The following is a 286669-nucleotide window of genomic DNA, read 5'->3' on the forward strand; positions in this document are numbered from 1 at the left end:
GAAAGAAAACTAAAATATTGTTCCTACTCTTCCACAGATCCTAATTTTCCAGACATGGGACAGGCTTCCTGTAGAAGTACTTCCATTGTCTTAATTGATGCATTTGCACCAGAGAGAGCTGATGCAACAAGATGACAATCAAGCCCATGGGTCAACTGTTTCAGAAATAAGTATCTAAAATTAGATGCCTAATTCCATAATTAGGAACTTGAGTAGAGGTGGACTGGTTTTTAAAAATACTGCAGGAGTGACAAATCCTGCTGAAGTCAATTTGAGCTGGAGGTGAGTTTTCCTTTAAAAATCAGTCTGTTTTATTTAAATGCCTGGTATTTTTACAGGCATATTGGACATCCTGGGTTGAAGGTTTGAACTTCCCATCCCAAAGCATAACTGTATCAGCCTGTACCCAGTGCACACAGCACTCATCATGTAGTACTCTAGTCCTGACAGACATTATTGTATGAGTGTGTCTGGGGACTCAAAACAAAAATGTTAGAAAAATACACTTTCTTCTCTTTGATCCTGAGGGCAAGCCACAAATGTATCAGAGGCCTAAGGGCGGTTCAAAAGGATGCTGGGGAGTAGCTTTGTGGAGGAACTTCTGCATGGGTTGGGGATGAACACAGAACAAAACCTCCTCTGCAGCACCCACCAAAAAGGTCTTCCTGCCTCCCAGACCAGTGTGGAATAAAGCAAGGTGAGGAGCTATGAAAGCAATGCCTAATGACACGCATGGAACATGGTATAACATAATGAGCCAGGTTGACTGAAAACTGTAAGGATGGGAAATGCACTTTGGGTGTTTCTAATGTATTTTTCAATCTTATTGGGTTGATGCTTTCCAAAAACTTAAATCAGGATGTTAATTCAAGATCATTGAGTCTAAAATATTTACTCATAAGTGCTGGAGGCTGAAGCCAACAGCATAACACAAAGGTAGGCAGACATAGAGAGGACAATTGTCTCAGGCTATCCTTGCTATTGGGCTTATAGGTATCTTGAGAAAAAATAATAAACTCCTTTCCATTCAACTAGATCCTTATCTTATACAGATAAGGGTTTATAATTCAGTTTCAGTAGGAGCTTGTAGGAATTTATTAGTTGTGGTGAATTAATAAATTCCTGTAAGTAAATATCTAATTTCTTTGCAAAGTGGTTACTACTGGTGACAATTAAATTATAGTTGATTCTTTGTAGGTTTTTTTAGCACATTTCAAATTTGTTCCATTGCATACTGTACCTTCCAGTCTATTTCTGATTATCTTCATCCTTCTGCAATAATATTCTCCCAACTGTGGTGACATTATACCACAGAGCTGGCAGCCATGTCAAAAGCAGTTGTGCCACATCATTTAACAGGCAGTAATTGTCCCCAGGAATCACAGGACTCTTGATCTGCTGCATCAGACATCACTTCTTTGGCAATTAAAGCTGAAAAGACACTTAGGATGGAACCTAAAATTGGGATGGAACCCTCTGTTTCAGGGTGCAGGGACTGTGCCAACAGCCTACAGTGCTGAAGAAAACACAGCCATATCTTGGTGTTTCGGTTTCTTTTTAAACTTAATTTCTGTATGAACAAGACTTATGAGACATCACTGTGTCATGCTGCCCCAAGTGAGGACATTTTAAAATCCAATGGCCAGTTTGAGACAAGTTTCACATGTGGCTACCAATCACAAGAGAAATAAAGGTTGGCACATTTCAGCAAAAGGAAATAGGGTGGCCCTGTTAAAGTTTCCACCAAGAAAGAGGCTGCCACCAAAATTCATGCATTGTATGTGCAAGAGCCACTTTGTCCACACAGACCCTACATAGAAGCTCTCACCTGTTTAGACAGTGAGGTTAAGCTACCATGAGACAGAAACCTGGTTTTGTCCCTGCTTGAGCTCCCAGAAATATGTGTTGGTCTACACCTGCAGTGGGAGGGCAATTAAAGTTTTGTTTATGTTCCTAAGATAATCCTGCTTTTGTGTGATGTGAAATGCAACCATGTGCTTTTCAGATATTTAAGTTGATGTTAAGCTTCTGAGGTCAGAAATGTATTTCAGTACTGTCATTGCTCTCATAAGATTTATGAGTGTGTGTAAGCAAATTCCTGTGGTTGAAGCCCCTTATCCCATATTTTTCTCTGTGTATTCATGCAGTATTTATAATTTTTGTGACTGGGAGGAAAATTATGAGTTCAAGGATATTTTCAGCTGTTTTACCCAAACTAAGCCCACAAATTTGTTTGGCACGTTTATCACTATTTTGGTTTTATTATTATACATGCGATATTGTATAATTAGATCTCTCTGATAATTTTAAGGTTTGTGTTCTGCTTTTCTTTCAGATCAATTATGTGTCTATGTGGTCAAAAGGGAAACAGTCCTTCATCTGAAGTGAAGCAGGACCTGAAGGATGTTTCTCAGACACACCCATGGCTCTCAGGGTCCAGGAATGTACTGACTCAAGAGGGGAAGCTGAACCTGAGGTCTCCTACATGATCACATAGAGGATAGAGGAGGACTGCATATGTCTCTCGTCATATGCTTTAAAACTTTTTTGATGATAAGTGGTTTTCAGCCTGGCACTTCCCATTGGATTGATCTCCTAATAAATAAGAGGTAATGGGAAGCTATCTGGCTCATTAATTTAAATGGAAAAGGTATTTTGAGAGAGTATTTTCCTGGAAGTGGGGCCCATTTGTGTCTGACACGCTGTTTTGTAAAAACTGCCAAAGTGAGATTAAAAGCTTTAAAACTATTAAAAAACAGTATGGGAAGCTTAATAGCTAAATAGCTACAATTGTAGTTAAATAGTGGAAAGGCAGAATTGGTTTTGGCTGTAAAACCAATATTAGAACAAGGTACAAACTAATTTGTAGTGTCCTGAAGCAACAATTAGTGTCCTAAAGGATGTGACTTTTCATTAGGATGACTAGGAGGATCTGACAGGTGGCTGAATCATGCCCACTGTAGTCACGCTGAACTTCATCTGCATGCACCCACAGTATTTATTGCTCAGTCAAATTCTTCCTTTTATAATTCTGGATTGCCACATTTGCAATTACATTGCATCCGGCAGAGAGCTCTGAGATCTGTAATTACCAAACACATCTACAGCAGTCACACAGCAACAGAAGTGACACTCATGTACTTATGAGTGTAAAATCAAAGCACTGCACCTCCCACTTGCCCATGACTGAATCGAGAGGTGTTTACTGCACGGTTTATTCTGTGAAGCACCCTCCCAGTGTAATGTTACACAGCTGATAAATGAGAGCGCGAAATAGGTGCAGTTCATACAAGCCAAACCGCGCAGAACTGAGTTGTTCTGGAACTTCGCATTCTTTGCAATACCTCCAGTGGCCGCTCAGCCAGCTGTGAGAAAAGAGCGACTATGCAGAGCTCAGTTGTACACACATCTGCAGGGATCCCACTAGAAAGAATCAGGAATTGGTTAGGCCATGCACGGGGGTCAGAAGACTTGTGTATGTATAAGCCAACTTCTTGTCGGTTGCGAGTGCCTCCCATAGGGCTCTGGCAATAAGATGAGGTATTTGTAAACAATCACAGTGGAAGGAATTACCAGTGTAACGACTAGAGATGTGGCAGTGTCTATGTACATCCTGCCCATGGGACCATCTAAAAGCATGAGAAATATTGCATTGTCTCAGATATCTGTCTTTCTGACCGAGCCCAAATCCGAGTTAACAGAGCTGTCCACGGAGCCTGCCCTAGCAGTGGCACAGTCTCCAGGTGAGCCGTACTTTGACATTCCAGCTCTTCTGCACTACAGTTTACCCTTTCAAGCAGATCTTTCTGCTCTCTAGAGGCCGCCTTAGCCGGCCTGGATCTATGCCCCTGGTGAGAGAGGGAGCCCCATCACCGGGGCAGTTTGTTTCCCCCTTTTCCGTGGTGCGTTTAGCAGTGTCTACAGCGCGGGAGGGGGCTCGGGGCACCGGCGGGGGTCCGCACTCGGCGGCCCCTGTCCCGACCTGCTTTATCAGGCAGGCCTGACGCGAGGGATGGCGCCGGCCCGTCCCTTTCAGGGAAACCTGAATTTCTGCTGGATTAAGGCGGTTGTGTAACCGCAGCCCAGCTGACTCCATTGTTCCTCCGCACAATGTAGTTATCAGTGTGCAGTGAGCGCCGAGCACGGCGCTGCCGGGCAGGGCAGGGCAGGGCAGGGCAGGGCAGCGCTGCCCCGGGGCAGGGACGCGCCGAGCGCTGCCCCGGCCCCGCAGCCCGGGCTGAGCGGCGTGAGCGGGCGGGGGCTCCGCTTCCCGCCCGGAGAGCACTTCACACCTGGAATAGCCGCCCATGCACACGGGCATTTAAACCCCGGAGGCCACGGGCTCGGGCCCCTGCGGGCACACGCAGAGCCAGCGTGGGAGGACGCGTGTGCGGGGCGGACGGGGAAGGCCGGCCAGCGGCTGACGGCGCTGCGGGAAAGGCGCGGGTGAAGGGCCGCGCTAGCCCCCGTCGGAGCCGGGTGAGTGAGCGAGGGCCGCTCCCCTCCCCGGGGCGGGAGCCTGACTGCCCTCGGAGCACTCGGTGGGCGAGGGGCGAAGGGACGATGCCGTTTGTGCAAACCCAGCGGCACCGTGGGCAGCGCGGGGCACGGGGCAGCGGGGTCCGCGCTCCCGGGCGGGACCGGCCCGTGCCGAGCCGTGGCCGCGCTGTTGCCGTGACAACCGAGCTGCGGGGCGGCGGGCGGGCAGGCGGCGGCGCGGGCCATTGGCCGCCGTGGGCACGTGGGGCGGCGTGGGCCGGCCGGGCCTGCCCGGGGGCGGGATGAGCGCGGTGCCGAGCGGGCGCACAGCGGGGCCCGCGGTCCTGGTGGGCGGGGGTCGCGTTCTGCCCCCCCCCCCCCGTTGGCGGCCGAGCGTGGCGGGTACCCCCGGCCGAGCTGCCCTGCCCTGCCTTGCCCTGCCCTGCCCTGCTCTGCCCGCCGCCGGGCTGTGATGTGTGTGCCCCGCTCGGCGGGAGGCGGGGAGTGCCCGGCGGGGAGGAGGGGTGTTAGTCAGCGGCGAGGAGGAGGAGGAGGCAGGGCCGGAGGCAGAGCCATGGAGAGCAGCGCTCGGCGGGCGGGGCGGCCTGTGTGACCGGGGCGCATCGCGGGGGCACGGCCCGGGCAGCCCGGGCGGCAGCGGCGGGGCCGGGGATGAAGGTGCGGCGCAGCCCCCCGCCGCCAACCGCCGGCCCGTGACGGGGCGGGCGGGGGGCCGCTCGCTGCCTTCCTCGGGGCGGGCGGGCAGGAGGGAGGGGACTCCGGCAGGGGCTGCCGTGGCCCGGGGCCGCGGTGACTCAGAGCCGGCGCGGCCGGGGGTGAGCCGAGGACTGTTGTTGTGGGATTTTTTTCCCCCGGCAGGTTATAAATAGCCCCGCGCGGCGCCGTGTCACGGAAGGACAGCCTGGCCGGGCGCGGGCAGAGGCCGCCGGCGCGCAGCCTCCCCCGGCCGGCCGCCGCCAGCCCGCCCGCCCGCGGGCCCAGCTGCTGTAGCGGCGGGGCCGCCTCCCGCCGGCTGTGCCCGCTGCCGGGGCGCGACTGACACACGCACATCGCCGGCCGGGACGGCCCCGCACGGCCCGGCTCCGCGGGGACAGCGGCACGGCACCTCGGCCCTGCCGGACCCCGCTGAGGCAGCGGGGAAGATGAAGCCGGAACGAGGTAAACGGCTTATCAGTGCGTTTCTTTTTGTTTGTTTTGTCTGTCGGACTAGAAATAGCCCGGGTGTTTGGTTTCGATGTTATCGCTCTATTTCTTTATCCCCTCCCCTGTCATTTTGGGGGCTGGGAAAGAATCCAGGTGCTCGGGCTGATCTTGGGAAATGCCATGGGAGTGGGATGCGGAAGGTGCCCCGCGAAGGGAGGTTACAGCCCCGTGTCCTGCCTGCCCTTCGGCTTTCCATTGTCTCGGCTGGATGGAAGGGAGACGAACGCCGTGGCGAAGTGCTTTAGCTGTGGGAATGCTGCAGTTCGTGTGTCAGACACGGCCGGCTCGTTAGCACAGTCCTGCGGTGCTGGGGCGAGAGTCGGTCAAAGGCAAATCGGGCATCGATAGACAAAGCCAGCAGATGTGCAGAAATGTCCAAATATAGCTGAAAACCACCCTGAAAATAACCATAACTGACATCTGTGTTGTTTTATAATCTGACAGTGCTTTTTTCCCCCCAGTTATAATGGAGATACTCCATAACAAGCAGGGTGAAATATAAATTTTTCACGATTATTTGGTTACATCGGATTACTGACATCTGGTTTTACAGAAAAATTAAGACGACAGTCTACGTATATGTTTATAACACTTGAGCTCTTTTGCCGTATAGCAACAGCTGCTGATGCCCCTAGAGTTGGAAATGTGTCATGACTTCTATTTTGATCCACAGGAGCCGTGATTATTGATTCATGTTAAGGTATTTTTTGAAGAAAATCTTATGAGTGTTCATCGTAGTATTCCGAATGTTAATTAAAAACAATAATCCGTGTTTCCTAAAGTTTTGATGATTCTTTTGATTTTTCTGGTTGCTTTCAGTTTAAAAACATATTCTATTTCTGTTATAATCACTTTGGTGTTTTGAGAAACACTTTTATATAGCTCAGATATTTGTGTATTAAATGCTAACACTTACATGACATATACATCTTAATTAGGGTTGTTAATGACATGTTTACTAATAGTGACACTGCATACATGACCACTCTTAGGTGGATTTCTTGTCTGTATGTGCTGCAAGGATTATATGGTGCGATGATAGCACAGATAATACAGAAGCAATCATAAATTAATGGGGTTTAAGTACTATGGTTTTGAAATGGGCCTTTCTCATTGCTTTCCTCCTTGTTTCTTAACTGCTTCAACCTTCACACTATCTAATGCAGCAAGGCTGGTTGTTTTTAGAATCTTTAGATTTTAATACCAGACCCTGGAGTTTGAAAGCTGTTTACTGTCAGGGTGAAATTATATTTCAAACTAGCCATGTAAAACCCTAGTCAATATTTGCAGCTTTAAAATGTTCTGATCTAGCAGTTCAACACCTGTATGACCTTTGTGTATTCCTTTCTTTAATTTTTAGGCAGAATGAGTTAGAACACTGCAAATATTTTCAGTTGCTGTATGATAAGTGATCAGATGCCTTTTTAAACTAATCTGGTGTAGAGGGAACCAAATTTCTACAGGATGCAAGTTATTAGGTTGCTGGGGTATTTTTGTGGGTTTTTTCTTTTTTTTTCCTTTAAGCTGGGAGATAATAAAATGAGATTCTTGTACACTATAAAGTGTTTACCGCAAACTGGGCAAAATCCTTCAGAAGTTATGTCTTGAAATTCTTCTAAGATAATTAACAGAAGTCTTGAAATAAATCATGGGTCTTGCCAAACGTGGGAGAGTATCTCCAGCCATTTTAGTGGATCCCTCATCTTAACTGTGTGCTAATATAATAGGGCAATACCACGCACAAAGGGGGTTGTGAAAGTGCTGCCTAAATGCCACGTGTGGTCCAAAGAGGCTCTTAGGAGGCAGGAATCATGCAAATGTTTACATGTGCTGCTTTCTGCATAGCAGCTGTACCACGGGACACAAGCAGTCAAGTGTGCAGTCACCTGCTTCCAATCGTCGCAAATTAATAGCAAAGGGCAGAGGACAAGCAGACCACTCAGCTTGCCACAGGTTTCACTTCTCCACAGCGCCTCAAAATCCTGAGAAGACTGTAAGTTTACACCCCAAGTAAAGCATAAAGAAGATTTTAAACAGGCTTGCAATGTGTTGGCTTTTTTTTTTAATTGTTGTTCTTACAAATAATTATATCAGAACCAATTTAGAGCAGAAGGATGCAGTTCTTGTTAGACTTTAACTCAGCACTGCACTGATGGTAATGCCCAGGCATGTTGAGAAATTTATGGTTTAGCCTTTGATGAGCTACCAATAAGGTTCTTGTTATCCCCAGCAAAGGTGGATGATGCAGGAAAAGAAAGAGGAAATCTAGATGTGCAATTGTTTTTATCAGTGGGAAGTGATACAGAATATTTAAAGAGGTGAGAGGGATGGACAGAAATTCAGAAACCTTAGGACCAACTCCCCAGGTTATTTGCCTCCCTCCATAGGAGGGAAAGTTGGAAAATTGCAGCTATAGCTATGTAGTAAGTGAGAGCAGTATGGAGGGGATGGAATATGGAGCTCTTCATAGCAAACCTGCAGAGCAATTTTGTGGGTCAGGGAGAGCAGGAAGAGAGCTTTGAAAGTGCAGGTTAAAATGTGGAGTTATTCCTTGCCATGCGAAGGCACAGAGCATTCCTGGTATGCATCTCATGAGCATACTCAGGATGTAGCCATCAGGTGGGATTTGAGTGTGGAAGGACAGGGGTTGCTCTGAGCACATTCCCAGAACTGTCTGTACTGGGTCTAGGGAATGCAGTAACTCAAATACTGATGGCTGTTGCTCAGCTTTACCTTCCCTGTGCTGCTGTTCTTGAAGTGTTGAAGCATCTTAAAATACAGCAGTCATGTTTCCTCAGCTGAGGCTTTGCTGGTGCTAGGGAGAAGAATTATTGATCTTCCTTTCTTACATAAAATGTTTTTGGAGTAAAGTTTGAGTTTGGGGCTCATTTTGTTTGGTTGGGGTTTTTTTTGTTTTTCTTTTCCTTTCTTCAGTAACCCCATATCAGGTTACCTGGCTTTGATCCATGATATCATCATGATTTGGTTTCTGCAGTACAGCTGCCTAGTCAGCTGCTTCGTGCTGCATGTTTGGACTGCTGTTTCCTTTCTCAAGTACAGAGCTTTGCTCTTGCTTCTATTGAACTTCATTCTAATGACTTCTGGTTGTTTCAGCAGTTTATTGCGTTTGGAAGACAGAATAAGACTTTGTAGCAGAGTGCTTGCGAAGTTTTCCAGCTCAGCTTTGTTCATAAACTGTATAAACACGCTGTTTCACCATCAGCATTAATGAAAACATTGCATAATGTCAGGGTGATAGCTTGCTGCCAAACTCAGAAGGCTCATTATGTACTCTTAGAGTACACTTGTACTTAGAGCACAACTGGAAGAAATCTTGTGGTTTAGATGAATCTACAGTATAGTCATATTTTACTGTGGATATGTTACAAGACACCAAAAGTTTTACTATAGTCTAAATAGCTGGGAGTTATTGTTCCTTCCTCTTCCTTCCCCCTCCTTGCATGAATGATCAATTAAAGGAGGAGGACAGGCTTGTTTGTCCCTAAATGCATGCTGGCTGGTTTTTATCACCTTATTCTAGTCTTCTCTTATTTATTGCCTTAGTTTGTTTATTCTTCTATGTGTGTTTGCTGTGTAGAGACTATTTTGTTTTCACTTACAAATTAAATAAAAAACAGCCCTCTCTTACTTTCTGAAGCATTAACTCCCTCCTTGAGATTATCCTAATTTACAGAAATTACTTTCTGTCTACAAGAGAGGAGCAAGCAGTCTGAAGATGGCTATTTGCCTTCCTTCTTTGCAAGTCAAACTTGGATATGTGCCTCTGGGTCTGTTTGTAGCAACTGGGTTAAGGGACTTCTGCCACATTACTTGGTGGGTTGGTATGGAAAGAGGTAACTCTTGTTTCAGCAAAAGTGTGTTTACTACCTGCTGTGGGAAACATAGCTGAGGCATTTTGGGATGTATCTGTGGGGAAAGCTGGAGGAGAGATTAATGAACAGTCATGGAATTTAGATTCTTAAGAGGAAGGATGAGGAGGCATGGGACTGGGGGAAGTGATCTGAACCAGTGTGTTCAGTTGTGGAGTTGGTTGTTAATTTAGGAGATGTGGGTAAGGCCCTTGTTTTTATAAGCATAAAATGTGCCCTATGTTAACTGGGGAAGGTGTTATGGCAAACTTTTCAGCAAAGATGATGTGCTACAGAGTATGCAGATTAGGAAGTGAAAATAATATATTGAAAAAGGATGAGTGTTGTTTTAGTGTCCTGTACTGAACTGTGATACAGACACTTCAATTCTTTAGTATCTTCTCAGTGAAATGTCACAAAGCACTTAAACTTTTCCATGGCTGAATGATGTAGCCAGTCAACAAAGTAATAAACTGGAAATGAGCTGCTTCCTTCTCAGTGGAGTTGTCACTCCAAAGGCGTTTGGGCAATGCTTGGGGCTGGTTTGCCACAGGTAAGTGCAGGTTGGGTGCTGATGAGCTGGGGGTGACGCTGTGCCTGCCCCAGGAAGCCCTGAGGGTGAACAGGCTCTGCTGTGGGCACGTGCTGGCTAGCTGTGTGTGCCCAGGGAGCCTGCTCCTCCTGCCTGCATTGCTTTTCAAATAAACCAGCTAATTCTCAAAAAGAAAGAAAACCTAAAACTGTTCAGGGTGAAAAACCCCACCAACCCAACTAAACTGACAGGTACTGCACTCAGATTCCATTTATGAGAGGTGATGCCATCCAGCTCTAATCTTTGGGGAGAGCAGATTTGTCCTGATAACAGATAATATATAGATGCAGGATATGAGTGAACAGGAGCAGAAGCCTTTTCTTTTTAACTGAGGGTGGAGTCTAGATGCTTTCAATACAGCTCTGTCCTTGCACCAGAAAAATGGCAATATGAACTCTATTTTTATAAAATTTCTATCTCAAACATTTAACTTGGAAAAATTATTAGCTTTTAGGCGCTTAACTTTTTGAAAATGTTAGGCACTAAGAAATTTAAAATATATTAATTTGTGGAGTAGAAAATCTCAGGTTTTAATTTGAAATGCCAGCTTATATTACAGTTTTCTTACCTGTTCTGCAGTTTGTACCTAGCTATTGACAGCAAGGCAAGTCTTCCTGCTGTAAAAGTATTTCTTGAGTTGGAAGGGTGGTTTTATCATTGTTCAGCAGTGAGAGTTCTTTGTGGAGTACTTGTTTCTCAGAGAGGACTGTCCTGGTAACAACTTTGCCTTTTTTTTTAGTTTGGTTGGTGTTGTCCATCCTAACTGCTTTTAGCTGTTGCTAAAACAGATGCTGCTGGAGTGGCATTTAGGTGGATATTTTGGGGATTGTGGATATGCCAAGCCCATAGGCTTGCAATATATAGACTGACCCTTCTGACCATATTCTTTACTTGCTGAAGTGAGAAACTCTGGCATGCCAGATCAGATCCCTGGGGTGGAGCATATTAGGTTGGACTTTGTTGTTAAGGGCAGTGTTGACACTATTATTGGATCTGAGGTCTGCCAGCTTCTAAATGTTTTTAAAAATAAGCTAACATTTATAAATACAGATTCTCATGAGAGACAAGAGTTTGCTGCCAAATGAAATTCTGCTTATTAAAATTAGAAGTCGTCTGTGAAAACAAAGTAACTGATGAGAACAAACCAGGTATATGACATTTGTTAAAAGAACTTGCTCTGTCTGCTTCACTGTTAATAAAATGTTTCTTTGTTATTATGACAAACTTCTACTAATAGCAGCTGTTTACTGGTGGAGAAATAGCCATAACCTTTTATCTTCTCAGCAATGAGTTTAAGGTAACAGTCTAGCTATTCTTTTAGTCCATAAGTTCTTGCAGTTTAACTGTAAATATAGCAGTACTTATTATCTCCTTTCCAGTGTGCTACTTGGCAAACTATTTTTTTTAGATTTTTGAAACTGTCTTACATCGTTGTCATTCAAGGAGGTGCTAAGTTCTTCAGTCTTTGCAGGTCATTTAAATTTAATGTTCAGACAGAAGCTAGTATTTAAGTTAAAATTGCTTTAGAAGTGCGTGTACAGTTTCATGGTTACCTTTGTACTACCAGTACTGAAACTCAGGTAGGCAGTTAAGCATGAATGCAAATACAGAAGAGTGCCTCTTGCACCTGGGTAGATAGCTGGACTTTGGAAGGCTTCACTTTCATTGCCCATTCCTTTTTCTGCTGGTCTCGTGCAGGGTGGCATGACTATAGCTACAAGCACATGGCTGAAGCCGTGTGAGTTATTCTTGCTCTGCAGTCAGAACTGTACGGAGATTGGAGGAGATTTTTTTTATATATATATATAAAGGCTACTTGGAAAAATATAGTTGAGTTGTAAGTCATGAAAATTCTCCATCTTTTCTTAACAATTCAGAGTTAATCTGACCAAGTCAAAACCAACTCACTTGTACTAATACATTTCCTTCTATGTTAAATGGCCCTCACTAGTTCTTTGGCTAGTGATTTTTCATGCTAGTCTTGGGGCCAAAGCTGGTTCAAGTTGCATCAAGTTGGGATGATATTACAGCATCACATTGACTCAAAATGCAAAGATGTAACAGGGGGTAGCATGAAGATGTTCTTGGGGATAATTTGGAGAGGGAGCAGTGTGTGATGCAGCTGAACACACAGCATGGGAAGCACTGATGACTCTTCTGTATCTATGCTGATTGTAAGAGTTCTTACAGTGAATAAAGGCAAGCAAAATAGTCTCACTGAGAAATCTTCTGAACAACTTTGTTTCTTCATGAGCAGTAAGGGGAGCTGTTCCCCCCATACACATTTATTTTGGTTTGACCACTTTTCTTTATGTGGGCAGGCGTGGAATCTCTCTGTCGAGGTGTGTAGTACCCAGTAACCATGGGGCAGTTAGGCTTCCCTCTTACAAATGATCAATGCATTTCCCAAACCCGTTGGCTTTTTCTAAGGAAAAAACCAAACTGTGTTTTCTTCTGAGGCATAAAAAAGATAATATATCTGAAATAAGGACTCTGGTTGCACATGAACAATGCCATCTGCTTTACATTGCACAAGTTAGTGATCTTTTTTACATTAAGATCCCTGGGAATCAGGTTGCCATTTTGGATAGTGAACTACTTTAGGGAGTCTATGAGCAAGTGACTACTTGTGGTAGTTTAACCTCTTTATGGTGCTTGCTTTGTATGCAGGGATTCCTTTTGCTTCCTGATGAGCCTTCACAATTTCTAGGACATACTTCACACTTCTGTGCTGCAGCAAATTAAGCTTCTTTCTCAGGATGCTGTGCAAGTATCATCTTGTTTTGTATAATGGGGGCAGGAAGGGCAAAAAGAGAGAACTTCAGTAGAATTGAAGATGGCAAATATTATCCCATATCCTCAGTACAGTCAGCATCACAATGGGCGGTGTTAGAGTGGCAGCTGGTTTCTTCTGAGGGACAAGGGAAGGAGAAGGAGAGATGCAGGAAGAGCTGCTGTGGTTAGCACACCTTTTTTTTTTTTTTTTTTTTTTTTTTTTAGCAATGGGAAGCCTTCTCCCTTGCCAGGTATTGTTCTCCTTGATTCCCTGCCAGGGCACCAGCCCAGCAATGCAAGTGAAACAAACCATGGCTCAAGCTCATTTCCAGGCAGGTCAGCAAGTTTGGTGGAAGGCTTTGTTTTCAGACTTGGAGGGGCAGAAAGGGTGTGTAAAAGCAGTATCGGAGCAAATGTGGTGACTACTTGCCATAACTGTGTTAATACACAGAGAATGTAAAGTTTTGATATGTTGGGCTGATGCTTTTTTTCATGTGCAGCTTTCTGTAAAGTTACAAGTACTAGTGCATTTCCTTTGCATGTTGGATCTGAATCTTTAAAACTTCAGAGTCTTCAAGACTTCTGTTTACATGTTTTTTGTTTTTTAAATTTTAAATAGGTGAATTTGAGGGTAGGAGAAGAGCAAATAGTTGCATAAAGAAGGGCAGAACTTCAGTAACTATTACAGTGATGTGAAATAAAAGAGGAGGACTTTCCTATCACTAGGAAACTTAACAGGGACAAAATTGAAGCTCAGTATGGACTGTGAATGCAGTTAGGTCAAAGGGATTGATATCAACACTCATGCTGCTCAAAGGTAAATCCTTTTTTCCTTTGCTGTAGATGTCTTTAAAATTGAGCTTCAGGTATATTTTCTATGCAAGTTTTCCCACTGCAGTTGCCTTTTAATGAAAAGTATGGCTTTGCTTTGTTTTAATTTGAGGGGGAAACAGCTTCTTCCTTTTGAAGCACGTGCTATTTGAATCACCAGAGGAATTGTGTTTACGGTGGGGAAACCATGAGAAACAAGCATCTGGAGAGCTAGAACTGGAGGATGGGCCTGGCTAGTGGTTGCTGCCATAGCTGTACTAGCAGCAGTGCTCAAAGTGTAACTGCCTGCACCACGCTAACACAAGCAAGGTGTGGAGGACCCCTCTGAGTTATATAGCTATAACCAAATAGCTAGTTCATGCAGGTGAAACAAGAGGAATAGTTGGTAATACTGGAAATGTGTGAAGGCAAAGTTCAGTGTAAAACTGTAAATCAAGCAGTTAAGTTCACTAAACTTAGGCCAGTCATGACTGGCTGTTACTGTGCTGCCTTTGGATGTTTCCTATGAGAGCCTCACTGAATTAACAACTTTCTATGGGAAAGCATACTGGATCCACCAGAGGTAAAAGTTATGGTGCTTGATGCGCGTTGCATGTTCTTTCACCCCATCCTCATGCTGAGAAGAGGTAGTGGCCTTTTATAAATGTTTTAGGATGCTTTTTGTAAGCTGGTGAAATTCATTCTTGCATAAGTTTCTAGTAAGAAATTTTAGCAGCTTTGTTACACACTGATTTTTATTTTATTTTGCTTTAATTTTTGTTTGGTTTAAAAATCATGGTGGGACTGTTAGCATCTGATGCTTTCAACTTTGCCAGGTGTACTGTGGACTGTATGTAGCCTTTCTCACTCAAGAAATTTGAGTTTGAACATCAGTAAAAGGAAAACTGTACATGGAATGAGTGGTATATCTAAACATCTCTTTAACATGCATTGCAAGCATCAAGAACTGACCTTAGCTTTGTTCTGAGGAATCGAGCTTCTGTTCTGGGAGAAGGGGAATAAGGTTGTGTACATGAGAGTACACATGTATACTTGGTGGTTTTGTGTTCTGCAAATTAGTAACCCAATTCAAAAATGTTTGTTTCAAGGAAGGGATGCGTTAGTAGAAGTGTATTTTTGTTTTTAGCTTGTCTCCATGACTAGGTTGTGTAAATATAAGGTTCTGTGGAGTCACTTAGGCTTTGCTCCTTGGGGGTCACATGCCCACCTTGCTTTTCCTACACCAGGCAGGGCTGGAATCTGAACTAGAGTGTTTTTCTGAACTAGCTCATTACTAGACATTCTGTGCTTTGGTATGGCCCTTCAAAGGTTGAAGTTGAGTGCTTTTTATAATGTAGGGATGATGCCAATTATGTCTATTGGCAAGTGCCTCTGAATTGATGTGTAATTCGGTTGATATTGAGCTGAACCATACTTGACTCTGATTTCCTGCTTTATGGAATGTGTAGGACTGCTTACTCCCAAAGTGTGGGGATAAAATCCATTGTTATGAAGACTTCACCTTTTTAGTTTTAGAAGTGCTATTTTATTTGTGGCAGAAGTTGGGTGAAATACAGCCTGGTTATCTTGATTATTGCTTGTTGTTTTGCACAGTGTTAGAACTGTGGATAGTAATAGTATTTGAAGTGCAGGTGATGATGAAGGATGCAACCTAGGATAAAGTCCTATGTATACCTCTGTGTGCTACCATATTCTCATGTAAAGTATCTTATGCCTCTGGAATTTGTGGGAGCATAAGAGATCCAATAAATTAGTAATGTGCTTCAGGGTAGGTTTTGTTTTGGTAGAATTTCTAATTTTGCAGTTTATAAATTTAGCATGTTATTAGGCTGGATTCCTTCACTACTGGGATGTTCATCCTCTAACAGGCACAGAGCTTGGCTCTGTGTACCTACAGCTGGTTTTGGACTGTAAGCTTAAAAGCTGGAGTGTCAACAAGCTGTCCTACTTTTACTGTGTTTGAAGAATATCTGATGTGAAAAGGATCTTTGCGACTGCACTGCAGAAGCCCAGTGTGGGGAGACTGTTCAAGAGCAGTGTGGTGGGTAGGTGTGCCCATCATCTAGAAACAGCTGCTCATCACTAAAACATTGTTAGTTGGCCTGTAAAAACAGCTGGTGGCTCCTGTATGCTGTCTCTGCTGGCCCTGCTGGGAATTGCCTCGGGTGCTGTTGCTCCTGCCTCTTGTTAGCGAAACTCCTAAACATACCGTGTTTGCTTATGTGATAAATATCTCTCTCATCCCTCTCATTTCTCCTGTAGGTACTGAATAACTCTCATAGAGAATCATCTGAGTACTTTCTCAAGTGCTAGGTAGTTGCTTGATTAAGAAAACCTGAAATTGCTTTTTCAGTCAACTGTGTAAATGATGGTGTTTTTGTAGAGGTAAATGTTCCATGAAGGAAACATACTTGGAAAGCAAACAGGTGAAATATACAAGAAGCTTGAATGTCAGTGACTAACGAAATGGTATGTTTTGCATCTAACTCTCTGTAAGGCACTATCTGTATGTGAGAGCTCCAAATGGGCCAACTACTAAAAGGTATCTGAGCTTCTTTGGATAAAATGTCTATTTAAAAATCTTGTATAGATTGTGTTTTCTTGCAACCACAGCTAAATGATGCTGGTATATAAAATTTGAGTAGGGAGAAGTAATTTTGTGAAGTGGCATGTTTTCCATGCTCCTGAATGGGTTAGTGAGTGATACTGGATTTTGACTGTGGTTGTGTAGTCTAGTTTGATCCAGACTTTTAATAGTTTCATGGCATCTAATTACAGAGCAAGTGTTTTAGTCTTGCTTTGTGATGTGGTTAGGCTGAGAGTGAGATAGGGTTTTTGCACTGATTATGTTAATATGGTGACTGTCATCTGACTTTAATACTTGTAAATACGTCAGAACTGGATGAAGTTGTTTAACTTAGCCAGTGCATTGTTTAGACTAAATCTAGAATAGTACATGCTGTTTTGAGACTACTCTCTTGAAACAGCCTCAGAACTTAGTCCTCGGAAGCGCCCATTACAAATACTGAAGTAAAGAACTACTTAGTAACGATACTGGAAGTAAGAAGTAGTGCAAGGAGGGCTGGTGCGAGATCCTCATTTCCCTCCCCTTCCCCGTGTGCTCCAGGAGGGTCGGAGGAAGGAGGCAGCCGAGCCACTCCCGAGTGGGCTGAGCAGCGGAAAAAGAGCAGCGGGAAGTTGGCTGGTGCTGGCTGGCAGGAGGACGGGCCGGCGGCTTTTTCCTCTCCAGATGTAAATATTCATCACCTCGCAGACCGCAGCTCGGGCTGACTCTTGAGAGCGGCGCTGTGCGGGAACATTCCGTGTGCGGTGCCGGCGCACGGACGCACGGCAGCTGCTCTAGCTCGGGTTGTTTCCCGGTGCGGGGAGCGCAGTGCCAGCGTGCCCCGGAGCCGCCGGCCGGGCCCCGCCGTCCCTTGACATCCCCTCCGAGAGGGCCCCGGCACGGCGCTCGGGGCAGGGCGCTCCCCGCCCTCCCACGCGTGCCGGCGGTTCCGCTCAGCCCGGTCCCGGTCCCGGTTCAGCGGCGCCGCCCCGGTGCCGCCGGTTCGCCCCGCTCACCTGGGCCGGGCGCGGGGGCCGGGCCGGGCCGAGGGGGCCGGCGCTCGCCCGGCGGGACCAATCGGCGCCGGGCCCTGTTGCTATGCGCGCCCCTACTCTGCCTCCTTTGTGGAGGATGCCGCGGGCAGCCACCCACCCACCCGCGCCGGTGCTGCGGGGCTCGCTGCGGGAGCGCCGGGCCGCGCGGAGAAGGTGCGTGCGGCCCGGTGCGTGCGGCCCGGCCCGGGGGCGCCGGGGAGGGGGCCGGGCGGAGCGGCGGGGGGAGGCTGGAAGGCCGGTGGCACCGGCCCCGGCAGGCTGCCCGGGCGTGAAACAAGCTCCAGCTGTGTAACTCCGAGAAATCGGCAGTTGTTGGCGGTGTTCGTCTGAGAAAGGTGATTTGGAATCCGCCTATACTAAACTGTACCAAAGTTTGCCTCTCCGGTAGAGTCTGTAAACAGATCCTTTAGAAACCCAAACCAGACGTTCTTCCTTTCCTGCAGTGCACTGAGCCTGTGAAAGGCTTAATTTCTGTGAGTTGGGGGTTGGTTTTTCTTTTCCCTTTTTTAACGTTCCCTTAAAGGAAAGTAATGGACAGCCTAAAAATCAACTCTGTTAATTCATTAGGTTGTTAGGGCAAGAGTATTGAATGTCCTGGAACAGGAGGGGAGGATTTTTAAGCCTTAAAAGTGAGACGTGTATTTAAGTGTCAAATGTGCTAACAGTTGTAGCTAGTGTAGCCATATGTAGCTGTTTGACTCCTTATTGTTATGAGAAAAAAAAAAAAAACCCAACCTCTTCCCCCTCCCAAAAACACCCTGAAGCTTAACTGAGTTTCTTCTGTGCCTTGTTATGTAGGTCAAGTTTCTCGCTCCTCTTTTTTTTTTCCTCCAGCAGGAGGAAACTATTACAGTATTTTGATTTCTGCTAGAAACAATGCATGAAACATTATCAGCCCTTTGCCACTACTTGTTTGTCTTGGGGCAAATGAAGCTGATGCAAATATGTCAGCTTTGAGGGCAATAAAAATATGTGCTTTTAATTAGCATCTTACTGGTTGCTCAGCTATATGGTATAATAAGGTAATTAATATTATACTGAACTCAATGCAGAATTGAGGATTATCCATTGCTTTTTGTGCAGATTTGTTCTCTAAAAATGTGAATGTTACTGTGACCATGTACTTGCATATATATATGTATATTTATATTCTGTGTTTAGAGCATGTTGATATTCCTCTGATAAGTACCAGAGCTCTGATTTAAATGACCTTACTGACATTGGATGCCCACCTCCTAGCATGGCAGAAGGAATCATTCCACTAGTGTACTCTCGTGTTTTGTGTGGGAATATTGGCTTTGAATCACTGAAGCATTGCTTTGTAAAGTAGTAAGGAATTTTTGAGAGGACAAAGTGAAATTTCGCAATTGTATATATTAAATTTAAAGTATGTGAGTCTACCAGTTTGCTATGTGGAAAATTACTGTGTATTAGAGGAGAGGGAGGCAAACTAGGTTGTTGCTGAAATTCTGTTAAGCCTTTCAGTTTTGACCCTATGCAATGTTTTATTATTTGGAGTACCAGAAGACTATTACAGCTTTAATAACATGACTTACAGTGTGGGAACTTGTAAATAGCTGAATTGTGCTGTGTAACACAGTTCAATTCTAAAACTATCGAAAAGGTTCTTTTGTTTTATGCATTCAAAATTCCACAGTAGACTCTGGTGTCCATTTTAAAGTGTGCAGTCTTTTACACAGCTTGAGAATTGTAATGTCCTCATTTATCCTCCCAAATAAAATTTAAAAACTATTTTATGGGCCTGGCCACTCTCCCAGAATTTTTTTTAGATGGGAAGCATATATTGTCTCTTTTGTAACTCTTTTACTTTTGCAGGTTACTGTTTAGCCATTTTAGGGCAGGCCTTGTAGGTGAACGTTAATAACGCCGAAAAAATGTCCTGAGGAGCTTCATGCTGCTCCATGATCACCAATTTCATCCCTGAGTTCCTTGCATTTCTCAGGAAGAAGTACAGTCTCTGTCTTTGGTCTGCTAGCCTTATGCCTCTCCCTCTACCCCACCCTCTGAATAATTTGAACTGCAAATACTGAAACTTACTGAAGCTGGAGGTAGCCTTGCTAGCTAGGAGGAGGATTTTGGGTGGTCAAACGTGTTCTGACAAAGTTCCACAAGATAAATTACCCACCACTTAGATGACAATGGATGGTTTGTAGCATCAAAGTTTTGGGAGATCAAGTAGCACAAAGAGAAGATGAACACAATAAGAAACTGCAGTAGAAGGGGTCAGATGTTATGAAAATAGTTTGCTCTGGGCTTTTTGTTTTGTTTTTTTTCTGTATTTCAGATAAAATAATGGAATTCTTAATCTACGTTCCTCACCTGAGGACACTTCCTAACAAGTCCCGTGCTTTTTTTCCTGTGTGCTTTTTTAATTACCCTGATAGCTAGTTCTGATCTAGCAGCAGCGCTGCTGAAATTTGCAGCTTGTAGGTATGATTTCTAACTGACATGGTGTTGTAATAAAGTTATAGGAATATCAGCTCCTACTTAACCTGCATGCTATAATGTTTAATGTCTTGTCCATTAAAATAAAATTATTGAATTCTTGAGTGTTTCCATCTCTTCTCCCTGTGAATGCTCTTTAAAGCTTTATTATTAGCGCATTTGCACTCTTTGGTTTGTTTCTCATTTTCTTGTTTTTCAGTTATTTGGGGGAAAAAAATTGCAGCTCAGTGGCATTAGTAGGTGCCTTGCATGTAGGCAGAAAATACACTTAACAGTTCTTCCCCATGACTGTATTTATCTTGAGCATAGTTATGCCATTAGTGTTCACATACTTGTTGGAGTTGAACCAAGCCTCTCAAGTTGATAGGGTCTGATAGTCAGAAAGCTGCCCTGGATGTATTTCTCCAAGCCTTCACATGTGAAGTCAAATATCTGCAATGGAGAATTTTCCTGAACATGCTGAAAGGAAAACCTTTTCAGGCACTTCTAGACTGTTCAGTTGCATCATTCTCTTTGGAACCAGAAGTAATGACACTGAGTTCTTGTTCTGGGTCTCTAAACCCTAGCATTATATTAGATCTATCCTATGCATTTGTGGTTCTATCTACCAAATCGCTCATATTTTAGTCTGAGAAGGCATCTCAGCCTGTTCTGTCTCTGAGCCACAGTTTGCTGGCTGTACCTGTGAACAGAATGCTCTTTAGCATATGTTAGGGTGTTAAATGACTGAAATAAGGACTTCCTGCTGAAGGCCTCTTTCTTGCCCCTGATAGTACTATAGTACTGATTTTTTTTTTTTTTTTTTTTTGTGAAGTAGTTTTAGGAACAGTAAAAGAAACAGATGCATTGTTCCCTTTTGTCGCTGTACAGCCTCCCACTCTCTTCTGAGGGTGTGATGAGTGAAGAGCAACAAGACTGGCCTGCTTTCCTAGGATGAGACTCAGAGTCAGTATTTTTCTTTAGGTCATGCAGAGTTAAATGAAGATAGTGGAGTCAAGATAAGGTAAAATGCTTTTAACTCCAAAATTCTAAGCTTGGGAATGGATACGTATGCAGCAAGTAGACAGACATTTCAGATCCTCTCAGAGGATAAAAGGCAGTATTTACTTGTCAGGAGCACATGGTTGAATCCATGCTATTCATCTTCTGAAATAAAATTACAAAACTTTTCTTTTGCAATATCAAGAAGGTGGGATAAAGACTGAGGGATGCTGTGGAACTTGGGAAGACAATGTATAGTGGAGTGTACTTATATGGGAGGGCTAGAGCCTGTCTTGGAGTTCAGCCACATCATCTGCTGTCTGATGAAATTCTTTTCAGATTGATGGCTAACAATAAAGCTGCTGCTTCTAGAGGTTGGTGTTGGCATAAGTGTTTGCTTTTTCTTTGGTGAGAAAGGAGAATGTTGGCCAAGTTGAGGTAATGGTGGTCATCCTACCTGAAAGATAAGTGAGCCCTGAGATGAATTTCCACATTAATTAGGAGATTTTCAAAAGGGCTGAAGGTGGGGGGACTTAAACAGCAAGCACCAGTGCTAACAAGCAAGACTGTTGTTGAATAGTTAATAACAGATGGCTGAACTTCTGATGCAAATGATGAGACAGAACAAGAGAAGTTCTCTGCATTCTGACCCAGCAACTCCTCACTAATGCCACGGCAACTAACATGTTTTACTCTCCAATTTTAGCAAAGTTTGTGAAACTACAGATAACTTGTTGGTTTTATGACTTTAAAATAAATTTTAAAAGGCAAAGGAAACCAGCTGGAGAAGGAGAAAAGGTAAACTAAGAGAAAGTGGGTATTAATTCCTAGAGGCCTTACATAAACTAGTTCCTATAACATCTTTCTAAAAGATCTAAAGTACTGTATACTTTAAAATGTATGCCAGTTAAAATATTACTTTGAATGCAAAAGTTTATCATCTGAGTAGATCTCTCTGAATCCTTTCCATTTAACTTAGCATGAAAATGGCAAAGGGGAAAGGGAGCAGTGGCTAGGAAGCTCCCTGTGTTTGATCTGGGCATGGTATAGATGAGGAGGAGCCTGTGGTCAGTGTGGTGGATGTGACTTCTCATCCACTCATGTGCAGCTGAGGTGCTGGCCTTGGGCTGTGTGAGCAGCATGCTGGCAGCACCCAAGTGCTCTCTTATTTTTATAGTGAGGTTACTCTATGGTCCTATATATGCTGTAGTTAAATTGAAACCAGAAGTGTCAATATCTCTTTTTAGTGTAGGGCATCTGAAGGATTGTTGTTATAGACTAAACTTCATGGCACTGAAAGTACTGGAGGGTGGGGTTTGATTTGGGAAGCCACGAACAAGAGCTGTGTATGTAACTGAGTCCAGGTCACTTCTGGTGCAGCATAAACAACCTGTTTAAGTCTGTTTTATCAGTGCTGTTAAGAATGTGTCACTTCCTCAGGTTTTGCTGTGTTTGTGAGGTACATTTGTGCTTGTGGGTCTTGACCACAGCAGTGGCTTTTTTACAGAGTGAAGGGAAATACTTCATGTAGTTGTGTACCAAGCTTCTATATTCCCAGGCTGTGTTTCCTCACTGTTTTGTGTTGCTGTGTCAGATGTAGCAAGGACTTCCTTATCCTCCAGGTGTGTAAATCAGTCATTAGACGACTTAAAGAAAAGGGAAGCAAATTCATGGAGTTATTGCCTGAAGATTATTATTTGCTATCTGTGATACAAATTAAGAGTAACACTTGGATCTGTTTTGCTGGGTATTACACAAGCATGGAACAAAAGACTGTCCTCACCTCAGACCTTATGCAAGTATCAAACACGAAATCAATGGCTTCCAACAGAGGGCTGTGAGGAGACAAAGGGATAATACTGATGGAGACAGATAAACTGTGCTCCCACAGGTTAACAAGCCTTTATTACCGTAATGGAGAAGCTGCAAAGCAGAGTCATTTTAATCAAGAGTGTAGGAAAACACAGGGGGAGTAAGGACTAGTGATTAAAGGAATCAGAGACCAGGTTACTGCAGTAGTGAGTGGGTGACAAAAGGAACGGTGGTAAGCCATGGAGGATCTTGAAAGCAGAAGAAAAAAAAAAAGAGTCATTTTCTTGTTATGAAGATTATGTTTTAAGAGACAAAAAAGAACAGGAAAATGAGGTTTCCTCTTAGGTACCGACCAGAGGTACCTTACAGGGCTGGATGGTGGCGAGTCATAACCTTGTCTGTGCCTTTTTCACAGAAATTCCATGAGAAATCCTGCGGGCAGTGCTGGCCCTTCCCTGGGCAGGCAGATAAGGCACTGCCATCTGCTCCCTGGGGCCCGGGTGGCACTCACGTGGGAGAGGTCCCCACTGGCAGGGAGTGCTTCCAGCTTGCACTGGGAAGAATTTATCTCTGAGGAAAATCTTTGGATTTCAGACAAGCATTTTTCCATACTCGGAGGAAAAACAACTCATGCTAAAAACAATTCTCTTAATGCTGTTTCCTAGGGATTCAGCCCGGCAAGGAGGGTGTAGTGTGAACCCAGTTTGCAAGTTTTTCCAGGGATAAAGAGGGCAGGTTGCTTGTTGTCTGGATTCCCATGCCAGATTCTGATCTTTTCAAGATCAGCCACTAATTCAGATGGTAAGAATAAAATGTTCTGTGCTAGAAAATCTCTCAGATGTGTTTTTAATTAGTTCTTGAAGATAAGTGATTGCAAAAACCCAGCTGTTTATAGTAAAAGCCAATGTAATCAGATATTTCTAAATGAAAACTTAGTCTTTTTGACTACTCTTCTGTGCTTCCTGTTTTGTTATCTCTTGGAAAAAAATCTTCTTTCTCCAACAAAATTATGCATTGTTGTCCCTTGATAATAACAGAATTTATTTTCTATATTGATTTTTAGTAGAAAATCTCTGTATAATGTTTTTGCTAATGGGAGGGTTGACAAAATAAGTTATGGGTATCAGGCACTTGGATTCTGGAATGTTTGTGAAGGGCTTTTTTTTTTTTTTTTTTTTTTACCTGATTGATGCTTAACTGTGAGCATTCGCAGTAATTTATTGGATCTATTAAACCTGACAAGTGGGCAAATCCTTAATGTTGCCTGAACTATGTTAGCAGCTGAAGTGAAGCTTTTGGCATATCTGAGCTGAATTCATCTTGAAGCAATTTTCCCTGAAAGTAATTTTGATATTTTCTGATTGAGGTTGCATTGGATATTTATTTTGGGCATTAATACTTTTTCTTCTGGTCCAAAACTCAGCTTTTTTGGATTTTCTTTTCCCTGCTCTTTACTTTTAGTTAAATATATAATTGCAAATTATCAAGGAGGAACTAAAGTAAGGTTTTATTTGTCTTTGCTTATGTCAATTTGTTTTGCCCAGACACAAAAGAGGCTGGGGGAGGGCCTTGAGCTTTGGCTGGATAAAAACTGTTATTCTTCATGTGCTGCTCATGTTCACTATTTTTAGCGTAGTGTTTTGTTTTTCTTAATAATGTATTGCTCGGTGCCTTGACTCACGGGTCACCTGATTTGAGAGCACGCGAGCAGGGCTGGGATCCTTTACTCTTCTATAACCCAGGAGTTTATCTCCAGGAGCAGGATGCTGCTGCTGCTGCTGCTGGCGAGATTGGCTTGGAAGTGGCCCTGGAGGGGCGAGCCCTGTCCCCTCTGTTCTCTGGAAAGAGCGTTCCAAGAATAGGCAGTACAGGGTGTTACAAAACACACGTGCAGCCAACGAACCCGAGCCGAGGCCAGCCCGGTGGGTGACTCGAGGTCAGTGCTGTGCAGGGACACTTCTGCCTGCTGTCCTGGCCGTGCCTGCCTTCGCTCCGTGCCAGCGGCAGCGCAGGCAGCCGTGAGCTCCTGCTTCCCTTCGAGGCAGAATTGTTTGGAACAGATACGTGATGAATACGCCGCTGTTATTCTTGCTGCAGTGGTGTTAATTTTGGCACTTTGTACGAGTGTCTTGCATCTCGGATTGCCGTGGGCTTGTTTTGTTCTGCGAGGTGCCCCGTGGTTGGATGTTTCTGGTAGCCTTCAAAGCTGCGCTGAAAGCCTGGAAGGATGGTTGAATGAAGGGGAGAGGGAAAGCAGACACTTATATTTTGTAAGCGAACAAGTATGCTGTTTGAAATTTCACTGTCCAAGTGGGCCCGGTTTTTAAAAAGGTACTTTCCAAGGTCTGGTGCTCTAGAGTTTCATTAGTCTGATTGTTGGGGGTTTTTTTTGTTTTGTTTTGGTTTTTTTTAAATCTTAAAGTCAGTCTGATCTGTAACAAGATAAATGTCACTCAGCTAGATCCTGCCAATTTTTCAAATTGGGTGAAAGCAAAGAGGAAGAAAAACAGCATACGTCAAGCTATTCAGTACCTGCACAGATGAAATGTGTCTAGACAAGTAAAATGATTATTTTGATGATTTGGATTGAGCTAAAAGTTCATTTACTGCCCAAGCAGTTGCAGATTTTTAATTCCTGGCCCATGAAGTCCTTTCAGCCCAGTGGAAAACTGCACAGATTGTCTTATTCTCTAGAATTTAAAAATAAAGCCAATTAACCTTCATTTATCTGGATCAGGGTCATTGGCTGACCTAGGTAACAGTGCTGGCATTCATTCATAACTTAATGGTTTTTACAGGTTCCTCTAAGACAACAGAATATTTGAAATAGAGTGTTATCTGTCCTTGTGGGAGAGGGATTGCTTTTTGCATGGGTGCAGGGTTTCTTGCTTCACTGGTAAGTTGCTGATAGCACATATTTTAGACTCTTACCAAATTTGTAATATAAGTAACAAAACCAAAACTTTGAAAAAAATGTGCTGTATGTAGATGATCAAAATTCTTGCCCTTGAAGAAATGATACTGAGGTCTTAGTTGTTCATCTGGTTTTATTTCTTTTAGTAGTCTTTTAATAGACTCACCAAAAATTGAACTAGGTGGGCTTTTTCCAAAAACATGTAGACTTCTGCCCACCCCTGTCCCACAGTCTTCTCTGGTTTGTTTTTATTTGGGGCTTATGTAACCACGGTAAAACTGAGAAATTGCAATATCTATTAAAAATAGATACTGATAGGTATCTTTTGAGGAGGTTTTCAGAATATAAGAGCTTTGTCAGTGGCATGGTTTTTAAAAACCATCAGTCAGACCCAGTGTGAAGATGAGTGTTTGAGTATTGGTTGTTGCAAGTTTTCTGAGCATATAGGAGGCTCAGTCTTTTGGTGCTTATGAAACCCCACTTGCCTAGGCAACAACATTGTGTTGAAGGCTGAATGCTCAGTGAAAGGTTTCCATAAAGTGTGATCTCATAAGTCAACATGGTACTTTTACCAGGGGCTTTCCCTGACTCCAGCAGCTGTGGCATGCCTGCTGATTCCACCCAAAAGTGAGTCAGTGCTCTCACGCAGCACTTTTCAAATTCTCTCTGGTTTATTTTCCAACAAGTCTAACTATGGTCTGAAGCAAAGGGCGCATGATATAAGAGTTCTTTTCCTTGCAATGGTTTTAGGGAAGAAGAACACCAGCTTGTGCCTGGTGGTTGTAAACCAGAGTGGAACCTGTGCACACATGGAGTAGAGATGGCCTTTCCCAGTGAGATTTTTGTGCTTCCATTGCACTTTTGTCAGGCACTAAATTACTCTTCCAAATAATTTGCTCAAAATCGTTTTGAAAGTTGAAAGCTACTTTATATTTCTCCTCAGAAGTGTTTTTATCTGTGTTAGTAGAAAAAGAAGCACAAGAGCACTTGAAAGTATGTTGCCAAAGTTTCTAAGTTCAATACCTATTTAAGGTGATGAGATAAAGCATGAAATACCCCAAACAGAAAACTTTTTGGTGTTAATGGGGAAATTTTTAGAAACCAGCATATTTGGCAAGGATAACACTTCATCCCTATAAATGCTGAGCCCAAGGTACTTCTGTCTGTTGTGAAGATACATTACAGAGGAATAAACCCAGTGACACTTTAGCAAAAATTTGGTCAGCAAAAGGTGTAAACATCTAGACATTTAAGTGGAGGGCTGTGCTCTCATAGGCACTGAAATACCTACGGCAGGTTTTTTTTAAAGATTTATGTTGTTTTCCAGTAACATCTGGAAGTGATTTATTATCACAAATTACTGCTTTCCATCTCTAAACCAATCTCTGTATAATACAGTAGAGAAGTCTGCAAGTAGGTGAATCTTTGTCAGGCTGGATTGTTAAATTAAAGCTGAAACTTACTTATGTCATTAAGTATTGTATTGTGTTTAAGGCCTGAAATAAAATTTCTGGCACACACTTTGATTTATGTACTATAAAAATGCTGTCACAGCTGGAATTTAATGCAGAGCTGCCATCAACCTGTTTAATGGGAGGGATGTCTTGGCTTGGGAGTTAGACTTCCCAAAACTCAATTGCAACTGTGACATGGATGATATGCCTTCAGGAGGAGGTGAAGATGAGTCAAATACATGTTCTTTTTCATTGTTAACACTCATTTGAAAAGAAGGCAGCAGCTATGGAGTTGCTGCAGAATATTTACAGCTAACAGGAAATAGAGGAAGCTGATGAAAGCCTTCACTCCTTGGGTCTTCTGCCATGTAGCTGCTGCTTAAGTTCCTTCTTGAGTTAATGAGCAGCCATCATGAAGATGGTAATTCTCATCTCTAAAATTCCTTTGGCTGCAAAAGCCTTGATGGAAGTCATCCATATCAGTGAGGGAAGTGTGGGAAAAAATATACATAGAAATTTTGTATTGGAAAATCTGTGTTTTAGTGTAAAAAATGTTGAGTTATTTGCCAAGAAAACACCTCGGGAAGAAATTCTTACATACCCTGTAAGCTTAAGTGTGCTCTGCTTTCTCTTTAGAGTGACACGCAGCTCCTTCAGCTCCCCAAACTGAGCATTTGGATGGGTTTTGCATTGTGGTGCCAGTGCCTGTGAAGTTAGCCTAGGTCTGACCTCCACATTGCCCATGTTTCCCCCTGGGACTAGGGTGGAATTTAAGACAGTAATTTGTTTTCAATATAATTCTGCAGAGTTTCTATTAGCCTGTTTACCAGGGTAGTAAATTACTATATTGGTGGTGAGTGAAGGCCAGATAGAAACCTTCTATTCCCTTCCAGTTACAGCCAAATGTCTATTCTATACTCAGCACCACACGCTAATTCTAAAAAAGCTATTTTCTCCTAATTATTTTCTTTTAGAAATGAACAGATTAAAACAGATATCCCTGTTTGCTTTGTTGGGATTTAAATGTATGTTTTGTTCAGATAGGTGCATTGTGTCATGCAGTTTGTTCTAACACAATTTAGCTTAGGCAGAGCATCAGCTAAACCAGGGGAAAATATAAAAAGCTGGAGGTGAATTAATGGAAGTTACTTGCTCTGCTCCTTATAGGCATTTTTGTTTCATTATACTATAACTTCAGGTTTTTTGTGTAGTCACATTTAATATAATCACAATGTAGGAAATGGTAATATAAAGGAAAACAGAAAATGATGTGCTCTTAAGGGCATTAGCTGAGCCAAGTCCTCTTTGCTTTCAGGACCTGTCCAGTTGTAGCATGTTGGTACAAAGTAGCACCTTTAGTTTAGGAGTCAGCAAAAAGAAAATGTTCTCTTCCCACAACTGGCTTATTTTCAAACTGCTAACCATTGCACTGATAATCTTACAGATTTACACTGATAGTTCAGCACTTACCTATGATAGAGTGGGACAGTTGTATTTTACCAATATACATATTCTCTTGCAACTTTTGGCAAATTGACACTTGAAATAAGCCTCAAAGTTCATGTTTTCAGGTATTGCTTTCCTTTTGCTAAATACAGATGTCGAAACTGTAATGATTGACCTACTTTACAATTTGTGATTTCATTGTAGAGCAAGAAATAATTCAGCTTATAGCGTTTGTTCTTATTCCTTTTCTTCGTCCACTTAAGGGAAAACAAAACCAGTTTCCCTGATCAAAATGCAAATATTGGATCTAGACTCTGGTTTGATGCCAAAAAATCAAAAGAAGCACATTAAACTGTTGTTGCTTAGCTAAAAATAGAAGCTACAGTTGGACGGAGAGAAGTGACTCAGTAAGCAGTGTGGTGATGGCAAAATAGGATGTCAGCCAAAACGCAGGAAGCAAGATGGGAACACCCAGATCAGTTTAACAGTCTGCATTTTACACTCCCAGAGAGCAGTAGTTTCTGAGATGACTGTAGGAAACATAAGCTGTAAATGGATTTTATGTCTGTACTTAAGCTGTTTGAACCTGAATAAGTTTTAGTAAAATGTGAATTGTGTCTTTTTTCCCCAGCCCAGTTTTAAAACCAGTCTCTCTATTTGCAGTAAAGCTGCCTCGAGATTAGCTCTGGTGCTGTGAGAGGCATCCAGCAGGGACATGCAGGAGATGGGCAGTGATGCACACGTACCCAGGGAATTAATGCAGCACTGCACTCTGCAGTGGAGCTCGTGGCACTGATTGATTTTTACTGCTCTGCAACTCTGGAATAACTTCATCAGCTCCATGTAGCTGCATCTTGAGTTTTAGAAATCCCCCCTTACTTACAAGATGGTGAGCTTTGGTTTGTTTTTCTGGTTATAACTGGCATAACAACACAGAAGCAGGTGAATTTCTTCCTGTTTTATGTGAAACTAAGTAGGAGCAGAGGGTTTTTTTTATTCTTTATACAGTTATTTTATTTGAATAGCAGGTATACATCAGTTCTAACATGAATTCCTATGCTGCCATTTTCTGCCTTACAGTTGAACTGCTTTGATACTAGGTAGTGGTTCAATTTGGTACCCTGGAAAAAGTCAGCAGACAGTAACAATAAGATGAATTATGGTGCTGCTCTCCTCATGTTTTCACAATCACTGCCCTTGAGCTCAAAGATCTAGAGCCATAAGAATGTAAAACAGTTGTCAATGTGTGTCAATCTGTATAGGATTATTCCTAAATTAAGGTGAGTAACCAGTTGACTGCATTTGCTTCAGTTTAAGTAACTAATAGCTTGTTTCTTGAAAAAAGTAGGCCATCTCATGACTTTTAACTCTTGATAGCTTAAATTATACCTAAACTCTTAATATTGCAAAGCTTTTGAAGGGTATGACTTCAGATATAATTATGGGCTTGTAATATGCAGACACAACATGACTGCTCATTTAGAGAATCTTGAATTTGTGGGATTCAGGGGCAGCTTTCTTTTGAAGTGAAGCACAACGTGGAATTAGTTAACCAAAAGCATCCGTAGGTGTTTCTAATTCCAGAAGAGAAGCTGTTAGTCAAACGTTTACATTGTTTCATTTCCTTTACAGTAGTTTCTTGAATCCCTGCCTTACTCTTAAAATGTGGAAGTACCTGTAACCTGTTTCTTGGAATAGCAAGATAATAAAACTTATTCAGATTTGACTGATTTGCAGGAAGAGCTTTTGCTGTATTTTTTTCAATGCAGAGCACTGCCTTTGGTGGGAGGCAGTGGGTTCTGAGTGCTGACAGTGCAGCCACTTTTTCTCCAGTGTACCTGACTCTCCTGCCATGGCACTCTTGGACTGAAGTGTCTCCTTAGAGACTGCCTGTACTGAAAGCCAAAAGAAAGAAATCCAAGTACTTAAGCCATGCTTTTAGCCTTTGGAAAAGGAAGGAGAGAGCAGATTTGGGCAACCATGCCATGGTGCCCACTGGACAGCCTGGGTCCCTGCAGGAGCATGGCTTGCATCAGCTGGGAATCCCAACAGCCTACATAATGCATTCCATATTTTCTTAAGTATTTTCCTTACTGGGTTTCAACTTTCTGGGTTTCAGCTTTATAAGTAAAATAGGAATGTGATTACTTTTAATCAGTGGCCTTCAAAATCCATTATGGGTGCCTAAAGATTTTCCAGGAAAGGTCTGTGCTGTTAGAGAGCATATTCAAAGGTAATTATTAGTTGTTTTATGGACTCTAAAGGAGGTAGCCCTCAATCAGTAAAGGTCAGGATTAAAGGATACTTCCAGTTGAACTAAATTGTCTTTCTTTGAAGAAAGTCACTTTGCAAAAATTAGCTCTTTTTCTGAAAAGAGGATGAGCTTGGTAGACAGTTGTGGTGAGCAGTGCAGTATGAGAGGTTCTAGGATGATAAAATAAGTGTGGACTAAGAGATTGTGGTTGTAGCACAGCCTGGTCATGATGGGAGGGTAGCACAGGGCAGGAGAGGCTCTGCTGGGGCCTTTTATTGCCTTGCTATGCCCAGGCTGGACAGGGTGTCAGCTCCCAGGTGCATCTTGTGGTGGCACCTGGAGCACAATGGGTTACGTGATACCAAATGTCTTTGTTTCCTGGCCTAAGCCTAGAAAACAGATTAAATGCTCTTCTAAAGCATCTATTTCAGGAAAACATTTTCTGTAATTACTACAGAAAAAGCTGTGATAGGAAAGGGAAGGGAGTTGGTCTGCACAAGCATGACCTAGTTGGGAAAGGAGTCAGCTGAGCATAACTCAATTAACTGAAGTTACAGAGAGTCCTTGGGTTACAGTTAAGTGGATTTGTGAATCCCTACTACCACATAACTAACCTTAATTGATGTCTCAGGCTGTGAGCCAATTTCAATTTTTTTTGGGGGGGGGGGGGATTGTGGCTTCTTATTCTGTATTCCAGTGTGCATGCACCTGTGTGTAGTGGAGGTAGGAGGACAAGGATTTGAAGACTCTGACATTTCTGGTTAAATGGGTCTTTCTGTTTTTTCAGAAGGTATAGAAAAAACCTTTGTTGAGGTTGGTATGTGCGGGAGGCAAAGGAAAACAAAATTACCTGCCTTCAGGTTTCAATTCTCTGGAATTGTATGCTTTGCTCTATGCACAGGAGCTTCAGTCTAAATTTAAATTTCTCTTTTCTTCCTCCTGGAGTAGTCTGACACTGCTGCTAACTCTTGTGCCCACCTGGTCAATAACTTTTAGTTTCAGTATATTGGTTAGAGGGCTGTAGTGCTTTATTTCTTTAATTCTTATGTCAGCTAACTGGACTTTTTGCTATTTTAAGGAGAATAAACCCCGGACAGTGCAGAGATGCATATTTTATGCTGTATACTTGGCATGCTACATTGCTAGAAGTGAAGCAGAACAATAAGGTTAGTTGTATAATCAGATTATAGGATTGAGGTTATTCTATACACAATATATGATGTGTCCTAGGGCTGATTCATACACAAAGCCAAACAGTTGTAGCATACACAGAGTAAGACTTTTTTTAACTGAACACTGAGTTTGCTGTTTCTATAAATGTCATTCCACCCTTGCCCTCAATTGCATCAACTTGCATCATCTGTGTCTGTTGTATAGGAACAATTACCAGGCTTCTCTCAATGGTTGTAGGGTTTTTTCTTTATGAAAACTCTTAGAAGTTGCTAAATGGTATATAAATCTAGTGGAGCTAAAAAAGGATATTATGCTACATGAACTTCATAGGAAATATGTATATTTCTTTTTATCTCTTGCTGTTTGTGCTTTAAAATTTTTAAGTCCAGATCAAATAACTGGTTGGTTACATTGCTGACATAATTTTAAAGTGTTGGCCCTGTCTTTATAATGCTGCAGCATTTCCTAATTCAGCACAGGCTTTTTTAGTGTTACCGTTTTTATTTTGAAACGACATGGTGTTTTTGCAAGTGCAGCCAATATAACTATATAAATATGTCTCTTTAGCTAGTTGGATCTTCTATTCTTAAGGCAAGAAACTGGTTGCTTCTGAAATAATAATTCTGATACAGGAACAGAGGCAGCATTTGTAAACTGAACTTGGAAGTGAGCTTTATCTATTTACATAAAGCAGTACTGTGTATGTAATCTGATTCTTGAGTGATGTTTATTTCAGAATATGTACCTGGCTTTATTCACTAGCTCTTGCTCATTTACTATTCACTGGATCTTTCATCTGAACATCTTAAAACTGTCTATGTCTTGTTGTGACCTGTGATATGTCTGTGAAAGCACTGAGCCCTTCAGGTATGAAATATAAGCTTTGGTATCAGAGGCTTTTTTATACAAAAAAGGGGTGGGCTTTTTTGGCCTAAATCTAACTGCTCAGCAGAAGCACACTTGTCATAGGATTTGTCCATTAATTTGTGTCAGGTTCAAAAGATTTTGATAACATATGGGTTATCCTCTTTAAAAGAGAGCTAAATAATAGAAAGTCTACTGCTTCATCTGGTAAGCTGCTATTGATAATTGAAGGGCATGCCTGTTTTACTTGCCACTTAAATTTCTCCAGTGTAAATTTTCAGGTATCACATTTTACTGTGCACATGCTGATCTTGATCACGCACTCTTTACAGTTTTTCTTAAAAATCATACATGGTTTTACGTATTTTAACTAAAAACAATTCTTGCAGTTTTTATATGGGCAAATTAGTTTTATTTAGTCTGCTAAGCACGAGAAAATTCTTGTTTAAATTAGTTTCACTCCTGTTGAACACTTTCTAGATATTTGAACTTCTATGTTAGAGTAGGCAAAGTACTCCAGTAGTGATCCTTCCTGCTGTGACTTTCCTGAAATTATCATGGCCTTTGGACATACAAAGATGATCTTAGCAGCAAGGTAATGCAGCAATTAATTTTTTGGTCTGTTGTATATCTAAATCCTTTTCAGAGTCTTCTCTAATCCCATTTTCCTATTTCCAAGTATGACTTGCCTATTGTTCACCAGACTTCCAGCTGAAAAAAAAATGCAGGTGCCTAATTTTGTAGGTGACTCATATCACTACCTAAGAGTATTGTCTTCTCTGTTATTTACCATTCCTTTAATCTTTCATGCACCCTTTATTAGATATTTTTTGCTATCCATCAGGTAAATGACCATATTAACTTACGCCAGATGAATTAATGTATCGTTCACAAGCCATATGGGGGTTCTCCAGGGTAATTATTCTGTCCTGGCTCTTCTTCAGCAGTGGGCTGACTTCTCTTACTTACCCTGTGTAAATCCCTTCAAATAGGCTGGAAGCCCTGGGGTCTGTGGTCTGCTAGCCTGGGCTAGGCAATGATGTACATGCAAAAGCTAGTTTTACACACTTTATGATTTGCATATGCAGATAATTACATGTTTGATTGGAGCTTTTGTTTCATGCATCCATTCTTGTATGCATCTCTGAAGTCTGCCTTGCAATGTTTGCCAAATGCTTTGCTATTAGGGGACCAAGACAAAAAAGGCTTCTGAAAGGTATTTTATGCATGATAATTGAAACATGAATAGAAATTAACTCTCTCCCTGTGGCAGTTTTGGTGGATGACATAGGACTTTTAAGCTAAAATTGCAAAGATGTCATGTGCTTTTGTTCCCCTGAAGCATCAAAATAAAGGTAAAGAGCTACTGGCAGCCCTGCCTCCACCCGCTTTTCTTTGCTCCTCTTTAAAATAGACTTTCAAGGGAATGTATTTTAGCTTTCATGGAAAAGAGTTTTCTGTAACCTCTTCAGTAATTAAATAATTTTGAAACTTGAAGTGTTTTGAAGCAGAGAGGGGAATGATATGGGCTCGTTGTACTTAAATCTGTTTGAATGATGGGTGACATCCTCGTGATGAGGGAGGAGGAGGAGGAGGAGAAGGGTGCTCTATAAAACACCATAAAATGGTGCATCTTAACTGCAGGAACCGAATGTGCCAGGGCTCTTCATGAAGAGCAATGCCAGCTGCTGTTTTGTCTACAAAGACTTGTTGAGTTTTCATTCTTTGCACAAGTTTGGTCTGATAGGCTGGCCGTGGTACAAAACAATGAATACTCTGTATGTTTCTTCGGAACATTTCCTATGTGTTAATGGTAACTAAAAATGGACCTCTGAAGTAAGCCTTGCTCTCAGCAGGAGGGACTTGCAATAAAAATCTTAAAGAACATTGTGTCCCACTTTTTCCATAATAGAAGTAAATATTTCTTCCTCTTCTTCAATTTTTAATCTATTTTATGATATAGTGTGGCTTCTTATTCCATCTGTCAGATGATAATAACAATGCCGAGTCATACTGTCATCAGACTTCTCCCACAAGAGCCCAGGAAACCTTTTGTCTTTTAGAAAAGCTGTTGAAAAACAAAGTTCTTTGTTTGTAGTGACAACATTGAGATGAGGAAAGTTGTTTTGTGGTGCTGGAGTGGGGAATGATGGGTTTTATGGGGAATGCAGCCAGTCTGACACAGAGTTCCATTTCCTGTAGCCCACTCTCATTTGAAGTGTAATTGAAACAAACTGCAGAGTCAGCCAGCAGTTGTTATACAGCACATGTAATTAATTTTTGTCTTTTTGAAATGACAGATACTTTGGATGAATACTTTGAGTATGAAGCTGAGGAGTTCCTGGTCTCTTTGGCCTTGCTGATCACTGAGGGCCGGACACCAGAGTACTCGATCAAGGGCAGGACAGAGGGCTTTCACTGTCCCCCAGCACAGTCAAGTCAGCCACCAGCAACTAAGCATGAATGCAGCGACAAACTGGCTCAGGTATGGTGGTGGCACCCATTTCATATCACAAATCCTTGCTACCATGGCTAAAGTCAGCCAAGAACCCCACAGTGGATTCGCAGTTAAGCACAAGTAACAATGGCTTTCTGTCAGTCCTTCATTTAAATGAGTATGTAATTCAGTATCCTTCTAATAATAGATCTGTCCTTAAAATGAGAGATCATTAAGCCTTTTATCCTTGAACATGAAGTTCTGCATGACTACCTGAGTGCAGTGCCTGTTTGAATCTTTATTATGCAAATGACAAGCACTATACTTAGTATTCCTGGTCTGGGGTTTCTTTTGAGAAAATGTAGGCTGACTTGCCGAACTTTTTGCTTTTCCAGGTGTTCTTGAAAAGTTAGTGGTCCAAAAAATACAAGCACATAAAATCTAGCCAGTCTGTTTGGGAGTAAGGAGCATCCCATCTGTAAAGTAAAATTCTTAAGTACTGTGGGAATTTAAGTTATATTTGTGCAGAAGTTAGCCTGCTCCAAAACACAGAATTTATACAGATACTGCTTGAGTCTGTCTACCCAAGAGGGTGCCTTGTGGAGAAATAAATACATGGTAGCAAAGTGCAGTTGGTAGGAAAATGCATTTTTACAAGCTTTTTAAATTTCCTAAGGAAAGTTGTTTAAATGGCAACTGTAAAGGATGAGTTAATTATTTTTTCATTTAATAGCTCTGGAATCTTATTTCTGATTTGGTGAAACCAAACAGAATTTGCCCTTTACTCTTCTCTAGTTCTTTGGAATGTGCTTTTAAATTAGATTTAAATCTGGCTAGTATTTTTATGGGTTGTGTATGTTGACATTTTTCTTTCCCTCAGTGTCGCCAGGCCAGGCAAACCAGATCTGAGGTTATGCTTCTGTGGAAGAACAATATTCCAATCATGGTAGAAGTGATGCTACTTCCAGACTGTTGCTATAGTGATGAAGGGCCCACCACAGAGGGGAATGATTTAAATGATCCTGCCATCAAACAAGATGCATTGCTGTTAGAAAGGTGGATTTTGGAACCAGTTCCTCGACAGTAAGTTGGATATGAGGATTAGTTGATAATGACAAGAATCTTGTCATATTAAATCCTTAAAGTAATCAGTTAGTGTTTTTGAACTGGCTCTTTGCCGTGAGGATTGATCTAAGAAAACCATTGTTTGCTAGTGAAATCGAAGAATTTAAATTTTAGTTGTCTTGTACTCAAAATTTCTGCAGTGCACAATGTGCACTGCGGAGTATGAAATGGTCCTGGTTGCAAGTGGTCCTTTTAATACATGTAACATTTGCTATGTCAAATTTTGTCAATTTTAATGTGTATAAAAACAAATCAGGCTCCGGAATCTTTAAAATATTTGAGGAGTTTTTGCTTTGCTTGATAAAGCTATTTTTTACTTTCTGACTGAAGATCTGACAATGTTCTAATAGGTCTCTGAATATTCTTACCCACACTTATGTGTTTGTTTTTAAATGCCTTAGGAGTGGAGATCGATTTATTGAAGAGAAGACCCTTTTATTGGCTGTTCGCTCCTTTGTTTTCTTCTCTCAGCTGAGCGCGTGGCTGAGCGTTTCACATGGTGCTGTTCCCCGAAACATCCTGTACAGGTACACCTGGAATGCAGATTGCTGCAGCTTGTCTTAAAATCCTTCTTCTCTCCTGGTTTCCTGCTTGCTTTCAGAAGGTGCCATATTGTTGGCCCAGTACTTTGGCAGCTTTATAGGATTTGTGCACTATGCAAAGTGCAGCAGCTGCTGATGTTTCTAGTGTTTTGCTTAGACATTTGTTATGCAGTAGATAATTTGAAGCTTTTCGTTTAGCTGTTTTTGTAAATGCCCTTTGGTGTTGTTTCAGGGTGAGCGCTGCAGATGTGGACTTGCAGTGGACATTCTCCCAGACACCTACTGAGCACGTCTTTCCTGTTCCGAATGTTTCTCACAATGTGGCCTTGAGGGTCAGCGTACAGTCCTTGCCCAGGCAATCCAACTACCCAGTTTTGACCTGTAGTATTCACACCAACCTTAGCTTTTATGAAAAGCAAATGCAAGAGCGTAAGTTCCATCAGCGCAGCGATCCCAGTGCTGCTCAGCAGTGCAGTGCTCCCAGTCCACAGCGTTTTCGTGGGAAACAGACATGGACAATGACACCTGAAGGCCTACTTAATGGAAAAAAGATGCCTGAATTTACTACATCTTTTAGAAATTTCAAACTCTATCCATCTACCCGACGTGGATCTGACTTTGGGGCATCGCAGTCTAAAGTTCAGTGCTACAATGCCACAGCAGACAGTAAGACACAATCTCATGAAACACCGGTCAGAACTTTGAAATCCTATTCTCTAGCTGATTCCCGTGTTTCAAACAGTCATTGCTCTCATCGGCCCCCAGGAGAAACCAATCCTTTGATAGGCTCTTTACTTCAAGAGCGACAAGAAGTCATTGCAAGGATTGCTCAGCACTTGATTCACTGCGATCCAGCTACTTCACCAGTTGTTGCTGGGCGTCCATTCACCACACATGAAAACATCTCGGCTACACCAAAAGCTTTTCGGAGTACTTTCGAAGAGGAGAACTTGCCAAGGAAAAGCAAGGAAAGCTCCCCTGTTCCTGCTGCCAACGTAGACAATGCAATACAGGAAGATGGTAGTGAAGGCAAAACTAGGGCAGTGCCAGAGGTCACACTGCTCGATGCCCGTGTTCCAGGGAACCGCTGTGACCGTCAGTCAGCAGGAGAGAGCAACCCCCTGATCGATTCCCTGCTCCAGGAGCGGCAGGAGGTGATAGCAAGGATTGCCCAACATTTGATTCATTGTGATCCAGCTACTTCCCATGTTGCTGGACGTCCATTCAAAGTGCATGAGGCTAGTCCAGTCACGTCAAAAGTTTTCAGAAGTACATATGAAGATGAAAATTTGCTGAAGAAAGGCAAGGAACCATCTTTTGTTTCTTTTGCTAAATCAAATCTTTCTTCGTTAGCAGACAGCAGTAAATCAGGGACAAAGACACCTGATACTCCTATCAATCCGTCTAGGTTTGATAGAGAATTGAAGACTTCTCTGAAAGTCCAAGCAAGAAGAAAATTGGTTTTAGTAAAACCCAGTGAAGCTGTCCAAAATGCATTTCATCAGACTTCAAATAAACCTTCTCATGCATTTAGTAGCATTCACGCATCACCATCATGTATTAAAGAAAATAAATCTGAAGTTCCAGATAAATTGGAAATACATTCTGGTTATGCACAGAAAGACCAGATAACCAATAGATTTAAACAGGGTTCAAATTCCAGCAGCATTGATGAACAGATTTGCACAAATAAACTTAAAGAAAGAACAGTTGTTAGTGAGAACAATGGCACAGACAGTTTTAATAATTTACAGGTGGAAAAATGCAGAATACTTGAAGGTACAAAAAAAGCAACTGTGATGCTGGTATCTGACTCTTTGCACAAAAATGAGCTCAAGTGTTTAGATAGAGACTCCAAAAAAACAAATATTTATGAGCAAAATACTCAGCTTGTTAGTATTGAAAATTATTTAAATAAAGACCATGACAGTTTCAAAAACAAAACCAAACAAGATAAAACAAAAACTGCACATGATGAGAATGAAGACCCAACGGGCCTCGATTTTCAAAGCACTTCTCAGAAGAAACCTGCAGAAGACAATGCAGTTAAGTGTGAGCGGCAGAAGAACCCAGACGTACAGGTAAATACATATGGGAACAGCCAATAATTCCTACAGCTCCCTTTGTCAGATGGCTTGTACCCTCTATCTGCTAAGGGCCAGCATGAAGAGGGCCTTTCAGCCTGACCTTGTAGGTCAGCAGTGTATTACCCTTGTAATATTGGCCTGAAGTAACTCAGGAAGAATTTCTTCATGTAAAGGGTTAAGCATGAGAATGGACTGCCCAGGTGGTGGAGTCACCATCCCTGGAGATGTTCAAGAAACAACTTAGTCGTGCTCTAGTTGACAAGGTGACCTGTTAAATGATGCTCTGTGTTCGGGTAACTTGGCCAGTGGTGCCTCCCCTAAAGTTCATGAGTTTAACATGGAGAAGAACATTGTCCTATTCCCCTCACGGTGACAGAGTTATGAATGAATGTTTCCATGAGCAGTGGGGCATCTTGGTTTGTAGAAATGCACCCATCTGAGTATGGAATGTCATCTTTTGGGAGCAGTCTGTGCAACTGTAGATTGAGTCAAGGGGAATTTATACTGAATGTTTCATCCCATGTTAGGGTGATGTAGATCCCCCCTGGGTCAGGAGTCTTCTCCCTTGCAGCAAGTGAGTGTTATCATGATAGGTCCCTGAAATATGCCATTGATAACCTGAGTAAGTTTGTTTTGCTGGCAGAAAGCACCGTCTCTAAAACACACAAATTCATGTCGGAAACACAATTTTCGATCCCTGGACGGAACTTCAACCAAGGCTTTTCATCCCAGAACTGGACTGCCTCTGCTTTCAAGTCCTGTAAGTTATTCTTAAAATTCTTTTAGCTGAGAAAGGACTATTTTTTCTTCTAATGTCTGTGTATGGTATAGAATTTGACAAAATACCTAGGTGAAGTGTATGTGTTTACTTTGTGTCACAGTGAATACTCTTGTGAGTGGAAATTAATGCTTAAATGAGAGTTAATGTGTAGATTAGGCTGCACAATAATTTTGGAAAAGAAAATATTAAAGATGTGGTTGTTGAGATTATATCAAGATTAACAAAAGGTGGCATTAGAAAAATTGATGGAAACAATGCTTTGGTGCTATTTAAGAGCACAAAAGAAAGCATTTTGAAGATCAGTGTTTTAAGCATAAGTTAACATTTTGTCATTTAGGAGGTTTTGTGTTAGTTTTTAATACCTGATTGCTCACTATACCAAAGCCTTTGTTTCTGTGGACAGTTTGTACTGTACATTCTTCAGTAACCAGAGGTGTCATGGAATGACTTAGTGAAACAAAGCTGCTGGGATAAGGCAGACACAGGGGAAGAGTCACAGCTCTTGGTAGGTTGGTTGGAGTTTTAAAAAATCAGGCAGTTCCTATTAAAACTACTGAAGTAGTGATGTCCTGTAATCAACACATAATATGCTTTATTCTTCATTGCCTGTAAAGGCTGTCATATTTTCAGGGAAATTGGATGGAAATTGTTACAGCCTGTTTATTAGTAATATTCTGTCCTGTTCCCAAGAGACATCATCTTCCTGAATGTCTTTATTGAAATACTTCCTGTTAGTTAGAATTTACAGTCTCATCATTAATAATCCTAGAACTTTCTTCACCAAGTTTAAAATGTATTGGAATTGCATTCTCTACTCTGTTCTTACAATTTTGTAATGTCATGAAAATTCTTGGCAAAATGTGCTTACTTGGCAAAATTGTCTGTGGTAGCAGTTCATTTTTCAAATTAGCATCTTCTTTCCTTGTGGAGGTTCCTCAAAGGAAAACACAGTCTGGGTGCTTTGATCTGGATTCATCATTATTGAAATGTCTGTCTGCAAGAAGGTATGTTTTATTTACCAGAAACATTGAGATTTTTGAGGGAGGCGTAATATATATATATATATATTTATATGCAAAATCAAAGCATGTTAGCAGAGACGAAAAATGCTTTCAAAAGAATCCTTATTTTGATACATGGCTCAGCAGCTGAGTTGCCCTGGGAGTTCCAGGTTAGCACAGCTATGGAACATAATCATGGAATGTGAGTTGCTGGCAGAATGAATTCTGTCCCATGCAGGGGTGGATATGCTGTCAGATACACTTGAGTTTGCAGACAGAAAAACTAATAATTGTTGATTATCCTTCAAACCAATGTTATTTTTGTGTTGTATTTTGTTCTTAGGTTGAGCGTGTTAAGCATTTTGTCATAACTTGTTCAGAGAACCAGACTTTTGAAAAAGGCCAGTCATGGCCTTTCATATATTAATACATGTAACACAAACAGATTTTGGTATGGTTTAGTGTTTGGAAATAGGTGATATATTGCAGAATGAGACAAAAGTACCCACATACAAGAGAAAATAATCTGGTATTTTGATTCTTGCTAATGGAGCTAAAGAACACATTTTTATTGTCTTTATCCCTTGTAATGTAAAATGTAAAGCTGGTGAAAATATTTTTTCAGTTAATTAGACAACGTTCTGCTAAAGTATTAATAGGCAGTGTTCAACTGTTACTTCTTTAGGACAAGATTTTGTAGTACAGTAAGTAAATTATTCTTTCTCAAGCTGTTTATACCCAGAAGACAAAAGCAAATGTGTTTATCCTTTATATTTATTCTGTCTTTTTTTAATAGCCCACAACAATGTATAAACAGAGACGGTGATCCAGACAGCCATGGGAAACCATTTCTAAGTTCTAGTGCTCCACCAGTAACAAGTCTAAGCCTTCTGGGAAACTTTGAGGTATTGCATATTCTCTAGAATTCTTGTGGTATTTTTAATACTCTTCTGTACTGCTTTTAAAAGTGTATTACTGTGAACAATTCCAGCATTATTAGAATGTAAAAGTTCCTAACTGAATTGAACAGAATTTGTTTTCATTTCCAGCTGTAAAGACACTTATTTCATGCTTCAGACATCTTCTGTCTCAGAAAATCAAATACAATGAGTTGCTTAAGCTTTTGTTTCCCACTGCGGTCAAGTTAGGAGATGTTCTGTTGCCATAAATGAGATTTAATAACCTGTAATTGTTCATGTTTATAATGTACTTACCTAGAAAAAAGGATTTACATTTTCACTCGTAAAGTCTACTTAGTATGTCACAAAAACTGGATTAAGTCAGTGTGTTAGACAGAACGTGTTTGAAATGTAGGCTCCAGCTCTTCACTTCATATAGAATATTCAATTACTGCAACTAATAGCCAATGCATTAATGGGTTGTATTGTACTGTCTTGTGAAATATGGAGTTGAATTTGCTGGGGAAGGTTACAGAATCTAGGTGAACTTTTTTTCAGATAGTGTATGTTGAAAATCAAGCATAGATCCTGCTGCAGTAAAGTTCTCTGTGGGCTTTTGCACTTGTTTCCTGATTAGTTATGCTCTGTTTTATCTGAGGTGTTCCCAGCCTAAGCTGTCTGTGCTGTGTTTTTCAGGAATCTGTCCTGAATTTCCGCTTGGACCCACTGGGTGTCGTGGAGGGTTTCACAGCAGAGGTGGGAGCAAGTGGAGTCTTTTGTCCCACGCACATGACTCTGCCAGTTGAAGTGTCATTCTACAGCGTTTCAGATGACAATGCGCCCTCTCCTTACATGGTAAATGTGTGGTTGGACTTATTTTAAATAAATTCTGGTATGTGGAGGTGAAGAGCAAGAGCTTGGTGAGTAGAGGGTTCAGAAACTAAAGATTTGCAGGGATCTGGCTTATTTTCAACTGCCTGTGACAGAGTTCTGCTGTCCCTCTTCCTTTCCCTAGCTAGTGCTTTTCCTTCTACTTCTCTGCCCCACCATTCAGCTGTTCTCATCTTGGGATATTGAATGTATTTGTCTCCCCCCCACTGGAGTGATCAACCCCCAATATCTCTTTTTATCCATCTAACTTAAAATAGCAGTGAGGCAATAGCTGGACTTAACAGGATATATTTTGTTGTCCCAACCAGCAGCTGCTCTGGGCAACTAACCTCTCTGCAGGGTGGCTTAGGTGCAAGCCAAGGGGCAATTGCTGATGCAGACCTTAGACTTGGAAGTTACTCAGCCCTTTCTTTTAAAGCAAATATTGTCAGGGCTGTTGTGACACTCAGCACTCTCATGGGCTGCGTTGTTTGCTGATGTTTGCAGCCATGCAGTGTTTGTGTTCTCTGGGTGCTAATTCTGTTGCTCCTTTCCACAGTGACACCGTGGGTTTTGCATGTCTAAAAGTGCTCCTCTGTAAAAAGCAAATGGTGTCTTGTATGCCGCCATTGAATCGGAGGCTGGATTTGTTCTGAATGCCTATTAAGGAACCTTAATGTATGTAGGTGACAGGTTTTCATATGTGTACATATGTCTTAATATTATGGTGAAGAGTTTGTGTAACCATGTAAGTCAAGCAATGAACATCTGAATATCCCAATATTTAGATTTAGATTTTAAATTCAGTTCCCATTTCTGACCATCTGTTTTTGAAGGTATTCAGAAAATGAAATTGCTTAGAGTTTACGTTATGGCTTTGAGTTTAAACTTGGACATGTTTTAACTGCTTCAAAAAGTATCTGTGCTTTTGCTTTCATCTTTCTGGATTATTTCATGTGATTTTCTAGGAGGCGAAGGGATTCTCATGTTCTTCAAATGGTTAAAGTAGCATTGCTTATTTTCCTAGCTGGGTTTCATTGTTTCAGGCTTTTCAACATGCTAATTCCAAATATGCTATTATGGCTGAGTCTCCCAGGATTTATACAGCATTTGTGTAGTGCTTCCATCATCAGAAGCATTGTTTCTGTTTGTATAGCTAGTTTCTCTGCTTCGGGTTTTCCTGATTGTTTGTTTGGTTTGTGTTTTAAAAATCCAGTGCAGTGGGGTGCAGCACTGGTGCCCTGCAGGGTGACCAGACGTGTGGCAGTGCCTCGAGTGTGGCCTTGGCAGTGTCACAGCACCCTGTGGGGCACTTGGGGCTGCTCATAGATCCCAGCTGGTACAAAAGCACATGTCATCCTTCCTAAAGTTTGGATTAGAATGGAAGATTAAGTGCATCTGCTGCCTTTGAAAAGCAAAAATTAATTCTGTGAGATTTGGAGTACTATTGGTGCAATTGTAGATGATATAGAAGTGGAAAGGAGGAGACAAATGTTTCATTTTAACTTCCCAGCTGCTTTGAAAAGAAAGCTGTTTTCTCCTCACTCCCTGATGTGGAGAAGATGTGGAAACTTGAATCTTGTTTCAAGAGGAGAATGTACCTCTTATCGCACAGCTTTTAATGTTCTGCCAAAGTATCTTTAACGCCCCTACTGTCCTAATCTTAAATGCATTGCCTTCTCTATTTTTAGTTTATACAAATTACTGATTATGTTTCAAATAAATGCAATTACATGACTAGAACATTTTGATTTGTTTATCTCTGTGACCTAAATATGTGTTTTGTTTTTGTAGGGTGTAATTACTTTAGAGTCCCTTGGTAAAAGGGGTTATCGGGTACCGCCTTCAGGAACAATACAAGTGGTACGTACTCAGCAGATAAGGGTGCCTTGAAACCACTAACACCAAGAAAGTCATGCAGACATGAGGTTATTGGAGATGAGCATGAAGCTAGCAGTGGAAATGTGCATTTCTGTAGGTGCTGTAGTAATTCAAAGTAGAAATTTCTATGTGGGACAAAAAAGATTCCCAAACTTTGAATGCTTCTGTGCTCTGAGGAGTCTTAGAATCAGTTCCAGGAGATCTGGAATACCTGGGGACACTGTGGCTCTGAAAAAGTGATGGGGAAGTAATTAGATTACAGTCCAAATCCTGAAATTCTGCTAAAGTGATTGAATAATTGTATCTACTTTTTGTAATATTTTAACACAACTTTTACTTTTGTAATAAAATGACAAAGTAAATCACAGTCATTGCTTAGAACCAGTGAACTGACTCTTTCTTTTCAGAACCCAGTCCAAGATAACACATTCATAATTTCAGGTTTAAAAGCAGAGCCCACCACTGTGCTTCCTGCGAGTGTATTGTGTCTGGAAAACAGTGTAGACAAAAAGCTGACTGAAAAAATAAACGGGGATGCTGATTAGCAAAGTAAGAGTAGTCATATACTAGTGTTTCATTCAGATTAGATTGTGTTTAGCATTATGTTTAAGAATGGGAATTGCTGGGAGCTGAAGTGCTGAAAACCAGAAAGGCTTTACAAGGTCTTTACATAAATGTTTTTGTATGGCACAGAAACAAAGTGCATAGAGAACTATTTTGGCAGATCGAGTTTGGGTTAGATTTATTGGTTTCTTTTTAAAAATTTATCATCTCTAGAGAGTATAGTATTGAACTGTTTATCTTCTCAGACCTTATTTAACCCTAACAAAACTGTGGTGAAGATGTTTGTGGTGATCTATGACTTGAGAGAAATGCCAGCTAATCATCAAACATTCCTACGGCAAAGAACTTTTTCTGTTCCTGTGAGACGAGAAATCAAGCGAACTGTCAATAAAGAAAACAGTCACCAGACTGAAGAAAGGCTACTACGCTACCTCATACATCTGAGGTAAGCTCCTTGAAGTTAAAAAAAAAAATAAAACAAGAAACCCCTACAAGCACAAGCCAAAACCACAAAAAAGTATCTGCCAAAATTTAACTCATAATTTCTTTCCCAGCCAGCCTTTCTGTATATAGAAATAAGAAAGAATGACAAGAAAAGTTAAATAAAAAGAATGCTAACTTTAAGCATTAAGATCTTTAAGCTGTACAGTAAAGGAGGAAGAGCTAATAAATAATTTGGGCTCTTCTTGGCAGAAACAAAGTTAAAATATAACATAAAGCTCTCTCTTGGCATTGAAGTATTTTGGATACCATTGTAAAGCTTAAATCTTTTCTTAGCGAGAGAGAAATTGTTCTGGCTGAATCGATGCACTTTTTTTGAGGTTACAGGGAATAGTGAAAGTGGATGTGGTATGGGCAAAAGCCACAACTAAGGATCACTGAAGCCCTGGTGTGCTTGCTTCACATGTGCCTCCTCACCAGAATAGCTTGTAACATGAAAAATGGTCTGAGCTACTCCTAAAAAGACAGTGTTTAGTGGCAAAAATGTAAATACCTGTTTCATGATGCAATACTGGGGATTATGCCTTTCACTTTATAAAATATTCACTCAATCTTCCTTAAATGATTTACAAAGCACTGCCTGAAACCAGACACTGCTGCTGCTCTTGGGGTGTTCTAGAGACTGCAGTTGGAAACAAAGGGGAATAATTTATATGCTTGGTCCTCCTGCAGTTAGTAGGCTTTTTGCTTGTGTTTTTGTAGTAAGAAATGCCTGTACACACAGACCCAGTGCTTTCACTGCAGTGTTTGGAAACCCATCAGCAGCTGACATTCTGAAGTGAGCAAGCAGGACAAAAATCAAATATCTTACACATCTCTATTGTGGTACAATTATTTCTGGTACATATTATTTTTCCAATATAATGGCATTGATTTCTACGCAAGAGACTTTTGAAACACAACCTTGTCTAGAACAGTGATTCTAAGCCACCCTCTCCCATTAAATAAAATTGACAGTCATAAAAAAGTGTGTTAGTTTACTGGAGTGTGAAAACAGTATCATAAGAAGGCTGTTGAACAGTGTTTCTTCATTCTGAAGTCTAGCCTGGATTGAAATTCAGCCTTTCAGGCCACACTAACTTGCAAGGTGTAACCTAACTACCTTCTAAAATTTTTCTTCTGAGGCAAATTCTGAAAAATGCCCAATAGAAGGCTCTGTTCAGGTGTAATGTTCATCTGACTGTGCAGAGGAACTGGGGAAGGCCTCAGCTGCAGTGGTAGGTAAAATCTGTGGTGAGCTGGGTCTGGCATACCTGTAGGAAAAGTAGTGGTCTTGTGTCCCCTTTCAGTTTCTACCTTAATGTAGTTTGTAAATTTCTTGTTGACAGACCCAAGAATTACTTCTATTTGAAGGCAAATCTGCTTTTTGCTCTCTCATGTGTTACAAGTAGAAGGTTTTTTTTAAGAGCTTCCTAATTCCAATAGCTGCTGAGAGATGGAAATGTTGCAGTTCTGATGCTTCTCGTTTTGAAATACCTGTACAATTTAGCTCAGCTTTCAGACCTCTGGTGGGGGTCAGTTCAGGGGTTAATGATGTGTAATTGGAAATCATCCATTTCTTTTGGGAAAACCAAGATCATAATTATGATGCTTAGCTGCTTACTTTGGAAAGTGAATGACAGAGTATGCCACAAGTTTTTTCTACAGTGATAAACCCAAGCTTTGGGTCCTTTCTCATAATCTAAGTATGGCAGAACTCATTGAAATATTAAAGTAGCTTATGTTGATCTTTCTTGTGGTTTATTATACTGAGCACTTAAGATTTACAAAAGATTCAGTTGTCCATTTAGAAGTCTTTTTTTACTAAAGATGGATTTTAATTAGGAGGGCTTAAGAAATCTTAGTATTATATTAATTAATGTAAATTGGTTTTAAAGATTCATTTTTAAAAGCAGCAAAGTTTCCTCAAGCCTGCTTCACTGAAAAGCTATGCAAACCTTAAAAGTTTTAACTATTCAGATTTATTTTTGTTTGTTACTCAAGTTGACTTGGAACAGCTTTTCAGTTTTAGTTGCAGTAGTTATTGAGCACAAGCATCTTAGGCTTACATATTGAAATTTTGTTTAAAAAACAAATGATGTCACCACCAGTGAGCTGCATTGTGGTTGCATCTGCTTGCAAGGCCTTAATCACAGTTGTCAGCACTCACATTATGAAAGCTCCTTTTCAAGTGGTAATTCAGCAAAAAACGCTTGCATAGGTCTGGAGCTTAACATTGGTGGCCAGATTTTCTACAACAGTCTTTAAAGTGTCAGATTTATTGTGTGTGCAGCTCCTGCATGCAGTTCTGTGTGTTTGAGGTTCTGTTCTGTATGCCATTGCACTGTACTTGTACATGCAGCTACAGGATTGAGATACCAAATGGAGCTTGCACACACAGCAGAGCTTTGTTCGTTATTAAAAACCCCCAAGAGTTGCACCTGCACTTTGTTTTTGGAAGATGCTTTGGGGATAATTTTTTTGTTGCATATGAAGCAATGACTTTTTGTCTTGTAATTAAATCTACTTGAGCATAAGAACTGTGAGTTCAGCTGTGCTTGTGCCTTGTTTCTGTCTGACTTTGTGGGGATGATGACCATCTGTGGGTTTCTAGGTCACGTTCTGGCACCCTTGTAAAAAGTAATTAACAGCTAACCTGCCCACAGCTCAGCATTTTTCAGGTTTTTAAAGCCAGGTCAACAGCCTTAGTTACTGACACAATGCCAGGGATTGCATGGAGCATAGTTACTGTTGCTTAACAGTTAAACAGGGGTTGTCACTGAGGGCTCAGTGGATGGGAAGCATGAAACTGGTTGTTAAAAGTAGTGATTCCTCAAGGTGTTGAGAAATATTTTTAAATACTGTTCTAATGTGACATGCACCTTTATTGGTCGAAGCTGAAGATACCTGCTATTACTGATTTACTAGCTGCTTTTGATCTTTCTGGTCTCTCAGCATTTTTTATCTAGAAATTTTTATCCTTGTCCTAATGCTTTTACTTACAGATTTTATGATTGTGTTGTATAGTCCTTTTCACTTACAAAACACATCTTGATGGATATGTTTTCATGATTATCCTGCTTTTCAGTATTATTCTGTTTCTGTGAATTACTCTGTTCTTTGTGAATTTTGATGGCCTGTAAAATACATATAGGGATTTTGTGCCTGTACTTGTCATTTATTCAGTAAAATTCCTCTTCAGACTTTCTGACATTTGTATTCCTGTATTTGTCTGTTGTTACTGTTCCTAGGACACTGTCTGTCAGAGACCTTGGTTGTCTTGGGTTTTTTATTCTTTACACAAAACTACTGGAGCTGCCACAGCTCTGGAGTCAGTCCCATGCTGGCCACTCCATCACCATCCTGCAAGGGTGTAGGCAACACTTGTCTCAATTATTTCAATGCATTTGCATGTATAAAAAACAAGATTTCTAAATCTCAAATACTAGGGTAGACCTGTCTAAAAGAAAAAAAGTAGGTAGTGGATGCAGAGCTGAGAAGAATTCCTTGAACTTTGCTGCTGTCTCACACTTATCCTTCTTCCATCTTTCTGAAATATCAGGCTCAGAAAAGTCTTATTGCAGGGAACCACTATTTACTGAGCAAAGGGAATTTTGCAGGATTATCACTCATAGAAAAGAGCAAGCTTGAGAAGTTTAAGAATAGACTATGCTAATAATTCTTTTGAAAGCTCCATGTGTAAAATGGGAGTTGAGATCTATTTTATGATGGTGCTTTACAACTAGATCTATAGGAATTAATTTCAATCATACTTTTGCTGCAATAGACCTTTCACTAAAATTTTTCCTTTAAAAGTGTGTTAAGTGCTAGAGGCTGAGTTATCTGTTTGTGGTGTTTGCTTTGTCCCTTGTCTCTTCTACTCTTCCTTGTGCTCTCCTCCACAGTTTTCTCTTAAGGTAGTGTGTTTTCCCTTTTGCCTGTCAGGTAAAGGGCTTTCACACTGACAGCACTGAGCAAATAAATAGTGATGGATGAGATCTCTGTGGGAGCCAGCAGGAGCATTCTGCTGGACCCTGCTGCATTTAATGTCCTTGACAGCTGTATCCAGGAGAACAGAGTTTTCCTTTGTCTGGCTGTGGGGATGACTGCAGGCTATTCTGAACCACTCCTCTGAACAGAACAGTGCCACAGAATCCATTTCTGCAACCTGCCTTCCTCAGACCATGAAGCCTTGATGGATCTTCTGTACTTGTCTTTCTCCTACTGCTCAGAATTTCAGTCAAATTATGAATAGGTTTATTCTAGAGATACTGCTTTTGCTTCAGTGGGGTCAATACGTAAAAACCCATTAAAAATCTGTGCAAATTGTAATATATGATAACACAGTATGCATTGCTCTCTCAGCATTTGCCATGGTATCATCTTGTGACAACAGCAATGACTTTTCTGTTGCAGTAGCAATAGAATTTCTCCCTCACTGTGGCATAGTGGTACTGACATTAAATTCAATTGCTGTAAGAAATGCTTCTTAGGCTCTTCTGCCTTTACTGGTGGACAGAAGGAAATTACAGAGTTCTGCCACATGAAAACCATAGAATACAATACTCTGAAATGCAGATCTTGTCTCCCCATATACAGTTGTTAATACCCAGGGAAAATGGAACTGGCACATTTCTGCAGGTTTGGAAGACCTGAATTAGGCTGTTTGGCTGCAGCATAAAAGATGAATGGGCCAAGGAATTGATCACTGTTTGCTTTGGTGATTGGGCCAGTGAACTGCAGACTCTTTGAAATTCTCCCTAGACTGTGCAAAAAAAAATTCCTGTGTGCCTGTGGAGATCCCAGTACCTACTGCTTCTCAAGACAAGTTCTTGTATTTGGATTGTGGTATAAAGCAGTAGTAAACTTCCTGATGTTACATTCATGAAGAGAGCAATGAAATCTGTCTGTGATTGCTGAAACTGAAATACATATTCAGTTTGTATATAGTTGGAAATTCCCTTTTGTGTGTGATTATGCCATCCTTTGGACATTTTCAGGAGTGCTGACTGAAGAGCATTTTTTGCCATTCCTGATTGCTGAAGACTTTAATGTCCAATGTACATAATGGCAGTGTGAACTTCAAATATTCCATGCCACTTTCAAAGCTGTGCACTGCATTGGTGATTAGGAACAGAACCTTTAATTGTCAAAAGAAATAATGCAGAATGAAAGTGTTAGGATATTCTCCCTCTTTTCATTTTAACTAATTTTGTTTGTTCAAAAGTGTTTTGCCTTAATGTTTTAAGAATGCATTTTATTTAATAATTTAAAGATTATTATTCTGTTTTAGATAATACAGATATTTGTATCCTTTTCAGGTTCCAGAGTTCTAAATCTGGAAAGATCTACCTCCACAGAGATGTAAGGCTCCTATTCTCTCGGAAATCCATGGAAGTTGATAGCGGCGCTGCATATGAACTCAAATCTTACACTGAATCTCCAACAAATCCTCAGTTTTCACCAAGATGCTAGCAAACAATGGCAAACTAAAGTATTCATTTTACTGTTGAGTACTCCTTGCAAGCAAAGATTGGTAGAGACAACAGTATAAAGTTAAGTCTGTAAAGGAATAAAAATAGCGCTCAAGAGAAAGAAGGTTCTGTGTGATCCTGGACCAGTTTTTAAAAGGTTTCTGGAATGAGCTTTGTGTATTCCAAGTAGACTGGAAACATATTTAAATCTAATCTTTTTGTACTGTTTAAAACCACTTCATTGGATGTGTTGCAATAGCAAATTCCCAAGTTAGTTTAGTGTTTACACTTTTTATTTTATTTTTCAGTTATTTAATATTTAATGTTTCATTTAATACTCAAGTGATGTTTGTCATTAGTGTTCTAATGTAGCATAAATCCTATGTAAAATCATACTATGTATTTTTTGCATTAATATTGAAATCTGAAATATATACAGATGTCTTTAATCTGTGTGCTGTTTTAAGTGATATTCATTTAAGTTATTGAAAATGGGGACAACAGGTGAATTTCCATAACATTTCATACTATGCAAGCATTTAGCTGTTTTTTATCTTTAATGGTACCATTTTCCATTTTTTCTCACATCCAGATTTAATAACACTTGCAACCACATTGGAGATTGTTTATTTACTTATGCATTCAGATCATTAATTCAATTCACATTTTGCTCCCTCAATTTCTTTTATCTCCTTAAGGGTCATTTTAATTTTGCTTTCTATTATTAGTTTTCCTCACATAAAATTTGCACCCTCCCCCATTTTATTTCTCAAATTGTATTAAAGGATGTACTGTGCAAACAAATTAGTATTTATATCTCAAATATATGCAAAAGCTATGAAACTTGTACTTTTTGTTTTATTTTTAGATGAGAGAATCTTCATGTAATCCTAAATATTTTTCATAGGTCAATTCCATGTAGGCCACTAGGTGGCCATAGGAAGTTTTACTAGCAATGCTACACTGGGCATATGACTATTTTCGTGTGTGTATCCCTAAAACAAAACAGTCAGATGAACAGTTTATGCTAAGTGTTAAACTGTGTAACTGAGAGAAATAAAGTTAGAAGCATTTGATTATATTTGAGCTATATATTTAATAACGGAAATGAAGCTTTATGACATTTGATGAAGATCTGTGTTTCTCAACTGTCTTACCTTGATTTGTGTTCTTCTTTGCTGTAGGTTTTTAGAGTGTCACTAATATGCAAGGTGCCCTTTAACATGCTTATCTGATGAAGACTGGAGAAAGGATGAATGTGCATCTTGTATGTTCAGCATGGCCCTTAGATGAGAGAAGTCAGTGTATCATGAAATCTCCCAGGAAGTCTGCCAGGGAACGTAAGGGAGACTGGACTTTCCAGATGATACTTATCAACTATCTTGTAAATGCAAATGACTGCTGCTCCAGAAGGCCAAAGCTCAAATATTACTGATTCCCTTCCCCACTTCAGCAGTGTTTTCCACTCTGTTACACTGGGTTTTCTAAGGTTTTACCTAGCATTCATTTTAAAGAGAATTGGGGAAAACTATGGGAGGAGATTGTTTGCGGTTTCTAGTCATTTGTGTGCCCTTTAAAACTGAGAAAAGGTTTCTTTTGGTAGCAGAAGAGTCAAACACAACTGCAGTTGTACTGTGTATGGAACTATGGTCTGGACTAGGATATCAAGAGGGTGTCCTAGTTTCTGTGTAGCTGCTATTGAGTCATAAGCAAACAGCATGTATCCTCAGACTACTTATTTGTGTCGTGGTGCACAGCTTCCTTGCATGTGCAGTGAAAAAAAGCATGAGGAAAGGACACATTTTTAATGAAAACTCACCATTCCCCTGTTGTAGATTAACCTTTTATTTTGCACTGACATTATGCAATGTTTGTATATTGATAACTTTACTTAAAAAGACTTCTCCAAGTCATCTCCCTTCATTAATTTGCTTTGAATAGCAAAGAAGTGTGGATTTTGAATATGTGTTTACTACAAGTCACGTCTAGGAAATAAATTTGTTTTCACTTTAATAGTCAAACTACATTTAGTCCCTTTATGGATTTGGAATGAAAGTGACCTTGAATTATCTGTGCACAACTTTGATTTTACTGAGTCATTCTCCATCTACAGCTTGATCTGAGTAAACACTTTCCATTAGGGACACACCTGGAGAAACGCTGGATGCTCATAAACTATGAACTAAATTTTGTGTGACCTTCTAAGCTTAGGTTAAGACTAGACAAATTTTTGAGAGGTAATTGGTTTCTTCTCTTTATTCAATAGGCTCAACCATATACAGTTGTTTTTAATAAATGTTTGAGTGGTTTATAAGGGCCTCCAGTGATGGCTGCTACAACTAATCTCTTTCAGTGATAAATTACACTTACCATAAGAAAGTATAACATATATACATTTAATTATCATTATATAAGAATTTATAACATCCAACTAAATGTTGATGACTTTAAATACTACTTAGCCTTTTCACTATAAGCAAACAGTTTAGTTCTTGCATCTCCCTTCTCAGTATATTTTTTTTTTTTTTGGTAACTAGGACAACCCCAGACTGTTCAGTTACCCTTTATTTTCTGCACCTCTTGGCATTCTGGCTCTTTGCTTTCTTCTTTTGGACTGAATCAGTCTTGAAGTGTGTGAGGCTGGACACAGCATCCCAGTCAGGGCTCTCTGTGCTGATCAGACTGGAAGAATTGGTTGATAAATCATATGGATTGAAGTCCTCTTCATGCATCCTGTTGTAATATGCTGTTTTTCAGTCTCAGGAGATGTCAACTTGTCACCTTGTTACCCAGTGTAAGAGACATCCTATCTGCTTGTTCCCAAAATGATAGCTCTCCTTATTGAACTTTATTCTCTCACTACCCAAGATCTTCCATGCTGAACACAGAATTGCTGTTTGAAGAATTGATAGCTGTTTCCAACAAACTTGCATCCACCACATTAAAGTTTCATCTAATTAAGTTTCCCGAATTTGCATGGGAGAGTCTCAGCAGCCATATTATTGTCAGAAGGCATCTGGAACTTCAGCCACCTTCCCCCACTTCTCCACATGGTCTATTTCCTTTTTCTTGAAGGAAAAATGATTGTGTGAAACCCTTGTTCTTAACTGTGAATTCCTGCCTAGCTACTCAGTTTCTTTTGAGTGCTTATTTTAGATGATTTTTCAAGTCATTACTGACAGCCTAATTATATAGCTGGTATTCTGTCCTCCCCATACTCCTATTCAAATTCAGGAAAAGTGACTCCTGGAAACCCATTAATTTTTTACAGGTTCCTTTATGAATCACCAATAATTAACTGGAGATTGCTTCTGTTATTCTCTAATCTCTTAAGGATATTTTTTCATCCAAGTTGAAAATATTTACCAAAACTAATTAAAGTAACCTGTAAACCACTCTTTCCTTATTCCAGCTAGAGGCTATACTTCATTTGTTACAGTATTTACCTTGATGAACAGAAAGAAACATTAAACACTTCAGTCTTTAAAAGTTATGTTCAGTAGTATTTCAGTACCCCCTTGTCTTCATGATCTGCTTTAGATAAACACCCTTAAAAACTGACCTAGTTTCTGTAGGCTGCTTTCTTCTATTTGAGGCTATTGAAGAATCTGTGCTTTTCCTGAGGTTCTGAATTTATTTTCCATCTTTCCTCTGCATTATGCTCCCTTAAAGAAATAACTGCATTAAGGAACAGCTGAATCCTTGAAACTGTTTTCCCTCACATTAATTTTCTAAGAGATTTGAAAGAAATGCCTTAAGTTTGCATTCTTGTCTGCTGTCACTGCTTTGTTCTTCCTTTTAAAATCTATGCACTTCATCCTTTTTATGATAATTATTCTCTGTTGCTCTGTCTTTCACACTTTCAGACCATTTCTCCCTGATTTTGCTAGAAACAAGTGTTGTGCACCCACCTGTATCGTGGCTTTTTTCACCATTAGGAAAAACCCACTGGTGCATTCTATGATCATTTTTCTGTGCAGTCTGTCTGGCTGTATCCCTTTCTGAATGAGGGATATGCACATTCCTTGAGTTCCCCACAGCTACATGATCCTGGTCTCTGGATGAATCTCTCAGGTGCACAATAAAACCTCTTCTGCCTGCTGGCCTGTGGGGCATTTAGTACAATTCTGCTGTGGCAAAATCATTGACAGCTTCAACTTTCACAGGCCTTTCTGACCTGCCTCTTATGTTCTTCCTCACCATAATTGCACAAAGCCTGTCCTGGCCAGTCCTTCTTGAGCTGTGCTGAGTATAATCCACACCTTGCTGTTCACATAATCCATTTATTTAGGGACCCCCAAGGATTTATTAATGGTGGGCTATTTAAACCCTTCCTTTACACTCCTGAAGAGAGTCTACAGAAGGTTATTTTTCAGACAAGAACCAGTGAAAAGTAGATGGGGAGGGAATAAAATACTCTGTACAACTTGCTACTGCACTTTTAAGAAGTTCCAGTGGACTGAGCCTTCCTATTCTGTCATCTGCTGTTCGGGATTCATGAGATCCTCGAGTAATGCTGCTGAGGACTCGGCTCCTTATATTTTGATCAGTAAAAGTGGCCAAAAGAAGTCACTTTAGCCAAGCAGTGAAGGAGTTTGTTCCTTTGACCCTAATGCTGAGTAGTGGAGGCCATGCAGGCTGGAGGAGCCGGGGCTGGGGGGCTGTGGTGAGGTGAGGAGGGGACGAGAGGAGATGGCTTTACGGAGAGATTGCCATTAGATATTAGAACTTCCACTGTTCGGCCGGTCAGACATTGGAACCGGCTGCCCAGGGAGGACGCGGAGTCACCATCCCTGGAGGTGTGCAAGAGACACACGGCTCTGCCGTCGGGTTATGGGGTTCAGTGGTTACCGTGACGCCTGTGCGGGTGGACTGGACCATGCCGAGCACCCGTTCCAAGCCCGGTATTTCTACAGTTCCGTGATGCTCACGGGCGGCACGCCAGGCCCGTCCGGTCTCTGAGCCCGCCCCCGAACGCGGGGCTCGAACCCGCGTCCCGGACGTGACGCGCGGGGCGCAGGCGGATCCCGCCCGCGCGCGCGGGGGCTGAGGCGGAGGAAGTCTGGCCCCGCCGACGCTCCGTCGCGCGCGCCGCCGCCATCTTGTGCGGGAGGAGGCGGCAGCAGCAGCAGCGCGGAGGAGCCGCGGCCGCGCCTCCCGCCCGCCTCCTTCCCTGCTTCCCTCATCCCGGCCCCGCCGTTCCGCTGCCGCGGCGCCATGTCTGCCGAGAGCCCCGAGCCCGCCTCGGCCGAGGAGCAGAAGGTGGGTGGCCGGGCCGAGGAGTACAGGGAGCCCCGCGGGGCTTCTCCCGCCTCCATCGGCGCGGCCGGGCCTCTCCCTCCCTCAGCCCGCGGAGCCCCGCGGGCCGCAGCGTCTCCCGGGCACGGCCGCCCCTCAGAGCACCGCCTGCCCCGGGCTGTCCGAGCGCAGCAGGGCCGGGCGGCGCCTCCCGGGCAGGACGAGCCCTGCCGCCCGCAGCCGTGTGGGGCTGGAGGCGGAGGCGCCGCACCACCACGATGGCTCGGGAGCGGGTGTTCCTGGCCCATCGGCGGTGTGCGCCGGCCTGCCTGGGCCGATGGCGCTCCCTCGCCCGTTCTCTGGCCTCGGCCCCGCTCCCGGCGCCGTCCTGCGCGATGGGCTTCGGCTCACGATCGCGGCGGCGGCGGGATGGACACCAGCCATTATCCGCAGGCTAAACGTTTGTTTCACTCCTAGAACATGCTCAGCTTTTAATGAAATCAATTCAGGAGTAGAAATAGCCAACTCACAACGACCGTGACCTGTGCTAGTTAAGGCTTTTAGAAAGAATAACTGGCTGGGTTATCTTGTGGTGTTCCTCTTATGTCATCTCCGTAGCTTATAATTGTATCATTTCTTAGGTGGGATTTGGTTTTACAGATGGCTGTGCTGTGACTTTAAGAAGCCGTTTGTTTTTTTAGTCTTGTCATTGCTGTGGGAGCCCGGTTGCAGTCCCCGCGGCTATGATCCGGAGAAGTTATGAAACACAAGTACTGCTCTGAAGGGTGCTAAAAGAAAAAGCTTGATCTATCTCAGCTGTTAAGTTTTTGTTTAATAAATTACAATTTGTAATATGAGTTAGTCGCACAAGTAGAGCTTTGGGGATTAATATGGAATGATACTTTCTCAATAGGTGCAGTAATCAGAAACAGCTTCTTGCCAGGTCTGTAATCTGCTCTTAAATAGGTGTGTTCTGCAGCATGACTTAACGTTCATGCTAGGTAGGCTGCTGAGGGGATACTGTTCCGGTTCAAAGCCTATAAAAATAAGTCTCTGGCCTATGCAGCACTCCTAGAATAGCTCTGTAATAAGAGCATAGTTAAACATGTGGCAGCAAGTTTATTGTAATGCCTTCTAGGGTGTTCTGATGAAGTCAGGTGACTGGGGCTGATTTTCCTAACGAACTTTCAGACTTGGAACATCATGCTTGTGCACTGCTTGGAGAAATTACCTTTTATTTCAGAGATGAGAGGTCTTTGCTGCTCTCCTCATTTAGTTTTATTCTGGTGAAGCGTTCAAGAAAAATTATATAACGTCAATAAAATAAAACTTTGCTTTTTGCGAGATTATGTCCTGGTCTGATACCGTGATATCAGTGCTGTTATTACACTGCAATATTAACCTCCACTAAAACTATTCGTGTGGGTAGGCAAAACTGATCATTTGCTCAGTTAATGCTTAGCTCTGAAACACTTATATAAACAACCCATTTTGCGGTACTTATTCATATGTACACTTTAAAAAGCTTAAAACGCCCCTAAATGAATTTTGAGGCAGCGTTTTCATGTTCAGAGCTTTTTCCTAAACTTTCTGACATGCTATAAGAAGCTTGTGCTGAGTGAGAAGGGTTTTTTACTACAGTGATGCAAACTGAAAATCTGCCAGTGACCAGCATTTCCTGTTCTCGATGGGAAAACTCAGGACAGTGGCAGGAGGAAGTTCAGAAACAAAGAAACTCCAGACTTAGGAGAATGTTTGGTTGACGCTTTTTGCCATAAAAGCCTGTATTTTTCAGGAAACTCTTAGAGGTGGTGCATTTTGTTGCTGAACTGGCTTTTGCCATATCAGTTTGCTGTAGGGTTGTGCTGTTGCCATGTTTTTCCCATTTTCTGTGTTGAATTTTCTCTGATGTCTTCTGCTAAACATGAGCCATTCATGCCAGAGTTTTAAAAGGCTGATGGCTCTTTGTAATGCAGGTCAGTTGTCCAGCAGATAGAGAACTTTTTACTGCTAGAATCTCTGCAAAGATTAAAAGCAAAAGCTGTCTTTAAGTGAGTTAGGTAACTACTGCCTTCCTGGTAGATCATTTTAATGACTTCATGAGCTGTGTCAGATTCCTGTAGAGTACTAAAATTATAACTTTTGTGTGGTTGTCACTTGGAAGAAGAGCGTGGTATATCTTGATTTCTGCCCACTCCCCAGTCATTTGTTAGTCACTTGGTTGTTGCTTCTGTAATTCAAGGGAGAATGTTCTGAATGTAGGAGTGGCTTGGACTAAAGTCTTCGGGGCTCAGCAGCACATCTCCGAGAGTGCTCAGTACCATCTAGTTCTCAGAAGAATATAAGATCAGGACGTGCAGGCAGTGATCTTCTCAAGAAAACTCTACAAGGTCTCAGCAATCTGGTTTAAAAGGCTTCTGAGCTGCAAACAAACACATCGAATTGCTTTCTGAATCTAAATTCTTGGCACTCCCTGTATCCTTCAGAAAGGAGTTCTGCAGCTTACCTGTATTTTACGTGAAGAACTGTCATCTTAAGTATTTTTTGAACCTACCATCAGCTGGTTTTGTTTGACACCCCAAGTCGTGGTACTGAAATTCTTTCATTTGTGTTCTGTGGGTTTTTGAGTTTTAGTTGTTGTTGGTCGTCAAGAAGAAGCGGCCATGCTCGTATCCTTTTGAGCTGCATTGATGCATAACATGGTGTTTTTGTTTGGCTTGCCTGCTGTGCCATAATTTGTCAGCCCTGTGAGTTTGCATAAATGTTTCCTTTGATGCACTGTGAATACCTATTTATATAAGCTATTACTGTCGTCCTCTCGTTGTAAAAATCATGTCCTTTTGGCTTTTAGGGGGAAAATATGCCCCCTCAAATACTTTGTTTGCTCGGCAGTGAGTAGCCAGTGATTCAGCATTAAGTGTTCAAAGTGTTGAGCTGAAAAGATGACTTTTGAGCAAATCCAGTCCGTGTTGGCATTCTGATGAACCTCAGCAGGGAGAGCAGCAGCTGCGTGATCTTTGTAATGCATGAGAACTGTGGGCTTGGCTAGTGAGAAATTGTGTAGTTCTAGGTTCAGTAGCATCAGGGAAACTGTGCCCTTTATTCATGTTTGGATTTTGCATTGTATTGCCTAGCTGCATTTTCATCTGATAAAAAGCATATGTTCCTGTTGTCACTGAAGTTTCTCTTTAATTGTTATGAGAGTTTCTATTTTTTCCTTGGGAGAACTGTTAATTCAGTTTCCTGTTGTATTGTGCAAAGCTGTCCTTGAGGTGTTTTGGCCAAATGGAGCAACTAGAAAATGTTATATTCCAAATCTGTAATAACCTTTGTTTCTGAGGCATCTTACCAGAAAGATGTTGAATCTTACACAACCTGGAACAGTTTGTAAGAGACAGAGAAGAGCACCTGGGGATAGGCGAGTGTGGTGGCTCTTGTCTTCAGCAGTTCTGGTTTAAGTAACTCCATGTTCCTGTCCTCTCTGCTGCTGTATTAACACACCTGTTGGTGCAGCTGTGGTCATCCAGGCTGTGGAAACTGATCCAAATGAAACAGCCCAACAAGGGGAGAAGGAAAAAAATTATAAATAGTTATTTTTCTGTTGAATTAGTTTCTGTAAACCGTGACTGGGGAGTACAGGCAGTCATGCTGATTGACACAATGCAAAGGTTTATGACAGGCTTGGAAAAGAGTATGAAGGGGCTGCCTAAGCAGCTCTAAGTGGACATGAAATCTTAGTCACAGATAAATGATGCCCTCCTGATTTCAATGGCAATTCTTAATTCCTGCCTGAAAGTCTTTCTGTGATTTCATATGATAATAGCAATTCTGTGCTACAGCAGTCAGTGCAAATCCTTTTATATTTTCCCTGTACTAGGAATTGTTTTCATTAAATAATAATAATAATAATAATAATAATAATAATAATAATAAAAGGCTGTGGCCAAATACTGGAAAAAAAACCATTCAAATAATTTTGAATGAAACATATTTTAGAAACGATCCAGTAGAATAAGTTGCATTTCATACATCGAATTGCTACATGGAACAGATGAGTGTGAAGTAGAGGCCAGTGAACAAATTACAGTTTTGACAAATTAATACCTCTAAATTATTATTTTGATTATCCATGTTTTACAGTATGCTCATAAAACAGGCATTTTATTTTGTACAAATGCACTACCCAACTGTCTTCATCCTCATAATTTCAGGATAATTATAGACATGTGTGGAGAAACACAGTATTGCTATTAATGTAACAGCAGGCATGTTTTGGAGACTGTTCCACAGTGAATATCAGCACATTATGGCTGGGGCAGCCATACAGATCAGTGTGGCAGTGGAAGTGCCAATCTGCCTATGCAACTAGATGATGAAACGGGCATTTGGAAAGCAAGTCCTGTGCTCAGTGTTCAGTATTTGTTTGTTCTTAGTGGACCCCTTGTTTTGACCAACAAGGAGAGTTTTGTTTGAGTCTTTTTTTTCCCCGAGATGGAATAATTCAAATTGCTTTTCTTTGAGAGGGAAGTGCACGCATCTTCAGCATCTCCAGGAAAGGTGTCTAAAGTGGGAGGCTGAACTCCTACAGTTGCTGTCAGCATTTGAGAAAGAGTGTATGAAAATGTCTAATCAGATAATTGTTATGCTCACTTGGTAGCAGCAGTGGGTATGTGGGTGTATTACCTGCATAAATATGCATTGCTGTATGTTTCACTTACTGTATCACTCACTGTCTTTCAGGAGATGGAGGATAAGGTGTTAAGTCCAGAAAAAGCTGAAGAAGCAAAATTGAAAGCAAGATACCCTCATCTGGGTCAGAAGCCAGGAGGCTCAGACTTCTTGAGGAAGAGGCTTCAAAAAGGGGTAAGTTCTTTATTGTCCACAGGATATAGACAAAAAAATCCAAAATTCCTGTATCTGTGATTTCTTTTTTTTTTCCTACTCCATGGGCCTTTGCATGGTAAAAGTCCGAAGAACCTTAAATTTTGAGAAAGCACAAGGAGGAAAAATTTGTCTTTGCAAAACAAATACCAGGTTGGCAAGATAGCTCTTTACAGCATCAGTGGCTCAGCCACACTTGTTATAAAAAAATTAAACTTAGAAGCTGCTGTGATAGACTTGAAAAAAACATTAAACACCAAGGGATAGAAACTCATTTTGTAGTGATTTTATCCTGCCCATTCATATGCTCCGAAAATTGATCCACTCCTTTTATCCATGTTTCTAGCACATGAAAGTTTGGTATCTGCTATTAGAACCAGGCATCATCTGACATTAGTGGTTTGAAAATGGTTGTATAATTCTGAATATACACCCAGACCCAAAAAAATAATGCTAGAAAAATGAAGAGAAAGTTAATACTTCAGTATTGTTCCACACCTAACCAGTATCTCTTATTTTCTTAGCTATTTGACTGAGGGCTTTTTAGTTTTAATTATTCATTGAGTGATTATGTAATGCCTTTCAGGCAGGCTAGGACTCTGTTCTTGGAATAATCCTAGTATGTCACTGCTTCTGGTGGTGCTTTCATTGCTGTCACACTGCTGCGTGTTTTATTTTAAAATTGTCTAGGCCCTTGCAGAACACGCAAGGATTCCATGTATAAATCCTTCACAAACCAGCTGGTGGAGTTCAGTGCTGATCTAATTCTGTGCTATCTGGTAACATCTCTTGGGCATTGTTACTGTTGGCAGGTTTTATGGATAATCTTTGTCTCATAAGTTGGAAGATATGAAGCAGAGTTAATGGCTGCTGGGCCTGGGCAGGTGGCAGGTGAAGTGACTCCCTCCCAGGTACGCTGCTGCGTGGCCAAAGGCAGCCTAAATGGGACTTCACTGGGTCCAGGGTGTGTGTAGACACAGAAGGGAGTGGTAAGTTTGTATTGTGATGGTATCTCAGGAAAACAGACCAGCATTCACTCAGTAAGGTTTGATAGCCAGAAAGGAATTGTGACTGCTTGCCCTTGGTGCAAATGTGAGGGAACCTCACCACCAGCAGTAACAGCCTGTACAGTATCTTCATTATACACTATTGAATGCAAAGCATGTACTTTCAGATTTGCAAATACATATTTGCAGCATGTACTTTCAAATTTGAGCACAGGCAGATCCATGGCCATCTTAATTGACTTTTGCTACTCTGATAAAAGATGGCATAAACTTGTGGATTCCAATTCATAATAGGCCTCCTGCAGTTCCTGATGTGGTGATAATAAATTGATTTCATTTATTTTTTATTATTTAGTGTGTTCAGTGTCTTAAATGAGGAGGCTTCTTTACGTGATAGGGGTTCTGGTGGACTTGATGAGAGTTAAAATAGAGTGAGGATAGTGTGTGTGCTTTCTGGCACTGTTTCTGACAGAAAGACACCTGGACAGACATGGTTGGTTTTGAAAGGGATGATCAGATACAGAGTGTCTGTGAGAAGCTACAATAAATCAGGAAAATACAGGAATAAGTAAAAGAAGAAATTTATTGATATTCTAAAGCATGAAAGATGGTGGGTTTTCTCAGATATTCTTCTATGGTCAGCTGTAGCCCAAATCATCTTGGGTTTGGCAGCCAGGACCTGCCAGGACCTGCTCTACCAATTCATATTTGCTGTCCAGAAGTGTTGTGCATTTGATGCACACACCATTACTAGCACATTGTCTGCAGTAAAGTAAAAATAATGGTGGATGAGAACAGCACCTACATCATGCTCCTGTGGGGGGATTCTGTTCAGAACTCTTAGATGGACAGAAAGATTTCTGCTAACAGCTGTGTCACAGCTGAAGATCGAATGGTTCTGTTATTACCTAGCTGCTGTTTAGAAGTTTATTTTGTTTGCTTCAGTCTTAAAGAGCAAAATGGGAAAGTCTTTTTTCAAATAAGATCATGCTCTACCTTGAGGTCTAGGCTGGAGAGGTAGTGCTAGAACATTGTGGTGTAAATAGGGATTGCACTATCAACAGGATTGAGCTGGGAAGGTGTATAAATAAAAATGTGTGATTCAGGTATCTGACAGACTATGGGAGAAATCAATCGGTAACTTCAGGGCTCTGGCAGGGAACATTTAAAGCTGTTTTCAGGAGGTCTTGTCTGAGCAGCCTCCTCCCCCTTTGTAAAGGCCTGTTAACTCAGGTGTTCAAATTACTTCTGTCCAGCAGCTGCTGCCACTGAGCATTTTGCAGCTGCTTAGTACTAATGCAGAATAAAGGCTGTGATGGCACTTAGAGGTAGCAGGTAGTGATGGCTGTTCAGCTGACTGAGGACTAAGCCTATACAAATCTGAGTGGTCTACTCTTCAGAGGTGGTTATGATTGTAAGCAGTAGTTAGTGGGGTAAATCTTAATCCTGGATATAAGTTTTCTTGCTTCTCATGAAATCTGTTCAAATTCATGAGTTACAAGTATTTTAGTGGTAGACCTCATGGTAAAATGTAAACACAACGCAACTTTTCCTGCAAAATGTGTCAGTAAGCACTTGAAGATTTGATGCAGAGCTTGGATGAAATTCCATGCCTCATATTACCATGATGTGGATAAATAAAAGTCATTTGGCTTTGACATGCATAGATAATTTAACATTTTGAGAAATCTGGCTAATCTTAAAGGTAATGCTAATAAAAACTTCCTGATATATTAAGGAACACTGTTTTTCAACTAGGATTTTAAAACTTAATTTACTTTTGTATTCAGAAAAAAAGTTGAATGGGGGATAATAATTTCCTTGACATAGTGCTTTTCAGAAGGTCTGTACAGGAGATTTGACTTGGCTAAATAATAGGTTTGGGAACTTTATGGTTTACAGTTTTGCTGTTTTAATGTGTGCAGAAAAGAGGTTTTCTTGTTAGCATGCACTTTCATACTGCTTTGATCTCTGCTGTGATAGACCAGGCTCTGTTCTCCAGCTTTAATTTCTGCATTGTTTGGTTACTGTGTGTAGCTGAACTTGTTCACTGCAACAAAATTTGCAAACCCCAAGGTTTCAGTTGTGGGAGATGAGCTTTTGAGAAAACCAGGGTAAAAATAATGTTCAGATTATTGTTCACAGTGATTTTAAGAGTTCAGCTGTCTGTGCCTACTAGTCTTTATAAGACCTTTTCTTTTAATCAACGTAGAGGTACTTTGACAAATCACAGATATTTTACAACTTTTTGAAATTTAAAATATCTGTTTAACAGTGTAGTTCACTGTATACAGGCTTTTAAATATATGTGTTTTGTCTCCTAGCAAAAATACTTTGATTCTGGTGATTACAACATGGCTAAAGCAAAGATGAAGAACAAGCAACTGCCTACTGCAGCTCCTGACAAGACAGAAGTCACTGGTGACCATATTCCTACTCCACAGGATCTTCCACAGCGGAAACCATCTCTTGTTGCTAGCAAGCTGGCTGGCTGACGAGAACAGCTGAACTGCATGATTATTCTCATTCCTGTTATTTCTCCCTAATAGTTATTTCTCACCCTCACATCCCCCTTTTCTTTCTTACACTAAGTCATGAGACTGACAGCTTTGCAGGTAGCGATAGCATGTGCTGCTATTGTAAGGGAATACTGTTAAGAGTAAAATGTAGTATTTGGACTAGTTGAGAAAAATGCACTGATTAAATGGACAAGTTTGGTTAGAGCAATGTAATCTACTTGAAAATGTACATATTGCCCATTTCCTAGTATAGGACTGGTTCCAGCAAGTGACGTTGCAAGTTTTACAACTTCTAATGTTTCTGCTTTTGTTATTTCATCTTAATTACAGCATATTTGTATTTAATATAACCTCCAGTTGTGTTGGGTTTTTCTTCCGTGTTTGGGTTTGTTGTCTAAAATAGAGGTTTAGACCACAAGTTGCTAGATGGTAAAGCATGTATAAAAACAAAGACAGGGCTCTGATTGAATTTTGTTTCTGCTTTTGAACTTGAACGGCCTTAAACCTGTTTCAGCTTTAACAATAGAGTTTTTACTTGGGCAATATTTGCCCATTCTCGTGTAACTCTTGTGAACCTAGTGCTTATTGACAACTGCCTGTTGAAGCTGGTATTTTCAGTTCCGTAGCTTAGGACACACTTTTGTTGAAGATGTGGATGAAGTGTGCATGTGCATAGACTGTTGAATTCACTCTTGTGCCATTTTTTGTAAATACAATAGTTTTGCACAACCTTTTGCAAACGTCTATTAGTTTTACATTTTAAAAAGCAGATAATGTGCCAATCAAAGCACAAGTGATTCTGTATCTTTCAAAGTCTTGTCCTGAAACTAAGAGCCCAGAATCTTGCTACTGAAAGTAAAAATTGTATACCTGAAATCTGTGCAACACATTTACACTTGATTCAACCTTAATGCTTTTGCAGTTGTATATTGTGTTTCACAACAATATCCAGCATTCAATTATAAATTCGGAATTTGTACCTATATTTGCAGGCAAGTGCCCTTTCTGTTCAGCAGTTGTTTAAGCTTTTAAAGCAGAAATGCTCTGTCTGTTGGCATGGAATATGGCTAAGTGTACTATTCTAGAGAATTCCCTGTGTGGCAAACACCAGATCTAAGCTCACTAATGTTTGATATGCAGTTGTCTTTGGGCAATTTTAGACTTCTGGAAGCAGAAAGATGTTTGTTTGTTTGTTTGTTTGCTTGTTTGTTTTTCTTGGACTCCTGAAGAGCTAGTAAATTATTTCCTTTACTTCGTTGTACAGCAGCCCCTCATTTGCTTTGTGCAAACAAATATCTGGAAAGGTATTTCTATAATGACTTACTGAAAAATAGGTAAATTTTTATATCAGAAAATAGGAATGAACTCCAGTTCATGCTTATGATGAAGGCTGTAAGTAATAGATAGACCAAATATTTAGTTTATATTAGGTGAATTGGTGCATTTGAAACATATTAGTTCAATTAAATCAGAATAGTGAAAGTGGAGTATGATCCATAATAGAATTGATTTTCATACAGGTAGTCACAGCCTTCACAGTCTTTGGGAGAACAAGAAACTCTTTAAAAGGATCAGTTTACTGAATGCCTTTCTCTTTTAAAAAATAGTTTGGAAACATCCTGTTAGAAACAAAACACCAATGTGAGTATTACAAGAGAGAACACTTAAACATGCATGTTTTTAGAAGCTTGTACTTTGTGCTGACGTATTCAGAAAGGTCTTGGGGTATAAAGGACTGCTAGTCAAAACCAATGCTGGCCCATATCTTCTGCAATTCTCTCTTCTAGAGGCAAACAAATTGGTCAAGAGAAAATGAATAGTCTTTATTTGGTCCCATTTTGATCAGAACATACAGTGTCTATGTAATGTTTTTGATTCAGAGAAGCAATTCCAGAGAATTTCAGAATTGCTTACCTGATTCTTTTCAAGTCTGTATAACACTGTTTTAGTAGATGGGCTTTGTCAAGCCTGACCTTACTCCTTATCCTCCACTAGTATTACAAATAATCTGTGGTTTCTGCAGAACAGTTTGAAGAAATGGACCTACTTGACTTCTTTAAGAAATCAGGCTGGAAAAATAACAAGGAAACTGGAAATACTGAAGCAATCTGCTTTTTATAAATGTTTGTTCTAATGTGAAAATCCCTCTTTATTTTTCTATGTATAAATGAAATTAAAACTTGATGATAGGATTGGGCCTGAAACAAATGTTGAACAACTTAAGGTGACTTGCTGTGTATTGTCTGGTGCCACTATTCCGTAGCTCCCCTAAGGTGAGTTCTCTTGATGTTTGGGAAGGTTTAAAAAGATAGCCATTTAAATTTAAACATTCCACTCACTCAGCTAAAACTCAGCTTGTCCTGCTGGTTGGACAACACAAGCTCTTCCAATGCTCACTCAGTGACTTGCAGTTCCTAAGATTACTACAAATTCAGCTATGAATATATTATCCATGTGTATATTTGAAGTACTGTAATACTAACTAGGTCAGTGACTGATTATGAGCCTTCACATCTGACAGACCTCAGCAGCAGGCACAGCTATTTTGATTCTATACACTGTATAAAACTCAAGTCCAGTGGTCACTTAACAGTAAATGGAACATGACTGCAGATCGATGCTTACTTTCAGCTTACTCCAGCAAGATAACTCAGCTATCCAAACTGATGTACATAATGTATTATATGAGTTTTACCATTTGATAATTGCCTTTTTCAAAGAAAACCTCTCCACACTGTAGACTGGCAGTCCCTTTCATATCTTGCCTTTAAAGATAGTGTTTAGTTGTTAGAGTAGTACTCGTGTAGGCAGATAGCACCAACGTTTTATTTGAGATAGTTAAGTGGATTAATTACAACTTCACAGATATGTCCCCAAATCTGTAACACCAAAGGCTTCCCTCTCATTGTTCTTGATGTAGTAGGACAGTGTTTGTGTAAAGGCCACAGGAGTACATTTTGTTGGACATATTTACACCCAGTCAAGATGTTAAGGTGATAAAAATGTCAATTGTTCTTTACAAACTTACACATTGTATAGTATACAGAATAAATTGATTTACTTAGTTTTTATTGCACTGTGGAGGTTTGTCTCATCTTTACTGTAGTTTCCTAAACAGTACTAGATACTTCGGTATTCTCTATGGAAAATTTCTAAACCCTAGGTCTTGCTACTCTGTATCATTAAAAATACAACTGGGCTTTGGTTTCTAGTAGGTTAGACTACAGAATTAATTTAATGTAATCACCTTTATATATACTTCAGTGCTTATTTTTCTATTAAGGTAATTAAAGCTTATTGTTTGAAAACTCCGTAACACATGATTGGTTGGGTCCCTTGCACTGAATGAAGGGGATGTCTGGGAACCAGCTTGGTGCAAAGAAGTTTGCATTGCTTTAGACTGTTGGCCTAAATATGGCAACATTTCCAGAAGCCACAATGCTGGAAAAAAGTCCCGCTAATTATCCAGTCAGCCTGAGGCTCGGGTGCTGATCTTTGCACAGCTTCCAGAACCAAGGGTTGTTATTTGGACAGTTAGCTCAGTCCCCAAGGTTATAGCAACACCCTCTGAGCTCTGCATTCCTGCATGGTACGTGATTGTCTCTTTTCCTACATATCTCTTGCATTACATTTCAGAGTACTTAACTGTTCCATCAGTACTGGCTGAAACCAGCCCTGTTTGTTTTCTACAGCTAAAATCTCCAGGCCTGGTCCTTGTAGTGTGGGAATATGGGCTTGGCAGAGAACTCACTGCTCACTCATTGTACAGTGTGACAACAGAACAGGAAGGCCTGTGTGAGAAGGGAATTTCTCTGCCACAATTGAACAGATCGTAGATATGAACAGAACACATGTAAGAAAAAAGATTGGATGTGCTTCTTTAATGCTGAAAAAAATTTACAAAAATTTAGTATAAAATTCTACATATGGACTGTGTCAGTTACATTACCTCTGCATTGTTACCTGGGATCTGTGCTCTGAAAAAAATACCCTCTTTTTGAAAAGATGCTGTGCAAGGTAAGATATGAGTCTTTTAAAATCCTGTCAGCAAATATTTGATGCAGGAGATGCATCTTGAAGTAGTCGGTCTGGATACATTACAAACAGGTTGCTTCTTGGCAACTTTCAGTGCTCTCAATTTCTGTCCTTAATGGCAGATTTGAAATCCTGGGTTATGCAAATGGTGTCAAATCATAGCATATTTTGGACTCTGATACCTATTTTTCGCAGTATCTTATACTTACATTTGGCTCCCGAGCTCCAGCTCTGAATGGCTGAGATCTGTAATCCACAGTCCAGGCGAACTCCTGAAATGAGCATCTTTGAATTTAGCAGAGATATGCTGAAGAAAGGGTTCAAAAATATATGAAATACCACACAGAGAGGAGGTCCGGGTCCTTTCTGAAAACAAAACTGAAATTTCAGTTGTTTACAATTCCATGTTGCACGTGAAAGATGACTGGCAGCTTTAGTATAGATCCCTGGTTTGCCTTGGCAGACAAATGAAGAGCAGCTATGCAAACTGCTTAGCCAAAACCTCACCCCTGACCTGGGCAGCAGTTCCCAGGAGCCCATTCTGGGCTTTTTATAGCACTGAGAATGAATGTCCAGTTCTGCTGGGAGTCAGCCTCCTGGTGTGGGACAGCAAGAGCAGTTGCTGTATAAGCCTGGACACTGTCAGAACATGGGAAGGAATGTATTTTTTAAAATTCTGTTCACATTATTTTGAATTCTCCCAGCAGAATCAAGAGTATATTTAAAATCTCTATTTTGAATTTACTAACCTTAGTTTCCTAGCTGTGGAGGCCATATATTTGCACTTAATGCAACCAACTCTAGGTAAGCTACATATTTTCATCTTGGCTGTTTTCTATTTGTGCTTGCTACTTTCTCTATCTCCTTTGTTTTAGATAGCAGCAGTAAAGTCCAGCTAAGCATTTATTGGTAGCATTTGTTTTGGGAATCAGGATAATGTTTTCTCTCTGTTCCTAAATTGATGAATGATTTCTGACCCGTTGCTTTCATGGTTCGCTTTCTCTTTAAAAATGTTTCTCTGTTTCTTTGGTAGTCATGAGTTTCAGGGGCAGTGCAAATACTTCCCACTGAATACACAGCTGTTAGCTAAACAGTTGAATTCTGAGAGAGGATAAATAGTCAAAAGCACTTTTTGGTAGAGAGTGTAGCAAATTTACTTAGTTCAAACTTGTATTTTGGACCACTTGGACTAGTAGGATGCATTTCCAAGGTGGAAAAGGAAAGCAGAGAAAGAATGCTTCAGTTCTGCTGTCAGAAGAACTCTTGCCATAACCTGAGCTGTACAAAAGAGTCATTAACAAATCATAAAGGAGTTGGGTATCATCTTGAGACCTTGCTGGAACATGGACTACGCTTTTCCTTCCCGTTTGACATTGATGTTAAACTTCTCAAAGATGTGTACCTCCGTGTCTTGGTGAGAATGGACTTACTGAATTAATTATTGAAGGAACTGGTTTGGGCCCATTTCCTTTCAGTGCTTTCAGTAACGGTCTGAATGGCAGATGCAATCAAGATGAAGGAGGCTGTAAACAATTTGAAGGATGGGATTAGAATCGGAGAGAAAAAAAAAAAAACAAACCCAAAATGGAAAACTTTGCACCTGAGAAATACATGCCAAATGCATAATGGCAATAACTGGATGGGTGGTAGGAGGGCAGCCAGGCACACAGAGGCTCCGGCAGGCTGTGACACGGATGTAGATGCAGCGAGACGAGGCTCATCTCCCGCCCTCGTTGAGAGAGGACCGACGCCCGGGGAAGGAAAGGACCGGACCGTGCCCTGCGCCTCCTCCGCGCCTCGAGCAGGGCACGGGCTGGGGACCGGCCAAAATACAAACATCCCGGATGACATAACGAGTATTGTTCAGTGTAGGAGAGAAAAAATAAAATAAATAAATAATAATAAAAAAAACCTTGGTGAGGGAGAGGAGGAAGAGCGGCGCTGGCACAAAGCGGGGGGCGCGCAGCCCCACTGCCCGGTCCCCCGGGGCTCCGGGAGCGGCAGCGCCGGAACCCCCGCGGCGGTGCCGGGGCCGGGGCCGCGTCCCGCCCGCCCGTGGGAGGCATCGCGCCGCCCGCCCGCGTCCCTGCCCGGCCCCAGCGCCGCTCCCACAATGCACAGAGCCCGCCAGGTAGCAGCAACATGGCGCGGGCCGCCGCCTGAGCATCCTCCCCCTCCTCCTCCTCCTCCTCCTCCCCCCGCCCGCCTCCGCCTCCCGCCGCCGGGCTGCCGCAGAGGGGAACCCGCCCGCGCCCTGCGCCATGGCAGCCTCCGAGCTGTACACGAAGGTAGGCGGCGGGTCCGGGGCTGCGCGGGGGCGGCGGGGGCAGCGCGGCCCGGAGGAGCGGCGAGGGCGGCGGGAGCCGGGCCCGCATCCCGGGGAGCGCCCCGGGCCGGGCGGGGGCGGGGGGCGCGGCCCGGGCCCGCGGGGAGCAACCGACCCGTGCCGGGCCCGTGCCGTGCCGTGCCCGTACCCGTGCCGTGCCGTGCCGTGCCGTGCCGGGCCCATGCCGTGTCCGTGCCGTGCCCGTGCCGTGCCGTGCCGTGCCGTGCCGTGCCGTGCCCGAGCCGTGCCGTGCCCGTACCCGTGCCGTGCCGTGCCGTGCCGGGCCCGTGCCGGGCCCATGCCGTGTCCGTGCCGTGCCCGTGCCGTGCCGTGCCGTGCCGTGCCCGAGCCGTGCCGTGCCCGTACCCGTGCCGTGCCGGGCCCGTGCCGGGCCCATGCCGTGTCCGTGCCGGGCCCATGCCGTGCCCGTGCCGTGCCGTGCCGTGCCCGTGCCGTGCCGTGCCCGTACCCGTGCCGTGCCGTGCCCGTGCGGTCCGGCGGCGCGGAGGGAGGGGATGCGCCCCGGCCGGGGAGCCGCGCGGTGCGGCAGCTCGGTTATCGCCTTCGGGAACACCGTCCCGCTCCTTGAGGAGAAACGGCTTCTACGACATAAGCGGGTTGATATTCAACTACGCTTTTTGGTGACACCGCACCTTTGGATTATATTCTTCTGGCAATCGTTCAGAAGCTCTGCAGTCAGCAGCGATGCACAGCGTGACTCTCATATGCTCTTTAATCAGACATTTTTCTAATCTTGTTTGTTCTGTGTGTTAGTATCTCATCCGCTTCTGCCTGGAAACAGTTACTATCCCGTGCATCTTGGTGCAAAGCCTGCAAATTGAGATGTGGAAATGGTTGTTTTCACCCCTACCAATGCATTGTATATTCAGTGCTCTGCCTTGAGCTAGTGAATAAATCTGAAAAAAAACCAATAAAAATGACAGACAACAGGTTTTTAAGGGCAGACGGGCTGACAGAGGTCACTGGAATTGAGTAGGGCAGCACAGCATTGCTAACTCCAAATACTACTTTCAAAAGCCTTGCACAGTCAGAGAGTGTTGGTATGAAGGCCACGCTATCTAGATCCTTGAGCCACTTAGTAAAACACTCCAGAATGATCCCCACTCTAGCACTGTGCATGGAAGGAAAGGAAACAGACTTTCTGTTTTGGCATGAATAGGTCACCCTATCTGCAAAATGCTCCCAGTCAGGGGTGGTGGGACAGCGCAGTGACTGTGCATCAGGACAGATCAAACTGGACATTTCCTTCAGCAGGGACTGCTTGCCTGTGTCTGAGAGCGTATTTGTCTGGGAGAGATTGAATGTGAGAGGTGAGGAGCATGCCTGCACCCTAAAGAACACCAAATACATTAATGATATGGCACGCCTTAGTGTTTTGTATCTCATACAAGAATATCTCTTTGAACTACCCCAGAGGGATGAAATTTACCCTTCTGGCCAAGAGGTACTACAGAGTTGTTTCCAGGCACCCAGTAGACCTCTGTGCAAGGAGTTATTTTAGAAATGTGCTTCTGATTTCTCTCTGTTGATGTTCTTGTGGAATTAAAATGTCTCATAAACTGTGGATCAGAATACTTGCTTTTTCTTTTTTCTTTTTTTTTTTATTTCCAACTTTATCTGACCTTGAATTCTCTTCACTGACTGGTTGAATCCTTTGGTCAGGAGCTGCTCCAAAAATGTGGGTGTGCTGTTGTCTTGGTATTGTGTTACAATGGAAAGCTCAAGGCCCCTTATAATTCCTGAGGAGGGCCTGGCTCCGAGTTGGGCAGGCCAGGGTAGGGAACCTGCTGGGTGCTCCAAGAGAACTCTGCTGTCTTCCCTCTCTGCTGGCTTTTTCCTCGAGTGATGGCAGCATGCTGCTTGAATAGCATTCAGTATCTCATCCTTGATTGGGTAACATAAATAATGGATTTAAGGTCAAAGCATTCTGAGGTAAAAAGAGCAAACACAAAGTCAGACAAGTGCAGGGATGATCCTGCAGTTGGGACTCTCTGGGTGATGAAGGCCAGTGAGACTGTGTCTGTGCATCACTCTCACAACACAGGCTGTTCTTGTCCTCTTTAGAGACATCTGTAGGCACAGAAAGAGCAAGTTTCACATCTTTTTTAACTGGTAAGCAGAGATTGTCATTCAGGGCAGCTGCTTAAAGTGACACAGCTTCCAGTGAGGTATCAGCTCTTGTCATATGCTGTTGGCATAGATATTTTGCTGGGGAGCAGGGTCAGGGGTGAGTTTTCAGCACATGGTTTTTGCTGTGTGTGCATGGGTGTGCCCTGGAGCACAGGCAGCTCCCTCACCCTCTCCCACTGCATGCCCCCATCCCAGCTTGCCTGTGCTGTTCAGGTGGCTGTGTTGGTGGGATCAACGTGCACCAGTGGTTGGTAAAGTTACCTTGATGACTGCATGAGCAGTGTTACAAAGAAGTTGCCAGCATTTCTTCAGATGCTGTCTGAGAATGGCAGAACAGACTTATTTCCAGCTGGGGGTGGTGGAAGTGGGGTGCTCTGCTGTGTGCTACAGTGTGTCCAGCTTTGCTAGTATGTTATCTCTTCAAATTTGGATTCTTTGTATACCGACATAAAAATACACCCACTATCCCAACCACATATTGAAATAGTGAAAGGAACTCTCATTTTTCCAAGCTAAATTATTTTTTGTTAGAAGCCAGCGATACAGACTTTTTTAAGAAATCATGCCACTCCTGTGAAAGCCTTATTGCTTTGATTCATCCAGGTGTGTTTCTAAATTTGGTGGCTCCAGCCCTGGAGTTGGACATGGTTGTAGTTTATCTAGAAATTTGGATTTAAGTTAAAGGACTGGCTCGAGTGCACTCACAAACTAGTTGTGAGCAGTGAGCCCAAACCACGAGACTTTATATTCCTGTGCCCAGTGACACTGCAAGTTCAGACTCTGCTTGACAGCATTAGCTTTAATTTTGGGGTGAAGCATCTTAAATCTGTTCCATGAGTTATATCTGAGGCATTCTTACTGAAAATGTTATGCTTTTGAGCTTTGTCCTGTTGGATATGTATCACTAGCAGGTTGGTGGTCTTGCTGTAAGTTAATTTCTGAAAGTTTTGGTTCTTTGACTTTGCAGACAAACTTAGGAGAATATTGGTGTGGTTCCTAGATCATTGTAGCCCCACTGAGTGATGCATAGCTGTCACTGATCCATTTCAGTAGCTGTTGACCAACAACAAATATATACCTGCTTCTGCTGACCCATAAAAATTCATAGGGACAATCTAGGCCATGTACTGGCTTTTGTTAAGTGTAATTTGATTTCTGTGGAAATTCAGAACAAGTAAGAATGCTCTGCTTAGAATTGGAACTCATCTGACTACTCTGCTGAAATTGCCATGTTTTGTGTTACAAGTCACCTTCATGAGTTTCAGGGGTATGAAGCCAAGCCCCAACACATGTTGTTCTTGCCTATACACAAAAATCAACAAAACAGATCAGATACTGTGTTTATGCTGTCTCTTTTAAAATCAGAGTGAAGACGTGACATTTTTGTTCTCCGTTTCCATCCATTTTTCCTTGGGTTTGATTTGTTTCTCTTCCATGCTGTGTTTTCCTAGAGCATGCTGTTTTGCCCTCTTGGGTTTTCTGTTCCCCTTTTGTATGGCTGTGTACAGTGCACTGATTTCTTTACTTATCCATTCAATCAGACATTCATTTATTTTCATTCTTGCTGCTACCAATGTGTTCCTCCCTTTCCATTATCTCTGAGATGAGGGGGAGCTAACTTGGTCCTAACATAGGGCCTAATCTAATTGAAATTCTAGTGAGTGGAAATGTTCCTTTGAACACAGAGGAATCAGTAAACAGTTTTCACTGGACAGCATGGCCTAGGCAAGTTGATCTCAGTAGCTGACCATGAAATGGTTCAGTTTGAGGGTTTATGAGCAATAAATTGAGTTAGGGAAGTGTCAGAGGAAGCTGCATAGAACAAAAGCTGCTTGTGCTGTCCCCAGCGTTGCAAGTGGCCCTTTCTTAGTTTCCCGTGGCTGTCTGCAGCAGCTGCTCTGGGGGTGAAGCCAGGGTGTTAGAATGCTTGGGCTTCTCCTCTGGCTGTGCTGGGTCCTTGCAAGCAAAAATGGCAAATGGCAGATTCTGACCAAGTTGTGGCTCTGCTTGGGTATGTTAGTGCTACACGGGGAGGGAAATACAGCAAAAACCTGGGCAGAAGAGGGAAAATATAGCTATTTCAAAATTTCTGTGCCCATTAGTGGGCTTTTCTTAGGATTTTGAAAAAACTGCTTTAATTATTTAGTCCTGTATATTGCTTTGCAAGCTGTTGTTTTAAAGTAGATTCTTTCACCCAGTGTGCAAGAGGCCAATCCACACACAGAGGTGTGAGATATTTGACTTTAAATGAGTCAAATACAATTACAGTTCTGCATAGAAAGGGGTGCTGGGTGGGAAACCCACAAAGCCAGCACCATAACTGCTAAAACTTCTCACTAGTTATACAGTTTAGCAAACAAAGACATTAATGTTCATTGGCTACAAGTTACCTCATTCCCTTATTAATTAGTATTCTGTCTTCTATTGGTTAATGATTCTCTTGCTTCTCATGCTAAGTCTTGCATGCTCAGTCTTCCTCTCCTTTTGGGTTGGTGATTTCTGGGGTTGGTGGCTGTGTGTCAGTGGTCAGGATCTGCCTCTGCTGGAATTACCTTTTACCCAGTCAGAAGTGATTCAGCACAGTTGCTTGAGTTGTCTTTGTTGGTTTCTTCCTTGTCTGGGGGTTCTGTCACATGTCCTTGTTGCCCCCTAAATTCTGCATTCTGTGTGTCCACTGTCAGTGGACATCCTTCTTCCCAAGCTTTGTTAGTCTCCCAGTAGGCCTGGGGTCACTGAAGCTTATCAACCCCTAAACCTGAACAAGGCAATTCTACCAACAAATGCTTTGTTTTTCAAACACCTGGGCATCACTTAGAGCTTGTTAGCTGCTATCTGTTTCACAGATTTAATTTCCTTTCCTGTTGATTAGGCTTGGACGTATACAATGATCAAACATCAGACAATATCCTTAGGAAGACCTTTACGTGTTCCACGATTTGCAGTGGAAGTGTTGCATGTGATCTAAGTGTTCTGTAAGCATTAAGCAGTAACCACGTGTCTCAGGGGTCAGTGCCCAGTCCTTCCATGAGATGGGCTGGAGCCCATCCGTGCAGAGATGGGAGTGGTGCAGGCACAGCTTGTGCCTCCTGCCCTGCTTTGGCTGGCACAGTTCAGAGCAGAGAGGCTCTTGCAAAATCAAACTGATCTGCCAGGGAATTGCACCTGTGCATGGCAGGGAGCCTTTACAGGGTACTTGGTAACTACTCTGCCTCTTAAGACCTAACCAGCAGCAGAACAGAGACTGTTTGAGTTGCTTCTCTGCTTGGGGGACCTGCTATGGCACTGGAATAAATGTGATGGCACCTCTGCCAGTGAGCAGTCACCATGGTGTGCACCCATTTTATTCCTATTGCCTTTACAGGTGCTGAGGATATAATTACCCATCTGTCCAACAGTACTGGGTTTAACCTAACCTTGACAGTTCATGATGTTTTGTAAAAAAACCTGTTCTCTAGTCAGCCACAGCAGCTGAAGAAACTGAGAAAGCTCTTAGCTTTCCCCCAGCAGCTTTGTGACATGTCAGGAATCTGTTGGTAAAATAAGCGGTGAGCCCTGGGAAGCAAGGCAAGCCATGGTTTGAGTTGGAGCCCACTCTGCATCAGAGCTGCTCCCCTGAATGCTGAGCATGAGGAAATGGTGCCACCCTGGTGGGGTCAAAGAGACACCAAGCTGTTTGTGAAAGCTTCTCACAGCCCACAGATAGCTTCTGGGAGGGTGCATCCTGCAGTCCTAAAGGAACACCGAAAGTTCAACATTGGGTGATAATAGCTTTATATTTTAAAATATAAGTTTTAGACCTAATCTTGAAAAGTTGTGTGAGTTCTTTGTTATATGTAAAGAACTGTGGAGATCCCATTTATAATAATTGGTCTTCTTTCTTCAGTTGTTTGAATATCATGTTAAAACATTTACTGGGTAATATCAGTGGATTATGTGGGTTCTCCCCCCAAATTGTCACCAGCAATGCTTGCAGAATAATAATGTCTGTACATGGAGCTGCCACTGGTTATTCACAGTCTGTTTCTACTGCAGGGATTTTATAGCATCTGCCAGATGGGTTAAGTAATGGATTACTTGTATTTTTTTGATAAATAAATAAATTATCAGATAAAGAGCTGTCAAGCTCCTGCTGTGTCAGAAAATGTGTGTAACAGCCACCATGATTATTTTTGTTGACCTAGAGAGCTCCAGGTTGGGTTGTAAGGGATAGACAGATGTACCCAGCTCTTAGGGTTTGCTTGTGGGGCCTTTGGGAGTTTAATTCTCTCCATGTGTTCTAATAACGAAGTAGTTTGTTTCTGTCTTTATGAGACTCATTGCCTACTCTGTATTGAACTAAATAAAGCATTTTTGTTATTGAAATGGGCTCATTGAGCCAGCTGAATTGGAGGAAGTCACCCAAATGTCCAGTATCACATGGCTGCACTGTTTCTGGAAGGTCTTTTTTTAGCAGGATTTTAGAAAAGCAAGGAGCAGCACAATGAGGTTAACCAGTGGTGGTTTCTGCTAGGAGAGAAGGCAGTGTGCAGTGGCAGTGTGCTGTGGGACTGTGCCTGGATTAGCCTCTGCAGCAGATCTCCAGGAGCTTGGGATGGCCTATGGGGACATTGGCAGAATGACAGAATGGGTCAGGCTGGAAGGGAGCACCATGGCTCATCTGGGCCAGCCTCCCTGCTTTAGTAGGGCCATCCCAGAGCACGAGGCACCAGATTATGTCCAAGTGGTTCTGAATATCTGAAGTGAGGGAGACTCCACACCCTCTCTGGGCAGCCTGTTCCAATGCTCAGTCACTGCCCAGTAGAGATATTAGGATGGACCTTCTGAGCATCAGTTTCTTCCTCTTGGCTCTTGTCGTCTTGCTCAGCACCAGTGAGAAGAGCCAGGTCCACTGTCTTGTCACCCCTCTTTTAGATATTTATACACCTTAATGTGTACTTATTTATTATATTCATACAGTAATTTGTACACATTCATTGAATTTGGGTTTCATTCCTTGACAGCACAAAGTATACAAAATTTAATTATTGAAGTTTTGCTTGTATTACTGGTGTCTTTGACAACTGCATGTATATATGAGCACATGTAGAGATGTTACTGGTTTGAAAGGCATCCTGGCTAGAGGGGAGATGATGGACACAGTTTTGCTTTGTGCTGTCAAGCAGCAAGAGCTCCTCTGATAAAAGTGAGTCAGGGATTTGTTTTATGCCTCTTGATTGAAGTCACCTTACCTTTCTGCATGTATGAAGTTAGGGATGAGCAGAGTCTGAACTCCTTTGCTTGGCTGGGTTTTCTTTGCGTGCTGGAAGGTGCAGAGGTTATGTTTGATCAGATTTTGTGCTCATTGTAGTGGAGCAGTGTTTACTACTGTGTGTATCGTGCTTGACTTTCATAGTGAGTATTTGAACAGTTGGGCCCAGGGCCAAGGAGCAGCGTTTGGGCAAGGCTATTGTTCCTGATGCTTCATTAGCAAGCTTCTCGAATGAGTTGAAGCAGCAGAATGTACCTTCTGCTTGTCTTCTCTGCTGCTGAAATAGCAAGGAAGAACTTCCTATCTGTCCTTAATAATAGGCAGCAGTTGTTGCAGGAAAGCATGGTGTTATGGTGAGAAATAAAACCAAAATTTGCATCATGTCTGTGACGTTGACTTTTTCATCCAACTGTGTCTTTTTGCTTATTTCCATGGACCATAACCCCACTCAAGGTATGCTAGAACAGAGATGATGTTTCTAAGAGTTTGGCTGGTTCAAATTGGTATCAACACTTTTAAGTGAGCGGAAATGCATTAGGCATGAAATTAAACCTGTTATCTAAAAGTCATGGGAGACAGAGAAAATTAAACTGTTTTGAATTCACTGGCTCTTTGTACAGCAACTCTCCCTTTTCCTGGCTTTACTTTGAAGCTGGATCCACGAGGCAGAGCTGTATGACTGGGTTGCTAAGGTCTTTTTTGCCAACACTAGTGGCAAGGCTTTTGGTGACTCCTGGCAGGGAACAATGCTGCATCATTTCCTCCTTGTTCCCAGTGTTCCTTGGCTTTGCTTAACCCTGGGTTTACTTAAGGCTGATACTGCAAAGATTTCTCTTTATCCTCTGTGAGTAATCACACATTGCTTAATTTTATGCTTTGAAATCGCGCTCATAAATCTGAAAGATCAAACCCTTTATTCTCTATTTCTTCTTATGGCAGGGAAATAACTTTGCTGTCCTACAGCTGTTAGGAATGATCTGTGCAGGAAAACAAACGAAAACATCTTAGGGATGTCTCATGTCAAGTTCTCTTGAGGAAAGCTCAGTGTATGCAGTGTTGCAATAAGTTAGGACCCGACTACTTAAAGCCCAGTTTTAATGTTCAATAACCAGAGTGTATTTTCAGCAGAAGCTTCCATTTTCAGGACTCTGCCATCTCATGGTGCCACTGATCTTTTAGCACAGTCCATGTTTGCAATTTGCTCCAGGCAGCAGCCTAACATGAAACACTGTGTGAGGTGGTGAACCTGGACTGCCCAGCACTGCTCAAACATGAAAACACAGAGTTATTGACCTGATGATCTTGGTGATTTTTGGATCTTCCTGGTCATCCAGGTCATAATCTGGGCCTTTTCTGTCACAGTACAGCTGCTTTGCTTGCTGCTTGCAGCTAATTGCAGTATTTAATACTTTGTTTCTATGTGTCAGTCTGTTTATATACTAATACAATATAAAGAAGAAATCGATGCTGTTAAAACAGTTTGTGTGGGGGTTTTTTTTGGTTTGTTTTTGTTTTTTTAAGAGGCTAAGTAGTTAGTGTGGTTACATGAGAGAGTGCTTTCCTTGCTGAATTGTGGATATTAAGGAGCTCCAAGGTAAGCACAGGAAACATTAGGCACTGCTAATGAAGTTTAAAGATTTCACTGTGGCTGAGTGTCTGTGGATTGCAGATACTGACCCAACTTTTAATGACTAATATTAAAATTTTAGGTTTTTTTTTTAGTATCTGCAAATTTTAATGTAAATTTTGAAGAAGGTGCAAATGGGTTACTTAGAGAAGCAGAGATCTTGTGTTTTACACCCTCTGTTGTCCTTAGTGGCATGGATTTAGTTTCTTTGCCCTGTTAGTCAGGAACAATAGCAAGATCTTTCCCTGAAAACTAATGCTATGGAGGTACTCAAGGCTGGGGTAAAGCTTCTTAGAATGATGAGGGAAAAGAAGGTACAAACATAATACCAAAAAACAAGTATGGATGAGAAGTCACCATATTCATGAATGGTTTGAGGGAGCAGTGTAAAGATTAAACTGGAGGAGAGCCAGTCAGGAATGTAGAATGCAACTGTGTTTTTGTGCCTGTCAGCTCCGTGCTGTTTGTGGCTACTTGCTGAACATCTTGAAAGCTGTTGCATTTCCCTCACTGCTCATCAAGTCTCGATTTTTGCCTTTTAACCCTGCTTCAGGTGTGGCTGTAGGTAGGTAGGGCTGTTAGGGTAATGCACATTGCCCCTGGCAATTAGCAGATGTGGCTTGTTGAGTTTATTTAGCTCTTAGGAAGGTTGAGAGCAGACTCTTCACGCTCCTTGCTCTATGGTCTGATGAGATCCCTTGCTTTAAGATCAAATGTAAAGGCTGAAACAGCATTGCTTTGAAGAGCTCTCATTCTGTGTTTATAGCAGCTACCACCAGGTAAGTATGGCATGTGGTTTGTCGTGTTGTTTTCCAAGGCTGCTGTGTGGGTAGATGTAAACTGCATGTTTGCAGTTTGTCAGTCCTAAATATGGAAAAAGAGGCACTTCTCATTTGAATGATGCACATACCCATGGATATTAAAAATCATAATCTCTTGCTCCAATTGACCGGTGGTGTCCTTGAGTTCTTCCATTTGATTATCACAAGACAAGAGAATTTTGCAATTGCTTTGTGGTTTACAGGAGGACACTCTTGAGCTTTGTAGAGCTGGAGAAATAACCTAAAAATACTATGAGGCAGTCTAACAATGAGGGAATTCATTGCCCCAACATGGCTTGTCACACGTTACTCTCTGCAGACTCCATGGGTTATTCATAAGTATCTTTAAAGCAGATGACCTCAGTTGTTTTGCTGAGGAAACCAGAGAGAGAGATTCCCAAGTTGCTTTATGAGTTAGTACACACCAACACAGGAGAGATGGAAATATGTTCTGTGGAGATTGAGCCTAATTTGCCTGGGAAGGAAACACCAGCTGCCTCTGAAAGTGCTGAAAATTTCTGTTGCAGGAGATATGAGATGGAAATAGAAGTTTTAGATTATATGTATGTTAAAGTAAGTAGCATATGTTCAGTTGTTTTCTTGGTTTTAACAGAGGCATATAGATCTGTACAGCTAAGCATATAAGTGCTTGGTAGTATTATAGTATAAGAGTTTCTTAATAAGGATTTAAATTGAGTTTGCACTTACTTAGTTTGGATCTTGGCTATACATACATGACAATTTCAAACATGCCAGACATTAAATTAATTGTTCAGGAGATCGTCTCACTTAGAAAAAATCTTGCAAGAAGAGAAGCAATTGCAGAAGTTGTTAGAATTTCATGTCTGAGCACACTTCTTCCTTGTGACAGCCTCACGTATCAGAAGTGTAAAGCTGATTTAAACTTTTTGCAAACAATCAAAGAGAGAACATTTGTAGAGAAAAGCAGTGGGATAGTTTCTCTAAGGCTAAACGTGGTATGCTTGAAAGCAGTGCTTCAGCTAGTGTGGCAGGGTGTGATTTCCCCAGTCTGTGGAGCACAGAGGTGTTTCCCATCACCTGCTGTGCCTGGGGAGCTGGCACTGCTCTGCTGGGGCAGGATGGGGCAGGATGGGGCAGCCAGCACAGCCCCTGCACCTCCTTGTGCCTTCTCATCAGGGGCTGGCCAGGGCAGGGTGACACTCCTGGGAACAAGTGGCTGCTGCTCTTGCTGGGCAGTTTTTGACAGCAGCTCTGTGACCACTAACCCCGGTTCTGCTTTCACAGCTCTTACAGAGGAGGGGCAGCTCTTGGTGAGGTTTAACTCTGCTCGCTGGTTTTGAGTTTGAGCTTGCCAGGTCTTCATATCAGGTCACTCTGGTTTCCTTGTGGGGACTTGCTGTAAATGACTTAATTTCCCGTGAAAAACTGGTGGCACTAAATATGACTTTATTAGATGTGCTTCACTGGTGTCAGTTTGCTGTTGGAGTAGAGTAGAAATGTGTCTGGCATGCACTGGTCCATGATGAGAGCTGCACTCTGGGTTAGCTGAGTAAAACTAGTTCTCCTTGAATAACATGAGCTAAGTCAGTAAAAGTTCTGTTTTAATGATACAGCTACATCTCAGCTGGGATTTCTGGGTTCGCCCAACAAAAAATACTCTGTTAATCTTTGCTTTTTAAAACCTCAGTTTGGTATTTTACTTTAAATATGGCTTTTTGGGAGGCTAGGATTAAGTAAAAACAAGATGGTTCTTTTGGACTTGAGCTCAGCTTTACAGAAGGACACTCAGAAAAGTACAGCCTTATCTACTCTCAAATATATTTGCTTTAATTTTTAACTTTAAACTTTCACAGTTGAGTCAGGAATTGTCCATGCTCCAGGTGTCTACAGATAGGAAATGTAGCCTTCTTTTACCTCTGTGGGCTAGGTGAGCAGTTATGGCTCCACTACTTCTTTCTCAGTAGCTTCTTGTTCCACACTCCAAGTGCTGTGTGCAGTGCATCTGTCTGATCAATGCAGCTCTTTATTTTCCCAGGCTGCATAAGCAGTGCAGGATACACCAATAATCCCTTGGCAGTGCTGCACATGGCTCAGTGCTGGGGCAGAGATGTTGGGAGTGAAGGTTTCCTGCTGCTGTGTGTTTTCCTGCAGCACTGGCAGCCCCTTCCCACCCAGAGCACAGCTGGGGCTGGCTGTGGGCTCTGAGGAGTCATTCAGGGATTCTGCCTCCTGTCCATGAGCTTCCTAGAAACTCTGGGGTGAATAACTGTAGAAAGCTTCTGTAAGATCTTAAATCCATCTGAGAGCTTGACAAACTGAAATCAGCATTTCATTGTGTGACATCAGCATGAAAAATATGGAAGAAACAGGAAGGTCTGGATTGAATGTGTATTGGGGTCTGGAAGTTATGTCTATTTCTGCATTTGTGCTCTCAAGTCTATGTTATGGCTTGCGTCATCTTGATGTTAAAATAAAATCCTGCAGCCACTTGTTTTATTTACCCTTATAATGTTTAAATGCTTGTGTTCTTGAATCTTAAATTTACACACCCATGCAGTTAATCGTGTTGAATTTTTTTTGTGTTCTTAGGTGTAGGCTATTTTAAAGATTTTTAAATTGGAGCAACATTCACTGTAAGCACATAAACATGGAATCATGCATCCTTTTCCTAATGTGCTTTCTTCAGTGCAGCATGTCTCATTAGCTGAATATTCAGGGTAACTGCAGTGGTTTCATTTGCCCTTACATTTCTTGTGGCCACTTTTGTACAATTCTTGTAACATGTTTTTCAGGTTGGATGAATTGTGAGTCTTAAGGCGGACTTATAATTAACTTCTTTTTGAAATCACCAGAATGTAATTCCTTGTTGGCCTTCATTCTGGTAGTATGGATCGAAATGCAGTGCAGCATTTGCTTCTCTGTGTGGGTATGACCCCAAATGAAATTTTACATGAGTCAGAATGTTTTCCTGTCTCTCAGTCTGAGGTAGGCGTCACACTTCTGCTCGATGTTTTTGCAGACCTTACTGTGGTTATTCAGCTGTTTTGTGTCTCAAGCAGTGTCCAGAACATTGGTAGGTTTGATCTCACTGCCATCTTTTCTAAAGATTCTTCAGATCTGCATTCATTCCTTTGGTAGGTCTAGAAACCAAAACTCTTTCAAACACAATATTTTCTTCAGCACTGCTGTTTCTGTGAACATGTGTTCTTTAGCCTGGTTTACTTTAATGAGCTTTTTTTTTTTTTTTTTTTTTTGAGACGTACTGAATTCAATGAGAATTGCACACTGCATGGCATAAGATAGCAGTGCTGCTGTTTCACTAAGGGTTTGTGGTGAGTTATTGCACTGCAGGCTTGCTGATGACTGGTGGAGAATAAGGGCAGCTGGGGCAGGTGGGGAGCCTCAGGCCAGAGGTGCAGGAGCATCACTTGGTGCCATCCACATGGGCTCATGGCAGTGGCAGGGACGTAAGGAAGGATGTAGCTGTGCTTCTCTTTTTAACAGAAGGATGTAGCTGTGCTTCTCTTTTTAACAGAAGGATGTAGCTGTGCTTCTCTTTTTAACAGAAGGATGTAGCTGTGCTTCTCTTTTTAACAGAAGGATGTAGCTGTGCTTCTCTTTTAACAGACTGGCCAGGCCACTTTGTGAAGCATATCTTGTTTTTCTGTAATTGATCATACAGCCTTGATTAAGCTCTCTCAGAAGCATCATGCAGGCTAATCCAGGGTGTACCCAAGCAGTGTTGATGTGACTTCCCATCACTGCCCAGTGGCTTTCAGCAGCAGGTGCTGCTGGCATCGCATGTCCAGTAAGTTACAGAGTACAAGATGTAGCCCTGGCCACTAGCTGAGGATGGCTGGCTGCTTGGGGAGGCTGGAGAAGAGCCTGTGAAAGGGGATCTGTGAATACAACAACAGCTAACAGGAGCTGTTCCTGCATGCAGCAGCTTAGGGGGGTGAATGGGCAGCATTTTGATAGCTGAAGTATTGTTTGGGTTAATAACAGCTGATTATAAGCCACATCTGTCTCTGACGTTTTGAAGAGAAGGTCAAGTACAATCAACATAAAATGTACAAAGCTGTGTTTTTCAAGGTGCAGAAAATGCACAGCTCAAATTTTTTGTGTGTTTTAACTCCTTAAAAATGTTTTGTAAGTCAATTGCACCAGTTGCAAGCTCATAATATAACTGTTCTTTGATAGATTTGATAGTTTAAAGTAAAACTGTAGCTTTTGGCCTTGGTGTCAGGCCCAAGGCATAGATTTGCGTGGTGGTAATTTTCTCTGAGTTTCAGTGTATATAGATATCCTGTGTTTGGGATTTAGCTTTTTTTGCATCCCTCTGAAGTAAGGTAAGGTTTCAGCTGTGTAGGTCAATGGATGTTTATCCAGTGGCTGAGGATACAGATCTTGCTGCAGTGAATCTGTGTGGGATGCTGATAGTTTTTGATTGTCCCTTGTACAATAAAGGCATGTGTGGCAAATTACATGAGTAGCTTTTGCTGTTGCAAGACCTCAGGCCCTATACACAAAGAATACCTTTCAAAAATGCTTAAAAGAATGAAAGGGGAGGGGGCACTAAGCTTTTATATCCTTATGGTTCCAGTGTAGTGGATATTTATAGGGTAGCTGAAGTACTCAAATACAACAGACTTGTTCTCACTGAGCTGTGATCCAAGGAGTTTGCTTGTGCATGGTGAAGGATGCAGTGCCTTACCTGCATACCTGTGAGCCAGGTTTGCAGACCCAGTATCAGTGCAGAGTCACAGTGGTGATATCCTAGGGGTAGCTCAGAGCTTGGGTCACTGCTGTCCCCTGGATGCTGTTTGGGAGCTCTGCTTGTGGCTGGTCAGGGAATTCCCATGAGACACAACAACTCAGAGCTTTTGATCTTCCTGTGAGATCAACTAACTATGTGGGATTGTTGTTCAGATAAAACATTAATCCAGATTGTCCAAATTCCCCTACTGTATATCAGGATATAAATTTATTTTGAAATTAGTTTTTTTCTAAATATCAGGCCTTAAGCTCTACAAAAGATTTATAAATGGCTCTTGCTGAGCAACAGAAAGAAAATACACTCCATGCCCAAAGAGTGCCACTGCCTTTAAGAAAACTGTAATTTCTGTTTGGATTATTTTTTTTTTCCAAATTAATGATTCCATTTCCCTCTGGCCCTAAGAAGAATTAAGATGAATTGGTCAGACGTTTTGCAGCAGCCCGCTTGTCATGGGGATGCTCTACTTTCCAATCCTCCCTGGTTACTTGGCATTTTTATGAGAGTGAAGTCCTGTCTGACTTTTCAGAGTGCAGGCAGCAGCAGCACTCTGGTAACAGGAGTGCAGTGTGTCCTTGGGACTGCCCACAGATTACAGGATGGCTGGCACAAATTTTAGTGGTTTCAGCAGTGGAAGAAATGGGACCTCCTCCCACCTCCTGTGTGAGTGATCATGTTCTCTTTGTTGAAGATCCAGACTAGTCCAGTTAAGACTTGTTTGCCTGTTACTCAGCTGGCTGGTGATCTGCTTGTGTAGAGCTCATTAAAACTAAACCTTGCTGTTTCACATATTTCTAGTCTCAGTATTATCACCTTTGGTGGTGGCACTGTGAATCAAGCATAGGGGAAAATACAGAGCTGAAAGGATATTGTTCTAATAGCATCCTAGTGTTTTCAAAGCAACCCAGCCAAGGAAATCCCAGAGCTCAGAAATCCTTTTGTAATAACTTTGCAGTTTGCAAAGATCAGTTCAGCACTTCTGCAGTGTGAGCTTTGATGACTTTGTGCTGTTTTGTTGTTATGCCTTAGTAGCAGAGACACTTGTTTTCCCCAGCCTCATAATGCAACCTGCTCTCTCCAGGTGGTCATGTTCAGTGAGCAGTAAGTTCACATTGAATAGTTTTGGTGAAATTTGGCTTCGACTTTCACCAGCTGTTGCTGTTCCCCTGGCTCCTTCAGCTAGTGCTCCAGAATTGATGGTGTCTCTTTGATCCAGACATAAATGAGCTGCTTTATTTCTACCCAGACCCAAGGCCATTCTTGAAAAGGAGGGGGACAATGTCTCATATTTCTTTTCATGGCTAACATGTGAAAGACTGTGGTTTTTGAGGCTGTCTGTAAATAGAAAAAGAGATGATCTCTGCTGGAGTGAAAATCATACTGGTTCACTTGTATGGGTAGGTGGTGCTGAGAAACTTGGGACAGCTTTTTCTGAGTTGAAATTTCCTTTTTTCTTCTAGGATGTAGATAATTTAATGATATCTTTCATGTCTTAGCCAAAGAGCAGTTGAGCTGTGAAGATAGCTGTATCTCCTTCTTCTGGATTTGTGATTGTGCAATGGAAGTACAAAACTATTTGCCTGCTGACGAGACTGCTGAGCTGCTTGCATTGCTAATTCTGTTTTGTCAGCAATGTCAATTAGTACTTCAAGAGGTTAATATCTGAGAAGAGAGGCTTTGTGAGTCATATGGTCTCATTTGATAGATAATTGTTATAGTCTGCTGATTTCTTCATATGATCTAAGATGAAATCACGAGGTATGACAGAATACTGTGATTTTCTATTATATTTTCCTATTATGTAAAATTGTAGTAATCCAGCCAACCTTCTGACCCACCAGTAGAATGTGAAAACTTGTGTTTGTTTTCTGCTGTGAGCTCTTTCACAGTTGTTTTATAGATGTCTATAAACTATTGCCCAGCTTGTCATTCTTTGAACAAAGTATGGCACTCCACACTTCCAGGAGATTTTGGAGATGCTGGGTTTTTTTATAGTGGTCTGATGAGGCTGGAAGAGAGTCTAGGCAGGAAGCTGAGATCTGAAAGGGTCCTGTCATTATGCATTTAATTATTTATTTTTCTTCTGAATTCCAGGACATCTCCTTGGTATCTCTTCTGTTTTCATTCTGACTTTGACTAGTCTGGGTTAAGCAGTGGTGCTGCAGATGCTGGGCTGGAGGAACCCTTTGCTGTAGGGTGGGAGGATGTGCTGTGTGTCCTCCCCATGCCTTTCCCAGTCCTACACCTCCAGTGAGGAGAGGAAGTCATCAGTGTTGAGCCAGAATCATACCCACAGAGGAAGGACAGCAAAACTCATTTATTTGAGCCAAATCAGTACTGAAATATAAAGTGCAAGTGACACTAGTGGTAAGCTTGGGCTGACATGAAAGGTAGCAATATTTATCTAAAATTCTATTTCATGGCCTTTCCTTGAGTAAGTCATACTTGTATCCTCCTGATCAGAAGTTTTATTTTGGTGGGTCAAAATTTGCCTTGAACTACCACAAAGAGGAATGTATTAATGAATCATAATTAGGATGATTAAACTAAGGTTCACTTGATTCTTGCTGTAATTTATATTGTCATTTCAGTGCTTGAATTTTAGATAGCATAGTAATTTTTAAACTGGAATTTCCTTCCCTTTTAGAAGGCTGATTTGTAAATCAGTGGCTCTAGAAGTTTATCTTATTTTAGCCTTGGTCTGATGTTGTCATAAACTCTATTTGATACAGTAGTAAATAAAGAGGGATGAATAGCAGATACCAGCATAAGGTATTTCCCAAGAGAGGCCCTTGGTCCTGTTTCCACCAGTGTTAGTGCTTTGTTTTCCTCTAAAGGGTTGGATCCCAGTAAAGGCTAGGCAGCAATGGAATTTTAGTGTCAACTGATTGTATAAAAGATAGCATGAAAATCTGATTTTGCAAACCATTCTGGTAAGTTAATGAGGTGAGAATGTTGTGAAATGATTCAGTATTTATAATTAGGAACATCTCTCTTTCCTCCTACCCATTCCTTTTAGCAGGTGTTTTCTTTGGCAGGGAGTTAAGGCTGGGCACTGGTTCTGGGGATGAAAAGCTACAGCCTAGTGCTCATGGGATGGCTTTAATATCTGTAGGGTTGTGTCATGGAACGTTCTGCTGTCTGTAGTAGCTCAGTTTCTATGGTGATCTGTTTTCTGCTTTCTCTTTCCCTTCTCTAGACAGTAGGAAATGGGCAGTTTTAGCTGGCTAAATTAAAGATGCCTGTTTCATGCTGCCATAGATGACATAGTTAGAAGCTGCTACCCAGCATTGGCTGCTTCAGGTGGTCAGCATTTGTCTTTCAGGCTGCTGACTTTCTTAGGTCAGGAAACTTCTCTTTGTGTAGCCTAAAGGAAACCAGCCTGCTGATCCCTTTTGCTAGACAACGTTGAAATGCTTTCCTCTTTCACATTTTCTTTGCTTTCTGTTAATTCCTTGGGAGGAATATCCTATCAGAAATATTGGGGATGGGGAACTTCTGCATCTTGGGAATGGAACCTGGTCAAAGTGTGGTATGCATTCAGTCCTCAGCTGTGTCTGATGCTGGAGCATCTTTTGTTAAACTGTAAAAACTTCCCCTGGCAGGGATTTTTTTTTGGTTTGTTTTTTTGGTTTGTTTGTTTGTTTTTAATAAAATAATTCTGAGGACAGGTGTATTGTGCTATGTTTGGATATATGGATCTTATGAATTGTTGATTTTAAGATTTGAAATTATGATGTGAAATTGTGATTTAAAATTACTGTTATGTGAAATAATGAGTTTGATTGATGAAGTTCTACAGAGTATCTTTTGTTTCATACCAAGTGGGAATGAAAGAAAACATTGTTCCATAGCATGCTACTTGACTTTAATATGGCACCTCTACTGTCAAGTCCAGTTTAATTATTTTGGACTTCATGAAGTTTCTGTGGGTTTGTGCTTGCATTGCACATACACTTGTTAGCACAGACCTTCATTTCAGCTCAAACAAGGTTTCTTGCCTTGTGAACTGGGGAGACAGAAGGGCTGAGAACATCTTACCCAAGTGCCCAAAACATGCCTTCTGCAGCTGCTTTTCTCTGTTGTTACATACCATGCTCTGTGATTGGCAGGAGCACATACTGAAGAATTGTTCTGGACATGCTTTGTTTTTCAAATAATTTATCTCTTGGGGAGCAGGGAAAAGATTATACAATAATAAACTAATGTAGTATTTTCACACTGAAGACACGAGCAAATATACATATGAAACAAAGAAAACTTGGAGAAAAAAATAACCCACACAGCACAACTTGACTACAAAGAGCAAAGCCTCTTGCCTTTGTATAAAGCAGATTCTTACTGGCAGAAACACCCAGTGATGATGGAGAGTGGCCAGCTGTGGGAGCATGACATGCTGTGTGGTGGGAATGATGAAAGTGAGTTTTTGTTTATTTATTTCATTATCTTTCTCCCTTCACCTTGCACAGATAATTGGTTTATGTGTGTGGCATAAGCTTTTCAGGAGCTCTTGGGATGAAGGCAGTGCTTTAAAGACTCCCATGTATTAAGGGTAAAAGCCATTGATTTAGCCTGTTGGAAATTACTCACGTGCAGTGTTCTTAAGGATCACCACGGGTATGGGAAACAAATTTGTTGCCGTTTTTTGTTCCTGAAGTTCAGAATTAGTGCAGGCACTGAGCCTCCCTGGCAGCCTCCAGCTGAGCATGGGCACTTCTTCTCCTGGGCCAGGGGCTGGGGTGTCACGGGTCCTGCTCCCCAAACTGCTGCTCAGCACATTTTATCATGCCCTGCCTTGCAACAACAAAACAACATGAAGTTTTTCATGAAGTCTTTCAGAAAATCCCTAGCAGAAACAAGCAGTTTCTACTTTTCTGTAGTGGGAAAACTGGGTTAATAAGGGGGAGAAAATCCCGTCGGCGTTCTTTGAGGCAGAGGAAGCTATAGAAAAACAAGTTGTGTAAGGTTAGGTGGTGAAGCTGCATGACCAAATTCAGTTTTCCATGCCATCAAATGCCATGCTTTGACAAGTACATGGTAGTTATTTTGAAATAAGTTAGTGGATTGAGGATGTTTGGCAATGAGGTTCATGAATGCATCTCCAGAGCCAAGAAGCTGCTTTGTTTGCAGAGGTGGTGGGTGTGGTGAGATCTCTGTGCTCTCTAGGCATTGCAAGAGCATTGGTTCAGGAAATTTAACATATTAAAAATGTCACAGCCTTTCCCTTGTTGTACTCAGGAGCTGTTTTCATATGTGTGTGTTTGCATGTACATGTGACTGTATAAGTTTCAGCTGCTTTCCAAACATCTTTAATTGATTCTTGAATATGAGGTAACCATTGCATCTTCACTTGTTGAAAAATTGGAATATTCTTGCTGTTTTTTGAAAGCAAATCATGTGTTTGCACTGGGTCACTTTTATGAATAAAATATGTATGAAAATGGTCATTAATGGGAATCTAGGTTTTTTTCTTGTATCTGGAGGCTCTTTTCAGCCAAATATTTTCAGGTTTTTTTCTTTTGGAATTCTTGATATAATCAATTTTAAACTAGCTCTATTTGTAACTACAAAAGAAAGACCTTTTAACACTTGATTAGGCATCTATGCCTAAATTAACACAGATGGGCCAAAGTATTCTCTTTGGGGAAAAAGAAGACAGAAATGGCTCTATAATATTATGCTACAAATGCGTTTAGAACCTACTCAAAAGAATTACTCCACAAAATGTTTTTGGATAGCCAAATTTTTGATCTTTCTTAAAATACTGATTTGTGTTTATTTTTCTGTTTTGGTTCGTTTTTTTTTTATTATTTTGTAGATTTTCAGCATTGAATGTGTATCTTGGAATACATTCTGCATGGAAAATGCCTTTTTCTCTCTGTGTAGGCAATAAAGTTATGATTGTGTAGTCATTTATCAATAGAACAACTTATTCATCTCAGATGTTCTAATTAACTTGCCTCTTGCTTAAGGGTTTGGCTGTTAAATATGTATTTAACAAAGAAAAAGAAAATTAATTTAATTTAATTTTTGGTTTAACTGTAGTGCAACCAAAACTCACTAATCTTTTGCTGTTGTTGTTGTACTGCAGTATGCCAGGGTTTGGATCCCTGATCCAGAAGAGGTCTGGAAGTCAGCAGAACTGCTCAAAGATTATAAACCTGGAGATAAAGTCCTCCAGCTTCGACTGGAAGAGGGCAAGGTAAGTCTGTGTATTGTCTGTAACCTCATGGTTCTTGTTCTCAACCAGACTCTGATGTGTCTATTGCAGGAAGCTCTACTGTCAAAATAAATCTGCATTTAGGTGTGTGCAATTGGTTTTGTCCACTCACTTTCTCCAGCATTTTTTTGTGTGTGATATTTTTGCTGTTTAGTTACAGAAATAAATTTTGCCTTGTTTTTAAAATAAGTTAAAAAGCAGTTGCTTTTATATCCACTGCCTATTATGATTAGTTGCATCATCTTTTTCTGCTTATGCCATTAAATGTATAGCCCTGGTTTGCTATTCCAGGGAGACAGGGTTGCTAGGAGAACAGTGTCGCAGAGAAAAATCCCTGTGACTTCTAAGTTGAGCATAACCAGCAGAAAATTAATAAAATTAAAAAGGGCTAGGATTAAGGGCATTACAAAGAAGATTCTGTATGCTGTGTTGAGAAATGATGATGTGTCTGTGAAGAGCTCACATCCTTCTAGTTGTTTTTTTTTTTTTCATGGAAATAGCAGGTAAATAAAGTGATTTTAGCTCTAGGGACAGATGCAATTAAAACATCTATGTTAGAGATGAATTTATAGCCAAGAAAAGTTCTGAGTAGCGTTCTTCTCAGTGCTTGTGTTCTTCATGGCATTCTCTCAATGTTCCCAGGTTGTGATATTGTGTTTGAAGCTGGCTATAGATTGGTGGGAGTCTATTCCCCTGCCTGTTCCACTCAACAGGAAAACAATAGGGAGAAGCTAGTTAGATTTATGATCTAGTGTATTTTGCCTCATCTAATTTAAAAATATGGCAGCAAAAGCATGGGGTTATCAAAATTTTGGGAAATTCTGAATGACATTTTTGGAGAAAGAACTGCTAACTCAAATCACCAGAGAATCGAAACCTTGCATTGTATTTTCGGGCATGTTTTGCTGGGAGGAGCAGTTGGAGGTACTGAGGAAACCTAACCAGCAGCTGTTTTAAGTGTGTCCATTTGGTTTTCCAGGACCTAGAGTATTGCCTGGACCCAAAGACGAAGGAGCTGCCGCCCTTGCGGAACCCCGACATCCTCGTGGGTGAGAATGACCTCACAGCACTCAGTTATCTCCATGAGCCTGCTGTCCTGCACAACCTCAAAGTTCGCTTCATAGACTCAAAGCTCATCTACACCTATTGTGGCAAGTATCCTCTTCTATGCCATAATCTTTACAGAAATTGCCCTGGACAGGAAAAGGAAAGTTTTCTGTCCGTATGTCTGACTTTAATGTAAAATCATGTAGCAGTAGATTGCTGCTAAATGCTGGACTGTTCCTAGGGCAATCGCTATGTTTGTGGTCATTAACAGATTTGAGAATATTAAGGTTCAGAGAAAATTGACTTCACTGTGTGTTCCTCTAGCTCCCCAATGGACTGTGTTTTTAAGATGTGTATTCAGCAATTTTTGCAGGGATTCCTGTCTGGTTGTCTGGTTGGTGCTCCCCTTAGGCATGGGTGGGAGGAGGCTCACACACTGCAGATGCAGGAGCTGGCCATGCTCTTTGGTGGATTTGTTGCCCACTTATAATTGCCTATTTCTGCACCGAGCTCCTCTATCTCTTTTGGAAGACATCAGTTTATTTTCTTTTTCATGTTTTCTAATCAGGGCAACTACAGAAGTGAATTTGTAGCAGTCGTGAGCCAGTGCTTGTCTTATCACAGTTGCAATTGATTTTGGTTTTAAAAATAGCATTTAACTCACAGCAGAGGTTACCCAAGCACCTAATTGCCTGTCATATTTTCAGATGGCCAGAATGGAAGAAAGTTACTTAGATGATCACAGAAGTGTAAAATTGCAACTGAATGGTCTGTTTCAAAAATAAACATTGTGAGGTAATTTAGGCTTAACATTTAGATTTGATGCTTCTGGGCTTTTTCTCTCTGCGTGCATATGTTTCTTTTAAATCTCAGTGTTTATTCAAAATACACTGCTAGCTTTTATTATAACTTTTCAATAAGACAAGCAGCACATTAAGCATGTTGTGATGGACAGAGGGAGGAATTAACATCCTGCCACATTTTGCTCGCTCTGGCTGTTCCTAATCAGCAGATGCTCAGCAGAGTACATCTGTTCCCAGTCCTGCTCTCAGCAGTGGCCAGACCACAGGGGACTGGATCAGACTTTGCCACCCCCTGCTTGCAGTCAGACTTCACTCCCACTATAGCAGTGGGTGATGATTCACACCATCTCATCCAGCCATGCAGTCAGAGCACAGAATAATTTAGCTTGGAAGAGACCTCTGGAAGTCTTCAGTGAAGCTTCCTACTTAAAACAAGTCTGACTAGATCAGGTTGCTCGGGGCTTAGACCAGTTAAAGTATCTGGGTATTTGAGTATCTCCAGTGATGTGTCTCTGGACAGCCCCTGCTGAGGGTGCATGTGGTGCTCCCAGCACTGGGAAACCATCTCAGTTCCCCCAGCAGACATCATCTGTGTTTCTTTCCCAACTAATCCCATGGCAAAGCTCCTGTGGGAAAGGGTTTTGGTGCAACTGGAACCTCATGGCCTGAGCTTGTAAGGGGTTTTCAGTCTCAGTTTTGTGGTCTCCTAACACCACCCTACCCCTCCACAAGCCTTCAGGATTGTGGTCCAGCTGCTTGCAGACACACTCAGTGTTGAGCACCATTTAAGGGGCTTTCAAAAGGAATGTGTTGTCTGCTGGTTGTGTTTTGCTGTGTTTGGGAAAACATGAAAAAGGCATGTTTCAGGTATTCCCCAGTGCAGCTGTAAGTGTGGTTTGGGCTGTTTTTTTCATTTCTCATGGGTTTGGGAGGCCTTTTTTAGCTCTCCATGGCTGGGTATACCAGAGGGCCTGGGATGGCAGAGCTGGGTCAGCTGGCTTGCTTGCAAAGTTGACCTGAGTGATTCTTGGAGCTGCTTGTGTGCTTGTCAGAAATGTGTGGAGCCAGCAGTGTGGGGGCTCCTGGTGCTCAGAGAGAAGGAGGTGTTGGAGGTTCAGCACAGCTGAGGAACGTGGTGTGCAGTGATTTATTCACTTGGGATGTAGGCAGCTGTATGCTGTGTTACAGGCTGAGCAAAATCCAGTTGGCATGTCAGCCTCTAAAAACCTGATCCTTTGGCCACAGACATCCACCTTTCAGACTTCTCCATTAGTTCCCCATCCTGCTGCAGGTTACTTCCCCTCTGCAAAATTACTGCCTTGGAGCTCAGCCTCTGAGGGCTGGATTTGCCTCCTTAATGTGACTCTCACATTAGCCAGGTTAGTTTAAATAGCCTGTGAGGTGGTTTGAGCTAACCCAGTTTATGCAGCCCAAAGGAGACTAAAACCACTTCAGTCCATCAAGAGAACCAGGGTGACAGTATTCTTAACAGTAGAACTAGAACAGGAATGCAGAGATGGATAGTTGTCCAGGGCCCTAAAAATTAATTCAAGCATGCTGTCTTAGTATAATATGTCAAATGGCTATTAAATTCTTTAAAATTTCACTTTGAAGCAATTCAGACTTTTAAACAGAAAAGCCTCTTGGTTTCCTAATTTCAAGTCAGCCTTTCGCCAGAAATTCAGAGGTGATTTATAACTTTGCTTTACTGTTGGAAACATGAAATGAGGAATTAATGAATGAAGTTGAAAAGTTACAAAGGAAAATTTGAGTGCTTACATGGAAAAACTGCTATGGTAGTGATGAGAACTCAGTGAATCTTGCTGGTTAGTTCAAATTAGTAAAAAGTACTGCCTGCTGTGCAGGACAGCAAGCTTTAATTTTGATTGATAAATTACTTACATTTATGTCAAGTTTGGCCACAGATGGGTGAGTATGTTCAAGGTAAAATAATTAGATAAGATTACTTTGGGCATATATAAAGAAGAATGGCACAAAGAGTAGCCAGAGTTCAACTTGGTGTAATTTTAAGAACAAAAACACACATAAATCTGATTTAGGAAAGGCTATATTTCTTAAAATAGCAATATGATTTAGCAGAGATAAAGAGAAGTTATATGTAAATTAATCTGGATTATAGCCCTGTGAGGCATACTGATTTCAAAGTTCTACAGAAAGCAAATAATTTCTAACTCACTTGTTTTGGTTATTTCCAGATGGTAATTGCTTGTAGATTTTTTACAGATTGCCACTGAAGTTAAGTGCATCAATATGCTGGAGACTTGTCACGGGGCTGCTTGTTCCAAATTCAAGGGTTTCTTTTTGCCAGCGTTACCAAAAGCAGGAGGGAATTGTTGGAAGTCTCACACAGATTTTTCTCATGTCTCTTTGATGAGACTTGCAAGCCTGAGAGGCTCAGCTTGGTGATGCACTGGATTTTACTTTTCACTCCTTTTTCTAAGGGCAGATGTTAAAAATTGACACGCAAAATATTCCTCGAGTCTTTGAGGTGGCTTCCTGTCCCTGGCTCTTGCTTTTATTTTCTTGTTCACCATTACAGTATTAGAACTTGGCATGAATGTTTAGAGAGATTTTCCACTGGAGCTCCTGAGTCATTTCAGTGAAGTCATGGCTGTTGGAAAAACACAGGGGTGTGTCGAGACATAAAACTTGCCTTGTATTTGAAGGAAATAGATTAAGGTCTCTCAGATCTCTCCTTAAAACATATTCTCTTGTTTAATGTTTTTGCTATGGTTTGTGCTTGATCTATAGATGCGTGAAAGGGTTTAAAAATTGGTTGATGCTGCCAGCAGCAGTGCCAGACTGGAGATACTTTCATTTCCCTTTTCCATGGAAAATTTCTTAGATAGACATCAAAACACTTAGACATCACAAGAGCAGAGAGCTGGGATCAGCAGTGAGGAAGTCTGTGTGTGTAAGGGTGAATTTCTGAGTAAATTTAGAAGCAAGCTGGGTGCTATGGAAACGCTTCTGGGGCAGGTTCTTCAGGGATGGATTGTCCAAGCATGCTTGGTGTAGTCACTGTGCAGCCATCTGCAACTGCACTGGCACACTTAGGCACAGAAATACATATACATAAGAAGAAATTATGTTTTTAAAATGTCCGCAGTTAAAATTAGAGGGGTTCTTTTTTCCCCCTTATCACCTTGTCAAGGGGGGACTTGCCATGTCAAAGGGGCACAGTGTGCCTGTCACAGCTGGGTCTCACATGGTCTCACTGATCAGTGTTTCCACTCCTGCACAGAGCAAATAAACTTTCCCTACCTGTTGTAAAGGCTGCAGGAGAGAAAGTTATAAGGAATCTTTGTCAGATTATCCCTGTGGGTAGAGCAGTCCTCATTTCTCATGAAAAAGAATTGTCCCAAAAATATTTGAGGTCTCACTGTTTGTGGCAAGGAAGTTTGTAAAGCGTAAGACTTAAATTTTCCTGTGCAGGGAGAGTAAAAGAATGGCATGAATTTAGATGTGCTGTAGTGTTGAGTGGTATTAAAAAAACCAGATATGTTCTTAACTGGTATGGAAAAACTAGAAAATGGGAGGTGTAAGCACATGCTCAGATGTATCAGATGAGGGTGTTCTGATGCCTTCTAGAGCTATAATTGCCTAATTTCCTGACATGACTGGGTGCTGCTCTGTGTCATCCCTATGAAATATGTCTACTGTTTGCTTTTCTGATGCCTTTGACCACGAGGCTGTCCTGCCTGGTTGGCAGAGATGCCCTGGAGTCCAAATTACACTGTGCCTGTACATTGTTACTTATTGCAAAAAGGGAGGATGTTATTCTTTCCCAACAGCTGAAGGGTTAACACACTGCACATACCCAAACTGGCAGTCAGTGAGACCACCCAGCAGTTAAACTTCACAAATTACAGTGTCACTGGTAATTGGGAGTAAAACAGAGGGAAGTACAATGCACATTCACTGCTTTACTGCACTGAACGGGCAGCATTTCAAGTCTGCGCATTCTGAATCTCTTTGGATTGTGCATGCTAGCTTTAGAAAAGGCAGATGGAAAGAAAAGGCAAAGAGTTGTCCCCGATGTGTTTACCAGAGTAGGGTAGAAGTAAATTCGTGGCACTTTGTGTGTGCAGAACTATATTGAGAATCTGTTGAAGTCGGTAATATCAGATCCTTATTCTTTAACATTTTTCAAAAGATTAGAACAACGGTTGATGTTAAAACCATTTTTCATTGGGCTTATTTTGAAGCAGCTATTAATAATTAATTTTTGTTTAATTTCCTTTGTAGGTATTGTTTTAGTGGCCATAAATCCTTATGAACAGCTGCCTATCTATGGGGAAGATATCATCAATGCCTACAGTGGCCAAAATATGGGGGACATGGATCCACATATCTTTGCAGTGGCTGAAGAAGCATACAAGCAGATGGCCAGGTTTGTAGACCAGAGTCTTGAAGTCACTGTTTTTCTGAAAGGAATAAAACAAGGTTTCTGGCTGATGCTCTTCTCTTTAATTTATAGCTTGTGAAATATTTTGCAATATCTGTCTGTTATCCGGTGTTTTAGTACATTTCACAGGGGGAAATGTTGCCTAAGTTAGTGAATGGTAAAGCTTTATAAATGATGTGGAGATCATGGCCACTGACACTTAGCAGGAATTAACACAGATCTTGTCAGTATTTAAGTCTAAAATTAGCCCTGTGCTTTATGTGATTGTTTTTTGTTTGTTTTTTGTTTGTTTTTTTTAAAATTTGATTAACAAAATAAGGAGATACTTTTTAATTGTCAATGGATTATTAAAGAGAAAAGGGCCAGGTTCTCAGCTATTTTGTGTTTGTGTGTGATACTGACAAGAGAAAAGAAATCACTGGTCTTATGAGTGCTATTATAGGCTCCTGGTCATGTCAGTAATGTCCCAGCTACGTAATCTGCCTGTGGCTGCTGTTGCCTGGAATTAAGAGGGAGCAGAGGAACGATTGCAAAGAGCTCCTGTAAACTGAGTCTCTAAGGACACTGCAACAGCTGTGCAGGAAATCCTCATTTTGTTAGATGTTGCATCAAAATGAACTTGTCACCCAAGGGCGGTGGTTATCAGAAACTTCTTCCCCTTAACCACAAGAGCCTGCAGTTAGGGGAGCTTTTGAAATATTTTATTTTTAGGATGAAGATCTTTTGGGCTACTATGTGGTCTTTGGTTAACCTGATGCTCCCTGGTATCCTCACTGGTTAGCTTCAAGCTATTGGTATAGTTTTCCTTGTTGGCAATGCAGCTCATGGTCACATTAACCAAGTGAAACATGGAAAGATCTCTGGATTATTTGTGATGGCACTTAAGCTGTACTACAAGTGAGGGAGGCAAGGGGAGGATGGGTTGGAAATTATCAAATCTTCATGCTTGAAATCAGCTATCTGTTCATTTAAGAATCTTTATGACAGCTAGAATGGATAGAATGTTTGTCATGTTCACATCTGAGCACAGTGATCCACAATAGCCAGGTAATAGATCATTTCAAAAGAAAACAGTTCTGTGCAACATTTCATGACTTAGGGTAATTGCAAAAGAGCCAGTGTTTCAAAAATGCACTAGCCTTGGTTTAACTCCAGCCAGCAACTCAGTACCTTGCAGCCACTTGCTTACTCCCTCCCTCCTGCACTGGGATGGGGAAGAGAAACTCATCAGTTCAGATAAGAACAGGTTAATAATTGAAATAAAATAAAACAATATAAAATAATAGCAACAACAGTACTAGCAATGAAACGGAAAGAGAGAAAGAGAAGTAAAACCCAAGAAAAAGAAGTGCACATTAAAATTGCTCACCACCTGCTGCCTGATGCCCAGCCATTCCCCAAGCAGCCATCAGCTGCTCACAGCCAACTCCCCCAGTTTATATACTGGGCATGACGTTCCTGGGGGTGGAAAATCCCCTGGGCAGATGGGGTCAGCTGTCCTGGCTGTGCTCCCTCTCAGCTCCTTCTGCACCTGCTCACTGCCAGAGCATGAGAATCTGACAAGTCCCTGAGTGCAGGTGAGCACTGCTCAGCACCAGCCAAGGTGTCACTGTGGTGTCAACGTTATTCTCATAACTCCAAAATGCAGCCCTGCACCAGCTGCTGGGAAGAAAATTGCCTCTATTTGAGCTGAAACCAGGACAGCTCTACACCCACACTGTTGAATGGCAGAGATATTTGCCTTAACTTCCTTTCTGTTCAGAAAACAGACATATAATCTGGTGTGGAAATACAAAGGCCAAGCTGTGTGTTATGATAGTCATATCTTCTTCATGTCTCTTTCATTGCTGCTGCTTTAAATAGACTTGGTTCTCAAGTCCCTCTAAAAGCTGTACAAAATAAAAAATTATTAACCTCCTTTTTATGTCTGAGGCTTGGTACAGTGGTCTGAAATGATAGTCAACGATGGCTGTCATCCAAATTCACAGAATTTTTGTTCTTAACATTAACCAGTGGAAGTAAGAGGTTGGAGAGAGATCTCTCTCCACTGGCTGACTCCGACCTCTGCCTGAACGGGGCTTACCTCTTAGTGGTGCTGCAATGGCAAATGGCTGCATCACCTGTGCTCTGTGTGCCTGTGCAGTGCAGGTGTCTGTCTGCCCCTGCTGGCATTCTCTGCTGTCGGGCAGACTCGTGGGGCTGAGATTTTGGCTCGAGTTTCCTCTGTGGCTTTTCCTTTTTTGCGTTAATTACCTGCTCTTCAGCTCTCCCTGCACCCTCTGGCAGTTCTGCTGTCCTGAATAACAACAAACAAGATGTGGTAGGAGTTCCTTTTTGAAACAAATGATGAGAAATTGTGTGACTATGGAGATTAAATAATTCAGAAGGCTTATTTAAGCTAATTAATTACTTTATGTGTCTCTGTTATAAACAATTTGTTATTCTTTTATGACTGACAGTATTTTCATAGTAGCAAAATGAAATCTGAGAACACAGTGCAACTGAAATAAATTCTCTACACTGAAGTAACAATTTTATTGCTTTAGCTGCTTAATGTTTATTTCCTTTTCTATTTGTTTGGGGGTTTTTTTGGCTCATTGTTTTAAAGAACTTTTTCTGTCTTTACAACATTACTATTACTGGTTTTGGTCAATGAATTTAGTTTTCTGTTGCTGCTTACAGTTACTAAATGCCACCCTGTAACTTCACTGATGTTTCTTACACTCTGAACAAATCACCTTTTACTTCACAATTACTAAGTTAGAGAAAAAGAGCTCTAGTTTTGCATTTCTGCAGCTGGCTATTTAAAAATGAAAATCAGATTGTCTGTAACTGCTGTATTAGCATTTTAATAAGTGCATTGCATGTTCATGGAGTAGCTAGTTATATGCATTAATCTGCATTTACGTGTGTAATTGGTGAGATTTATTTTTCTCTTGTTTCTGATCTTTCCTAACTCTATGTTTAAATGATCAGTGGAATAATTAGTCATGATGCTCCTATCTTTAAGGCTTCAGTGAGCTCTTCTAAATATTTACTCTTTAGGTCTTCTTGTTAATTTTTAATTTAGTGATTTAGAGTTTGTTCTTTCCAGCTTCGTTGCTTCATCTGCTGCAGCTGAGAAACTCCATCTATGTGCATGGTTAACTAAATGATCTCTGGAGCCTTCTTCAGCCAAAGAAAATGCCCCATGGCAGAAATCCGGAAAATCAGTGATTAAATATTTGCATTGTGTTTTCATAAAAAATACAGTGCAAAAATGTTGCCCACTGGAGTGCCAGGGATGGAGCTCACATCTGACTTGTGCAGAGAAATGATACACAGCAGTTGCTTGGGTTAATTGCAGTGTAAAGCAGCACATAAAGATACCTTTGCATGTGACATTTCCTGCCTAGTGGGAGCCAGATGATGGGGTGCATGCTGCTGGGAGGTGATGGGCTTGTTTGAGCTTCTTTATTTCCTCTTCCTACAGCAGTTCTTTCACCAGTTTCCAGTGGAGGGTTAGTGGGAAGGAGCATAGCTCGTCCTTACTCATGGCCAACAGTAAAATAAGTGGTTACTGTTTGCTAGGTAGCTTCTTGTCTTTTTTTTTTTTTTTTTTTTTTGGTGCAGGAAAGCATGCACAGCTCTGAAGACTAATCTGATTTCTTTCCTTTGCCCCTTTCCCATCTCTTCCTCCCTTGTAATCTGTGTCTTTGTACCTTTTTCCTTTTCTCCATCTCCTGCTGTTCCTCTGCACAGACTGACTTTGTCTCAGACACCTTTCCTCTGCTGTGCCTAAAATAAGCAATGATCTAGTTTTACAACAGCACTTGAACTGTGTTAGGCTTATGGTTCTGAGTGCTTCATCCTTACCAGTAACTGTATTGGTTTGGGTTGTGTGAGCCTCCAGACTGCAGATGTGAGGGTTTGGAGCAGATCTCCTGCTCTGTCCAAGGAGTGTCCCAGGGGAGGGAGCAGGATCATTCAGCTGGGGAGGTGTCCACGTGGCTTTTGTGCAGAGTGCTTTGGTTCTGTGGGTGCAGCTCTAACAAGCTGTGCTTTGGAAAGAGCTGGGACTGCACTTGCAGGGCTCTGCTCAGTGATGGCAGTGTGTTGTCCGTGGATAGCTCACTCCATTTGAGTGGATATATACAGGTTTGTGACTGTTTAAGGCAGATGAGTGACACAGAAGGAATAAAATTATTATTGAAGAATATATTTTTTGCCCCTGAAATATAAACCTCAGTGTCAGCACATGGGTGTTTGCATGTGTTGAACCCTTTGAGCTGCAATGCATGCCACTTTCGTATGTCAGTGTTTCCAAATTGTTAACAAAACCCAAGTCCAGTCTTCAGTTACCTGAACTGTGATAACTATGAAAATTGAAGTGAAGCTTCAGTTGCCAAACATGTTCTTTTTCATTTTCAATTACAACTTGAGTAGGAATCATAACCATCGGCAGGTGTGGCTCATTTTCTCTGTAATATTCAGTAGAATATTCAATACATTTTAAACTCTGTGGTTTGCAGTAATATGTTGATAATTATACTCTTGAAACTGTTAAGAATTGCATTAATGTATGAGACATGATTACCAGTTTCCTAATGCTATTAGGGAAAAATCACTCCTTCACAGGATTCTTTCCCCTGCCTAGTCATGATATATTGCAGTAATTAAGATAATGTATTTTTTTTATCAGCACTTCTTTGGTCTGATTTGTTCCATTCTACTTGTGGTTGATGGCAGATACAGCAGATTCAATTTAATAAATTAACTTTGAGATTTTCTTCTGATTAATTAGTAAAGTTGTTTAGCATCACTTGAGTTGAAAGTAACCCCTGCAAACAGAATTACATACTGCTGAGATCCATACAAACCTTAATGAATACCAGTGTGGGAAACAACAATGTTTAAAGCATCAATTTCCAAAGTTTTGGTTTTTTTTCTGTTTGGACAAAGTATAGTGATTTATTTTGTCGTACTGTCTACCTTTTTCATTAAATTACCTTTAATAAGCAGGCTGCCTCTCTGTTTTGTCAGCTTTTCTGTGTGTGTCTGATGGCTTTCACCTACAGGAAGATATTTTTCTATCACTTTTTGTTGAAAAGGAAGCTTGGTGAGGTGTTGAGTAGGTGTTTTGAAAGCATCTTTACTGGCAGTCTCCAGGCATCCCAAGATGATGTCCTCTTATAAAAATGCACATTTGTTCAGCTGCTGCTTTGCTTCTGAGTGTCTAATAAATAGATACTGTATTTTTTCCTGGCAGAAGCAATGAGGGGGATGATGAACAACCTGTCACAGACCTGCATCCACTTATGGAATGAGAGTCTGCTGTGGTGGGTGCTGGACAAACATACAGTAGCCTTCCTCCACTTATGGCCTTGACATAAGACTTCTAGAATTAAATATCTGCCTTGAAAAGAGATGGTATTTCTATTGGTAGGATGCAAAGGGAAAAAATAAATCTTCCTTTCTGATGAGGTGATTTTGGAGTAGTCACTTCTACTTGGTGCCTGATGTTTTATGATGTCCAAGATGGCAGATGGGGGAATCAACTTGATATAACATAAGGAACCTACTTGTCCAAGCAGTGATTGTTTTTAGGCAGCAAAAGCGTTCAGGACAGTTGTAGCTGGAAGCTGGAGTTCATGTGAGGTGTCCTGCTGGTCGCTAAGCAGTGAGCTTTCCTAAACTGTGGCAGGAGTGACCTCTGAGTAATCCCTAGATAAATCAGTTGAATCGTGCTGGCTCATCTTTGTGCTCCTCTGGAGTGCAATCTGTCATGGGTCTGTAGCATGTGCTGACCTCACTTTTCTTCATTTGTATGTGTGGGGAGATGTTACTGACAATTCATTATCTTTTCACCTTTTGACATTTTTACAGTCAGGAGTTGTGTTTCCTGGATGTAATTATAATGGCAAGTGGTGCATTTCATTAATTAAAACAAAAAAAGTACATCTTCTCATTGTGAGAGTGTTGCAGAATGTGTTTACCAAGCTGGTGTTGCAGAGAAACAAAGATTCTTAAGAACTTGAGCTCTTTTGGAGTAGTTGAGATTGCAGCTGGAGCAGACTCATGAGAATTCAGGTTGTGAATAATAATATTATTTCATCTTTGCTTTGCACGTTCAATGAGCAGATGCCAAAGTTCTTTACTCTGGGAGAGAGAAGAGATCAGGATCATTACTTTTATTTTCTAAGTTGAAGCAGACGTGGGGATTGGGAGGGCAGCTTTGGTGAGTTCACCAAGGTGGCAAAAGCAGGGTGTTGAGCCCCTGAGTCAGAATTCCTGGTCCTGTGTCTGGTGACTTGATGACACCAGCTTGACAATAAAATAAGTGAGAATAGAGTACATGACTGATAGTGCAGTTCAGTTCAATGCTTCACTGTACAAAAATGAGTAAAGGAGCTGCATTGTTCATACCCTCCTTTCCTGCAGCATTAAGGGGTCTCTGTGCCAGGTAACATCTATTACAGAATACCATTTGCTTCCACTGAAGGTTTCATGTCTTCGAGGCACTTTGCAAGCCTTACCAAAGCCTGTCTGCTCTAATACTGGAGTCTGAATTTCTGCTTGTGTAGAAGACAAGGGCAGTGGTGGTGTGCTGTGGCCAGGCCTGGATCAGCCCAGAGTTGGTTTTAGGCACTGAGCTTCCTGGCCCTGTGCTCAGAGCATCCTCTTTTCTCCAGCAGCTAAAGATGTCAGTGAGAAATGCTGTTAGGCTTAAAAATAAACAAAACAAAAAACCAAACCAAAAACAAGTTAAACTGGAAATATATTTAGAAATGAGATTAAAGAAGGTGGTTTATTGGACTGATGTTTCATGCTTATTAAAAGTGAATGCTTTTACAAAGAATTAATTTACTGCTTAGTCAGGAGTGATTGTTATGACTCAAGGTTGCAGCTTAAGAATTCTCTGAATTGTTAATGTGTGGCATCTGTGAAGACTGGGATGTGTCAGGCCAGAGCATGTTAGATCCAGATAGTTGAAATAAACCAATGGGTAGAGCATACAAAGGTGGAACAGACAGGAATGTGGCTGCTATTCTGTGCTTGCTTCTGGGGCAAAACACTTGTAAGTCACTTTCTCTTTTGTGTTATTTTGCTATTTGTCCATCATGCTGCTACAGAATGGTTCAGAGCACTTCAGTCTCTCATAATCATCCTTGGTGCTTACGTAGCACTTTGCACACGCTGGGTGTTTTACAGCCATTACTTTGTTAATCCACACACCAGCCCTCTGAGGGTGGAAAAAAGAAATTACCTGTATCAGGCTGCAGCTTTTGGGATGTGCCAGTGCAAGTGAATTTGGAGGCTTCGGTACCGGGAACGCTGCGGTGATGTGGCTGTGCCTGCTGTTCAAACAGCACTGCAAGAGGGAAACTTGGAAAATGAAGGGTAAGGGTAGTGGGGGTGAAGTAGAGCACTTCCCAGGTGTGCCTGGTTGCAGGGAGGGTGAGCTCCCAGGGACAGCAGCTCAGCAGCTGCAGGGAAAAGGGCAAGGTGTGCTTGTGCAGCGTGGGCTTGGAAGCAGTTGGAAAGAAGACAAAGCAGGGGAGCTTTCCCATTTCAAGGAGGCCACTAGCCAAATCCAGAAACGGGATAACTGAATTTATTTAAGGCTGTGGAGAACTTTGTGATTAAAATAATTCATTGGGAAGGCTGATGAAGGGCAAGCTGTTGCCTCCTGCCCTCAGTGTGAGAGGTGCTGGGAAGGCAGCCCAGAGCTGGCTGCTGCTGCTTTCCATCAGTCCAAGATGATGAGAAAACTGCTCAATGAGTTCTTGTTTGTTTGTTTATTTATTTATTTATTTATTGAACAGTTAAATTACATCTGTTTGAAAAGCAAATCCTGGGTTTGTAGAGTTGCCAGGTTTTATAATGGCTTCTAGCAGATGCTGCATGCCCTGGGCTGAGTTTCAAAGGTCTTTGCACTGAAGGAGTGCAGCTGAGCATGCACTGCCTTGTTTGCTGCCACACAACACTGCCCTTAGGCAAAGGTGAAGCTAAATATATTGCATTGACTAGTGTTAAACCTCCCAGCAGTGGTGGGTTTTACAGCTGCCTTTTATTTTAAGATAAGTGGAGAAGCAATTTTGGTCTTCTAAAAGAACTAAGTAACTGTAACAGTGGGAGCATCACAGAAAAGTGGAGCACAGCTGCCCGAAAAGTGGAGCACAGCTGCCCAAAAAATGAGCTTGGGACCTTCTATGGCAGGGGACTGGGAGGGCAGGTCTTGAGGAGAGCACAGGCTGGTGAGTCTGCAAGGAAAAACTAAATCCTTGTACCACATTTTGTGCTGAAAAGAGAAGAGTGTCCTGGAAAAAATGCAGCTATGTTTTGGTTTCAAGTTTACAGTCACTGGTAATTTTAGGAAACACTATTTATTTCAGCATTTATTGAAATCAGACATATTTAGTGAGTTGTGCAAAACCTTATTCATCTTTTACCATGGTTTTGTCTTTGTTGTGCTTTATTCTTCTGCCATCCATTCATCATCAGCTGTGCATCCTCTTTGCTGCCTTGGGATGTGCCAGTCCCCTGGAGACAAGGCTCCCTTCAGTCTGTTGGGGCTGGCCACCTGGGGCTGGGAAGGTCCTTCCTAAATTTCTTTCTGAGTTAATCAAGCTGCTTTCTGTGAAGCTCACAAAACATTCCATACTGCAGAGAACTCTTGGCTATGTATTGATACCTGATGAAATCTGCTGGGTTTCATAAGAAAGGGGTTCAAAATATTTTTCTGTGGATAAATATTACAAGACTGAATGAGCTGTTTGGAATATGTGGAGTATTAGATGTATTTTTCTATTATTTGATTCTGTGAGTCCTATAACAGTAGTAGTTCTAAGTTATTTGGGAACCTCAATAAAGCAGTTACAATGATATTTAACACTTTGACACTGATCTATTTTAAGTGCATTGTGTAAACTTCATTTATTTTGACTTTGTTACCAGTGCCTCACAGTGAGGGAAATAATCATTATTAAACAGGATTTTTTAGCCGTCTTTTCAAAGATCTGTGAATGTTCTGACTGTAGATACTGCAGATTATTTTGATTATATGCTATCACAGATATGCAGTGGGGATGCTGAGAGATTGATTGCAAAAATAGGATGTTACTTTGGTCAGAGTTTTGTTTATACTGTTGGAGACTCTAAATCATGTCAGCTGCATATGTGTATCCTTGAGAGGTTTGGAAATCTGCTTTAAGGTGTAAAATGTGAAACATAGCTTAAACTAAGTTTTTGTTGGTCCTTAGTTAATCCTATGTCTCTCAGAGAAGCTCAGCTGATGAAAGAACAGCAAGATTTCAAACCTTGCCAGCATTTCAGAATGACTCCTATCTGACCTTTCAGCAATGTCATTAGTTTTTAAGTTATTTTCTTGGGTTGGATTTCCTGCTGCCATAATTCAGCTGTAGGATGGCAAAGCATGAAGTTCCTTTTCTGTCTTTGATGGGTGTGATGCACGTTGATGTTAGTGGTACTTCTGTGTGTGTGTGTGCTGAGAGCAGGATCTCCAAATGTTCTCTGAGTCACATGTTCCTTCCCTGGGAGTTTATGTCAGGTACTTTGATCATTGAAAATTCACTTTTTGAAAATGTAATGCAATTTCAGGCTTACAAGTCTATCTTCCCACCACAGAACTGCAGTAGAAGAACAGTAGTGAGATAAAGAAGACCAAACTGTCACTGCTGGATTAAATAAAAACTATTTGTTGTGTATTTGCATTGAAGCAGTAGGGGATTTTAGTTTTTGAAGATCACAGGATCAGATCTTTAGCAACAGTCTGTGCTGTGTTGAGTTAAATAAAAATGAAGTAGCCATATGCAATGGGGTTGATGCCCTTACCCATGACCTAAATCTGTTATTCCAAAAGAAAAGAGTAAAGCAGTAGCAACTCCACCAGGAGAAGAGAAGAGAAGAGAAGAGAAGAGAAGAGAAGAGAAGAGAAGAGAAGAGAAGAGAAGAGAAGAGAAGAGAAGAGAAGAGAAGAGAAGAGAAGAGAAGAGAAGAGAAGAGAAGAGAAGAGAAGAGAAGAGAAGAGAAGAGAAGAGAAGAAGGGTGGGAGGTGAAGAAAAGCCAGGAGATTTAATTAATTAAGATTTTAGCACTGAGATAGTGGGGGGGGGGGGGGGGAGATGTCCTGGAGGTGGTGGCCTTCAAACCACCCTGACAAGAAACTTCTTTAAAAACATCAGCACCTTGGCACTGTCCTCAAGGTTAACAAACATAGACAATTTAGGATCAAAGGCAAAGTAAGTACTAATGCTCTTCTCATAAAATTGCCCTGTTATTTGCTTTCCTCATTCTATATTAAGGATATTGCACTCTGATCTTTTCTGCCAATCTCATCTGTGTTATCACATGGAGGGAATTCAACTTTGAAGTAACTCATCACAGGCAAGCATTTCAAAGTCCATAACAATCTTTTCAAATCAGCTGTTAATTATACAATTTTTCCAGTGAGACATGCTGGTAGCTTGGGTATGAATGGATTGATAGGAGTGTTGAAGTTGATGTCAATAATTTCTGTATTCCTTTTGTTGTCAGTAATTCTGTATTCATTTTGTTTGTTTCCCCAAGTTGATGTTTGTGTGGGAGGTGTGCTTATGTACATTTATTTAACATTATTTGCTGTGGAGTCATGAGTCTGAAAGCCAAGATCAAGCGATACATCCGATGCAGCAGTCACAGGAAGTAAAGAAAAGCACAAAAAATGTGCTTTGATGATTCAGTTGAATAGCTTTGGGCTTCTTTAATCCTCTCTGAAATGCTTATTGATAGAGAGGTTTTTAACTTTTAGTGTTCCTGCTTCAGAGAGAGCTTTTCAGTTGGTACAGAGGAAGACAGTAAACAAAGATATCTGTAAGGATTTTTTTGGTCTGTATGTCTTGATTATCCTGAAATGTTTGGACAGTTTGCTGTGGAAGTGATGACTTTGATGCAGTAAGCTGTTCTGGGTTTTGTGGGAAGCAGCTTAAGTGGGCGCAGTGATCTTGATTGAAAATAGTTTGAAAATTGTTTGAAAATTAACAACTCTGCCTTTAGTATTAGCAACTTCAGTGTTTCAGTTCTTGCACTGGTTTTTTATTTTTTTGCCTGAATTTTTCCATTGGACAACTGAAATTGTTAAAGGCTGCCCTGGATAATGGCAGCTGTCAATGGTTGGTCAGTGTTGTTGCAGCAGTCTGTACGATGTGGAGGTGCCCAGTGAGTCTTGCTCTTGCTTCCAATATATCTGACCTGGTGAGAGTAGGAGTTCCTCCACACTGAGCTCTTCTGAAACCATCTACTGTACGCTTTTATGAAATACAAAATTTGAAGTAGCCAATGCTGTTAAAAGCATTGCATTCAGATATATGCATATCCTAAACAAAGGGGTTTTTTCACCTCTTTAGAGCAAGGTGATGTTTTTAAAACCATTTGCTGGTTTCTTGTGTGTTGTCATTTCATTCATAATCTGCAAAACTCTTTTCTGTGTGTAAGGTATCTCAAGACAGTTTGCAGCACTCTGTCTTCCACAATGCTGAACCTTCTTTGAGCAGGAACTATCTTCAGGGTTAAATTTTGCAACATTTATTCGAAGTATAAGAAGCCCCTGTTGCTATGTAGGCTGCAATCTCAAGATTCCAGGTACTAGGTAAGACTAAATATTTTCAGTTTTGGCACTCTGACAGTGAATTTCCTCATAAACATATTGCCTGTCAACAAAATTTTGCAGATAAAGTCTCTTTAAAAATTACCAGTCTGTGCAGAAGTCTGGTTCAGCATTATTTTTTGTGCTAGAGAACACTTTAAATTTCCAGTTAGGTGTTCTGTAGTGTGTCCTCATTCTTGTATTTATCAAGAAATAGCTGTTACCCTCACGATTCCAAAAGTGTAGGCCTGAGAGAATTTATACAGAAGATTTCTGAACAGAATTCTCTGCTACTGCAAGCAATCTCAGCCTATCATTTCACATTTCACATTGTGAAGTGTCTGGGCCTGACATCTTAAAATGGCACTTTTAATGCAGTTTTGTCATTCCTTTATTCTTCTGCTATTCAGAAACAGCAGAAGCTGAATGTGACCCTGACTGATGCCTGAATGTAACGTGGTGTTTCCATGAGTGGTAAATTGCTCCCAGTCAAACTGTTTCAGTCTTACCTTTTCAAGATAATTTGGCTTAACACTGCATCACAGTGATGTAGTTCTGGGTGCTAGGATCTGATTGCTATCTGCCTTTGGGGGAAAGAGGACTCCTCCACCTTTCGTCTCCCAGATTGCTTTTCCTCATTTCTGTTTGCAAAAGCATAATTAAAATGTTCCCTCCATTCGGAAGTAATCTTAATTTTAAAATCATCTACTTGCATGTTTTGTGCAGAGAAGAAAACTGCAAGAAGATGAATTATTGCATAAAATGTGGCATATGGCTGCAAACTGTTGTCACACATAAAGCTGTTGCCCTGCTTACTTGTGTCATTGGCTGAAAGTTTTAATTATAGCTTTTGTTTTCTGACTGGCGAAATTTTAAGTATTCAAAATATCAGGTCAAAGGTCAGGGGCTAATGATGTAACTAAAAATAGCTCTAAAGGTGTAGTATATATCTGAGAAAGAACTTGGGTGGCATCACTTCTGTTTTCTGGCAATTTTTTTCCTTTGTTTTCGTCTTTTAAATTTTGTTTGAACACAGCTTAATTATGAAAATTTCATTTGACATAAACAGAGGCTATTCTTTAGACCACTGCTTATACCAAATCATAAAAAATAATTCTCTCTACGTTTCATACATCATCCAAGGGGCTTTGATGCTAATTTACTTGTTATTTTACTTTTAAATGTGGTGTTTTGTTTCTTTAAAGTTTTATGTCGCTAAAGAGCTTTCTGCTGAGCTGGCACAGCTGCCTGGCAGGACCACTCCACCCTCCTCCAGGACTGAATATCTGAGTGCCTGTGGCAGGATGTCCATGAGCCAAGCCTTCCCTGGGGCAGTGGCAGTGAGAGCTCATCCCCTGCTGCTGTTTGGGCTTGTGTTACACTGTCCTTTCTCCTTCAAATGCCCAGTGTGATCTCAGGCGTTTTGTTGCGTTCTCCTTTCTCTCAGCCAAAAAGCACAAAGAATAATATGCTAGAGGATGGCCACTACAGTGTGTTAAAGCAAAACAATGGATTAATGTAGTGGTGAAGACAAGAGCGGTCCTGAGCGTGGATGGAGCGCTGGCAAGAGGACACTGCTGCAGACAGAGGGACCCCTTTGTTTGTCATGATGGCCGTGGCTGCTGCAGACACAGAAAGTCACTGCAGAAGGGACAGCAGCAATGTTTCAGCTCACACAGAGCAAACCCTCTCTTCTCTAGACCGATGTGTGCAATGGTATGTGTGTGTGTGTGTGTGTGTGTGCTTGCACAGGAATATAATAATGGATCCATTATTCTTGGGCACATGGAGTGTGTGCTAAGGAAAAGAGTAGTCTTCATATCTTATGGCATGGGGGGAAAGAAACTGGCTAATTAGCAGCAGTATTCTTAAGGAGAAACTATTTCAAACTCACTTTTTCATTACTGTCTTGGTAAAAGTGGAACTCCTGAGAAGAGACTGACTGCAGAACCAGTGTGTCTTTTCCATGCTCCCACACGTGTCCTTCAGGAATGTGACGACTAGAATGAGACACCTTTATTTCCACATCCTTTCTTGGCAAAAGAGCTTGTTTTTTATTGACAGTTTTGTCAGAAGTCTGAATGAGTTTGCATTCCTTGGTTTTCTGAAAGCTTTTTGTACTTCGGGAACTAAAATATCTTCACCATCAGGGGATCCATTTCACAGACTTGAGCTTCCTCAGTCCTCATATATTTAATGATATTTACTACATGGAGCAGTTGGTGATATACAAATGAAGAGCTCATTATGTTGTTGCCTATCTCCTGTGTTAGGCAGTCCCTGAAATCAGACCAGAAGTTTTGTATTTTTGAATGGCATGGGGTTTTCTTCTTTCTATTTGAAAGAGCACAGGAGAGAAAAAGAGAGAATGGTGCCAATCCTATGAAGAAATGGTTGGTTTTGACTCACTGCAGGAACTGTCTGTGGGAGAGGAAAATTGTTTGCTACTGGTTGTCCCATTTAGGTGTGGATTTTAGGCATTTTCTTGGATTTCTCCTGCATCCTGCTGCTGCTCTCTTTGAGCAGGAGGATTCATGTAACTACAGCTTCATGAGCCACAGACTCTCTCCCACACACCTCTGTCTACCATGGGGGAATTTGGCAAGGGCAAATGGGGAAGAAATCAGAGTGTTCATTCTTCATTTTCCAGCTGGAGATCTTAATGGTTACTGCAAGCCATCCCAGACACACAGACCTCCCTCAAGACCTGCAGAGAGGCTTGATGGCCGCAGTCACATGGGGTCTCATCAGAGGCAGAGATGAGACTTGTGGCCAAGGCTGGCATCTCTGGCAGCTGGGTCTGTGTGACCTGGGTTGCCCAACCTGGGTTATCAGATGAGCAGTTCTGCTTTCCCACAGCTCTCACTGGGACTGACAGCTTGGTGTGCATGAATGTGGCAGCTGTGCTGCAGTTGTTCACACCTATTGCATGTGTTACATGGAAGTTGAGAACATAAAATTAGGTTGCTTCGATCTTCTTAACATTTTGCTATTAAATTGAAAGCACGACTCAGCCATTCCAAATAAATTCTTTTTTACCAAAATGTGGAAAATCTGCCTCAACTGGTACCTTAATTTGGTTAGACAAATACTGCCTTGGCTCTGCCAGGGATGGGTGACAGAACGAGAGGCTCCTTCAGCCTGTGGCTTTGAGCAGCATGAAGTGGGTGCTGGAGCTGTGCTCTTACCTGAGGGCTGGCATTGTTTTTGAAGATGAGGTAACACCTTGAGAATTGCAGCAGAGTCTGTAAATAGTTGTTACCCAGAGCCTGTGCCCACAGATGGTTACTAGGCCTAACTCAACAGCTGCTGTGGGGTCTTGTCCAGTTTATAGTGTCCTCATACCTGGTGGGACTGGAATTGCTTGGCTGGACAGAATAGGTCAGTTGACATGGATGATGTTTGTATCGATGAGCACACCAACCAGCCCTCCCTTGGAGAGGACAGGCAGCAGCAGTTCCATCAAAAACCACAGTACACCAGTGGAAGACCAAACTGGTTTGATGAGAGTGGTGTGGGAGATAGAGACGGTCACCATTCCTCTACCAGGTGGGAAGGGCACCCAAGGTGTGTGAGGTACCTCTGGGGTTATCACAAGCATTGACATCGTCCTGGGAGGGAGGAGGAGGAGGAGGGAGGGGCTCTCACCTCTGGGCCATGGTGCATTAGAGGGATGTGCACACAATCCTGTTTCCATTTGGGGCTGGTAATATGTTGGGATACCAATGGGCTTGGAAGCATGACACGTGACACCGATTTGAGACAAAATCACCAATTTCTGACTAAGGTGGACAGGCCAAACACAGAAAAGGAACATATTTCATTTATACATGTTTGATAAATAGCTTAATTATTTCATCAGCAGGGGTTTTTTATCATTCCAGAAACAGAATCCAGGTCTTCTGCCAGGCCTTTAGGCTACAGAAACCATAGATAGTTTTTCCATGCATATATCTTTGATTTCCCTGCACATTTCCTGATGCCATTGGCAGGCCCAGCAGACTGTCACTGTGCTGCCTGAACATGGAGGTGCCTGAAGTGTCGTTCACAGCTCCTGTGCTGTAAGGACAGCCTGGTCTGTGCCTTGGTTATGCTCTCTGTGTTCCAGCCCCAGCTCTGTAAAGCTTTGGGGGAAAGTTTTATTCTTCTTTTTGCTTCTTTTCATGTAAATGTATAAAATAGGATTAAGCTTATTCAATTCACAGGAATACTTCAAAATACCTTTTATTTTAACTTTGTATGCTTTGAAAATGTTAAAACTTTATAAAGCACATATGGTCTTGATTTTAAAAGTTTCAGGCTCTATTAATTTCTGTGTTATTTTGTAGCGTGTTGTTTACTCATGTGTTTGGGTTTGTGCACAGAGTTCACTTTGAGTTGAGAGAAAATCGTTTTAGGAGCAAATGGAAATTATTCTTTTTTACAAGAGAATATTTTTTTTCACAACAAAGGGACTGGCTTCACTCCAGAGATGCTGTCTGTGTCCTGAACAGCCACGCTTGAATTTTTTCAGATTCAGAACAATTCTGGGATAAGCTGGTGATTAGAGCAGAGGGACGAAAGGTTTCTGTGGCTGACTCTGCCGTTGATTTCTCCCTCTGTAAGATGGCATTCATGATCTTTACTAATGAACACTGATAATTTAGTGGAGCACCATACCACAGACTGTGGGTAGACGTAGCTGCAGAAGTACGTAGTGAATAGCAGTAACAGATCCTTTGCTGTAGCCAGGTTCTCCAAAGCAGCTCTGCTGGCTGCCTGGGCTGTCCCAGCAGCATCCCTCCTGCAGGAGCATCCTGCTGGCAGGCAGTCCAGCCTGTCAGGCAGCTCGGGAACTAACTGCCTTGTGTCTGCCACCTGCACTTACCTTATGCTCTGCTGCTAACATTTATGGTGGAGGGGCTGCTGCCAAGCTGGGGACGCAGAAAATAAATGTCCATGAGAGAAGGGCTGGGAAATATCATGTGTTTGTGTTTCAGAGATGAGCGAAATCAGTCCATCATTGTCAGTGGGGAATCTGGAGCTGGGAAGACTGTCTCTGCTAAGTATGCCATGAGGTACTTTGCCACGGTCAGTGGATCTGCCAGTGAAGCCAATGTTGAGGAGAAGGTCTTGGCCTCCAACCCCATCATGGAGGTAAGAGAGCTGCTGCACCAAACCCCACCCTCCAGCTGCAGTTATTACTGGGACAAACACAAACGTTCAATAGAGAGAGCAATCTATACTTCCTAAAACCATTTAAATATACAGTAAAATTCTGTGTTTAATCCATTTACAAGGAGTTGCTTTCGGTGTCATTTTGGTAACATTTATGAAAGACTGAGAGAAGATGGGAGGTAATGTTTCAATATTGTAAAGCAGTTTTTATGTGAATACTGCTTTAAGTCTCTTCAGCTCTGTGACTGGTAGTTCCCAGACCACTAGCCAAATGCAATTAGAGAAGACTTCTTTTGTGTGTATCCAAAGAGGATAAAACTGTTGGTCTTATCCACCAAATATGGGTAGATAATATAATATATAATATAATATCACACAGTGGGGGCCAGTAGATTGTGCTCTGAAAGGAAGTAAACAAAATGTTAAATTTTAGGAAATAAAATTAGAGAGACTGAGAAAGCAAAATTGCATTGGATGCACAGCTTCTTTCAGAAGTAAAAAACATTGGAAGACATCATTTTGCTAAAATTAGCTCAGACTCATGTTTCAGTTCTGGAAATTGTTGTAACCAACTGTAGTCAAAGCCATTGGCCTTGGAGGGCAGGTGTTGGCAATAGACCTCAAGAGGACATGTATAATTCTTACTGCTTCAGGGTCTCTGTCCTCGGGGAAGTTCAGGAGACATTAATTCTGATGTCACAGACAAGCAGAAAAGATTTCTTAGACTTACCTGAATTGTTTCTCATGTCTTTGCCTACATGTGTAGAAGTTGTGGCTAAAGTTAAGGAACTATGTTAAGAAATGATTCATCAGAGAGAAAGTCTTGGGGGAATTTCTGGAAGGAAGTAACTCTGTCCATAGGCGCACACACACTCATGCCTGTGAACAGCCTAAGAAAATGCTTTAGGACCACTGATGCCTTGGTAGATGTTGGGCACCTCTCTGCAGTAGTGTGAAAGATCATGAGTATAAATAGAGTGCTTGCAGTGAAATGTGAAATACAAAATGCTGCCATTGTTTTTTTTCTCAGGTATTTTAAAAAATGAACTGTGTTTTATTCCTCCTTTCCTCCTGGCATGAGGAGCTCATGATACTCAAACTATAGCTGCCCCATCACAGTTGTGTGTGTCTGTCACAAGGTAATTGTGCCTGGTTTGTGGTGCTGCGTGGTGTTTGGAAATCTCTTCTGTGGGATAAAACAAGCTGTGCTGTGCTGGGCAGTGACTCCTCCAAATGTCCAGCCATGGGAGGAAGCCAAGGATCTGAGCCTTGCCTGGAGCTGCAGATGCCCCAGGGGAGCCCTGGGGAGCAGTAGCAGGTGTGCAGGTGTGAGCTGAGTCCAGAGAGCTCCTTGCACTGCTGCAGTGGTTGCACATCCCATCCCATCCCATCCCATCCCATCCCATCCCATCCCATCCCATCCCATCCCATCCCATCCCATCCCATCCCATCCCATCCCATCCCATCCCATCCCATCCACGCTGACATCCCGTGTGTGGCTGCTGGGGCTGGGGTTGAGCCCCTGCCCTGCCCTGCCCTGCCCAGGCTGTGGTACCAGGGGTCCTCACCTGTGCCAGCTCTGGTGAGAGGCTCTGCAGGACAGCTCTGGGTCAAATGCAAACTCTGCAGGTTTCCCTGCACCACTTCTTTTGTTTGGTCTCAAAGCCCAAAGCAAATATCCTGCTCTCAGTCCTTGGGCCCCACCTCTCAGTCAGTGGCCATTAGCTCACCACTAATTATCTGAATAAATTTCCAAAAGCAAACTGAGGACTAAAAGAGCTTCCCATCCATGCCTTTTTACATTCACTAAAAATCAGTGGTGGTGCTTTATTTTTATATTCTAGGGATGATAATTTGGAGAACATGGGTGTGTCTAAATTTATATTTCAGTTGCTTTAAAGATTATTATAATTGGACACAATTTATCCTTTTAACTTCCAACACTTGAACTTTAAATTAGCTTTAGCATGAGTGTTGTAAAATTTGATGTCGAGACAGACTCTTATGATAGCATAATTAACATTTTGAATTCTTCAGTTGATAAATCAGTAGAAGCACATATTAACCCATATATTTTATGACGAAAAGGAGTACTTCATTTTAGAAACTGGAAGCTCCTCATTTGCTAAGCTGACTGTAGAATCTGAGGAGCAGAAGGTAATTTTATTTTTAAATTTCTATTTGGACTACCTAAATGTCAGTATTTTGTGAGCTACCATCACATTATCTTAGCCTACAAATACTCAGTAATGTCAAGAGGTAATTGTACATTTCTAGCAACTATTTAAGTGACTACTTTTGTAGTCAATGACTCTACAGTTTTCCTATTGCAAATGTAGAATTTGGTAAGTCTTAAAATACATCTTTACGTATGTAATTTCCTGCCCCTCATTCTGTAGCTATGCAAATAGTACAGCTTTGTATGTATTCAGGCAAGCAATCTGATAATCCCAAAGACTTTCTGTTTTTATCAGTAATACCTTTCAAAGGAATAATTAGTTTCTGGAATATTGTAGTATTATATTGCTACAACCACCAACAAAATATACATCAGTAGCAGTAATTTTCTTCTTTCAAAAAAACACAGGAGTGCAGTTAAGAGTACATTCAGTTTGAATGAATTTGATGTTTCTTAGAACTGCAGAGATGCAGTTTGTTCCTAGATCCTTTCCAGCAGCTGTCCATCTGATGCCCCCTTTGACATCTGCTCAGTTGGGAGTGCGTGCTGCTGCTGCTCTCATGGGGTTTCTGAAAGTCTAATCCCACTTTCCAGGCTGTACCAGCTGCTCTGACCCATTCACTGGCCTTCTGCTCACAGATTTGGGACACTCGGCAGTGCTGCCTGCTCTCATTTGTTTTTCTCAAGTTTATTTCAGTGCAGAGTTCCACTGAATGCTGTGTGGACTGGGAAAGTTGGACACAGATACAGTGGAGCACTTAGGGCTTAGTAATACACACACAGTGCCATGTGATGAGGGGCAGTGTGCTGCTTTTCAGTTATTCCAAATGGCATTGCTTTTGATACAGAGGAAACTTTAAGAACTTTTTAGAAAGTGAATTGATGTATGATGTCTGAAACATGGGCTGATTGAGAAGAGAAAATGCTTTTCTTTGAAGTTCAGCGTGTTGTGATTTGCATGCCTTGAATTCTGATGTATCCAGCTGGTACCTGTTGTGGGGTGAGCCCTAATGCTGATGAGGTAAGGCAGAACTGCACCATGTAGGATCCACAGTCATTATTTCCCCTGGACATCCCAGGACATGTAATACAGAGGAAATGCACAGAGTATTGTTTGTTTTGTGTGAAGTACTGGAATAATCTGAGAAAGTTCAGCATGATGCAGGGCAGCATCAAGGGCTTCTCAGTAACCAAGCTGCTGTGGAAGGGGTTCAGCTTCAGGCAGATGACACAAGTCTGTGCACGTTAATTTTTAGATTATGGTTAGGCACACAATAAATATTTTTAAATTTTATGTTTTTATGTAGAAATAGTTTGGAAATGTGGGGATTAGAGAGTAATAATAATGATAAACTATTAGCCAGGTAGAACAGAGTGGGCTGTGGTTTTATAGCAGGTAGACTTCCAAAAGTTGCAAGCACTACAGTTGTATGTATACACCTACACATATAAATATATCCAGGTGAAATAATTCTTACAGTTTTACTAAGTCCTTGAAAGAAATCTGTGTGTATGTGAGCTTTCTGTTAGACTCTTTATTTCCCTTTGAAAGACTTGAAAGAACAATAAAGGATATTTAGCTGTAAAATTAGACTATGTGGAGGTGAAATAATTTCTAGGAATATCAGCTCCCAGTCTTACATTAATGAAATAACTGTATTTTGATGTAACTTGTTGACCAGGCAGAGACCTCGTTCTTCATTCAATTTTTGATTATTTTTAAACCAGGACATGATTAATGTTATTAAGTGTTTATGAGCCATGTAGATCATTAAGTAGATGTGATAATTTCTACAAGCTGTTTAACCTTTACAATATTCCCTTTTTTCAGTCTATTGGAAATGCCAAAACTACCAGGAACGACAACAGCAGTCGCTTTGGTAAATACATTGAAATTGGTTTTGATAAGAGGTATCGAATCATTGGTGCTAACATGAGAACTTACCTCTTGGAAAAATCAAGAGTGGTGTTTCAGGTAATACTGATGTCATCTCTTTATTTTGCTGTGTCATACTTGAACCAATCCACTGTCCCACACTTCCTTTCCATCTTTGCCTACCTTATAGTCTAGAGCTCAGTATGAACTTGTCCTTGACTGGCATAATTAATAATAATTACATTTTGTACCACGTGAGGATGTTACATGAGCTGTTGTGTATTTTAAAAGTAAGAGACAGTAATAGCATATGGTTTAGCTGGAAGAGACTATTTTTCATTTCTTTTTGGTTTGAAGGTATGGAATTTAGAGTGCTTAAGTTCAGAATTAGAGTGTTGGTCATGAGTCATCACCTCCTGAGCTGTGTTTGTCTTTCATTTTAAAATTCAAGCTTTGCCTTGGCAAGGAAGATACTTCCTTTACCAGCTTACTATAAATGCTGAGGCAAATAGTGTTAGTTATTTTTGGAAAATGAAAAACTTCTGAGTATGTTCCTTTAATTCACCTACAAAATCCTGGTCTATAATTAATAGTTATCTACAGTTCTGAAAAGTGTTTTTTTTTTTTTTTAATGAAAATGTCTGTACGCTTCTTGCTGTTGAAAATGGATTAAATTAACCAAGAAGGAAGAGGCAGAGGCTGATTTATTTTCCTTTTTTCCACGTGTCTTCTGTGCTCTTAATGTATTGCTAGAGAAAGGATTATACATAGTAATTTATTTCTGCTCATGATTGTTTCTGCCACTTGTTAAGTGGTGAAAAATAAAAACTTCCTTTCTTTTTAAAGGCAGAAGAGGAGAGAAATTACCACATCTTTTACCAGCTTTGTGCCTCTGCAGCTTTGCCTGAGTTTAAAACGCTACGATTAGGTATGACATTCACATTCTTTGTGCTGTGTGACTGTAGGGACAAAGCAGCATCTCTGAGCTTTTTGAGCCAAAGACACAAATGAAGAATTGCTAGCTTTTAAATTCTAAACTTTTAAACCTTCAAGTACTAAAATGTATTGAAAATAACTGAAATTATAGACCTCGAACTTTGCGGTTTTCTGATAGAACAAAAGTAACAGATTTGTTTATTCAGCAGACTCTAATACACTGCAGTTGCAATCAATAGGACTTACTGTGTCCTGGAGGGTCAAATTCTTACCTCTTAGTTCTTTAAAACATTTTTTCCATTGTTCCAGCCACTAGAGAATTTTACCCTTTCTGGTATAAGCATCTGAAAAGCTTATTTTGCATCTTCATACTTCTACTTAGTCTGTTAGCAACAATTACTTTACAATCTGTTAACCTGGTGTTCAAAAAGCAGATGAAGGAGTTTTTTCTTTTATCAAATTAAAACGTTGATAGAAGAAAGGTTTCTCATTTAACAGGAGTTGGTGCTTTGTAAATGAAAAGCATGATGATGATCACCTCAGACAATCACTTCATTTTATAAATTCATTAATTTATAATTCATAAATTTATGAATTGCAGTGCTTCCTGTATATTTTTAAGAGTTTCATAGTAGGAAAACTGCCCAGCCTGTGCTGGTTTCTGAAATGCCGTTTGGTTTGAGAGTGTTTCCCTGCTCTTCTGCACCACCCTGGCACGTTTAGGATTCACATCTGCTAACACAGGAAAGAAAGGAACTGATGTAATTATAACTGAAGAAGCCATTTAGCAGACTTCTCAGTCAGCATTCTTGGAAGTTTAGCTGATCAGAAGAAAAGGAGTCTGTTAGTGCAGCTGGAAGCATGGCCAGTGAAACCATAGGAATTCACACAGGAGAGCTGCTGGTGTCCCAGTGGAGCCCAGTGCTGTCCCCAGAGCAGTATGAAGCTCTCTCTTCTCCAGCCTCCACTCCTCAGCCTGAATGGATCACAGATACTCAACAGACTGAACCAGGCCATAAATTAGAGAAGAAAATGGGCAAAAAATAATACCCTGATGTAGTAATAGCACAGTAATATCTGCTATTGGAGCATAATTCCAAATTGCTGCTGCTCTCAACTTGGCGGCTTCTGTGTAGGTGGTTGGCTCAGGTAACCAGTTAAAGAGTTACTGCTTCCAAAGTGATTATTCCACAGCTGTGGAAGTCTGAACCAAGGTTAGGTAGAGAATATGCTTGAGGACCTGCTGTGGGAACGAGGTAGCTTAAAGAATACTTACTTGCACAGTTAAATCTTGAAAAAATGGCTCTTTAGGATAAGTGTGTCTTATGAGCCAGAAGGTGAAAATATCCAGATATGTCAGATCATGGATTCCGCCAAGAGCAACTTAATCATGACATAGATTTACAGATGTGCTGTGAATTCCTGCATCAATGTGTGTAAAATATATATATATATTTATTATTACAGGAAATGCAAATTACTTTCACTATACAAAGCAAGGTGGAAGCCCTGTGATTGATGGTGTTGATGATGCTAAGGAAATGGTGAACACCAGGCAGGCCTGCACTTTGCTAGGTAATTGGTAAATCACACTCATATCCTAAATCTGATACACTAGCAAGTGTTTTCTGTATTATTTGTGTATATTTTTTCATACTCTGTAGTGTTTAAAGCCAGGAGAGTTTGATAAATTTTGGGGCTGAGATATGTGTGTGGCAGGAAGAAGGTATTTAAATTGTAGTAGAATTATAAATCTAAGAGGAGCACATTATGTGAACATAAATGGTGGATTCCCTTGGTGTAACATATACAGTGGTGGAGGTCACTGACAAAGCACTTTGAAACAGCAAATTAAATGATTCATTTTAATGGCTTTTTATTTTCATCTAGTTGTAAAACATTTTTTATAGAAGTGGAGCCAATTAGTACTGTCAAATGTCAAAGTCACACACAGCAGTCACTGTTTTTCTCTCCTCAATAAATTTTTTCATCAACTGCATCTTTCTCCATTCAAAACACTTTTTTCATCCTTTTTCCAGGGATTAGTGATTCCTACCAGATGGGAATTTTTCGAATCCTTGCTGGCATCCTTCACTTGGGCAACGTGGAGTTTGCATCTCGGGATTCTGACAGCTGCACTGTTCCTGTGAGTAGCAGATGAGCTGAAGGGCATGGTTTGCACTCTGACAGGTCTGCTTTCTGCTTGTTTGCAGGGACCTTTTCTGAAAGAGTAAAATGGAAATGGTTTATTTCTAATTTGCTAACGTTTTCACAGTTTTTTGCAGATAGATTTAACTCCTCTCAGTTTAGAGGCTTTAGACAGTTATTCTCTATATTATAACATTGGTATACAATTATAACTGTAATTGATCTGTCCTAGAAATGTCTAGTAAGCAGGCTAGCTTTGAAGTCCTGAGCAGGTGTCTAGATCTATATAGTCCTACATGAATATCTTCCCTGCGCACAGTAAATGCTTTGCCAGATGGGCTTTTTTGACATGAAGTGCCAGAGTGCCCTAAATAATTGCAAAATAAATGCTTTGCAAAGTCCTCTGGGATGTCTAGACATGAGCATAGGATGATACACAGATATGATTTGTGTGACTCATCTAAGTGTCATGGTTTTATCAGTTCTTTTTTGCCTTGGAGATCAGCAACAAGGACTGCATAGCCTGATCTGAAAAAAAAATAGTCCTCACTGGTGACAGCCCAGGCTTCTTACCCACATTCTGGAGATGAGAAACAAAACAGTTCTGGTTGGTCTCTTCTTTGGATTCAGAGTGACCAGTTTTTCCTTCTGCCTCTCTTTGAATGTCTGCTGCTGGCCTGCACAGCTTTCATCTTTCTCTCTCTTGCAATAGTAGCAACACTTCCAGAGTTTTTTTTTTCTTTTCTCACTGCCAGTCCCTTTCTCATGAATCTGCAGTGGCAGTTTCTGGACCTGAGCCAGCAGGTCCTTCATGGGGCCAGAGTGATTGGTGTTCCTGCCCTGACACCACCTGCCCTTGGGGTCTAATAGCTGCTTTGAAACCACAGCAGTAATCTGGCTCCTTGGTGTCTTATAAAGGTTTTCACTACAAAGAAAGCTCATTTAATGATAGCAGTAGAAAGCTGATGAGCCCCAGGACATGAGAAGCTTGCCTGTGTTGTGATGAGTATCTCCAGTGCAGGAATCCCACTGGCTGAGCTGGTAAAAAAGCTGCAGGTTCCTGTGCAACCTTGTCCTGGCCTGACAACACCTGGCAGGCTCAGGGACACCATTGCCTGGGCTGTGCTGTTCTCTGGCAGTAGCCATGGCACCACAGAGCTGTGTGCCATGCAGACTGTTCTGCTGGGAGGCACTGCTGTCATGGAACAATGGTGCTGCAGGGTGCTCAGCAAAGGGCTCCCTGTGCTGCTGTGGCAGTGAATCAGTTTGTTTAATGTCAGCTTGAGCAACCCTAATGTAACGCTCTTTTGTGCGGTGTTCATAATTATTATTACTTTATTATTGTCTTCCAAACCAGTAAAATATGCTCAGTTAGTTGGATTTTGGAGGTGTAGCTGCAAGGGGCCTGTATGCTGTAAGAACTAGAAAAAGCCCCAGAGAAGTCACAAGGATGTGGAAATATTTGGAGCCGTAGGACACGTGGTAACAGTCCTTGTGAAGACAGTGCCTGTCAGTGTGCTGCTGAGCCACCCGGGGCAACGGGAGCGTGATGAGGAGGCAGTGTTAGGGGAGCTCCTGAGGAGGAAAGACCTGCCTGTCCTCCTGGATTTCTAGTGATCAGTTTGCATGTTAGTCACAAAGTGTAGTACCTTCTTGGGTGGTAACTGCACTGCACTGGTCTTTATGCAGAAATCTTATATACCTATCTCAACCTACAAGCCTTGCTGGTTGATTTTACCCAGTTAAACAAAGCTCAGTTTTTTCTCTTGGAGAGTTCGCTTTGAGAGCTCAAGAACATCATTAGTGTGCTGCAATCTCTTAGTGTTGGTCTCCAGAATTCACTGAGAAAATACTTCAAGTATTTCTTTGTGAAGAGACCAGGGCACTAAAGCCCTTCCACACTTGTTTCTTGGCTGGGGCTGCATTGCCTCGTTGCCCATCACTCCCTGCCATGGCTGTATGTGACAGGCAAGAGCCCCATGCAGGAGCTGCTGTCCATTTGGGCTGAGACAGTTGTAAGAATTCAAAATACCAAGTCCACCCCAGTGAAGCCAGATGATTCATTTTTCTGAAGGTTGCAGGTTCCCTGTGTGAAGCATTTTGGTGAACTCAAATATAGTAAAATAAATGCCTTTGAGGAAGCTTATTCACTAATTCACTTCAACAGTATCAATGTGGTAAGTGGGTAGGGAACTTGCTAGGTTTTGAAGGAGGAAGAGCTGAGGAAGCTGCTGTTGCTGCTTATTGTATAATCACTGCAGGCAGGCAGTTCTTTTTACATGGTTTTATGTTTGCTATGGGTAATACTGATCAATATCTAACAAGCCTGTTTTTATTAGCCCAAGCATGAGCCCCTCAGCATCTTCTGTGACCTCATGGGTGTGGAGTATGAGGAGATGGCCCACTGGCTTTGCCATAGGAAGCTCGCCACTGCCACTGAAACCTACATCAAGCCAATTTCCAAACTTCATGCCATCAATGCCAGAGATGCACTTGCCAAACATATCTATGCTAATCTCTTTAACTGGATTGTAGATCATGTGAACAAAGCCCTTCATGCTACTGTAAAACAGCATTCTTTCATCGGGGTGTTGGACATCTATGGGTGAGTTTTTGTCAGACATATGACACTCTTACATAATTATCTGACTGCAAAGCATCCTTGTCTTTGTCATCTAGCACTGCATAGATTACACAAAAAAACCCCAAACCTTAGCAGCTGCTTATTCCAGCTGAAGGAAGTAGGTGGTTAGTTTTGACACACTAAGATCTTTGTCCTGACTTTGATGTTTATAGTGGGATTTCAGATTTTTTCTGTTGGTAGTTCATTTATCTGTTGCATTTTGGAAAGTTACATGGCAATTTTCATGTCAGGTTCCTCCAAGGTGGCACTTACAGAGAGGACAAAGGTAACTGATGTGCTCTCCAGGAACATCAGTCCTTTCCCTGAGTTCCTCATCCCTGCCTAGAGAGGGAGCATCGCTAAATTGCCTGTGTAGTGCAATTTGCCATTTTCCTGTGTGTTTTCTTGCTTGGCCTGTGTTATTTGTGCCTGAAATAATTCGATGAATTTAACTGGAGGGAGGGAATTAAAAATTTTGGGGTAATTTAATCTTTTTTTTTTCAGTACCCTAGTAATTTTGAGTATATGCCTATTTTAGATTTGAAACATTCGAAATCAACAGCTTTGAACAGTTCTGTATCAACTATGCCAATGAAAAACTGCAGCAGCAGTTCAATATGGTAAGTAGGAAATGACTGGCATTTCCTCTTCCCTTTCCCCTCATCCAAGTCCGTTCTGCTAATTGGGTCCCCAGTGGTTAGGATGAATTCCTTCAGTCTATTAAGCAGCTGTCCTGGCCGTGGGCTTTGAGGGATGGGCAAAGATCGACTATCTCCTAGAAATAGATTTTATGACTAACTGCTGCTCTGGGACTGTTTGAAATTCTGATCACAGTAACAAGGCAGAAGCAATGCTTGGCAATGAAGACCCTGAGATTGCCTGTCAGTGGGAGCACTGTGTGGATGGAGTCGGAGTGAGTGGTGTCTCCGTAACCCCTGAGAGCCCCTGGATGGGCAGAGGAGAGCACGGCTTTGCTGCTGGAGATTCGCCGCCCGCGCTTCCTCCCCGCTGTTAGTTTTTTGAGGCTTTTCAGCTGCATCCTGCAGTTGATGAATGACGTGTGGCAGAAGGCAGCTCTTCCCCCTCCTCCAGAGAGATCACGATTCTCTCCTCAGCCTTAGTGACGTTTGCAATTACATATTTTACCTGCATAATGATGAGGCAAGTTATTTTTGCCAGGTCTGTTGCTAGGCTCTGCTGCAGCGCCAGGATAGCTCTGACCTCTGGTTAGGATCCTGCCTCTGCTGGCAGTGTGTGCTCACAGGACTGGCTCCCCTGTGCCCTGGGTCATCCCAGTGTGCCAGGGGGTAAGCAGGTTGCTGGAGCAGAGGCTGGGCTCTCCAGGCCTGGCATGGCCTGTCTGTGTGGGTAGTGCCATGGCTGGCTTCAGCTCTGGGAGTGGGATGTTGTAACTGCAAGGCACAGGGCGTCTTGGAGTTTTCTCAGCTCTACAGCAAAATCTAGTTGCTGTAGGAGCTGTAATGGTTCTCTTCTTCAGTAAAGATAACTGTGCCCCTGTTCCCTTCACTCTCATGCCATTGCTGTAAGCACCTGCCTCGTGAAGGAGGGGGTGACAGGGCTGTTGTATTGGTGTCCTGCCAAGCTACCAAACCCAGTGCTGCTGAGCACAGACCTGCCATGCAGGCACACAGTGGGGAGGTTACTTTGAATTAAAGCCTTGTGGCTGGTGGCAGCAGGCAAAACTTCATGTGCTGCCTGGAGCAGCCTGAGCCTGGCTGAGGAGGGACCTTTTGGGACCTGGCTGACCACTCTGCCCTGCCTGGTGCCCACCACCCACAGGGAAGATCAGGTCTGAAGGCGTTTTTCACCACCTAATTGCTGGTTCCTTCACAGTGAAAAAACGGGTTTCTGTTTTCTTTCAGATCTTGGGTTGGATATGAGTTTCCAGGAGAATGGTGCCAGGGCTTTCCTGCCGGGTGCAGGGTGGGAACGGCTCCCGCGGGCGTGGCTGGGGAGGATGGTGTTGAGCTAACCAGATAAAGGGATGAACAGCTTTGTCAGGCTGGTTTTCTGCTGCCTGGCAGATGTGTGCTGGGGAACTGTGAGGTATCTGTGGGCTGTGCACTGAGCTCAGGGCAGCTAGGGCTGGCACCCCAGTTCAGGTGTTGTGGCACCCCAGTTCAGGTGTTGTGGCACCCCAGTCAGACCCTGCCCATGTTGCTTGGTGCTGTGGTACAGCACTCCCAGCACTCACAGTCTCCACCTGCCACAGCAGCATTGGGTGTGCAGAAGAACATATGTGGGGGATGAAGCATCATCAAAAATAACTGGAGTCAGCAGTCTTTTTGGTTTTTCAAAGTGCTTGTTCTATTAAGACCACAGTTTGCCTGTTTAATATCTTATTCTGTTTTTTCCTGAAGTTTTAATTAATCTCTTATGCACATTTCATTAAAGCTGTGCAGGTTATTTGTGATAATGTTTTTTTAATAAATATACAACTACATGGTTACTGATCTTCTGTGACAGGATTTTCCTTGAAGGATTTCAAGTCCTAATGCTCTTTCAGCTTTTGCTGAAGAGTAAATTTTAATGCAGTGCGTCATATTAGAAAAAAAAATCATCAGCCATTTAAGAGGAAATAGAGCTCTGTTCTTTTACAAGGAAACACAAAAGTATTTATAGTGAAAATTTGCTTCAAATAGAGCAGTGCTTGTCATTCCAAATCATAAAAGCATGCCACATCCCACTTTATAGGTTGCTCTTGGTTTGGAGGTTTTTCTGGGTTTTGTGTTCATTTTTTATAAGAGAAAGGAGCTTATGGTAATTGTGGGACAATATAGTAAAAAGGTAGGATATTTGCAGAGAATATGGAGTGCTTTAATTTAGGCTGGTTTTTTTAGGCCAGGAAAAAGGGTTAATTTATTTTTCATACACTTGTTAAAGAGTTTATTCAGTTGAACTAGTGTGTCACTTGACAGCCTGGATTAATGTGCCAAGATAAATTCAGTTGAGAGTTCAATGTATTTATTCTGCATTTCATTTCACAGAAAACTGTTTTCCTTTTGCCCTGCAGCATGTCTTTAAGCTGGAACAAGAAGAATATATGAAGGAACAAATCCCGTGGACCTTGATTGATTTCTACGACAATCAGCCTTGCATCAACCTCATAGAGGCCAAAATGGGAGTTCTGGATCTGTTGGATGAGGAGTGCAAGGTGTGTGTTCAGGGGCTTTCACAGAGAAAGATGTCATCAGCTGTCCTGCTTCTGGGCCTCCCAGGGAGGAGTCATCTGCAGACAGTGTTCATTTTGGCACTCTGCTGGTGCAAGAATTTGGAAAGCATACAAACAGGATTGGCAATTACAGGAGGAGTAAAAATGGTTTTAGTAATGAATCCTGTCTTCCCCTCCACCATGTATCTGTAGCTCTTCCTGGGTCTCTGATGAACTTTGTTTGGACTTTGACAGTTTTCTCTTTCCCAAGGATAAGCAAGTGCAGTCCTTGGTCCTGTCAGATATCCCCAAACTGCCTCTTGCTTGGTGCTTCACTCTTTGTCTTTTATCTTGGTTTATTTTATGCCAAGCCATGTACAGGGGATGGCTCAGAGTGTCTGCCTCAGTGGAAACCCAGCTTGGGATTCTTATTTTTCACAAAGCATCACAAAAAATCTCTATTGAGAGTTGTGCTCGGTCTGTTAATGTGCCTTTGGAATCCCTGCCTTCAGGTGTGTGACACTGGAGGCATTGTTGGTGCCAGATTTGTCCCAGCAGCTGCACCTGCTGCCAGTGCCCAGTACCTACCCAGTGTGGAACTGGCAAGCATGCAGGTGGTTACTGTGTCCTTGCTTCTGGCAGTGCGGGGGATCTGAGGAGCTGGAATATGAAAACAAATCAAGTTGTTGTCCTCCATCTTCTTAGATGCTTTTGCTACTGAAGAGTTCTCAAGACATTTTAAGTGTATTCTGTATTCTTTTCCGTAGATGCCAAAAGGCTCAGATGACTCTTGGGCCCAAAAACTGTACAATACTCACTTGAATAAATGTGCTCTCTTTGAAAAACCACGTATGTCAAATAAGGCCTTTATCATCAAGCACTTTGCTGACAAGGTAAGGACTTGTCCTGCAGTACTGCTTTCCTGCTGGTGTGTGGGAGGGGATCCTGGTGCTGCTGCAAACAGACTGGGCAGTGGCATCCCTGGCTCTGCTTGGCTCTTAGAGAAGTGTGCCTGCCTCAACCCCCGAGGAGGAGGAGAAGGTGAACTGGCAGCTGTGCAGAGCCAGGGACACACGAGCTCCTGACTCCATCACATGCTGTAACCACTGACCATCCTTTTGCCAAACATGGAAGCTCAGTGCATTTGTGGCTCCCAGCATGACTCTATCAATTCCAGTTATGCAACAGAAAATGTACAAAAAAGGAAATCCTGTACCCCACTCCTTTTAGCTAAAGAGCAGCAAGGAATTAATGTGGTTTTTGCTGCTGTCTCAGTGTGCAAAGAGAAGGGAGGCTAACACACCCTTTTCTATTGCTGGAGCAGGGTGTGCTGCTCCCTCCCTCGCCTCGGCTGTGCAGGGAACAGCTATTTCTAGGGAGCTGAGGGGTGTCTCAGTGGAGTGCATGTGTTCAGCTCCCAGCACTTATCAAACTGAGCCTCTTCTCAGGTTAAAACCAAAAAAAAAAAGTAATAATCCCATTTAATACAATTGTCCCGTTATGAAGAAAAGCTGCCTCAGAGTACTGTCAACTTTGTCAAGAAAGGTTTCAAGAAGCTCTCGGCTCTCTGTCTGAGTAGGTCTGCACATGCTGACATGGGGGGGTTGGAGGCCTTTATCTGCCTCTGCTAGGTTTCTCCCAGGCTCCTGAATTTATGTGTAGGAGAAAGGTCCTATTCTCTTTGCATCTAGTGTTACCTTAATGAAAGCAGGAAGAACATCTCTGTAACTGTTTAGATTCACGAGTTCTGATCTATTTTGTGGATAAGAGAACAAGAAGGAATTAATTAATATTTCATAATCTGTTTGTTAGATTAAGCTTTGATACTGAAAGCAAGGCTTTCCTATATCTAGTCTGTGAGCAGCAGAAAGTAGCTCCAAGCAGGTACTAGCAAAGCTCTAAGGTCTGCCGTGCTGCCTGTGGTAAGCATTTCATGTTTTCTGTGTGCTTACATGAATGTACACGGATATCTGGGAGGAAAAACAAAGCCACAGCTGGCAGGTCAGCAGTTGTGCTCCTGGACAAGGCAGGGATGCTGCTGCCCTCTCTTGGCCTGGCCTCTCACAGTAAGAGCATGGCTGGTTCCCCAGGTAGTGCTCAGAGTGGGCTTCCAGCTGCAGAGGAACCCTGGGGACATCCTCTGTCCTCTTCCCAAGGAATTCCTTGAAATGTTTTGCAGCTCAGGGTATAGTGTCGTTGTGCAAGCACTGGTAAATGGACTTTTGACAATAGTTTTGGTTTTCTTTCAGCCTTGAATTAGGACATTGAAATAAATGTTAGGTTTTTATCTGACACTGGCTGTTTTTGGTCCAGGAGATGCTGTATCCCTCTGACAGAGGGTTGTTACATATTGTCACAACATTCAGACATTTGATTGCTGCTGGTAAAATTAGTCCTTCAGAGCACAAGTGAGCCATTTCCACAATAATCTGCAGGCAGATGTATTTGCTGCCTCTCAGCTAATGAGATGACAGATACTTTGTTCTCAGTTACATCTGGATTTCAGGCAGCTCTGCAGCCCTGAGGAGTTCAGTGAAGGAGATGCTCAGCACACACTTTGGTTCTTCACCCTTATGGTAGCCATTCAGTCTTGCTGCCTTACCACAGGCAGCAGTGGAATATGTCTGGTGTAATGCAGTAGCAGTATTCCTCTCTATTTTAATTTTACTGGAAAGCATTCTTTTTGAGGAAAAGCTATATTTAAGAAAGATGCACTTTAGAGCTGATATTTTCAGTATGTAGAAGAATTGTGTTTTAAATGTGAATGTTACAGCTGGTGAATTCTATGCAAATTATTCTTATATATTATTATATATATTATTCTTTAATATTTCTAATAATTTTTCTTGTAAAATTATGGCTTTCAGGTGGAATATCAATGTGAAGGCTTTTTGGAAAAGAATAAAGACACAGTTTATGAAGAACAAATTAAGGTCCTAAAATCAAGTAAGGTTAGTATAAGGATTTTTTTTTTCCTTTTTTTGCAGTTAGGAGGCCTTGAATTAAGGGTCACAGAAAACTTCTTATGAACTTAGGAAATATTTTCCCCTTAGTATGAGAATGACTGAAATTGAACATAGTTTGTGTTTTACTTGGTTATCTGCATGAATTTAGAAAGCCCTATATCCTAACTTTTTTCCATGTAAGATCAGTCTATTTGAGCCACTAATTTCACTGCTTGTGGTTCATTTTTGTTGTTGTTTTGGGGCCTCTTTTGTTGGGTTTGGGTTTTTGAGTGGGGAAAAGGGGATTTAGGGAGGGGGGTTTCTATTTCACATAACTTTGCTATATTTTCTGTAGAGATGTCAATGACTTCTGATATACTGTAGTGATATAAGAAAGCTTAACAGTTAAGCCCTTAATTTTATAACCTGAAAACATAAGGTCCTTGTTTATGGCATGACAACTGAGCAGAAAATTTCTGAAGGAGAGACAAGTTCGGTTCCAGAAGAAAAATGAGAGAGGAATAAAATATATAGACCTTAAGGGCACAAACCAGAACTTACAGTCTTGTCTCCTTGATATCTATGAAAGAAAGATAACATCTGAATTGAAAAATACTGCATGAAGGAATATTATAGAACAGGCCTTCAGTGGCATCATCTGTGTTTTGTAATGGCAGAGATGCTGGTTGTGCTCTCAGAAATGTGAAGGCAATTAACTTGACATTGCACAGTGATGGCTGTTGGGAATTTGCTAGCTCTAATGGCCCAGGAAGCTGGGTATTAAGGACAGACTATTTAAAATTATGCTATTCTATCAGGAAAACCAACGTTTTTCTCTTCTGTTTCTATTCTGAGCAGATAATATGAAGCAAAATGATTAAAACATGTGGTATAATGAAACACCACAGCAGACTTTCCACTGGGAGAAGTGTTGAAGTGTTTTAAGTGAAGCCAGTTTCTGGGGGAGGCAGGTGGCACCTTTGGGGAGCTGGCAGAGGCCAGGCAGGCACCCTGTGCAGGACAGAGGGACAGGGTGCTCCCTGGGATGTCAGCCAGTGACTGAGGGACAGACAGTGGGGACAGAGCTGCTGTAAAAGCCTGACAGCTGCTTGGGCAGGCTCAGTGTAGCTTGAGTCAGCTCAGTCTAAACACTAAAAAAACATGTTTTTACCCCATGGTAAATTTTGCCAAAACCAGTGTAAAGAATGTTTTGGTTTTGTTTTTTATCAGCGCCACTTTGATGGTAATTGTAGTAGAACTGCATTTCTGATTTTTATTTTATTTTGTTGGCGGTGATGTTTTCTGGGTTTGCTGTGCACATCCAACAGAAGGTAATTCTAAATTGAATGCATCATCTGTCATCCTGCCCATACCCACTCTCATGGTTTAGATGCTTCTTTGCTCTCCAAAGTGCATGACACACTCTGCTCTTGGCAGGCACTGTAGAGCTCAACTATTTATTTTGGCCTTCTCTGTAAATCCACCCACAGAACCTCTGTGAACTAGTTCAGTTTCCATGCATGTATCATGAAAGCAATACAACAATCCTGAGCTTCTATGCTTGCTACTGGCATGGTTGTTAAAATCTTCTGTTGTGGCTTTGTATTGAAAGAAATGATCTGTGAGATTGTTAGCAGCATGTGTGTTGTCTGAAAAAAATGACAGGAAAGAAATTCTTGCTTGCTTGTTTTCTATCATATGAATTATCTATCCTTTGATCAGTGTTGTCCCTCTCTTTGAACACTCCAAGTGTTCTGTGAAACAAAGGAAATTGATAAGATACTACTCCCAAAGAGGAGTAGTCCCACAGTGTGGATTACTGCAGCACTACTCCACTATTGCTGACCTGTACTGGAGAGGCCAGTTCCTTTCTTCCACCTGGGGTAACTGGGCCAGTGTCTATGAAAATAGTGCCTTTGAGATGCACTTGCTCATTTTTAAAGGCAGATTTTCCCAGGGCTGAAGAAAGGGAATGAGGCTTAGGTATGGACAGCTTAGAACTCATCTGTCTGCAGTAGACACAATGGGCACCCTGTTCCTACCTCCACCTCTGGACCTTCAGAAAAATCATTTTACATTCAAATAAGTTTCTGAACAGGCTGAAAAGACCTGGCTCTGTAGCTCAGCTGCCTGTGCACACCAAGTCACTGCATAATAGGCAGCTGACAAGGAGGGGCTAGCCCAGTCATCCTCAACTCTTGTGTTGAGTCAGTAGAAGAAGAGTAAATCACCCTCAGGAAATGTTCTTCTACCAGCTACAGAGGTAGGCTCAGGTGAGATAAAGCCAAGCTGTGATATTCCTTTATAAGTTCAGGAATTCAGGATACCTTTGTAGCATCCTCAGTCATTCTGTTATGCTGGAGTGCTATGCTGGGTGCTACTGGGGAGCATTTAATGCCCTCTCCAGCCCTTCTGGCACAACCACAGGGCACAGGTGCCATTTTGTTGTGCAGTGTGTTCCATTGGTTGTTGTGTCTGCTCACCAAGTTTTATAAGAAAAAATCAGTTTTTAAATTTTTTAGATTGTACTTGGCCCAAGCGCTTCCTAGTACTGAAAAATGAATGTTCCTATCTCTTGGGAAAAAATGCACAGATGCTAGATATAAAATTATTCATGGACAGGTAGAGAAGTTCAGATTCTCTTATAATGGTTCTGACATGCTGTAGTTGTGAGTAGAAAGAGCTGCTGGTGGTATTTTTAGTTGTAAGTTGCATCAAAGCAACTGTTTTGTATCAGTATATTTTGTAGCCATTAGAGAAAGGGAACCAGAAGTCTTGTGTGGTATTTGGAAAGACATTTCAGGTTTTTGTTCCACTCCCACTGGCAGGGAGTAGATATCAGATAAATCTGGCTAGTGGGTTTGTTTTTTTTCAGTTGATGGTTCCTCCTTTAAGCTGATTATTTCAATTTGGAGTGATAAAGCAGGAATCATCTTTGCTGCCTGCTGCTTTATTCAGTGTCCCAGATACCTCTAAACCACAAAGGAGACTGATGTACCACTGGAATATGAGAGGACCCTGTTTCTTCCTTAGATCAAAGTAGTCATTTATAATTGCAACTGGTACTCATGAAACTACTGTCAGTATCTAACAGTTTCACATGGTTATTGTAGGCTATGTGAAAAAAAAAAAAAACCTCTAATCAGAATTTTATCTTCAGAAGGAGACTCACTGATCAAATCCACAAAAAGTTTTGGTGTTAAATCATGACCCACTCCCTATACCACTTAGCCTGTCTAATTTTTGCCTTTTCCCTGTGAAGTTCAACAAAAATGCAGTTCCTACAAAAACTGAGCCTGGAATTTAACCTTAAGCACTACCAGGTGCAGTCACTTGCTGGATTCTTACCCTCTGTGTATTTTTTATGCTGCCACACCAGTTTAAGCTGCTACTGGAGTTATTCCAGGATGAGGAGAAGGTCCTCAGTCCCACATCAGCAGCCCCTTCAGGGCGCGTGCCTCTGTCTCGAACACCTATCAAACCAGCCAAGGCCAGGCCAGGGCAAGCCAGCAAGGAGCACAAGAAAACTGTGGGACATCAGGTGAGTTTGAAGATGCAGCCTTATTAAATAATCTCTCCCTTTACCTCCTGTCTCATAGGTCTCAAGGTGTGCTGGTGTCTCATGGCATCCCTTGTGATTTTGAGAGAGGTGCAGTTTATTGTGACTTACAGCTTGGCACAAATAGTCCCTGGTTACTAATGCACTGTGGGGAGTAATTTGAGGCAGCCCATTTTTTATTATGGTGCCAAACCCCAAACTGATGCTTTTCAAAACATATTTAACATGGATGCCGAGAAGTTTTGAAAATCTTAAACTGGATCTTCTGGATCATGTGCCACCTTCTCTGATTCAAATCAAAAGTGGGGTTCAATTCCCAGAAAACTTGGTTCCACTTATCAGTGGCCAAACATAAAATATCCACATATCTTTGCCATAATTAAATTAAAAGTATGCAAATCAGGTCTGCTTTCTGAGGTTATCTCAAAGATGACTGAGCTTATTGAGGCTATTCCCTGACATTTTTGTTCTTTTTTTTTTAAAAAGTTTCGAAACTCTCTTCATCTGCTGATGGAAACCCTGAATGCTACAACTCCACACTACGTGCGCTGTATTAAGCCCAATGATTTCAAGTTTCCATTCACGTAAGAGGCCAGTTCCTGTGTGGTTTGAGTAGCCCATGTTGGGAGGGGATTGCCCAAAGCCACGGAGGATCAAGGCTCACTCGGGAGTGAGGTGCTGTGTCTCCTTTCTCTGGTTGTGGATTCACTGTGTTGTACGTGGATTCCAGCAGAAGGTGTTTGGGGATGAATAGAGGGAGAAATACTTCCTGATGCCATTTTTTTGTTTATGGTGATCCATGAGAAAAAGATTCCAACATTTTCATTGCTAGCAGTTTTAAATGTAACTGGTGGTTTGCACTCCTTGAGCTCATTTGACATTTGCTGGAATTTGTTTTTTTCAGATTCCAAAGCCTTTTTCATTATCTTTTTTTTTTTTTTTTTTTTTCATATATGAACTTGCTTAGAGTTTTCCTCAAAGCCCAGGCACACAAAGGCTCCCGTAGCTCTTGTGCTGGCCAGCAGGAAGTGCCAGTGGGCTCAGGCAGTTCCTCAGCCAGGCTGTCCTCTGTTACCCCTGAGATTCAGAAGCACCTTACCCACTACCCACCACATCCACCCTGCTCCCCACTGTGCCACTTCTCTCCTGGGTGTGAACACAACCAGGAGCCCCAGATAATGCAAGCCTAGTCCCACAGGCACCTTTTGTTCCTACCTAGGTTTGATGAAAAGCGGGCAGTGCAGCAGCTGAGAGCTTGTGGTGTCCTAGAGACCATCCGGATCAGTGCTGCTGGCTTCCCCTCCAGGTGTGTTTGCTCTCTTTGGATTGCTTCTAGCTGCAGTTCTTTTTAAGGTAATGTTCATTGTTGGGACTGGCACTCTGCTTTTGGGACAGGTGGACGTACCAAGAGTTCTTCAGCCGTTACCGGGTTCTGATGAAGCAGAAAGATGTCCTTGGTGACCGAAAGCAAACATGTAAAAATGTCCTGGAGAAGCTGATTCAGGTACTGGACTTAGTGCTGAGAGCATTTGGAATCTGCAGGAATAAAGACAGTGTTCCTTACTCCCTCATAGCCACACTATTTTAGTACTTCTACAAAATACTAAACCACAAATGTATCCTGTAGCTCTTTGACTGCTGTTTCTTTCAACTTAGAATCAAACAGCCAAAAAAATTTTTTTTTTTTCAGTGTGCCTTTGTACATTCTCGATTTTTCCCTCAAAGGAGTACTGCAGCCTGTAGACATAAAAATATTACTCTCTTTCTGGTTTAGTTCTGAAATTCCAGATGTGTTTGAGCAGCAGCACAATGCTTTGTTCTTATGTAGTTTTGATACAAATAAGTGATGTGTACATGTCTGAAGCCCCAGCTGCTTTGTTTGCACTGTGTAATGTGGTTGAAGACGGACCATTCAGAGGGGTCAGCTACAATTTAAGCAGAAAATTGTACATGTGCACTGCCTGTATTGCTTTCATCCTCTGGGCCCTTTTGTCACCTCCTGTAGCCTTCCATGTTATTATCTTTATGGCGCTCTCATCTGAGCAAAAATCTCACATTGCTCCTTTGGGCCATGCTTGTGGCCTTATTATATTAATTTTTTAACAGAATCATACAGTCAAAATACCCTTCTCCACTACTCAATTTAAGTCTCAGATTACCCAAAATATTACACGGATAATTTTGCCCCTTTACTAACTGTGCTTTCATTTAGCCCTTCATTCCTTTTTTTATGCACTAACACTTAATGCCGTAACTTACCCTCTTTTTACCTTTGGAAATAGGACAAGGATAAGTACCAGTTTGGTAAGACAAAAATATTTTTCCGGGCTGGTCAAGTAGCCTACCTGGAAAAAATAAGGGCAGATAAGTTGAGAGCTGCCTGTATCCGCATCCAAAAGACGATCCGAGGCTGGCTGATGAGGAAGAAGTACGTGCGTATGAGGAGGGCTGCCATCACCATCCAGAGACATGTCAGAGGGTACCAGGCACGATGGTAAGCACTGCTCAGGGCAACCCCCACACCAGCCTCAGGCCAGAGCACTATAAGTAGGGCATTTAAACGTGATGCACTTGTTCTTGCCTTCTTACACTGCCTGTGAGGAAAGGATTTTCCAGGGAAATGAAGGAAGTTGAATGTAATGAGTGTGTCTGTCCTGCCTGGTTTTGACCTTTCTGAGAGGACAGTAGCACCCTGGCTCTGTGATGCAGAAAACAAGTAGTACTCAGGAGATACATTGCAGGTGAGGTAAAGCAGGACTGTCTGAGTCCTTGCCCAGTTTCCGTGTGCCCTCCCAGCTGGGCTTGTCCTGCTGGAGGAGCCATTCCTCATCCAGGGTGCAGCTGTAAAAGATTCATCAGTCAGTGATTTGTTTGGATGGACTTCTGAGGGATGGCCATGGGGCCAGAGAGAAGGGCAGGAATACAGGTGGTATTGTTCAAAGACAAGGTGGTGATGAAGGCTATAATAACCAACCTTCAGAACGAGGCAGATGTCAAGATGCTTTGTAATTGTCTTACTGCAAGAGTCAAGAGCAAGCAAACATTTTCTACTAGTGGAGGTTAGGAGAGTGGATCTGGAAGATGACACAGTGGAAACATCTTTAAAGTTGCAGAAGAGGTGATGAGAAATTAAGCTGAATTTACCTTGTCAGTTGTATAATGCAGTTCTTAGGGGATGTGAAAGCATTTCCCTGTAAAGCTTTGCAGAGTTTCTCTTAATTTGTCATTCTGTTGTACTGCTACACAGCAGAATAGCAAGTAAATATACTGTGTCACTGACAACATTAAGAAGAAACTAAAGACACGGGATATTAAAAAAACCCCAAGCATTCAATCACATAATTACAGGTATTGTTTGTAATCTTTTCCTCAGCTATGCCAAGTTCCTGAGGAGAACACGAGCTGCCATCACCATTCAGAAGTTCCAGCGCATGTACGTGGTCCGCAAGAGATACCAGTGCATGCGAGATGCTGCCATTGCCCTTCAGGCTCTCCTCAGAGGGTACATGGTCAGAAACAAGTACCAAATGGTAAGAAATCATCATGTTCTTTTTCCCTCTGACTTGATTTCTGCACACTTTGAGGACAAGGCTTCTCTGTGGTGTTATCTTGGGAATCTGAAATGTTTTGTGTGCGTGCTGTTAGGTGTGATTAAGGGACAGCACCAGGAAATTAGGCACCTCTAATACTGTCATCAACTTGTCATTTTAGACATATTCTCATTGTCATCATCAACACAGATGTACTTAGACTTTCAGTGCAGCCAGTGGAGAATCCAACTGAGATTTTTTCACTTGTTATATAGAATGTCAAAGAACTTTAAATATTGAAAATAGCCATGCTTTTAATCTGCCTCCATGAGTCCAATCAGTATTGCTTACATCAGTATACATGTGGTGCCTTCACTACTGGTCCTTTCCCATTCCTAGTCTCAGTGATTCTGAAATGGCTTGTGGAATTATGTTGGCAAAGGGATTGCCACAAAAGCTGGATCTTGAAAGTTATTCATGGATGGAGTATTTTTTTAATGTCTGTTGGTTTTGGTGTGGGGATAAATTGATATAGCCCTGACCTCATGATATTGATAATATTTTCCCCAATATGCTTGATAAATTATTCAATTGAGAAATCAGAATTTGGTTTTCAGTGCTAACAGGGCTGGAAACAGAATTATGATGCAAACTGCAAAGTGCTAACATGTTTCATAGTACTTTTATCTAAAAGAACTGTTTTAACCAGGCTCAAAAGTCAGGCTGTATTTCACTGAAAAGTTACCAAGGGATTTGTTTTTCCAGGCATGTAGATGTTAAGGCCATGCAGCCAAAAGCCATCTGATGCTTGTGTACCATATCTTTCTTTTTTATATTTCAAGTTTCTGTATATTTTTCATTTGTATTAAAGTTGCTACATAGTCACGTTCTAATATAAACTAACCATGAAGTTGAAAAAACCAAAACAAACCTTGATAAGAATTTCTTAGTAGCAAGACCCTGTGCTTGCTATTCTTTTGTGTGGGTATCCACTTGCCTTTTTGTTGGAATTCTTAGCATTCTTGCTATTGCAAACTGTATTTGTGATGTTAAACAAGATGTGTTTTTAACAGTGGTCTGACAGATGTGAGGAAGTGACACCTGGGTCACAGCAGCAGGTGGCCTAAAATCTTCAGCAAGATGGGAGTTGTTTCTCTATGCCTTGTTCATTTCATGAGTAATACACAGCCCATCTGTCTTGTGGCACAGTTTAATAAACCTGTTATAATCCCTCCTAATGGAGGTGGCAGGTGTCTGGAGGAGTCCCTGGAAGGGGTGGTCAGACCTGCCTGTCAGGAGGTTCCCCCTCGAGCTGTGAATTGTTCACCGCAGTAAAACACGACAGTCTGACGAGTGCCCCTGCGGTGTGCTGTGTTTGTCTTGTGCTCCTAAGGTGGGATTTTACCCCAGCTGAGGTACAGGATGGCCAGGGAGGGAAGCACAAGCTCTGTGTGCCATGGGAAGGTAAACACGGCTGTTGTGGAGCTGGTGATGGCTGCAGATGAGTGAAACTGCAGGTTGTGTGACAGGACACCTGGGCTGAGCCCTGGCTGCAGCAGTGTGTGATACACGTGTTGTTCTTTAGGATTGTGAAAGGTACCTGTTGTTGTTGGAGGAAGAGAGGGCATGTGTTGAGTCACGTGGGCAGTAACAAGGAATTTAATATGGTTGAATCATCTGTTTCACACGTCCTGGGGAAAGCTCCTGCCTGAGACATTGCAATGTGCTTCTCAGCTGGACAAGGAGGCTAGTTCCTCCATAGCTTTGACATAAACTTTGACTATCCTGCTTTCCTGGGATATTCCTGGTAGATGAAGTAACTTTCCTAATCCTCTCACCATACTTTGGAGTGGCTTGTTTCCTCACTGGATTGCATGGATGTGAGAATTCACTGGCAGATGAGGAGCACCCCTGTGCCATGGAGGTATTTTACAGGACTTGTTGCTTTCAAACTTGGGGTCAAAATTGTTGAAATCTTGTTGTATTCCAGTGTTCAGGCACCTGCTGGGAACTTGAAGGAGAGCTCCAGAAAACATGTAAGGAGGAGGCAGGAATGCCAAGTGCATGATGTGCAGTCAGAAGGACTTTGGCTTTTGACCTTGCTGCACTTTTCAAAGAGCTGCTTCCTTACCCTGGTGTGCTGAATGCTGCTATATCCTGTCTCATTTTTAATTCAGAAATAAATGCTAAGGGAGAAGGTTTCTATGTATTATTGTCTTGCCGCTTTGCCGGTGAGTTTTAAATTCATTGATGTGGAACTGTAATGCTTCTAACACATTTCAGTTCATTTCCTAAGCAGTCTAAAAGAAAATAAAATTACTGGCTAGTAACAAAAAAGTAAAAAAGTAATAAAAAAACTGACTAGTTTGTCTTATCAGCTTTGTGGTAAATCAGTGTAATATTGTGAACTGCCTATGATATTTAAACTCTCAATTCTGAGCATTAACTTGAAATCCTAAATAATGTTGTCCTTTAGAATAAACTGTCTAATTTGCAGAAGCTTTATTAAGTGAACTCTAAAGCTCTCAGAGTATAGGAAGCCTTGTGGATTTGGGCAGGCTCTCCATGCATAGCTGTAATCTGCTTGAATTCAGGGGGTCCATTCTGGGGGGTCTCTGATTGAATTAGTCGGTCAAGTATCCAAAAACAAGGGGTAGACTCTTCTTAGCTGAACTCTCTGGCTAACACACAGATGGAGATTGCTGGCATTCATTACTGGTTTATGTTCTAGATTTTTTTTTTTTAAACATGGATTTTTTTTTTTTTACACTTCAGCTATGCTTGAAATTTCTGCCATAAAACAAATTGGAATTAATACACTATAAATTTCCTATTAGAATAGATGAAAAATTTTCCATGCTGGCAAGCCTAAGAGATGTCAAAAAAGGCAACAAAAAACCCTTAAAACAAAATAACACAAACAAACCAAAACCTCTGACTTTTTAACATCAGCTTCAATTTCCTCTGGGAAGTGCCATACTGACTGCGTTGCATATCAAATGGGGTAATTTTAAACTTTGTATGGATGAACTTTATGCAGCATATGTCAATAATGCAAAGCTGTTTCAAGATAAAGATGCAGTTAAAAAAAAAAAAGATTGTATTTGTAATGTTGCCAACAGGTACCATATACTTCTGCAATTAGCTGGGATCTGACCTCAACACAAAGGAATGCCTGGTGCTTCAATGTGCCTCCAGTTCTTTTCACCATTTTTTTCCCTCTGGTTCCTTTTAATTTTATCTCCCTGTTATTGTCCTTGTTATTGTCCTTGTTCCCGTCTTCTTTTCTTCTTGTTTTTGTTGGTTTTTTTTGTTTTTTTTATTTACATTTATTCCGTTTCTCGCTGCGGTTTCAGTTTTCAGGCCGAAGGTGTGTCCGCGTACATCATGACGGGGCTCCGTTTACCTGCGCAGGTGTAGCTTGGAGCTCTGACCCCCTTGCCATGTGTTTTCCCCCCTGCAGATGCTGCGGGAGCACAAGTGTGTGGTTCTGCAGAAGCACGTGCGGGGCTGGCTGGCGCGGCGGCGCTACCGGCGCACGCTGCGCGCCATCGTGTACCTGCAGTGCTGCTACCGCCGCATGATGGCCAAGAGGGAGCTCAAGAAGCTGAAGATTGAGGCTCGCTCCGTGGAGCGCTACAAGAAGCTTCACATCGGCTTGGAGAACAAGATCATGCAGCTGCAGCGAAAAATCGATGAGCAGGTAAAAGCTCCCCGGCCTCAGGGAGAACGTGTCAGAGTCTTGGTTGGCTTTCTGTGGGCGTTCACAGAGCGCACTGGATTTTCATTGTAAGGGCTCAGTTCTTTTTTGTGATGAACAGTGACAGGAGACAAGGGGAGGCCGCAGTAGAACTGGAACAGTCAAACATCCACTTGTTCCTCTCAGCAGAACTGAGAAAAAAACACCCACTCGCTTAACGCCAGCATTGCGTTTGGAGCACGTCAGTTGCTCTGTTTTAGGGGAAGGTGGGGTGATCCTGTCTGCTGTATGTAGGCTCTCCATCTGATTTTAGTTTAGGATGTGCAGGCTTAGAGACTGGACTGTTCTGTCACCTCACTAAGCAATTCTGCAAAGCCAGACCAAAACCTTTTTGAAATGGGGAAGCTGCTCCTGTGCTCCCATGTCTGGGTGTATTCTGTAGGGAAGGAAAAAGCTCCCTTGAACCAGAACTTCTGTACCAGCTGCTCTGTCTGTGTTGTTTTGCAAAGAACAAAGAGTACAAGTCTCTGCTGGAGAAGATGAACAGCCTGGAGCTCACGTACAGTACGGAGACAGAGAAGCTGCGGAGCGATGTGGAGAGGCTTCGGATGAGTGAGGAGGAGGCCAAGAACGCCACCAACCGTGTCCTCAGCCTCCAGGAGGAGATTGCCAAGCTCCGCAAGGAGCTGCACCAGACCCAGTCGGAGAAGAAGAGCATTGAGGAGTGGGCAGACAAATACAAACATGAAACTGAGCAGGCATGTATGGGGTCTCAGGTGCATGAGAGGATTTCCAGGAGTCTGGTGTCCACTCAGGTTTTGCCCAGGCTTAATTGTGTCACTTGTGTGGCTGATATTTTTTTATTGTATTTTTATAGCTGTGCAAACCTAAATAGGCTTGGTACCTAAATGGCTGCACCTATGGTAGGGAAATAACGCTAAATCCATATATTGGATGTAAATATGTATCCAATCTATTCAGATTTTGATATTGAAAGCATTTGCAAAGCCAAATCCTTAAGCTGTCCGACTTAGCCGGAGGTAGTGAATTAATTTCATTTTACCTACCTAGAGTAATCACATAGATAGCAGAAATCTGTCCCATAGTCAGTATTCAGAGGAGCTGCTATATCCTCTTGAACACATGTGTACCGTCTAGATCAACAGGTTTCAGCTAACCCCTTTTCTTTGCTAACCACAAACATATCAAGCAGGTTAATTTCTGTCAAGAGTACTTGCTGATTGATAATGGTGCAAGTTTTGAGTATTGGAAGAGGCAATCCTTCATTATGTCATACTGCAGTGATAAATTTCAGTATCAGATAAGCATAAGGAAAAATATTAATAGATAAAGCAAAGTGAATGCATAGTAACCATAATCAGAGACAAATGAGTACCTGGCAAACCTGAACACAGGTTAAGTGACACAGCTTTAGGGCAGAGGCAAGATGTTACATTTTGGTGTTACCCAATGCAGTGGAATTTACCGTAGAACTACCAAATGTGTTACTGTTTTATGAATATTTCTGTTTTAATGAACCATTTACATCTTTGGGGCTTTTCTGAAAAATACATGGTACTGTGGAGTGCTTCAGGGCAATTTTAGCATCTGATCAGAAATGGGGTTCAGAACATACAGGGGAGTCTGCAGTGGAACATATTTTAAGAGATGTAATTTGGAAATGAAGATATAACTTAGTTCACCAGTTCCACTCTGTGAAGAACAGTTTTTGAACTGTTACAACAAAGATGCCATTGTTGTTAGAGCTACTGATGAAAGATGAACTGCATTCTGAGTCAAATATTTTATTATCTCTGTAGCTGGTATCAGAGCTGAAAGAGCAGAACTCATTACTGAAAACAGAAAAGGAGGAGCTGAACCGCCGCATCCATGACCAGGCGAGGGAAATAACAGGTTGGCTCTGTTCTCTTCATCCAGGTTTTCTGCTTCATGTTACCTTGTAAAGTGGCATTCTACTGCATAGATTGGGCTACTTTGCCTTAGTTTACATTCCTTTTTGTGCATTCATTTCTTTTTATTAAGAACTTGCAAACATCAGAATTATTTGCCAGTTGAATTTCCACAAAATCCTAACGGTTTGGGGCCTTTTTCTTGGGGGGGTGACTGTTCCAGAGCACTTCAATTTTTAAAAGGCAGCTCTGATATTTAATATAGTTTGTCTACTACAACTTTTCTGGCTGTGACTGTGTAGGCAGCAGCCAGGAAAGCTTAACTCTAGATGTGAGGGCTGTGATGAAGGGAGCTGTGATGAGGATGCTTGAGGTGTAAAGCACCTCACATTTTGCTTTTACGTAGAACAGCAGTGGGCTAGTGCCCTTTCTTCCTCCCTCCTGGAATCACTTATAGAAGGTATTAGCAGAATAAATAACTTGTCTGAGTGAGCACTTCTGTGGTTGCCACAATAATGCTTTGGCCCTTCATATTTTTGGCTTAATGTTTGCCTAGAGAAGCACAAACACCAGCTTCAAATGGCAGGCTGTTCCTCTGGTGCTGCACAGGCCTGTAGCTCCTGGATGCATGCACTGCACGGTAGCTAGGGCTGCAGTTCTCACTTTGGATCCCTGCTGTCTGTGGCAGAGTCAATGGAAAAGAAGCTGGTGGAGGAGACAAAGCAGCTGGAGCTGGACCTGAATGATGAGCGGTTACGGTACCAGAACCTGCTGAATGAGTTCAGCCGCCTGGAGGAGCGCTACGATGATCTCAAGGATGAAATGAACCTCATGGTGGTAAGTGGCTCCACAGCTGAGAAATCAAAAGCTGTTTACAGCTGCGTTTGGGCAGAGTTCGGTGGGATAAGTTAGTAAGTGCTGTCAGCTCTATGTGTTGGTGACCTGTACTAGAAAACAGAATTTGTCCTTTTAAATACTGTTTATTTTGATTAGGTCGGCCAAAACAAATACATTTAAAATTTGTTGTTGATTTCAAAACAAAAAAATTAATTGCCACATCTGTGTAGAAGGCTAAATTTCTGCTGTGACTTTCCTGGTAGTATTTCTTGTGCTGTCCACCCTTTTGTTGTCCTCCAGTTATTCACATCTGCTGGGGTTGTTTGCACCGTCTTCATCCAGCGATAAATTTTAAGTAGGAATGTTCTATATGGCAGAAATATAAAGTATTCTTCAGTAGAATGTGTAGGAAGTAAAAAAATTGCTGTCTGTGCTTCCTGTAAACGGAGTGTTTCTTTCCCACAGAGTACTGCATCCTTGCTTAGCTCTGCTTTCTGCAGCAGTGCTTGGTGGTGTAAGATCTGACCTGTCTGCATAGAGTTGAGTGCTAACTATCTCATAGGCCTTTAGGTCTTTGGAGAGACCAGAATCAAAAACATTTCCTTATAAATTTTGATAACTGTGGCATAACACCAAATATTATAAGCTAAATTAAAGGTTGTGAAGAGACAGTCACAGGGAAAACCATGTACTGGTACTGATTTGTTCCATTTGCACTTCAGAGCATCCCTAAGCCTGGGCACAAAAGAACAGACTCAACTCACAGTAGCAATGAATCTGAATATACTTTCAGCTCTGAGATCACAGAAGCAGAGGACTTACCACTAAGGATGGAGGTAACATTACAAATCCCCCACGACTTTTCACTGATACATGGTTGAATTCATTCCTTTCTTTTTTTTTTTTCATAAGTGCTTCTGAACACCATATCTTTATACTGACATTTCTGATGCTTTAATCCAACTTTCTCCATTTGCTTTTGGAGAACACTTATTCCCTAGTTAGTTCTGATCCCGTGTAAAACATCTGTCAAAGTATGCTTTGAATTTTTCTTGTATTACAGTAGGTATAGAGTAGGTACTTGGTGATCCAGCTGATTTGCATCTGTGAAATATTTGGTTGTCAAGTGTTGGTAAGCACAATCACTTATTCAGGACAAAGTGGGAATTTAGAAAACCAGTGAGACTTCCTGAGGAGCCTGCCTACTGTATAATCAATGATTTAAAATGGCAAGCTGCATTCTTAGTAGCTACATAGAGTGAGTTTCCTGTTGGGGGTGAGAAACTCATGTTGGATCTGGTTTCTCTATTTCATAGAGACAAATCAAACTCCCAGAATGGGAGTTTCTTTTGAATATGCAGCAATACAAATCTCAGGATGTTTGGAAAAATGATCAGGAAGGTGTTAAAAAAGTGTTTAAAAAGGTGACTTGATTCAGCTAATAAATAATAACCATACATAATTTGTGGTGCAAGTCTAAGCCATTGATAATATTTTCCAAGTTAACTGCCCCTTTCAGTGGGACATTGGGACTGCAAACACAGAGCCCTCAGGGTGGAAGCCTGGCTGTGCTTGGCACTTTCCAGAGTCAAAGTTGTCTCTGTGCATTCTGAGAGCTCCTTAGCTGTGAGCCAGGGCACAGCACACCCTGTTTGCCCTCTGCCTAGGTTAGGGATCTCCAGAGCAGCTTTTGACAGGCTGTCATTGCTGCTTTGGAAAGCCTCTGCAGAGGATGTTTTTCTCCTCTGGATGCAAATACCCTGACGCACTGGGGCTGGCACAGCCTCTCTGTGCACTCTTTCATCATTTGCCTTCCCACTTCGGTTTTTCACCTTGCATAATGGTTTCAGGATGATGCTCCTACACTCACAGACAGTCAGCAGAAGGACAGTGCAGCTGCGTGTGATGGGATGTACATATGAGCCAAATGCCATCTTTTCCTTTGACTAATATTACTGAATTGCTGTTCCAGAGCCAAGTTTGGGTTTTAGAATATAAACAAAGAAATGAACTCACACAAGAGCATGAACAAATGCAGCACTGTATTTGTTTAACCCCTCAGTATTCTCCAGTTCTGAATCTAGACTAACAATGTAGATTAATTATACAAAACCACATTAAAAAATCAGGCCCACCTCAAGGCAAATGGGTAAAGCCAGAAAATTCTTTCCTTTTGCCTGAGCTGTTGGAGTGGTTTATGACTCTTCCCCTCAACAGTAAAAAGAGATGAAGTGGAAATGGCTATGCTTGCTTGTCTGCTACAGTCATTAATATTAATTTTCTAGTTCCTTTTCTAGGCTTTAAAATTTTATGGTACAGTTCATAGTAAATACTTTGATCTTCTCAGTACAAAAAGTACAAGAACGCTGATGGACAATTTCTAATGCACCTTCAGATTGCAAACACTGGTCCTTGCCCGGAAAATAGTGAAGCAGCTGGTGAACTAGGCTCAGCACAATAAAAGGAAAAAGGCACAAAATCTATTTTCTATTACCTATTTTTGTGCCACATCATACCAAATTACCCTTCAAATTGGCAGAGAGATTTCTCTTTAGCTGAAGAACTTACTATAGAAATCATTGAAAACTAAGCCAACAAACAAAAAAGCCCTTACTTACAGTTCTTTCCAGGTGAGTCTAACCACAAACTTCTTCTTTTTTTCTACTTTCCCCCCTTCAAACAAGTAAGACTGTAAGGTATGCTTAATTATAAACCTCCTGTCTGCTAGGTAGTGTCTAGTGCTTTCTTTTGCTAGGCTTTAGGCTTAGAAACATTTTCTACTAGTCAATCTTTTATTAGACTAGTGTTTGATAGCTGATGAAATATTTTAGATAGCCAACACTCAGAATCAAGTAACATTTCTGTGTTCCTCTCTTTCCCCAGTCCGTTTCCCATCTTTACTCACTGTCGTGCTTCCTTGTGCTGTGGAAGGGGAACACTTCTTGACTTCCCTCTGTTGTTTCTAAAGCAGGAGCCTAGTGAGAAAAAAGCAGCGCTGGACATGTCTCTGTTCCTCAAGCTGCAGAAACGGGTTTCAGAACTGGAGCAAGAGAAGCAATCCCTGCAGGATGAACTGGACAGAAAGGAAGAGCAGGCTCTCCGTGCCAAAGCTAAGGTGGACTCTTCAGCTGATCAAATGCTGACACCAGTGTCCCTTCTTGTGAAACAGCTCTGTGAATGCTGACTGGCTTTCACTAAATCTTTATCTTCCTCTGGCACGCACTTTATTTAATGACAAATTTCATACTGGTGCTTAATTCTAGGGACTGGTTATTTAGTTTTCCAAGGTCTTTGAGATCCTCTGAGGGAAGACAACAGGAACAAAAGGTGCTTGGGACTTCACTTAAAAAAGAGAAAAGGCTGAAAGGCTGTTTTTATTAAGGAGTAGCCACAAGGAAATCTACTTAAATGATGGGGAGAATGAGCAATTACTCATTTTAGGCAGAAGAAGAAGTGCTTCAAGCAGGATCCATAGCCAAAGCACTGGGATTAGACATGTTAGCTGATGGTAATTTAAATTCTCCTGATTTGGTCTCCTTAAGTTCTTAGAAAATTATGAAACCAGTTTTGCCAATTGTTTCTTACTACATTTCTACCAGTGTATTTCTTCATCCTGGTCTGTTTCATTGTCAGTGACAGTATGTGATTTTTTTTATATTAACCAATTATGTGTCACAAACTCAGAAGTAAAGGAGACAATATTCAAACTACAGCAGTTAGCAGTTTCAGAATGAGTTTTTTACAGTTTTATAGGAAATTAATTTCAGTTCCCTTTTGTTTTCCTAACTCAGTGAAGGATTTTTAGTTCTCATACTTGTTTATATTCTTTCATAGGAGGAAGAAAGGCCTCCCATAAGAGGTGCAGAGTTGGAGTATGAGTCACTCAAGGTAATTCTAAAGCAGAGGTTTCTGGGTTTTTTTTCTAGTAAGACTCTTGCCACCAATTGTATGTGCTGGCTTAGAAAATTATATCAGCCCTCCCGTTTCCAAATAGTAACTGGAGAAACTAGAATAAATATTCCCCAGCAATCATTTCATTGTAGCACTGCTCTTTTTGAAGTGTAGGATGTGTGGCTGGGGATGCAAAACAGAAAGATCCCCTAAGCCAGGGGGAGTTCTCTGTTAAAACATTTAGTACAGCTTGTAGGTTAATTTGAGCAAAAATGCAGTTATAAATATAGGTCCTTTTTCAACAAACATTATTTCAATTACTGCATATCTTTAGACCACTAAAACTAAAATATTTCCTAATGGTGATGCAGAATTTTCTTTGCCTGCTGACCATTATTTGCTGTGAACTTTTTTTTTTTTTTTTGCTAAGGGGAGAATTAAGAGGGAAAAAAAGATTGGCTATTCTGTTTCCCATCAAATCTGTCTGATTCATTTATGTATGCTCTGGTTTTGCATTTCAGACAAAAGGTTAGTCCTGTTAGTGATATTCTCCCAGACACTATTGACTGTAGTCAGGAGGCCAGGGATACAGGGCAGACTGGTAGATTTCTTGCAGTTACACATCATTCTTCCCATTTCTATCCATAGTTTTGGACCTGTGGGTTACAGACCTGTTGCAGTGCTGCTGGGTGACAGAATTGTCCCTGTTTCTTGCAGCGTCAAGAACTTGAATCTGAGAATAAAAAGCTGAAGAATGAGTTGAATGAGCTGCAGAAGGCCCTGACAGAGACACGAGCTCCAGAGGTGACTGCTCCTGGTGCCCCAGCATACAGAGTCCTCCTGGACCAGCTGACCTCAGTCAGTGAAGAGCTTGAAGTACGCAAGGAAGAAGTTCTCATCCTGAGGTCTCAGCTTGTTAGCCAGAAAGAGGCAATTCAGCCCAAGGTAAGTCCCATTGTGTAGGAGAGTTAGAGTACATCATTAACATGCCTTATTTATTAGCAGCATGCTTGAAATGGCAGAAGAAAATAGTCTTGGTTTGAAAACGTTTCTAAGTGTAATCCATTGGTCCAATATTAGTGCCCAAATCACAGCAGTCTTAATTAGGATCTTGTATTAATCAGCCAGTCTGGAGTTTCTCTACCATCATTCATGTGAAGATGTACAGGCTGTACCAAAGGTCTGATCCCCCCAGACTCCTTTAACAGTGCACAAATAATTCTCACTGTGAGCTGTATTATTTCTCTAGTGTGCAGCTGGACAGGAAAATTTAGAGGAATTCTCAGGAATTCCTTTCAATTAATAGCTCAGTAAAAGGAACAGTTCGTTCTACATCTACATGATTGCAAGTTAGTAGCATTTCATAAAGATGACCTCTGAAGATACGTAAATTCCATGTTATTGCTTGATAGGTGCTATGTGCTTTTAGAGAGAGTAGATTACAACCACAGAAATGCACATCTTCTAAAAAGCTCTGCTTACATAGGGAAGTAATAGCTTTGCAAATAAGAATCATTCAACCTGTAAAGGAATGTAAATCAAGGAGCTAGTAATTTCCCATGAACTGAGCTATCTCATGTTTCATAACTGCAGCAAGAAATGAACAGATGTGTCATCTTTCCTTTGCTGCTGCAGTTATGTCTGTATTTGTCCTAAGTAAACTGGAAGTCTGCGGTGCATGAAGATGTGTAAGTCTTGTTTTAAATGAGTGACTTTAAAGAAAACAGAACACATTTTTCTGTAGTATTTAGAAGATTGTAAAGAAATACTTAGTAAATCTTTCAATACCATTCTCAGCAGTGGTGGGATGAAAGTGTTGATTTTACAGTGGCTATGAGTATGAGGGAAATAGGAAGGTGACCTGTGGGATGGCCAGCAGCCAGTTTGCAGATAGCTTCTGCTTTTTAGGTTGGACAGCTGCAGCACAGACAGATTTGGTTTTTTTAATGTTTTGTTTTTCTTCTTTCTTGCATACCATTTTGATTGCCAGGAGGATAAGGTACACATTTTCTTCTACAGTTACAAACCAGAACTTCCTAAATGCTAAAATAAGCCTTAGCAATATTGAGCTGTCATTTCCCTGCCTCTTAAGTAGCCTCCATGTTCTTGCATTTTACCTTGATATTATTGAAAAACTTTTCCCATAACTCTCTGTCCTTTGCATCCCCATTTTCATGCTCTGCACAGGAAAACAAGTTAATTCAAAACAAGCAGATTTAACAGTTTTGAAGTGTTGGTTTATGACAACCTGAATATGAAAGGAAGGATTTAGGAATTGGTCTAGTCAGCTCCATGATGGTTCTTGCTGAGTATGTTTGAGGGGTAAGGACAGTGATCCAGGGAGCACTGTGATCTGGGAATTAGACCTCTGTTAACTTGCAAAGCCCTTATATTTCACAACAAATTCAGTGTCTATGGTATGAAGAAGTACCTTACTTTAGTGTGTTTGCTGTCTTTAGCAGGCAACAGACATTGTGGACTCACATTGTCATCTCTAGATACTGGATGGGAATTGCTGAATGCTTGATTAGAAAATGTAGTTGAATATATATAAGAGTACAAGAAGCTGAACTGACTCTAAATGATAGATGTTCACACTGCTAAAGCTTGATCAATTGGCAGGTGAGATAGAGCAGTTTTTTTGTGCAGTAAATTAATAGTAGAAAAACCTCAAAGGTCTCATAAAGATGTTGGGAATAATTCTTTGAGGAGCTTACATATTTTATTGCTTTTCATATTGGATAACACAAATCATACTAGACATAGAGGTCTAGGCTCCAGAATTTATGTCCATGAAGCCCTTATTGTAAATACTTCTTCACATTGTGCTCATGAAAACAGCATCTGCTTGTTTTGAAAGTCAAAAAGTCAGAATTCCATCTCTTCTGTTCATTAAAGTCCTATGGTACTCCATGACAATGACTCAGATCAGACTGGTCAAGGTGACTGTAAACATCCATTAAGTATTTCAAGTTTTACTGAAGAAAAAGCAAAAGTACCATAATAAACATTCAAAACTGGAACAAAATGGTACTGTGATGCTATCTTAATAAGAAAATCTCAAGCTCTTGTCAATTCTTTCCTGCTTTGACAGAGTATTTAAAATACATGAGTGAGAAATAATTCCTATTTTTGAGCTTTAAAGACTATGTAATGTTATGTTTAAGAAATATTAATAGAATTAAGCTGGCAAAATGATGCTGTTTCAGTTTTAGTATTAGCAGCTGAATAAAATTTGAATAAAATGCCAATTCAGCATTTAGTGAAATTTATTTTGTTCCTTTTATGTGATGAACAAATGGAAAGAGATTGACATATTTCCCCACTTACTAGGCAGACCAATATTTGACCATTTTGTATGCACTTACTTTAAAAGCTAACCTGAGTGGATATAGAAATTATGGACCAGCCTGTTTCTCACGTATTTAATGTGGCTCCCTAAGGATTAGTGTTGCACATGAAGAAACCATGGATTCAAGAAGCAGTCATGTTGTTGAATTTACTGGAAATTATTCTTTTTCCAGCATACAATGACAGATGCTACAATCCTCTTGGAGGACGTACAGAAGATGAAAGACAAAGGAGAAATAGCACAGGCATACATTGGACTGAAGGAAACAAACAGGTACAAGTTCTCTTTCTTTATTCTGTGATCACTTGGGGTCTGCTGTGACACACTGTGTATTGTGTTCAGTCAGTTCCATCCATGTGTGTCTAGAGAACACTCATAGCTGGGGGTATAATTTGATTTCATTAGTAAAATTGTTGTGTGCAGTATTTGAAAGGATTTGGAAATAATGGGGAAATGTAAAATCAAGCTTTCTGGATTTCCATCTTCTTAGCCTCTCATTGCTGCGTGGCACAGCCTGGGCACCATTCCCCAGGCTGGTTTGTCACCCTCTGAACTGCAATGGTCACAACAGTCTGTGGCAATGCATTTATTGTAACAGCACAGAATGCTGCAAGCAGCTGGGGTGTCACTGACAACTGAATTGCATCATTAAGAAGAGAAACACATAAACAAGAAAAGTAATTTGCTAAGTTGTTTTGGAGCATTTTTTTGTTTCTCTTTTATTGTAACTGTAATGTAGTGTGTAATGTCCTTACCATGTCACCTCATCACCATCACATATATCTCTTGTATTTTTTTAAACACGTTTCTTGAAAGGCAATCTCCCCAGGACTATCATATGCTGAATGAGGACGGAGAACTTTGGCTGGCTTATGAAGGGTTAAAACAAGCCAACAGGTTACCAGACTTCTCAGAATGTTTTTTTTTCTTCATTTGCATCTTCTTTTCTAGCTACCTGTGCCCCTTGCTATGGGTTTGCTTTAGCTACAGTACTTCTATTGCTTTAACAGTTAGACAAAAGAACTACACAAATTGTACAAGATAAGGAGTTTTCTCAAACCTAGTCCCCGAAGTTTTCTACTTGTCAGGTTTTATAATTTAAAAAGTTTAGGATGGCACAACAGCCAATACATAATTAAGAAGAATAGTTGCACAAAAGTATGCTGTAAAATACCAGAAGCTCCACAGCTGGAACGTATTTGTAGCCATGTACTATTTGTGTGCCATTACACCAGGTTTCAAAATTGATGTTCCTTACAGTTTTCCAGCCTAAAGAAGTGCATTCATTTTAGTAATTATTAAATTGTTGTTCAATAGCTTCAGTGTGCTCATAAATTACAAACTGAAATGGGTCTTACTGTCCTTGTGTCTCAAGTTCAGTAAATTAAACAGTCTTCTCCCATGTCTCTCCATGCCAGATTCAAAATGTAAGCCCCAAAATAATAGAGAAGTAATCTTTAGTTCCTCGTGGTGCTGTTGAAGCCTCAGTGGGATCACAGTGGTCTCTGCGAGGACTGTGCTGGTCATGGGGCAGGCAGCAGTCACCTTATCAAGGAGTGGAGCTCTGGCTCTGTGTGCTTGTTGGTGTCCCTGACTTCCAAAATGCTTCCTAGCCCTGCCCTGAGAGCTAATTCACTACATCAGCCCTGCTGATGCCCTTCAGTGTATGCATCTGGTAGCAGTAACTACAGAAGGTGGTATTTTGCAATGACTGCTACTAACTAAAGTCTTTCCTTTTCTGGTGCTAACACCTTCTGCCCCTAACATTGTTGTGTAAACCTGTGAAGATCTAACTTAGAGCTAATGTTCTGCAGAACAGGATGGGAGTTGGTTTGCTCTGTGCCTCTTGTTCTGGCACTGTAGAGACAAGAAGTTTTATATTAAATGGCAGAGCAGTGCAGGTAAATGACTATTTGCCCTTGTGTGCTTCATCAGTCTGGTTGCTAATAAAATGTTCCTTCCTTGTGCGTATTTAAACCCTGAAATATTGTCTAATTGAACACTGGTAGTCACTAGTAGTGTCATTTCCTGTGTACCTACAAAATCATGAGTCAGAGCACTTGGACAGTGCCTTACAAGCAGGAAAAGATCCCCCAGCACTGCCTGGCAGGATGCTGGTAATGTGTTATCCCCATTTCACAGTGAGAAGAATTTGAGATGTGGGGTGCCCGAGGGGAAAGGGTGAGTTAGTGGTGAGGATAATGTTCCTGGATTTCAGTCCTGAGTCTTGATTCTGTTGTGGACCTTTCATGTATTAAGGACAACCCTCTGTAAAATGTTGGGTTTAATGCAAAAAAAATCAAGATTATTTATGTGCATTTGCTTTTAAATGGCTTCTGACTGAAAAAGCTAACTCTAAAAATATTTTCCATTCTTAATATTGCAAGGTGCTAACTTAAGTGAACATAGTGTCATCTTCATATTAGGTTATGTGATTTGTTTTGAGGTAAAACCTCTTTAAAGCCCCTTCAGTCAATCTGTGAAGACTTAGCTTTACATTTATTGCCACAGTGGCACCATGTACAGTAGGTGTTCAATCAAAGGAAACGCAAAGCAGTGTCACAATTAGTTTCTCTCTCTTCACTTTTTGATCATGCAAGCTTAATTTAATTAGAAGGCATACTGAAGGGTTTAAAGAGTACTCTGCCTTTTTCATTTTCCTTTGCAAACCATGGCTAATTGTTCCTGAGCAGCAGCTAAAGCTTTACACTCCCTCTGAGAACTGGGGATGTAACTTTCTGAGTGCGTTCACACAAACTGTTGCTCAACCTCCTTAGGCTGCTGGAGTCTCAGCTTCAGTCTCAGAAGAAGAGCCACGAGAATGAGCTGGAATCTCTGCGAGGGGAGATCCAGAGTCTGAAGGAGGAAAACAATCGGCAGCAGCAGCTCCTGGCCCAGAACCTGCAGCTGCCTCCGGAGGCTCGCATTGAAGCCAGCCTGCAGCACGAGATCACCCGGCTGACTAATGAGAACCTGGTAAGAGAAATGATGCTGCAGGAGCAGTCATGGGGACTTACAGCCCTGCCACACCTGGAGGTTCTTATCGTTTCTCAGGTGGCAGCTTCCTGCAAGAAAATTGCACAAGGGTAGTGGTTTTCTTGAGTGTAAGCTAATGGGAGAGAGAGGCTTCTGATTGCTCCTGAAGTAATAATGTTTCAGGAAATTGGTTTGAAGTTTGGGGCATGGAGGAAGCTTGTGGATCCCAGCTTCCATCTGGTGAGTGTAGTCATGGCTAAATGGAGTGTTGATATCCAGGGAAGTCATAAAAACTAATAATGACAAAGAGTGGTGCTTCCTGTGAAATAGGTTTATTTGTTTATTTCACTGAAAAGCTCTGATGTAATTCTTTAATTATTCTGTGTCATTTATCCTCCCATTTCTCTCTTCCCTGCCTGAAGCTACACAGATAGCCCACCATTTTATGAGCTCCAGCAATTCAGTATGTTTTGCAAAAAAGATATAATTCCATGGAAAGGAACCTGGTTAGAAGTCACTTATCTAATAGTTGGTATTTCATGTGTACTGCACAACATTTTTTGTGTGAAGGAAGAATTGGGCAAAAGTCCTTAGCATCTTCCACAAAGGAGGATGTTCATCCTGTGTGGGCTACTTCATTTCTGGGGAAATCTTCTAAAGAGACCTGTGTTGGAATATGTTTGGCTTGTTATTGGTAAAGGGAAACATGCTGCTTCAGCCAGAAAAATCCTACTGTGAGTGTCATTGCTTTCTCCAAACAAGCCAAGGTGTAGTGTTTCCTGCTAATGTGCATGACAGAAGTTATCACTGTTGGGGTCTTGCCTTAATACCAAAGATTTTGAGCAAAGAATCAGACAATTCAGCTGATACCTGTTGGAGAACTGGCTAAAAGTGTAAGTTTGCCTCAGCAGCCACAGTCTCTCACTGGCAAAGGTAGATGGTGAATGTTTCTCTCAGCAGCTCCCTCCTGCTGCTTAGTCATATGTTACAGTTTTTAGCCATTTTTCCCCCAGACCTACTCACCACATTGTGTTCCCAAGACAACACACGGTCATGTAATTATATCCCAGAGGAGTTCTCTTTGTTTTCAAATACACTGAATGTAATTTTACTTGTTAAATATAGACTCATTCCTTAGTATTTCACTTCAGATGTTGGAGTATTGCAAGTCCACTCCAAGCCAGGTGTACATTTCAATTCCACTCCCAGCCCTGGAGTGGAAACAATTTGCTGTTTTCCATATACCATGTCAGAGTTGTAGTGTTTGCTGCAATCCCATCTTGATTAGCATAAGGAAGTGTCCCTGTTCTCACAAAGGTTGTATTCCATGCTTTCACACTCCTAATACATCCCGTTTTTAAAAGATCTGACTGTTCTGCAACTCATCTACATCAGTTTCTCTCTGGGAGGTGCTGGCACGAACACAACTAAGGCCTAGACTACATAAAAGTAGGAGATTCTTGATCTGGGTGTATTCTGATTTAATCTATGCAGTGCTCACTGAAGTGTCAGTGTCTCAGAGGGAGGGAGAAAAAACCAACCCTGTGCCTATTTTTGCAGTTTTATGAGGAGTTGTATGCAGATGATCCCAAGAAGTATCAGTTGTACCGGATTTCCCTTTACAAGAGGATGATTGTATGTAGCTCACGTGAATCCTGTTTCTCTCTTGTCTCTGTTTCTGAAGCACTAATTGAAAAGCAGGCTGTCTCCTTTTCTCCCTTTCAGAGGAAATGCCCCTGCAGAGAGCTTCACCATGCCAATTACTTCCTTCACTGCTTTTTTTTGTTAGTCTTAGTGTCCTTTGTGTAATCTGTGTTTCTTTATGATGCCCAGTTTTGTTACTAATATGAGCCTTGCACTGTGAGCAAAGCAGTTTCTTTTTGAATACTACTTAATACTGCCCTGGAAAAGAGGTACATGATGCAAAAGATGTTCAATTTTTCAAATTACTCTTTGGTTTGCAAGTTTGATACATTTAGATTCAGTTCAGAAAAATAGAGGACTGATCCTTACCAAGGTGAATAATGCCAGCAATGCAGTCAATAGCCTGAATGTATGCGTATTTTAATATTTTTCAGAAATGCAAAATATGAAGAATGACATTGGAAATAATATTTTCATAGTAATTAAAGACAGCACCATATTTGAGCTTGAAAGAACATAATTTATGAGTTTCCAGATCTTAATGAGACATGAAATCTGTTAAATTTGTTCAGAGGATTCATAGAAAGAACTTTATCTGTCCTCACATAGAGGTTGTTCTGAAATCATATCCCTGCCCTGATACACTCAAAACAGTCTGTTGAACTTACATGTATCTTTTTGTTAATTTCAGGAGAAATTGTTTTATCTGACAACAAGTAGGTAGTGCTATTAGTATGTTATTAGGATGTTAATTAATAGGATTTCTGTTGTAAAATTGAACAGTGCTTTGGATGTGAAGCATGGCCTTGTGTTGTCAACGGCCTAGTGTCTTACTGCTCAAGTATATGGTACCAGCTTGTATTGTAAACTCTTTTACTACAAGATTAAGGTTTGTGCCTGTGCTGCAGTAACATTTTTCAGTACTTCAGAAGAGGTGTAGTTTACCAGATGATGTTCACAATCCCTTATTTTCTTGCCCAGTGCCAAGAGTAATCTTCATGCTTAGGAGATTTTTCTTCTAAGTCGCTTTCCAACACTTAACCTGGAATGGCTTTCAGGTTGTTTCAGCTTGAGGTTTTGCTTTCTTTAGAAAGACTTTCCCTTTTTTAATTACACAATTATTTTATGAATGTACTGCAACAGATGTGTTACAGAACTATTCAAAGATAGATTTCTGGGAAGTGTTCCTTTGAAGGACAAATACTGTTTATTAAAAGAATAGGACTTTTAGGTGCTAGATGTTATTCAGAATAAAAACATGTAAGAAACCAGTTTCAGTGTAAGGAAATGTGATGACAGCAAGGGAAATGGCAGAGCAATACAAGAAATAGTGTTTGGATGGTTGCTTGGGTAAATTTGAGTGTAAGTTACAGTCTTTCATAGGAATCTCTCTCTCATCTTCTCATAACATGGATAGGACTGAACAAGGAGTCAGTCTGAAAGACTAAATTATGCAGAAATATAGCATGGCTGTATAATAATAAAGACAGTAATTTCTGGGAGGCATTTGGAAAAGCAGGGAGGAAGCATTAGGGAGGTGTGTTTGCAGCAAAATATCTTCTACTGTACAAACTGACCTCATTCTGAGCGTCTGCAGAATCTACCTGCCTATGAGCTTTGCCTTTGTCATGCTGCATATAACTTATTAATATTTGCAATATTTGGCTTGTGTTATAGGCAGTGTACCAGCTTGCAACCCTCGGCCAGAGGATGGCACTTCTGTTCAGCTTTCCTCGCTGCCTTGTAACTCTTAACAGCATTGTTTTTGTCTGTCACATGATACACGATTGTTCCTGTATCTTAATCTTTCCCTTATTTGAATTTACAGGATTTAATGGAGCAGCTGGAAAAGCAGGACAAAACTGTTCGCAAGTTAAAGAAGCAGTTGAAAGTATTCGCTAAAAAGATTGGCGAACTCGAAGGTACTTTTATATTTTGATCTAAAATATATCAAAATATATTTTTTTATACTTTGTGATCTGTTTGTCATCACACCCATTTGTTTTAGCAGTTGTGAGGTCTTCAGTAGTTTTAGCCTCTGTTGATTGCAGAAACAGGACATGCTCAGACCTCTGTGTGTTCCTTTATGAACCTTTAGAAGATTTGTTTAGAGGGTGAGAAAAGGAGATTGATGTTTCTCTGAAGGCAGAAAGTATTCAAACATAAAGGAGTGTTTCCTGCACTGTTTGTGTATTTAAAGACAGCATCTGGTTTTGGCAAGAGAAAAGCACTAAATATGAACCAGGCAAAAATGAGTTACCCAGTTTTCCTTTGAATATGAAGGTTGGTTACTCAAACTTAAGTGTTTTTTTAAAAAAGTCTTACAATATTGTTCAGTTACTTCTCTGGACAAGATCATAGTAGTGTCCATACATAATACAGAGTGGGAAAATGCTTCTGACATTCTAGTTTGGTCTGTGTTTATTGCCTAATTAACTTAGAAAGATGCAGCGGGTGTGACTGGAATGGAGTTGACTCTCATCATAGCAGGCTGTGTGATGCTGTGTTTTGGATTTGAGTCTGTAACACTGCTGGGAACACACTGGTGTTTTGGCTACTGCTGAACAGAGCTGGACAGTGTCAAAGTTTCCTTTTTTCCCCACTCTGTCCCCTCAGTAAGCTGAGGTGGGAGGGTGCATGGGCACACAGCCAGGGCAGCTGACCCAGGCTGGCCAGAGGAATATTCCATATGCTACACCTCCTAATGTCAGGAACCACAGGAGGGTTTTTTGCACACAAGGGAGCTGTTTTTTGAGACTGGCTGGACATCAGTTCCCTCGGGGTGGGGGTTTATCAAGAGTGACTGCCTTTGCTTTGCTTCCTGTCCCTGCAGCCCCTTTTCCTTCACTTACTAAACCACCTTTTTCTCAACCAACAAGTTTTCTTAGTTTTGCTCTTAATACTGTCTTCCCTGTCCTGCTGGAGCCAGGACTTTCCTTAGGAATCTTACAAAAATGACTCTGGTATGTATTAGTTTCACTGGAAAATGTAATAATTCTTTTCATTCTCTCTCTGCAGTGGGACAGATGGAGAACATATCACCTGGACAAATCATTGATGAACCTATTCGTCCAGTTAACATCCCGCGGAAAGAAAAGGACTTCCAAGGGATGTTGGAATATAAGAAGGAGGATGAACAAAAACTTGTCAAGAATCTTATTTTAGGTAAGAATCTTTCTCAATTGTGGCCTTCTCTGCTTCAATTCACTCTGAAAAATGAATGGTAAGAACACAGAATTTGCATTAGGAAATGAACAGCTTATTTTGGTTTTGACAGTGTTCAGTTATCTATAGCTCCTAAATATGTATTGCAATCTAATTATCCTTCCTGATGAGTATAGTACATATTAACATGCCTGCATATTTTTAGCAGAGACGTATATTTTCTTATTTTGTTCTTTTACCAAGAAAGTGGCTCTTAGTTTTGCTCTGAGTTTTCACTGGCCAGATACATATATATATATATATATACATATACATGTATATGCTATTAACTGGGGAGGTTGCAATTACCTCATATAACATCTTCCAATGACTTGACACTTAACAAGATAACGTGTGTTTGTTTTTCCCAAGAGCTGAAACCACGTGGGGTAGCTGTCAACCTGATTCCAGGACTACCAGCATATATTTTGTTCATGTGTGTACGCCATGCAGATTACCTTAATGATGACCAGAAAGTGCGGTCGTTGTTGACTTCCACTATCAATGGCATCAAAAAAGTGCTAAAGGTTAGTTAGTCTGCTTAGTTTAGAAAAAAGTGTTAATTTAAAATTCACTTTTGGTTTTATGTTAGGAGAATGAGGCAAAGGCTTTCAATGAATTGGCTCTGGATTTGTGATCAGTGAACTCCCACTAAAGTCCCTAAAGTCACTAAAGAGTTGTGTTAAAAAAAAAATAACAAATTACATTGCTGGCATTTTATCCATGAAGTAATAGAGATGCACTGAATTAATGAGAAAGGAGCTACGTTCTTTTTGTTTTGAATGGTTTCCCTTCTCTGAAGCTTATCTTATAAAGTTTTGGATGTAGTCAGAGTTTGCAGCAAGAGTCTTCGTTAGTCTTCTCCAGAGCACTTAAATAAACAGTTTCATTTGCAGTTTTGGTTAGCAGATGCCTCATTTGCTTCACCTACAGATTACACTGATGATAATATGTTACTGCCCAAAGTCTTTGCAAGGAGTTGGCTGGGAGAGTTCAGGCCAGGTGTATCTTGAAGGCATTATTAAAACATAAATATGTTTTATGCTTTCATGTTTTTTTTTGTTTTCGAAATGAGAGAGATGTGTCAAAAGCCAAGCCTTTAATCAAACTACAAGTTTTGAAAACATACTTAGTAAACAATCCTGCAGGAGTTTATATGTCCATGGGAATTTTGGAACATTTTTAAGTGAAAGAAGTGCACACTATGGAGCTCTAGAACTACTCAGCATATACTCGATCCTGTGTTCTTTGGTGAGAAGGGTTTGTTGCTTTGTTTCATTTTCAATATCAGTCTGACAAAATGGTTATGATGTAAGTGGCATTCATCAAAACTGAATTGTTCCCTGCTCCTCCTGCTGGCTCTGTATCATTCCAGTCTTCCCTGCTGAGCTCTTCACAGGAGTCATTGGGTATTTTGGGAATAGAGTCACATTGCCCTTTGATTTCTGCCCAGAGCAATTAGAATGGGTCTGCAAAACACAGATCATCTCTGTGGAGGAAATCATATTCGTGAAAAGCACTAAGGAAAACAGGGAGGGTGTTAAATGGCACTTTGCCAAAACCCTTGCTTTCCTAATACATTAGTGTAATACACAAAGCTTTGCAAAACATCAGAATGAGGATCTACTAGAAAGTGTATATTAAGTGTTTAGTTGTGTATCTTGCATTCTGTAACTTTATTTCTCCTACCAGTCTTTGCTGAACTGTGTTTGTTTTTGTCTTCAGAAAAGAGGAGATGACTTTGAAACAGTGTCCTTCTGGCTGTCCAACACCTGCCGATTTTTGCACTGTTTGAAGCAGTACAGTGGAGAAGAAGTAAGCAGTTCTCTTATTCTGGTTTCTCTTGCTCTCCAGTACTGTTGTCAGCACTACTCTTGAACAAATTTGTATAAAAGATCTAGTCATAATCTGTTAAAATGGCTACACCTTTTGGAATGATGGTGACAGCATCAGTGGAAAGCACATGGATAGAAGATTTGAAGCAGCTTCCCTTTATTGTGGGCTGGGACCTAGAGTCTAGATGACATTGGGCTTTTTAGCTTTTTTTAGATGACATTATGGTTTTTAGCAATGATTCACTTCACTCCCTATCAAAAAGGCTGTATTAAGCCTTTTAGCCATAGGATGGCAGACCAGTTGATATTTGGAGGCTGTGATATGCCTAATTCCTCTTTCCATCTTAACTGGGCTTTTGGCCATAGCTGGTGGTGTGAAAATCCCCATGCTGTAGTGACAGGGAGTCTTGTCTGCCAGAAAGCTGGCAGAGTTTGTTCCTGTGTCACAGACCTGAAATTTTGAGTTGAGGAAGCAGATGCTGTGGGCATCACACTTGAAAAGCAAGTCCGAGCATTAGCCTCAATCAAAGTTACAAACTAAAATTTTCAGGGGCTGTGACTTAAGGTATTATTTGTCAGTTGCATGAAAGAAAATGCAAATACTGGGTTTGTGTAATATGTTTGTGCTCTACCTTAAGGATTAATTTCTGTTCTTTTATGAATTCAGGGGTTTATGAAGCATAATACTCCTCGTCAAAATGAACACTGCCTCACTAATTTTGATTTAGCTGAATACAGACAAGTACTGAGTGACTTGGCTATTCAGATCTACCAACAACTTGTCCGAGTGTTGGAAAATATTCTGCAACCAATGATTGGTAAGGCAAAGTTGAATTACTTAAGCTTCACAACATAGTACCAGAATGAAAATTGTGATGGTGGTAGTGGTTGTATCTTGTACTTCTTCCTAAACAGTAGAATTTCATTAATAATACTTGTGGTATACTATTCATAGATAACAAGGACTATTCTGGACAGGTTGGATTAGAGGAAAAACTAAACTGTGACTGGTTCTTCTGGCAGTGCCAGAATAAATTGGTATATCTTATTCATGCGTGGCATGAATCAGGCATTTGCAGGAAGAAGCTGTCAGGACAATCTGATATTTGTTGCCCTGTCTGTTGGGAGATAGCCCATGGAAAAATTAGACTTTAATTACATGAGAACTCTTAATTGAAATTAATATGGAAAAAATGTTTGGTTGTTGTGGACAGCAGTGAGGAATTAAATCACAAGCAGTGATAAAGCTAACATTCAGAGAGGTTGTTTTGGTTTTTTTTTCATTAAGAATGCTTTTCATTTTCTGTTCAGACAGTACTCCCACAGAAATTTTCACGATGCTTTCCCATCACAACATTTAGAAGAATGGAACAGCTCTCAGTTTGCTGACTCTGCTGCTCATATGACCCCGGGAGGAAAAAAGTACTTTGCTAAGCTAGATTCAGACTGTCCTTTTAAACACACAATCTTTGTAAAAACCCTGTGAAGTTAGATTTTGCAGAACAAAGCGGGATGCAAAATTTATGGAAATCATGGTAAACTGTGGCTAGCAGAAAGCCCAGCCTGCTTTGCTGTCTTGCACGATATGCTTGTTTATCAGCAGTTTTCAGTCATTACACTGATGGTGTCAATCAAATGCAGTTTCAGGAATGCTGGAGCATGAGACAATCCAGGGAGTCTCAGGGGTGAAACCAACAGGGCTGCGGAAAAGAACATCCAGCATTGCTGATGAAGGCACCTACACCTTGGACTCCATCATCCGGCAGCTGAACTCCTTCCACTCGGTCATGTGTCAGCATGGAATGGACCCAGAGCTGATCAAGCAGGTGGTCAAGCAGATGTTCTACATCATCGGGGCCATCACGCTCAATAACCTGCTCCTGCGCAAGGACATGTGCTCCTGGAGCAAAGGAATGCAGATAAGGTGGGAAAGCTTGTTACAGTCCTCTTGAATGCACTGCTGCAGATCTTACTGAACTCTTGACATTGCTGAATATTATTTTGATGGAGCTGCAGATACCTGGAATATTTATTTTTTCCAGATGCAGATGATGTTCAACTGATTTGGTGACATTCAGTTAAGAGCAGCTTAGTTGACTTTGGCCAAATCCTACCTGACATTCAAGGAAATGTGGTAGAAGTGAACCAAAAAGTGTTTCATTATCAGGAGGGAAACAGAACTGTAGGTGAAATGTTGGTAATTCCTTCCTCAGCTTTTAGAGAAGAATAGCAAACATACCTGCTGCTTTTTTTTTTGTTTTTTTGTATACTGGTGGTGCAGTGGATACTTCTTTCTCTACACTAGTTTGCTGCATCCTGAGGTAAAGCCATCTGAATAATCTCCTGCATTTCACATCACTTGTCCAATGGATTTTACTGGCATATGTCAGGAAATTTAGCCAGGGCATTCCAGTCCCTTAAGTCACCTCCCAAAGCCTCACTGTACTTTAACCTGGACAAAATCTCATTTACTTTTCTTCTTGTCACATTCACGTAATTAATAGGAACAGAAACAAATGGGAAAGACAAGTTAGTGGAAATCTTTGACCATAGTTTCTAACTGTTATGAAAGACAAAATCCCTGCCTTAACTGGAAGAAAACAGTGTGAAGACAAAATAACAAGAAGGAAAAACACGTAAGGACAAAGAAGCAGCACTGGGAAAGAGAAATTACACATTCTTTCCATTTATCCATAATCAAGCATTAATGTTCTTGATGCTCTTACCTCTTTGTACAGGTACAATGTGAGTCAACTGGAAGAATGGCTACGTGATAAAAATTTGATGAACAGTGGGGCTAAGGAAACCCTGGAACCCCTCATCCAGGCTGCACAGTTGTTGCAAGTAAAAAAGAAAACAGATGAAGATGCAGAAGCCATTTGTTCAATGTGCAATGCACTGACTACTGCCCAGGTGAGCAATCCTCATTGTCTGTCTTGCTGTCCCTCCTGAGCAGCTCTCTGTTCTGGTGGTGTTTACTGTCCCTGCCAACACTGCTGTCACACATGAATTGGAGGTGAAGAAAGGACCAGAGCTTTTTGAGTCTGATGTTTGAGATAGGTTTTGAACAAATGAGAGAAAGCTCAATCGATTGTGCAGGATGCAGTTCTATACACAGTCTCTCAGTTTTTGGAAATCCTTAGAGAAAAAGTCTTCATTCAGAGATATCTCTGTATTCCAGACAGCTCTGCCTAGGGTAGTAGGAATTGACCTTTCTGCCATCAGAGTTGGTATCCAGCCAAGTTGATGGGCAATTCAAACAGAGCTGTTGTCTGTGAGTCTGCAAACAAGAGTGTAAAGTTACTGTACCCATTAGCTTCAAAGGCTGAACCCAGTGGATGTCAGTAAACAGACTCCTATTTATGAAAGCTCAGATTTTGTACAGATACGTTGCACTTCTTTTTCAAACCATGCTACATTTGCATAGAGCTTGTATGGGAATAAATGGATCCAAGCATGAACAATTCTCACCAGGAAAAGGAAGAAATTTCCCTCTTTCTTTCACAGTTGTGTCAGCACTAGCAGTTGCATTAATCAAGCCATTTTTATTTATTAATTCACAGTACTGGAAAATCACTTAGTTTTCTACTGAATAAGAAGTTTGAATTTTATGTGCTGTGTTCTAACTTTTTAACAAAATATTTTGTTTTTTTAATAAAGGGATTGGTAAAAAAAAACCAAAGAAAATGTTTAATAGGTTTTACAAGTTTCACCCATATTGTTATTTAAAGTCTTTGCTATGTAATTCTTTCCTTTGGTGGTTTTAGCCCTGTTTTTAGATAAATAACTTACTATTGAAAAACAGAAAAGTTGTAAGACTACAGGAGGTCATGACTACAGGGTCAAAATTAGGGTGAGAAATACATCATGTTTTCAGGGGTGGGTAGGAAAACAATCAGTTACTACTCATGTGGTTTTTCCATCATTTGGTATTGGCATCACATATGTAGAAATTCAGGGTTTCTACCTCCAAAGAGCATGTGTTCTGAAAGAGGCAGTTATTTAGCACAGAATTGAGCAGGGTGATAGAATTCTGCATTAATCAATAAAGCAAAAAAATAACAGATACTTTTAAATAACTTTCTTTTTAAAATAGCTAATTTTAAAATTATATTATTAGTAATCATGGATGCATCTGTTGATTGATCAGTAACATAAACCTGAAAGTGATTGTTCTTCTTCACAGATTGTAAAAGTTCTGAATTTGTACACTCCAGTAAATGAGTTTGAAGAGAGAGTCTTGGTGTCATTTATACGTACAATACAGGTATGTCTGTCTTTCCATCAAAAGCCATTTGACTGTTTCTAAAAAAAACCTCTGCTCAGCCAAAATTGCTTGCATCCTGAAATACGTTCAGGAAAATGAATTAAACTATGCTTTATAGCTGTCATAGTTTAAGAGCATTGAAAAGGTGATGTCAGCCTTAAAATTTAAGCAATCCCAAGTTCCTGCCTCCAGTCTTAGATGAAAGTGTTAGTTTCCCTGTCAGTATAAATGAAGTTTTCAGGTGAGAGGTTTTTATGCTTATTCATCCTTGTGTATGTAAGCTCACTAGTATGACAGCTTTTCAAGCACAAAGATTTAGATATGCAAATCAGACCTGTGTCTGCATGTGAAGTTCTGTGCTTTGAAAACTGAGGCTTATATCTATACCAAAGTTCTTAATTCACCCCTTCTATTTTTATCTATATTGGTGAAAATGAAAAGTTTTGAGAACTCTGAAGAGAAGAAGCCAGTAGAGCAAATTTAAGAAATAAACATGAACTTTCTGTCTATTAGAAATTGAATTACAGTATAGCAAGATAAGGGAGATGGGAAGGTAGAACTGAGATAAAGCTGAGAAGATGGTTACCAGATACAGGGCAAAATCTTCCTTTTGCAGGCAATCTAAATATTCCCAGATTGCATTGTAAGGGTGAGATGTGCAGAGCTGAAGCTGATCAGAGTAATTGCAGCTTAATGGCATAGTTGGTGTAGATGTGTCAGCTCAGGTTGGCATAGAGTGTGTGTTTGCACACACACGTCTGGAAGCACAGGTCATCTCTGTAAGGTGATTGTCATCAGTCAGCTGGCTAAATGCTGACATCATCACTTTCTTATCTTTGCAGGTTCGGCTGCGAGACCGGAAGGACTCTCCTCAGTTGCTCATGGATGCTAAACACATCTTCCCTGTTACTTTTCCATTTAATCCATCCTCTCTGGCTTTAGAAACCATTCAGATCCCGGCCAGCTTGGGCCTGGGCTTCATATCACGTGTCTGATCCCAAGGATGTCCTGTCAGTGTTAGATGGAGAGCCAGTTGCCTGATATCTGTACCTGTTAAAACATAGTGAACCACTGAACCCACGTTTTCTGAACAAAAGCCAATCTAAGCCCAGATGTGTAGTTAAGGTAGCTGGGAAACTGCACAGCAGCACCACAGGCTGAATGCTCACAGAAAGATGTGCATTAGTCATTGCATTTATGGGGACATCACTGATTCATACATTTCCAGAGTATGGAAATCGGGCTTGGACAAAAATTGTGTCTTCAGCTGTCTAGAGACATTTTTAGATCTTTAGTAACATATTTAAATAGTGTAAATTAAAATCCATATGTACTCTTCTCATAGGTGGGGACCAATAGGGACAGTCACAGTCCTGGACGTGGGAGACTTGAAAGTATGGCATTTTGTAGTAGAATACACAGTCACATGGGAGCCTGTTACATTTAATTTGTAAAAACTGGAATGGAAAACCACAAACTGGCAATATATACAGTTATTTCTTAAACCACTTCCTCATTTATGTCAGTTTGACATAAATTGTAGTGATAAGTCTTATAGCTCACTATATGCTCTAACTTAGGCGTTCATTTGTTAGACCTGTGGTTTACCAAGCAAACTAAATTGCTGCTGCATATTCTGTTGTTTTAAATGTATGACAGTATCATACTAAGCACTAAAAATAAGATACTTCATTTTTTGGTGTCAACCTTATTTACAGTCTGTTGCAGTCTGTTATTTTAACTGGATATTTGCACATTGTATCAAGTAACACCTGTAGAGGAAAATGGTAACTAAGCACAAGTAGCACACTGGAAATTATACGTTTAGTTATTTTTAAAAGTAGTTAGTTAAAAATACAGAATCTTGAAGCCAACGATCAGAAGTCAGTAATGATTTTAGTATTTATTTAGGTTATAGAGTGTGTCTAATGTTGTTCTTTGTTTGTAGACCCCAGAGATGACAATGTGTATTTTGAGTACAATCTATTGTTTTTTTGCCACTTAAAAAAAAGAAACGAAACCCAGAGAAGTCTTGTTTCAAACTGGAATGTGAGAGGAAAAACTTTAATAGAAAATTTCTGCAATAGCCCAAGGCTCTGATTCTTTGAACACTTGTCTAGCAAGAAAGTTAAGTAGGTTTTGACTATGATGCTGTCACTTGACTATGATTCATTCTGATTTAAATGGCTGGAAATCAGAGTGCAGAATGAGAAACTGAGTTATTTTGAATGTTGCACATTTTACTGGAAAGATTTTTCTGTCTCACACATCTTGGATCTGCTGTATAAAATCCACCTTTCACAATGTGAGGCGTAAGTGCAGAAGCCTCACCTAGGGTTCCAGTTCTGTGGTGTTTGGCTCAAATATCCATATAAAAATAAAGCCACACACATTGCTCAGTTGCATTGTGCAATATTTTAAATGTATTATAATAATCTTCATCTTAGTGTTAACATTAATTTATTTTACAATATTGCTAAATAACCTAAAGGTACACTGTTAGACTGTTTGGTGCTCCTCTGTTTGCCTGCAAATTCACAGAGAAAAGATTTGCTGTTAAGCAGACTGAAACATTTCAGTTTTGTTTTACTTGAGAGGCAGACATGCTGTTTGTATGGTTGCTAAAATTGGAAATAAAGACAACATAAACTTTTTCAGTATCACTTTAATATGCTCCTGTCATCTTATATTCAAACAGCCCATATTAGGTTTGATGGATTTGATGGATCATGCCAGTACTCCCAAGAATTTATATTGCATTTTAAAAAGGTTCTGAATGATCTTTGCTAAATGATTGAGATTGTTTTCCTCTGCATCGTATACCAAACACTCCTTTTTCAAATGTTACTTGATTTCTGAAATTCTGGCTGCTGTGAAGTGGCTCCAAATAAGGTGTAAGGTCATTTTCAGACTGTCAGGGTACTGTACTTACGAGAATGTAATGGCAAAGCCTTCACAAGGTTAGGAAAGAAAACACACGAGAACATGCTGACCTACCAATTTTTTTCTGCTATTGAAAAAACAAACAATTGGCGTTACAGTATGTTCATACTGTAGATCAGGAAATGTATCCACTACTTAAGTATTAGTGTTTAAGATGTATGCCTAAATGTATTTTTGTTTATTTTTAAAGTTTGTTTACCTGTAAAAAGCCTTATTGTATCATTTCCTTAAAAAAAGTAGTGTTTAGTAATTCATAGGTGTCATCCTTAAACTCAGTGGTTTGGCTGGTATTACTTTTATATCACATTAAAAGTATATGCTGCTTGACATGTTTTAAAGGAAAATATTTTTGAGTTGGAATAGATGTGTAGTTGGTATCTAGCATTTTACATGGCAGTATTTTACATGCACTTTTCAGAAGTAAAATTTTAGTGTGAGTGTATAATATAACTTTCACCTTAGGACTAAAATCTCTTTAACCATGGAATATAATGCAGAATTATTTTGAAAGCTTTTTTTTCCTTTGAATCATTGTAATGCTCTTTTAATGTGGACATATCTTTTATATTTTAATTTATTATCTGTTAATGAGGTGATAGATTTTATCAGATGCTGGAAAAATACTTGTCAATGACCCCTTAGAAATATATACAGTTATTCTACTGATTTTGCACAATAATTACCTCATTCAGTTTGGTGTATTTTTATTCCAGTGACCATTTTATTCTGATGTTTAGGACACAGTCTTCTATCCAAACTTTAAAAAACTGCTTCCCACACTTCAAACTGGGATAGAACATTAAAGTGCTTAAGTCAGTTAAATGAGATTAATCTATTACAGGAAAAAGCAGCATCAGCTTCATTGAAAGTGGGTTGATATCCAACAACATTCGTTCCCAACTTGGAAACACCAGCAATTGCAATTTGAAGGTCTATATGTAATTTGTGATTTAAACTGAACACATTTCAAATACCATACTAAAACTATGAGTAAACACATGGGTTTTTTTAAGATGCTGATACTTCATGTGATGAGTAAAAGCCTTTAAACATAGGTTTTCACTTGATGCCACTACAGTACATAGATGAAAAACAAAACATTGTCAGAATTACCTGAGCTCTGATCTGTTGTAGTGTCTGATGTTGTACTTAGTAAATGTATGCATCATAAAAACTGTAGCCTAATAGCTATCACTGGAAAATGTCCAAATAAAAGTACAACTGTACAGTTTGTTTCAGATTTTTGTTAGTAGGTTGGTGGCCCATGAGCCGTGTGCTGGCATAGACCCCAGATGGACACAGGGTTCCCTCTGCCTCCATGGCAGGCTTGGTGTTGACTGCCAAGGGAGTTGGTTAAAAGCTGAGGATGTGTAAATACACACCCAGATAGCAGCAGTGTGCCATAAACTGCTGCGCTTATGGGAGAATACTTTGTTAAACGCAACCCATTTCTGGTTGGGGTGTTTTGTCATCTAATATTAACTGTTCCTGAAATAAAATTTTAGTAACTTCACTAAACATTCCCTTGTGTGCCGTGGAAGCTCCGCGTGTCGGGTGGGGAGGGCCAGTGGGTCTTGGCATGTGTCCACCTGCTAAAACACGGCACTGTGGTTATTCAAGTCTTCTTCCTCATAAAGGATATTGAACTGTAGCACCTGTTAGCGCTTTAAACCTACTAAATGCACTCAGAGTTGTAATTTTATCTTGTCGCGGAAATCCCTTTGCAGTGCTTTGTAGGGAGGAGATTATTGTTTCTGTTCCTTTTCTCTGCTGGGTCAGGGCTGCTCCCTGGGGACCCTCCTGGTAGCTGCAGTGTCCATCGCTCCGGGTCCCTAAAGCTGTGCTCGAGGTGTCGGGACGGTGACCGGGAGCACTGCCCAGCTCCGCTGGACGGACGGAGCGGGGTCCTGCCGGCCGTGGAACCTGTCCCGCTGTGGGGAGCCGGGAGACAGGGCTGGGAGCGGGACAGGGAGCGGGACATGGCTGAGGCAGGGCCGGGAGCGGGGCCGGGCCGTTCCCCACGCCCCGGGGCGGGGGCCGGGCCGGAGCGCGGCCACCCGCGGAACCTGCGGAACCTGCGGCCGGCTCTGCGGAGCCTCGTCCGCACCGCGGCTGGGCCCCGATGGCGCTGGCCGAGCTGTACACGCGGGTGAGCGGGGCTGGGGCTGAGGGGAAGGGGCTGGGACTGAGGGGAAGGGACTGGGGAAGGGACTGAGGCTGAGGGGAAGGGACTGGGGCTGAGGGGAAGGGACTGGGGCAGGGACTGAGGGGAAGGGACTGGGACTGAGGGGAAGGGACTGGGGAAGGGACTGAGACTGAGGGGAAGGGACTGGGACTGAGGGGAAGGGGCAGGGACTGAGGGGAAGGGACTGGGTCTGAGGGGAAGGGACTGGGGCAGGGACTGAGGGGAAGAGACTGGGACTGAGGGGAAGGGACTGGGTCTGAGGCGAAGGGACTGGGTCTGAGGCGAAGGGGCCGTGCGAGCTCCGCCGGAGCGCTCCGCGGGCGGTGGGCACCGGGGGACGCCGCACCGGGGGAGACACTTTGAGAAAAACCTTGATTTTGTGAGACTCTCGGTCTCTGGGAGCAGGTCTCGCTGTTTTAGCCAGCGATTAGGCAACGTGAAGGTTTAATTGCCCTTCCCTGAGCACTCGGGCTCGGAGCGCCGCGCTTTCTGATGGGCACATATTGAACGCGTGTGGCAGAGCTTGGCCCTAAAGCAAGGATTCTTCCTCCTTAATGCGCCTGCTGAAACTTTTGCACAACTTTTTCCTCTTCTCCTGTAGTCACCGGAGTGTTGTGACGTATCGTTTGTTTGCTTAGCCTTAAATAACAAAACCAACAGGGATATGCTAGCGATTTAACAGCCTGTCCTTCATACATTGCAAAAGCAGCTGCTCCCATTGAGCGCGGTGCTGCAGGGCTGCGGGGTCCTGCTGCTCGGAGCTGCTGGAAGAACGAACGCGGTTTTTCCCAGCATTAATGAATGTCAGGTGAAGGGGGGAAGGAGTGCGGGTGTAACCTGACACGGAAATGAGCAAACTCTCGTCTGTTTACCTGCGAGGCAGGGTTTGGAGACGGCCAACTCTCTAGGCTGGCTGCATTTGCCAATGGAGGCTCCTGCAAGTCCAGGGGCCTTTCCTGAAGAATCAGTGCTTTTATCACATTCTTCTCCCTCCCTTTCTCGTCCTTGACCTAGTGCAGTTCATTTTCTTGCATGGGAACACACTGTGTACCCCTCAGGCTGTTTGGTGGTGATATTCTAACTCACAAAGAATAACAGCAAACAAAGAATTCAATTTAACAAGCACCTTTTGTAAGCCAGGAGGAGATCAGCATAGTGTAGGAATTATACAGATAACAATTTATAGTTGGATAAACATGGAAAACTCAAGCGTAAAGCTAATATAGCCATGTCTTTCATTAAATAGATACTTGTGGAGCTGGGCTTTTCTCCCGTAGGTCAGATAGATGAATTGCCATTACAATTGTTCAGGATTGTTTAGAAAATGTCTGATTTTGGATATTGTGTGAAAAATGCCATCATGCTGAAAAGCATCAGCAGAGAGGTGTTGTGGAAGCAGCCGAAGTTTCCATAGTTGTTCATCCCTTGATGAGCACCAGGTTGGTGTGTGGCTCACTAGAAAGGTCTATGTCTGTCCTTAGAGAAAAAACTCAGCTGGAGAAGTCACTGGGCAACACAGGCTAACTCACAGGACCTTCTTATGCAAGTCCCTCCTACCCCAAATTTTTTGGTGTTAATCCTTGGGGTTTAGGATTAAGGAAGCTACAGCTGTGCAGTGCAGTTTGCAGGGACCTCTGTAGCACCCACCGTGGTTCAGTGGGGTTCCTGGGGCAGAGACACTCAGGAGGATCTACTGGGTGATCCTGAGTGATACTGACTTCTGAGGATCTACTGGACCTTCCAAGGCTTCTTCCATAGAGAGGAAAGAAGTCGTTTGTGCCAAAACCAGCAGTTGCAGCACCAAAACGAAAGGGAGTACAAGTCCCCAAGATATCTGTGGTTCTGTTCGCACTCCATGAAATGGTGACTAATGTTAATTTTTCAAGTAAGCAGCTGCGGCAGTTCTCACAGGTTTATTTAAACAGCTTGTTTCAACTGACCATGAATATAGCTAGGGTGAGGGAATTAAAGGAAGGTTCTGGCTATCAAAGCAGAAAGATGCTGAAAGAGTATACATTATAGTTTCTTGTGTGAGTAGGGACACATGATGTTTTGTCAAACCCTGTCAGAATGACAAGGTCACACTCCAGATCAGTAAAGTGATTACCTACTGACTGAGGTTTCCAGCTGTGTTATGTCCTTTCACGGAATGTTGTTTCCTATAGCTTCTCAGGAAGAGCATGTAAAGAAGTTGCTTTTTCTTCAGCATTGTAACTTCAGCATAGAACTAAATGGTTCAAACAACATAACCTACATCCAAATATTTTTTTCAAATATCTATGATTCAGTAGGTTAGAGATACCTTGCTGGGATGGAGCTAAAGTATGCCAGTTGATTGCATGTAAAGAAAGAAAACAGCCAGTAGTCTTTGAAGTTTGTCCTAGCGCAGGGAAAAATGTTTGGAGGTTGCACTTCAGTCCCATTAAAAGAAAGGGAGCTGTGCAGAGTCTTTCTTGAGTATGACAATGTGCCTATGGCAAAATGCTGAGTTCAGTGTCCTGTACTTGAATCCAGAGAAGTGATTGACTGTGCTTAATTGTCTGAATTCTGGTAAATGAGATGCTCTCTCTGGTATTCACTTATTTGAGCCCTCCTAGAAACGAGGTCTCTCCCTCTTTGTTCAGTGTTAGAGGATTTGAAGAGCCTGGAAACAGTCTGGCCTTTGCTCACCTTCCTGCATGCTGTGTTGTTCTGCAGACTCTGCTCTGATCAGGAGCAGAATATGCATGCCTGAAATGAATGAGTCTGCTTTCTTTATTTTATTCTTTCATGACAAATAGCAAAACCACAAAAAATATATCCTGCTATGCAGAGCTAATAATAATAATAATAATAATAATAATAATAATAATAATAATAATCCCCAAAAGTCCTGGAATTGGGTTGCACTTGACATTTGAAAGGTATTTTTTAATGCTCGCCTAGTGTTATGATAGTAGCTAAGTTAACTATTGCCTTGTTTTTCTGTTACAGTACAATAGGGTTTGGATCCCTGATAATGAAGAAGTTTGGCAGTCTGCAGAAATCACAAAAAACTACAAAACTGGAGACCGTTTTCTCCATGTGCAGTTAGAAGATGGAACTGTAAGGAAAAAACCTGAATTATTGTGGGGTTTGCTGACATATGTTTATGTAGAAACATAGGACTCACCTATGGGGATCTATGGGTTATGTGATCTAAATAATTTTTCCCTTTTTCATCATATTGAAATTGGTACAGTACACATCTGCTGCCCAAAAATATAAGGAGTGCAATTCTACTGTCTGTATAAAATAATATGGAGAACATACCTCAAAGATTGCTTTGGAAACAAGCCCTGAAACTCATCCTAAATTGAAGTAAAAATTACAAGTGCAGGGCAGATGTAGTTCTTTCTCACAGAGACAGCTGTTGCTTTGTTGGTTGATTTGTGTAAGATCTGTTAATTTTAGTATCCAAGTTCTCCACAGATTTAATACTTTGAAAGCATTTCTGCATTTCTGCATCAAGTATTAAAGGTATGATTAAATGAATTTGTTGAAAGAAACAAAAGTGAGTTTTAAATGTCCTGTAAAGAAAACTGAGAGGCTGGAAGTAAGCATAGTTATAGAGCTGATTTGACTTCTGACCAGGTCTTTACTTTCATTCCATTACAGCTGATCTGTTATTCTCATCTGTACTTGAAGTATGCCTGTGTTTAGAGAGCTGAGCATGTGTCCCATTTTTACACATTTCAATACAAAATATTGTAAATAAAGGGAATGAGACTTTCTTTTTCATAAGCAACGAACAGCTTCCCCCAAGTTCAGTGGGACATATGGAATCAATGAAATAGAAGATTAGACAGGGCTCCATCAACTCTGTAACTTCATGTAAAGGTAGAAGATTTGTATTTATGCAAACATAATGCATTTTATGACATTTCAAGTAATTTTTGTTGACAGGAGCTGAGTTACCCTGTTGATCCAGCTGCTTTGCCACCACTACGGAATCCTGACATACTTGTTGGTGAAAATGATCTCACTGCACTCAGTTATCTCCACGAACCAGCTGTTCTACACAATCTTAAAATTCGTTTTGTGGAGTCTAAGCTTATCTACACATATAGTGGTATGCTAAGTGAAATGAAGAGTTTTTTAAAAATCTTTTTTTTTTAAAAGTATTGATCTTGATTCAGTTTGCAACATGATGTGTGTAATGTTTTCCTGAGGTGTTTTTTAACTCATGTTAACTGGTTTTATATGTGAGTATGGACTTGTTTGTTCATCAGCATCTTCTACCTAGAAAATATTGCTACTTTGTATTATTTCAGCTGTTGTGGCCAAAACCAGGCATTCATATAACTAACCTGTGTTTTATTTTTGTTTTGTGCACTTGGCTGTAGGAATAATTCTGGTTGCAATAAACCCCTATAAGCAGCTGCCAATATATGGAGATGCCATTATCCATGCATACAGTGGGCAAAACATGGGGGACATGGATCCACACATATTTGCTGTGGCAGAAGAAGCATACAAGCAAATGGCAAGGTTCAGTATGTCATTTAATGTCCATAAATAACATTTGAAGTCTAGTGGCAGTCAGTTAATTATCATTTAATTTTACTGTGTATGTACCATTGGCTGCTAAGAACACCTTTGAATGCATAGGTTAATTAGAGGAGAAGGATCCCTTACCCAGCTGAGGAATTTCTAGAACTCAAAACTATGTTCATTCTTGATGAGGGGTAAAACACTGACTTAGTGACATCAACCTAGAGGTTACAACTGAAGAGGAGAATGAAAAGAATAGATGAAAAATGGAACTGATATATGAGACTTGGGCACAGCTGTGATTTCAAACATTGCTTCATGTGTATAATTCCTGCATTTATACGTGCACTTTGGACATGTCTGATATGAATTGTCTGATTATTTTGTCTTAGAAATAACAAAAATCAGTCTATTATAGTCAGTGGAGAATCAGGAGCTGGAAAGACTGTGTCTGCAAGGTATACTATGAGATACTTTGCTACTGTGAGCAAGTCAAGCAGCAATGCCCATGTGGAGGATAAAGTACTGGCATCCAATCCAATAACCGAGGTGAGTTTTAGAGAGTGTCTGTCAAGTCTATACTCATCAAGGGAAGAATTCTGAGAGCTTCTGGGACATTTTGTTTGAAATCTTTAGGGGTGCTTCATCTGCCTGCTTTGGATATTTAAATTTGAACCCCAGCCTCTGATGTTACTGATGGGAAGAGGTGGTCATCCTCAGGGGCACCCAGTCCCATCTGACTTACCAGTGGCCCTTTGGAGGTGCTAGTTTGCCTCCACATTTTTGTTTGACCTGATTAGATGATGACATACTAATATTGAGCAAGTTGATTTGTTTTATTACTTGGGCCCTTATGTTGGAAAAGTATAATTGCTCTAATTTTCAGTTTATGTAGCATTATGCTATTTGACCTGAGGCTTGTCTTCAGTTTTGGGCCTCAGAATTTAAGTAACACAGTTCAGTGCTGAGATTGATCCCTGAGCATCTTTGATTTTGGAAACTTGTAGTTCACTCAAGTTTTGACAAGTTATTCTTATGAGAGATGTGAGTAAACCCAGTTGTAAAAGTTTATAATTTTTATAGGCTGTGGGCAATGCAAAAACCACACGGAATGATAACAGCAGTAGATTTGGAAAATACACTGAAATCAGTTTTGATCAGAGTTACCAAATCATTGGAGCTAACATGAGAACATACCTGCTTGAGAAATCCAGAGTTGTATTTCAGGTGGGTAAAATAAAGTCTAAAATAGTCAATGTCAGTAAAGCTCCTGATGCACTATATTTGTTCTATATAGAAAATATTATGTGAAGTTCTGAATCACGTATCCAATGAGCATTTGATTTATTTTTTAACAGGAGCTAATATTATTCATGATAAATTACTTTATTCCATGTTCTTCCCTACATTGTGAAGAATGCTTCTCGGGGACAATTCTCTGAGATAAATACAAGAGCAACTTGTGGTTACAACAGTAACAGAGGCAAATTGTATCTGGAAAGGAACAGCATATAAGGGGCAGATAGAGTCTCAGGAAAAAAAGCTGGCTGAAAATTTATTAGACCATGTGACAAATTTATTATTTCATGTGACACATTACAATGCCATGGCTTAATTGTGATAATATACTAAAGAAGGTATTAAATTTTATAAGATAGTTTTTACATAGGTTTCTTTTTTAGTACTATTGTAACTTCCTAGGTACTGAAAAATACTTCTATATATTTTCTGTCCTGAAGGATGGTTTGGAAATGGAGAGTTTTTTGAGTTCCCACAGGGCAGTGTTTCAGCTGACACTCCTACACATTTTTTTGCTACAGTGTTTGATGGTTCTTATTAGTAGATGCTGGTTCAAGCTGAAGAAATTATTAACATCCTTGGGGAAAGAACTCCGCATATTGGCAGTGGAAGTAAAGTATACTTGAATGTATCACTTTCAAAGCTCTTGCTAAGATGTGCCATTTTAATAATAAGCAATTTCTTTGCCATTTTAATAATAAGCAAGTTCTTTGCTAACCTATTTTGCAGCAGAATTGAGTTGCATTGAGTTCCTTCAGTTGCATTGTCTCTTTACAATATTGTTGAATATCAAGTGTTTTTCAGTTTGTTTCTTCATTTTGTTGTTAATTACTTTTTTTCTGGGATGTTACTCTTTGCTTTATTTTACAGTCAGAAAATGAAAGGAACTACCATATATTTTATCAATTGTGTGCATCTGCTATGCAACCTGAATATGAACATCTTAAATTGGGTAGGTCTCAAGAAAGTAGCCTGTTTTTCACTTTTGCAGGGCAGTTTTTTAAGGCTGGGTTTTCAAGTGCTAGGATGTTTAGAGCATTACAGCATAAATCTCACAGCCTTAAAACAGGACCTGCATTTTTAAGTTACTTAGCTGTTAATCCTACTGGTTTTGAACTTGGTAGAAAATCCCTGGTGACTGAAATAGTGCATGATCAAGTACCTGAGTATATTTGGAAGTTTTATTCATACTTTCTGTAGTGACAGATGCCATGACAGCTTAGGGACTTGATTCAGTTACCTAGAGAGAAGCTGGGAAAAGCAGAATTTAGGTATATGTTTACTCAGTCTCCATTCCAGTTCGTTTATTAGATGGACTATTAAGATTTCTAGGAGTTATGAATACTGAATTGTATCAGCTTAACTGAGTTGGGCACATGGATTTCCCTCAGCAAAAAAAGAAGACCTCCAGCTCTTCACTGAAACATTGTCATCTGACAATGTTATCTTTAATTTTTTTTGTGTTATAGTAGTTTTAACAAGTGGCTCTCCCCAGTCCCTAATTTTTGCAGAATTACAAGATTTGCTTCTTTTCTGCAGGAAGTGCAGAAGAATTTAACTACACGCGAATGGGTGGCAGCACTGTAATAGAAGGGGTTGATGACAGAGCAAATATGGTGGAGACTCAGAAGACATTTGACTTACTGGGTAAGTTTTTGGGGATACATTTTCAGGAGGGTTTTTTGGGTAGTTTTTTGGATTTGTTTTTTTGTTGGGTTTTTTTTTTTTCTTTGTTTGTTTGTTTTTTGTGAAATGGACGAAGGTGGTTTCTGAAATGTTAGTAGTGATTACCAAAATAGTTTGTTTGGTAGCTTGTCCATTGTGGTGTTGATCTGTTTTCAAAGTGCTGGGCTGAAGCAATTAGCAATTGGTGTTAATTGGTTGGAAGCATTGAGGGCTGGAGTCTTCTTGGCCCATAAACTAACATGCTGTGACAGAAGTGGAATTGGAAGCTTCTTTGCCCCTGTAAAAGCTTATATAAAAGCTAAATTAGACTTGAGCTGGCATGTGGGGAGGTACAGAAACTTACACCCAATCTATCATCAGATCAGACAGGCAGAAAATTGGCAGGACCAAGGATTTGCATGGTGCTCTGCAGAGACGCTGTACAATTCTTGGCTGCACAACAGAGCAAGTTACCCAGCATTGTTCTACTTTAATTAATTGTACTGTTTCTGTGTGTTTCAAATAATCAAGGAATGTTTTTTTAGGTCTGAAGGAGGATTTTCAGATGGATGTTTTTAAAATGCTGGCAGCAATCCTGCACTTGGGCAATGTGGAAATAGCAGCTGTTGGAGATGAAAGATCATCCATCAGTGTAAGGAAGTAGCTCATTCAGATACCAACATTTTCTATTCTATTTTATGCCAGAAGTGCTTTAGCAATGGTTTCTCTCCTATCTGGGGTTCAGAGCAGCTTTAAGCCTGGTGTACTAAACTTGACTGATTTCTCCATCTCCATCTGTGTGGAATCACAGCGAGGGTTCACACAGATGCTGTTCTGCGCCCAAGTTCAGAAAGTCTTAACAAAAAGCAAAATGTGGCTAAGAGTGCTCCATATCCAATTGATCCACAGCTGCTGGAAAATCCATTTTGGAATTCTCTGCAGGATGCAGGAAACTGAGCATAGTCAAAGCTGCTCAGAATGTGTCTCAGCAAGCTATGCAAGTCTAAAAGGCAAGAGCACCTAAAAATAGACCAAAGTAGCTCTCTTTCAGTGTCTTAATCCAAAACATCTCATCCACTCCAAGTTTTTCTCTCCTGTATCAGAAGTTCTATCCATCATTATTTGCTTTAGCTCATCTTGCCATTTTGCCAGATTAAGAAGTAAATGCAGCCCCTCGCCTATCTGAAAATAAAAATCATAGTTTGGTGTCAGCGGCACAAGGATTTCACTGTGTAGACACCAGTCAAAGGGTGAAATGTGCCCTGATAACATTTATGTCTCTTGTTTAAAGATGGAAGATAAACATCTCGGTATATTCTGTGAGCTTCTGGATTTGAGCTGTGACAAAGTGGCGCGGTGGTTGTGCCACCGGAAGATCGTCACAGCCTCAGAGACGGTGACAAAGCCAATGACAAGGGCCCAGGCTGCCAATGCCAGGGATGCTCTGGCAAAGAAGATCTACTCTCATTTATTTGACTTCATTGTGGAAAGAATTAACCAAGCCCTGCAGTTCCCTGGCAAACAACACACTTTCATTGGTGTTTTGGATATTTATGGGTGAGAATGTCTCTGGAAACAGAGTGCTTTTTCTTTGGAGTAGATTCAAAAGGCATTTTTTTGTGCTGGTAATGAATTTGAGGAGCTTGTTTTACTAAAAGGTCATGGTCATGTAAGTTCTTTAGCATCTAGATTAGTGGAAATCCTCTGCTACTACAGACACTATAATTTTTTTGTGAATGAGGTTTAAATTTAACTTCTCATACAATACTTTTAGATTTAACTCTTATTTTTTTAGCTTTGTTATGTCTGGTAACATTAGCTTCTAGAGAAGTTTTGAATCCCTTAGCATCTTCATTAATCTTACCATCAGTTAATTAGCATAGAAATGTTAGGATAGCTCCAAAGACTTTCAGAGATGCTACCATTTGATTTTGATGTCAAAGGATTTTTTTTCTTATTTAAATTGTGTTTCAGATTTGAAACATTTGATGTGAACAGTTTTGAACAATTTTGTATCAATTATGCTAATGAAAAACTACAGCAGCAATTTAACCTGGTATGTTCCTTTTTTGCTACAGTTCTTTATCTTATTTTGCTACAGGGTGGATATTAGTAAATGCTATTTGTGCTTGAGTGATGGATATTTCTGTATAGTGACTATCCAGTAATAGATAAAAATATTTTTATATAAAAACATAGGTACACATATATATATATAAATGAAAATTTCTGAGTATTTTCTTACAGACAGATATTTAATAGGCTCCAGAATATATTTTTTTCTATCTTATGTATGCACATACTATATTTATTTTCCCTTAATTGTAACCTTCTTTATGGTTTCATAATTTTGCAAATCCAGCATGTCTTTAAACTTGAACAAGAAGAATATATGAAGGAAGATATCCCATGGACTTTAATAGACTTTTATGACAACCAGCCTGTCATTGACCTTATTGAAGCTAAAATGGGAATTTTAGACCTTCTGGATGAAGAATGCTTGGTAATTTAATATTTACTCATTAAAAAAAAAAACTATATAGATTTTTAGAAGTAGAGCTTGTAATCCATGGTTTACCCTTTTCAATGGGAAATACAGCATTTTCTTCAGAAAAGGAACATTAATGTTTGCCCTCTATTTGACAATTTTTACTGTAAATTGCTTATTCTGTTTTCCTCTTATAGAATCAAGAACCTACAACTGGATTTCAGAACTTAGCTAGAAGTAAGCCAGGAAGTGGAGTTGGTGCCTGTGGGGGCAGAGCAGGACTAGGGCAGGCTGGGCAGGAGTGCAGGGGGATCCTCATCCCTCTACACGACCTGGATTGGAGGGCAGGCAACAGTTTGCTGCTGGTAGTCTTGCTCCAATTGGAATTTGGACTGCTCAGTCTCCAGGGGGCTTTTCCACCCATGTTTTTTAAATTAAGTTAGTCCACAAATCACTGCTTTTGATAGAGAACTTTGTGGATTAATACAGTCTTCTTTCCAAAAATGATTTGCTGCAGGGAGCCACTGGTGAGTTTGAAGAGACAAAGACTGGTTATCAAGCCTTGTAATTCAGTGAAGGGGTTTTATGCAGAGTGTTCATTGACAGTCAGCAGCTCTGCTGCTTCTAACAGCCCAGCTGAGTTTGTTAAAGAGATTTCCTTTCTCATTCTTACAGTTGCCTCATGGAAAAGATGAAAACTGGCTTCAAAAGCTATATAATAATTTTGTCAATAAAAACGCACTCTTTGAAAAGCCAAGGATGTCAAACACTTCTTTCATCATTCAACACTTTGCTGATAAGGTAGAGTGTAAACAACCCAGTGCTGTTCCCTGTGATCCCCGCAGTGGCTCATTCATAAAAAAAAAACAAAAACAAAACCCTAGGAAATAGGAAATATTAACCACACCTATTTGGAACTTCTATAAAATTGATCTCCAATCCACAGTGCTGTTTATTTATTTGTAATACTGCCTGTAATGTGCCATTTAGATGTTAGAAGTGCTTAAGATAATAAATTTGAGAGCATAAAAATAAATCATCAAGATAAAAAAGCAGGAAAATAATAGAATGTATAAATAGAACAGTTACAGTTGTAGCTCATACACATTTTACTCTCAGTTATTTACATTTGAGATGTAGTATTCCTTTTTAGTGCCTTGATTTGAAATCGTAGAATAATGAAGAAAGCAGGGAAGAAATTCTTACTGAAGGCAGGAGGATTTGGATTCTGGCAGCTTGTCCTTCTAAATTTGCAGGATGCATGTGTGTAATCTTGATGTAATGGAATTGGGAAAAGCAGAGTTTCAGCCATCATGTTTGAGATTAATAAAGAGCTCTTGGCTACCACAGCTGGGAGAGTAAAAATCACTGTTTTGCCAACTGTTTGTTTATGAGTTGCTGAAAACATAATGATTTCACCTGTTTGCACAGGTAGAATATAAATGTGAAGGATTTCTGGAAAAAAACAGAGATACAGTACACGAAGTATTGGTTGAAATCTTGAAAGAGAGCAAGGTTTGTGACAAACAGTAGTGATTAATCTTCTGAATGCCTGATTTTACTGGAATTAATTCAGATCTGGTTTTTAAATGTTTCTTCTGATAAATGTTTCTTCTTCTGATTTTTCATAGGTTGAATAAATTAATTTAGTCCTAATTTCTATTAATATTATAGAAGTGTGTATTTTACCAACAAATAATGTACAAGATGAGAAAACACAGTATTCAACTTCCTTCATATATGTGCATTTACTTCACTAGTTATGTTGGGATTTTCTTTTAATATCTCCCTTCACAAGCATTTTGTAATCCTTGTAACTGAAAAACTTTTTTTTTTCTGTATTCGTTACATGCAGCTTTGATAGGTGGTTTATCATTAACAACTGCCTTTGTTTATTCTTCAGAAGAGATTAGAGAATGCCAGGGCAAGGAAAACATCAGGTGTCTTATGTGTGCCTGCCACTTCCCATCTGCTTGTCCCTTTGAAGTCTATAGCCTTGAGACTTCAGGATTACTCTTAGCAAGATAACTTCATCTGACCTGAAAATATATTCTTAATTTGAATTGCATATTGTGAAAACACAGCCTTGAGTGCTCTTGTTTTTAGCTCTGCCCTGTGTTTATGTCCATATTTGCTTATATTGAAATAGCTTTTGCAGGCTGCTTTCACATATGTTGTGTTTTGTGTGTGAAATGTGTAAGTGCTTCACAATAGACTTAGAATCATTGCAACTCAGTCTTCAGTTATTGTTTATTTGGGGCTTAAATACCCAGTTCAAAGCCCTGCAATACCTGGCCTAAGTATCAAGGAGTTTGTGTTCTATTTTATAGTAAATGTAATTTTGATTTAAGTGTTGCTGTAGTTACACAGTGTTTAACTCTGGTTCTTTCACCACACTTTTAGTTTCATCTGTGTGCAAATTTTTTTCAAGACAGTCCAGTGTCCATATCACCTTTCAGTTCTACTATAAACATCAAATCTGCCAGACCTGTTCTGAAAGCACCCAACAAACAGCTCCGGATGACTGTGGGCAGTAAGGTACTGCACAAACCTGCTATTCTGTGGTGTTTGTACTTTCTGGGAAATGCTGGGCAGTCTGGGACTGTATTCTGTCACTGTCCATTGGGTACTGTCTGGTTTTCAGGACAGCAAGAGCCACAGACCAGTGCTCCAGGTCTGGGTATAAGTAGGTGTGTTTATTTTATAACAAATTTTATAGTAGGAGTACAGGCACACTCTTCAATTCCCTGCATTGGAGACCTAAATCCTGTCTCCCAACATCCAGCCAAAACCTCACAAATAATTAAAAGAGTAAGATTTGACTTTTTACTGGAAACATTTCATTAGCAAAACTCTTATGTCTGGTGTTTTCTAGTTCCGGAATTCTTTGTCTTTGCTTATGGTGACACTCAATGCAACCACTCCTCATTATGTGAGATGCATAAAGCCAAATGATGAGAAACTGCCTTTTGAGTAAGTATGTTAGTTGTGGTCAGCTGTGGTTTTCTATATCACTCTAGTTGTGTGTCAGCAAGCTAAAGTCTTATTGTTGTGAAACTTCCCATACAGAACATAATTTTCCTTTCCAGATAGCTGAATTTGAAAAAAATACTGTTTCAACAAAAATTTAATATTTAGGTATCATTATTGTTACCTTAAAAATCCTTTAACCTAGTATTTTTCAAGTTATATATTAGTGCTTGTGTATTTGTCAGAATATTTTTAGGATAAAGGTTGTTCTCCTTTGGTTTAAGTTGATGAATATTTTGTATAGGTGTGTTGCCCTTATACACTGTGTATCAACCCCAATTCATATTTAGAAAATAAAAACCTCTGTCATTTTCTTTGTGAAATTCCATTTTGTCTGCAGAAATATTGGTGTGAACAGTGTTGAACATAGCCCCAGGTCTTTTCCCAATTTTTATGTAATGTTAATGTTTTAATACAATCATACGTGGCAGATAATTTTCATAATTCCTGTGGCCAGATTGATAACCACTCACCTGTGAGTAGGAGTTAACTTCGATGCAGATGTTGGTCTCTTCTGTGGGCAGACCTGTGGAAGCACTCTGGTGTCAGCAACACAACTTGCAGCTGGTACTGACAAATGGAATTAAGGCCTTTATCATATATGAGTAGGAGGAAAGAGGCCAGCTTTGATTCTAAGTTAAATCTTTTAAGTATGTTCATTTTCTAGTAGCCAGACAAAATCTTTCCATGCAAAACACGTTACTGATGCTATTATATCACTATCACTGCAGTGAGCTCGTATCATTTCTGCAGTGAGGGCAGAAATAGCTTGGAAAATGTAAAAATATGTCAGAATTAGACTAGAAGAGTGCAATAAGCTTCTGAAAGAACACTAGTCATCTGCTGGCCACAGGGGTCTCATGGCTAGAGCTGAATTGACAGTGGTGGTGTCAATGCTCTGTGGGCATACCAGCTGTGGTCCAGAACAGGAAAGGGCCTTTCCATGCCTTGTGTTTGTAATTTTGAACCTAGGTATTAATGAGCAAATCCTGGTTCATTCATAATGAATGGGCTAAAGAATACCTAGAGAGTTTCTTCCTAATGGGTTGCTAACAGGGTTTATTTCTGTGTATGTTTTGTGTTGAGAGCAGAACTATTCTTTACCACTTGCTGCTATGAACTGTCACGGTTAATACTGAAAGGAAATAGGAATTTTAATGTGAGAAATAAATATAGTTTTTCTTTGGTTTTGAGAAGGATCAGAAAACCCAGATTTTTTAATCGATTTAACTTTTTAGTATGTGATACGGAGTAAGACACTGTATAAGATCCTGGGAGCTTTGTGTCCTATGAGCAGAAATACAAATCCAGTTGGTAGAATGGTTCTAATCATTACAGCATGCCAAATGCAGCAGAAACGTAAAGTATAACCCTGGCTTTTTTTTTTTTTTTTTTTTTAGGTTTGATTCCAAGAGAGTTGCTCAGCAGCTGCGAGCATGTGGTGTTCTGGAAACTATTCGGATTAGTGCACAGAGCTACCCTTCAAGGTAGGGATAGCAGTGAGCCTCCCTGTGCCAAAAAATACCTAGTTGTCTGTTAATGAAATTAATTTGTGAACTTCTAATTTTCCAGGTGGACTTATATTGAGTTTTTCAGCCGCTACAGCATTCTTATGACACAGCAGGAACTCTCCATAAATGACAAGAAACAGATTTGCAAGATTGTTTTGCAGCGGCTGATCCAGGTTGGTTTGTCTGCACCAGCCAGTAGATGCATCACAGCATCTATTAGTAATAAAAAGTCTCTTTTGCCAAGGGTAGTATCTCTCCTCAGACAGGAAAGGTATTTACATTATTAATGTTTTTCCTGATTTACTGTGCAGTACACAGGCTTGTGGTCAGTAGCCCTGTGCTGTGACAGTCACAATGTGGCTGTAGACAGAGAATTTAACCATTCTGTGCTTAATATTGCCACTTGCAAAATGGAAGGTATCCTGTATTTATTAACCAGTGAACAGTAAATGGTATACATTTGTCAAGTATTACAAGCACAAGAGGGATTTTGATGGTGGAATGCAGCATATTGGAGAGCTTTTCAAAAATTTGCTATTTTGCACATTGCTTCTGTTTGTTAGATGAGCCTGGGGCTCATCTAGTGGGACTGGTCCCAGCCAAGCCAGCATACTGGGAGTGAGCTCAGATTCAGGGATGTGTGACAACAAATGCAGGCACATTTGCTAAGTAGCTCTGGCACAGGCCAAGGGGGAGAGCTGGAACTTAAAAGCAGCCTCACTCTGAGTTTTTGCTCACAGCTCACTGGTTCCAGGCTAGAAATGTGCATCAAAAGGTGCTGCTGGGCCCCTGGAACCAGACTTGGAGGAGGAGGTGAAAAGGTTGCTTTTAAGGCCTTGATGATAAGTCCAGAGACTCCCTTTAATTTTAGATCACGAGTGTACAACTTTTGATGTAACTCTCTGTGTCTTTCCTGCTAAGTGGGTTTTCTCCCCCTACATACTCCTATCTACAAAGCAGGCAGAGAGGGTATTCTTATTTAGGAAGATCGTGTCTTGAAGCAGAGCTTGCCTGAAGTGATAATTTAGAAGGAAGGAATATCTGATAGGTATAGGATATACAAGAAGAAGAAGAAGAAGAATATAAGAATAATAGAATAAGAATATAGAATAGAAGGAAAATAATATCTGATCTGCAAAAATATACTAAAAACTTACTATATCTAGTATTTTCTCTTTTCAGGATCATAACCAATACCAGTTTGGAAGAACAAAAATTTTTTTCAGAGCAGGACAGGTTGCTTACTTGGAGAAGTTGCGCTCAGACAAGCTGAGGCACGCGTGCATCCTGATCCAGAAGCGTGTGCGGGGCTGGCTGCAGAGGAGGAGGTTCCTGAGCATGAGGAGAGCAGCGCTCACAGTGCAGCAATACTTCCGTGGGCAGCGCACAGTGAGGTACTCTGCCTGCTCCTGGGAAGGGAATTGCCTTCTGGGCTGTGCCTGAGGGCACACAGGAGCTCCAGCTAATGCCCAGAGTCTAGTTTTTATTAAAGAGCGATTCGGCTTGTATTTCCCTTTCCTCTTGATTGTAAGTATAAACTTGAACGTGTTCAAGTTATTCAGCTGATATGAGAAAAGTACCTCAACAGGTTTCCAGTGTTGTCTGCCAGATTCCCAAGAGGCCTGCCTGGCTGGGAGCTCAGTCCTTAGCTGATAATAGATGACCCAGTTGGGCTTTCTGCTGAGCTTCAGAGCCAGAGAAGGACAAACTATTGCAAAGTGCACCAGGCATTCACAAAGCAGACTGAAAGATGGCTCTGTGTAGGCTTGGAGGTTTTCACAGAGACCATCAGAACAAATGTTTCTGGACACATTTAAAAACTGTGGATAACTTTCTCTCTTTCACTTTGCTTGAAGAACAAGCTCTATTTTTAATAATGGATGCCTATTTTTGATATCTTTCCCTTTTTTGTGTGCATGTATGTAATTTGACTGACCAAGGCAATGAACATGAGAAATCCAATGTGACCTAAGTAAATTTTATTGTCTTTTGAATGAAGGCAAGCTATAACTGCAAGAAATCTGAAGCAAACATGGGCAGCTATAATTATTCAGAAATACTGTCGGGGTTACCTCGTCCGTAGACTTTGCCAGCTCATCCAAGTGGCTGCTGTAACCATACAAGCTTACACAAGAGGATTTCTAGCAAGAAAAAAGTATCAGAAGGTACAACCTATCAAAAATCTCATTTCAGTAACGGGAAACAACTTGTACTCTGTAAAACATATGAACACAATGGCAGTTATCCCTAATACCTTACCTTTTGCATGTTTGGTTTTTGTATCTTGTGCTCTGTTTCTTTGGTTTTTTGCCAAGATCTCTGTCTGGTTTATGCCAGATGCAGAGCATTTACTGTGATTACTACAGTGGCTCAAATGTGTCTGCAGCCTGGATATTTCAATATTTTGATATTTCCATGAGATACATTGTCCTCACCAGTGTGTGTAGACTGGCAGACTGTTAAAATTGATGTGATTTAAGCTAGTTACAGACAGATGTTAATACTTTGTTTTAAAGATGCGTGAGGAGCAGAAGGCTGTGGTCCTCCAGAAATATGCCCGTGCATGGCTTGCCAGGCGCAGATTCCAGAACATTCGGCGCTTTGTGTTGAATATCCAGCTTTCTTACAGAGTTCAGCAACTGCAGAAAAAGATAGAAGAACAGGTGAGGGGAAGCAGTCAGCTTCTGATTTGTACTCCTTTTTTATCATATCTGCTCTAGTCAAAGATGTTGAGTTGAGAAGATGGAAGAATATGTAAGAGTTATGGTCCTTTATCATAAACTACTAGACATTCTACACCCAGGGTAGAAAGAATCATCTAGGGTGTATTTCCTTGTATTTTGAGGTCAGTTATGCAAATGAGAAGAGACTGCAATTACCTTTTTTTTTTTTTTTTTTTTTTTTACTGTTCCTTATGTCCATCCAGTCTGTGGATAGGGTTGTTTGTGTTAGGATGTGGGAGACACTGCTCTGGTGCAACATCTCATATTTTTAACTTTGGGGAGTTCAACATTATGTTCATTTTGCAGCTTATTTTTGAGAGTTATTCCAGCCAAATGGTCTTTATAATGGTATTTTTAATCTAATTGATGGAAACAGTCCTGGTTGAAATAATCATGACTGATAAGGGATGGTGAGCCAAAGTAGGTTAAGTACTCCCTTTAAAATCCTGTGGAACAGTTTCAGTGCATTTTTGTGTTTTCTTTCATCCTGTCCTGATCCTTGTAGAGTAGAGAAAATCATGGTTTGCTGGAAAGATTGACCAGTCTGGCTTCAGCTCATATGAATGATGTGGATACAATTCAGAAACTTGAATCAGAACTTGAAAAATTAACTGCTCAAAAGAGAATGTATGAAGAGAAAGGGAAAAAATATAAAGAAGACAATGAGAAGGTAAATTGTAATTGCCATCTGTGTGCTTTTGTTTTTAAATGATGTTTTTAGTTACTGGATTTATCAAATGCATTACTTGAGAGTTTCCAAGTAACCATACTCTTCTGGGGGGAAGCAGCAGGGAAGGAAGAGAGTCCATTATGTTTCTTGAAATGTAAGATCTTCTGTGACCTATTTCTTCCTCCCTTGTAATTTGTATATTTTGCTTGCTTTTTGCCTGTACAGAAAATTTTAAAACTTGAGAATCAGAATAAAGAATTACAAGAACAGAAGGAAACCTTAGAAATAAAACTCCAAGAAAAAACTGAGGAAATGAAAGGTACAGTAACAAAAGGGAGTTTCAAAGGAGTTATAGTCAGGTTTTCAGCAAAAGTGAATTACTTTTGTTCTAATAAAAGCAATATAAAAGCTGAAATTGCAGTAAATTTAAAGTTGGTGCTTCTCTTGCTTAGAATGTGTAGCCCAAATATGCAAATTCTTTTTATTTAATAGTTAAATTAAATTTGTTTCAGTAGCTGAAGCTGTCCTCCTGTTACATTTCCTTTTTCATACACATGTATTCCTTCAAAGTGTAGCTACATCCTTGCTTCCTTTAATACACTACTTTTAGGAATCTAATTTAAAAGGACACAGGCAGCATATGAGATCAAGTATACTTTAGATGAATAATTGCACAATTTGGTGCTTATGAATCTCTTTGTTTCTATAGCATTGCTTGTAAAATATACTGTGATATTTTTTGGCACTTCGGAGAGTAATTTCAGCTTCAGAATATGTTAAGGATTGCTTATTAAAATAAACCTTCTCATTGTGCTCATGCTTTTTTAATAAATGTACACAATTGCATGAAGGTCTTTGAATTGCTAAAATATTTTTTGACAGAGAAAATGGATGACCTCACACAGCAACTCTTCAGTGACATACAAAAAGAAGAAAACCAGCGAATGTATGTAATCTGAATTTTATTTCTTTGAAACAACATTCTTTTTTCTCTTTCCCTACCTCTCTTTCTCCTTCTGCAAATGTATTATGCTGACATCACTTATGAATCTGTCCATGTTCTTGGGCATTAGTGCTGGTACTGAAGTACTTAGTGCAGACTTTAGGAAAAGCACATTCTTGAGTCATATTTGGGAAATGAGACTGTTCTTGCTTTTGCAGTTTCCTGCCATTTGGTGTGCCCTGAGAATTGAAAGGCAACTCTGTAATGGTTTTTTTGGTGTTGTCCTCAGAATTTGGTAAGGAGTGGAAGAGCACCTGATGGTCCTATCAGTGGGAATTCCTGTAAAGTGAATACAAAAGGACAGAACTGAAAGATTCAGTGTGAGGGAAAGGCAGTGTTGGAAAAGGAAAGAACTTTTTTCCCCCTTTAGGTATTTAATTTACAGTAAAAACATTGTCATTTATCAACAAATGGCTGTTGCTTTTAGCATGCTTCTCTTGGTTCGAGTGTTTATTCCCCAATAATTCTTTTCCAGTACAGGACAGAGAACCTTGAGTGCCAGAGAAATGCTGTTCTCTGAAGTGTGAACAGAGCAGTCAGTCACTGTTCGTGGGGGATGGAAGCTCTGTGGTGCTGATTTCAGCTGCCAGTAACTTCAGACTATATTAAGAGGAGTTCTTGTGCTGATTTTTCTGCTTTGTTCATGACCTGTGTGTTGCTGGAAGCCAGTCCAATCCAGCAGGGACTGGTGGGGAATGGAAAGTTTCCTGCAATGTTTTACTGAGGACACAGAGCTTCCCGTTGCTGTGTCCTTCTTTAGTGCTGACTGTGGCCATGAGTGTAGTGGAAAGCTGCTCAGGTAGGCTAACTCACTGTTAGAGAATGAGCCTTTAGGTGGAAAAAACTCAGTTTTGCCTTGAATTCCATCCCAGTATCACTATATTATTTGTAAGGAGACCTAGGGACGGTCTTCTCTCATCCATTATGTGGGTGGGTTCTGAGGATGTAGGATAGCATTTTCAAGTAATTATGGCTTATTTAAGTGTTCTTAAATGAAGCATGTCCTTCAAATTCAAACTAAAACAAAGCCCATTTCTTCACTTAGGAATGTAGACAAATAAAATTACCTTTTCGTTGTGTTCTTTAGGATACTTGAGAAAAATTTCCAAAACCAGAAACAGGACTATGAAAAGGAGATTGAATTGTTGAAGGGAGAAATAAAGATTTTGAAAGAAGAAAAAACTCAGCTACAGCAACAAATTCAGCAAGAAATTATCATTCAGGATGGCTTGAAAATGGAAGTAGGACAGCTTAAAAAACAAGCACAGGTAAAGCATGACACATTTAATTTTGCTAGATAAAGCAAGTGGAGAATGTGCATGTTTTGTTTATAGATTATCTTCACTAATTTTTTATTTCCAGTGCATTTTTAGAAGAAGCTGTTGTTAATAAGCTGTATTTGATACATCACTATATTGCGTTGCTCTCACGTAGTAGATAGTGCAAGTTACTGCTCACAGAAATAAGTGCATCTTTTCAAGAGTAATTGTGTTTGGATATTGATAAATTTAAATATATAGACCTTTTTTCCTTCCTTTTTCCTGAGAAAGTATTCATTTCTCAGGGGATTTTTCATATGTGTAGTTTATAAACTGAACCTTAAATTAGTGTAAAGTCAAATTTTTGTTCTCTGAGTGAATTCCATGGCACAAACATATTTTTTTCACTACCTCACATTACTGTTCTGCTCTGATCCCCGAGAACCAGATGCTTTGAACATAATGCATTTTAAGCTTTTCACCACATTAACTTGTTCTTAATTATAATTATGATTGAACTGATAGCAGCCCTTGTCACGCACTGTTTGTCTCAGTATATGATTTCTGTTTGATTCAGAAAATACCTGAGTTGCAAAAGGAAATTGAACTTCTTCAGACACAAAAAATGGATGTTGAGAAGCAGGCCCAGTCACAGAAGCGAGAATTGAGGGGTAAGCTACATCCCAGCTAGTGCAGAGAATTAATTCCTAACTTCAGTGTGAGCCAGGCCAGTTTAAACTGATCTCTTTGATGTCAGCTATGACAGAGCTCCAGTTCTCTTTCCCATCCCATGGTGGTTTCATCCCATTCATAGATATATCTGCAGTGTACAAAGTGGTCACTGAATACTGACATCTGGGGTACCCCTTTGAGGAAACTCTGAATTCAGACATTTCTCCTTTGTGCTTAGAAATAAATACTAAAGATTTAAACTTCACCTAGAATTTAAACTTCACTTGGAGTTTAACAAGTGACCTGAAAATGTGTAAACAATACGTTATTTAATTTTCATTCATCCTATCCTTTGTCCTAGGTCCAGTACTGTCACATATGCTTGAATAACTTGTTGAGTTGGGTTCTCTTTGGAAAAATGTACTTGAGAAGCACTACTATTGTGAACTTTGTTTACTGATAATAATGTCATAGAGCAAACCTGTATTTGCAGCGTTTAATGTAGTAACCTAGCACAACATGATAAATCATCTATGCAACTCTAGGATTCAGATCAGAAAAATGTAATTTGTCATTGAAAGTTTATGAAAAAAACAGTATTTTGTGGTACATCAACCTAATACTCCTACGTCGCAAAGTAGAACCGAGTCCCTCATGGTATTCCTGTGATAAATCAGATATATTTACTGAGTACCAGGAAAGAACCTTGTAGGTTTAGGAAGATGGTGGTTTGATCTTTATAATGAAACATGCAGAGAAAATAATGAATTTTATAAACTTTGTGGGTTTTTTTCCAGAAAAGATGTCAGAAGTTACAAAGCAGCTTCTTGAAAGTTATGATTTTGAAGATGTACGAAGCAGGTAATTTTGTTCTGAGGCATCTTCAAGAAAGCTTAAAAAATGCATTATAGTCACCTGCCCACTAATGGTTCTGCCTTGCATTCTAGACTCTCTACAGAGGATCTGGAACACTTAAATGAGGATGGAGAACTGTGGTTTGCCTATGAGGGCCTGAAAAAAGCCACAAGGTTAGTTCAGTTCTTCAGTGTTTTTGTAACTCCAAGCTGTGACCTAGAAGATAAATCAAAAGATCGGTGGGTTACAAATTTTACAGTGCAATACTGAACTTCTGTTAAGGAAATGAACAAACACTACATTATATAATGAGCTGAGCAGTTTAAAATCAGTTGAATAAACTTCTACCAAGCCAGTGAGATAAGTGTGCATGTGTCAGTCAGGGAAATGTGTTTCCTCTGAGACACCATGCATAACTTTCAACTCCTTGAATGCACAGGTAATGTAATTTAATCCTGTATTAATCACAGTACTTTGTTTTCACTTTGTATTAAATTTGACCCAAGGTTGTTCTACAACTGCCATGTTCTTTCTCCCTTTTGTTTTAACAGAGTATTGGAAAGCCATTTCCAGTCTCAGAAAGAAATATATGAGAAGGAGATTGAAGGTTTGAACTTTAAAGTTGAACATCTTAGTCAAGATATTAATCATCTACAGAAGTTATTCCGAGAGGAAAATGACATAAATGATGGCATTCGGCTTGAAGTTAGCAGGCTAACTTCAGAAAATCTGGTAATGTCCAGGTGTAGAAGTACAACCCAAATGTGTTTGTGGCACTCAAAATGTTGTGGTCATGTCTTTGAAATCTCAAGGCTCAAACAAGTGGGGCCATGTAAGATGGCACATCCATGAGGCTCTTTCCCTGCCTGCTGGGATAGTGTGTAAGGACCAAATTTATTGTCTGAGTTTCCAGCTTGCTGGGGCAGCCTCACAGAGACTTTTTGCCTTTCATTCACATAAACCTGATTTGAGATTTTTCTCAGAAGCCTCCTCAGAGTTCTGAGGCTCTCCCCACTAGAGGGCAGCTACACATTCCAAAACCAGCTACAGGCGCGGCTGGAGAGTCTGACAACTGGTGCTGAGCAAAACTGTCTGACACAAGGAACTCATGTTGTTCCAGAAGATAGCATGTGCCGTATCATTTTTCTGAAAAATAATTGAAGAAATGTTTTCAAAACAGAGTTATGTAAATTGAAAATAAAAGGAAAATTTATTTATTATATTATTCTTTAATTGTTCTGTGGAATGTTGAGGGGATTTTTTCACTGTTAATTGAACTGGGGAAATGAAAGCCATAGTGTAATTTCCTTTAAACTGGAACAAAACAATGGAAGTAGTGGGACAGTCCAACAATTTGATTAGCTCAGTATTTAGTTTGTAAGAGTGGCCAGCTGCTGGTACCTCCAGAAAAGTTAAACAAGTCAGGCAAGCAGGCAGCAATACCCCCCAGAGCCACTCTCTGGACTGGACTATTTGCAGTTGAGGGTCATGGGGTGACTTAGGAACCACTGCAGGGATTTGAAAGGAGGGAAGGTACTGAAATACACAAATCTCCTTTTTCTCTAAAAGGTAATCCCAGATCTCAAGCAGCAAGTTGCTGAACTTGAAAATCAAAAATTAGATCTTGAAAACCGCTTTCAAGAGCAGACCATAAAGTTGAAAGGTAATGGTTCCACTGAGGTCCCCAGTCTTTCAGTTGTTCGAGATGAATGTGATGAATTCCATGGATCTGAACTTTTAAAAGTTGAACTAATATTCTTTGCCTTATTACTTACTTTCTTACTAGTAAAATTAAAGAAATTCAATGAAAAAAAATGTGTTGTATAGCTTATATCTCTTCTTAAAGACGCATGCAAATATGTGCTTTTTTTTACCTTTTTGAGGCCATTCACTTTGGAAGTCTCCAAATGTATTCCATAGGGCTCTGCCAAGAATATGTGGAATGGAATATGTCCCTTGGAAATAGTCATAAAAAGGAAAGATCATTTGGAAGCTAAGGCATACTCTATGAGGTAGACGTAGAGAATGCTGCAAAACTCAAGAGTGGGAGACAGAGGGAAAAGTTCTTCTCAGTTTAGAAAGCATACTCTGCTGAGTATTTGGAGTGTCTTTAACTGCAGGCAGTTGGCAACTGATTTAAAATTGATGAGTAGTTTTACTGACAACTGCAAGAAGTTAGTAGTATCAAAATTCTTCATCCCATATAATTTTCTGTGTGGTATGGAGTAGTCACATATTTCTCTGATACTTTATCTGGCAAGTCATTCAATTTTATTAGATGAAACAAAATTATGAGTGTACAAAAGATTTACTGGATACTAGTACTGAACAGTAAATACCTTTGATTTTGCTGTTTCTGTTTTGTTTTGGGATTTGTTGCCATTTATTATTGAAAAAAATGGAAGAGATGTCAAATCGGCTGCATTATGAGCTAGAACGGGATAGGACACAGAGACGGTAATTTTTAATTATTTTTTATATATATAAGAAATGTAGTCACTATAAGCTGTGCTAACAGAGTCACTTTAATTCTTAAAAGTATTACATTCCACTTAAGATTTGCCTTAGAGTGTTTTGTGCAGTTAATAGCTAATGCACAAGTATGATCTTTCTGTGCTTTCACAAAAGACTAGGAGACAAGACTTCTTATCTATTTTTAGAACTACTGAGGCCCAGAATGAAGTAGACATAAAAGAAAAAGAGAGTCTGATGAACACAATCCAAGGAATTGAGGGGCTGAGAAATGGTTTGATGCAAGATGAAGTCCGGGATGAAGTACAAAGCAAGATAAAGCAAGTGACAACTCGACTTGCTGTGGAAAACATGGTGAGGAAATGGAGTTGTCATTAACAAACTGTGCCTGAAATGCAGGATAAAAAGAATGAAATTATGATTTTGTGATACGGATAGGATGTTTCTTTAATTAATTGAGGAAGAAAAAAGATATGAAGGTGTTTCTTCCAGCAAATATAAGTAAAAGCACATCATCGTGCACTTCAATCGTGGTAGTAACATGGAGGAGTAGAACACATTTTCTGATTGTGTTTTTTCTGAACTGACTGACTTTGAATATTACAGGATCTTGAAGAAAAGCTTGACATGAAAGACAGAATAATAAAAAAATTAGAAGATCAGATCAAAACTCTGACTAAGACTATTGAAAAAGGTAAGATATTATTATATGACTTATTTTGTTTAATAGCTTTGTATGCTCAGTGTCTGTTTGAAGAAAAAGATATTTTTAAAAAGGTGGAGTTTGGAGTGGAGATAGAAATTTAACACCTCAGAAAAATGTGCCAGGGGAATCACAAACACAAATTACATAAAAGTCCTTTCCTGGTTTGTTTTTCCCCCAGCTAAACCATAAGCACAAAGGGGAGCTGGAGTATGTGATAAAGGTCAAGGCAGAGGGATGAGGTCCTGCCAACAGCACTTAATGCACAGTCTCACACAGACTCTCTCTGAGCCAGCAGTGTTAGTTCTGCTTCTGACAAGGAACTCCTCCCATGAGCCTTCCAGTGGCAGGTGATTCCTGGTGTGAAGTTAGTCTGTACAAAGCTCTTAGAGGCAAAGTAATTCTTCACTTCAGGATACTCTAAGAAACACTGCAGAGTTGTCTAATGTAGAGGTGTAGCCTTCTGTTTACTTTTCTTATTACTGCAAGTAATCCCACTGAATCCAGTGAAGCTATTCATGAATAATGTAAATGTTACTTAACTCATAATGCTTGGAGCCATAAGATAAGAATGTTAGTGTGAAAAGGGCCTGAACTCTCTTTATTACAGAAAAAACTGCTTTTCTCCATTAGTTTGTTCTAACATGACCATTAGCTTAATCATTAACCTGGCAGTAACTGTTTTTGTGTTTGACAGCTGAAGCCCATGCACCCACTGTGCCCAAAGAGTACATTGGAATGATGGAGTACAAAAAAGAGGATGAAGAAAGGATCATCCAAAATCTGATCCTCGGTATTTTAGTAAAACTTGGAATTTTATAAGTCATCAACAATATTCAGAACCCTGTAACAAAAACTACAAGGCACCGTATTTCACTTACATTCAAAGTTGCCTTTTTCTCTGTTGTCTTACCACCAGTACAGTTTGAAGGCTCTGTATTTCTCTCTTTCCATTGCCAGACATTTCAATTACAGAAGTGCTTTATCTGTGTAAAAATATTTTTTCTGACTCTACATAATGCTGACTCAGTTATCTTTCTTACTGTTTATCTGCCTCTAAAGCTATAAATCTCAAGAGCACACCAGGGACTTGAATTTGCTTTCTTCCTGGTCATCTACTAAGTCTGTAAGTCACTGTGCTTATATGCATGTGTGATGGTCACTGTCCTGACTGTCCTTTCCATATCTTTCCTTCACTGGAAGAGCTGTACTTCATGTTTCTCTTGTAGAAGGATTTTGTCCTTCATCTGAGCTACTTTACAGCATCAGTCTTGCTGCCAAACCAGCTGTTCTCCTTAGCTTAAAATTATCAGTGAATTTGACAAATTTTCCATGCACATTTTTACCGTTATTAAATTAACAACACCTACTTTTTCTTCTTCCTCCTTCTCACTTGTGAATGTTTATATTTTTGTGAACAAATGTGTGGCCCTAAGCAATGCTGGAATTTGGTGGGGCATCCAATGGGTAGTTAAATATAATTTGCTTTATTAAGTTGTCCTGCCTGGCATAGCCCATGCTGGACCTTAGAATTCACTGCAATAGTCTCCTACCCCTCAGGAAAATGTAATTAATATGCATATGTGAGCAATGCTCTTACAGAAGTTTTCAGAAACAAGCAATTCACCAGTAAGTCAATTATCAAGTGACTGGTCACTGCAGACAGGAACAGCATGGTGCTTGTCTTTTTTGGAATGATACATGGAAAATTTTACATAATAAACCAGATGACTCTCCTCTATGCAGATTTAAAGCCACGTGGAGTTGTAGTTAATATGATCCCTGGCCTTCCAGCCCACATCCTGTTCATGTGTGTGAGGTATGCAGATTACCTGAATGATGCTGACATGCTGAAGTCTTTCATGAATGTAACCATTGATGGCATCAAACAGGTTGTTAAGGTAGGAGCTGTGTTTGATTGTACTGTACTGTACTTTTTGATTTTTAACACAAAGTTTACAAGATCCATGCGTGGTACCTGGGGAATGCCAACACTTCCATTTGCTCATATTCCTAGAAGGGAATGAGAATCATTAGTGACACTTTTTTTGAGGTTTGTAGTAGCATCCCGGGAAAGCCTGCAGGTAAGGTTCTGCTGTGCTGAACATGGAATCCAAAGAATGCATTAACATAAATTATTTTTATCCGAAGATGTTGTTGACAAAATAATTTAAAGTATTTTACATTTTACAATGAGTAGCTAATTAGGTGAAGTGCACCTGTGCTTTCAGCACTGGTGAAAGTCAGAGGGACAGAAATGAGGCTGGTATGTCTGGCAGCAAGCTGGTAGTGGACTCTGAAGAGGTTTTGCACTGCTTGGCTGCTGGTGTAATTCAACATGTCATCTGTACTGCAGCACTAGAACCCAAATGATTAAAATCAAATTGCCAGCCAGTGTACAAAATTAAATTATAAACAAAAATTGCTATGCTGTAAACATAACAAATTCAGCTCTGTGAATGCTTTATTATGGATTTATAATGGAACACCAGACACAGGGAGGAAGCACAGCAGGAATGGACTGTGGGTTATGTAGCTGAACGTGTTGTACAGAGAATGCCTGTAAGTTTGTACACAAACAAATTTATAGCACAGTTTATCCATAAGAGAAGCTTGTGTTTACTCAGCTAATAAAAATAAGAGACAGATAGAACTGTGTTTATATGTAGTTCAGTTTCATTTGTGAATGCAGGTGTTCACACGTCTTTGCAGGAAGCCCTCCAGCACACTACATATCCATAGGAGTTGTAAAACTGTTTGTTCAGGCTTATTATTTAACTTGTCTGTCAGGTAAGGCTACTTAAGCAGTATTTACCAAGCAAAAGAAGGATCTTTGGTATGTGTTAGCCTGGAAACAGAGCAGGATTTGTTCAGCACCTTACAGATGCTTTGTGCTCCTTCTGCTGTAGATAAGCTCTGTTCTACCAATGCTGTAATGGTCTCAAGGTTAATTATTGAATTAACTTCATGAGACAATACCATAGTAAGACTGCTTTACTTACCGTTTTCAGGAACATTCAGAAGACTTTGAGATGTTGTCGTTTTGGCTTTCCAATACATATTATTTTCTTAACTGTTTGAAGCAGTACAGCGGGGAAGAGGTAGGACTGATTTCATAAAATATTGTCATTACTTTTGACAGATTTTAATTGGAATTTAAAATAGCATTAATTAATAACTACTCACTAGCTCACCAGTGTTCCTTACAGATATTTATGTATTCACACTGCTCTGCAGTGGTGTTATGTGTCTTATACAAATAATAAGACAGTATAGAATTGATGGATCAAGGGAAATGAAGGATACATCAAAGTGGTAAAATAGGTTAAAGCCATGACATGGAAACTGCTACTTAATTTGAATCTTTCCACATGAGTTTAATTGGAGCTGGACTTCAGGTATCTGGCTGCGTATCTATATAAAACAGCTTTACTATTTTATAATTAGGGCCATTCAAATACTTACTGCTACCAAAATGGAAGAAAACCTCTAGAAAGAAGCAAAACAATAAACTGTTCAGGTTTTTCCTTTATTTCACTTGCTTGTTTAAGATAAATCACATCCTGAGATTCAAGTTTCTTTTAATTCTTTTCAGTTGGAAAGTCTTACTGTATTTTTAATGAGGTTTTCTAGAACTGGGGTTAGAGACGCTCCCTCTCGTGGCCACACCAGGCTCACACAGAACTGTTAAACTTCCTTACCAACACTCTGTAATTGGGGTTGCAGCAGAAGGGAAAGCTCTGAATCCAGAATTTACTTTTAATCTACATTCTAATGAATATTAAACACCTCACACAGCTTAAGATTCAGAGTAGACTTTTGAAGTCAGAACTTTGCTTATGAAAAATCCAAGGATAATATCCCTTTGCAACAATATAATGTAAATTTTTTTGTTTGCTGTCATAGTTGAAACAGCTATGTTGTTGGCTTTTTTATGTGTTTGTTCTTTTTTTTGGGGGGGGGGGCGTGTTGCAGGGCAAGAGGAAAACAGGATGAGTTTGCTTTCTGTTATGAGATCTAGGAGCTGTTCCAAAGTTCATTAACATCTATGCATATCTGTCCTTTGGCTTTAGGAGCAGATTAAACATCAGCATAAAGTGGAGAATTAAGTACAGGAAGCATCCATTGAAATTAGCTGTAGCTTTGACTCATTCGAGACTGTGTTTGGCCCAAGATGGAATAAGTAACTCCAACACATTGCAGTAACAATTTATAATTACCACATTATGTGATTCCTATATTTACAACTCACTTGTAGGAATTCATGAAGTATAACACTCCACGTCAGAATAAGAATTGTTTGAAGCATTTTGACCTCTCAGAATACAGACAAATTCTCAGTGATTTGGCCATTCGAATATATCACCAATTCATTATTGTGATGGAGAACAACATTCAGCACATGATTGGTAAGACAACAGCAATCTGAGAGGACCTCTATGTAGCTTGTGAAGCATATGAAGCAAGTTTATACAGGGAGGCAGAGGGTGGGACAGACTCCTTTCTCCTGGTATTTATACACAGGTTTTCCTGCATGTGTGTTTCTACACGTAAAATTTCACTGAATCATACATTCCCAGATTTCTTCCTCAAAACTTCCTAGTGTAGGATAATGCTGTGAATCTGAGCAGCATCTTAAAAAAATAAAAGGCTTTTTAAAAATTGTGTGCTCTGGAAGCCTTTGTCAATATCTTATTTTTCTTGTCTCAATTAACTTCTAAAATAGAAAGCAGCTTTTGTTCAATAATTAATGCAACTGAAAGGAGCCTTGGGAATTTGCAATTTTTTCAGTTATTTTCTGTTGTATTTCAGTACCAGGCATGCTGGAATATGAAAGTCTTCAAGGAATTTCTGGTTTGAAACCTACAGGGTTCCGTAAACGTTCTTCTAGCATAGATGACACAGATACCTACACTATGACCTCTGTCCTGCAGCAGCTCAGCTATTTTTATAGCACTATGTGTCAAAATGGCTTGGACTCTGAGCTCCTAAAGCAGGCAGTGAAGCAGCTTTTCTTTCTGATTGGAGCTGTCACCCTCAATAGTCTCTTCCTCCGCAAGGACATGTGCTCCTGTAGAAAAGGAATGCAGATAAGGTAAAGCCAGTAAAGCTTCAACAAGCTTGAGAATGAATTTTTAACACTTGTATGTAATGGCCTTTAAGTCACTGGATATTCTGTGACTGTTCTGCTGGAAGTAGCCAATTGTTTTTACTTCTTTTGGAAAAATAAATCTTTGTATTTTGGGCTGAGCTTTCTCAACATGACAACTATAAATTGTTCTTTCCATGGAAACACTGGTGGAGGAAAAGGCAGAGAAAATTACAGTCTGAAGCTTAAAGTCAAACATGGTTAGGATTCTTTCCATGCTAGCTCATCCGTGATGTGACCAACAGTATTTTTAATTCTTTCTTACTGTAGCGAACAGGTGCAGTGTCCCAGGGCTGGCACAGTTACAAAAGCTGACTTGCATGTTTCATGCTCTGTGATGAGATAGAGCCTTGGAGGGTGTAGATGGAGCATCATCTCTCTTGTTGCAAGCATCAAGAAAACATGCTCCTAAGTGTTTTGCAGAAGACATAGTGCATTTGTTTTCCATTAGTCAGTCTGCACACTCAGGTGAAGGAAAATCAGTAAAATCCTGGCCCATCTGGGAACATTATTAGAAGAAAGCTGGTCATCAGTTATAAGCCTAGCCCTGCTTTGTAGCAGCAAAAATTGTTCTTATTTCCTGTGCACATTCAGTTCTAAATAAATGTTTTAATGCCATACAGTGCAGTAGACAATGACAGTGTATGTTAGTAATTTTCTGGAAACAACAGCTAAACTAATAACTCACTTTCTATTAGCCAAGCTTTAAGAAATAATGAAGAAAAAATAACTGAACTATAACAAGTATTTCATTCAGTAGGCTATTAATAGTTTAATTTTTATGATCTGCGGGTATTGTTTTTAACTTAAAATCTCTTAATTTGAATACAACATTAGAAGACTATTTCTTCTTTAGCAGTCTTCAAAGTAAATTGCTCCTCAAGGGGAACCTGACATTTCTGGTTTTTGTTCATGGTTTAACCCAGATGTAATATCAGCTACTTGGAAGAATGGCTAAAGGACAAGAATCTTCAAAGCAGCAATGCCAAAGAAACTTTGGAGCCTCTGTCTCAAGCAGCCTGGCTCCTTCAGGTTAAAAAGATCACAGATGATGATGCCAAGGAAATATGTGAACACTGCACATCTCTTTCTACTGTGCAGGTAATGAACCATCTAATTTTTTCTGGCAGCACTGATTGCAGAATCTTAGCTATCTAAAATAATTTTTTCCAAAAAGCCATTGGATTTTAATTTCATAAAAGTAGCATTCCTCAGCATTCCACAGCATCAGTTGTTAAACTGAAATTTTAACTCCTTATTCCTGATTGTTTTGGGCATTTTAACTGCTCCCGTGGTGAATGCTTCCCTGCTTTGTTGTATCCCACATTTTTGTTCGACAATGTGTTGGTTTTTTTTTAGTATGTCACAGGGGGTTTTTTATTGTTTCCTTGAATCGATTCAGCTTTTCCTACACCTCCTTGATCTACTGACATCTCTGGAAATGAGTCATAGCAATCACCATATGTGTAACAACTCAATAGTTGACAAGTCAAAATTCTCTCTTTACTGTATAATGTTTCACTGAAACTTTAATTAAATATCAGTAAGAATGTCATAATAGTGCTTTCTTCTTTTTGTCTTCTCCCTTTTTATGACACACTAAAATAGTCTTTTGTAATTTGAGCAGATAGTTAAGATCCTGAACTCATACACTCCGATAGATGACTTTGAGAAAAGAGTGAGTCCATCATTTGTTCGGAAAGTCCAGGTAAGAGCTGTAACTGTTGTTTCAAATATTCAGCTTACAGGATATTACATACACATGTCTTCTTATGCTTTATAGTTGTACTTGACCTATACATCACATTATTACTAAGTTGCTCATCTTCTAGACACTTGAAAGTGATGCAAACAAATCTGCTTAGCATCATGGAAAAGCACAATTTGCAATGGGAAGAAAGCAATGTACTGGTCTTGCTTTGATTCTTAATTCAGTGTTTTCACACTCTTTCTCTTCTGATTTCAGGCTATGCTGAACAACCGTGAGGACATTCCACAGCTCATGCTTGATACCAAACATCTCTTTCAAGTGACATTTCCTTTCACCCCCTCTCCACATGCTTTGGAACTGATACAAGTCCCCAGCAGCTTCAGACTTGGCTTTCTCACGAGGGTTTAATAAAACCAGTGAATTGGTATTTCCTCAGAGACTCTCTAAAAACAGCAGACTTTCATGGTTCGTTTCAGCAGCTGGTGGATGGTATGGCAGTGTGCAGTGAATTAAGCTGTTAAAAACTTGTTTTTCGGTCAAGACTTGAACAGTAGGAATAATTTTGACTTGTTACTTCCTTCTCCCTTTTCTTACTCTTCTTCCTTCATTTCAGTCCTACAAGAGTAACTTTATATTGTCACCAGGACTCAAAGCTCACCATACAGTTCTTAGTCCAAACGTGACAAGAAAAGCATTTATCTGACAAGTTTGCATTGCTGCTGTCAGCAGCAGTCAGAGGGGAAGAATGGCATGTGATAGATGTTAGTGCTTTACAATTTTCTTTGCCTTCACTTCCTGTGATGAGAGGGTTTTTTTCCTTCCCAAGGCAGTCTATTCTTTGCCTTGATATACTGGTTCTGTTTGAGACTGGCTTTCACCATTCTGTGAACAGGGGAACTGAGATCAATCTAAGAGAGTGGCTGTTACAAGCCCACAATGTCTATTTGTAGGCAGGCTGGCTTGGCTCTCTGAGTGCTTGCATTGCAACTCAGGCTCTCTACACAGCTCTTTGGCCAAAGCAAGGACTCGGGTGCTCTTCTTGGAGATAGGTTTCAGTTTTGTTCTCTACAGTGGCAAGTCTGGATTCAATATCAGTTATTGTAATAGAAAAGTTAAATACAAAATTCATGCTATGATCCAGGTATGAATTACAAGCTTGGTTCTCTGAAAGACAGGAGTCATCTCCTGGTTTGGTTCCATCCACAGTGCAATGTATTTCAGATATTCGCTGAGAATGCACACATCACCTTTCTGCCTTTCTCATTTTGCTGGTTTCCCTCCTCCAATTCAGAGACTGAATAGGAGCAAATGCAGCAACTGTGTTCTGGTGTTAATGATAAACCAAGCTTAATTCCCTGCATTTCACCATTACTTAGTAATTTCAGTTGCAGGACCCTTAAATGCAGGAATGGTCTCCTTTGTTCAGCCTTCTCCCTGTGGTCAGGGAGTAAAACAGTAACTTTATTTAGTTCTGGACCCTGTCAGAACAACAGGGGAAGTAGCATTCACCTCACCACAAGGGTGGCTGTCCTGAAATAGGTAACTAATGCTGGGTTTCTAGCTACTCTGTTAGCCATAGTTATTAAAATCAAGTACTAAAGCTCTGAAATAGTGACAGGATTATAATGAAATGAGTTAATTTAAGGAACAATTTCTTTGATTTTTTTAAATTATTATTATTACTACGGTGTTAGTAATTGCTTAATTTCACAAACAATCTGTAAGTATAAAGAGGGAATCATTCTTGTTATTTAGTGTTCTTGGTGCTTACCATGTACAGTGTCATATTCCTCATGATATCCAGAAAGATATAGTCAAAATATATGAAGGAAATATTTTGTGTTATGTTCAATAACAATACAAACTGTACAAAAGATCGCACATGTAGGTAGAGTAGTATTTTAACATATTAAATAAAGTAGTTTTAAATAAATATGTAGTTCTTTGTATGATGCAATAGTTATGTTTTCAGTATGGAATCATTTGAAAGAAGTTACTTGGAACTACATGAACATTTGTGAGTGCTGTCAGTCTTGTATTGCACCATAAATATTTATTGCATTTAGTTGCTTTGCTGTAACATTGTGTATCTTCCTGTCAGCATTGTGTGCTGTCCTTGGCTCCTCATGAATTTCTGGAAATAGTTTAATGGAAGCAGCTTTTGTTGCTGCACTTTTTTTTTTGCAGCTGCTGGAGCTGTGTATCTGTTACCTGGGCTGACATGAGGAAAATAAATCACAGCCCACTCTTGCATCCACATCACAGAGAAGTGTCAAGGTGCATGTGCTGTTACAACAAAAATTGTTGATCAAGGAAAACTGTTCTGACAATTTGATGCTTAGTTACTTTGAGAGCTTTGTGTGGAGTGTGCTATTAATGCTGTATATGCAAACAACAAGGTATATTTTTAAAACAAAGTTTAATATTATCCAGCTTACCGTATGCTCTCAGAAACTTATCTTGCTTTTGCTGATACTAATACCTTCAGCCAGAATTTAAGTGCAAAATTATTTTTATTCTCTGTTATTCTTCTGATTATGAGGAGCAGTTTTAGTGTAGGCAGATATAGGAAAGAGGCATTACTGAGGTTTAACTTTCCTAGAATGTTGCTAAAGGAGAAGGTATTCAAATAGCAAAGTGTTGAATGGGGATCCTTGCTGCAAGGGGAAAGCACTGAAATGGCTTATGGAGAGATGTGTAAGATGCTTTTGGCATTTTTAGATGTGTTTAGACATGTGACTTCTTCAATTTCTGGGAATAGAGCTCAGCAGCACAGATGGTACCTTTCAGTCCTGTGCTCCCATAACATTCTAATAAAAAATTATTAGAACTGGTTACTTTTACCCAAGTCTCTGCTGGGCTGAGATTTAGTTCTGTCATTTTCCCCTCATTTTACCTCAGATCCCCTTGACTACCAAAAGCAAAATCCAACAGCGTGAATTCAGTGCCTTCCACAGAGTCTTTATAGTAGATGTAACCTTCAGCACTTCTTAAATTTTTCAGACGTGTTTTTATAAATTTCCCAAATTTTTTTTCAAAGACTGCAAGAAAAGCAGCAATTTCTAATCCTACTGGCTTTATTGTCTTAGAACAGGAGAACTGTAAAAGTATAACCAAGGAAGAACCAGCATAGACACTAATCAATCTGTTAGACTTGTAAATTTTTTTAAGAATATGAGATAATATTGGCAGTGCTGTTTGTCAGAATACCAAGTTGATAGTTGGAAAAATCAGTTGTCAGTCACCTCCCCAGGAAATTTTGACTTCAATATTTGTTAACAAGCAAATATTTGCTTATAAACAAACGATTGAAATCCTGCTGTATGGAACAGGCAGGTAAGTCTGTCTTGCCTAATAGTTTCTCTTCTTTATTCTGTGTTCTAAAAGAGGGCAGTTAAAATAAAGTTGTTATCATCCGTAATCCCCAGTACGTAACTGATCTGAGGTGATGCAACTGGAGAGGCTGAGCTTTAAATACCTTTAAGTAGAATTAATAGGAAGGTTGTCTTTCTGCATTAGCAGCTGCACAGGGTTTAGTCACCTTGAGAATCTCCAGGTTCTTGCTCTCTGAAAAGGTGGGTATTTTTTGTTTGTTTGTTTGTTTTACAACAAGATTCATTGTACAGAATTTCTCTGTAATAACACATTTCTTAATGATTCACCATTCTCAAATTTCTAGTGTAACTTTAAAAACCTAGTAAGATTGAAATTTCTGGCTACAGTGCTAGAAGTTGTAATGGGTTTAGACCTTTTTGCTTTAAATATCTGTAAAATTGTCATAGTGATGGATTTGTATACTATCTCGGGAGTAATACTGCTTTTTAATTATTCAGAACTTTTGATGGCTTCTCTTGTAGCAGAATTTTGTAATATGTTATAATCTCATCTGTAGTAAAATACAGATAGCAGGTACGATTCCTCCTGTACATTACTCCAGCAAATTCTCATATTTTATCAAAGATTAATTCTTCCCAGTGTATTTATTCCAAGCCTAATAGATCATTGTCAAAAGTGTCTGGAGCTACTGATGGCATTTTGTTCAAATAAGATCTGTGGTCCCTCAGGGAACCACTAATTCTGTGAGAACCTTGGAATAACAGGTTATTCAGTTCTGAATGTCCCATTTAAGATCTAGGAGAGCTGAGCCCAGGCACTCAGTGATTTTACAGCAAAGAGCAATACCTGCACAGAGAAGCTCCCTGGAAAGTGTGACAGCTTGTGGGCTCAGGTTCACATTTGCAAAAAAATACATTAAATGCTTCAGGCCATATTTGCTGCTTTTCATCAAGTGGAATATAAACCTCCTTGACTGTTGACTGAAATCTCCATGCAAATTTTAAATTATTACACTGCAGTTCCTTCCAGGAACTTCCCACATGTTTTGGGATGAAGTCATGCATCCCCTGGAGACAACAGCAAAACTTCTATTGGCTTAGGAGTGGGCAGGATTTCTGAGTTTATTATCTTACTTTTCAAATAGTCCACTGAAATACATAAGAATAAACAGCAGAATGGAGACAGGTACACAGAATAAAGTTTGGTTTGATTTTTGTTTAACGTCCAGCCAGAAAAATTCTAAAATGTCTTATTTGCTTTTGTTCCATTTAAATATCTCTTGCAGTAACTACTTCTGATTGTTTATGAAAAATTCATTTTTATGTACTAAATAGTGTTAAGAAGTTCCATTTTTAGAACAGATGAAAGGTCTCATTTTCCCTAAGAAAAATGCACAGAGAAAAATTACACTGCAAAATTATTCTCAGTTGTCTGTCTGACTCTCAAGTAGTTTTTAATACTCTTGTTGGTGATAGTGCTTTGATCTTAGAGATGCCTGGCTTGAGAACAAAAGTGGATTTGTAATGACCCCGTAAATTCTGCTCAAACAGCATATTGGTCATAATATTTGGTAGCTGCTGCTGCTGACCAAACCCTAGGTCATCTTTTCAGCTTTAAAAATAGTGCATAGTACTGACTATTTTATAATGCAGTAGAAAAACAAAATTTATTGATCAGTGCAGGTTTCTCAGCTGTTGCTGTGGATTTCTGGCTATTGTCTGCTGGCAGTGGCTAAGTACAAACCAGAACTACTTTCCCACATGTAGTGAACCCATATGCACAGCACATATTATAATGGTGCGTGTAAATACATGTTTTGCTTTATGTTGTTCTTCATTTAAAAAGACTGCAGAGCACATGACTGTATTGTATATAGTGACAGTTCATCCAGCTTGAGAGATTAGTCACAGAGAGAGATTATCCAGCCTAGAGATGTCTGTACAGCCTAGGCTGCCTTGGCTGGCACAGCAGTGGTGGAATCTTTGTGCTGGACTGGAATGCATGCTTTCCTTCTTCTTCTCTTGCAGCTCTCGTGATCCATCAAGATGGACCAGACCTTTTTAGCAATTGTGTTTGGTCCCTGCGACAAGTGCTCCAAAGATAAGCCCCTGAGGCCTGTTTCTGTCAAATCAGAACAACGCAGCTACTGCTCGCTGTGTGTGGAAATGGTATGTGACTGATTCCATCAGCCAGTGTGGGCAGACTGCAAAAACGGGAATGTAGCATGGTGTCTGAAGCTGGACTTTTCTGGACAGCAAATAAACATTGCTAGGCCCATAGAATGCCAAACAAACATCTCTGCAGACCCCTGGTGTTTCCACAAACCTACAAGGGAGGTGGCCCCAGGGTTCAAGGATACTTCTTATGATTCTTGATTGGAAAATGGCCATGAGGTTTTTACCCTAGGGTACCACACTTGTTATGTGTGCAAATGTTATGTGCCCACCTCTTCTCCAAGATGCATGTGTGCTCTGCTTGGCCTATGATCCTGAGTGTTTCCCATTTACCTTTGAAAGAAGTTAACAACAAAAACAACAAAATATTAAATCATCACAACAGAGCCTCGCTAGAGATAAGGGATATGGCATTCACTTAGTCTGTCTCAGACGCTAGTGAAGGGCTGTCACAACTCTTTTGTGCCCACAATTCCTGCTGTGATCAGGTTGTCTCTTGGGCTATGTGCAGTACTCCAGTGAGAGCTGGAAGTTGGTACAATGAGGATAAGGAGGGAAGAACTTGCAGAGCAGTGGAATGTCTTCTGTTTGAGGCTTTCTAAGCTCCAGAAATTAGTGGTGAGGTGATGTCCCACTCTCCCGGTAGGGAGCACTGTTCCAGAGACATCACAGTGGGGTTTTATTAGGTGAAATACACAACTAAGGTCATGAACTTATGTGGCTATTGAAGAGCTGGCCTCAAAAACTCATTTTGTAAACTTCAGAATTTTGCTGTCCAGCTTGCAGTAGTTTTATTTTATCTTCCTAAACCATTGTTCATTATCAGCTGGAGAAGACATCCATCACTGTTTCCTCCCCAGAAGTGTTCCCTACCATGGCTGAGTAGGGTCCAATAGTTTGTTGTATTTGGGTGTCAGATGAAATGATCTCTGCAGAAATGCTAAAAGGCTTACTAAGCTGTGTTTACATAACACTGTTGTACAGGCAGATGAGAGCACTGATTTGGAGGTGTAGGTGGTACATGTGCACAATTTGCTGGCTGATACAGCACATTCTCATGCATTACTTTGTTTAGGAGGAAATCTAGATATAATGACTGCAAGACAAAAGACAGTCCCTTCCCAGTTTATTTGCTTCTCCTGACTTTGAAATTGCTGCATTGTTCAGATTCTTCTTGGCCAACAGCCTTCTTGGCTATTTATTCAGTAAATTTTTGCATGACTTGATAAATGCATGCTGGAATTGCAGGAAACTGGCTGTTTGTTATTTACAGTTCCTGCAACTTTCTCCCTGTTATTGGCAGCATGGACGTCAGGCTCTCAGCAGCTGGAACAGCTGGTCAGTGGAAGCAAACTGAGACTTCAGGAAGAATTGCATCAGTACCTAATAGCCCGTTAGGCTTCCTATTGGCACTGCAGGGGGGTCTGGGGCTTGCTGGTAGATCTGGCTTTATCTTGCTTCATATTTTCTAAAATAGTTAGAAGATCTAAAAAACAAATATTCAGAACCCAGAGAGCTCTTTGCAGTAGCACAGAAATACACATGAGTAGGGGAAATGCCATCTTTGACTTTTCAATTGTTTTTTTCAGAGCTGTGGGTATGCTTTGGCTTATATCAAAATACACAATACATCCTTTGCTGAAGTTGTGTCTGTGGATGCACATACATATTGTGGTGTCTAACTGGCTGATCCGTGCCCATGCAACTCCTAATTTCAGTCCAGCAGATGCACACATGCATTTTCATCAGCCAGTCTTGGTGATTTCCCCAAAAACAACATATGCCGAGGAATAACAAAATTAGAAATTGCTGATTCCCAGTGTTGACATCACCCTACTTCAATTGTTTGCCTTTTAGACAAAATAATCTTCTTCCTCTAGGGTTTTGCCTGCTTTGGAGTTTGGTGCTAATCAGTAGAAACTCAATGTTTGCTGGTTTAGTTCCACCACAAAATTAGCGTACAATTCGAAAACAGATCAGCTGGCGAATTAGTGAGAAAAGAAATGTATTTTAAAGGCCTGGCTTTTGAGATGGGCAACAATTTGTCATAGACTCTTAGATCCTTCATTTTCCCCTGTATTTTTATTACCAGAGCAGGATCAACTTCCTTCCACAGATCCGCATCACTCATCACTGCAATCTGGTGTATTTGCTATGTGTGGTACTCCTTGATGGAGTACTATGGTATCATCTAAATTAATTCAGCCCTGCTTCATTTTATTTAAAGCCCCCAGTTGGCCTTACTCTAACTTGTATTTTTGCATGGTAATCTAATGATGGCATGGGCAGTGAAGCAGGAGTTGGTCAGATGAACTAAATACTTTTTTCTTTTAAATGTCTTTTTGAAACCAATGAAATACACGTTATGTGTATTTCACACTTCTACAACTCACAGAGAGGCTTCCCTGTCACCTCATGGCTCTGCTGACCCCATCATCTCAGGATTAGTATCATGTATCAGCTTGCACATGTAGGGTTCCTGTGCAAGGTTCCTGACTCTCTGTGCTGTTCTTTGTAGACTTCTTAATGCCATTCCACAAGGCAGTGAGACTGTTCACATCAGTAAGGCAAGAAACTGCTTTTTTCACTGTTAGAACTATGCCAACTGTCTGACACATAGGTGTGTTATCTATCCCACATTCCTGAAAGCTGATGAGTTCCTATCAAGTCAAAGAAATTTCCTAGCCTTTTGTTGGATTTAACTTCTGGTCCTCTCCACACTTATCAGGTGTCAGAAATAAGGCATTTGTTATAGATTAAAATCCTTCAAAAATGAAGTTTCTTCTTCAGAATCTTCCTCTGCTAGTCCCCTAGGACCCAGCTGCATTATTGAGTTTAATATAAGTAGGTTTAATTTTTCAGACCTGAAGATAGATAACACATAGGAAGAAGCTGTCACTTTCCTGTTAAAAGATCTTTGGGTTTCTCAGGGTTTTTTTTTCCTATTCTTTTGGTATCATTTTAAAAACACTCAGTTTTTATTTCCTTGGCAAAGTCTGTGCTGGAAGGCATTTCCAACATGCTGATTACTCTTGAGGGCTTTGAAGGATGTTCCTTTATCCAGTACTGTGTGAACTCATAGCTTATACCACCTACATTTTGTTTTTGTTCTTTGAACATAACTGGGTGGATGAGTGGCCATCAGGATGGTTGGGTTAGGTAACATCAGTTTCTGTGGACAGTGAGAAAACTGGAAATAGATCCACTGCATTTGATTCTCCAGGGAAGTAACCTGGCTTCTGCCTGCAGAGCCATTGACTGAAAGGGATCTTGTGGACATGACGAGACCAGGGCCCGAGTTCAGCCCCAGAGTGATGGTGAAGAGCTCAGCAGCTCTTCCTGTGCATCCCAGCTGGACAGCAACACCACTTCTAAAACAAATGTGGGAAGGAACTTTTATTTTCTCTGAAACCCACACTTCATCCAGGATGTGCCCAGAGCACAAACAGAAGCTGCAAACAAGCATTTTCGTATCTCCTTCTCCAATCTTGGCACACCCCCAGGTTGAACAATAGCCACTGGATTGTCTATTTTCTGGATAAAGGGAAGTAATGGGAGTCAATTTGCACAGAGTTACTCCTTGTAGATCAAGGACAATTCTGTAATAAGAAGAGGATATTTTCAAGGAAATCCCAAGGAATAAAAAGCTATGTGCCATGGTTCTTTCTCTGGGAGCATCAGCTCCCTGTGCCCAGCATACATTCATATGAGCAGAACCAAAAGAGCTGAGTCCCTGGGCTCACACTGCACCAAAGTGGAGGACTATTTATTTCTTCTTTGGGATTTTGAGAACTGCTCTTTTCCAACAACTGGGAACACCACAGACCCTAATGTGTATATCTGAGAGCAGGGAAAAGGTGTAGATTGTCTGAAAGGGAGGGGGGGAAAAAGAAAAAAAAAAAAGAAAGAAACCCTGATAACACCAAATTTTAAAAATCAGGAATTCAAGCATAGCAGAGAGTTTTCACTACTGCATCTGTCCTGCTGGCACAGGAACTGGGCCAGAGACCTGCATAGCTGATTCTGCCACTACTCCTACCCACAGGATTTTAAGGGAATGATGGAGCTAAGATGGGACTTGGTAAGCCTGGACAAGATTTGTCTTCTCAATCTGATATTTTAAAATGCCATTGGGGTGACCGATGACTTTTTTTTTCTCTTCTTTCCTCCTCATTGTGCAAACAACTTAGGTATGCAGCAGAAAAAGCTATTGGCATGTGTTTCTGGGGAAATGAAGCCCTAGGGCTGCCAAGAGGGTTTGGGATATGTGTAGGAGCAGGGCAGGCAGTGAGGCTGGTCCCAGCTGCCAGCCTGGAAAGCACTGGGATGCCATAGCGGGCAGGAGCAGGGATGCTGGAGCAGGCAGGATAGGGGATGCCGGAGTGGACAGCATAAGGGATGCAGGAGTGGCAGGACCGGGGATGCTGGTCCACACGGTGTGCGTGCTCAGGACTGGCCTGGACGTCAGCGGGGAGGGGAGGGGGAGCCCGGGCCGGCTCTGCCGCCGTTGCTGAGGCAGCAGGAGCCGCAGCAGCATCCCCGAGAGCCGGGCTGGCAAACTCCTCCTCCCTCCCGCTCTCATCCCCGTTCTCCCCGCTTCCTTTGCAAAGATGGCAACCGAGGGGCTGCACGAAAACGAGACCCTGGCATCGCTGAAGAGCGAGGCCGAGAGCCTGAAGGGCAAGCTGGAGGAGGAGCGGGCCAAGCTGCACGACGTGGAGCGTGAGTGGGGCGCGGGCGGCGGGGCGGCCGCAGGGCCGGGAGCGGGGCCGGGCCTGGCCGGGAGCGGGGCCGGGGGGCCGGGCCGGAGCGGGAGCGGGAGCGCTGCCCTGGGCCGGACACCGCCGTGCCCAGAGCCGGACACCGCCGTGCTCAGGGCCGGACACCGCCGTGCCCAGGGCCGGACACCGCCGTGCTCAGAGCCGGACACCGCCGTGCCCAGGGCCGGACACCGCCGTGCTCAGGGCCGGACACCGCCGTGCCCAGGGCCGGACACCGCCGTGCTCAGGGCCGGACACCGCCGTGCCCAGAGCCGGACACCGCCGTGCCCTGGGCCGGACACCGCCGTGCTCGCCCGTGGGTCTCGGGTGCGGGCAGGGCCCCGCACATCCCCGGCCACACGGCGCTCCGGCCCGGCCCGGCCCGGCGGGGACGCTGAAACACCCTGGGTACTGACCGGGATTCCCCCCGGCGTTTGGATGTAGTGTCAGGAGCCAGGATGAGCCCCAGCCATGTGGAAGTTGATGAGAATTTGCTCTAATGAGGCCGGGATTTCACCCGAGCTGTGGAGGGGCTTTAAAAAGGAGCATTGTTTCCAAAAACAGCTCCTCTGCCCCCCTTCCGCCAGGGAAACAAGTTGCAGGGATGCAGTGCTGATTCAGAGGTGTGGGTGAGTCAGTGCTGGAGCTGTCAATGTGTAACTCACCGTTCCCAGCCGCAGCTCCAGGATCCAGGGATAACCCAGCAGAACTGATGGACAGACCTCAGCCTGGCCCTCCCCCCATCCGCTTCCCCATTCAGGAAAAAGAAGCTCACCTTACATTAATGGAGCTTTTCAAATAGGTACTCACAAGTTCTGAGATATAAGAAAATCCTTTTATTATCACTGTTTCATTTTATAATTACAGTGCTACATTGTACAGGTTTTTTTTGTGTTGTTTTCTTTTTTGATTTTGGTGGAGGTTTTTTTTTTTTTTTTTAGAAAAACATTTATGTTACTCTTTCAGTCTGAAATCATGTAGCTCACCTATTAGAAATATTAGCGGGTCATTAAAACTTTTCTTCCCTGTGTTTTGATGCTTTAAGCATTGAAAAGAAATCTGAGCTTGTATCCAGTGACTTAGTGCATAGTGTTTTTAAGAATGAGGGACTGAAAAACACTTTTGATTTTCCGGTTGGGAAGGGTTACAACAAAATTATATGTATTCTGGAATAATTAGAGCGTTTGCTTGTCCAGGTTAGACAATCATGTTAAATGAATGTCCTGTTAATTAGAATTGTTAAACAGAGATGTCCTCATTACAGAAAGATTACCATAAATCGTCATATTCCTATAGTATAATTTCTGTATCAGAAGTGGTGGAGTCTTGGCTTAACAGACCTATTAAGCATATTTTTAAACCCATTTTTGCTCACAGAGTTTTACCTATGATTGCAGTGATATTGTAACTGAGAGTGCTATTGATAGTTATGGGATATTCTTTGTTACATATAAAATCAGTAAATTTCCTTGAAAAGATGTGTTTGCAAAGCCATTACAGCATTTCTAAGACAAAAAGTGTTAGGCTGCTGTAGAACAATGCTCCCTTATGATATTTTATATCATTGATTATGTATCATATTATTCCCAAGTACTGTTTCTGAAGAGTTTGTTAGTTTCAAAATAAGGCATAATTTCTGATTTCTGCTTGGTTGGTTGGTTTGGGGTTTTTTTTCCCTAATCTAAATCTGCATTTTTTTGCTTGGATCATGATTTTCCCTCTGTGGTTCTCAAAACAAATAGATGGCTGCAATAGGATTGCCCTTATTTGTTCAGTTGGTTCTGAACAGCAGCTCTCAAAAATGTGCACAGAAAAAGGAAATGCCAAACATGCATTTGATTTGCAGTCTTGTAATTTTAAGGAGTCAATTCAAGAGCAAAAAATTTTAGGTGTAGACAAAAATTTGTTCTTTGTGTGTGTGATCCATTAATTTTTAAGGCCAGAGAGACCATTAGACCCATCACAGAAAAGATCAAAGGCCCAAGAGTATGTGCATCAATTCCACACCTCCTGTTCAGGCCAAACAATATTTTTAAGAAAAACAGGCAGTTTTATCAGGACCTCTGTAAAGCTACTCTAGCTATTTACTGGCTTTAGCTGATCTACTTGTCTGAGTGCATGATTTTCGACTATCTTTGAACAATATCAGTGAATGCTTAAAAATAACTCTGACTCTCAAACCTGTGCTAGGCAGGAGCAGGGTTATTATGGCTGTGGTTGGAGATAAGCGTCCTCAGAGAATCAGTGAGGCTAAACCAGACAATTTCACAGAGTCTCATCTGTGTGGACATAATGGAAACAGTTTGTCCATTGTCTGTGAAACATTTGTTTTTTCAGATATATTCTGGACACAAGCATCTTTCCAGCTGCCATAATCACCTCCTGTCCTGTGTTTTCATGTCTTTGATTGGATCATTTGGCACGTTTCTCTGGGCAGTAGTAGGGGGAATGTATCTTTTCCTTAGTGGGTTTATATGGTACTTTCCCATAAACTTGCTTCTGATTTATGGACAAATCATGGGGAATGGTGGACAGCACTTGTCCCCTGGCTTGGGGAGACTGGTTGAGCAGAGATTTCAGCTGAGAGCATTATTCTGGCACAGCCTGGGGGGGCTGGTGACTTTGAAATACAACTCTTGAAAAGGCAATCCACTAGAAATCAGTTTCTGCCTTGGGCAGAAATTGCTTCACTGACCCTGTGCCAGGAAATGATCTGTAAGTTCAGGATGCCTGCTCTCTCACTGTCACAGTCCTTCCCAGCCCATGAGCTTTCTTGAAGCCCCAGAAAAGTGGTGAAGGGTGAAGTAGCAAGGCAGCTCCAAAGCACCACCTGCCATGGGGGATGTGGAGCTCAGTCTCCAGCAGGGCAGTGTAAAGCTCAAGATTTCCTCTATCAGCTCATTAAAGCATGTGAGCTTCTCCATTTATTTCAGAAATTTGAATCAAGCATTGTCCCCACAGCCAACAGCAGCTGTATCATCTTAGGTTTTGGCATGGACAGCCACACAACACAGGAAGTGCTGGATCCTATCTACGCTTCTCTAGACAGAGTAATTTTTAATTCTGGTGCCAAGTCTCCAGCCTCAGAATCTCTACTCTGCTGTGGGACTTGAGTAAGTCTCATTCTCCCCTCTGTGTGAAGAGTTGCCCCTGGGTGCCAAGATATGTCATGGCTCCACTCAGCTCCACACTGGATGAACATGCTGGAGCAGGGCAAGTAGATTTCCTTAGATGACCCTTTCTTCCAGACATTTACAGGTGAAGCATCAGGGTTATATGAGACACCTTTTAGTTGTGTCAGCTGCATGAATTTTATGTCAAAGTCAGTTTGCACAAAAGAAATGTAAATTTCTTGTGTTTTTAAGAATATCAGCTGAAAGTACTGCTGTTAAATGAGGTACAAAAGAATTGACTCCTTCTCTAGAGTGTGCTGCTCAGGGAAGTTGCTTGCCTGCCCTATATTTCCCTCTTCTGTAGAAGGGACATCGCACCTTGAGATGTCCGTAGTTGTTGCTGAAAAGTTGGGCAGTGCACTCTCACAGCAAATGTCCAGCTTCCTGCTCACTCAGAGCTGTGTCCTGGCCCTTGCTGCTCCTGGCCACCAGAAGGGATGGCACACAGCAGAGTCACCAGTGCCAGTGGCAAGTACCTATATCCCACTGCAGCACCACAGTGCTGAGAGCCAACTGCAGCTGGGATTCACATCCAGGACAACGGTTTGTCCATCTTCAGGCCTGAGGATTTCCCAGTAAAGCGGGGAAAGAGGGTAATCTGTTTTCCAGTTATACTTGGGTGGGATGGTCTGCAAGAGCTTCAGCTGCTACATCCCTGGAATTCAGCCTTGAGTGAATTCATCCTTGTCTTTATCTGGTGAATATGTTCCTATACCACCCACCTTGGTGTTAGCCACCTGCCAGCTCTGAAGCATTGGCTTGCGCCAAACCTCAGGACTCAAACTTCATGGATTAATCCCTCCAGGGCATTACTTGTAAACAGATATTTTCCAGAGCAGAGCTTTGATGAAGGGCTCTCTAACCATCAGCTGTTTGCAGTTCATCAGGTGGCAGAGCGTGTGGAGGCTCTGGGACAGTTTGTGATGAAGACGAGGAGGACCTTGAAGGGCCATGGAAACAAAGTTCTCTGCATGGACTGGTGCAAGGACAAGAGAAGAATTGTGAGCTCTTCCCAGGTATGCTGTTGGGCAGATGTGTTTTTAAGGTGCTGTTGAGCACTATACAAATCTTCTGGCTGTGCTGTGTGCCTCTCCAAGCAGATGATATCTGGGATTATTGTAAATGTTTTCAAGATGCCCTGAAAGAAGTTCATTGGCAATGTATTTGTTCAGGGAGTGTAAATCTAACCTTTGAATCATTAGTACACCTCTTGTAGCTAATAACTTAACTATTTCCTGTCCAGTCATACACAGATTTTCCCATATTCCCTCCTTCAATAAAAAAAAAAACCTCATGTGAGGCTACATCTATTTCCTTGTTCTTTACAGATTAAATACTTAGCAAAAGTTTCAGGTTATGCGTTCAGAGAAAATATCAGGAAAAGAGAAGAAATATTGATTATTTTAGAGATTTCTGTGCACAGAAATTTCTTCTGCAGTCTGTATGATTGATATGACCTTGAAAGCCTCAGACATCCTGCCAAAATTACTGCATTTAGTTGGGCATTTTGAGAAACAGTCCTAACACCTGCTCAAGACCAGTCTCATAAGCTGGAGGAGGTAATGAGATAATTGCTTTCTAGATCCCCTGGTTCGTCCTGAGCCCGGTATGGCAGTGAGTGAGCTTGTTGCATCTCACAGCTGTTCATTGACCTACATGAAATCTGTCAGGGGTCTCACTTGAGGGATAAAAATAGGCTATCTGCATTGCAAGCCACCTTCACTTACTGTGAGTTTTTACCATTCATGGTGATTTCAACAAAGAGAATAATTTAAATGTTTAATGTCACATTTTTTAAAGTGGTTAAAATGTTAGTGTGTTGATCAGAAAACTGAACAAACATGTTGAAATGCATTTTTTGCTTTATTATAAGAACTGTGTAAGTCCAGGTACAGAAGCAGTTGTTTCTCAGTAATAAACATTTCACTTTCATGATACAGGGAAGATAACAATATTATGTGCATAAGGCAAAGTAGATGGCATGAGTGTAGCTGGTGTATACCAAGTGATTGTGCTGTTCTCTGTACAAAATTCTATGATGGCTATTTAGCTGGTTATATGATGGATAATTGAAGGTTAAGTAAGTGTAGTGACAAGTAAAGGGAAAAGCAGGATCAGCTGGAAAGTGAAGATGAATAAACAGTGTAATATCCATAAACAGTCCAGTGAGGCAAATGAGGGATTAGAGGTGGCAGGTTCCTGAGGAGATGGCCTGTCCATGGCATGTGCTGTGGGTAAGAGGAGTACTCATGAAGCCATTAAGAAGGAAGAGAAAAAAACCTGAAAAATAAAATTGGTCTTTTTATCAAACATGAGTCATCTCAGTGAGGAGGAGATTGCTTCTCATGTGGTAGATACTGAGAAGGGTCTCCTCAGTGCTTCACTGTGACCACTGTGCTGTTAAGATGGAGACAAAAGGATGTAACAGACTGGGGAGAGGGAATGGGCAGCAGAATTTTCTTCAGGCTGGGAAGCAGGCTTGCAGCCATGCCTCTGGAAGGCCTCAGTTTCTTTTTCTCTGTGCTTTCCTTTAGGATGGGAAGGTGATCGTGTGGGATTCCTTCACTACCAACAAAGTAAGTGAAACTTCAGCTAAATTCTGTGCCTAGGGCAAATGACAGTGGGATGAGGTAAAGGCTCATGGGTATCACTGGAGGCAGTGGGATAATGGGATAAAATGCAGACTTGAACTACCACCCCAAAAAAAGGAGCCCAGGGCAAGTCACATCCCTTGACCTGTTTCTGAGCCAAGTCCCTATCAAGGCACTGGGGTTTGTCAGGGTCTCCAGTGGGAGGCTCTGATCCAGCCTCTTTGCTCACAAGGGAGGCAAAGCCCAGCCAGCAAAACAGGGGAACTTTTCCTGAGCACCCCTGTACCAGTGTGTGACCACTGGGGATCTTCAGCTGTGGTGTTCCCTGTGAAATGGTGTCACTGCTCCTCCAAGGCCTGTCTGGGCTGCCCTGTGGCAGCCTGTGCCACACAGATGAGGAAAAATTACTTGTTTTTAACTCACTTTTAAATGTGCAGGAGTGGGGACCTCTCACAGCACTGGATAAACCAATAAAACATGCTCTGTGATCAGTTCAGGGCTCGTGAATAAGGTGGAAGGTGTCAGAGAAGGACTGGCCGTCCTCCTGCTGCTCTGCTGCGTTCTGCAGTTAGGGTTGTTGACTTACATGTGAGTTGTGGGGGAAACATCTGTGCCTTGCACAGACCCTAAGGATGTCCCACAGAAACACTGAACTTGCTATTCCCACTGTTTTCCTTGGATGAGAGAAGGAGTGAGGTCCCAGTCTAAAGGGATGCTGTGTTTCAGGAGCACGCTGTGACGATGCCGTGTACCTGGGTGATGGCGTGTGCCTATGCTCCATCCGGATGTGCCATTGCTTGTGGGTAAGTTCCCAGTTGCCACAGCAGCTTACACAGAGAAGCTGGATTTGTTGCAGTGTGCTGGTGGCTTCCAAAGCTGGCAGATAGAAGTTTGCATGCCATGATTGTAGGTGGAAGGTCTACATGCAGTGCCTCTGATTCGATTTCAATAATGGCTTGTACATATTATCTCCACTGACTTCAGTGCAATAACATTTGTTGTGTAAGCATGGAAAATAATCCTATTTTAGCATTTATATAATGGGTTAGGAATTCTACATGTATACAACTTCCATTTTCTAGTGTGGTTTTCTATGTTGGATATATTTTCTAAGGGAAAGAGGTTTTCTTGTGTTCTTGCTTTGCACTCATTTTTTTATGACTTAGAGGTTCATCAGTAATGATTACCATTATGTGAATAGATCTTGCCAAGATGAGATGGGGAGAAGTAACCCCATCCTTAATAATCTTCTACAAGTTTTCTGAGGGCTCCGGTTTGGAAAAAAAAGTTTATATCAGGGAAAAAACAGAGAGATGAAATGTTGGCAAAGCATCTTGTAAGAAGGGACTGGAATCAGACAGACAAAGCAAGCTTGGGTTGAGAGAAAGGAACAAAGGGAGACTTCAGTGTCCAAGCTTGCAAGTCTAGAAAGCAGCAGACTGAGACAGAGAATCAGGCTCTGTACTTGTGTGAGGAAAGGAGTCTGGAGACTGTGTTTTTGACTGGAACCCGAAAAATGGCAAGCAAGCTCTATCTTTAAACTTGTAGCAGAGACAGGGAGTGCATGTATACATTGCACCTAATTCTGTATTTCTGTTGTGCTGTCAGTTAAGTGCCATGCACATAATGTAAGGCACAGAACCAGCAACTGGTGGTGTGCCAGGATCCCAGGGACCAGGGCATGACCAATTTACCAAGGCTCTAGGAAAGGGTCAGATTCAAGTTCTACCCCATAGAAATGAGTCCTGGGTCTGACACAGCTTAACTGGTACAGCTGTCCAGGAGGAGGACAGCAGCTACAGAGGTCAGTGCTTCTGCTGCCTTTTTTCCAAACTCTTCTAGAAGTTTTGTCTTCACATCTCCTGTTTGCTATGCTGCCTTTTCTGTAGGAGCTAGGTCCCATTTGTTAGGGTAGGTGTATAATGATGCTGAAATCCCGATCCTTGCAATGACAGATGTCAGCAAAAAAGCAGCAGTTTGGCTGTATGTGAAACATTAACCCTGAGGTGGCTGCTGTCACCTCCCAGTTTATACTTTCGTGAGGTTTCATTCAGTGCCATTTATAAACTCGATAAGGGTGAAAAATACTGAGGTGCAGCTGTTCAAGTTCTGTAAAGCAGCCAGGCTGGTGAGGCAGCTGGGGCTTCCCTGCACAGGGAGATCCCACACAGCACAATACAGGGAAGTCGGTACTTGTAAGGCTTTGGCAGCACAGCACTGACAGGTGGTGTCCTTATCACCACTCGCCTTTTGTCGTTGCAGTTTTAACCAGTTTTCCTCTCTCTGTTACTGCTATTATTACTCTCTTTAGTGGCCTGGACAACAAGTGTTCTGTGTACCCTCTCACATTTGAAAAAAATGAAAATATGGCTGCAAAGAAGAAATCTGTTGCAATGCACACGAACTACTTGTCTGCCTGCAGCTTCACTAACTCAGACATGCAGGTAAATGCGTTCCCTGCTCACCATCGCCTAACCTGAGCTCCACTTGGGTGCAGTACACATGTCCTGCCTTGCTCCTGGGGCACCCAGGGCCATGTCCTGCCCCCAGTAGGGGCTGCTGGAACACCCTCACAGGGGGCAGTGAAGGTGCTGCAAAAGCTGCTGGCAGGAAATACTTGTCGCAGCCTGTGGCCAGGCTGTCCCTGCAAAGGTCTGTGGTTTCTGCAGAGGGAGCTCTCTGGTACCTGTATGTTCTCTGCTCCCTAGTTGTGCTTTTAGGAGCCCAGACTACTGCAAATAGTTAAAACCACAGTTCAGCCAGGACTGGGTTGGGTGCTGTGCTGATGGTGACTGTGTTGTTTGCCTGCTTTGTCCCGGACATCCGACAAAATTTGCTTTTGCTTTCATTCTAAGTATTTTTTATTTGTACCAAGTGGTACAATTGAGCTTGAAGATTGCCCCACAGGGCCATACCTGTTGTCTGTACAGGTGCTACTGTGTTCCCTCGAGGAAAAGGAGTGATGCTGTTCCCATCTCACAGGCAGTGGGGTGGAGCACAGAGGCCCACAGTGGGAGGTGGTGGCAAAGCCAGAAACTGAGTGCAGATCTTCTGAGACCAAGCCAGCCTTCCTGTCTATTGAATTTTTCAAAGATCTCTTTCTCTAGGAACACAGAAAATTGTAAAAGGAGCCAGGATAATCCCCTTGTCCTCTCTGGTATCTGAATTTAATTAAAGCTCTTCTCAGTGCAGCTCTGCAGCAAAATAAGTGGCAGAATGGAGCATTTTTATTGCTCTTAATGTCAATAGAGCTGCCAGAAAGGGAATACCATGTCCCCTTCTTCCAGATATTTGGAGCTCTACTGAAGGAAATATCAGCTCTCATTGCTTCTATTTCAGGACATGTGAAGCCAAGAGTATGTTGTTGTTTGTCACTCTCTGGTTTCTGTAATGACTCTGAGGTGCTAATTTAAGTCCATTGCCATGGAAACAAGTGGTGGAGGTACCCAGCACTCAGGCTTGCTTAGCCCTGACCTTCCTGTGCAGGAGCCGTGTGGAATCAGAGCAGTCTAAATTAAGTGGAATGTTTTTGATGAGATATAACCCCAGTTTTCTCTTTTCTTATCCATACCTAAATGCTTTGAGATTAAATCAAATGGCAGGAAAAATAGCTATCTATTTTTCATAATAAAAAGGAAAGGAAAGGAGAGTTGAGTCTTTTTTTTCCATATTAAATACAGCAAACTTCATTGATATTGAAGGTCACGTGTTGTTGCTATTATAACAATATTGTTGCTATTATATCAATTGTTAACCATTGGTAACTATTATTAAGTCACATCACCATGAATTAAAGTGCTTTATATTTAGGGAGTCAGAAATTTTTCTGAAGTCTTTATAAAGAAGTTTTATTGTGATTGCTAGGCTTGTAAGTGATTATTTATGGCACTGCATGTTATTGTTCAAAACAAATACAAGCAACAGGTTGGCCAAGCTTCTCTTAGGACACTGTTATGTAGCAGATCCTAGAGAATCCCAGATTTCTTATCTTTTTTTCATTTACATAAAGGCCTCAGAATTAAAACTATTCAGAATTAAAACTATTCAGTAACTCTGAGTGTGCGGAGTGCAACAAGTGCATTGTGCAGGAGCTTTCCCAGCTGTGTGCAGAGCAGCTCTGCTCTCCCAGTTTGCATCCAGAGGGATGTGGTGCTATCCTGGAGCAGTTTCAGCATGAGGTGGAGGTGTGCCCCAGCCCAGTATCCCCACAGCTGCCCCTGCTAGGTGCTGCCAGGGCTGCAGCTCTACCCTGGCTTGCTGTCTTAAACTACAGCTCAGTTTTCCCACAGAGGTGTGGAAGTCTGAGTAGGAGTTTAGGGTTTGATGTGCTCATGTGCTTCAGGCAGTGCAATGGAAAGAGACGAGATCTGGGGGTGGTTCCTCGTGGGTTAGAGGAGAGTCACTCCCAGGCTGTGTAGGTGCTGAAAAAGGGGGGTCCCACACTTGCTGCTCATCATGTTCCCGTGTGGGCCCTGAGCTGCGGGGCTGGGTGACCCACGCATCTTGTTCTCAGTGCCCCAGACCAGTCTTGCTTGAGAGAGCCTCCCCTGCCTCAGTGAGCAGAAAGCCAGGGAGCCTCACTTCCAAAATTAGGTATCTGCAGCTCTGTGGTATGATAATGCTCCCCACGTGACAATGCTCCATGTGTATTAATAGCAACAGTTAATTGGGATCTCAAGGGTTTGCATAGGACAGGCAGCCATGCTTCCAAGTGTGGCATGGCTGAGGAGCAGCCTTGAAGTTGAGTCAATAACATTTAACTTTAAGGATTAACTGGAGCTCTGGGTTACCAACAGACCCTCCCCTTACATCTTTAGCCACTCCTGTTCCCTTAGACAGTGTTACAAGAGCAAATCCTCAGAGCTGCAAGTCTTCATTCCTCAGCCAAGTACAAATATTCCCCAGAACAGGGAAGTTCATTGATCCAGGCTCAAAAGCTGGCCATGAAGACAAGTCAGGACTTTCTTCTGCTATTATCATCTGAGAGCATAAGCATCTCTCTGCTGCAGGATTCAGAACAGTCTGTTCTGCAGCTTTGCAGACCTCTGTTTACGGGAAGAATTTTTGGAGCATCTGTCAAACATGTTCAGTGTTTAACCTTTATGCTACTCTGTGAATGGTTTTGTGACAGTGTGATCATTTTCTTCTTGAAGAGAATTTTGTTTTTAACTTGTAGCTGCCCACTGGGATCACTTGAGTTTCCTCACCAGCCATGAGAAAAGCCCGTGTATAAAACTGTGAGCCCTCCTACGTTCACCCTTGCTTCCTTCCACACCAGTGCACAGGGACTCTTTCAACCTACAGAATTTGTGATTGCATAACAGTTTCAGGTGCCAAGGGGAAATTTTTAACAATTGAGCATCATCAGGATTTAGCCACAATAACAAGCTCTGATCACATGTGCTTTCTACAAGTACTGTAGCAGATGGGAAGCCATGAGCTATATTCAGTCAGTGTATGTTCAAGCCCTTTTACACACAAATGGTTTAGGACAAGTGAGAACTGATGGACTTATCAAACAACTGTCTAGACAGGCTTACTTCCCTTTCAGAAAATCCATGTCTTAAGCCAAATTGATTTGGTTTAACCTGACTATTCCAAGCAGAAAGAAAAAAAATTGGAGTGTTAAACAGGTATACTTACCTCCAAGAGTTCTTCCATTTACCTTGGTTGAATTCCAGCAGCCTAAATATGGATAGAGTGAAATACAGGGTCAGACAGGAATACCAGTATTGATCTGCCTCCTTTTTAGACACTAGGAAAATGCCAGCAGATTCTTACTGCTGTCAGTTGTGCAAACCCCGCCACACAAAAGGGACCATTATTGAAACATTGTGTAGGTATGGTAGTGTCCATACAGCTCTCCTTTCAACACTTCCTTTGGTCCTTAAAAATAAAAACCGTAAGCTGTACTGAGGTTCACATTGGGCTTATGGCTTTGATTTATTGCATAGTATTTCATTAAATTAAAGCTGTTCTTTGGTATATGTGTAGGATGTCAGTTGTTTCTTTGTCATTTCTGAAGGACTGATTCTTGTATAACTCTTCTTCCAATATCCTATAGATCCTGACAGCAAGTGGAGATGGAACTTGTGCTTTATGGGATGTTGAGAGTGGGCAACTTCTACAGAGTTTCCATGGTCATGGAGCTGATGTCCTGTGCCTGGACCTGGCTCCTTCTGAAACAGGAAACACGTTTGTGTCTGGGGTAAGCAGGAGCTTTCTGTCATAATATAAAACTAAGGAATATGGAAGTGAAAAGGCAACAAAGTAAGAGGCTCACAATGTTATTGAGAGAGTGCTGGAGTATATGTTGGATGCCCCAGTGCAATCCACTCATTGCAAGCGCATTTTCCAAGCTGGAGCAAATTAAACCCCTGACTGTGGGGTCAAACCCACCCAGCCAGTCTGACTGCAGTTCTGCTTACTTAGCAAGTTCCGCCCCACATCAAAGCAATCTGACTCAAGATCAAAACAACGCCTCTGCTGGGAAGGGGAAGTCTCAGAGTTAGAGCGGTGGGTTCCTACCACAGTAGAGGTGTGAGTCCCTGTGGGTGGGAGCCTGGAAGAGCAGAGGACTTCCCACACTTTGCTCCTTCCCTGTGCCCAGCTCTCTGGAGCCAGATGGGGTGTGACAGGCATCAGGTTGTACTCAGGGCATCCAAATGGGGTTGCAAACAATGTGTATGCCACTGTGTCCCAAGAGTTAAGGGCCAGCTTGGACACCGGCTAACCCCTCATGCAAGTTGGAGCAGGGAGATGAGGTGTGGCCACATCTTCAGCTGTTGTGCCTTCCAGTGGTACCAGAGGCATGTAAAGCCCCTTCATCATCTGAGCACTCTGCTCCCTGTCCTGGCACAGAGGAGCACACAAACCTCACTGGGGCGGCAGGACTGGACTGGCCTGGGAAAGCACCCAGGGCATCTTCCAGATCATGTCCTACTCCTGAGGGATCGTTGTTCCCAGGCAGCTGAGCCATTAGCACACAGCCTGGCAGTGAGGCAGGCTGGGCTTAAAGGTGGGTGAGATGGGGCTCAAGGTGACCTTAGTCTTTCCCACATCAGAAAGTAAGTGTTCAGATGAGAGCTGGCAGGATCTGAGAGGCTGGTTGCTACTGGTAACTTTGCTGAAGGTACCAGTAACTTTGCTGGTTTCTGAGCCCCACCAGCACTGGCCCATGGTTGATCCTGTATTTGGTGATGGAAATAGCCCTTGTGCCAGAGGGTGCCAACCATGGGTTAGGAGTGCTTGGAGTCATGGTCTTATCCCTACACAATAAACCTGGACCTCTTCTGTTATGACTGTTTTTATTGAATTTGGCTGGCACATCAGGAGCAGAGTCCAGCACATTGGCCCAGTTTGGCTGCTGGTAGCACAGCTGCTCTGAAGCGTGACTGAAAGCTAATTCCATCCAAGTGCATTACTTCTCTCGGGTTTTCCTGTCACCGAGCTTGCTTCCCAGAAAGGATAGATTCATTCTCCCTGGGAACAGCTCAGCTTATTATAGGGCAAGGAATCGCAAGCAGCTCTGGTACTGCTAAGAGAATATGTCATACTTGTGTTGATAGAGCAGCTTGGGCATGTCTGTGCTTACAGGCATTCACCTAATTCATCACATGCAAAACACCACTGTAGTGAAGACCTGTCCTACATCGTGTCAATGCAGGTATAGGCAGAACAGTATGAGGGTATGGTGAAGGGATGGTGGCATAGAGAGATTCCCTGAGTGCTGTGCCTGTGTGGTACAGTGACCTTGAGCTGGAACAAGCAATGTCAGTATAACACCACGTAGTCGGGGTGCTGTTACATTTAACTACTTAACTGAAAATTCCAGCCCTCCCTAGTAAGCTCAGGGCTGTGTTCCAGGCTGTTGTGCTCAGTGCCCTCTGAGCAGGGCTCCTCAGCTGGATTGAGTATCACTCAGGCCCATCTCTCTACAGGTGGTGGCTGGTTTCTCCTTCAAAATCTTAGGAGTCAAAGCACCAGCTCGTCAGATTGGTCTTGCCCCCAGACTCCCAGAGGGATCAGTAAGAACAGTGCACATGGAAGCAATATGAAGGCCTGGGCTTGGGTTATGGTAGAGCTTGAGAGGGAAATATGCTGGTTCCAAAATATGCAAAAAATCCTGTTTGGTTTCCCCAGTGCAGAAACCACAAGCTGGTGCCAAGGAGCATTACATCTTTTAAATGATGATATCTTTACTAAAAACACTAGGATTTCATTTTAACAACAGAATTTTAAAAATAGGGAGAGAAATATGTGACTTGTGAAGAGACTGTTTAATTTAACTAGTCATCATACTTGATTAAAATAAATAATTGTGGCATGGTCTGGTGGGCAGGGTGCTCTGGCTCAGCAGAAACAGCAGCCACCTAGCCTGCTCTGTCCTTTCCACACAGCCTCAGAGAGGCTGAGCCCCTGGAGTTCAGTCTGCCTGCTCCTCAGCAGGGCCAAGTTTATTAAGATATCCCATCACTCTTCAAATCAAAGTCCATGTTCTTTTTCCTGTCACTACAATTGTAACAGCAGTGAGACCTTGCAGCTAAGAGTGTGGTCCTATGGGTATGAGATGGTTCTTGCCCCAAGGACAGTGTAAATGGGCCAAGCCCCTTGCCCAAAGAATTCAGAGTGCTGAACACTAAGTGTTAAAGGATCCTTTCAAAACACAGCTTGGAAGGGCAGGTTTTAGCTTGAGGATGAGATGAAGTACTGCTATGCTGTTTTACTCATCCCAACCACACCATCAAGCATGTGGGAGCAGAGCTCTGACAGGGGTTAACCCTGCTAGGAGGCTGGGCAAAAAAACCCTCTGGATGCACTGATTTAATTTTCTCTTTCAGCATATGAAAATAATTTGTTATAAAACTTTAAATGTTGGTTATTGTTTTTTCATATCGATCATATTAAGTGGTCAGGGAACAGGTCAGTTGTGCAGCTCTATGGCATGGAGGGGCAGCAGCACAAGCAGAGCAGGGCTGTGAGCATGGGGCAGCTCCAGCTTTCATGAGGAACTCTGATCCCATCTGCAGCTGCACAGCTGAGGGTACCACTGCAGCCACTTCTGGGCTGCTTGGCTGGTAAAATCCCCTTGGAACTGTGAATTCAGAGCCTTTGAATGTAGTGGGCTTGATGACAAATATCAGGCACATGAGGGGTGAATGTCACCATTTACACAATTGCAATGATTTTTTTTTTTCCTAGGGATGTGACAAGAAAGCCATGGTTTGGGACATGCGGTCTGGTCAGTGTGTCCAGTCATTTGAAACCCATGATTCAGATATCAACAGTGTCAGGTCAGTGTGTTTCTGGGAGAGGACACGTTTGCAGTGTTGAGCAATGTGCTGATTCTATTTCTAAAGTCTGACCTCATCAAGTAATGTAATGTGTTCTGGTCTTCTTTCACTTGTGCACAGATATTATCCAAGTGGAGATGCTTTTGCCTCTGGTTCAGACGATGCCACGGTATGTTAATTCAGCAACCTAATTTAGGAAAACTCTGTTGCTTCCCAAGTCAGATTTTCCTAAAAGACTAGGTCACATCCACAGAGGACTTTTAGTGACTAAACTGGGCCTGTGACACCAAATTTGCAGAAATAATAATCCTGTAAGATAAGATATTAAATACCATATATAATGTTCTAGGGAAAAATCACATAACATTGTAGGTCACTTCTGCAAACTTCTCTATGAGAGGTGCTGTCCAAATACTCATTTCTGTGCCTGAAATTTCATGCCTAAAATTAGTTGTCTTACTGGAAGATATTTGGCTGCACATAGCTCTTGGTCACAGCATGGGAGGAATCAGCTGAAATGCTGCAGCTTGTGTCAGGAGAAGCAGCATATCCCAGAAAGTAGAGGGGCCATGGGCTCAGGGCAGAGCAGGGCAGATGTGGGTAGCTGGCCTCTGCAGCCCCAGGGTGGCCTTGGCCACAGACATCTCTGTGGGCCCTGACTCACTCTTCACTGCAGTGAGTCACTGCATCCAGGTCACCCTAGATCACAGATGGGCCCTGAATGGATCTTCCTTATCTATGAACAATCTGCTAGGAGGGGCTCTGGATGCATTGACAGGTAAATTTGATCAGCACAATGTATACAAAATGCCTTTTGCCTCCTGGTGCCCCGTTCCCCTGAGTGATGCTCAGAGCTGATGACTCTCCCTGCAGCTGGTGTGTCCCATGGGGGATCAGGCTGTGCCCCACCACTGGCCTGCAGGGCCTGAGCTGGCAGTTAAGTGTAGCATGAGAGCAGATGATGGGGAGGCACCTGGCACCTTATTTCTTCTGTTTATTCATAAACATCACACTGAGTCACCTGAGAGCAAAGACTTCAGATTAAGTACTCTGCCCTCAGAGCATGATTTGAGTCTGCTCCAATGGTAGCTAAACTCGACAGAAACATTTCTTTTGTCTTCATTGGATGTGGAGACAGTCCAAGGTTCTTTGGAATTTTATGTTTTAAAAACTGTGACTCGAAGTTATGCCTCTGGCCCTGTGGTGAGCCCAGTAGCTCTCTGCACACTTGGATTCAGTACTGTGAGCTCTTGAGATGCTGAGGGAGTGATACAGAGAAATTGTCCATCATTAAATTCCAGTGAAAACTCTCTTTTTGTGTCCAGCATCACAGGTTCTTATTAATTTGATTTTTTTTTCTTTTTAACCATTCTTGACACCCCTGACTCAAGCAGGAGAATGGGAAATTCCACCTCTGTACTTTTGACAGAGGTTTTGGCAGTTTCCATCTACCTCATTCTTTAAATGAAGAGGTTTGTTTTTGCAGTGTTACAGGGTGGTATCTGTGACCTGATTTATATACTTGGGAATTCTGAGGAACAGATAATCCTGACTGGAAGTAATCCATAAAATCAGATGTGTTCAGATGACAACATGACTGTCAGGACAGTCTGATGAAGTTACTTATCTGTGTGGAGCACTGGGAGACCTAGATTGCACATACTTGGCAGCTCCCCCTTCTCTGCAAATCAAACAGCCCCTTTTTTATGTGCAGGCTTGAATAACAGCCATTTTTCAATAGTAAAGTCTTAATATTAGCAATCCCATCTGGCCAGTGTTTGCTTAAGCTTAACTTATTGAGGAGGGGTTTCAGTTCACATGGTTTCAAAAGTGCATTTTGATTTCAGGGCTAAAAGACTGCCTTTCTGCATGGCAGTGTAGTCTGAAGTCTGGCAGTGAAGTCTGATATGTGATTTCCATATCAAACAAGCCAAATTTTGCTGGCAAATGATAAAAACAGGAAGTATAGGTTGTTAGAGGTGATTTGGAATTTTCCATGAGAAATGAAAACCAGAGATGTGCATTAAAATGTATTATTCCACTTGAATTACTTTCATGTAGGTTTTTCAAACAGAGAGGCTTCACAGAAGGGCAGGGTTTGTTTGCTATCCTGTCTTACTCAGAGCCAGGACTACCACCTAGGCTCCTCTGTGCCACATGGTCTGTGTTCTCAACAGTGACTAGAGATTTGATCCCATCTCCCAGGCTCCAGCTGTGGCTAAACTGTTGTTTAACAGATTGTCTCCACATCACCTCCCCAGCAGCAGGACACCCTGATAAGTATGAAACCACAGAGGGGAAGCAGGAGGGTGTGGAGATTCTAGTGGGTACCATGGCCCAGAGCCTGCCACTCGTGTTTCAGGCAGGAGGCTCAGAGAAGTGGCTTGAAAAAGAAAGTTCTTCTTGCAATGTATATACAAAACAGCCTTGTGTTGCTTAGATCCCTGTTAGAGGATCCCAGTTACAGCAGCCAGAAGCAGAAGGAAAGGAGGAAGCAGAAGGAAAGAAGCCAAGCAGCCGCTTCCTGTGATGTCTATTAAGCTGCACGTCCCACTCCCATGTTTTTCCAAATATTGTAGCCAATGCTTCCAGCATTTACTGAGACGTGTGTTGGTTTTCTTTTAATCCTAGTGTCGTTTATATGACCTTCGTGCAGACAGAGAAGTAGCAATTTATTCCAAAGAGAGCATCATTTTTGGAGCATCCAGTGTGGACTTCTCTCTCAGTGGTGAGACTTGAACTTTGGAGGTTATCTTGGTGGTGAGATTTGAGGGGAACTGTAAAATTTTTCAGTTTAATTTGATAAAACATTCATTATTAAAAGTTATCAAAAGTAAAAAGTGCCAAAAGAAACGTTTAATGCATGGCAGCTTCCTTTTTTTTTTTGCCTCTGTAAAAATAATTACTTATTAAATAACTAGCTGGCTATGGCTTCATTGTAGTGATGAAAAGTATTTTCCTGGCCCTACTGAAGGCAGGAAATATTTTGCCATTAACTACAGCTGGGCTAGAGTTTCACAATAATAATGAAAAACATTTCAAAGGCAACATGAAATGTAGCTAACTATTAAATGCAGTTACAAATAGTTTTTAAAAGGATAACAAATGATTAATAGTAGAAGTGTATTAGAAGGGTAATGAAGAAAGAGACATGACCACTTTTCACTACAGATCCTGGTACATAAGCTTGAGTCTTGTCTCTCCTGTCCCAGCAGAAGTGCAGAGCTTCCCAGTCACCCTGGCTGGGGGTGTGTGGGTGGTGAACTGCCCTCCTCCTGGGACTGAGGCAGACTTCTCTGTCATGGTCACAAGCACCACGGCTTGTCCCGTTGGCAGTGAATCACTTACCAACTTGTCTCTTAATCATTCAAGCATTTGTATTCAACTTCTTGTGTAAGGCCTGAGTAAAGTATTATTACTCTGCAAAGCTGTTGAAGTGCTCTTGAGTCTGTCACGATTTAAGTCATCCCCCCATCTCTAATGACTGAACATATTCTATGTAATTTAACTGAAATTTACAGTGCTTTTAAGGAATTGACTGTAATTGTTGCAGCACTGGCCAGCTCAGCAGCGGGCTGGGGTGTCCCCCGGGAGCACAGCTGGCCTGGGGGAGGCAGTGGCCACAGGGTGGGCCGGTGGCTCCTGGGCTGTCAGTGTCCTGCAGAAAGCCCCAGCTGCAGTCATGTTAAGAGCTCACTGTGTAGAATGCCATTCTCTCTGCAGGTCGCCTGCTGTTCGCGGGCTATAACGATTACACCATCAATGTCTGGGATGTGCTGAAGGGGTCCCGTGTGTCCATTCTGTTCGGACATGAGAACCGTGTCAGCACCCTGCGGGTCTCTCCCGACGGGACCGCCTTCTGCTCGGGCTCCTGGGACCACACCCTGCGAGTGAGTGCCGGGAATACCTGCTTTGTTGAGTAAAAGGGGGTGAGGAGCAAGGGCTGTTAAAGCAAGACTGCTCTAGAGAAACTAAGGAAGGTATGAAACAGTGTAAAACATGAAGAGCAAAGCCAAATAAAAATCCCCACAGGGTGCTAGCAGAAGTGCTAGGTTTGAGCTTGCTGTTGGGTTACATGATATCATTGCTGCTGATACTCTGTACCGCTGATGCGATCGCCTTTCCAATGTTAATTTAAGGTTTGATAGGAGAGTCAGGGTCATAAAGGAGTGTTCAGCCCTCTCTCTTTCTACAGATCTGGGCGTAACCTGAGAATCCTGTATGCAGAATCAAATGAAGACTGAAACCCTGGACTACAAAAACTGCATAAAAAAGCCATTCCTCAAAATCGAATATTCACTTCAGTCCGAGTGAGTGACACTCAACCCACAGATTAACACAACTAGGTAGAAAATGTAGTCTGCTTGAACACATAGCAAACATCAACTTGTAGTAAAATGAAATGGTTTAAATTTTTTTGAAACTATATTATTTTATTGGAATTAGTTTCATTATTTATAAAGGGACTTTTCTCGAAAGTCATCTGTATCACAGAATTGAGAATTTCAGTGCACATTATGTATTTATTTGCATGAGTTTAGTTCCTTTTAAAAGTAAAAGAGAAGTCCTGGTTTTATCAGGTTATAGCAAAAGGCTTTGGAAACATTCCATAGTAGCATATTGAATTTTGGTGTTGAAAAATGGAAAGAGAAACAATTCTGATACTTTATGGTGTTATGGATGACTGAACCTTGGTGGTAAGTGGAGGAGCAAAGGACCTACTGTGAAGGTACTGGCTGCTGTCATAAAAATGTATTTTTTGTACAGAAGAAAATCCCTTCAATCCCTGTTTTTTCCTACTGTCTTTTTAGATAGAAATAAGTATTTCATTCATGTTACCTGAATATAAAGAATCTAAATATATACAAACTGATAAACAGCAAAGAAGAGGGATATAAACATGATTTACATAATCATGAGGTAATACTTAACCAGTAGTTTCTTAGAAATTTTTAATTGTATCACTTGGTGAGTGAATTTTCTTTTACTTAAAGAAATACTACATGCTAAGCACTAAGGGATACTACACACTAAGCATTGAGCACCATTATACTGATGGTCAAATCTTTTCCAAGTCAGTCATAGTCATTCTATGACCATGATTCTTATTTGCATTTTGAGCAGTTCATACAACTTTGGCAAGCCAGTGTAGCTTAAATGTATGTTCAAGCAGTATATGCCCATCTTAAGGTCCTTCTGCAATGTCAGAGCAGTTGTAACTTCATGCAAATACCGGTCAAATCATACAGTCCTTACTCTCCCAGCCATCTCCCACTGCCGTGGACATGGTTTTGTCATAGTTGGAATAAAGAGTGGGTAACAGTGAGCTGTTGAAAATCTGCTGTGAGTCACAGTCCTTCCAGTGTTTGATACTGTGCTGACCAGAGCACATGAGTCCATCTGATCCAGGAGCCACTGGTTTTCAGGAGAGCAGGACAGCTGGCCACATTGCTGGCAGCACCCAGCCCTCTGTGTGAGCATGGGAATGCCATACAGGCTGGCAGGACCACCCCACACAGAAGTGATGCTCTAGGATCAAGACTGAAACATATAAAGATGAGGTACAATTAATTATAGAACCATTGTGAGATTACATCTGCATTCATACAATGAAAACTATTGGGACTAGAGTGTGTCAGCTCTGCTCATACCAACAGGTACTGAGTCTCACCTGAGCACAGGCACATGGAGAGCAGAGCTGGAGCAATGCTGGGGGCTTGCACAGCCTGGCCTTTGAAGGGCAGGTGGTGAGGTACAGCTCTCAATATATCATATGTATGATTTATATTTAGATTGGAACAAGAGAAAACAAGCTTACTGGAATGAACCTGTTTACAGGCTCACTGGTCACTGGAGTTTAATGATAACATCCTCATTCTATTTGCAAGTGGAATTTTTTTACAATTATATAAAAATCATATTAGAAACAAAGTCTCCTCATCCATGAAAACATTAGGTTCTGTGAATCCATAACCAGTTAACCCAAGACACTGACATTTATACCAGCCTCCCATCCCTCATGGAACAGGTCAGCTGTTTTCACTTGGAAAAGTCAACTCTGATGCTTTACAATATTCGTGGCAAACTATCCCTGTAACAAACTGAATGCACTATGGAAATGTCATATAGAACTCACTGTGCAATATTGAGTCAATACACTGTACACATTTGATCAAAATATTAATATTAATGTTTAGATAGTATTTATTGGCCAGATATTTGTTTCAAACATTATACATTGTGTTGATATTTATGAACAGCCTAAATACAATAAATTGTATTTTACATACTGACAACATGTATATAGTAGTTCTTCCCATTGCTTAGGTATTTGTAATGGTAGCTATTTGGTTTTCTGCTTTTTTGATATACACTTTTTGCACCACACAGTTTCTTAAATGATTTCTCCTGCAAAATTCTCGGGTAAAACCCAGATCTACCAGAAGATTGCTTCTGGAATATCTTCTGGAAATACCCAAGGTGAACCACAGCAAATGTGAGCAGCCCATGAATGTACTTGAAATGCCCTGTATTCAGAAGGCCAGAATTCAGATCGTTTTCCTGCTTGGAAGGATCCCAGCTAATGTAATGTTTTCTTCCCAGACCTTTATTGCCATACCCAGGAAAGAACTGGAAAATGCAGAGTACATGTTTTGTGGGAGCTACTTGTGTTGCAGCTGCTTGCCAGTGAAAAGCCAGGCACTGAAATTCTGCTGAGGGCCCAGGCTGTGACTTTTTGGGTAAAGCAGCTGTGCAGATCACCTGGAGGTGCAACAGTTCAGCTTTCTGCCTTGTCAGGAGAGAACGGAGCTGTGGCCAGCTGTCTCTCCACTTCAGTGTAAGTTTTACGGTCAGCCTGAAGGTGGATGGTGGAAGTGCTCGGCTTAGTTACTGTAAAAAGCACTTTCTTAATTTAGGTGCATTGTTTCACTTCCCCTCTTCTGAGGGCCCGGGGAAAGTGCTCAGCCAGCTTGTTCTGAGTGACATCAGTGCCCAAACTCACCAGATCCAGTGAGAATGAGTATGACATTGTATCTTGCGCTTCTGTTCTCACATGGAGAAATGTGGGTTTTGCACTTCAGAGCCACTGCCTTTGGGTGTGCATGGGCTTGCCACCTGTGAAAATCACCTCTTTGTTCCTGAGGTAATGGTGAAAACATGAACTAGGATGGGCCTCAACTTCCCATCAGATAAATGACACTTAGAGGAACGGGACACTGAAGTACCCATTGTGTTTTTTACTCACTAAAGGCTGTCGGGAGAGGCTTTGGGAAGCCCAGCGTTTCTGAGATTCCCCCGTTGGTATGTTAAGCTATTTGTGCCAGAAACACCTCTATTCCATAAACGTGTGCAGACAAGGGAGTTGTAGCTGGGGCCATCAGTCAGACGTCTCTGTCCTGTTAAACAAAAATGCTATATAAACAGGAAGGGTGGAAAAGGATATTGCTAGAGAAAGAGCGGCCTCTCCCTCTTGCACTCCTGCTGTGAGGAATGCAATAGGAAATTCCTGCTCCAGGATTAACAGTCATAAGGAAAAATAGTTTTAAAAGCATGTGTGTAAAGCTCTTATGAAAAGTAAAGATGTCATTCCAGCCACGGCTCTAGCACATAACCAGACTATTTCCCTGCTTCAAAACAAAACAAAAGCCAAATACGGGGATGTAGAACTAAAGTTTGCCTTAGGAGGGACTCTTAGGGCCAATCATGCCAATTCTTGATAACGATCTGAGAAATTGCAAGAAGATTGATTCCAACCACCTATTTTTAGATTTTCTGATGGGGATGTGAAATGGAGACAGCTGTATCTCAAGACAGATGGAGTGAAGCCAAGCAGTCCTGTGCTGACGCGTTAGGTACCTTGAGGCGGTTGTGGGACGGGAGGTGAGAGCGTACCGCGGTGCCAGGCAGCTGCGGCAGTGCTCTGCACAGCCGGGCTGTGTGACAGTGCGGTCACAGCCACCTCTGCCCCACGCCACCATCAGCACCTCACCTGCAAACAGCACTGAGCGGGGCGAGCTGGGTGTACCTGTGCCTGCCACCGGGCTTGAGGCGGCATTCACGGGAGTTGCGGCGGGCTGTGAAGCAGCCGGTGGTGCTCGGAGCCGCCAGGGCACAGCGGGGCTGCAGGAGATGTATCCTGCCGGGCAGCTCCGTGTGCTGTGACACGACACCCTTGGCAAGTGGTGTTCTCAGCCGCTTTACTTTACACCAGCAGTGTGAAGGGCCCGACCTTTGCATCACGAGGGTCCTAATCCTATATTTTGCCTATACGATCATCAAAAAGTAAAGGACACTGCATTCACCCCATGATCCTGGAAAACCTACATCTCCTTTGATGCAAAGAACAGAGGTTCGGGCAGGCCACTAACGAGGAACAAAAACAAAACCCAAAAGGAATTAAAACAAGTATTTGAGAGCCAGCACCCGCTAACTGAACGCGTTCCTCGGCTGCCCAGCCAGGCCCGCAGCAGTTTGCCACAGCCGCCTTTCCAGGGATGCGGACGGTCCCTCCCGACGGGAACGCGCCCGCCCGCCCCGGTTTGGCCCCGCCCCGGAGGAGGGGAGCGCCCGGGGCGGGCTGGGCCGGGCCGGGCCGGGCCGGGCGGAGGGGCCGCCCCGCCTCTTAGTCGGCGGCAGCTGCTGCTGCGGGGCCGCCGCTGTGGGCAGCCGCCATGCCGCGCTCGCTGAAGGAGGAGACGGCGCTGCTGCTGGAGGATTACTTCCAGCACCGCGGCGGCGGCGCCGCGCTGCCCCCCAGCCCCACGGCGGCCGCGCTGCGGCGGGCGGCGGCCGAGCTGGAGCGGCAGGAGCGGCCCTTCTTCCGCTCCTGCGCGCCGCTGGCGCGGGCCGAGCCGCGGGAGGCGGCCGCGCTGCTCGGAAGGGTGGCGGCGCAGCTGGAGGCCGACGGCGGCCTCAACTGGGGCCGGCTGCTGGCGCTCGTGGTGTTCGCCGGCACGCTGGCGGCCGCGCTGGCCGAGCGGGGCTGCGGCGACGGGCCGCGCTGCCTGGCCGCCCACCTGGCCGCATACCTGGCCGAGGAGCGCGGCGAGTGGCTGGAGGCGCACGGCGGATGGGTGAGCGGGGACGGGGCGGCGGGGAGCGGCCTGGGACGGGTGCCGGGACCCTCGCCCCCTTCCCGGCGAGCGCTGCAGGGCGCTCCTGGCTCCGTTCAGCGGCTCGTCCCGGAGGGAGACGTGCCCGAGTCGGTGTCGGCGATGGGCGTGCGTGGCACCCGCCACACGCGGTGTGTCCCCGGGGGCTGCCGGCCATCGCCACACGCGGTGTGTCCCCAGGGGCTGCCGGCCATCGCCACACGCGGTGTGTCCCCGGGGGCTGCCGGCCATCGCCACACGCGGTGTGTCCCCGGGGGCTGCCGGCCATCGCCACACGCGGTGTGTCCCCGGGGGCTGCCGGCCATCGCCACACGCGGTGTGTCCCCGGGCGCTGCCGGCCATCGCCACACGCGGTGTGTCCCCGGGCGCTGCCGGCCATCGCCACACGCGGTGTGTCCCCGGGGGCTGCCGGCCATCGCCACACGCGGTGTGTCCCCGGGCGCTGCCGGCCATCGCCACACGCGGTGTGTCCCCGGGGGCTGCCATCGCTACACGTGTGGGTGCGCAATGGGCCATTGGGGTGTCCCCGGGTGCCCAGTGCTGCGGCATAGCCAGCTCCCTCCCCTCCGGTGCCCGCACATGGCCCCATTGGGATGCAGCCTCCTTGTATCGCAGGAGTGATGCTGCTGGCTGAGGGAGCGAGGTTTGCCTTCCCCTCGGGTCCAGCACAGGTCCTCTCCCAGGTGTGAGCACAAACCCGTGCCAGTTCTTAAGTACATCTGTGTATTAAGGTACCCACCCTCCAGACCTGCGACTCTTTTTTTTTTTCCTGCCTGTCCTGAAGCCAGTCAGGTCGGGCCTAGGGAGGAAGGAGATGCACACTTGAAGGTACAGCTTTTAAGGCATCGCTGCAGCTCTGCTTGTGCTTCTGGACAGAACGTCAGCTATCCCACAGAACTGCTTGTTTCCTATTCCCGGTCCTAGTGGAATACTTTGTCAGTACAAATAAGCACTAAAAATAGCAAGGAAGGGAAGTAGCCACTGGTTTAGTTGACTTTTCCAGAGACCAAAATGAATTTGGTTTTCCAGTGGTCACTGGTCCATCTGGCCACACAGAACAGTGTGGTGGTTGGCTGCAGTGTACACTGTCACTTGACAAAATCAGCAAAATCATACTGCCTGTTCGCACAAATCAAAGTATAAAGAACAAAGTTCCGGAAGAAATTAAGAGTATAACTTGTTTACATAGACATCTGCGGAGCAGAGTTCAAACATGACCATCTGGAGTTGTATTGCTGCCACTTCTGATTATCACAATGATCTGGGAGAGCAGCTGCCAGCTTTGCTGTCATAGGTCAGCTCTGAGCAGTGTCCACCCGGCCCTTCCAAGAGAGTGTGTAATCAGTCCCCATCCACTGAGATGGGACTGGCTTTGGGCTCCTGTCTTGAAAGTGGAAATTTCCATATCCTGTGTTTTAGATGCTTTCTGAAACTTAAATTAGGAGGAACAATGCTGGCAACTTCCATCAGAAACTTGCCTAAAAGGGCAAAAAAACGTAATGACACAGTGAGCATCTCATTAGGAAGCATCCAGTTGTCTGGTGAACAAAGTATACAAGCAATCGAAGCCACTCCTTTCAGTTGCCTTGTGCTCTCACAAAGGTTCTCACAAAGTGTTTTTGCCTGTGCCCAAGGCAGTGGGTCTAGACTTTGGTGACTGAAGTAGAGACTTCTGCAGCTGACAGGGGCTGAGCTGGGAGCTTGAAATTGTGCTTGTTAAAGAAACCCATTGAATTGTAAGCTAAGCAACTCAGTGTCCTTTCTGTTGGTGTTGCAGGATGGCTTCTGTCGCTTCTTCGGCAGGCACGGCTCGGAGGCGGCTGAGCAGAGCAGCACCATCGGCAATGCCATCGTGGCAGCGGCGGCGGGCATCGGCATGGCAGGACTGGCTTTTCTCTTGGTGCGGTAGGCCCGCGGACGGATCTTGCCGTCAGAAAGTACTCTCAAAACTGACAGTTCACCAGATTTCACTTTATTTTCTATAGAACAGACCCCTCTAAGAAGAAGTCTATATTTTTAAACTGGCTCAGAAAACTGCCTCACCAAATCCTTGGCTATAAACTTCTTCACTCGCTACCTAGTGATGGCACAAACAAATGTGTACTAGAGCACTATCTGTGCATGTTCAAAACCTGTCGTCTCCAAACATCCTCTGGACTTTCTTTTTTGAAGGTGTAACCTAAACTTTACCATGGTTCATGTACTGTAACTTCTGACTGTTTGGTGTTATTCTAGGAAAATGTTCTGGTGGGCTTGCTACTAAACCCTCTGTTCAAGACGTCTTAATTTACATGGAGACAAGTCTCAGAACCGTGTTCATTAATGCTGTAAAGTGGTCAAACATTGACTGTGATCTAACGTGGTTTATGGCTTCAAACATGATGCACAGCACTTGTAATCAAAAGGCAACTCATTTGTTGATTTAGAGCAATTGGTGCCTGATGCAAGAAGCATTAGGGCTTAATGCAACATAAGGCTGAATTCATTACACTACAAGAAGGTAAGTATTGATACAGGACAGTAATGGCTGCAGTACTGGTTCCTACTGAAAGGAAAAGAATTTAAATATTAAACCTTAATTGGTATATTGAAATCCAGTGAAGGCTGGGATTTCTCTGGATTTCCCTTACAAAGTGAGAATTTCCATATATCTTAATATATTTTTGAAGTATTTATCATTGTATAATACTTGTAGCCATGACATCTTTATTTTTGTTTAAAACTTAATGCTGGTTCTTGTCACTCTAGTGTGTATCAAGCATTGTCTTGTTTGAGTAATATCTCACTCTGTTTTCAAAATGCTGTGTATTTCATTCAATGGTTGTACAAATTGCCTTATGTTTCTGGTAGCTTTTTAATAATGTTCCTGGGTTATTCACAATGTGTACAATTTTACTATGGTGACTTCAGAGGTGAATAAATGTTAAGTATTTTTATTTTAAAAAAGCCTTTCTGATTATTAGGTCAGATGGGTGCTGGTGCTCAGGCAGTGAGTGTTTTGGTGGTTACCTGGATGCATCAGTTTGTATTCACTGTATTTCTGGTGCTTTGACCTGAGACAAGGACTTGTGCAGCACCAGAGCAGTTTGATACCAGTCTTCAATGCAGTCATGAAGTCCAGACTGGAGCTAACACAGCCTGAGGGGAAAATCCCATCCAAGAAGTCCATCTTCACTGTCGTGACTGGAAACAACCTGGTGCTTTTGTAGGCCAAAGCTTTCCAAAGTTTACTAACATAGGTAGGTGCAGTTAGTCTCCTCCAAGAGCTCTTGCTTGTACAGATGACAGAGCTTTTGTTTCTTTGCCAAGACTTGCTGCTGCCTCTCTCACACATGCATGCTTTTTTACTGAAACTGGAGTTTCTGATACATGTTATGATGACAACTGTGCAGTGTGTAGCTGGAGTTCAACCTTCTTCGATTAGTCCTACTGAGCAGCAGTAATCTTTGAAGATGTTGGGCTTTACTCTTTGAAAAGGTGGTCTCGTGCCCCTGTCTCCAAGCTGGAGGCTCTGATGCTTGTTACAAGCTGGAAGTCTGTTGTTCAGCCTCCCTCCCTGGCTGCCTGTGGGCCCATGGCTCTGCCCTTTGAGAGGGTCCTCCTTGGTGGGAAGAGCACCCAGTGGGCAGCTGACTTCTTCTCAGGAAAGCTCAGCTTGGCAGCAAGGTCAGCATCACTGTGGCTGGCAGTGGCCACCCTGCTTCTCCTTCTGCTGGCCACTGGGCCCTGGGGCAGGCATGCAGCAGCCACAGCCTTAGGCTGGACAGAGCAGTGTTGTGCTGGCTGGCCACAGATGTGAGGACAAAAAGGGGCATTCAGGGATGGTAAGTCCCGCGGAGGCAGGAAGGAGCTGGTGGTCCTCCCCCTCATGCTGCTGGCTCTGAATAAACGGCTGCTTGTTCTCCAACTTCCAGTTCTCTAAACTCCAGCTTGCCTCCTCTCAGCAAAAGGACTGGGAGCCCATGGTGCAGGAGTGCTCAGTTCCTCTCTCAAATTCCTGCAGGGATGACTCCTGCGTGTGGCAGCTGAGTGCTCTGGGCATCTGCCTGCAGTCATCCCAGAGGCTGAAGTGCCCAAAACTTTGTCCACAGTGGGAGTGAGCTGGTTGGTCCTGGGAACTGAAAGTAGTTTCTAAAATGTGGGATGCTTAGGGGGATATATGATGAAAAGCATGGGGAATGACAGGGCAAGAAATGCTCTAAACAGAGGTCACATGTCTCTCCTGTGCCAAACAGAACAAAGATAAAGCATCTGTATCTTGATTTTCAGTGTAATCTGATCTGGCAGGCCCCACAAAAACAATAGCAGAGAGGATATTTATGCTGGCTTTTACAGTCTGCTCTGGGAAAGTGAAAAAAGCCCCCAACAAACACAGTCTGGGAATGTTCTTTAGCAAAGTCACATCAGCTTTTGGTGTAAACTTGACCCTTTCCAACATGCAGGTGCAGCTTGAAGAGCATCTACCAGTCGTTCTTGGCTTGGGAGATAGCAGGAGTGGACTTTCTAAGAGCCAGGAAAGCTGCAGTGCAGCTCTGCAGTGAGTGGCAATACTGCTGGGAGCCAAGCTGCTCTGGTCTCTGCTGGGAGCCTGTTCTCGGTCCCCTAAGAGCAGGGGGCACACCCCAGGCTGCTAGAGCCTGGCACAAGGGGGTAACTGCCTGCCTAGCCAGAGCCATGCTGCTGCTCTCTGCTGACATGGGAATGTAGGGTTCAAAGAGGAGGACTTAAATCACTGGAGCCCCATTGGTTTCAGGGCGGTTCAGACTAACTTATGTTTGCATGACTTTTAATTTTTAAAAAAAAATTATTTCAGTTTCCACCTGATGGTTTGTGTCAATGAAGTAATGTATTTCTCAATTGAAAACTGCTGCTCATCCGCTTTTCTGCCTCAGAAAAGGGAAGCAAGAAGCTGCTCTTCCTTCCTTTAAGTGCAGAAGGGAAGTAGGTGGTGTTTCAGTATAAGGCAGATTTTTGGCTCTCCAGCACTGTTGTACTTCCTGGGCCTGTGGTGGATGCAGCAGGCTCATCCTATCTGAAGATTAGCATGTGGCAGTGGCTGCAGGTTCTGCAGAGAACCCAACGAGTGCTGACAGGATCTTGCATTTGAAGGAAGAGGATAGGAGTGAAGGTGCTGTCTGGGCTCTTCCATCACCTGGGTCCTCATAGCAGTTTTGTGTCTTTGCTGCTGTGCTGTGTATGAAGACCTTTGGAGGGCTGAGGCATGGGGAAGGTGGTGTTCCCAGTTTATAGTGGTGCTCATAATGGTCTCACTGGAGCTGTCAGAGTTATCTACTAGTGCTACATCTGCTCCCTACACAGTTCCCTTCTGAAGGGGCATCCGTTGGAGCCACAGGCCAAGGTTGCAGTGCTGTTGCAGCAGCCCAGCTGCTCATTAAAGAAAAAAGCAGTTTACTCATCAGGCTTCTTAAGAGCACTGAACTAGCCAGTGGGTTTCTTTTTGACTTGGAAAAAATGAGGCACTGTTAGAGCTCAAAAGAGTGAGTTGCAGGATGGTGTTTTATGGCAGTTGGTGAGCTGCTTTGCTGTGGTATGCAAAAAATCTGGTCTGGCACGTCTCACTGGAGGAGTTGGTGCTGGTGCTGTATCCTTTTCTGACTGTGCACACTGCAGGGTGGTACCCAAGCCTGGGTAGGACAGGAGAGCCTTGTTACAAATGACTAGGCAATTGGATGGCCAACCCCCTCCCCAGAGAATCACTGGAAAGAAAAAAGGTCAAGTGCATGGCATTTATTCACATAATTTCACTTCTTGTGCTCGTTCTGTTTAGATAATGAAAACAAACTTCTGGGTTTTACTTCTGTTTCTCCAGCTGCTTTCTGTAGCAGACTTGAGGTAGGTTGTCCATTGCCAGGATAAAATGCTGTGTGGGGAGAGCAGGCACAGCTGGGAAATTACTTCTTTCAGGTTTAAAAAGTGTCAGTGTAATAATTCCTTCTTAAATTCTGCCATTATTAGGTACACTTTTAAATGTTCAAAATGTTAACAATTATCTTGTCACTAACTGAAGTTTTTAAATGAGAACAGAGTTAAAAATGAAAGCATAAAATCATAAAATCCTGATTTACTTGAAGTCAAATGCAGGAAGTATAAAAATCAACTATGCTGAACTAACAAGATCATTTTGTTGGATTTTTTTCTCTGCCTGGGCTTGGTCTATTTGTTTAATTCAAATGAGAGGTGGAAGAGGGGATCTGGCTTTCCTTGTCAGAGTCTCTTTTCAAACGGGCTGTGTCTTTTGCCCAGCCTGTGATAAGTTTCTAGCACTACAGCCTGGAATTGATACTTGCCCACTGACAATCTTAGGGTTTCTGGATGCTCACCCAAGCTGGTGTGTCTTGCACATTTCTTTCAGTTAAGAATTAAGCCTGTTAAAATGAGTGCTTTAATTCACTGGGGCCATGCTGGCCATGGGGCTGAGTGAATCTGTGGTGGTCTGTGGTAAGAGACTGCAGTGCAAGGCATTGGAGAAGCCTGTGTGCAGAGAGCCACTGTAGGCATTGCAGAAAGTTAGTTGCTTTCTGGATTTAATATCTTTAATGGTTCTGACCTGTCACTACAGTTCACTTGAGGGACTTGTGTTTGACCCAACCTGCTCTTTTGTTTGTCTCTGAACAGCTCAGCACATGGTGAGTAACAGCAGGAGCCCCACACCCTGCTTACAGCATCTGGTACTGTCTTTTTTGTTATCAAATGTGGCTTATACCCTTAAGAAGCTGTGTGGAGAAGGGTGGCCTGGTTCAGTCTAAGCACAGGGGAGATTTCTGTGCTGCACTGCACCTTGTGGGGGACTGGAGATGGGAGCTGGGGCTCTGCTCTGGGCAGCCTGCTCTGAAGCCTGACACCAAAGCCAGGAGTTGTTGCTGGCACTTTTAATTTGCAATGCATAATAGTAAATGGGCAAAACCACTGGGCTTCATCAAAGGCTGGGGAGACAGCACTGTTTGTAGTGTGCTTGCTAATGGCTGGTTGGCTTCTTCCTTGTAGCTGTTATTGTCTTCAGGAGAATCCCAGGCTGTTGTAATTAATTTTGAAACATTAATTATGAAGCTTTATGATGAGCTCTTTGGGAACTCCAAAAATACAGGTTGGTGTGGCTCTGGTGAGGAGTTGGTACAGGACAGACAATGTTAACCCCTCGCTCTCTGGGAGCTGACAGCAAAAGCTCTCCCATCACCCAACCTCCTGGCACACAGGCTGGACCATCCAGCTCCTCTGGACATGGCTGCTTTGTGGACCCTCCAGCCTGGGCCTTTCCCCCCCTCTGCTTAGACAGAGGATGTGCTCCCAGAGGTCCCAGCAGCCTGCCTGCTGGAAGCATGGCCCTGCTGGGATGCACCCAGTGCTGGGCTATCCCTGGCAGCATGGGCATGGCTGTCTCTTGGTGCGCAGCACAAGCCCATGAAGGAGTGGCCATACAGGTGCTGTACTGGCTGGGTGGTAGTTAGATGACTCTAATGATTCTGATGCATGAGCAGGAACAATTTCCACCAGTCGTGTAAAATAACCTTCTAAAACAGTGCTGGTGTGATCAGTGGCAGCTGAGAGCTGATGGTGCTTGACAGGCAAGGCAAATGCTTGTTTCCTGATATCCAACAGAGATTTAAATGTGGAACCTGATTATTCTGGGAGCCTGCAAGTGATGAGGTTCCAAGCAATTCATACCCAAGCTGGATTGGTGGCATTTCCAGGCAGGTGCCAGTGCTGCCGAGGAGGGGCTGGGTTTCTGTGCAGGATCCTCACACAGCCCCATGCAGAGGAGCACCACTGGGCTGTGGCAGGCTGTGACAGTGTCCCTGTGACAGGGGTGTGGGGCTATTGCACAGCCACTGCCTGCTGTGGAAGCCTTGACCTGCAGTCAGCCAGTCAGTAAGTGGTTTCCATCCCAAAACTCCATAGAAACCCCTGAGCGTTCTGGCTCTGAATAGTCTGTAAAATGTGCAAGGTTTGAACATTTTCCCCCTTTCTTTCTTTTTTCAAATGGCTACGTGCCCTGAAGGACACAGACCTGCAGCGCCTGACTGGCAGTCCCAGCCTGGGTACCTGTCCTGCCAAGGCTGCTGCTCAGCACAGGTCACTCACAGCTGTACCATGAAGAACCTGCCATCCTTAAGTGTTCTCACTGCTAGTCCTGTGGGCAGCTGTCTGCCACAGCAGCATCACCCTTCTCCTCATCTAGAAAAAGGAAAAATAATTACTCATAAACTCTTTTGAAGAAGGCACAAAACAGCACAAATCTTGCCTGTGTCTGTTTTTAAAGAAAAGAAAAATTGTCTGGGGTCTTGTGTATTGTCCTTGGTGATGTTCAGAACAGCACACCTGCCACTCTGAAACCCTTCCAGGTTTTCTGGTCGCCTTTTCCAGGCGAAGTCGTGCTCCATGGGAGGGAAAGGTTAAGCGTGGGAGTGAGCAAGGCAAAAGATTATGTGAAACAGAAATCCCAGCACTGTTTGTTCTGCCATCTGCTCCATGCTCCTTCCAGGCTGTGGGTGGTTTCCCAGAGGGCCCCTGCTCCCCTTCCTGCATGGCTGGCAAAGGGCTTTGAAGTGCCCGAGCTGGCACCTCTGGGCCATGCCTGCCACATCCCCACTGTCCTGGGGGAGCTGCCCTGTGGCAGGGTGAGGCTGGCTGCTGTGGCAGTGCTGATGGCCATGCTGGAGCTGCCACCAAGAGCCTGCTCCAGCAGCAATCCAGAAAAGCCTGGACCTGCCTCAGTGAGTGCCAGGGGCATCAGGGTTGGCACATCTGTGTCATTCGTGCTGGGAGCACCAGGGCAGGACAGCCGCAGCCTCCCTGGGATTGTTCATGGTTCCATCACTGCAGCCATGGACCAGTGGTGCAGGATGCTCCCCAGTGAGCAGGGCAGCTCGTGCCCATGTGAGGTGCTGCCACCATCCCCATGAAAGCAGCAGTGGGACAGGCTGAGCCCTGCACAGCCCTGTGCCACACACCATCCTGCAGCCGTGACGGTGACGTGTGCTCAAGTGTGGGAGGATGGAGTGGTATTTGTCCCTGCTTCGGGGACAGCTGGTGAAAGAAAGGTGAAATCATCTTGCCTTTTACCCCTAGAGCTCTTTTCTGCTCTGCCTCCTCCCCCATCCCCTTTGTTCTGCTCTCTCCTGGTCCCCAGCCTGGCTGTGCCTGGGGCTGGGGTTGTACATTCCCTGTTCCTCATCCCCCTCTGCCCCCTGCCTACCCTCCCCACACTGCATTCACTTAGGAGTGTGACCTTGCTCTCTAGATTATTTACAGACAAAATATTGCTGCAGGCCTGGGGAAGGGTTTTCTGTGTTGTTTTTTCCTTTTTTTTTTTTTTTTTAAAGTGACTGGATTCCACAAAAACTGAATTATTCCAAGGGCGTGGGGGGCCTGGTGGGAATGGTTTGCTCTGTTTAGGAACAGGCTGCCTGCAGCCATCTTCCCTGGCCAGCACAGGGATGCTAAAGGCTCTTAGTTTCCACAGCTACACAGAACAATCTGTCTCTGGTTTTCTTGGAAATACCCACCCCTTGCTGGGGGAAGGCTGCCAGGATAGGACACAAGTATTAACAGGGCTATGGTAGACATGGGACCAGGACCAGGACCTGGGCTGCTTCCCAAGGTGTGTGAGCAGGCACAGAGAGCTGCCTGCAGATTAGTGCAGATTCAGGAGTGCTTTAGGTGGCTTCTCTCCTCACACCCTTGGAGCTCTCCACTTCCCCTCACTTGGGAGCTCCTGGGTTTCCTGCTGTGCTTGCAATACAGACTTGGTTTGCTGAGGACTTCAGACAGCGCTGTCACATCCGATCGGAAGCCGTGGTGGGCTGATTTCTCCTTTTTTTTTTTGCTTTTCCTAGCAGGACCAGCAGCTGCCCTTTTCCCATTGCTGACAGTTCTTCTGTCTAGCTGAACTTCTGAAAGCCTCATGGTGGTGGTTTCCCACTGAGCAGAGCCCTCACTCCTTTGACCTTGCACGGCTGCTGCGGCCGCGTCCCCTTCGCGTGGCTGCTGGAGGCCACAGCGCCGTGCACTGCACACAGCAGGGAGCTGTTACATTCCAGCAGTGTTGGCTGTTTGGGATGGGGCTGACAAGGGGTCAGCACTGGGGGCCTGGCACTGGTTTCCTTGCAAGGTCAGCATAAGCCTTCAGGTGCCCACAACCTAGGAACTGTCCCGAGTAGGGCTGTGTGCTCAGCTTTTATTTGGGACTAAGCACTGTCAGCTGAGCTAAACTTGATCACAGACAGTGAGTGCCTGTTTTGCTGTGGGAAGAATTCTTATGCCAAATCTCTTGGTCTGGCCCGGCATGCAGTGCGGCTTGATCTCTCAGGAGAATGAGCTGGGGCTGCTGAAGGTCTGGCAGGAGCACACTCTCTCCCCCACTGAAACTGAGGCTGCTGCTGGGAAGTTGCTCAGAAAGCTTGGCCACAGAGGTTGACCATGAAGCAGGCACTTGCAAAGCCATTCCCTTCCTACTGTGGGGTTGGTGCCAGTCCTCTGGAGTGACTCCAGCTTTCCCAGCTTGTGGAGGTGATGGCCTCATCCAGGCCTGTGCAGAAATGTTGGATGCAGGAAGGAGGCTGGGCAGTGAGAGGATGCTGAGGGGATGATGCCACTCTCAGGCAGGGCCTTGATCAACCAAGTGTGTCAGCTCGTGGTGGTTTGGAAGCCCAGTTTGCAGCAGACTCATCTGGCTGGTGGAGTCATGGGAAGTGCTCTGGTCCATGTGCTGGTTTGGAGACTACTGAGCTATGGAGCGCTCTGGGCAAGTCATCAATAACACACTGCTTATAAACAAGGGCGAAACTCAACAGATTTTGTTCAACAGAATTGTGAAGTTTCCCTTCCCGTAGGGAAGGCTGGGATAGGAAAACAAGTGGTTTATTATTTTAGTCAAATCCTTGACTTGGCTGCATTCAGCAGTGGGGTAGAAACTCACCAGGTGAGAGGCAAAAAGTACCTGCTGAGATGAAGTGCAGAGGCAGCAGATAAAGGGCATCACGGGGCTGTGCCTGTAGGGACTGCTCCTTATCAGCACACCTGCTGACTGCATTGCGAAAGCAGCCCCTGGTCACCTGTGCCTTTGTGTAGCTGGGGATTTTTCTTATGGAGCTGGAGTTTTCAGGGATGTTGCTGTTACCTTTTTTTACCACCTGGAAAAGCAGGAGGGAAGGGAGCACTAGGTCTCATGCTGCTGTAAGAATGAGGGAGGCCCAGTGCACCTTGCTCCAGATCTGCTCTGCGTGCATCCATGTACAGATAATGCTGCTCCTCACTAAATCTGGCACTTTGCTTCCAGCCCAGAATTAATGGCTAAACTGGCCTGAAGAACCAAGGGTGACCAGCCCCATGCCATGCAGGGATGCAGAGCAGCCCAAGTGGGTCCCACCTCAGGAAGGGGTCCAGTGAGGTAGCTCTCCATAGTGTCAGGCCAGAAGTGTCCCAGTTCCTTCAGGGTAAGCCTAGGGCTTTCATGGCTGCCCGTGCCCCCTTAAATATAAAATCTGGCATCCTGAGCTAAGCATCTTCTCTACTTGGGAGTCCCAAATAGTTAACAATCCCAGCAGCAGTGGATGGGTCATGAGGAGATTGATTGCCTCCTGCAAGGTAAGTGAAGTCTCACTCTTCTGCAGAGACATAACACTTGTTCAACCAGGTAAATAACTGGTTTAAAATCCCCTCTTGCAGCAGCTGACCCTACATGTGTTTATCCAAGTGACTGGAGCTGTGCCAGTCTCTCTGGTAAGTGACCTTTCCCGAATTTTTCTTTTCAAGTTGACATTTAAGAAGGGGGGGGAAAGTCACAGCAACAAACAGTGTTTTAACAGTGATAAAGCTTTACCTGTCAACAAAGCCAGGAAAGCCACACTGGAACCTGTGCTGGTGGCTCTGCCATCTCAGCCAGAGTCCATATGGACAGCACTGGCTTGTGTTTCCTGACCTGCTTGGGTCTGCATGCAACTGCAGTGTCTGTGGGCTGCTCCGGCTGCCCAGGCTGGACTGGATAGTTCTGCAGCTCCTGGGAAAGGCTTCTGGGTGCAATTAAGTCTAAGGCAGCTGCTGGCAGCTGGAAGCACTCTAAGTATTAGTTCATTACTGCAAGTCAAATGAGGAAGAGTCTTAAATCTCTGAGAAGAATCTGGGTTTGGCAGGCAATGTACTGCTCAGCTTATTGGGAAAACGCCTTGGATGATTTTGGTAAATGTTCTACTGTGTGTTCAGGGAAGTAAAATTTACCCCTAGTTTTCATATTCCTTGGTTCTCATCTTCAGCACTGTCATGACTCACCCCCCTGACAGTGCTCTCACATGGAGGTACTTAAGCTCTGAAGCTTTGGAGGAGGTTTACCTCTTAGCCCAGATGTCCAGTACACGAGCTCCTCTTCCAGGCTGGAAGTCCCAAGGGCTTCACAGAAGGCTGCTCAGCACATTTGGGTTCCCCAAATCCTGCTCTCTCCACATCCTGGCAGATGCCATACCTCCAGCGTGCCACCTGTCAGCCACTCCCATCTCCACTGGGCTCTGCAGGATGTCTTGGGTGCTCCTGCCTGCTTTCTCCATCTGCAGAGCACCCACAGTCCTCCTGGCCAGCCCCTACAGCCCTTTCCCAGGCTTTTGGCTTCAATTCAGATGGTGAGCAGGAATGAGAGCAGCAGCTGGTGTTGGTGTCTCCCTGAAATCCTCCCTTCCAGCTCCCCTCCACAGCGTGCTGCTAGAGAAGAGCCAGCCTGGGGCCATGCCTGCACAGTCCTGCCTTGAGAAGAGAAATTTAAACAAGGACTTCCCAGATGGTTGTGTTTCCTGTAGCATGAGGAAACATGGAAACAGTGGCACCAGGGTCTCCCCAGACCTGGGTGTTTCCTGGCTTTTCTTGCAGACATCCTGATGGGAGTGGCTGCAAAAGGCAGGAGGCAAGGAGGGGACGGGGCAGGGGCAGCACTGCTGTCAGACAGGGACATGCTGCTGGGTCAGGGTGACCCTGGGCAGCCCATGCCAGAGACTTGTGCTGACCTCTGCTTTGAGACAGCCACTGTTTAGTGACAAGTCTCTGCTGAGAAACACCTACGTGCCTCTGTTGAAAGAAGCCTGATAGATACACTTGGTTTTGTGGCTATGCTGGTTCTTGGATTTAATCTGTCTGTGCTAGACGAAAAAACAATAACAAAAAAAACTCAGATAAGTGGAACAGTAAAGATGCTTTTAGCGAACCGATAGCCAAGCCTTGCCTTTGCTGACCATGTCCCGGTGCAGACCCAGTTCCTCAGGCAGAACACCACAGCCCCCAGGCTGCCAGCAGCAAGGCCAGCAGCTCACAGAGTCCCTGTTAAGGGTGTCCATCTGCCACAGCTCTCCCCACTCCGTGCTGTCCCCAGGAGGGCTCTAGCCCTGAACATCAGGCAGATGAGCTTTTTTGCTGGGCTGTCGCTGAGTGTTGCTCATGTGAGGCTCTGTGGCTGCTTGGCAGTGATGGCAACTTTGGGACCTCATGAACTAAGTTATCTTTAATCTGCCGTGGCAAGAATGCCTCATTTTGCTTCAGCTCACAGCCAGTGGTGTTGGCTCGCTGCAGGGTCGGTACGTGAGCCCTGGAGCAGGACAGCCTGTATCCGGAGCCTTCCTTCCTCTGTGATAACGTCAGTGCTGGAAGCAGGCAGCTATTTGGTCCCAGGAATGCCAGCGGATGATTTCACTTTTGTTTCGTGCCCGATAACCTTTCCCATCACAATGAGAGACGACGTCCGTGCTCCCTGCGCTTCCGTGTGCGAGGGACAAGCCATTCAAGCGCCTCTGCAGGGGAAAAGAAAGAGCCAGGTTAAAAATAGCTTCTGATTGTCCATGGAGCCTGGACAAAGGAAGGGCAAAAGCCTTTCCTTGTTCCCCTGCCCGGTCCCATACACTGGGAGCAGCTTTTCTGGCTGAGCTGGGGCATGAGGACAGTGACCGTGGGAATATCTGGTGTGCTGGCTCTTTGCGTCAGCCTCGTGGGGATGGGAAGGTCTGGGAGAGACTTTCTTCTCCATGCAGAGTTGTCCTGATGTGGGGCTCCAGGAGTGCTACAGCCATCCCCTTTGCTTGTCACCTGCATGTCTCTACCCTTCCTGCCCTTCTCCTAGTCCTTTCCTTGCTTAGTTTTGTGGCTGGATGCTTGGTCAGGAGCTTGGCGAGACAAACTCACCCCAGGCCCCAGGCAAGATATGTCTGGTCAAACCCAAATTGCTGAAGCTCAGCTCCAATTTTTATTTCCCGTGGGGAAGAAGTTGGCGAAAGTAACTTGTTTTTTTTTTAAGCTTTCAGCCTTTGACTTCCCACGAACTGCTGACCCATCATGTGACGGGCCACGGTGGGGCCACTGCTGTGAGAGGTGGTATTGGCACTTATCACCCTGGTGCTCATGTGGGGGAGGGCCCCTGGCTCCCCCCAGTCTCATGTGTGCTGGGGCACTGCCAGCACCCAGTTCCAGCCTCTGGGAGTGGGCAGACCCCATTTGCTGTTAGGGGGAGGGCAGTGAGCTATGTACCACCAGACCCCATTCCTTATGGAGAGATGCCTCCCTGCTCCCCTAGAGCAACTGCTTCCTCCTGCCCACCCTGGCCTTCAGAGCACATCACAGGCCATTCTGCAGGCTGTCAGACCTGAGCTCCTGTTTGACCAGTCCCTTTGCTCAGTAGGAGGTTTTTGCTTAGTCCCCCAGCACATGACTTACAGAGTGGCTCCAAACTGCTCTTGCTCTTCCTGGGCTGGAGCCTGTTTACAAAACAGTGGCTGAATGCTGCTATTTATCCTTACGTACACATTGCATTCAGAGTTGCTAAATAGGCAAGACCAAAATAAAAGTCATCTGGGCTTTCTTTAATTAGAATAAAATCCAGATGAATCATGAGGTTCTGTACCTCTAGGATGCACCAGGAATTGACTTTGGCTGCAGACAGCAAGGTACAGCAGTCAGCAGAGCCAGCTCGCTGCTTTGACATCTGCTGGAAAGACTTGTTTTTCCCTCCCGAGTCACATGCTAGCTTGTGATCTGATCATGAGATACAAAGGATAACTTTCCAATATTTACTCTTCTCATCTGCAGTTTCAAAAGGCAGAGGAAAGGAGCAAAAAGCAGCTCAAGGGAGGAAAACACAAGCACCCTTTCCTCATTTGGTTAGTGTTTCTGTAGGTGCTGTGCTTGTTGCTGGGACAGGGCAGGAGTCTGCCTGCAGCACCAGGGGCTGTGATTGTGCCTGTTGTGGCCATAATGGAGCATATCAGTGTGGGAAGAGCAATAGTTGCTTGTGTGTTCAGCCACGTGGGCATCTTCCCTCCAGTGCCACCACACCTGTGTGCCAGCAGAGGTGGGCAGCAGCTGCCTGTCCCAGGGTGACCTGTGCTGGCACAGGCAGGGGAAGCCTCTCCTCCCCCACGGCTGCCCAGCACTGGCCCTGTGCCATCCTTCAGCATTCAACTTGCACATTTTATTATAAATGTCAAAGCGACATTTTTTTTGGTAACAATATGCTAATGTAATCAGCCAGGCAGGTGGAATTACTAGTAAGTGCTCTAGCCCAAAGGTTTATAGCAGGCCCAGCTGCAAGATTAAACCAGAATCACCCTTGAATAAAATCCCCTATATAATATTTGGGGAATTTTTGCTAGTGCAGCTTGGGCATGTTTACTTCTGCAAGCAGATGCCTATCAAGGACCAAAAACCCCCAGAACCACATCATGGTGCCATGGAGGCTGTTGGGACATTTGCTTTCAGGCTTTGTCATTTGCTTGGGATATTTGCTTGAAGGCTTTGAGGGAGCTCCTGCTGCAGGGAGAGCAGGACAAAGCAGTGGGGCAGGGCTGTTTGCTTGCTGAACTGGAGGGGTGTGTGCCATTGAGTACCAAATCAGCCACAGGCTGCATATGTGCAGCAAACCTGAATTGTGTGTAGAGTAGGATTGCTCTGGGAATGGCAGGCTGGGATAGCCGGTCTGTGTCTCTCTTCCCCAAGCTGTGGAAGGGGAGATGCTCCAGGCAAAGCCAAAAGGCTGTGCCTGTGTGTGACACACAGTGTGTCAGCCTGACACAGAGTGAGGAACACCACCATAGCTGCCCTGGAAAGCAGCAGCTGCTTGGAGGAACAAGAAGGGGTGGATGTCACTGGGGAGAAGCAGCCAGTACAGACTGAGTGATGAGAGCAGCACCTGGCCACAGCTATTCCCGTGTGACAGGGCCGAGTGCCACGGTGTTTCCAGTAAAAACACCCTCTGGTGTCAGGTGAGGAGACAGGGAGGTGGAGGGGCACAGTGGATAGGGCTCACCTAAGAGGGAGGGCATGGAGGGAGGGTTCCCGCTGGGTGCCTTTGATGTGGTGAAGGGTGATTTGTGCCAGGCAGGCAGATGCCAGTGTTGTAGGATGCTTGGCTGAATGGTGGATGAAACCAGCCTGCAAGGCACAGCTGGCCCCTGTGCCTTTGCCAGGACCACAGCATTCATGAGAGAGGCTTTGGATAGCTGGGAATTGGGATGGCTCCTGCACGCAAAGCTGAAGAAATGTGAACAGGAGGTGATTTTAAATTAAAACCCAAACTATCTGTGATTAAGGGCTATCTCTAGCAGGCATGGTTATTTCTGATTTCAGGTTTTGGGAAGTCGTGAAGTTTTAAGTCCAAGTTGTGTTTCTTCTGCTATTACAGGAGCTTCACATTGCAGTGTCCTAACCTACCCTCCCATGTCTGCACTTAGCTCAAAGACCCATTTTTTTTTCTGAAAAGTAAAACCATTTTCTTTCCTTGGACAAATGTTTCTGTGGCCTCTGCTGCAGCATTATCCGGAGATAATCAGGAGGGCTGTGATGGGCTGATGAGGGGTTTGGTGTGGACTCATCAGTGGGCCATGTGGGACAGCGGCGTATCTGCCTCTGGCACATGGCATTTGGAAGATATTTGGGTTTTGTGAACCTGGCTGACCTGTCAGTATGCCCCAGAGGCATTTCTGAGCACTGTGGTTTCCTGGTTCACTGGCCTTTTGCCTGCCTCTATGAAAATTAGAGCAGGCCTGACCCAGAAAGCTGGATGCAGAAGTGATCAATAGTGATGGTAATTGGCCAGCAGCACTGCCTGGCTCTTGCTGTCTTAGTCCCAAAAGAAATACATGTATTCAGAAAACATGTAGGTGTTCTGGCTCCTATGGCTGCCTTATCAGGTGGAGGAGGCTTCAACCTGTGGTCCAGGGGTTGTGGAAGGTTGAGTTTACCATGCTCCATCCCTGTTGAATGACTTTGGTCCTTCTGGTCCTCCTTCCCAGTGATAGTGGCTCTCCAGCAAGTTTTGCTGTGTGAAGTGTTTATTCTGCAGCAGGAGAGTGCCAAAGGCTCAGGTGAAGGGTGGCAGCAGGGCAGGTGCCATGGGAGGGAGACACAGCAGCTCTTGTTGTGATCCCACCAGAGTGCTTGGGGAAGGAGATGTATCTGTTCATCCCTGAGGGCATTGTAAACACTTGCTCCTGGACAAGAAAGTAGTCCCCATCTGTAAGGAAATAAACAACTCCTAAAGAACATCCTTTGGGAGCAGTCCCCTCCTGCCTGCTATGTCCCTAGAGGACAACAAGGGCTTTGTGACTGCTCAGGGCTCTCAGGAGCCAAAACAACCATGGTATGAGCTCAGTGGCTGTAAATCAGCAGGCTCCACCGCTCTAGTGCTGCGTAAATTCACTGCCGAGTGCTTTGATCTCAAATGCTTTTATTTCATACCCTCTGCAGAGATAGACACAAGGTCACACTAATGGCTGGTACATGAAAAACTTATGTGGCCTTTATTGATTTTGGAGTGATTAATGAGTCAAAGGGAAGGACAGTGATTCATGCACATGAACAGTGCCTGGGAATGAGCAATGCTGACCAGGGTGGCCTTCTAATTCCATAATTGAGCTTGTGTCCTGCTGCTATGGGGTAGCAACACTGCTCTCACAGACATCTTTGCAGTGGGCAAACACCTGTTTGTACGCAGTCAGCTCTTGTGCCCACGCCTCCGTTCTGTTTGCCTTGATTTTCGCTGTCCCTTTTGAAAGGGGTCAAAAATAGCCAGACCTAAACTCTCACTGTAGCTTTGTTGATAAAGCCTCTTGAAGCTTTCCTGCTGCTATCCCAGGTGGCCTGAGAGGTGAGGCCTGGGAGAGGTAAAGCACAGTGCCTTGCCCAGCCTCACATCAGGCAGCAGAGCACCCACAGGAGGCATCCCCCAGCTTTGGCCCTCTGGTCACCAGCATGTGAGCTCAGTGAAGGAACTTCAAAGCTGGCTGCTGTGATGAGCCTTGCAGACAATGGTTTTCAAATTGCTTTTCTGCTCCCTCAAGCACGTGCAAATTCCCAAAGGCTGCTGAGCTGTGGCAGAGTAGACACCCTCCTTCCACAGCCCCCATCCCAATGTACCCTGTGGATGGGATCCACAACCCCCAGTTTGCTCTGTGTCACACATTCAGCTGGAAACTGATGCAATGGGAAGTCATCCTAATTTTGGAGGAGGACATCAAGCAGTGAACGATCTGGGCAGTGGTTATGCAACTTTCCTTTCTGGTATTTGAAGAAACTTCCCCCTCCTGGTTGTCCCAGCTTTGTGGCCATGACCTAAGCAATCATATTGCTACCAGAGTTAATTCTGCTGGGCTCACTGCTTTCACATGGGGTATCTTCCTGAGTGGGTCAGACACCTTCTGCACCTCTTAGGGCCTGAGAACTTGCTACAGTTAGGGATTCATTTCAACTAGCACTGCTGGTTATTTTTTCTCTCTTGCTGTTTCATGATGTCTGTTCCTGTGTACATTGAACTATGCCTATGTCCTCCAGCTCCCCAGCCTGACCTCCAGAGCTCTACCCCAGCCCCCCATGCTGTGGCAGAGTGAGGTCCCAGCATGTTGGGGCACACTGCCCTAAGGGGAGGGCACAGGAAAATGTTCCCAGTGGCACCAGCAGGTGACAATGCCCACCTGCAAGTGGCTGTGGTGCAGTGCCCGTGCTTCTGCCTTTTCTTTGCCCACCACTAGCACAGACAGACCAGCCCCACACATTCCCATTCCTGCTCAGGAGTGTCCATAGGCTGTTGGCTCCCTCCAAGGAAAACTTAGGGGACACAAGGTGTTGGACCCAGCATTGTCCTGCTGACCATGGCACAGCAGGGGAGGGTGGGGAGCATCAGGGGGAGGCACACAGAAAAACACTGTGTGCTCCCAAGTTAGCTACCAGGCCAGGTTGGTTTTCCTGTTTACTCCCTAAGTGAAAAATAGGAAGGGAGTGAAAAACCTCATCCCTTTGGCTATATAAAGGTCTTGTTGTGTGGGCACAGAAATTTTACCTTTTTATTTTTTGCCTTGCTGTTGCCAGGTGTGTGGCATGGGCTGTAGTGTCAGTAAAGCAAATAAAAGGGGATGCTGGGAATAGTGACTCCTTTGCAGGAGACCTTTCCTCTCAGACAGAGAACTTGACTCCTTCAGTGGTCTGCTGGTGAGCAGCTGTACTGGGGTTCTGCAAAGCATGAGGGTCACAGAGGGTCAGGCAGGACTTTTGTTGGTTGTGCTGAGGACACACAGAGCCCCAGGTACACCTGGCACTCTCAGCTGATGGCTGCTCACGTCTCAGAAAAAGGGCAAAATGAGAGGAAATCACATTATCCCTACAGCGATTCATAGGTAGGTTGTCATGAAAAGGTTGGCTGGCAGGCTTGGTCAGCAGGAGCATGAGGTTGGAGCAGGTAAGGCATTGCCATGCCAGGAGACTGTTTAGAGTTACAGCATCAGGATGTGTTATGGGGATCTTAAACCCTGTGATCCCAGAGGTGTTGCTAAACCTTGTTTGCCTAGGATTGTTTGTCCAAAAAGATACCAAGACATGTACTCTTTCTTCCCTTCATAATTGCCCATAATCTTATCTGAAGACTTCAGAGTGTCCTAGAGACTTCTCAAGGAGATAACATGAAGATAACTAGCAAACAAAAAAGAAGTCCAAGAGCAGCTATTTCTGAGGTCTGCTGGGGAATGGCACCAGTTTCTTGCCCAGCTTTGGTCATCCTTATTTGTCACAAAGAGAAGGCAAGGATGCCTGGAAGTGTCCAAGTCTTCTTTAGGCAGTGACCTTTTGCCTCCTTGCTACTCTGGGATAGCTGAAGCTGTTTTGAGGAGTAAAGTCTCAAAGCTGCTTTAGCTAATTACTAGAAGATATTACTGCATGAGAGCTGCAGCCCATGGTTCAGCTGTCCAGCTGCCTAGGCAGTGGGGTTTGACCGTGTCTCACCAAAGGCTGTTTTTGGTGTGTGTGTTGTGGGTCTTTGGATCCCCTTCAGGCAAGGTGCTTGCTGATAGATCTGGTGGTGGTTTCAAGGCACCTTTTAGTTCATAGCATTTGTGGCTTCTTACTTGAGAGAGGAGCATCTAATCATCTCACCATAGACTTAGAAAAATATGTGCATTCTTAAAAAGGATCTTTCAAACATAGTATTGCCTTTAAAATTCAGTTCAGTGTCTGTGTTTGACTAGTCTTCCTATGACATTTAGTGTCTGTCCAGTTCTAGAGTCAGGACCTGCATGCTGTGTTAATTATGGTTGTTTTATCCAATTCATTGATTAAAAATGTGCCACTTCAATGAGAGAAGAAAAAATTCTTGTCTGACAGTGTCTCCCTGATGCTGGTTTGTGACTTAGATATGGTTTTCAGAGCTATGAGTTGGCCAGGTTTTTCTGCTGTTTTTATGTGCTATGTGACCTTTTGTGTCATTCTGGTTCTCACTTAAAATGCAATACCAAGTAAGAGCTGTACCAAATGTGAGCATCCTATATCAGCACCATTGCAAGTTACTGTGACCAGATCTATTTTCTGCAAATCTTTCTTGATTTGCAAAATAAATTGTTTAAGAGAGTAGAGCTAAATTAATCAAGTCATGCCTTGGCTCTGGGTCATGGTGATTTGCCTCTAGCATTTTCCTGTTTACTCCTTCAAAATCAATTTTCTTTTGGATGAGTCCCTCAGCAGCTGGAGCTAAGGACACATGTCCACTCTCCATGTCATGGGGGTGTCCTTAGTCCAGGTGCAACATGCATTTTAGAAGTTAATCAAAAGGGAGGTGAAGGGCACTTCAGTGTCGGGTTCTCCCAAGCAAAACAAACTAATGGGGCAAACGAGCCCTTCACTACCCCACTGTAGTGATCTCATTAACACAAACCAGTTCACAGGCAGTAAGGACATGCTGTCAAAGCAAATTGACTTTTTCTACTGTTTTGCTCACCCACTGCAAGGCTTTGGGCACTGCCAGCAGGACTTGTCTCTGGCTCATGAGTGCATCCCTTTGCTTCCCAGCACTCAGCCTCACATGCCTCTGGGGTTCCTTGCTGGCCTGGCTGCAGGGCTCTGCCCACAGCGGAGCCACAGCCATGCTCCCGAGGGACCAGAGCACTCATGGTACAGGTCACCCCGTGGCAGCACTGCCAAAGCCCAGGAGCAGGCCCCAAAGGAAGCCCAGCAGCTGCAGGAGGTGGCCAAGGGTTGGTGTGGGTGGCAGGGCTCACCCTGAGCCCTGGGAGCACAGGGACAGGCGTGGGGCAGTTACAGCCCCTGGCCTGACTCTGCCAAACCTCACATCCCATGGTCTCTGTGCAGAGGCTGCCCCAGTTCGCCGGGGGGTTACCACACATTTTTGTAATTCTTGCAAAATGCTGTTACCACAAATTGCAAAAACCAGCCTCATCCTCATCTGATCAGAGCGAAACCAGCACAGCTCTGCACAATGTCCCCAGCATGTCCGGTCCTCTGCGTGCTTCTGCAGCTATTGCTCAGACACGCTTTCATTTGCTGTTTTCAGACTTTTTTTTTCCACTGCAGACTCCGTGGCCTGTGAAAATGGCTGGTGACCACTGCAGCCAGCGTACTTGCTGCCACAGTTACTGGCCATGGCACTGCCTTTCGCTGAGGGCTGGTGTGGCCTTTCTGTGCACAGATGGCTGCAGTGAAGCTGAAGGTGTTGGGGGGTCTCTGTAGGGCTCTTCCTGAGCAGGACATCAGGGCTGCCACCAGCATTCTGTGGACAGAAGAGTGGCTGGGGCTGGCTGAGAGGCACACCCCAGGCTCTTCATTCCCTGTCCCACCGCGTGGGCAGCACTCCCTCGGGTGACCCTGTCCTGACAGGGCAAAGTGAGCAGGGCACCCGCTATCTCCCCACTGCCAGCACCCAGGTTCTACTTGACAGCTCCTTCACCTCCAATAGCTCCTCCTGACCTTGCCCGTGCCTCTGCAGTGGGACAACCATGTGGATGAATGAGTGGCTGCAGCATGCAGGTGCTCTGGGAGACTGGGCATTCCCAGGAGTAGAGCTGCTGGTAAAAGTGATATATTTAACAATTACTATGAGTTCTGGAGGCTGTTTAACCTGTGTGAAGAAAAGCTTTCCGGCACCAGTCCTCATGACAGACCACTTCTGTCTGTTGCTGGGCTGTGGTGTGGCTGGGCCCGCATGCAAAATGTTGGGGAGCACTCCCGATTTCTTTCACTAGGGCTTACCAGGTGGGTTTGGCTGTGAGACAAGCTGGAGCTCAGCCCCTTCCAGAGCCTGATGGCGATGCCCTGGGTGTGGCTGGGCAGTCCATGGATACTGGGAATAACTCAGGTAACAGGCACAAGATGCTGTAATGAACTCCAGCCCCAAGTTAGAGCTGTGCTCTGCCTTCACCCATGAAATGCAGCAGGGGCAGAATTACCCCATCAGTCCCACTGCCACCACAGTGGCAGGGTGTCTGTGCAGAGCCATCAGATGGGGACACACAGGGCCGCAGCTTTCTGCCTTAGAATGCCCTGTCATATGCTGGGATCATATGGTTCATCTTGTGCCGGTAATCAAATGACTGAAAAAATCAGGGCAGGAAAGTTCTTTGCAATGCTAAAAGAAAAACATAAAGAAAAAATTCTCCTTCCCTTATTCCACAAGAGTTCAACATTGTGCAGATGATCTAAAACTTTTTTGAAGGGCTGAAGGCTGTCTGGACTTGTGTTCTATATTTGGTACAGGGATCTCCTGCATCTGAAATAGATGAGACACTTCAGAGGGGAGCCTTTAGTCTTTCTAGACAAGAGATACAGGACATAGAGCAGAACCCTGCTATGCTGGAGGCTGGCTGTAGGAAAAACAACTGCAAATGGCCAGTCTTGATATTCTGCTGTGCTTTGTACTTAAAAGTACATGTTTTATCATGACAGGTGAGGAGCTGAACTTTAAAGGCTTACCTTGCTCTAGCAGGAGGCCTCCAAGAGATTGTCCGACTTGACTCCAGCCCAGGTCATTGTGCTGGTCCCACCCCCTCCCAAATTCTTAGTTTTGCACCTTTTCCTGTTTTGCAGGCTCAAAGATATTAGCCACTTTTAGAAGATAATTTCCCAAAGTCCCTCAGAGCCTTGCCAGTGTGGCTTTGGCACTATCCAGGCAGGCATGGCAGGCTCATATTCTTTCTTTGAGCCCAAATAAGTTTGCAGGATGCAGCAGAAGATTTCTGGGGTGATGGACTTGTCAAAGCCTGGCTTCACGCCCCTGCCTGCGCCGAGCTTTGAAGCGGCTTGGGTGTTGCAGCCTCTGGACTAGGGGTGAGGGGCCACATCACACAGGGCAGGGACAAACCAACACTGGCCCGCATTTCTAAATGAGCACTGGGCTAATCATCACGGCTCGTATTTCCATTCCCACCTGTCACCTATGTCAGCTCACTTATGGGGACACCAAAGGGGCAACTAAATGAGGAGAGCACTTTGGTATTACACGGCAGCTGGAGCAGCAGCTGAGTGAGGGCATTACAGGGCTTCAAACACCTCCACTCTTGGCAGAGCCGCCCTGCGGGGGTGGGACACATCCCCCCGGGATCGAGCTTCCCAGCAGCCCGGCTCCCAGCGGGCTCGGCGGTCCGTCCGTCCGTCCGTCCTTCCCCCCGCCCGCTCTCCCCGTGCGGCCGGCGTTCTGCGGGCTCCGGCTCCCCGCGGCGGCCGCAGGCTGCGCAGCTGCCGGGGCGAGCAGGAGAAGGTCTGGTCTGCCAGCCTGCCCTTCCCGGAGCGGGAGCAAACAGCGCCGGCAGAGTCACAGATACGTGCACTCAGCATGTATGTAGGCAAACGCGTGTCTTCACGTGCGTAGGTACACAGGTAACGATGCGCGTGTCTCTGTGCGCGTTTATGTGTGTATGTATAAACACATACGGGTATGTAAAAGCGGATGAATTCTACACGTGTATGTGTATGGGTACAAATATATTCATACATGTGTGCATACACACACACGGTGTGCGTGTACATAAACTATCATGCTCCAGCATGTACGTGCACACACACACACACACACACACACGGGTGGATGCGCACAGACAGTATCGTGTACCTGGACACATGGCCACACCGGAGTGTACCTGTGCTCCTCAGGTGTCCCCGTGTCCCTCAGGTGTCCCTGTACCCCTCAGGTGTCCCTGTACCCCTCAGGTGTCCACGTGTCCCTCAGGTGTCCCCGGGTCCCTCAGGTGTCCCTGTACCCCTCAGGTGTCCCCGGGTCCCTCTGGTGTCCCTGGGTCCCTCAGGTGTCCCTGTACCCCTTAGGTGTCCCCGTGTCCCTCAGGTGTCCCTGTACCCCTCAGGTGTCCCCGGGTCTCTCTGGTGTCCCCGTGTCCCTCAGGTGTCCCTGGGTCCCTCAGGTGTCCCTGTACCCCTCAGGTGTCCCCGTGTCCCTCAGGTGTCCCTGTACCCCTCAGGTGTCCCCGGGTCCCTCTGGTGTCCCTGGGTCCCTCAGGTGTCCCTGTACCCCTTAGGTGTCCCCGTGTCCCTCAGGTGTCCCTGTACCCCTCAGGTGTCCACGTGTCCCTCAGGTGTCCCCGGGTCCCTCAGGTGTCCCTGTACCCCTTAGGTGTCCCCGTGTCCCTCAGGTGTCCCTGTACCCCTCAGGTGTCCCCGGGTCTCTCTGGTGTCCCTGGGTCCCTCAGGTGTCCCCGTGTCCCTCAGGTGTCCCTGTACCCCTCAGGTGTCCACGTGTCCCTCAGGTGTCCCCGGGTCCCTCAGGTGTCCCTGTACCCCTCAGGTGTCCCCGGGTCTCTCTGGTGTCCCTGGGTCCCTCTGGTGTCCCCGTGTCCCTCAGGTGTCCCTGTACCCCTCAGGTGTCCACGTGTCCCTCAGGTGTCCCCGTGTCTCTCCGGTGTCCCGGGCCGTGCCCATCCCGCTGCTGGCCGGCCGGGGGCGCTGTTGGCCGCGCCATCCCCGCGGTTGGGGGAACGCGGGGGATCAAGAGCGGCTTTGGAAAGTTTTAACAATTAAAAATATCGCTCCATTAATCTGCAAGTATGTAACGGAGAAATGGGGAAAACACAGTCTTCGGGAAAGCGACACAGTTTTCGAATGTATTTCTCTTCGAGATGAGTTTTCACGCGTCTCGCGTCGCGTTAGAATTGCTCTGCTTGTGTTTTCATACCGGGTAATCAATATCCTACTCGCTGGTAAAGCCGGGGACACCTGGGGAGCGTTTGCTGTGCCTGGCAGAGTGAGGGGCATAGCAAGGCGAGGCAAAGCAGGGGCTGCGGGTCCTGGCTGGGCTGCGGCGCTCTCTGCGGGCAGGCGGCCGGAGCAGGCTCTGGCCGTGGCCGCGCAGCCCCGCGGGGCTCCAGAGCTGCGCCTGGCGTGCCCCGGCCGGGCTGGAGCTGCGGGCTCGCTGGGGCACGGCAGATCCAGCTGCACAAGGTGATGGCTAACTCGGTTTGGGGGAGTAGCTGCGGGGTCACGGAAGCGATGCTTTGCGGAGAAGTTGTGATACATGACTGGGTTTCATCTCACTTGAGCCGAAACAGATTTAAAACGTCCAGCCCCACAGAGCAGAGTGCAGCAGTCGTGGGTTTATGCGGACTGCTGGTTCCGCAGCACTGCGTGAGCATGGGGAGAGCAGAGAGGGAGAAGCTGCTGGAGCTCCCTGGAGCAGGAAGGCTGTTGAGGGTGAGCGTGGCCATGGCATCACCCCGTCAGCAAAATCCCACCAAACATAAAGCCTCCCAGTCGCCCCAGCTAACACTCTCCTCCTGAGAAAGGGCTAATCTTTACATGCCTCAGCTTTTCCCAACACATCCTGGTTCACAAGTTCAGCGGCTTCAAAGTTATGTCTGATCATTAACCCTGAAAGGCTGGAGATTACTGAAGCGTTTAAACTGCATGTTTGAGAGGGCTGAGAAGCGCAAAGCTCAGGCACAAATCTGCACCCAAATCCCAAGACAATCTTCATGAGGCACAGGGAGGGTTTGCTTCAGCTGTGTGATGCCTGCACATTGTGTAGGTTTGTGTCTTCATTTCTTTTTGAAGCTGCTTTTGAGTAGCTGATGTTTCAAGAATGGTCATGGATTTTGGGTGTATCTATCCATGTGGTCTGTGGTGAGTATGGCTGGGCTTGCTGTTCCCATGGACTTCTGTAAGAGAGGGTCACAGTTCTTCATTTTTGACAATGACTTTATGAAAATTGCTGTTTTCTTGTGCATTTTCTCTGTCACTTTTATTGCTGATACAACAGGTACAGAAGAAAAAGCTGTTTGTGACTGTGTTACACACACACAAAAACAGCAGCAGACAGAAGCTCCATCTATGGTGGTGCTAATTTCCAGTTTGTTATTTCCATGGGGTGGCTTTTGATGTCAGAATCACAATGAAACAGGCTGGAAGAGGCCTCCAGAAGTCACCTGGCCCTCCCTCCTGCTCAGCACATGTCCAGCTCCACTGGGCTTCTCTGCTGCAGTGAGCCCCTTAGCAGCATGATCTGCGGAACTGTGTCAGCAATTTTGGAAGGATCTGAACGAACACTGAGGAGCAAAAATCATTGGTATTCTCCTTGATGGGATTTAATCTTAATGCAGCTCATTAGTCTTCAAGGGTGGAAGTCTTGAACCTGATGGTGCCAAAGGATTAACCTAGATTTAAATTCCATAGGTATAGCCTCAAAAAATGGGAGGTGAAGATCACATAGTGAAGGAAGCCCATGAATACAGCCGTGTCTGTAACCCTGGAGCTCCTGTGAGCAGAGATCAAGCCCCAGGTGCCCCCAGAGCACAGCTGGCAAAGGGCTGATGCTTTGAGTCCTGCTGGTGCTGATGTTCCTGAGGGCTGGTGAGGGATCTGCTCCAGGCAAAGTGGAGCCCTCATCTCATCCTTAAGGAGAAACTGCCGAAGCAACCAGAATCAAACACAAGCTGAGGTTGGTGCTGGTTTTATTTTTCATCTGTTTGCATTACTGCTACCTGGCAAACTGGGATCAGTAGGTAAAGCTGGATCCTGCAGCACAGACACCCTGCTGGGGCAGGCTGGGACTGGTCCCTGCCCGTGGCAAGGTGAGCTGTTGGCCAGGGGCTGTTCAGTGGGTGAGAAACCATCTTACCTGCACATCCAGGCACTGTCTCCTGCAGGCTCTGCTCCCAGGCTGGGGGTGCTAGGACTTGTCCCAAGCCTGGCCAGTGCCTGGAGGGCAGTGGGCATGGTGGCCACAGCCAGCCTCTCACCCACCAGGCACAAAACACCAGGATGTGGTTCCATCTCATCTTTTGTCTTTCATCTCCTAAAATTGTCCCACAATGCCCAAGAAGGCTGGCATGTTTTCAGCACTGAAAACCAGATGGTGCCAACTTTCCAGTGGTTGTGCTTGGTGCTTTATATTATTACTTTAGCAGAAGTATGCAGGTCATGCCTCTTGGAAAAACAGATAAGATTCATTCCCTGAGCAAGGCTCAGCTCTGTTTTCAGCCACCTTCCTCTCTGTAGCAATGTCTGTCTAGGTCAGAAATGTTGCTGTCAGCTTCCCATGAGCACGGGTCCAGCAGCACTCTCTACTGCAAGACTCAGTCCTCTTCCAGCCACTTGCTTACCTGGCCACTAAGCAGTTGCTGTGGTTTGTGCCTGCAAAAGTACTCACCTGAATATTTGTGCCAGTAAAAGGAGTTATTTTTTTCCATCTGTATTTTTAAACATTGAACACAGAGTTTAGTCATCAGCTCTGTGCTTCCTAGCTGTGTGCAAGTACTGCAGAGGAGATAGATATAGATATAGATATAGATATAGATATAGATATAGATAGATAGACATATGTATAGATGTATGTATATATAATATACACATATAAATGTATATATAGATATAATATACACACACATTCATGCTATGCAAAAGACCTGTCCTAGAAAAGGAAGTCTGGTACCTGGGGATATGGGCTTTCCCCAGACAAAATGAAGTTTCAAGGAGGAAGGAGGCCCTTGACTTTGTGTGCCCTGCAGGAGTGTGATCCTCCTGCACCAGGCCATCCCTGGGGCATCAGCAAGGAGCAGGCCAGGCTCACACAGTGGCCAAAAGGCTTCTGACAGAGTCTCTGAGTTGTCCAAAGAAATGGTGCCAAGCCACATGGGCCAAGGCTTGCCAATGGCTGCAGGAGCTTCTGTGTAAATTGCCTCAAGTTTTAACAAGGGAGGCTCATGGTCTTACACCCATCTTCATGATGAGCGTCCAGCTTCAAACCAGGAAAAAGAAATAAAATTCTTCCAGATGTTTTCTTAGCATTTTCTTTCATAGTTACTGGAAAAATAAGTGGCACATTAGTCATCTCAGAAATAGAGCAGAGCAGTATGCGGGCAGGGGGTGGGTTTTTAGTGATGATAGTTTTTGTGGAGCAATTACTGTAACTGAAATATAGTCTCCTTAAAGAATTGTAAGCCCAAATCCGAGCAGGGAGAGAGCTTGCTATGTCAGTTCAGGCTGCCTTTTAACCTTATTTTAGAAGCCCAGATAGAAGTGACAGCTACCTCTGCAGGAACAGCCAGGTGTGTTCAGTGAAGTGGGGCACTGAGCAGTCAGGGCTGTGGAGTGGGGAATAAACTGAATCCCCTTGATTGGGCAGGGCAAACACGGTCACTGTCACCCAGCTGAGAACACCTCAGTGCCTGTCTGCCTGCACAACAGCTTGGGAGACAGGTGATTTTAGTGCTAAGGCAGGTTCAGGCTGACTCAGGTGCTGGGAGTCACTTTTCCACTGCACAGGCTCCGGGCTGGCCATCACAGCTGAATTCCTGATGGAACAAGTTCTGGCAGTGTGAGAATCTTGAGGCACTGACAGGGCCACCTGCAGACAGACTGCCCTGCACAAGGTGAACCTCCCTTCATGTCTCTTCTTCGTGTGGAGAAGTTTGTACACATAAGTGTGCATAAACACACATGTAGACATATGTACGTATGTCTGTATACTCACACGTGTGCATACACAGATTCTACTCGTGGTTCTACATACATATATTCATACACATACACAGACATGTTGCATACATAAATATATGGACATGGATGTACGTAGAGACGTTATACATCTAGATGTACATGTATAACATGCCTATATTCTGTTACATGTAATACACTGCTATATTATATATATATATACACACATATTCAATGTTATATATTATATATATATAAAATATGCGCTTTTGCTGCTGAGATCAAACTGTCCTTAAGGAGACTCAGGGGTCTGGTTTGCAGCCCTCTCTGCAGGGTTTTTTATCCTGTCCTTCAGCTCCACCATGCTTGCTGAAGGGCTGCAGTACCTCACTGTGTGCCACAGTGGGTGGGAGCTGGCAGAGCCCTTGTTTGAAGGACTAAACATTTAGACCAAGGTGCAGCTGTTTGTTTGGGTTTGGTTTTGTTTGGTTTGGTATGTTTGTTTTATTTTTATCTGTAGATGACATAAGGGGCCATAAGCGCCTGAACTACACGTAAGTATTGATTTCCAAGGGGAAGTGGCTGATGAATCACTGCAGGTCCAGCTGTAAAAGATGCCCAAGTGCTGCTTGACCCAGCATTCTCCTTGGGCCTGCAGGGAGTGACTCCCCAGCAGTCGTGAGGGCAGTGGAGACAAAGATGAATGGCTCATTTCCCCCGTAATGCACCACAGAAACAGGCTTTTATGAAAAATAGAGCACAAACAAGATGGAAAGGGTGACACTCATTTTCGAAGGTCGCACATACCATTTCTTTGTGGCAAGTTTGCCCCTGTGACTGACAAAAGCAGGACAGATCAAGTGTCTTCCATCAGACCTGGATTAAAAATGAAGTCATGTTGCTTGGAGAACTGACAGTCCCACCAAAAATAATAGATGCTGCTGACAGTTCTGGCTTTGCAATAAAAAGCCTCTTCCCACGTTGTCAAAAGAGCTTCTCTGGTATGGGCATAAATAAGGCATTATTTGAATGGAAATGTTAATGGCGAGGAGCTATAAATCATATAGGTCTGCTGAAGTAACAGACTATAGCTGAAAAGCATGCTCTTGTTTCTCATATATATGGAAATTTATGTGTGTATAAACAAGACATGCACATCTATTCATATCTCTATATATTTATGTATGATTCTATGCATGTTCTGTACACATAATGGTAGCTAAAATTACTTAGCAATCAGTCCTTGCCTAAGAGCAAATGTTTGGTGTGATGCACTGTGGGCTGTTGTGTAAGATTTGACTGAGTATCTTTCCCATACATAAATGTTGCAATGTAGCAACCCTTTTATTCTGCTCAGAAAACACTGTTAACAAGCTAATTATTACTGCCCTCATCAGTGGCCACTGTCTTAGCTCCTGATGCACTGCTGGGCTGGGCAAGAGGCTCAGCAGCTTCGAGCAGCCACAACCTGGATGAAGGTGGTCACGGAAAAGAAGCATGGCAAGTGAGGGCTCACCCTGTGGGTGCACACTCATGGAGAGGGAGATAGATACATGGCTTAGGAGCCTCAAGTGTTCCAGTGGCCTCCCTGTGACAGGGAGCTGCCCCTGGCTGCTCAGTGGGACTGTGGCCACTGCTTGGGAGGAGCCCACAGCCCAGGCCATGCTGCCAAACCTGCTGGAGGCAGTCAGGTCTTTCACTGTGACATATGTGTATATGTATATATACATGCATGCAAATACATGTATGTTATATAAATATATGCACACACACACAGACATCCCTGCATGGACATCGGGATGAAGGAGAATTCCATTTCTCAACATTCCCAACTGTCTTTGCCTGAAGGAGCAAAGCAATCGACCCTAAGGGACAGTGTCTGCAGTGCCCAGCTGCCAGTCTGGATGATCACTGCTGCCATGGCACTGCAGCTGGAGCCAGGGCTGCTCCCACCACTCCAGGACCAACACAGCACCTGGGAGCACCACAGCAATGTCCTACAATTGCTGTTGTGAGCGAACCCCTGGGCAGGGAGAAGGGAGGGGACTGCACATGAGAAATTCCACCCCAAGTGCAGCTCTCCCAGCAGGCACTGGCCCCGGAGAGGCACTGCCTGGCAGGCTGGGCACAGGACAGGGATTGCTCTGTGGTGCAGAGGCCAGCGCAGTCCTGGCTGTGGCATGCTGGCACCAAACTGGGCACTGCCAGCACCCCACACTGTCCCCAGCCCTGGGCTCACAGCTGATGGAGGTGTTGGGTGCAATGCCAACATGGGGTTATATAAATGTAAAAGCATTTTATATAAGCCTATTTTATCTGCAAATCATTTCTATTTAGAACACCTATTTCTACTGGAAACACTAAAACCGTATTACATAAGAGCTTGTTTAAATCCTTTGGCTTAGGGCTTGGACAGGGGGAGGGGTTGTTTCAGGCTTGGTGCATTCAGGCTGCAGTTTATAATCACAGCCTCAACCAGCAGCCAAAACCCAGTCTTAAAATCCTTTCTGCTTTCATTCCATGCTGCCCTGACAATAGCAGAATACTTTCCTGAAGGGTAATTTTCCTCTTTCTCACTGCTGCCTTCGTGTTTGGAAATTTTCATTTATAGTGCTCTGGATGTGCTGCCAGCATAGGAGAGAGAGCAGCTCACAGTGCTCGGTCAATGTCCCTGTGCCCAGGCTGTGACAGTGGGTGGGAACGCTGCTCCCATCACCTGAGAGGCTGCCAAGCCATTCTCTGAAGTTAAAAAATGCATTAACTGGAAATGACCATTTAGCACCACAAAATTGCTTAGGTCCTCACTCATGCAATGAGGTTTTCTAAAGAATGAATTATTCCCTGAGCCCTCCCACGAGGGGGAGGCAGGAATGGTGGTAGCAATGGCCATCAAATCCATGTCTAATGAGCTGAGGGCAGCTGGACCCTTTGGACCCTCACACTGCCCTGCTGCAGCCCTGAAAACCTGTTCCCATCATGTGCCAGAACAAAGCTGCTCCCTTCAAGGCTGGGGTAAGCTGCACCACCCACACCCAGCTGTTGGGCCATGGTGCACATGGGGGCTGTGTTACAGCCTTCCCACAGCAGCACAGCACAGCTCTGGGGACAGCAGCCCTTGCTCATATAGGCAGAGGTGCTGTGGTGGCCACCACAACACTGCTGGGGCAATCAAGTCCTTACACAGCATTTGGATGCTATTCCCACCTTGCTTTCCTAGTGTGAATGACTCCAAAAATGGAGAAGTGGCAGTACCACATCACAGTGATGATGCCATCTGTGAGAACTCTCTGCTGGCCCAAGCCATGGGTGCTCTTGTGGTGAACAGCATGGTTTCAGCAGCTGACCTTCCCTCCTTTACAGTCAGTCTCTCCCTGCTGTCTTCCCCCTCTCCCCTTTTGAAAGTAAGGTCAGGAATCACTCCTCACTTACTTTCTAAGTCAGCAGGGCCAGGGCACTGTCTCCAGGATGGATGTACCCTGTCCAGCTGGGATGTGCTATCTCTGCAAACACACTGCTCTCCCAAACGAACAGGGCTGGGTTCTCCCACCACTCTCTCATCTGGACCCTACCTGTAATCACCATCACTGCTCCAATTCTCCCTGAAAGTGCTCAACATTCAGGTGACACGGTTCATTAGTTTCTCTAAGTGCCCAGGACACTGCACAGATTTCAGGGATGAAGTAAGAGCTAAAGCTGTAAATTACTTTCCTCCCTACCTTAATTTTCCAACTCCCTTAAGGTGACTCAAACTCCAGCATAGGGCGAGTCTGGTTTGTCCCACCTCAGTCAACACCCTGCTCTTGCAGGATGAGGTCTAACTGCTCCATCTTTCATTTTCCCTGCTGTGTAGTGGAGAACACAACACATGAATTTCTTAGTGGTGTGGGAAGAAGGCAATTAACATCTGTGCATGCTGCAAAGCCTCTAGAGACTTGGTTTCCCTCTGCAGGAAGTGCAGGTATCTTAAACTTTTGGAAAGCCATGTCATTCCCAAATTTCTGTGAGCTCAGCTGTGTGGGTGGTGGGGCTGGGGTGCTGTGTGGCAGTAAGATGGAAACGAAGTGCCCTGTTGCCCAGAGGTGACATTCCCTGCTGGGAATTACCCCAGGACACGAGCAGTAACATCTCCAACTTGGTTTTTAAAGCAGCTTCATGAGTATTTTAAGGAGAAGGGGGGAAGGACCAAGTTGGCCTGCTCCTGACCTGCTGCCACTGGCCTCTCGGGCAGAGAGCAGGGCTCCTGTGCTGAGGGATGGAGCTTTTTCCTGCTCAGCCCCACCATCCCCAGGGCTGGTGCAGGCCCTGCCTGCTCGCCCAGCTCCCCACACATCACCACTCAAATCACTTGAGCAAATTCTTCCCATACTTCACTTGAGCCAGACGCTGTAAATTGGATTGAAGTGGTGCCTGGAGAGATTTCTCATGTCAAATATGTAAAACTAACATGAATTTGAACTGTGTCTGGGCTGCCACAGGGGTGTTGCTCCCCACATTCCCCTCCTGCTCCCCTGATCTGGCTCCTTGAGTTTGAATCCAGCTCTCCTCTGACACTGCCCACAGACACCAAAATTGATGTCAAAACCTGCAACTGTGAAGATGTTCATCTTGAAAATACATCTCTGTATTTAGTCTTGGACAAAAACTGTACAGGGGCTGATTGTTAAAGGAGCTGGGCATCCTGCTACTCCAGAAAATGACCTGAGTTCCAGGGAAGTCGGGCCACTGACTTCAGTCAATTATTTCACTTTAAGCACTCCACCTCCTCCTATTATTTATCACTCATCATAAAAGTCAAGTGATGTAGTGAACATCTGGGACATTCATGGATGAGCAGAAGAGTTTGACTATTTCAAGGACCTGGAGAACAAATCTGTCTCATCTTTTGAGCGTGGAAGAAGAGAAGAGGTTACAGGAAACACTGGTTGCACTGGCATCTTCAGGACCCAGATCTTCTGCAACACTAACGAGAAAGGCAAGTCACAGATACACTGGGGAAAGCCCAATTCTCCTGCTGCAGGACCTGGGTGGTGCTGGGCAGAGCCTGCCCTTCACTGAGCTTTCCTTCCAAGCCCCACAGGCATGCCTGGCCAGCTGGGATGCCTAACTGGGGAAAGACCTGATGTCTGGGAAAAACTGCTCTGTGTTAAGGGGCTGATTAAACCTGGGGACATGGTCCTCATCCCAGGGCTGGTTCTGCACCCATCTGGTTCTGCACTGCATTGACAAACACTGGCAACTTGCAATGTACATAATAGATTCGATTTAGCCATGGAAAGTAAATAAGTGGATAGCAGTTTGGACTTAGAGAAAAATAACAATTTTCATTTTACCTAAAGAACAACCCAGTTTAATTCACCCCAGAGATTTCAGTATGCATTTTCTAATGGCTCAATGACCTCATAAATAATGGGGCACTGAGTTCATGCTTGTTTCTGAGCACAGTCCACACATGCTGGAGCCTAGGACCTGCAAAGTAGAGCCCTCTCATGAGCCCACCACGGTCTCCAGGCTGAAACCAGGGTCTGGCACTGCAGCTGCCCTGCTCCCAGACCAGCAGAAACACCTCAGTGCTGGGTGTGCAAGGCACTTGAGAAGCTGGTTGGGCACTGGCCAGCAGCCCCTCACCAGCCTCTGACAAGTCACAGACTGGCATTGGGGATGGGAACCAGCTCCCTCAGCCACCCCTGCCATAAATCCAGAGCACTGACTGCTGCTGTCAGCCCTGGGAAGGAAGAGGCAGTTTAGTGAGAGACAAACACTGTTTGGTTCTTATTTTGTCGTAGCTGGACGGACGCCACGGATGGCAGCTCAGAGAGCAGGCTGTGATCAGCTGGGAGATATCCAGCTCCCTGCTGGCAGCAGGGCTCTGGAACAGCTCCATCCCTCTGCCTGGCAGGTCCTATCTCTTAAATAAATGTGAAGCCAGGTTGATGTGCTGTAGGGAATGGTTTATGACCTTCATCCAACAAAAAAGAATTCAGGCAGGTGTTGAGAGAAGGTGAGTGAACACATTGGTGGAAATAGCCATAATCAGTCATATTTTGGGGAACACAAGATACCAGCCTGCTGCCAGCAGAGCTGTGCTGCCTCTGCCTCAAGGCTTTGGTGCTGGCCTACACATGTCAGAGCTGGGTGCTTTGTCCCAAACAGCCTGTGTGAGAGCCTCCCTGCCCCCAGCAGCCTTCTGCAGCCCCACTCTGTTACCATCTTTCCAGCATCCTGTTTTCACCAGGATTACTTTAATCTTCTGGTTTCCCATCATATTTTTTCTCCTGCCCATGCCAACACGGAATGCAATTCCTGGCAAGCAGGGTGGAAATCCCTGGGCTGCAGCAGCATTTTGGAGGATGAGCTGGACTCTGCCCTGGTCACACCTGGCTCCTTTCCAATGCTGGTGCTGGTACCCAGTGCTGGCCCACCACGGCCACCCAGCTGCTTACAGCACATCACTTTGAGTCCACTCAACCAGTGAATTGCTCAAGCAGCTCTGTGCTTTCATACTTTTCTCTGTCTTGGCTGAGGAACCAAAACACCTGCTCCACTGCTGACGTCTTTATGGTTTTATCAGGGCAGGAGAAATGCTGCAAGGTACTGATTAACTGAGTCATACAGCTGTGGGCAGCCAGCCTCTTCCATGTTCCAGCTGCAAACTGCAAGCCTCTCCATGGCTGCCCAGCTTGCCAGAGCTCCACTTAGGCTTCCAGGATTTGCTTTTCTCCTGGATTTGCTCTGGATGATGAATCTCCTTGCCCTGTGCAGGTCCATAAACCAGTCACAGGCTTTTTACCTTGCCTTGCTGGAAGTGGATGCCACACTCTGTGTGATGCAGTTACAAGGGCAGTAGAAATACAGATATGAATGCCAGCAATCCCAAAGGACATTCCTGTCCACTCCACACTCCAACAGACTGCCACCTTGCTGCTTCACGGGGCTAGTCATGATGTAAACTGAGAGACTCAAACACCTGGCGGTCTCTCTGTATAAAAGCAAATAAAAAGAAAATAAAGAATCATGGGAAAGCAGTGAAATATTATGTGTAAGGGCCCAAAATATAATTTAGTATCTAGAAGTAATTTAATATTTCAATATGTGTCAACATCAAATCTGCTAAGACTCTAACAATAGCAGAAAATATCTGAGATTAATATGACACAAAACAAAACCCAAACCCATCTGCTTTCTTAATCATAGGCTTTAAGAATGTTTCTGCTAGTTACCCAGCTATTTCAAGAGCTGTACTGTCTAAATCTATACCAAAACAAACACAGAAGTCACAATAAATCTGTCATTCAGTTATTCAGGTCTATGATTTAAATCCTTCTAAATGATAAAATTCAAGACAGACATTAAATGGAAATACTGTTTCTCTGCAACGTCTATCACCAAAGATTTAAACTCTAATCCAGTCTGAATGTCATCACCAAGAATGAGAATGAGAATGAGAATGAGAAAATGTCCTTCCACTGCCCAAGTCTGGCTTTGGAGCATCCATTGCTGAAGCCTGAGCTGCAAATGGAAAGATCAACAATCATATAAAGCAGAAATGCCAGCCTGGCTACACTTTCTGTCTGGGAAGATGCTGTGGAGATGATGACACAGAAAAACGATGAGGTTTATACTTACCTTGCACCAGCCACAGTGGGATTAGTGTGGCAGTGAAGCTTCCACACTACACAGCACCAGAGCCCTGGAATATGGCTTGAGGAAGATGGCAAAATTCAGATATAAAGGAATGCCTGCATTTCATTAGGCCTCACATCTATTCTGAGAGTGGACAGTGATCTTTAACCAAGCAACCAAGGGATCACCCACTTGCCTTGGACTATATTCAATCATGAATGGTTACTAGAAGAATACAATAAGCCTAAACCAAAAGTTACAAGAGATCTGGAAAAATAAAAAGTCTAAGCTAAGACACAAGCAATGCAGAATGATACCTAATTAAGACAAAATAAACCAGCCTTCTACCAATGTTTAAACTGAAGAAAACCCATCAAACCATCAGCCACCAATTCAGTAACTAGTCTGTGCTTCAGAAGCACAGAATGGATGTAAGCATAGATTAACCCATGTCTCCAGGGACGGATGGAAAAGCCCTTCCCTACTCCCTTTCCCAACAGCCATGCTCCTACTCAGTGCATGAGCTGCAGGAATCATTTCCCAGCACCTTTGTGCTGGGAACAAGGGAGCCAAAGCTGGGACACGAAGGGCAATGGAATTGCTGGCTCTGATGCTGGACAAGTCACAGGTTCTCTGTCCCACCCCCAGCTGCCAAAAGCATACATTGGTATTTCATACCACACGTAGCAATCCAGGCTGGGTGACAGAAAGGTTAAAAGTAATTTTGGCTGCAGTAGCCCAGCACAGAGATTACAAAAGGTATTTTATTATCAGAGGTCTCTATAGAAGGGCTGCTTGGCAGTCAGGATGCAGCAGATTCCTGAGGAAAGCAAATGACACGTGTGGCTGCTGCCAGCTACTGCCCCAGCTATTTACAGAGCGTGGCCATACCTGGTCATCACCACGTCCCCAGGAGCTGCTGGGCACAGCTCCCTCTGCACATGGCCTGGTGTACACAAATCACCCCATCAGCCATGCTACTTCCCTGCCAAAAACAGCCACTGAACTTTTCAACAGTCTGTCTTTTAAGGAGTTCTCCAGTAGCACTCAGCATAAGCAGATAACTATTTTAAATATAGACACTGGAATGGAAGCCCCAGTGCTGGGTGCCAGCAGTGATCTGGATTATTTGCTTGTTACTAAATACCCCCTGGCATTACTTCCCAGGTTGTTCAGCTCGAGTCTGACGCAAACAGTGGCAGGACAGCAAACAAGAATTTACAGGATTTTGTAAGAACTGAAATAATACAAGGAGTAAGGAACAAATTGGTTCAGGGCTGCTGTTGCTCAGGGCTGCATCTCTGGGAGAACAAAAACAGGTTCCTGTTTAATTACGTGTAAAACCGGGCTGAAGGCTCGACAAGCACTTCCAGATCTCAGCAGCAGGAAAGCAACATGAGTATAAATAAAGAAAAGAAGACTTGTGGGAACAGGTTTAGCTCAAGGATGGTTTTCCTCTTGATATCCAGCAATAATTGCACTACAATGTGCCACTGAATTCCTTAGGACCCTGCCTACAGTTCTCTGGGGTTTGCATTATACACATGCACAGAGCAGGGAATAAAAATCCACGTGTGGAAAAACTCCTACATCTCTGACTATGACAGAGGGTAGAAGGGGACAGAAAAAAAAATAGCGACATGAGTTCCATATGCAAAAAAACCTCTCTGGTGGATGCCTGTAAAAAAGACATTAAGAACCTGTTGATAAACCAGTGCCTCCAGGCAATCAGCTGGACCAAAGTGGGAACTTGGCAAGGCTTTAAAAGGATGCAGCAGGCATGGCTCTAAGAGCTGCTGCGGCACAGAAAAGGCAACAGCAAGGTGACAGGAAAACAAAAGTACATCAAGGCACAGATTTTGCCGTAGGCAGCAAACCCTTTGCTGCAGGTGCAGGTGCCCTGCTGAGCAGGGCAGGGAGGGGCAGCAGCAGCAGGGCCTGCCCCAGTGCCCAGCTGGTTTACAGAAACCCACATCCAGCCTAGAGCCCCAGCAGACCAGCTCTGCTCACAGCAGAGACCAGCTAAGCTGTGCTACTCACACTGTCATCACGCCACTACCAGCAGCATGGGCAAAGGCTTATAAAAATAGCTAAGATTATATATAGCAACTCTGATTTAATTAAAATTAAATACAACTCTGAGAAAGCTAACTGACCGTGGCTGAGAACTCTTGACCAGAACAAACTGTTAAGCAATTATTAGATCTCATGTGATGACAGGACGTGTAAAAGGTTCTGTCCTGGTCTGTTGTAAACATCACCTCTTCTAGCTGAAGCTCGTTAAATGTACTTTGAAATGCTGCCTTTTAACCAAAGGCCACTTGGAGAAGAAAGGTTACTTTTAAAAGATGGTTAATGCTCTCATTTCTTATTTTCTTTTTTGTTACATAAGGGTGTTCCATTGTACTTGGCAAGCACCTTGGTGTGAAACAGTGGTCCCTTTATCTGGTTCATAATTTAAGCTTCTTCCATATTTTGTTTTTAAAGACAATGCTGTTGCTAGGTCACAACCAAAGAGCTACACATGTAACTGACCTATTTTTTCCTGCAGGAATAGGCAGGGCTGATGAGTACCAGGCAGGAGCCATCTTCCACCCCATGGGAACAACCTGTGATACCCTGCCTTTCAGTGTAAAATGTTCCCTTTGTTCACTTACAGGCTTCTTAAGTACTGTTAAGTTTCACTTGTGTTCTTAAAAAAACCCAAACAAACAAACAAAAAGAGGCAAGCAAAAAAATTAGTTCATTTATACGTGGTTTTAAGCTGAATTTTGTTTCCTGTTCTTTCACACTTCCCACCTGCTGCTTTCCTCCAATCTCAACAAGAGCCCCACAGCCCTTGAGCAGTCCCTTGCCCTGAGAGGGCAGCTGGTCGCCCCCTCCCTACAGCCCACACCTCACTGCTGTGGCTGTGCCCAAGGACACAGTCCCTGTCCCCTCTCCAGGTGCCCATCCTGTGCCACACCGGAGAGGCAGATCCTCGTTTTAAGGCCAGCTGCAGCTGTGCTACCTGCCAGAGGAGCACGGATGGAAGAATCTGGAGGGACTACAGCACTGTCATAGGAGAAGTCGTAGGAGTTTGTCAGGAGATGTAGCTTTATTGTAGTTAATTAGCTCCCTCCAGAAGGGCTGTGATGGGAGGAACTAGAAGAGAAACACATAATGTTCTAGCTTGATGCAACAGAGACCTGACCTACACATTCTGAAATGTCCCACAGGAGTTACCTGGTCATGCTCCCAAAGTCTCTTCACAGAAGTGCTCCAGCCAGGCTCTTGGCTGAGGAGCCTGCACACTCACCTTCACTCCAGGCTGCCAGCAACGTGAGGGTGCACACACACACACAGAGCAGCTTTTCCTTCAACACTGATCTGCCTAAAATATTGATAAAATGGTAACTTTGGTCACTCATATTCCAGAAGCAATTTTTTTTTTAAACACAAATGGTTATGGACACCATTGTATATTTGTACTTTCACAGCCACACCACTACATGGGATTTTCCTCAGTCCAGGACAGAAGGAAACTCTTGGAAGTCTCCTTGCAGGATGCTGCAGCCCCAGCAGCTGCACTTCCAGGGAGAGTTTCTCATGCTTCCTCCAGCACCCTGTGTTAGGCAGTGACCCTCACAACTGCCCCAGCTGCAGCACAGCAGCTGCTCTTCATCTGGCAGAGTGTGTACAAAGCACCACAAACAGCCACGTTTGCTGGCCATGTTTTTATTTGTTTTAAGTTTTAAACAGGGGAGCCAATGATACATCCAGTATTTCAAAAAATCAGAAGGTAAAACAAATTTTTAAAAGACCAAGATGCTACATGCTATATTTAACCTAATTTTATTCATGCTTGCTTTTGAGGGAGGGCTGGGAGTGGGACAGGAATCATTCAGTAAAAACATACAGTAAAAACAAAATGTCTCACCATATAGAACTTTAACCTACAGTAATGTTGTACCTTAATTATTTCCATGCACACAACTAACATTACAAAATTTTTTAAAAAATGAACACAATTAAGACTTCTAGGAGCATTTGATAATAAAGCAATTCCTAATTTCTTTTGTAGAGATCAAGCACCTCCAATTACAAGTTCCTATACACAGTGAGTGCTTTACTTGAAATGAAAACTAAAAAATAAAGTTAACAATGTATTGGATAGCCTCAGAATAAGCCGATGTTAATATATATCCAGCTATGTAGGCAATAAAACCATAGTGCTAAACAAAAACTTTTATCTGAAAAGTAACTCAAAAATTGACTTTCTATAATTACAGAAACATACTTATTTGCTAAAATAAATAAAAGTGCTGCATATTAACACTTCACTATAAAGAATGCATACCAGAACATTTTATAAATATTGAATGATTTTCAATAGGAATAGCTACTACAATAATGCTGGCTAAATAGAAGTGCATAATGAGAAGCACTATGGGTGGTTAATGTTTTGCCACATACTGCTGTTACCTTGAGGTAGATAACACATGCGTACCAAATTCTGCATTCATTTCAGTTGCTGCTGGTATCATGTGTCTAAGAAATGTGTAGAGTATGAAAAACTCTAAAATACGCATGAATGAAAAAAATGCTTTGGGAAAAATAGATATTCTCATGCAATTATGTACAGTCTCACTGTGTAAATTTCAAGGCAAGGTTCTTTTTCTGCAAAACATGGACACTGTTTTACTGAGAGAATGTTTTTTTACTTGGTTTAGTGCATTTTTTTGTTACCTCCTGCATTTTGCATTATTTTGCTCTATTCTTTAATTTTGTGTGCAAACGACATGCCAGTTTAAAAACAAAACTAACTCATGTATAGAAAGTAATTCTGGATTGTAAAAACAATGGTAAACAGAAAACTAATGAAATCCATACCAAAATTACACCATCTGATTCAAGTAAAAAAATTACTTACACTAGTAATAAAAAAAGACAAACACATCTCATGAATATAAAAGAAATGTCTGCTGAGTGTTTTAGTTTAGATGTTTCAGAATGCTGCTGTAGGTTTTGTGGGGAATCTGGGGAGATGATTTCATAGCAGAAGGCGTTAGTGTGGCCTGGATGGACTTGAGAGGCGAACCAACAGGGCTGTGAAACTGAGGAATACCTATAGCCTCAAGCTGCTTGTTGAAGAGGAGTTCCCCACTGTTACTGAGAAAGCCCTCTTCTCTTTCCTTCTCCCCAGGCTTCCCCTCTTCTACTGGCTCAGGTTCTAGCATTTCAGCATCTTCTTTCTTACTAAAAAACTTGTCCAAATAACTGGTGTAAGTATTTTCTTTTTCAACTTGTTCATCTTTCCTTACTTCACAACAGAACTGGTCTATGAGGAAGCACCCCTCCCCACCACTGACAAACTGACTGTCCCAAGAGGTTTGGTACAGAGCTTCTAACTGTGCCAAATTGGCCATTCCTTTCTCCTGCTTCTCTCTGCTTACCGACTTCGATATTATTCCTTTCAACTCTATCTGAGACACTGAACTGTTCAAGTCATTTAATTTATCAACATCAGTAGACTCATGTTGTAAACTAAGCTGGATGGTTTCTGCTATAAAAGAATCAAAGTCAAACCCCTGATTCTTCTCCCTTTCTTTTTCAACAAGTTGCTGTGATGCTTCCTCAAGTGCTATCTGAGCTTTAACCAACCCATTCTTTTCACATTTAGACTTGCCCTTCTTGTCAGACTTTTCTTTGCTTTGTTCCTTCCAGTTTGAAAGATCTATAATAAGCTTGGGCTCATAGTAATGGTTAACTTCACTGTCTCGCCAAACTAAATTATCTAGGTATGAAGATGACCTCATTTTGTAATTACAAGTGTGACTACATTCCAGATCACAATACTTGTTTTCGTGGTGATCTGAATACTGCCAGCAAGGCTCAGTAGAGAAGTGGGTGTCAAAGGCAGGATCCTCCAGGTACTTTTCACGATCTCCATCCAAGTATTTGCGAGGATCTACTTGCACTTCTTCTTCATCAGTAACATCAGAAAGAGCCCTTGGATCACGCTGAACTTCATCAGCTTCATAGTTATTATGAATAGGCCAGTCATGGTCTGAAAACTGACTTTCATGGTATCTGCAAAACAATTTCCTAAGTGTTAGCAGCTAAAAACAGTCTTCTAGCTCCCAAGACAGAGAGAGCAAAGTTTAGAAATTCCCTTACAAAATAATGACAATTCAACACAAAGTTTTTCCTTAATCCAACTGGGTACCTCTTGCAGGTTTTTAATTTAATCTGTCATAAAGAAACAGAATTAGGTACAATACCTTGCTCCATCTACAGAACTCTTTCTAAAGTGTGTTTAATTGACTTAAGATGACTACTGTGAAATCTCTTTACTATAATATGCACTAAGCATTAGACAAGACAATAATAATTAAATAATAATAAATTATTAAATAATAATTAAAACTCTCCTTAAACAAAGTTTATTTTTAGAGAAGTATTTTGGGGAAGAAAAAATAATGGAAATATTAAGTTTTGATTCTAGAGTCCCGAGTGCAACGCAGGAATCCATCAGCATATACAAGTCACATCTAACAGATTATAAATCAAATGATAATGACAAAAGGGAAAATTTTATTCTCAGGTCAACTCAAGAAGAAGAAACAAACAGAAAAGGAAATAATGCCCATGAAGCAATGTCACTTCAAGCACAAAACCACCCAGTTATGTTACCACAGTAAGTGATAAATTTACCTTTCCCAATTATAAATATGGCTGTGACTTTCATCCATTAGCAGAATATCATCAACCTCATCTTCAATGTGAAAAGGATGACTTGAAATAGGCTCATCGGTTGGAAAGGAATAAATGCTCATGTAAGGATGGGACAAAGCTTCTTCTGCTGTCAATCGATCCATGGGACTAAATGTCAAAATTTGCTCCAGAAAGTCCAGTGCTGTAGAATATAAGTTACTATTAAATGGGGAATTTATGACATTTAGCACTTAACACTAAGGTGGAGTGCTTTGCTCTAGAGCCCTCTAGTTGTTTCAAAGTAGCTGCCTGTGAAGTATCAACTACTGACAGTACAGTGGCAAATATGCATCCCACAGCTATCAGAAAGAGAAGTCAAATCTAAGATCAACCATAATTTAACTTATAGCATAAAAAAATAGCGAGAGCTAGAAAGGTTCAAGCTGAATCAGTATCCACCAATGGCTACCAGGAAACACTGCTGCTACTTTGGCTGGGGGGACTCTTTCAAAAACATTTGAAAGACAGTCCTTCTATACTGACTCCATTCCAATGCCCCCTTGTATTTAAAAGGCCAATGTCTCAGAGCAATTCCAGTGCAAATAGGTCCAGCAGAGATTCACAATTCTACTCCAAAGATAACCAAGCAGCTATCATGGAAGTAATTTTTTTTTTCTTTTTATTACAGCAGAAGACAATCCTTCTTCAAAGAACACAGATTCTTCTGGCTGAAACTTGCTTTGAACAATCACACACCTGGACCTCAGAGCTACACACTATTTGATGATTCCGAAACATCAAAACATTAAATCAAGTTTTTCTTTTCCTTACTTACCTTCAGGACTGATGCCTGGAAGCAACTGAGTTAAAGGTTTGTGTGGCTCAGTCATATCGTTTCTAATGTAAACTGGAATTACATTGAGAAGCTCCTGACGGTCCTCCTCATGTACAACAGGAATTGATTCTAGAATCAACTGCATCTGTTCAAGCTCATGTGCACCTGAGCACCAAAAGAAAAGACAAGCTGCCATTTCAACTTCAAACATTTCTGATCCCTGTATATGAAAGGCATGCCAAAATTTTGTGCTCTGAACAGCTATTTCCAGTAAAAGATTATAATCTCCTGCAAAAGAGGAAAGGCTGAAGTTCTAAATTTAAATGATAATAAATCTGAAGATCTCTCAAGAAACGTCATAGCATATGAACAATTACAGAGCTGCTACTCACAGATAGAGAGACCTAACATTAAGCTTTGTAAGGGTGTTTTCACCATGGATGAAGTACTCTACAGCAATACCCTTTTTATTACACACTATATACTGCACTCCTCCCCTTTCAACTGATCCACCTAATTAATCCAGTATTTGACCTCACTTTGAATTAGATGTCCTTTATTAATAAAAACAGTACTAGTTTAGCTCAGAAAGACTTTTTGCAGGCCACAACCATTTGTATTAATATTCTACTCTGAAATCCTGCATTAAGTGACAAGTGCAAGATGAAAATCACCTGTCTGTTACATAGAGCGATACTCTTTTTGAAAAAGTACTCTATTTTAATTGAAATTATAGTACTCTTTTAGCACTACCTGAAGTTTCCCTGGGTAAGAACAATAAGAGCTTATACACCAGCTCAATTCTGAATAATGAGCAGCATCTATATTCAGTACTGGAGTACCCAGCAATACAGCTTGCCAACTTCAGCTTGCTGTTCAGCTCCAAGAAGGATGTCAGAGCCTAGAGATTCAACTAGCAGATGAAATTATATAGGATTTTTTGCATGGCAGTGTTTCCTTCCTTCACCAAGCAGCTCTGGGCAATCACATTCAGTACTGATGTATGTGCCAATAAATATAAATGGGGCCAGCAAGAGACTGTACCACCTCCAAACCTCCACACTGTCAGCTCACTTCATTCAGTGCCTGTACAGCACAGCAGTCTGCACTGGACATCCTATCACACACCTGCCAGGTGACTTGAAAAGCTGAGGCAAAGTCACCACAGAAAATCCGAGTTTCTCAAATGAATCAGTACTGCCTCATATTAACTTCTTTACTGGACTGAAAGAGGTGTTTTGTTCCACTTCAGACTACAAAAAATTACTTAATATGAGCCATCAGATGTTATATTGCTTGTAACTTGCTGGAAAACAGATGCTACTGTGCTATTAGTACCCTCCTAAAATTAATCAGCTTTCTGTCCGCTATCAGCAAAATAACCATTGTATTATATTAATTTAGAACAAAGAAGTAGAGAAGTTGTTTGGAAAAGCTACTGAATTCCTCTGCCTCAACTTCCTTTCCCTCACTTGTTCCAGGTATTCTGCAGTATTAATCTGCATTCTTCCTTCCCATTCTCATCAGCTTTCTTAACAGCAGGATTCCTAAGGGATGGTTCAGAAGCAGACAGGAAGTTGCAATTAACCAAATCACTCCCTCTGAACAATTCTGCAAAAGAACTTTACTTAGAGTCTCAGAGCAGAATAATTATCATATCTCCAACCATCTTCCCTTTCCAAATGCATGACATCAAGAAATCCACTTTTCTTTAGATTACAAAACCATGGTAGTGCTACATTTTCAGAGGGGCACAACTATATCTAAAATACTTTTTAAAGTATACTCAATGCAATTAAGGCATATAAACCAGCCTATAATTTTAAGATTCTGGTGACTAAGACCAAGCTTTTTAATAGAACTCTCTGCACAGCTATTGGGCCAATAAAAATTGTGACAAATACTAATGCTACTCAAAGAAAAAAAAAAAAAGCCAAAATGCTGGCAGTTGTGATCAATCTATGTTGAATGATGAAATCTGCAGACTTTCTCACATTATTTGCCAGCAGAAGCTCTTGATGCTATGGGAACCTAATAAATCTTATATCAGCCAAGCATTTAATACTCTGGGGACAATACTCCAGTAGTTTGTAACTCAAAGAGTGAAAAACTCGCTGCATGTTAAAAGAAGCCTTGGCACGTATTAATCACTGATTTATACCAAATAATGCTTTCAAGTGACAGTTCTCCATTAACTACTTAATGGGAAGAAGCTTTCAATTCCCTTGCCTTTTCATGCAAGGCTAAGAATGACTGCAGAGGTGTGCTTTCAGTCCACGTGTCTAAAGGAATGTGAACTTTGAAATGCAAGCTTAGCTTTCAGAGGTTTTTATCTGTATTACTCCTATAATTCAGGCCAACAGGAGCAAATCCAAGAGGGAGCCTGAATGAGACAGCTGCTGCTGAGGCCCCAAGGTGCACAAAAGTAAGCATTTCAGAGGTTTTTCACCAGTTTACTCATCTGCTCCCACGGACCCAGTGCTTGTCAGCAGGTGGTGATCTCCTACAGTGCAAATGATGGTTTCACTGTATTTAAAATGCTCTAGTTTGTGTCTGAGCTAGGTCAGCAACATGGTACAGGATGGCCATCAAGAGATGGGCTCCAAAACCTTGCTCCTGATCCTAAACAAAGCTCTACTATAGATGCACCCAATGAGACCAGAGCATTGCTTCCTATCTTACCTGAATCAGTAGAAGGTTGCACATTTCCTTGCTGTATTGCCCTTAATTTCACACCTTTAAATCTATGCCCCTCGGGCTTCATAATTTAAAATACAGAGAAGCAAGATGTGATTAGGTTGACTACATTAAAAAAATATCTTTATACATGTGATACTCAGGGTATACATAACCTTCAAATACTCCCTGGATACACCAATTCACCCATGTATCAGAACACATCTTAGGCAACCAATAAATTTAGCTTAACATAATTACAGACAGATTTACCATGTATGACTTCTACATTAAATTGTGATATTTATCTAAATACACATCAATACAAGTAACGAAACTGAAATGTCTTCTGCTTTACAGTTATATAAGTGCATAATAATATAGCATATCCTGATAATCAATATTACTGACATTAGCCACAAGAACCAATCTTTCCTGAGGAAGGTAATTATGCAGTACCACTCCTTCTATAAATATACACACCGATTTTATTCTACCCACCTGCAAAGAGGGTTTTCCCAGTCAGCATTTCAGCAAAGATGCAACCTGCAGCCCACATGTCAATGGCTTTAGTGTAGTTGTTAGGAGAAAGCAAAAGCCGGGGCGATCTGTACCATTTAGTAACCAATCCTTCAGAAAGATGGCCCTAATGAAATTAATTTAAAAATTAATTAGACTTTTAAGACACGTTTTTTTTAGTTACTTATTTTTAATGCACTACTAACAAGATTTTTTTAGTCTCAAAGTCCCATGGATTATACTGTGTGCATTTTACTAAACCTCCTTTCTACCTTTACAAATATCTTTGAAGTGAACAGCAACCATATAGAAGTATGACACTATTTATTAGTCAAATGAGGTACTGCAGCAAAACTGTCTTCACTGTTAAAACCTTTGCTTTCCTCAACCCATTCAGCTAAAAAAAAAAATTATTATGCTTGCAGTACTCCTATGTGAGACAAACCATGCTAAGGAAGCCTTCCACAGCCTATCTACCTCTGCAAAAGGGAGAAAGATGCCATTTCAAGAAGGCACAGTTGTCAACCTATCACTTAGATATTCCCACTCTCTGCATACCTTGTGGGAATAATGAGGATCCATGATTCGTGCAAGACCAAAGTCACCAATCTTCAGCACCAAGTCTTCAGTATTAATGAAAAGATTAGCTGGTTTGAGATCTCTATGCAGAACATTTGCAGAGTGAATATACTTGAGCCCACGTAGCAGCTGGTACATGAAAAGTCTGGCATGATCTTCCAGTAAAGGGCCTTGCTCTAGCAAATTAGCCAGATCTGTCTCCATGTATTCCTGGACAATGTAAACACAGTTCAATTCTGTCAGGGAGCCCACGTCATCTGTTAACTGGCTTCCACTGGGACCAAGAATTTCAAATACTTTGACAATGTTATCGTGGTCAAGTCTTCTAATAATTTTGATCTCACGTAGAGCATGCTTAACACTCTGGGGATCTGTAAGGACAATTTTCTTGACAGCTACTCTTTTGTCACAGTCATTATCGACAGCAGAAAAAACTAAGCCATTTCCACCACAGCCCAGTGGTTTTAAGTCCATATACCGAGAGCCCAGATCAAAACCATGAATGTTCATGAGACTTTCAAATTTTTCTGCCATTTTAAAATTCTTGACGTTTTTCCTCAAACTACTAAGCTTCCGTAACCACACGGAGACACTTCCACTGGTATCTGAAGGAAAGGTCTTAGAGAAAGGGAGAAGAAACACTTGGCTTTGACTGCAAGATGGTTTCTTGACACTCTCATTTCATTATGAGCCAGCCAGGCCTGTTGTGTCCCCTTGAATTTAGAGCCTGTAAGCTCTAGAACTCAAACCGAGCATAAGATAGAAAGATTGCAGCATTCATAGTTCAAGAAAGGTGCAGCATTTCTGCAGACATTAAAGAAAATACTCACAAGAAACTCAAACGGAATGAAATGACATACTATGCACTCAGCTCTACTGTGCTAATCTGGTTAACATTTAACAAAAATGTGAATAAATATGCACATAATAGGCTTCTATTAACATCCTCCTCCTCACAGTGCAGATACATTCAGTGTTGGACTGGTCCTGAGCAGCGTCATGCTATGGTGCTGGTAAGTACTATTTTTTTTTCCTTCTTCCTCCTTTTTCTCTTCTTTGTTTACAGTCTAATTAAATGGGAAACTGGCAGCTCTTGATTTACAAAAGATGCCTTCTGTTAATGATCAGGTGGCTCCAGCTCACCACAATCACAATCAAAGCTACCATCCATTTTACTCCGTGGCAACCTGAAAAGCAGAGAAAAACACATCAGTACCTCAGCACACACAAAAGTGTCCTCCCCCAACTCACTGAGTTATTTTTTACAAGTTATTTACTCTCCAGTTACAAAAACAATAAACCATCAAAAAAGCTAAACTAATTAGAAATTATATGTACTTTTCACACTTGTGGAGGAAAGCAATAATGACCAACCACTATTTCTAAAACATATACTGTCAACATTTTTTATGTAATAGACTGAATTTATGGCACACAACAAAAAAAATCCTCCTGAGTCTTAATAAAGAGACTAACAAAGCAAACTTGGTAATTCTCCAATAGAGCAGTTAAGAGACAAGCCAGAAGCAAAAGTATCTGTAGCATCTGTCAGCAGATTTTGGAATAATTATTTTCACTAAACTTTTATTTGAAGACAAAACCAGGTATAACTATTTCACCATAATAAGAGGTAAGTAGGCACTGGTCACACGAAAAGGGTAAGGCCTGTACACTCCCCATGTTTACTGAATATACAGCCACTTATAAAGCTTTAATCCTTGTGATTTTGGATAAAGTTTACCAACATCTCAAATAATAACTCTTCCTCTACCGATTCACTCTTACAGGAATCATAGGGGTAATTCCTACATACAAGACAAATATTATGATTTTATCAATTATTTCTACACTTATCCAACCCAGATTACAAAGAAAAACTAGCAGCAAGCACATTTT

General features: G+C 42.5%; 7 protein-coding genes across 10 annotated transcripts in view; 6 read left to right on the forward strand and 1 right to left on the reverse strand.

Annotated features, from left to right (window-relative positions):
* Positions 1-5055: 5055 nt before the first annotated feature.
* On the forward strand, positions 5056-51977 carry ATOSA (atos homolog A). Its single transcript, XM_062501204.1, has 13 exons — positions 5056-5157; positions 5359-5658; positions 35056-35240; positions 36073-36275; positions 36719-36844; positions 37092-38940; positions 39590-39706; positions 40658-40731; positions 41525-41633; positions 42324-42482; positions 44292-44360; positions 45188-45387; positions 50744-51977. The coding sequence occupies exons 2-13, from the start codon at positions 5643-5645 to the stop codon at positions 50895-50897; spliced, it is 3261 nt and encodes a 1086-aa protein (XP_062357188.1). The 5' UTR covers positions 5056-5157; positions 5359-5642; the 3' UTR covers positions 50898-51977.
* Positions 51978-56027: 4050 nt separating this feature from the next.
* ARPP19 (cAMP regulated phosphoprotein 19) lies at positions 56028-67617 on the forward strand. The gene is made up of 3 exons (XM_062501462.1): positions 56028-56158; positions 60875-60997; positions 64347-67617. The coding sequence occupies exons 1-3, from the start codon at positions 56114-56116 to the stop codon at positions 64515-64517; spliced, it is 339 nt and encodes a 112-aa protein (XP_062357446.1). The 5' UTR covers positions 56028-56113; the 3' UTR covers positions 64518-67617.
* Positions 67618-69764: 2147 nt separating this feature from the next.
* MYO5A (myosin VA) lies at positions 69765-169594 on the forward strand. Its single transcript, XM_062501729.1, has 42 exons — positions 69765-70864; positions 91597-91707; positions 92705-92876; positions 97845-97989; positions 114607-114763; positions 118795-118938; positions 119686-119767; positions 121243-121350; positions 121815-121921; positions 124263-124528; positions 125085-125166; positions 127581-127721; positions 128486-128611; positions 130586-130669; positions 134043-134204; positions 134709-134806; positions 135442-135528; positions 135618-135726; positions 136505-136716; positions 137596-137752; positions 141216-141455; positions 141962-142210; positions 143273-143366; positions 144051-144199; positions 144922-145035; positions 147171-147314; positions 148034-148087; positions 148808-149035; positions 150081-150089; positions 151615-151715; positions 152259-152339; positions 154220-154418; positions 155979-156053; positions 157891-157984; positions 159081-159227; positions 159639-159793; positions 160992-161081; positions 161769-161919; positions 162743-163025; positions 163840-164014; positions 165288-165368; positions 166211-169594. The coding sequence occupies exons 1-42, from the start codon at positions 70838-70840 to the stop codon at positions 166361-166363; spliced, it is 5643 nt and encodes a 1880-aa protein (XP_062357713.1). The 5' UTR covers positions 69765-70837; the 3' UTR covers positions 166364-169594.
* Positions 169595-170433: 839 nt separating this feature from the next.
* On the forward strand, positions 170434-202626 carry MYO5C (myosin VC). Its single transcript, XM_062501807.1, has 41 exons — positions 170434-170460; positions 173470-173580; positions 174421-174586; positions 174861-175005; positions 175401-175557; positions 176092-176235; positions 177178-177259; positions 177847-177954; positions 178518-178624; positions 179264-179529; positions 179947-180028; positions 180335-180475; positions 181136-181261; positions 181892-181975; positions 182864-182998; positions 183336-183433; positions 184891-184977; positions 185063-185174; positions 186184-186395; positions 187001-187166; positions 187518-187664; positions 188230-188394; positions 188620-188713; positions 189277-189340; positions 190485-190665; positions 191234-191327; positions 192126-192189; positions 192276-192356; positions 192735-192915; positions 193753-193847; positions 194578-194640; positions 194844-195009; positions 195262-195349; positions 196056-196151; positions 197105-197259; positions 198370-198459; positions 199617-199767; positions 200171-200453; positions 201434-201608; positions 202135-202215; positions 202474-202626. Exons 1-41 carry the CDS (start codon positions 170434-170436, stop codon positions 202624-202626), a joined length of 5223 nt encoding a protein of 1740 aa, XP_062357791.1.
* Positions 202627-207599: 4973 nt separating this feature from the next.
* GNB5 (G protein subunit beta 5) lies at positions 207600-231468 on the forward strand. Its single transcript, XM_062501705.1, has 11 exons — positions 207600-207722; positions 212339-212450; positions 216541-216677; positions 218196-218237; positions 218979-219055; positions 220564-220696; positions 224317-224460; positions 227454-227545; positions 227666-227714; positions 230177-230273; positions 231269-231468. The coding sequence occupies exons 1-11, from the start codon at positions 207600-207602 to the stop codon at positions 231466-231468; spliced, it is 1206 nt and encodes a 401-aa protein (XP_062357689.1).
* Positions 231469-236217: 4749 nt separating this feature from the next.
* Positions 236218-239564, forward strand: BCL2L10 (BCL2 like 10). Its single transcript, XM_062501443.1, has 2 exons — positions 236218-236619; positions 238436-239564. Exons 1-2 carry the CDS (start codon positions 236218-236220, stop codon positions 238565-238567), a joined length of 534 nt encoding a protein of 177 aa, XP_062357427.1. The 3' UTR covers positions 238568-239564.
* A 37722-nt stretch (positions 239565-277286) lies between these two features.
* Positions 277287-286669, reverse strand: part of MAPK6 (mitogen-activated protein kinase 6) — a 14354-nt gene continuing 4971 nt past the window's right edge. For all 4 annotated transcript variants that reach the window (XM_062501714.1, XM_062501712.1, XM_062501713.1 and 1 more), the window contains exons 2-6: positions 284753-285960; positions 284177-284321; positions 281000-281164; positions 280165-280366; positions 277287-279540 (exon numbers count right to left, since the gene is read on the reverse strand). In XM_062501714.1, coding sequence (XP_062357698.1) covers positions 278442-279540; positions 280165-280366; positions 281000-281164; positions 284177-284321; positions 284753-285307 — 2166 coding nt within the window. In that variant the 5' untranslated portion in view covers positions 285308-285960 and the 3' untranslated portion in view covers positions 277287-278441. The remainder of the gene's footprint in view (positions 279541-280164; positions 280367-280999; positions 281165-284176; positions 284322-284752; positions 285961-286669) is intronic.

The sequence above is a fragment of the Cinclus cinclus genome, chromosome 13, assembly GCF_963662255.1.
Source record: "Cinclus cinclus chromosome 13, bCinCin1.1, whole genome shotgun sequence".
Lineage (NCBI taxonomy): Eukaryota > Metazoa > Chordata > Aves > Passeriformes > Cinclidae > Cinclus > Cinclus cinclus.

Bases quoted from the DNA above. Each gene is read 5' to 3' on its own strand.
- GNB5 (XM_062501705.1), top strand. From the start codon at position 207,600: ATGGACCAGACCTTTTTAGCAATTGTGTTTGGTCCCTGCGACAAGTGC. The intron at 220,697-224,316 runs GTAAATGCGTTC...AATATCCTATAG, and splicing joins TCACTAACTCAGACATGCAG to ATCCTGACAGCAAGTGGAGA. The intron at 227,715-230,176 runs GTATGTTAATTC...TTTTAATCCTAG, and splicing joins CTGGTTCAGACGATGCCACG to TGTCGTTTATATGACCTTCG.
- ARPP19 (XM_062501462.1), top strand. From the start codon at position 56,114: ATGTCTGCCGAGAGCCCCGAGCCCGCCTCGGCCGAGGAGCAGAAG. The intron at 56,159-60,874 runs GTGGGTGGCCGG...ACTGTCTTTCAG, and splicing joins CCTCGGCCGAGGAGCAGAAG to GAGATGGAGGATAAGGTGTT. The intron at 60,998-64,346 runs GTAAGTTCTTTA...TTTGTCTCCTAG, and splicing joins GGAAGAGGCTTCAAAAAGGG to CAAAAATACTTTGATTCTGG.
- ATOSA (XM_062501204.1), top strand. The intron at 41,634-42,323 runs GTATTGCATATT...TGTGTTTTTCAG, and splicing joins GCCTTCTGGGAAACTTTGAG to GAATCTGTCCTGAATTTCCG. The intron at 45,388-50,743 runs GTAAGCTCCTTG...TATCCTTTTCAG, and splicing joins CGCTACCTCATACATCTGAG to GTTCCAGAGTTCTAAATCTG.
- MYO5C (XM_062501807.1), top strand. From the start codon at position 170,434: ATGGCGCTGGCCGAGCTGTACACGCGG. The intron at 185,175-186,183 runs GTTGGTTTGTCT...TTCTCTTTTCAG, and splicing joins TTTTGCAGCGGCTGATCCAG to GATCATAACCAATACCAGTT. The intron at 186,396-187,000 runs GTACTCTGCCTG...TTTTGAATGAAG, and splicing joins CGTGGGCAGCGCACAGTGAG to GCAAGCTATAACTGCAAGAA.
- BCL2L10 (XM_062501443.1), top strand. From the start codon at position 236,218: ATGCCGCGCTCGCTGAAGGAGGAGACGGCGCTGCTGCTGGAGGATTAC. The intron at 236,620-238,435 runs GTGAGCGGGGAC...TTGGTGTTGCAG, and splicing joins TGGAGGCGCACGGCGGATGG to GATGGCTTCTGTCGCTTCTT.
- MYO5A (XM_062501729.1), top strand. From the start codon at position 70,838: ATGGCAGCCTCCGAGCTGTACACGAAG. The intron at 121,922-124,262 runs GTGAGTAGCAGA...TGTTTTTATTAG, and splicing joins CTGACAGCTGCACTGTTCCT to CCCAAGCATGAGCCCCTCAG. The intron at 165,369-166,210 runs GTATGTCTGTCT...TTATCTTTGCAG, and splicing joins CATTTATACGTACAATACAG to GTTCGGCTGCGAGACCGGAA.